General features: G+C 41.1%; 6 protein-coding genes across 10 annotated transcripts; 2 read left to right on the top strand and 4 right to left on the bottom strand.

Moving 5' to 3' along the window:
• Positions 1-7,962: 7,962 nt before the first annotated feature.
• npc1l1 (NPC1-like 1) lies at positions 7,963-40,153 on the bottom strand. The gene is made up of 21 exons (XM_034169548.1): positions 40,112-40,153; positions 37,683-37,841; positions 36,575-37,483; positions 36,161-36,454; positions 35,836-36,059; positions 33,003-33,103; positions 32,749-32,921; positions 32,466-32,594; positions 29,138-29,320; positions 28,951-29,065; positions 25,252-25,525; positions 25,077-25,167; positions 24,778-24,968; positions 17,839-17,966; positions 15,650-15,776; positions 13,866-13,921; positions 13,612-13,762; positions 13,251-13,482; positions 8,696-8,809; positions 8,419-8,581; positions 7,963-8,204 (listed from the first exon to the last, which is right to left on the bottom strand). The coding sequence occupies exons 1-21, from the start codon at positions 40,151-40,153 to the stop codon at positions 7,963-7,965; spliced, it is 4,098 nt and encodes a 1,365-aa protein (XP_034025439.1).
• A 12,384-nt stretch (positions 40,154-52,537) lies between these two features.
• On the bottom strand, positions 52,538-54,230 carry LOC117510236 (non-POU domain-containing octamer-binding protein-like). The gene is given in 2 exon segments (XM_034169869.1): positions 52,538-53,043; positions 53,045-54,230. Coding segments are annotated over 2 exon segments (1,347 nt in total). The 5' UTR covers positions 54,131-54,230; the 3' UTR covers positions 52,538-52,782.
• Positions 54,231-60,670: 6,440 nt separating this feature from the next.
• On the top strand, positions 60,671-78,856 carry LOC117510237 (DNA polymerase delta subunit 2-like). The gene is given in 16 exon segments (XM_034169870.1): positions 60,671-60,814; positions 60,907-61,057; positions 61,059-61,140; positions 65,096-65,217; positions 65,301-65,424; positions 65,532-65,590; positions 65,592-65,647; positions 66,078-66,276; positions 66,382-66,462; positions 68,881-68,931; positions 68,933-69,039; position 69,084; positions 69,134-69,260; positions 69,356-69,417; positions 69,419-69,458; positions 78,494-78,856. Coding segments are annotated over 15 exon segments (1,413 nt in total). The 5' UTR covers positions 60,671-60,814; positions 60,907-60,913; the 3' UTR covers positions 78,652-78,856.
• Positions 78,857-79,272: 416 nt separating this feature from the next.
• On the bottom strand, positions 79,273-183,133 carry si:ch1073-459j12.1 (inactive carboxypeptidase-like protein X2). Of its 3 annotated transcripts, XM_034169873.1 has the most exons (24): positions 182,862-183,133; positions 159,970-160,143; positions 159,832-159,888; positions 153,825-154,385; positions 144,546-144,620; positions 143,964-144,032; positions 143,654-143,737; positions 137,981-138,052; positions 137,790-137,899; positions 134,935-135,074; positions 129,861-129,945; positions 129,625-129,769; positions 129,461-129,549; positions 128,219-128,342; positions 127,782-127,978; positions 127,522-127,698; positions 122,206-122,369; positions 121,407-121,561; positions 121,053-121,325; positions 120,796-120,935; positions 113,939-114,038; positions 113,644-113,810; positions 110,044-110,286; positions 79,273-79,415 (listed from the first exon to the last, which is right to left on the bottom strand). In XM_034169873.1, the coding sequence occupies exons 1-24, from the start codon at positions 183,094-183,096 to the stop codon at positions 79,275-79,277; spliced, it is 3,777 nt and encodes a 1,258-aa protein (XP_034025764.1). In that variant the 5' UTR covers positions 183,097-183,133; the 3' UTR covers positions 79,273-79,274. The 3 variants fall into 3 exon arrangements, with proteins under 3 accessions (XP_034025764.1, XP_034025762.1, XP_034025763.1); XM_034169871.1 differs by having other exon boundaries at positions 121,053-121,561; XM_034169872.1 differs by lacking the exon at positions 79,273-79,415 and having other exon boundaries at positions 109,500-110,286; positions 121,053-121,561.
• Positions 91,297-109,500, top strand: LOC117510239 (DNA polymerase delta subunit 2-like). Its single transcript, XM_034169874.1, has 11 exons — positions 91,297-91,447; positions 91,540-91,772; positions 95,723-95,844; positions 95,930-96,053; positions 96,161-96,275; positions 96,707-96,905; positions 97,011-97,091; positions 99,510-99,667; positions 99,762-99,889; positions 99,985-100,086; positions 109,137-109,500. The coding sequence occupies exons 2-11, from the start codon at positions 91,547-91,549 to the stop codon at positions 109,292-109,294; spliced, it is 1,413 nt and encodes a 470-aa protein (XP_034025765.1). The 5' UTR covers positions 91,297-91,447; positions 91,540-91,546; the 3' UTR covers positions 109,295-109,500.
• A 31,971-nt stretch (positions 183,134-215,104) lies between the features above and the next one.
• Positions 215,105-282,253, bottom strand: elmod3 (ELMO/CED-12 domain containing 3). Of its 3 annotated transcripts, none has more exons than XM_034169878.1 (13): positions 282,142-282,253; positions 270,037-270,744; positions 255,474-255,545; positions 255,275-255,349; positions 255,117-255,186; positions 251,496-251,558; positions 251,321-251,409; positions 250,944-251,064; positions 250,714-250,836; positions 250,451-250,581; positions 242,833-242,909; positions 242,601-242,728; positions 215,105-215,844 (listed from the first exon to the last, which is right to left on the bottom strand). In XM_034169878.1, the coding sequence occupies exons 2-13, from the start codon at positions 270,064-270,066 to the stop codon at positions 215,594-215,596; spliced, it is 1,230 nt and encodes a 409-aa protein (XP_034025769.1). In that variant the 5' UTR covers positions 270,067-270,744; positions 282,142-282,253; the 3' UTR covers positions 215,105-215,593. The 3 variants fall into 3 exon arrangements, with proteins under 3 accessions (XP_034025769.1, XP_034025766.1, XP_034025768.1); XM_034169875.1 differs by having other exon boundaries at positions 250,944-251,067; XM_034169877.1 differs by lacking the exon at positions 282,142-282,253 and adding an exon at positions 271,359-271,463 and having other exon boundaries at positions 250,944-251,067.
• Between the last annotated feature and the right edge of the window lie 6,105 nt (positions 282,254-288,358).

A 288,358-nucleotide genomic window follows, 5' to 3' on the forward strand; every position in this document is an offset into this window, starting at 1 on the left:
ATTTCTGAAGTTTAAAACGAACGATTTAGAGAACAGTTATAAGTTGTACAAAAATAAGTTGACAGCAGTATTGTGAACAGCAAAGAAATTACATTATAGAAAAATTCTCTTTGAGAATAGATGCAATACAAAAAGAACACGGGAAGTGTTTAACAGTATAATCAAGCAAAGATCAAGAAAACATATTTACCCAGATCGTCTTGTCGATGCTAATGGTGAGTACAATGATATGAAAATTATAGTAAATAACTTTAATAAATTTTTTGTAAATGGTGGCTCTGAACTGGCAGCAAAAATACCAAACCAAGAATTGGAAGAAAGGTTTGACAGAAACATTCATACTATGTTTCTCTTTGCTGTTAGTGAGTGTGAAATAGTTAATATAGTTTTAAAAAATCCCAAAATTAATTTTCTAATAATATCAATAATATCAAAACACCTCTTACACATATTTGTAATTTGTCGCTTCAGAATGGTGATGTCCCAAGGAAAATGAAAATTGCTAAGGTCATACCATTGTTCAAAAACAGAAATAAGTATAATTTCACAAATTACAGACCTATTTCACTTCTACCCCAATTTTCAAAAATCCTGGAAAAAGTGTTTGATAGACATTTAAAAGAATTCATAAAAAAAAAACAATATAGTTAACAAAAGTCAATATGATTTTAAAACAAATAGATCCACTTCATTGGCTATAATTGATGCTATAGAAGGAATATTAAAAGCATTGGACAATAAAAAATATGCCATAGGAATATTCATAGATCTCAAAAAAGCTTTTGATGCGATCAATCATGAAATACTACTCAAAAAATTAGAACGTTATGGAATACGGGGGCTGGCTGGGAAATGGATTCAAAGTTATTTAAGTGACAGTGTTCCGTATGTTCAAATGGGTGTCTTCCTCTCGATGTCTTGACATTGCTTGTGGCACCCCCCAGGGGTCAGTGTTGGGCCCCAAATTATTTAATTTGTATATCGATGTTTTTAGTGTTTCTAAACTGGTAAAATGCTTATTGTTTGCAGATGACACCAACATATTCTACAGCAATGACAGTTTTGAACAACTCATAAATACAGTAAACAATGAACTAAGCAAAATTAAAAGATGGATGGAAAGTAACAAATTGTCTTTAAATGTAAATAAAACAAAAGCAACGGTGTTTTATAAATTAAACCCACATATAATGGTTGAGATAGATGGAGTCCAACTTGAAAATGTCTCAGAAATAACATTTTTAGGCTTAAGAATAGACCAGAAGTTAAGTTGGAAAGCACACATCAGACATATCAATCAATCAATCAATCAATCAATTTTTTTATATAGCGCCAAATCACAACAAACAGTTGCCCCAAGGCGCTTTATATTGTAAGGCAAGGCCATACAATAATTATGTAAAACCCCAACGGTCAAAACGACCCCCTGTGAGCAAGCACTTGGCTACAGTGGGAAGGAAAAACTCCCTTTTAACAGGAAGAAACCTCCAGCAGAACCAGGCTCAGGGAGGGGCAGTCTTCGGCTGGGACTGGTTGGGGCTGAGGGAGAGAACCAGGAAAAAGACATGCTGTGGAGGGGAGCAGAGATCGATCACTAATGATTAAATGCAGAGTGGTGCATACAGAGCAAAAAGAGAAAGAAACACTCAGTGCATCATGGGAACCCCCCAGCACATATATCATCCAAAGTCTCCAAAAGCCTTGCAATCATTAATAAAGAAACATATTTTTGATCACAATGTACTACATATTTTGTATTGTTCTCTCATTCTTCCATACCTGACCTACTGTGTAGAAGTATGGGGCAATAATTAGAAACAATCAATTCAATCACTATTCTTACTACAAAAAAGGGCCATACGAACTACTCACAAGCCTGGGTATCTTGAACATATAAATCCTCTTTTCTTAAATCAACACTATCAAAAGTTTATGATCTTGTAAAATTATACAGTGTACAATTCATGTTCAAAGCATTTCATAACTTATTACCAATCAGTATTCAAAATGTGTTTTCTCTTAGAGATCAGTCGTGCAGTTTAAGAGGATTTGGGAATTTCATAGTTCCAAAGGTGAGAACGACCAGGAGAAGGTTTCTATGTCTGTATGTGGTGTTAAGTTGTGGAACAGTCTGGGGCTTGAACTAAAACAATGTCATTGCATCTATCAGGTTAAATTTCTTTACAAACAAAATATCTGGTCACAATATACAGATAGTGAGGATTGACTGTATTATGTTGTTTGTGTCAAATTAGATGTTACTTACTCTTACAGTGTTCCTTTTATCGTTGTTATCAAATCATCACTGTTACACTGTTACTTACCCTCGTCGTATTTCCATTACCATTGTTGGTAAAAAACAAAACATTGTTATCTGTGGTAATGTCTGTATATAAGATACAAGTTATTATGTATGTGTGTATGTGTGTATGAATAAGATTCCGACTGGTTATGAGGTTTTCTGAGATGATTTGATAAAGAAGCGACTGTTGTTTTTGTGAGTGTATTATTTTGTAAATTGAGTTGGGGTTTAATAAGTTTTACTTCTCCCCACTCCATTTCGAGCATCAGTGTAGTATTGCTATTGTTGTATTGTCTGATTTAAGTTTAGATTTAAGTCAATTTTGGACTTAACTCCTGTTACAGTAACTAACTAACTAAGTAATGTATATTTTAATAAGCTTATTTAACTCTGTTGTTTAGACTTTTTCTCACTGATCTTATTCCTGTATTTTGTGTACCTTTTGTTTGTCTTTGGTTTTGGTAAGTTTCCGTGTGAGACAGCTGTTGTTTTACAACTTGTAATGAAAGGTGCAATTGATGGGATAGGTTTTTTTTTTTATTGCACATCTTATATTGCCATGATTAGTCATAGATAAGGGCAATAAACATATCATCTTGCAGATTTATCCTTATACTATGGTCACATTAGCGACAAACGACAGCGACATGCAGTTAGCTTTGTCCGGACCCACCTGGAATTCCCCGGGTGTGACCTCTACATCTCCATAAGGTGTGTTGTAAATCACATCAGGGGTGTTATCTGGTTTAAAAAAAACATGTTTTTAGTTTTAGAAGCATTTTTCACCATTTTGGATTATTTTGTTCATTTGAACAACCAGCTGATGTTACGCTGCCAATTCTCTCTGATTAGTAGTTGCTGTGTTAAGTTGCTCAGTACTTGCAGGTGTAATGCGTGCACGTGCACACGCAAGGATGGTTTAGGACATAATTCACCAAGTCAAACATTGTTCGGAAAGAAATGCAGCCACGTACAATAACACTGAGTTTCCTGCCTGACACAGAGACATGTGTCACGCCTCTGTTGATTAAACACATTCACGTGCGAATGTCCGCTGCCACAGAATAATTAAATCTGTTCACATCTCAATGCTCAAAGTCACAGGGTTCTGTGGATTGCCACAAAAAAAGAGTTTTCATGTGCTGTATGCAAAGCTTTGATTTCACCTGTTTTGGTTTCGTCTTTTGCAGTTGATCAGCCTGGTCTTTTATCCTCCGCAGTTACACTCCCCCAACGGAGTACAAGCTGAGCGAACAGTATTTAAGATGTGAGCCTGAAAAGTTATTTGGCTGTTTTTTTTTTACTTTTCTGTGAATGAAGCACACACCCTGCGTGTTTGAATGTACAACTCATCTCCTTTTATTGCTTCCGACTCCGTTTCTACACAGGTCTATTTTGGCCCCACCTAGCGAGAGACAAAGTGGCCATTGTCCTTTGCTGCTGCAAAATGTTCATTCTCATTGAAAATGAGTGGCAAGTCGTCGCTTTGCCTCTGTTGCTTGCAGCCAATGTGGCCATAGCTTTTAAAAGGTGTGTTGTGTGTAAAAACGCTATGATCTCTCAAAAAGCACCAAAGACAAAGTATCAGCGCCCACAACATAAGTATCGGGCAGCAAGGATTACTATCAGGTTTGGAAAAATCTGATCAGCATTGGTGGGTGCAAAAGCCTGACAGGGCTGCCCAGTACTTCACCTGAAACTGGTCTACCAACACCAGATGTTTATTACACCCACGAGTTGCACCTCATATCAGGGTATTGCGTACGATCTTGTCTGTGTGGGAGAACACCATAATAGTGTTTTGATCTGATTTCGACCAAACTTGATAAAATGATTACGTGTCAGCCAAAAACAGAGTAATTCTATTTTGTGAAGAATCAGTTAAAAGTCAAAGTTAAAGGCCAAGTCATACTTTTAGCTCAGTGCTTGTATATAGAGAATATTTACCACAGTAACTATGCACCAAAGGTTGTCATTAATCACTAATATGAAATCATTTATTTCCTTTCTGGTAGTATAGTTGCATCACAATGAGAAGGTCCTGGATTTGAATCTGACCTAATCCTGTGTGGAGTTTGCATGTTCTCCCTGTGACTGCAGGGGTTCAGTCTGGCTGCTCTGGCTTCCTCCCATCTCCAAAGACATGCAGCTTATGTGAACTGGTCTGGAAATCTGCTCAGATAGTCCCCTGCCCCTTGACTCTTAGCAGAACTCAGTAAATTTAGAAAATTAATGAATAAGTGAATATCATGTTTCTATTTTCACATTATCTTATCTTAGCTGATGATGACAGATCAAACTCAAGGTCATAACCATTTAACTCTAAACAGTTTGGGGCCACTGCTGTATGTATTAAATGTGGTAGTAAGTCACAGTAAATAAGTCGTGGGGTTTTCAAGATCTAGTTTTCTTTCATAGGTTCCCTGCTGCTGTTGTTTTTGTACTGAAAATATCTAACGGAAACAAATGAAGTGTGATATACTCCAAATAAAAGAGGGGTGTTTAATAAAACACAAAGCATGTGTGGGAACTGACAGAAAACTGTAGATGTAGTAGCGATAGATTAAACTTTAAATATATTGCGATTAAATATAAATGGCTTATATAACCTAGGCCCCTAACCAGCATTTTTAAAGATGTGGATGTTTTCATAAGAAAGGTGGACCTTCTTCGAGGGGCTATTTGCATGAAAATAAATTCTGTAATTTGATAGCTGTGAAAATAGGGGTCACCAATCATTGAATGTCACAAAATGTCACAAGTACAAGTCACATCAACACCAATAATATTTTCTATGTTTTGTATTTTCTTAAGTGCTACACAGGCCTGAGGTCCATTGGTGCTGGTGCTTATCCCGGGATTCTGTAACATGAAGTGAATGAGAACCTATGACTTGCCCTGGGTAGGATATGTGTCCATCATAGGTTACTTCTCCAGCCGAGGCCTGTACCCATTTACAGCACGACGCACAAGATGATGCACATAATGTATCTTGTCCAAGGACACAGACCAGGATTCAAGCTCAGGTCTACATATTGGCAGCCCAACTCTGTATCCCACTGACAGTAGGAGAAGAGAGAAATAAGCCAGACCCTGAGGTCCATTGGTGCCCGTGCTTATGTGATGGTTAATAATGCTTCAGCATGGTTTGTGTTATACCAATTAAATACCTCTTCACTTGTCTGAAAGAGCAACTACTACGTATACATGAAGTTACAGTAGTGTTCAGAATAATAGTAGTGCTATGTGACTAAAAAAGATTAATCCAGGTTTTGAGTATATTTCTTATTGTTACATGGGAAACAAGGTACCAGTAGATTCAGTAGATTCTCACAAATCCAACAAGACGAAGCATTCATGATATGCACACTCTTAAGGCTATGAAATTGGGCTATTAGTAAAAAAAAAAAAGTAGAAAAGGGGGTGTTCACAATAATAGTAGCATCTGCTGTTGACGCTACAAACTCAAAACTATTACGTTCAAACTGCTTTTTTTAGCAATCCTGTGAATCACTAAACTAGTATTTAGTTGTATAACCACAATTTTTCATGATTTCTTCACATCTGTGAGGCATTAATTTTGTTGGTTTGGAACCAAGATTTTGCTCATTTACTAGTGTGCTTGGGGTCATTGTCTTGTTGAAACACCCATTTCAAGGGCATCTCCTCTTCAGCATAAGGCAACATGACCTCTTCAAGTATTTTGACTGATCCATGATACCTGGTATGCGATATATAGGCCCAACACCATGTAGGAGAAACATGCCCATGTCATGATGCTTGCACCACCATGCTTCACTGTCTTCACTGTGAACTGTGGCTTGAATTCAGAGTTTGGGGGTCGTCTCACAAACTGTCTGCAGCCCTTGGACCCAAAAAAGAACAATTTTACTCTCATCAGTCCACAAAATATTCCTCCATTTCTCTTTAGGCCAGTTGATGTGTTCTTTGGCAAATTGTAACCTCTTCTGCACGTCTTTTATTTAACAGAGGGACTTGGCGGGGGATTCTTGCAAATAAATTAGCTTCACACAGGCGTCTTCTAACTGTCACAGCACTTACAGGTAACTCCAGACTGTCTTTGATCATCCTGGAGCTGATCAATGGATGAGCCTTGCCATTCTGGTTATTCTTCTATCCATTTTGATGGTTGTTTTCCATTTTCTTCCATGCATCTTGTCATTTTTTTTGTCCATTTTAAAGCATTGGAGATCATTGTAGATGAACAGCCTATAATTTTTTGCACCTGCATATAAGTTTTCCCCTCTCCAATCAACTTTTTAATCAAACTGCGCTGTTCTTCTGAACAATGTCTTGAACGTCCCATTTTCCTCAGGCTTTCAAAGAGAAAAGCATGTTCAACAGGTGCTGGCTTCATCCTTAAATAGGGCACAACTGATTCACACCTGTTTGTTCCACAAAATTGACGAACTCACTGACTGAATGCCACACTACTATTATTGTGAACACCCCCTTTTCTACTTTTTTTTTTACTAATAGCCCAATTTCATAGCCTTAAGAGTGTGCATATCATGAATGCTTGGTCTTGTTGGATTTGTGAGAATCTGCTGAATCTACTGGTACCTCGTTTCCCATGTAACAATAAGAAATATACTCAAAGCCTGGATTAATCTTTTTAGTCACATAGCACTACTATTATTCTGAACACTACTGTATCTGGTCTTAATGCCGTCAGCATATATACAGTCGGGTACAATAACAGATGTGACACATTCATAGAGCCACATAAAGAAGGATATTCTACAAATGGCTGTCATCCGTAAATGGTTCATGTGATATTTTTGTTAAACATCTTGAATTAAAGGTGAAGGTTCACCCTCGAAGCATATCTCGATTGTTTCATTTCAAGTCCATAGTGGTAGTGTACAGAGGCAAAATGACACAAGATGTGTCACTGTCCAAAATACTTATGGACCTGACTACCTGGTGTGATTAAAAAAAAAGAAGAAAATTTCAACAGATTGAACTATTTGGGAAATGAATAGGCAAGCGGTTTCTGTATTCTTAGCTGCGTCAGTAGCGTTTGAGGAAACAAAAATGTCTTCATGCCTTGAAAGTGAATCTTCACAGAAAAGGAAATGGTTGTTTATCACAGGATGGATGATCTGTTAGCAAATATTACATTCAGTCACATGCACACCTTTAATATTTAGCACTGACTGCACATCTTATAGCAATGACACTTTAAAAGAAACTATGATATGAAATGTTGGAGTGTGTGTGTTTCTGTAAATCACCATAACCGGTGCGAATGAAGCATTCAAATACAAAATAATGACAGTCAATAAAACAGTACAAACTAACTCAGGATGAGGAATGTGTGTCTGCCATGTGGACAATATTGTTTCTGTCTTATTTGCCTGTTTTTACAAATGAAAGTGAAATAAACAGATGTTCCGTCTGAGGAATGTACAGCATTTACTGTGCAGATTCCTTTTTCCTCTCTCTCCAAAAGTCTGCTTGTGCCTTGCTCAGAGGTTCTGCAAAACTACGTTCAGTCCCATCCGTCCATTTCTGACAGAGGTGCATATACTTAATCATTTGTCCATTTCTTTGTCCCTCTGTGCTCTCATTGAAACAGAGGTATCAACTTAAAAAAGCTTGAAAGCCGAATGACTTATCTTCACTTTCACTGCTGTTCAGAATCGGTGAGTTTTCTCTTCTGTGTCTGTAATCTGTGAAGGCCTGCCATCACCAGTAGGAGACTTTGTGTCTTCATAAATGTGCTCCTGACAGCTTATGTTATTATCATAATTGTGCTCCACACAGCTTATGTTATTATCATAAATGTGCTTTGAGCAGTGAGGTCCTGTTTGCTCCTGGTTGGCTCGTGCCTGAGCCTGCTGCTGCCGCCACAGCACAGCTTTGTTCACACCAGGACCTGAGAAAAGAAGAACACAGATGTTTGTTAGAGCTAAATACTGCACCTCCACCAATACAATTTTCTGGCTTCTGTTTAATAGTGGTTCCTAAACATTTTAGGTCACGCACCCCTGTGTACACCCTAAGTTAGTGCGCCCCTCGCCATCATGAAATGGCGTGAGACTGGGTTGATACAACCATAGATGGAAATTCCTGATTACAAACACACATACCAAAGTAGCTGAGGAGCACAGGCAGGAATATGAGTCCATGAGCCATCCCCAAAAGTGTAATGACCAGGTTCAAACGGAAGAAGAACATCTGGATGAGCTGCGCTTTGGCAAACGCCAGCACAAGGATGCCTGGCAGGTTGGTCATAGCGACACCAGCAAACACCTGTGATGCACATCACAAATACTCTGCACTCACACAGCTGGCACTGCAGGGTCCCACATAGTCCTACTGTTTGTGCTTTCACAATAGATTTGAAACTGTTGACAGGTTACATACCGCGCTGCCCATGTTGGATGTAGCTTCCATCGCCCTTTGTACATGTGTGGGTTTTGTGCTGAGTGCAAAGGATCGTGTCAGATGGGACACAAACTCCACAGAGATGCCCACCGCCTGCAAACATGTTAGGCTTTAGAACTGTTTTTATAGGACTTTGTGAAATGCTGTAGTACCTCATTCCCAGATATAGCTTAAGGTAGACTAGCATGCTGCCCACGAGGATCTGCGGGCTCTAGATTAGATAATGTTTATAAAATAGGTAGCTGACATTTTTAAAGGGTAGTAATAAATTATGAAAGGTTTCTGTAATGATTTGGAATGGCGTGTGAATCCAGAATGTAATTATCAACGTCTATTGTTCACTGTTATTAGCTAATATCCATAATATTAGTCCTATCAACTTTCCACCTTGGTGGCGTTCATCCTTAACCCAAAATACATAAGCATACCAAACAGCAAATGTCAGCTCTCCCCAATTTCTCCATGATCGAAGGTGCACACACGCACATACATGTACACAGAGGCCATTTCGGTTTTAATATATAGATGATTTACCGCCCCCTGCTGGAATATTGTGAGTCCAGAATGTAATTATCAACATCCATTGTTCACTCTTGTTAGCTAATATCCTTAATTTTTCCAAAAATATTAGTCCTATGAACTTTCTGCTTTGGCGGCATTCGTCCTTGGCCCAATATACATAAGCATACCAGTCTGGAATTCCAGTCTTCCATGCCCTAATATTTATCAGTGGTGCAAATTTGATGAGAATCCATGGAGTAGTTTTGATGTAATCCTTCAAAGCCTATATAAAGCAAAATCCTGAGCCAGAATCCAGATCCGGATCCGGATCCGAATCACCTCCAAAATTCAGTGGAGTCTTCCATGCCCTCATATCTATCTGTGGTGCAAAGTTGGTGAGAATCCCTGAAGCAGTTTTGACGTAATCCTTCAAAGCCTATTAAGTGAAATGCTGAGCCAGAATTTTACTATGTCCTTGGTGGACGTAACTAATGTCATGCAGCCATGCCAAACATTTGGACAGTGACACAATTATTAGAAATTTAACTCTGTACAATGAAGCTGAAATAAAATGATCAAGAGCTGCCAGTTTTGTCAAAATTCATAATTAATTCAAGTTGCTGAGTGAGTTTTTCCTTCCCACTGTTGCCATTGTGCTTGTTCAGGGGGGTGAGTGAGATTAGAGGTTACCCTTGTAAAGGGCCTGGGTCGACTTTATGATTCATTGACTCGTCGACTTGATGGTCGACTTATGTTGAGATTTGTTACTGTATAAATGAGTTGAATTGTAAATACAAATCATCACTTTACAGTTTCCATAGAGACGTCAGGGGATGGACACATGAATATTTCTAAGTTACCAAATATGTCTTAGATTTCATTTACATAATTATTTAATGAATTATGGTGTTATGAAAGGTGCAGGGTTCTAATGGAAAAAAATTGTCAGAAATTCAGGCATTACTATGGAAACAGCCAACACCAACTAAATTCACCCACTTGTTTTAAAATGTATATTTATCTTGTGTTGTTCAAGCCCTATCAAGGCTGCGCCTTGTCACCAATCCTGTTTGTGATATTCTTGGACAGGATATCGAGGCATAGTCGGGGAGAGGAGGATTTCCAGTTTGGTGGGCTCAGGGTCTCATCACTACTTTTTGCAGATGATGTGGTCCTATTGGCTTTGTTGGCCTGTGATCTCCAACACAGGCCATGGTTCTCAGCAGGAAACCGATGGATTGCCTACTCCAGGAAGGGAATGCGATCTTGCCCCAAGTGAAGGAGTTCAAGTATCTTGGGATCTTGTTCACGAGTGAGGGGACAATGGAGCATGAGACTGGTCGGAGAATTGGCACAGCAGGGGCGGTTAGTGCATTCGCTCTACCATACTGTTGTGAAAAAAGGGAACTGAGCCAAAAGGCGAAGCTCTCGATCTACTGGTCAATCTTTGTTCCTACTCTCACCTATGGTCATAAGGGTTGGGTCATGACCGAAAGAACTAGATCGTGGCTACAAGCAGCCAAAATGGGCTTCCTTAGGAGGCTGGCTGGTGTCTATCTTAGAGAGAGGGTGAGAAGCTCGGTCATCCGTGGGGAGCTCAGAGTAGAGCCGCTTGCTCCTTCGCGTTGAAAGGAGCCAGCTGAGGTTGTTCGGGCATCTGGTGAGGATGCCTCCTGGCTGTCTCTTTAGGGGGGTGTTCCAGGCATGTCCATCTGGGAGGAGACCACGGGAATGACCCAGGACAAGGTGGAGAGATTATATCTCCACACTGGCCTGGGAACACCTCGGGATCCCTCTGTCAGAGGTGGTCAATATAGTCCGGGAAAGGGAAGTCTGGGGTCCCCTGCTAGAGCTGTTGCCCCCACGACCCGATCCCGGATAAGCGGTTGAAGATGAGTGAATGATCTTGTGTTGTCTCACCCATATTGGCCTCTCTTCATTGGCTTCCTGTTAATTCTAGAATAGAATTTAAAATTCTTCTTCTTACTTATAAGGTTTTGAATAATCAGGTCCCATCTTATCTTAGGGACCTCGTAGTACCATATCACCCCAATAGAGCGCTTCGCTCTCAGACTGCAGGCTTACTTGTAGTTCCTAGGGTTTGTAAGAGTAGAATGGGAGGCAGAGCCTTCAGCTTTCAGGCTCCTCTCCTGTGGAACCAGCTCCCAATTCAGATCAGGGAGACAGACACCCTCTCTACTTTTAAGATTAGGCTTAAAACTTTCCTTTTTGCTAAAGCTTATAGTTAGGGCTGGATCAGGTGACCCTGAACCATCCCTTAGTTATGCTGCTATAGACGTAGACTGCTGGGGGGTTCCCATGATGCACTGTTTCTTTCTCTTTTTGCTCTGTATGCACCACTCTGCATTTAATCATTAGTGATCGATCTCTGCTCCCCTCCACAGCATGTCTTTTTCCTGGTTCTCTCCCTCAGCCCCAACCAGTCCCAGCAGAGGACTGCCCCTCCCTGAGCCTGGTTCTGCTGGAGGTTTCTTCCTGTTAAAAGGGAGTTTTCCTTCCCACTGTAGCCAAGTGCTTGCTCACAGGGGGTCATTTTGACCGTTGGGGTTTTACATAATTATTGTATGGCCTTGCCTTACAATATAAAGCGCCTTGGGGCAACTGTTTGTTGTGATTTGGCGCTATATAAAAAAAATTGATTGATTGATTGATTGATTGTGATGCATGTTGACTAATGATGGAATAATTGATGGGTGCAAATGAGCATGTTGGCTTGCTGTGGGACACAACGGTTTCAGTCACTACAGGTGGCTTTGTGCTGCTTTCATTCTACTGCACTGATCATTACAAAGCACTCTATCATAAATTTGAAAGATATTAACAAATCAAAGGAATTCCTTGACATATTAAACTTCAAACAGTCTTAGCCCACTGACAAAATGCAGCTAAAATCCTTTTACTACTCTAAAAAATCATGCTTTAGTGGCAGCACTAGATGATCCAATGCTGTGCTTAGACAGATCTGTAAAGTATATTTTTGGGCATTCTAACCTTTATTGGATAGTGAGAATCAGAAATTAGGGAAAAGATGGACCAAAGGGGTACAGGTGCAACAATAGCTTTCCCTGCAAGGAATCAAATGGAGAACTGTGAGTTGTATGCCAAAGCTGGCATGCCCTCTTTGTCTGTCAGGCATTATACGCATTGGATGACTCTGATTTACAAAACTCTTATTAGTCTGGTTCCAACTTATTTATCCAGTTTACTTCAGAGATCTGAAAGCTGTTATGCTCTGCGCTCGAATGACATGTTATGTTTTCGTGTACCTCATGTCCGCACTGAACCGGGAAAGAATGTCTTTAGTTTCTCAGTTCCCTCTGATTAGAAAGTTCTCCAATCTGAACTGAAACTGCCGAGACTGATTTCCTTGAACACCTATTTTATGAGATCACGAATGTGATTCTTTCGCGCAATGCCTATGTTTCTAAATCCAAAACTGCTTGAGACTTTACATCATGTGCAATGTTATTATGACCAACTTGATTGTATTTTATTTATCACCAACATTCTCATGTTGATGTTAATCTGTCCACTATGATGTGTGCTGCTGTATTTCTTGACCAGGTCATCCTTGGAATTCCACATCTAAAGATTATTATTATTATTATTATTATTATTATTATTATTATTATTATTATTATTATTATTATTATTATTATTATTATTATCCAGATATCACAGTTGATGCCAGATGACAGCCACAGACCCGGTGAAATAATGTTTCGTTCAGAAACATCAGTTGAGTAGGATTATTGTTAGTTTACAATGTTTGGACTGCCAGTGTGGAGCAAAGAATATAGAATTGTCGTTGTTTTCTAAATGTTTTTAGTAAATGTGAACATGAATGAGACAGTCCAAGGATATGTAGATTTGTGAATACGAGTGCCATAGTCAAAATGGAAGCGATGGTGGAGCTGGACTTCCCGGAATGCTGGTTGGCCACTTTGGATCACAAGACAAAAGCTTGAAAGTCAACAACATTAGATTAACAAAAAAAATGAGGAAGTCTTACCGTGACTAGATTGATAAGGGCCACTGCATTGTAATCTATGCCCCACAGCTTCATGACACCAACAGTATCCACGATGATCATGATTATGGTAACGAGGTTGAGGAAGCCAGAGCGCATGTCCAAACCCAGCAGCAGGCAGCACACCACGAAGGTTGGCAGCAAGCACAACGAGATGTTGAAAAGTCCCTCTGGCACAATTGTCAGGTACTGTTCATAAAATACATTCGTCACCCTGGAAGGAGGAGGTAGAAGGATTTTGTAAACTTTTAAAGGATTAACAGACAAACGAGAACTCACAGAAAGCAGCATAAGAGGAAACACTAAAAGGACTTGAAGCAGTGTATAGAAGTGCAGTCCATACGTGTAGGGAAAGACTTCAAAATCAGCTGAGGTTCCTGAGATGTTCCTCATGCCCATGGTGATATTGTGGGCCAGCTCTCTGGCTGTCAGCAGTGCAGCTGTGAATTCCTGAGATTTGGTTAAAGGCGTGTGATATGCCATGAAGCGAGAAGCTGAGAACAGAGGGATATACGTCAGGTGAACGTGCCGGAATCATTGAAATCAAAAGCTATAAGCAACTAACACCTGCAATGAGCCAGTCCAGAAACTGCTTACCTATAATTTCACTGTTGTTGTCCATCACCACAGCTTTGTCATAGGCACCGAGACCACTGTTACAAGAGACAATAAGCACAGAAAGTGTTCTGTTGAAGGGGTCCTTTTGTGTAAAATCAACTTTTATCTATTGATCAGTGGTGGGCACAGTTCCACTAATCCACTAACCGCTAATTAGTGAAGAAAACTTTTTTGTTAGCGGATTAGCTTTTCAGCTAACTTCAAAAACCATCAGTGTGCCGCTAAATTTAGTTCTGCTAATTTAGTCTGCTAATGTTCTTTTTAATAGTTAATAAGGGTGAAATACATTTGTAAACCCTAAAATCATACACGCTGGTTCCAGTCTGCTATGTATTTTGTAGCAGTCATGCAGCTGAGAGGACCTGAGCTCAACTCTACCACAGGGGAAGGGTCCTGGCTAACAGGCTGCCCACCACCCCAAAAAAGTCATTATCCTTCACAGGACAGTAGTCCAGCCATGAGGCAGACATCTTGAAAAGGAAAGCAGGTTTGACTTATGGTTTTGATTTATAAATCTGTCATTTGTACAAAGTAAAAATATAACACATTTCTTTTAATTTTAAAATAATGCACTAATTCTGAGGTTTTGAACATTAACACACACAGATGCCCAAAGGGATTATGGGTAAACAGAGCCTCCGCTCACACCGATTGGTTGATTCATTCATTCAGTGTAAAAACCAACACAAATTACTGTAATGTGTGTTGGTGTTTACAAATAAATGTGCTTTTGTAAAATATGTCACTTTTTCTTTTGGAAAAAAAAGGCATTTGCAAAACCAAAAAGTCTAGTGAAAAAAAGTTGTGATTCAGATCAACAACCGTGTGATATAACTGGGTGCCATGCATAGAACACTGCCATCTACTGGATGGCAGTGTTCTATGCATTTTGACCCAGAAACGCCCCCATCCTCAACAACACTGTGTCTACTGTAGACACCTTCTGCTTCCTTGGATCCACCATCTCCCAAAATCTGAAGTGGACCTCCCACATAGACTTCATCAGAAAAAAAAAGGCACAGTAGAGGATGTACCTCCTCAGACAGCTCAGGAAGTTCAACCTGCTCCAGGAACTGCTCATCATCTTTTATACATTCATCATCCAGTCTGTCCTGTGCATCTCCATCTCTGGTTTCCCTCTGCCTCCAAACACGAGCGGTACAAACTTCAATGAACTGTCAAGTCTGCAGAAAAAAGCAATCGGAGCCAGCCTGCCCTCCATCCAGGACTTAAACCGGTCCAGGATCAGGAAATGAGCTGGTAACATCTCTGCAGACCCCTCACACCCTGGACACACACTGTTTAAACTCCTCTCCTCTGGCCGATGTTACAGAGCTCTGTACGTCAAAACAACCAGACGCTGGAACAGTTTCTTTCCACAGGCCATTACACTGATGAACAACGTAACCTGCCAAAAAACTCACTAATTCATACACCTCATGTACAACTTCAGTCTGTCTCCTTTGCACATTTTTATTTGCACATTTTTTATTGTGAATTATTTAGTGTTTAGCGTATATTTTTACATGCTTGTACGGAGAGAGTACAGTTCAAACCTGAGTCAAATTCCTTGTATTCATTGAAGATACTTGGCTAATAAAGGCTATTCTGATTCTAATTCTGATGTGGTCATGCGTTTGAACTCGGGTGCACACCTAAACTTTAGAATATGCCTCCAAGATCTCTATTATCTTTCTGAAAAAGTGTATGATATGATTTTAATATCATGTTGATATGCAAAACCTACACATTATGATGCTTACCCTTTGGGACACTGCAGGTCAGGTCTATTACCCAGGAAATAGGGGAGGAATTTATTGAATTCTTCAACATCGGGCCTGAGGACACCATCTAATAGATGATCCATACACCTGGCACATGGAACTGAGTCTGTTGAGACATTGCAGCAGAATTTCAGTTGACATTTCATCATTTTACTCTAAGTGTTACTGCTGTTTTCCTCTCCAGGAACCATCACCATATTGTTTGTGTGTCAATATTAACCTGAGAGCTATGTTATCTGCAGCCTTCATGCTCCTGGTATGGTCTCTCATGGCACAGTGGTCTCAGTCGAGCGGCCAGACTAACAATGGTTCACAAAGACTCAATGGACAAACGAGACACAGGAAATCTGAATCAACCTGGAGGAAGTCTGGGGCCCGTATGGAGTCACGCATGGACGGAGGGCACGTAAGTCAGCACCTAACTTTGGCCTAGGGTGCTCTGACTTGCCTGACTTGCCAAGGAATCCTGCTGGGCTTAACCCAAAAAAGGCAACATGGACTTTCCATCTCCACCCTGTGAGCTCACCACCAGCAGGGGGAACTGCTGGGGTCGGGTTCGCTTTCCCATGGGTGGCAGTGAAAGTCGAGGGCCTCAACGGACCAGACCTGGTTGGCAGAAGCTAGTTCTGGGGGTGTGGAATGTGACCTCACTGTGGGGGAAGGAGCCAGAGCTTGTGCGGGAGGAGGGCCTCGCCTCCATGCACAGCCTCAACTCCAAAACTACTCTCCTTGATAGGGGTTGGACCTTATTCTTCTCTGAGTTGTCCAGGGTGTGAGGCGTTGGGTGGGTGTGGAGATACTCACAAGCCCCCGGCTGAGCACTGCTGCATTGGAATTTACCCCAGTTGATGAGAGGGTCACCTCCCTGCACCTTCGGTTGCGGGATGGAAATCTGTTGTTTGTACGTGTGCAGGGAACAGCAGTTCAAAGTATTCTGCCTTCTTGGAGTCCCTGGCTGGAGTCCTGCATAGGGCTCCAGTGATGGAATCCAGTGATCTGCTGTGGGATTTCAATGCACACTTGGGCTATGACAGAGACACCTGAAGAGGTGTGACTGGGAGGAACGGCCTTCCTGATCGAAATCCAAGTGCTTGTTTGTTATTGGACTTCTGTGCTAGTCATGGATTGTCCCTAATAAAACACCATGTTCGAACATAAGGATGCTCACAAGTGTACATGGTACCAGAGCACCCTAGGCCAAAGGTTGATGATGATCGATTTTGTGATCATGCAGTATCATCTGATCTGAAGCCCCATGTTCTGGACACTTGGGTAAAGAAAGGGGCAGAGCTCTCAACTGATCGCCATCTAGTGGTGAGTTGGATCCTGAGGGTGGAAGAGGACTTTGGACTGACCTGGTAAGTCCAGACAGATAGTGTGGGTGAACTGGGAACATCTGGAGGAGCCCACTGTCCAAGAAATCTTCAACTCACACCAGTGCCTGAGCTTTTCTGGCATCCCTGTGGGGGTTGGAGCATTGAATCAGAATGGGCAATGTTCAAAGCTTCCATTGCTGAAGCTACAGCAGGAAGCTGTGTACTGAAGGTCTTAGGTGCTTCAAGGGGTGGTAACCCTCGAACACAGTGATGAACACCGGTGGTCAGAGAAGCCGTCTGACTGAAGGAGTCTTCCCGGATATGTTATTTTGGAAGACTCTGAAGGCAGTTGCAAGGTACCAGAAGGGACCAGAGAGTATGTGCCAACTACAGGGGCATGGCACTACTCAGATTACCTGGTAAAGTCTACTCCAGGGTGCTGGAAAGAAGAGTTTGGCCAATAGTCAAACATCAGTTTAAGGAGGAACAATGCGGCTTCTGTCCTGGGTGTGGAACAACCATCCAGCTATTCACTCTCACAAATGTTCTGGAGGGGACCTGGGAGTATGCCCATCAGTCTACATGTGAGTTGTGGACTTGGGGAAGACATATGATCGGGTACCTCGGGAGATGCTGTGGGAGGTACTGCAGGAGTATGGAGTGAGGGGTCCCTCCTCAGGGCCATCCAGTTGCGGTACTCACAAAGCAAGATCTGTGTTCAGGTCCTCAGCAGTAAGTTGGACTCAATTCCGGTGGAGGTTGAAAGTGATTGGATAAGTGGTTGGATAAGTGCTTGAAGTTGAGTAATGAGTGAGTGAGAGTGTTGTGTTTTCACAGAGTTGTGACTCTAACCTTCATTTGCAGGGCAGAACTCTCCACTGTTTGGACCAAACGTATAGAGGCGACAACATCTGGATCCAGGGTTCAGCCAGTCGATGAAATCATCCACCCAGGAGTTGGAAGGAATTGCCAAGTAGGAGCTACATATCAAATCATCAGTGAGTGGAAAGAGCATGGAAAATACAAATAAACATTCAGCTTTTTGGCATTCACATTTGTCAAAAACATCAGCCATATGTAGAGAATTTTCCAGAAATATTTTGAGAAATTTGAAATGATTTCAAAATATACCAGGCAACGTTCATAAATAGCTCTTATAATTTTGTTTTCACTTGCATTTGGTATGGGAGAAATATTACTATAATTTCAGCTATCTGTCACTGTCATTACATTGAGTAGGTGTTTTATCTCAGGGAGGCCATCAAGTCAGGTCAGGTCTGGAAGCATCCACTGGTGGCACATGTCACTACATTCACCACACTAGGGAAGGGTCTTCGGTACTGGGTGGCAGCTACCCAGGCAGACAACCTGCTTCCGTCAGGTGAAACAAGGAATCTCCTTATCCTTTGTTATACTCCTCATCTGAGTCTCCCTAAGTAACTGTTCATTTGACATAAAGTTATTCCAGTGGTGCCTACGGATCCTGTGAAGAGATCTGGTACCAAAGTGACTCAGCACCAAAAGTGACTCAGTGTGCAGTATGACTATACACATGTGTATAATCATACTGCACACTGAGTCACCCATACTCCACTCCTTTATGCATCAATGAGTTCATCATGACATAGCCAGAATCATAGCTAACACTGCTGCCAACATGGCTGCCAACATGGCAACGCCCAGACATAGGCTTCATATCTGCTGTTCCGGCTCTCTATAGAAAAACTATGGGTGGTGTTATGCAGGCTTTGTCCAATATACAACCCCAATTCCAATGAAGTTGGGACGTTGTGTGAAATGTAAATAAAAACAGAATACAATGATTTGCAAATTCTCTTCAACCTGCATTCAACTGAAGATATTTAATGTTCAAACTGATAGACTTTTTTGTTTTTGTGCAAATATTTGCTCATTTTGAAATGGGTGCATGCAACACATTTCAAAAAAGCTGGGACAGGGGCAACAAAAGACTGGGAAAGTTGATGAATGCTCAAAGAACACCTGTTTGGCACATTCCACAGGTGAACAGTTTAATTGGAAACAGGTGAGTGTCATGATTGGGTCTAAAAGGAGCATCCCCAAAAGTCTCAGCCATTCACAAGCAAAGATGGAGGGAGGATCACCACTTTGTGAACAACTGCATGAAAAAATAGTCCAACAGTTTAAGGACAATGTTTCTCAATGTTCAATTGCAAGGAATTTAGGGATTCCATCATCTACAGTCCATAATAGAAGATTCAGAGAATCTGGAGAACTTTCTACACATAAGCGGCAAGGCCCAAGACCAACATTGAATGCCCGTGACCTTCAATTCCTTCAGGCGGCACTGCATTAAAAACCAACATCATTGTGTAAAGGATCTTACCGTGTGGGCTCAGGAACACGTCAGAAAACCATTGTCAGTTAACACAATTCGTTGCTGCATCTACAAATGCAAGTTAAAACTCTACCATGCAAAGTGAAAGCCATACATCAACAACATTCAGAAATGCCGCTGCCTTCTCTGGGCCCGAGCTCATTTGAAATGGACAGACTCAAAGTGGAAAAGTGTGCTGTGGTCTGATGAGTCCACATTTCAAATTGTTTTTGGAAATCATGGACGTCGTGTCCTCCAGACAAAAGAGGAAAAAGACCATCCAGATGGTTACCACCGTAAAGTTCAAAAGCCAGCATCTGTGATGGTATGGGGGTGTGTTAGTGCCCATGGCATGGGCAACTTACACATCTGTGATGGCACCATCAGTGGTGAAAGCTACATCCAGGTTTTGGAGGAACACATGCTGCAAACCAAGCAATGTCTTTTTCGTCCCTGCATATTTCAGCAAGACAATGACAAGCCACATTCTGCACGTGTTACAATAGAGTGGCTTTGTAGTAAAAGATTGCGGGTACTAGATTGGCCTGCCTGCAGTCCAGACCTATCACTCATTGAAAATGTGTGGCGCATTATGAAGCGCGAAATACGAAAACAGAGACCCCGGACTATTGAACAACTGAAAACGTACATCAAGCAAGAATGGGAAAGAATTCCACCTACAAAGCTTCAACAATTATTATTGTCCTCAGTTCCCAAACGCTTATTGAGTGTTATTAGAAGGAAAGGTGATGTAACACAGTGGTAAACATACCACTGTCCCAGCTTTTTTGAAACATGTTACAGGCATCCATTTCAAAATGAGCGAATATTTGCACAGAAACAATAAAGTTTATCAGTTTGAACATTAAATAGCTTGTCTTTGTGGTGTATTCAATTGAATATAGGTTGAAGAGGATTTGCAAATCATTGTATTCTGTTTAAAATTTACATTTTACACAATGTCCCAACTTCATTGGAATTGGGGTTGTACGAGGTCTGTGAGAAAAGTATCCGACCTTTTTATTTTTTTCAAAAACTATATGGATTTGAATCATGTGCGCTTGCATCAGACAAGCTTGTACCTTCGTGCGCATGCGTGAGTTTTTTCACACCTGTTGGTTGAGTCATTCGCCTGTGGGCAGACTTTGAGTGAGCACTGGTCCACCCCCCCTCGTAAGATTTTTATTGTTTAGGAATGGCGGAGCGAATGCCGCTTTGTTCCATGAAAATTTTTTCAGAAACTCAGTAACAGCCAGATGGAAACCATTTGGAAGATTCAGATGGCTTTCAGTGAAGATTCTATCGGTATCACACGGATTAAGGATCATTAAAACTGGATTAAAAACTGCCCACAGCGGCAGAGGGCGCACCGCGCCCCGAGCGGCCATCGACAGGCTGGAACGATCAAATTCGATCACTTACAAATTTAAGGCTCTGTTGATGCAGGGCATTGTGTGACTAGCAGAGAAGTTTCAGAAGAGGTAGGGATCAGCACTTTATCGGCACATTCCACTGTTAAAGGAGATTTTGTAATGAAAGACGTGCGGACGGATTTGCACGTCGGGATGCAGCCGCTCATGGCGCGGGACAAACAACACCTCCGTGTTGGAAGTCTCACAGGACAAGTTGGAACATGCCCAGCTGTTAAACAATTTCTCAGATACTCACTCGACTGAAAGCCGTCTGAATCTTACGAATGGTTTCCAGCCTCAAGCAGCCATTCAAGGAACTGCAATATTTTGGACTTCCAGGAAAATGAGAAAAGACACCATCGAAGTTTACTCCTTGGTTGTAACTAGCAGCCATCAATCCCTACCTCAGCCCCCAGTGGTACGACACACCTCCAACTGTCCAAGACATTTCGTGAAAGTGGCTAAGCCACAAATCACAGAAGTCCCCCCCATCCACCTAAATCCCATACCAGGACACAGGACTCATCTCCACCCACAGCAGTGTGGGCTGGTTTCAGTACTACTATGAGCACAGAGCTACAGCTACCAAAAACGTCTTTATGTTAACCTTGTCTGGAAGTGGTGTTGACTTCCCTGGGCTCTGATACATTTGGGTTGAACAATCATATAGTGGAAACATGCATTATGGTCAGAGGAATTAAGTAATCCAGATCTTTTTTGAAGAAGAAGAAGAAATGGATGCCATGTGCTGTGATGATTTTTAAATAATTAATTTGCATTTTATTGCATAAAATAAGTATTTGACCCCCTAGAAAAATAGAGCTTAACAATTGGTACAGAAACATTTGTCTGCCATTACAAAGGTCAGACGTTTCCTGTAGTTATTGATCAAGTTTTCACACACTGCAACAGGGATTTTGGTCCACTCCTTCATACAGATCTTCTCCAAATCTTTCAGGTTTGGAGTTTCAGCTCCCTTCAAAGATTTTCTATTGAGTTCAGGTCTGGAGACTGGCCAGGCCACTCCAGGACCTTGAAATGCTTCTCACAAAGCCCCTCCTTAGTTGCCCTGGTTGTGTGTTTGGGGTCATTGTCATGCTGGAAGACCTAGCCATGACCCATCTTCAATGCTCTTACTGAGGGAAGGAGGTTGTTTGCCGAAATCTCACAATACTTGACCCCATCCATCCTCCCTTCAATGCAGTGCAGTCGTCCTGTCCCCTTTGCAGAAGAGCACCCCCAGAGTATGATGTTTCCACCCCCATGCTTCACGGTTGGGATGGTTTTCTTGGGGTTGTTCTCATTCTCTAAACATGGTAAGTGGAGTTGATTCCAAAAAGCTCTATTTTGGTCTCATCTGACCACATGACCTTCTCCCATGCCTCCTCTGGATCATCCAGATGGTCACTGGTGAACTTCAAACAGGCCTGGACATGTGCTGGCTTGAGCAGGGGGACCTTGCTGCCCTGCAGGATTTTAAACCATGACAGCATCATGTGTTACTAATGTAATCTTTGTGACTGTGGTCCCAGCTCTCTTCAGGTCATTGACCAGGTCGTCCTGTGTAGTTCTGAGCTTTCTCAGAATCATCCTTACCCCACAAAGTGAGATCTTGCATGGAATCCCAGACCGAGGGAGATTGACAGTCATCTTGTGTTTCTTCCACTTTCTAATAAATAATCATAACAGTTGTTGTCTTCTACCAAGCTGCTTGCCTGTTGTCTATCCCAGCCTTGTGCAGGTCTACAGTTTTGTCCCTGGTGTCCTTAGACAGCTCTTTGGTCTTGGCTATGGTGAACAGGTTGGAGTGTGATTGATTGAGTGTGTGAACAGGTGTCTCTTATACAGGTAACAAGTTCAAACAGGTGCACTTAATACAGGTAAAGAGTGCAGAATAAGAGGGCTTCTTAAAGAAAAATTAACAGGACTGTGTGAGCCAGAGTTCTTGCTGGTTGGTAGGGGTTCAAATACTTATTTTATGCAATAAAATGCAAATTAATTATTTAAAAATCATACAATGTGATTTTCTGGATTTTTTTTTTAGATTCCGTCTGTCACAGTTGAAGTGTACCTACGATAAAAATTACAGACCTCTCCATTCTTTGTAGGTGGGAAAACCTGCAAAATTGATAGGGGGTCAAATACTTATTTTCCCCACTGTGTGTATGTATATATATTATATATATATACATACACACACACACATATATATATATATATATATTATATATATATATGTGTGTGTGTGTGTGTGTGTGTGTGTGTGTGTGTGTGTGTGTGTGTGTGTTTGCGTGTGTGTGTGAAAATAGCCTTCTCTGTATGCTATCACAATTAAGTAATAAATTTACCTTATTGTTCAGTGACATCTTTATGCTATAACCTTTAAATTGCAATTATTACAACTTTAAATTGATAAAACAATGATTATAATAACAATTTAAGTGTTCCTACTATGCAAAAGTCTCAAAAACCTCCCCAGAACTTAATACAAAAGGTCTCTACCCAGCTAACAAAATAAAGTTCCCAAAATGATATATCAATGTTTGTCAAATTTTATCGGAACATTAGCTGTAAAGTTCTCGGAATGTTTCAGAAGAAATGGGTTTTTATTTATTTATTTATTTATTTATTTTATTTTTTTTTTGTTCCCAGAACATTTGATAGTAACATTCGCACTAAGATTTTGAGAAACATTGTGGGAATGTTTTTAAGGAAAGTTTGTTTTTGGTTCACAGAACATCTGACAATAACATTAGCATAGCACAAACGTTTTGAGAACATTAGTCCTAACATTCTAGGAATGTTATAAGGAAAGTTTGTTTTTGGTTCCCAGAATGTTTGACAATAACGTTAGTATAGCACAAACATTTTGAGGACGCTAGGCCTAACATTCTGTGAACATTTTTAAGGAAAGTCTCTTTTTGATTCCCAGGACATTATGGTAACGTTACATCAAGTCACCTGAAGGTATGTTTTGTCCAAACATTCTCAGTACATTCTGGTAACGTTACCTGAAGTCATAGTCTTGTCATTGAAAGAAATTTGGAATAAGAAAGATGGTGAGACTAGAATTAATATATTTGTCAAATTTCCCTCAACTATAAAAATGACATGTCAATTTATAAAAAGAAGTAATAACATTAGGAAAATGTTCTAGAAACATTTCTGATAACCATAAACTAAATATAACCAATATATAACATTACCAAAATGTTATGTGTTAGCTGGGAACATACGCTGCCTTCAAGATGAGAGCTTTTCCAGGGACGTCCATGCATTTTTCAACACGACAATGGAAAAAACACATTCTTCACACATTACAAAGGCATGTCTGTAGAAGAAGAGGACACATACGGGACTGGCCTGCCCGCAGTCCTGAACTGTCCTCAAGACAGAATATGTGGAGATTTTTAAAATGCAACAATGTCCACATACTGTTGCACACCTTCAGACTTGCTTGCAGGAAGAACAGGACAAACTAACACCTGAAACGCTTCATTGTGTGTATCCTTAATGCCAAAACATCTTTTAAATGTTCTGAGTAATAATGCCAATACTAATACTTTAGTGCTAAATGCTTTTGGAATGTGTTGCAGGTCTTAAATGGTCTTAAATGCAGTAATGGATGTATATTAAGAAATAATGCTGACCACACAAAACATGAAATATCTTGGGTTCATGCTGTAACTTTGCAAGAAGTCAAAGTAGCTATAAGAGCTTTTTCCTTTATTGGCCCAACTTTGACTGATTCGGGGGGTGTATACACATGCTGTTGGGGTCACATGAGGCACATGAGGTGTCACTGCTTGCTGCATACGTATAAACTAGTTTGTCATTTACCAGTCAGAATGGCTCACATGTCAGAGATTATAAGTATAACAACAGGTTCAAGGCTGTGCCTGAGAAAAAATAAAAGATGACATGAAGGACAAAGGCAGCTCGGCTCCATTCAGTGAAGCAATGCTTGATGAAAGTCAGTAGGTGCATAACTGTATTTAAATGATGGAAAATGAATAGACTCACCGTTCAGGAAAGTCTGTGGCATACTGGATCTTCTGAGTGAGTGAGAACGAGTCACAGCCTGCACTGGAGCAGACTGCATTCATCCCTTCTACAGTTGAGAAGTTAAAGCCCCTTTTTGTAACAAAATAAACCGGAACTCCCACTTCGAAATATTTATACAGGTATTGAAAATACTGCAGCATGTAGGAGTCCTGCACAGAGAAATGCAAGGATTTGTTCATTCATTTCATGAAGTTCATTTTGATACATACACTGATGTTTTTTTTGTGAGCACCTTGCAGATATGACGCACTACAGACCTTTGGCATCGCGAGTTCTTGATCCAGACCCACTGTCACATTCAGCATAAGGAATATAGACCACAAAAGCATGAAGATAAACACCCAACATCTGTAAAAAAAAAATTGGGTATAAACATTCTGTCTGGTCGACTGCGCTCAAATTTAATTTGCTCTGCTAATGATTGAAGATAACTGCTTTACCACTATGATCCTGGTGACATTGTGCAGTAGGACTGGAGCGTAGTAGTTCCTCATGAAGGGTAGGACGAAGCCCTCATTTGGCTTGTTGGGCCGCTGGGTTGACACTGTTACACAGCAGAACAGCTCACAGCGGTTTCTGTCTTGGCGTCGTGCATCCAGGGACAACAGTGCCACAAAGGCTGTCATCTGCAGGATGAAGTCCATGAGAACAGCCAGAGCAGCATATAGGGCGAAGGTCTTCACTGCTGGCATGGTGGACAAAGCCCCTTTGGCATCACAACACAGACAGATTTATTGTTATTATTATTATTCAGTGCATGTAGTACTATATATTACAAAGAAAGGCTAATAGTCTTATGAGGATCTAAGTAAGTAGCATATCTCTGGATAGTATCATGAAGCAGATGAGAGTTTAAAACTCCCCCTGGATGGGATGCCAGTCTATCACAGGTTACTTTCCCAGCCAAATCTAGTACACATTTACAGCTTGATGGAGAGTGCAGATCAAGATTCTTCTTCAAGGACATAGGCAGGTAGCACGACTGGGAATAAAACCCAAGTCTGCATGTTGGATATAGACGTAGACTGCTGGGGGGTTCCCATGATGCATTGTTTCTTTCTCTTTTTGCTCTGTATGCACCACTCTGCATTTAATCATTAGTGATTGATCTCTGCTCCCCTCCACAGCATGTCTTTTTCCTGGTTCTCTCCCTCAGCCCCAACCAGTCCCAGCAGAAGACTGCCCCTCCCTGAGCCTGGTTCTGCTGGAGGTTTCTTCCTGTTTAAAAGGGAGTTTTTCCTTCCCACTGTAGCCAAGTGCTTGCTCACAGGGGGTCGTTTTGACCGTTGGGGTTTTACATAATTATTGTATGGCTTTGCCTTACAATATAAAGCGCCTTGGGGCAACTGTTTGTTGTGATTTGGCGCTATATAAAAAATTGATTGATTGATTGATTGATGTTGGTAGTCAAACTTCTGTTTCACTAGTTTATCTGTTCTGCAGTACTGATAGGGATGGAAGATAGTGCAATGCCAGATAAATTAAACTACAACCCCAGTTCTTTCGAAGTTGGGACGTTCAATCTCTATTCAATTGAATACACCACAAAGACAAGATATTTAATGTTCAAACTGCTAAACTTTATTGTTTTTGTGCAAGTATTTGCTCATTTTGAAATGGATGCCTGCAACATGTTTCAAAAAAGCTGGTACAGTGGTATGTTTACCACTGTGTTACATCACCTGTCCTTCTAACAACACTCAATAAGCGTATGAGATTCTTTCCCATTCTTGCTTGATGTACAACTTCAGTTGTTCAACAGTCCGAGGTCTCCGTTGTCGTATTTTGCGCTTCATAATGCACCCAGCCCAGTCTCACTTTTTTTTCGTGGTCCCGTCACAAAATGAGTCAAATTTTCGTGACAGATTTTTTAAACTCACCATTACTAACCCTACTCCTTCCCCCAACCTCAACTGTAACCACCCTGACCCCCCGCTTCACTTTTAATTTTGTGCAGCCATCACGGAATGAATGAGAATGAATTTGTGCTGCCGTGACGAAAATGAGGTGCTATTTGTCACAATATCAGAAACCAATAGATTAATGTATATTTTGTGCTCCTGAATCGCGACATGCTGTGAGACTGGGTTGAATGCGCCACACATTTTCAATGGGCGACAGGTCTGGACTGCACGCAGGCCAGTTTAGTACCCGCACTCTTTTACTATGAAGCCACGCTGTTGTAACACGTGCAGAATGTGGCTTGGCATTGTCTTGCTGAAATAAGCAGGGACGTCCCTGAAAAAGATGTTGCTTGGATGGCAGCATGTTTTGCTCCAAAACCTGGATGTACCTTTCAGCATTGATGGTGCCATCACAGATGTGTAAGTTGCCCATACCATGGGCACCAACACACCCCCATACCATCACAGATGCTGGGTTTTGAACTTTCCGCTGGTAACAATCTGGATGGTCTTTTTCCTCTTTTGTTTGGAGGACACAGCATCCATGATTTCCAAAAACAATCTTCTGATTATATTAGTGACTGTAGATAATGGAATCCCTAATTTCCTTACAATTGAACATTGAGAAACGTTGACAAACTGATGCTGCCAGTTTGATGTGTGGTGTACCCCAAGGTTCTGTTTTGTTTTTGCTCTGTTTTTCCCTTGGGAAAGATTATCCAGGAGTTCGTTGATGTTTCTTATCCTTTATTTGCTGATGACACCCAAATTTACTGCTCATTTAAAGCCTCTGAAATCCAGAAATTGGACTCTTTACTGAACTGCACTGGCTCAGCGCAAATTCCCTGCAGTTAAATTTGGATAAAACTGAGGTGCTGTTGGTTGCCCCCAATTATGTCATTCTGGGGATTAAACAGTATTTAGGTCTTTTGAGCTCATCTGCAAAATCTAGCCTGAGAAATCTAGGTGTTATCTTTGATAAAGAAATATCATTGAGCATCATTCCAAGCATCGAATCAAAAACTGTTTCTACCAGTTGAGGAAGATTTCCAAACTCAGATCAGTTGATTCAAAAGATGATGTTGAGTTGATTATTCATGCTTTTGTATCTTCTCGTTTGGACTACTGCAACAATTTGTTTTCCTGTCTAAACAAAAAGGAGCTGTCCCGTCTGCAGCAGGTCCAAAATTCTGGACTCACTGGACTCTGTTGATGTTTTGGGAGCAAACTTAAAACCCATCTGTTTCTCCAGGCATTCAAACCATAGTAGTGAGAGGGCTGTTTTATGATCACTGTGTGTGTCTTAGTGTTATTTTATTGTGATTTAAATTGTATTTTTCACAGAATTTTTATCTGTGTGTGCCTTTTGTGAAGCACTTTGTGACTTCCCTTGTCTGTGAAAGGTGCTATATAAATAAATATTACATTGTTCTTAAAGAACTATTTTTTCATGCAGTTGTTCACAAAGTGGTGATCCTCGCTCCATCTTTGCTTGTGAATGGCTGAGCCTTTTGGGGATGCTCCTTTTATACCCAATCATGACACTCACCTGTTTCCAATTAACCTGTTCAGCTGTGGAATGTTCCAAACAGGTGTTCTTTGAGTATTCATCAACTCTCCCAGTCTTTTGTTGCTCCGTCCCAGCTTTTTTGAAATGTGTTGCAGGCATCCATTTCAAAATGAGCAAATATTTGCACAAAAACAAAAAAGTCTATCAGTTTGAATACTTGCAAGCAATTGTAATACTTTAAGGTCAAACTGAAAGATAAGGTTGCTGCTACTTCATGGTTAAAATGACAATAGCTGGTTGACCACTCATCATACTCTCCTGATTTGACCCCAACTGACTTCCATTTGTTTCCAAACATTAAAAAACCTTTTTGGCTGGGAAGAAATATTGGTGTGATGATGCCAACATATCTGCCATTGAGGAATTCAAGATGATAGCTTTCATGTCGAGGGCATCAATTGGCTGCAACATGACTGGAAGAAGTGCATGGGCCTCAAAGGTGATTAAGTTTAATAATAATAAAAATATATGGTGTCTTCCCACAAGGACAGAATGATTACCTGAGATCTTTTCAGCTTTCTCTCATAAATGTTGGAACGATACCATGATGACAATAGGCTCTTTTAGAATTTTAATGTCAGTTATTGCATTGTTGTCACTTAGAGGGTTTTTCCTCTTCTTCTTCTTTTTAATACAAGATCATGAGGGCACACTTACCTAAAAAGAAGCAAACAGACTCAGAGAGACTGCAGAGGAGCATGCTGGGAGCAACATTTCCTAGGACACGTCCAATTTGCTCTTCTCTTTTCTCTCCAGATCTCGGTATGTCTCTCTGCAAGTATTGTCTCATTACTTCTATTGTACATTCTTTGTTCATGCTGTGAAATATACACATCAAACAAACCTGGTACTCAAGAACAAAAATGAAAATGTTGTCGGCTCCAACAGCTAACACCAAGAAGGGGACGACCTGGAGAATGACCAGTGATGATGGGATTCCAATCCAGGAGTAGAAGCCCATGGATGCCAGAACAGAACAGGCAACAACCAGGATACCACACAGGCCCACCAGGAACTTGGAGTCGACCTGCAGCACATGTACAAGGTTCCAGGTGCATATTCAACTCTTTGAACTTCCTTTATTTTCCATATCTGTGGCTGTACTATGCCTTCTGCATTACATAATTTCCAGGCCAATCAAAGCATGTGCCAGATAAGCACTCTATAGCTGACAGAGGCACATTGCTGCTGGATTTTTCTCTACACTGTGAAGTACTGCTTATTTATTTTTACTTTCTTGGTATTTTTAAGAAATCTCAAACTTCACAAGTAGCAAAGCAACACTGATTTTATCATAACATGTTTCAGTTCAATTTAATTTATTTATGTAGCGCTAACTGACAATGTAGGTCACCCCAAGGCGCTTCACGAGGGTAAGGTCTGTCCTTACCAACCCAACTGAACAAACATGTAGGCAACAGTGGTCAGGAAACACTCCAACAACAAAAAATTTTGAGCATGTCGTATTGGAAACAACACAGACCTCATAACACATCTTTATTATCTCCACCAACATGGTCATGTTTTCATTGCTGTTTTTTGTCTTTCTGTTTGGCTGTCGATACAACATTTCAAAATGACATGAACAGATTTTATTGAAATTTGATGGCGACATAGGCCGAGGGTCAAAGAAGAACTGATTGATATTAGGTATGACTACATATGAAGGGACAGATCTTGCCTTTAATCATTTGTCTTGATTCCTTTAATTGGATGGTGCCACGAGAGCCCCAACCCCCACAACCCCAAATCAGAAAAAGTTGGGACGACATTCGTATATTCCACTCAGAACTTTGGTGGCAAAAAAAAAGTCTCCTGACATCTCTGAGCTTGGAGGCATCTGGGTTGGACCATCACACAGTGGAAACAGGTCAGCTGAATCAACATTCCAGATTTTTTTATGGAACAAGTGCACGCTGTGTCTTCCAGACCAAAGACAGAAAGGACAATCCATACTGTTTTCAGCAACATGTCCAAAAGGCATGTTCTGTCAGGACATGGGATTGTGTCAGTGCCTTTGGCAAACATAATTTACACTTCTGTGATGGCAGCATTAATGCAGAAAAGTACAATGGGGTTTTAGAGCAACATACGCTGCCTTCAAGATGTCTTCATTTCCAGGGATGTCCAGGCATTTTTCAACAAGACAATGCAAAACCACATTCTGCACACATTACAAAGGCATAGCTATGGAAGAATAAGATATCGGTACTGGACTGGCCTGCCTGCAATCCTGACCTGTCCACAAGGGAGAACGTGTACCAAAACTTAAAATGAACAATGCAACAATGATGATGCAAGAATGGATGTATATTAACAGAAATATGAATTATCATTGGTTCATACTGCCTGCAGTGACATAGAAATCAATGTACACTCAACAAAAATATAAACGCAACACTTTTGGTTTTGCTCCCATTTTGTATGAGATGAACTCAAAGATCTAAAACTTTTTCCACATATACAATATCACCATTTCTCTCAAATACTGTGCACAAACCAGTCGAAATCTGTGATAGTGAGCACTTCTCCTTTGCTGAGATAATCCATCCCACCTCACAGGTGTGCCATATCAAGATGCTGATTAGACAGCATGATTAGTGCACAGGTGTGCCTTAGACTGCCCACAATAAAAGGCCACTCTGAAAGGTGCAGTTTTGTTTTATTGGGGGGGGGATACCAGTCAGTATCTGGTGTGACCATCATTTGCCTCATGCAGTGCAACACACCTCCTTCGCATAGAGTTGATCAGGTTGTCATTAGTGGCCTGTGGAATGTTGGTCCACTCCTCTTCAATGGCTGTGCGAAGTTGCTGGATATTGGCAGGAACTGGTACACGCTGTCGTATACGCCGGTCCAGAGCATCCCAAACATGCTCAATGGGTGACATGTCCAGTGAGTATGCCGGCCATGCAAGAACTGGGACATTTTCAGCTTCCAAGAATTGTGTACAGATCCTTGCAACATGGGGCCGTGCATTATCCTGCTGCAACATGACGTGATGTTCTTGGATGTATGGCACAACAATGGGCCTCAGGAACTCGTCACGGTATCTCTGTGCATTCAAAATGCCATCAATAAAATGCACCTGTGTTCTTTGTCCATAACAGACGCCTGCCCATACCATAACCCCACCGCCACCATGGGCCACTCGATCCACAACATTGACATCAGAAAACCGCTCACCCACACGACGCCACACATGCTGTCTGCCATCTGCCCTGAACAGTGTGAACCGGGATTCATCCGTGAAGAGAACACCTCTCCAACGTGCCAAATGCGAACGAATGTGAGCATTTGCCCACTCAAGTGGGTTACAACGACGAACTGGAGTCAGGTTGAGACCCCGATGAGGACGACGAGCATGCAGATGAGCTTCCCTGAGACGGTTTCTGACAGTTTGTGCAGAAATTCTTTGGTTATGCAAACCGATTGTTTCAGCAGCTGTCCGAGTGGCTGGTCTCAGACGATCTTGGAGGTGAACATGCTGGATGTGGAGGTCCTGGGCTGGTGTGGTTACACGTGGTCTGCGGTTGTGAGGCTGGTTGGATGTACTGCCAAATTCTCTGAAATGCCTTTGGAGACGGCTTATGGTAGAGAAATGAACATTCAATACACGAGCAACAGCTCTGGTTGACATTCCTGCTGTCAGCATGCCAATTGCACGCTCCCTCAAATCTTGCGACATCTGTGGCATTGTGCTGTGTGATAAAACTGCACCTTTCAGAGTGGCCTTTTATTGTGGGCAGTCTAAGGCACACCTGTGCACTAATCATGGTGTCTAATCAGCATCTTGATATGGCACACCTGTGAGGTGGGATGGATTATCTCAGCAAAGGAGAAGTGCTCACTATCACAGATTTAGACTGGTTTGTGAACAATATTTGAGGGAAATGGTGATATTGTGTATGTGGAAAAAGTTTTAGATCTTTGAGTTCATCTCATACAAAATGGGAGCAAAACCAAAAGTGTTGCGTTTATATTTTTGTTGAGTGTAATAAAACTGACAAAAAACTAGAGAAAAAAAACAAAACAAACAACAACAAAAAAACACCTGACTTCACAGTCGGGACTTGCCCCATATCTAGTTGTTCAAATATTTCACCAACTTTTAAGAAAATTGGTTTAGTAGTTTTTGAGTAATCTGAACACGTCCTATCATGTTGATTTACCAGAAGGCGTTTCCACGATGAGTACTCCCCCAGGGCCACGGCGATGTAAATAAAGATTACAGCATAACTGATCATGAAGATGGGGATGTCTTCTGCTGTTGTCCTGTTAATCTCATCCTCCAAAGACCTCTGTGGACAGACAGTGACAGTGAAGCCTGATCGAAGTATAGCTGTTGCAGTTTGAAGTCTGTCAAATCCAATATCGACTTGAATTTATTGATTCCTATTCCACAGATTTTTGTTTTGCTTTTTGTTTGTTTTGCTTTTGTGAGACTCTACGTACCTCTGCCATATATGCAAAGCTGAAGTTGCACTTGGGGTTTTTCTGGTACTCTTGGACAATCTTAAGAAACTCCATCTCCCACTGCATGGCCACTTTAAACTTGGGGTCATCACGAGGGAAGTTGTTGAGTGAAAAGGTCAGGATGAAAGCCTCAGCATTGATGAAGTCTTCATCTGGGACATACAAGATAAACAATAGTGAAGTGCCCAAGAGCTTGTGACAATTCCACGGTGCAGACGATGGACAACACTCACTCTGGTAACCTCCCACAGCCAGAAATGGGAAGACTGGAGCACCGTAGTCAGCCATGCAGCTCATACCTAAATCAGTGATGTCTTTGAATGACAAGGGAGAACTTGAGGAGTAATGGAAAAAGAGAAGAAAACATTCATTTAGTGAGTGTTCACCTTGATTTAATTTGTTCTAATTACAACATATTCCCGAGCAGCACGGTGGTTTAGTGGTTAGCACTGTTGCCTCACAAGAAGAAGGTCATGGGATCGATTCCCACCTGTGGCCTTTCTGTGTGGAGTTTGTATGTTCTTTCTATGCTTGTGTGGGTTCCCTCCAGGTGCTCCAGCTTCCTCTCACATCCAAAGACATGCAGGTTAGGTGAACTGGAAACTTAAAAAAAAAAAACAACAAAAAAAAAACGTTCATAGGTCTGTGAGTGTGACTGTGTTTGTTTGTCTATATGTGGCCTTCCGACAAACTGATGTCTTGTCCAGGGTGTACCCCACTTCATGTCCTGTGATTCCTGGGATAGGCTGCAGCCCCCCACCCCTCTGCGACCCTTAATTGGAGTAAGCAGGTATAAAAAACGAATGGATGGAAGCGCATTCGGTGTAAAACTTGTGCCAAATACCAATGCGGATCTGGCTGTATCCGCTGTGGCAACCCAGAACACAACGGGAGCAGCCGAATGGAAAACAACATTTGGAACTCAAGATCGGGTGGAAGAGTGAAGAGACACAAAACCCTAAAAGCGATGATTTGGGGTGCCATGGCATCAGCTGGTGTTGTCCCACTGTGTTTTATCAGGTCCAAAGTCTATGCAGCCATCTACCAGGATATTTTAGAGCACCTCATGCTTCCATCTGCTGACAAGCTTTATGGAGCTTCTGATTTCCTTTTCCAGCAGGACCCAGCCCACAGTACCAAATCTACTAGTAACTGGTTTGCTGCCCATGGTGTTACTGTACTTGATTGGCTCCATAGACAATACCCCATAGGTTCTCCATGGGGTACTATCAAGAGGACAGTGAGAAGACACCACACCCAACAATACAGATGAGTTGAAGGCCACAGTCAAAGCAACCTGGGCTTTCTTATCACCACAGCAGTGCCACAGGCTGATCACCTCCATGCCACGGCTCACTGATACAGTAAGTAATTCCTTTCAGCTTCTCCATTTTTTCACTCTCGGTTGCCACAGCAGATCCGAGGTGGATCTGCTTGTTGGTTTGGCGCAAGTTTTATGATCTTCCTCCACATTACACAGAGAATGGGCAGGTGTAGCCTTGTTGTTCTGTAAACAAGCACATTAACTTGGCCACCGCCATGCTCGCCACACTGATGCAATAATTCCTTCAAAAGGAGCATCAACCAAGTATTGAGTGTATAAATGAACATGACTTTCAGAAGTTTGAAATTTTTGTATTATAAATACTTTTTTGTATGGCTCGTATGAAATATTGTAATATTTTGAGATATACATTTTCTTTGTTTTAGAGCTCTAGGCTGTAATTATTCATATTAAAATAAAAAAAAAATGCTTGAAATATTTGTAATGAGTCTAGCATATATAAAAAAAGTTTCACTTTCTGAAATGACAAAAAAAGAAATTGCATTTGATTTTTTACTGTATTCTAATTTTTTGAGATGTGCGTATAACAAGGAAGTTAGAAGAACAGGTATTTTTTGATTGAAGATTATTTGGAAGAAGGGAGGATGTCTGAAGGGAAACCAACATTTCATATTTAGCTTACAGTGAATATTACTGAAGTTTAAATACCCAGGTTTGTGGGTGCTGTAGGTGGAAAATGGGATGCAAAAATAATCCATTCCATCCAAGTGGAAGAGTGAATCACAAGTGTTGCACGAGTGGAGTCAATGTCAGGTTCATAAGACCAGCAGTGATAATGGGTGGGTGAGTTATTGAAAGTCAAGAAGTTTTATATAGGCCCTGATGCCTGTTGTTATTACTTAACATGAAGTGGATAAGAATCCAGGTCTCCCCCTGGGCAGGATGCCAGCCCAACACAGGTGACTTCACCAATTAAGGCTTGTACCCATTTGCAGCTGGGTGGACTGAGACAATGCAGATGAAGTGTCTTTTCAAATTACACAGACAAGTAGCATGAGCAAGATTCAAACTCAGACCTCCATATTTGCAGGCCAGCTCCTTATCCACTGAGCTACCTGCACTACTTTGGCAGTGAAGGGAGTAGTCCAAGAGCCAAGTGGTTCTGGTCACCATTTTTGCTGTTTTTACCTTATAACTCCATAACATTCAGTCATAGATTGTCCAAACTATACCTTTTTGGAATCTTTTTGATCAGATAAATAATGTGGTATACTTTACAGTATGACTAGTATTTTTGAAAGTTTACCCTTGTGTAGTCCTACATTGACCCCTACATGGCTATTGCAACCACCGTGGGATGGCTATCATACTTTTTTTGTGGGCCATAGCGGACCAAGGTTGGACTTTACGTGTTGTTTTGTCCACTTAAGTGGTACCAAATAGGTCAAAATTGGCTTTGAGGTCATGGATGAGAGTGCAGGACAAGACAATGCTGAGATAAATGTGGAAAGTTACAAAGACTAACAGAATAAGAAATCAGACAACCAGAGACCCATGAAAACATAGAGAAATGTGTAAACTATTTAAAAAGTAGGTTAAAGTGGTTTGGACAGAAAAGACGATGAATATATCAAGAAAAGTGATGAAAATGGACATACGTAGAGGGAAAGAGGAAGAGGACGGATAAGGTAAAAGAAAAGCGACACTGGTGAGGAGGTGCAGGACCTGGCTGGATGGAGCAGGTTGACCAGAAATTTCATGGAAGTGACATGAACCCTTACTTTAAGCAGTAGAATAAGTGGTCTCTCCAGTCCACCTCTTTGGTCACTCCAAGTTCAGTCATGTTCACCTTAGCATTAATGTTGTCCAAACTGTTCTGGAAGTACTGTGGCAAGCTATTCACCGCACAGTCTATCAGGGAAACATTGGATGGATTTAATGGTGCAAAGCAGACATCTTTCAAGCTCGCACTGCGGTTCAGATCCTCTGACCAGAACTCTATGCTCTGTGAAGAAAAATGTCATGACATTTACTTAGATGAATTTTTACAGACGTTTAATGCAAAAAAAAAAAAAAAAACTACTGGAACACTTAATGGGGATTTACTTGTATTTGTTTCTGGAGCTCTAGCAATTCAATAATGAGATCCTTGGATACAAGACCACTAAAGTTCAGCTGTCCAAACAAAAGAGAGTCGTAAATGTGGCCTTTTCTGTCAGGTGCTGTCAATATTAGCTGATTAGTTCTGAAGAAAGGGCCAAAGTGCTTGTCGTGGAAGTCTTTCTCCTGGCGGGCCCGGCTGTTAGGAGCAGACCACAGCTCAACTGGATCAGTGGTGAGTTGAATAGACATGAGGCCTGCAGAAAAAACAGCTACCACTGCAGCAGACACCAAGAGAACCTTAAAAGATAGAAAACATGAACAGATATATCTTCCCCTCATTGGAAACAGGTTCCTCAGTAATACTAGCGAAAACCACATTTGTAGAATAACACGTGCATATTGTAGATGTGAACTAACCGTGAGGGGATACGAAGCCATGAAGGTTCCCCATGTCTGAAACAGAGAGCTTAGGAATTCCTGGGCAGCCAGGCTGTTCTTGTCAGCACAAGTAATCTCTGACGGATTAATGACCTGCTGAATCACATCATTCCTATTCTGGTCCTTGCCTTTTCCCTTCCTCTTTCTTTTCGCTGCATCCTTTCTTGTCTTGGACCTCACCAGACAACAAACAAACAGGTAGAACAGGAAGGCAAATATCAGCAGGCAGAATAAGATAACAGAAATCACCAAGAAGCCATCACTCCCCATCAGACTGAAGGGATTTGCAGGCTGAGGAAGTTTCAAACTTTCACATGACTCTTGGCAGTCCTGGCAGGAGCAGACCTGGCCTCCGGATGGCGTGGTCTCATTGCACTTTAAAGCCCGTGTGTTGTAGGGAATCATACCCTCCGGTACTCCCTCAGTGACTCCCTCTGGAATCAGCATAAAGTCAATGTCCAGTGGAGCCAAGCCATTGCTGGAGTCTCCCTGGAAGTCCAACCAGCGCTGAGGGGTACACAGTTTGGAGCCATACCGACCACACATGGTACCAATAGCAAAGCCTCCTGTGGCAGGGATCCTGACATTTTTACAAGACTGAAATGCGTCTTCTACAAAAGTGGCGGAGAAAAATGCTTGGTAGCCCACCACAACCTCATTTTCTTTTCCTTTATAAGTCACATTCACAGTGTTTAAGACTTTTACCAATAGGCTTTGGTTGGCACTGCAAGTGTTGATACAGTGCAGATATGCAAAGTTTTCAGCACAAGAAGGGCATCGGTTGAGTATAGCTTTTGACATTGACAAACTAAAGTCCAGGGATGTCAACTGATTACTGGAACAGCAGGCATAGGTGTTGTTTTCTCCACGATCCAGCATGGGGCACACCTGCAGGAAGAACAAAGGGCATTAATGCCTCACTGTTTGCCGCCAGATAATTTACGTTATCTAATATGGTGCTTCCACCCGTTTATTTAAAAGACATATGAATGTAGACTTTTTTCAAGATGTGTTCCTGTTTTTTTTTTTTTTTTTACATTTTAGCCCTGCCCTGTGAGTCCTTTGTATTTGTAAAAACACTACAGACCTTTATGAGTTTTTCATAGTGCTTTCCCGTGACGTGCCGGGCTTCACTGTAGTTGAAACAGGGAACTAAAGGAGGAAAGATACTCTCCACAAATGGGTTTCTGCCACACTCCTCATAGAAAACGCAGTAGCCTGGTTGGGGCTGGGCCTCCAACACGACCTGCATGACAGAAGAAGAAAAAGTCAGACCTATATAGGCCCTGAATGTGTTTCGTACCTGTGCTTATCCGTTTCGTAGCATGAAGCAGATGAGTCGATGACTACTCCTGGATGGAACGCCAGTCCATCCAGGTTATTTCCCAAGGCAAGGCCAGTACCCATGGCGGTACAGGTGGACTAAGACTATGTTGGTGAAGTGTGTTGTCCAAGGACATGCACACAGTTTGCATAACTGTGACACTACAGGTGTACATATTGATAACCCAGGTTAGATTACAAAAAAAAAAAAAAAAAAAAAAATTACATTAAAACAGATTAGTCAGCAGTATTTACATATATTAAATTTTTTTTAAAATAATCCAGAGCAACAATCAGATTGGTTTTTATCAATGATTTGTTTTATCGTCACTATAGTAGGGCAGCATGGTGGCCAAGCAGTTTGTGCACTTGTTTCCAAAGTGGAGGCTTCCCAGTTCAATACAGCCACTGCCCATTCTCCATGTAACATGGAGTTATGTACATCATGAAAGGTATCCGGCATAAAACTTGTGCCAAATCGACATATAGACCCACTGTGGAGCTCATGGAGAAATGGATTTGTGTGGGGAAAGCATCCAATATAAAAATGTGCTAAGTTCCAATGTGGACCTGCACTGAATCTGGTGATCCTGAACAGACCGAGGGCCATCGATTGACAAACACAACATACATACAACTTTTGTCATTAGCTGGTAGTCTGGCCAGAATTGCATGCAGTGGTCTGATCTCTTATGGGGACAGTGATTCAGCACAAATGTGGATCGGTACGCTTTCATTTTTAGGTTCATATTTTGGAAGAAAAAGGTAAGTTAACCCATTTCTTTTTATTCTTCTAAAAATTCTGGATGGACTAATGCTGTTGTTTTGCTTCAACTGGTTCATTTGTTGTTGCAGACAGAGCGGGCTGATCCCACCTCCTACAGAAAAAAAGGAGACAGAGGGACAGAAACAGTGCAACGGTTTGAATTGGAGGTTTTGGCCACTGAATTCTGGGACACAATAGGTATTGAAAATGTGAGTCCTAGTACCTCGAGATGGCTTTATCACCTCACACGAGCACCAAATTCAGGAGCTACTCACACATGCTGACAAAGGTGGCAAATGATGCCATGAAAGCAAAGCGCGTCTAAATTATGTTGTTTTATATTTGATAAAGGCAATAAAAGTAAATCCACCTGTAGGAGTGCAGATCTTTTGAAATGAAACTGGCATTGGAGTTAGTTATCCTTTTTGTAAGTTCAGAATTGGCTAGAAATTAATTAATTAATTAATTTATATATATATATATATATATATATATATATATATATATATATATATATATATATATATATATTTTTAAAAGAATAAAATAAACTAGCGTGTTGCTGGTGGGGATCCACGGGCTCTAGATTGGGTAGTGTTTGTAAAATAGGTGGCTGACATTTTTCAAGGGTGGTAATAAATTCTATAAAGTTTCTATAATGAGTTGGAATGGTGTGTGAGTCCAGAATGTTTTTTAGAACCTTAGACCTCAATAGTTTTGAAAAGAAGTACTCAGCCCTTTTATTTCCTATAATTATGCAATTTTTAATGTTAATTACTGTCTTTTAATTAATTAAAAGACATTAATTCATTATTCATAAACTGTTTAGGTTCTTATCATATGCACATTATTATTATTATTATTATTACTATTATTATCAGTATTATTGTGATTTTATTTTATTATTACTTCTATTTTGTCATTTGATTTTTAAATGGACCACAATGGGAATAAGAGTTTTCACTTTCTTGTGTCATCTTGTGTTTTTAATGTATTTACAGTTATATTGTGTACTTTCATCAAACTTGCTAAATACAATCACGCATGCATGCACACTTTTAATATATAGATGATGTAGCAAATTTCATGAAATTCCTCCTAAAAGTGTGAAAACAGTTCATTTCAGAACATTGCATACCCTTTTTAGGACAGATGGACGGATGGATGGACAGACAGACAGACAGACAGAAATCGCCACAACATAATCTCCCTTTGGGCCTTTAGCCAGTGGGGGTCAAAAATTTAAACAAAAACCTTCTCGATTAAATTTTTAACAAAGTTTAAAATTAAGGGAAAAAACAACCAAAACTCAGTTTCTCACTTGTGCTGGCAGATAATATCCCATTAAAGTACTTTAACATTTGTACGATGGATATAAAAGCTGTTAACACACGTAGGCACAAATTGCTGTACAAACTTAAACTTACCACACAAGCCAACAAAGTGATGAGTGCCGCTATTTGGATCATGATTACAGTGTCACAATCCTCTAGTTTAATTTTAATGCTGGTTTATCTGAAATACATGAGGAAAAATAAGATAATTAGAGGTTCCCTGCTCTGCTACAATCAATGCATCCGTCTGTCCATTCATCTGCGATGTTTTCAAGGAAGACAAACACCACTTTTGTGATGTCACACCTGTCCTGTCTGGTGTGATCCAGTGGCTGGCCAATCACCACCATGAATGAGCAATTCTAGTGTGTGATTATTAACGTGATGAATGCTTTTGATATGGTTGCTCTGGAGACACAAAGCAGAAAAACTACAGGAGAATCCTACATCATGCTCCCAGTTCCACATACAGTGAAGAGAATCTCCTCTCTGCTGCTGACCCACTGTGATAAACATCCAGATCATTTTTATTTTCCTCAATTCAGAGGGTACTCAGTGTCTAACATGGAAAGAACAGCAGGCCTGAATAAGAATAAGAATAAGAAAGAACTTTATTAATCCCGAAGGAAATTGTTTAATTTTGAATGTTACTTTTTAAAGCGTACTGCTGATAGAAGGACAGAATAGCAAACTGACATCCTGACAGATTTCTTTCTGACTAAATATTGTGGCAGCAAACAGCCAACACGTGTAACAGCTTCCTGAATAACATCCTGCAATCTAAGATTAGCTGTGCAGTTATCTTTTTTTTTTTTAACCACATTAAGGTCACTGACGAGATAAAACTGCCTTCCACAGCACCGTGTCAAGGTCATCGAAAACATTACAAAAGCATTTAAATACGCGATAAACAGATATGTGAAAAAGTCAAGAGATATTATCATGTACTTTGTTCATCTTTGTTACAGCAATGCAGATCTCTTGAGATTTTGACCAGCACAATGAAAGACAGACCACATAAACCGTTTCTTTCAAATCATATTTTCAAGCCAAACTTTCAAATCATAATATTATCATTTGTTTGGTTTTATTAATTCATTCATTTACTGGAATCTAAAATAAATAAACAGAAAATATATATATATTTTTTCCTTTGTCTTTAAGAAAAATGTTAACTCTGATTTATCTTTTGACCCTCTTGGCATGTGTTTTATAATCTGTGCATTATCTTGATCATAATCTGTGCATTATCATATCTAATCTTTATGACTGCATGAGTAAACGGCGATGTGGGACTTTGTGCATTCAGAATCGGCCTGACTTCAATTCTGCATTATGGGATTTTTATGCAGCAAATGTTGTTGAGTTGATTAAAATGTGTTTCATCATAAGTCTGTGTCGGAATCAGAGCTCACCTTAAAGACCCCGCAGACTCTCACTGGCAAATACATCATGCAAATATGAGTCTGTAAAAGCATAAAAACAAAATCACATTAAAACTTTGCAACCTTATGGAGGTCATAGAAAGCTGTCTTTGTTATTTCTCTAATATGTAGGTCAAAGGACAGTGTGGGCTCAAAGGGCACCCCAAGACTTTTTGCTTTATCACTGTGATGAATGACACACGAATCCATGGTTAATGTTAGTTGATCAAACTGATGTCCATCTCAGTCTTGTCAGAATTTAAGAGAAATTGCTGGATATCCAGTTTTTCCACTGTAGTCATGCAGTCCTCTAAAATTCTAGTGTGGGTGAGATTATCTGTGTTTGTTGGCATCTAAAGCTAAAAGTCATCAGCATGGCAATGAAAAATAATTCATAGCATTGCAATATCTTATCAACAGGTGCTATGTAGACAGAGAATAACAGAGGACCTAGTATGGATCCCTGGAATACCCCATATTTTACTGGAACAAGATTTGAAGTAATGTCATTATAGAAGACACAATGAGAGTGACTAGAAAAGGAAAATGTCAACCTTAAGAGAACACAACTAATAATACCAAAATAATTCTCAAGCCTATCCAATAATATGCAATGATCAACCATATCAAACATGGCACGAGGATCTAACAATAGCAGCACTGTGGTGGTATCCAAATCCATCGCCAGCAGATCATTCACCACTTTAATAAGTGCTGTCTCTGTGGAGTGGCACATTCTAAATGATGACTGGAGTTGTCAAAGAGGTCATTATCAGCAAGATAAAACACAAACTGCTGTGAAACCACTTATTCAAGAATTTTTGCGCAAATGGGCAGATTCAATATCAGCCTATAATTTTTCAGTGAACCCAAATCTAAATTAGGTTTCATAAGAATCACTGCAGCTTTCAGAGTTGTAGGAACAGAACCTCAGGTTAATAGCAGGTCCATAATTTTCAGCACAGTGGGTCCTAGTGTAGCCTACACGTCCTTAAACAGTGTAACAATATCAGCTCAAATACACAAGTCATGCTTTTAGCAAGGTTCACAAGTTGGGGCAGCATACACAGTGAAATACTGTCAAAAAATTTTAAGTCTTGGCATCCAAGCAGAGATGTACTTATATCAGTTATAAGATCTTGTAATGTGACTGAAGTATGCAAACAAGCAAACAAATGGGCACAGGTGAAAAAATAGCCTCTTTGGCAAAGGTATATAATAATAAATTTAAATATTATTCATATGTAAAATCCTAGTAACTAGAAATGGGTAAGATTTGCAATGGTTTGTTAGCGTCAGAGGTATGCACTCTCCAAGTGCCATGCTAGTTTTGATTCTGGCTAGTTTTGTTGGTGGTAGTTTTTAGCAATTTAATTATTTATTAATTTTATTTATTTATTCATTTGTTTGCTTGCTTGTTTATGTATACTGTATGTTTTTTATTAAGGCAGGCTACTCTATATTTTTGTACTCTTTGGTGATGTTGCAGTGACAATTATGTGTTTCTTTGCAAACCCACTAAAAAAGCTATAAAAATTAAGCATGAAGAAAGTGATGGGCACAGCTGCACTGCTGTCAAGCCTGGCACCATGTAGGTTTTTTCCTTGTGGGTCTTGCCCCTCCTCCTCATGTAGATCTGGATCTGATTCCCCCTTCACACCAACCTATGTCCTTGATAGTGACAGTTTGTAATCGTCAAACTGTTCACTGCCTGCATTGTCCCAATCCAACCAATTGTAAATGGGTACTGGCCTCTTGGCTGGGGAAGTAACCTGCAACAGACTGGTGTACCATCCAGGTGTACCATCCAGGGGGATCCAGGGATAAGCACCCACACTAATCTGCAAGATCATGTGCATTAATTGCTTTAAATTCTAACACATGGTGATTTCACACATAATGTTAGAACTTTGTTCAGTATATTTGGACCTAACTGTATTAACACACAACCAAAAGCACATGGTCGCTTTGGCCCCTGAAATTATTACCTTTCAACTTTGATCCTGACAGACATCTTGATGTTTAATAGTAGCAAATTTTGCATTTCTATTTGAATTATAACTCAGCCAGCAACAAACCCCCCAAAAAATCCAAAAATATGCCCCCTAAAAATGTTTTTATTTAAATTGTGACCTACTTTCTTACAGTTAAAACCAACAGTTTAATAGGTCATATTTGAGGAAAATATCTTTAAAAACAGTTTTTCTATTATGACCTTGTCTCTAACTTGTGCTGCAGTTTCAAACTATTGATATGTTAAAAATTACAGGTGTTGAAATGTTTCCCATCTGCTTATTTTTGTCTTACAACTAAATTGCTGTTTCACAGTTGCAAATAGTGTGTCTACACATTATATCAAAGTGACAAAATAAGAAACGGATATTGATTGGCATTCTTTTAGCGGCTCACATTTTTGCTGTGGGCATCCACAGCAGATCCTGCATGCATAAGTTTTACACACAACTCCACATGTACAAAAACACTGGAGCACAAGACATTATTTTTGGGAGACAAGAGCAAAGAGCATTTCTGTTGCAGCACCTCTGATGAAATGGAGTAAATTAGGTAAATTAATGCAAAAGAACTCACAGGAAACCCTCGTGACAAAGGTTGACTAAATTTTTAAAAACATTAATTTGCATTCAAACAACAAAATCATATTTTATTATTGTGTGAGTTTAAAACCTTAGTTATTATTATGATATTTTTTTTATTTGGTGTCACACAGTGGTTATCACAGAGGCTCTTCTTTTTACGAGTTGTTATCAGTCATTATTTATGGAGCTCCCTGATGGCAAGAACATGAATATTATCTTCACACTTTGGACTCCCACACAGGTGAAGGATAGTTTCCTCTTAAGGGACGATTATCTGCCAAAAGCTTAAGAGGATATAAAAGCTCAAAGTGATGTCACTGGGACCACTGTGTGGTTTATCATTCCACTGTAACTGACAAATTGTCCCACAGATGCTGTTTAGGTATTCAAGCAGGTCAGCAGAAGCAGATCCTTATTATAAGTGACTTGGTCTTTCCTGTGGACCCAGTCTGTGGTTGGCCCATTCAAATTTGTGAAGAAGCAAATTGACCTCAGCTTGTGACAAAGAGCCAAACACCTGGAAAGAAACCTGCCTACTTTGGATTTGTGATCGCCAAACTGTTCAAACTGATAGACTTTTTTGTTTTGTGCAAATATTTGCTCATTTTGAAATGGATGCCTGCAACACATTTCAAAAAAGTTGGGATAGGGCAACAAAAGACTGGGAAAGTTGATGAATGCTCAAAGAACACCTGTTTAGAACATTCCACAGGTGAACAGGTTAACTGGAAACAGGTGAATGTCATGATTGAGTATAAAAGGAGCATATATGCTACTCTGGAACCACCCCTAAACCCAAACAGTTCAACTGTCAACCCCACTGAGGTCCTTAGACTGGGTCTCATTAACATAAGATCACTGTCCTCAAAATCATTGTTGATCAATGATCTAATTATTGATCATCACTTAGATATGATTGGGCTATGTGAAACCTGGCTTAAACCTACAGCTGTCCTCCCCTTAAATGAGGCCTGCCCACCAGCATATACATTTAGTCACATCCCTCGTGATGCGAAGCAAGGCGGGGGTGTTGCTCTTATTTATAAATCTAGGTTTAGCTTATTAGCTGTTGGGGTTACAAATATAACTCATATGAGCATCTGATTCTCCGCACTGCTCAGGATATTACACATTGCCAAGGTCAGAAGAATAAAAATCAGTCGTATTACTTTGTCACTGTATATAGGCCTCCTGGGCCATATTCTGAATTCTTAGATGAATTTGGTGCGTTCATCTCTAACTTGTCAACTAGTGTAGATAACATTATAATCATTGGTGACTTTAACATTCATATAAATAAGCCTTATGATCCCCTCTGCAAATCATTTATGGAAATTGTGGATGCATTAGGATTTCGGCAATGCATTTGGGATTCGACGCACATTAGTGGAAATACCCTGGATCTGGTTCTCGCACGTGGTATTGCTGTCACGAATATTGACATCTTGCCTCTAACATCAGTGGTGTCTGATCACTCACTTATTAAGTTTACAGTTTCGCTGCCATGTTTAGTGGAACAACAACCTTATATATCATTACGGAGATGCATCAACTCCTCAACTAAGACTGAACTCGAAGCTAGACTGCCTGATGTCTTAGCTTCACATTTGCAAATACCCAGTCAGTAGACAGACTTGTGGATAGTTTAAACTCAGTGCTCAAAACTACACTCGACATGATTGCACCACCTGTGTTAAAACTGCACTCCCCCAAATCACAGTCACCTTGGTTCAATGATTATCTGCGTGACCTCAAGCATAAAGCAAGAGGTCTAGAACGGAAATGGCGTTGTTCAAAATTAGACGTATTTCACCTTGCGTGGTGTGATGCTATCTTAGACTATAAGCATGCATTATTGGCTACAAAGCGGACCTACTACTCTGATTTGATCAAAAAAACAAGCATATCTCAAAGTTCTTGTTTGACACGGTGGCAACACTTATGCATGGACAACCACCTGTAGTTCGCTGTCCTTTTACAGCACAAGATTTCCTGGATTACTTTGGGAAGAAAATAGAAGACATCAGGTTAAACATATCCCGGCATGCCTTAACCCAGCCACTACACCCTGCTATTGAGGTGGGCACCACTACTGAGGTATTACCTAGATTTACAGAATTTGATAGTATCTCACTAGGCATGTTGACAAAACTCGTAATGTCAACAAAAAGAACAACCTGTTTATTTGATCCTATACCAACAAAACTGTTTAAGGACCTGTGGCCCACTCTTGGGCAGACTGTGCTGGAAATTATGAACCTTTCTTTAACTTCTGGATCTGTTCCTAAATGTTTCAAATCTGCAGTGATTAAACCATTACTTAAGAAACCTAATCTTGACCCTAGTGTTTGAAAAACTATCGGCCGATATCAAATCTATCATTTTTCTCTAAAATTCTAGGAAAAGTTGTGTCACTGCAGCTCGTGGACTGTCTTACTGAGAATAATCTCATTGAGCCACTGCAGTCTGCTTTTAGAAAACATCATTCCACAGAGACGGCTCTCACTAAAGTGGTGAATGATCTTCTGCTTACAATGGATTCGGACACCACTATGGTTCTGTTGCTGTTAGATCTCAGTGCTGCATTTGATACAGTGGATCATCATATTCTACTTGATAGGCTGGAAAATCATTTTGGGATTACTGGGAGTGCCCTTGCATGACTGACATCATACTCGACCAGTCGTTCTCACTGTGTTTTGTACAGTAACACTACCTCTAACCTTAGTGACATGAAATTTGGGGTTCCACAGGGGTCTGTATTAGGCCCCCTGCTTTTCTCCCTTTATATAGCACCCCTTGGGCACATACTGCGGCCTTTTGGGATTACCTTTCACTGTTATGCAGATGATACTCAGTTATACATGCCGATAACTGCTGGTAATCTCATTCACATAAAATCCTTAGAAGATTGCCTTGCAGCAGTGAGAAGTTGGATGTCGAGAAACTTCCTACTTTTAAACTCTGATAAGACTGAAATGATGGTTCTTGGTCTAGTGAGACATTGACATCAATTTGACCAGTTAATGCTCAGCCTTGGCTTGTGTGTCATACATCACACTGACAAAGTGAGGAACATTGGGGTAATTTTTGATCCATCGTTGTCCTTTGGCCTCCACATTAGAAATATTACTAGGACTGCTTTCTTCCACCTGCGAAATATAGTGAAGATTCATCCCATCCTGTCTATGGCTGATGCTGAGACCCTGATCCATGCATTAATCTCTTCTAGATTGGACTATTGCAATGTTCTATTTTCTGGTTTACTGCAGTCTAGCATTAGGGGTCTCCAGCTGGTTCAAAATGCTGCAGCCAGACTTTTGACACGAAGCAGAAAGTACAACCACATTACACCCATTTTGGCATCCCTTCACTGGCTTCCTGTCCCAGTGAGATCAGATTTTAAGGTTCTGCTACTAACCTATAAAATTATTCATGGACTGGCACCCCCCTACCTATCTGACCTAATTAAACCTTATGTACAGGCCCGGGCTTTACGTTCTCAGGGTGCAGGACTACTTTGTGTCCCTAAGGTGAATAAGACGTCTGCGGGTCACAGAGCTTTCTCTTATCGTGCCCCTGTTTCTGTGGAATGATCTCTCTGCGTCAATAAAACAGTCAGATTCTGTGGAGATTTTCAAGTCCAGACTTAAGACGCACTTATTTTCCCTTTCATATAGCTAGCATACCGGTACAGTTTTGTTTTACGCTTTTTACTCTTTTAATTAATTTATTAGTAATTGGAGCGGGCTGTGGCCTCAACTTTACCTACATTCTGGGTCTTTTAGTGAAGTTTAGGGCTAGTGGCCGGCGATCACCTTAGTATTTCTTCTGTTTTTCTTGTTGTTTAATGGTGGCAAATTATACAGTAGTTTTTGTCTTTCTGATGCCCGATTCTGTTTTTTCTCTCTGTTTAAGCTGCAGCTCCATCCAGAGATGGGAGTTGTATTTGTGTTGACGACCCTCCTGTCGTTCTGTGAATTGTTTCTGTAATTTATGTTTGTAGCATGGCCCAAGCAGAGGGTCACCCCTTTGAGTCTGGTCTGCTTGAGGTTTCTTCCTCAGAGGGAGTTTTTCCTTACCACTGTTGCTGTTGGGGTTGGTAAGGTTAGACCTTACCTGTGTGAAGCACTTTGAGGCAACTCTGTTGTGATTTGGCACTATATAAATGAAAATAAATTGAATTGAAATTGAATCCCCAAAAGGCTCAGCCGTTCACAAGCAAAGATGGGGCGAGGATCAACACTTTGTGAACAACTGCATGAAAAAATAGTCCAACAGTTTAAGAACAATGTTTCTCAACGTTCAATTGCAAGGAATTTAGGGATTCCATCATCTACAGTCCATAATATAATCAGAAGATTCAGAGAATCTGGAGAACTTTCTACACATAAGCAGCAAGGCTGAAGACCAACACTGAATGCCCGTGACCTTCGATCCCTCAGGCAACACTGCATTAAAAACCGACATCAATGTGTAAAGGATCTTACCGTGTGGGCTCAGGAACACTTCAGAAAACCATTGTCAGTTAACACAATTCATTTCTACATCTACAAATGCAAGTTAAAACTCTACCATGCAAAGCGAAAGCCATACATCAATAACATCCAGAAACAGCGCCGCCTTCTCTGGGCTCGAGCTCATTTGAAATGGACAGATGCAAAGTGGAAAAGTGTGTTGTGGTCTGATGAGTCCACGTTTCAAATTATTTTTGAAAATCATGGACGTCGTGTCCTCCAGACAAAAGAGGAAAAAGACCATCCAGATTGTTACCAGTGCAAAGTTCACAAGCCAGCATCTGTGATGGTATGGGGGTGTGTTAGTGCCCGCCATGGGCACTAACACACCCCCATCACACCATCACACATCAATGTGATGGCACATTGATGGTGCCATCACACATCTGTGATGGCACCATCAATGCTGAAAGGTACATCCTGGTTTTGGAGCAACACATGCTGCCATCCAAGTTACATCTTTTTCAGGGACGTCCCTGCTTATTTCAGCAAGACAATGACAAGCCACATTCTGCACGTTACACAGCGTGGCTTCATAGTAAAAGAGTGCGGGTACTAGACTGGCCTGTCTGCAGTCCAGACCTGTCGCCCATTGAAAATGTGTGGTGCATTATGAAGCGCAAAATACGACAACGGAGACCCCGGATTGTTGAACAACTGAAGTCGTACATCAAGCAAGAACGGGAAAGAAAGATTCCACCTACAAAGCTTCAACAATTAGTGTCCTCAGTTCCCAAACGCTTATTGAGTGTTGTTAGAAGGAAAGGTGATGTAACACAGTGGTAAACACACCACTGTCCCAACTTTTTTGAAATGTGTTGCAGGCATCCATTTCAAAATGAGAAAATATTTGCATAAAAACAACAAAGTTTATCAGTTTGAACATTACTCGTAAATATCTTGTCTTTGTGGTGTATTCAACTGAATATAGGTTGAAGAGGATTTTCAAATCATTGTATTGTTTTTTATGTGCATTTTACACAACGTCCCAACTTCATTGGAATTGGGGTTGTATCTTGCATCCTGTTATCCTTTTAAGTAATGCAGAGCAACAACCTTAGATTGTTTTTTATCAATGATTTGTTTTATCATCAACCACTGTTGATCATGTAGTATTCCACATATCTCATCAGTGTCATCGGGACCTTATTGAAGTACTGCCTTGTCAGCCAACTTTCAGAAACAATAAAATGTTCAACTGTGCCAGCATTCAGTGATCTACTGTCTGCTCAGTGTTGAATTATAACATCAACCACTTCTGTGGCAAACCTAAATAAACTCAGATCCAAAAATGTATAATACATTGACAACTTATTTTTAGATTATGTTTATATGAACACAAATGATTCATAATTGCATTTTTTTTTTTTTGCAAGTTTTCAAACAAACACATATTTGCAACCAATATACCGGCAGGTTCAGCAGCCATTCCGCTTTGTGGAGTTAGTTGCGATCTTGATAGGTCTCAGAAGTGAAGCACAGGAGGCCCTGATGAATACTTGGCTGGGAACCAGTTGGGAAGACCAGGGGAGGTCTGTGTTTCTTCATGCATAACTGGAGATGTATCAGGAAGGGCATCCGGTATAAAACTTGTGCCAAATCCCAATGTGGATCTGTAATAAATCTGGCGACCCTGAAACCTCCCTCAGTCTTAACCACTTTAGCCCTCTGTGCCACCACTCGGTCACAGTCGTGCAGTACACGTCACGCTGATGTCACTGCTGAATATCCCGGTGAGATGGATCAGTGAATCGATGTCTTCTTCACTCTTGGCATACGGCTGGATATCAGACATGTAGAGGAGATGGCTGATGGGTCACCCCACTCCTAAACCTGTATCTATATCCAGTCTTTGCAATGATCTGACTGAAGGGGGGGCAGGACTATGCAGAACAGCAGCTGGGACAGTATAAGCCGTGTGCCCAGTATACCTTGATGGTCACTGGTGTTAAAGGTCTTAGAGGTCACCTGTGGTGGTGTTGTCCACATCTGCACCGAGTTCCTCAAGATGCCGATCAGTCTGGTTAACCGAGTATAGAGTCAATCACTCCAATATCTACGTGCCACAAATTTTCAGGATCTTGAAAAATGTACAATTGTAATGTTTACTTATCAGTTTTTTGAAGACAGTATGAATCAGTTGGTCTATGCTGCTGATGTTATTGTTCAGTTCAAATCTTCTCCAGCTGAACAAAATAGGATTTTTCTAAAAACTTTTAACAAGCAGGCCTCCACAACGCCTTTAAAAACAAACAAACCCATAAATTTTGGTTGAAGCTTTATACATATAATTATGATCACCCTCCAAACAAACACATGCTGTAGGTTGTATCAGTGAGACAATCTTCTTGTTACCATTTGAAAAGACAGAATCCTCTTTTTTCCTGTCATGTTGTGAACAGACTCGTGTGCATTTGCTTCCATCTGCTGGCCTTTTGTCTCAGTCTTACTGTGAATTGTAATAAAGTTCAAATATTCATTATCAATCCTGTCTGAAAGTGGTGTCTGGCTCCAATAAACACCTCAGCTTAGAGTTGTTTTTCATCTCAAAGCAGCTGAGAGTAATTTTTAATCTTCAGAGAAAGTTGAAGTCAGAACAAGAACCAGATGTTATGAATATACACCACCAGCCAATTGTTTGGACACACTTAGTGCATATTAGTTTTATTTTAAACAGGGACACATTGTCAATAATAACGATCTTAAATGGCAACTGAACTTCTCAGAAGTTTTCACTTAAAGATTTCTCATAAATCTACTGAGTGCAGATTTGACTAAAGGACAGGAAATGGATGTGTTCCATAACTCTGCTTACTTACTCCTTAATTTTAATATATAAAAATTGAAACATCTTGAGTTTGGAATTTATCTTTTTTGTTTTTTAAAGGGTGATTACAGGTTGCTATGAGGGTTCAGAAATCAAGTGCCACACTGCAGGTTTTCATTTCAACCAACCTGATTATCACTTCAACTACAACTGAATGAGAACACAGACAGGATCAGACAAACTCAAGAGCAGCTGCAATGTCACTGAAATAAAAATAAAAAATAAGATTAATTAAAAATATTTTCTTCTCATATATTCTACTTAATGTGTGTTATCCAGTGACTTATTAGCTGCCACACTAAGACAAAACTTGTAACAGCGCTTAAATTACTGCTGAAATAACTAATCCAAGGGCTGCAAGAATACTGTTAAGAATTTAGCTTTTCAAAAATATTGGAAAATTAATTTTCCTAACGTGATGGCTTTAATTACTCATTTTGTTAGAGCAGTAGTGATGTAATTATTGATTTTTAAAAATATGTTTACTCAATTATTTTCTCTATTTATTAGTTGTTTCAGGTCCATAAACTATCATACAATAGTGAAAAATAGGTATTCCAGAAGCCAAGATGATGCATTCAATTGTCATTTTGTCTGCAACCCAAAGATATTCAGTTCACTGCCAGACAATAAATGCAATAAATGCAAAATAAACTAGAAAGTATTCACATTTCAGGAACTGAAATCAGAATTTGGTTGAATTTTTCTTAACGACTCCAAAAATTTTTTTTTTCCACACTAGATATCAATTTGTGGAATCATTAACATGAATACATTCTTGTTTATTGTAGTTTTTAATAATTTATTAATCATTGTAGCTCTACTAGTCCAATTTCCCCAAAATATACTTGCACAATGATGTAAAATAGTAGAAAAATAGAAACTGTCACTTTCACAAAACTGCAAAGGATTTGATTTCGGGCTGTAATCCAAACAGAGCAACATATTTGCAATTTTAATTCAGGATTTTTCACCCCACCATTAAGAAACATTGATCTATTTTCTTGAAAGTGATTGTTGGACCACTTTATTAAGCTGGTCTAAGAAATTATGAATGACATTTATCAGATGCTTTATTGTAATAACAGAGGAGACGTGGTCGTCAAACATTCTGGCAATTTTAATGTTTGTGAAAGTGGAATAAGACAAAGTTATTCAGGAGTCATCATTCTATTCCAGAAAAAACAGTAGATCTAGACACAAAAGACATTTTCTATCCCTTTGAGAAGTAGAACGTGAGAGACGGCTCATTTTAACATTCAAATATGAAACTTCAAAAAGGTACAAAGTAAAAAACAAAAAGCGAAAAAAAAGGGGGGGAAAACCCTACATGAATCCTTTCTGAAAGTATAAACGTAACGCTGACTAAGTAATCTTTAAAATTTGGAGGGAAAATGATTCAGAATCGGCGTTGCTTGTTGCTCGGTACGTAGTCGGCGGGTCCGGGGAGGCCTCGGGGGAAGCTGCCTTGACCGCCTGCTGACATGTTGGTGTTCCCTGCTCCTGCCATCATGGGGGTGCTCTCAGACGTCATGCTGGCAGTACCAGCAGCCACAGAACTGCCCCCCAGAGTGTTCCTGTTCATGCCCATGGCATGGCCCACCATGTGGCATTCCGCATGTCTTGCCTCCCGGTTTTCGGAGAAGCTCCCCTCTGAATCCCTCCTGCTGCCTCTTCATCATCTCCTCACTGCGCATCCTCATCTCCTCCTCTCTCCTCCCGCCGCTCTCCTCTTCCTGCCGCAGCTCCGCTTGCTTTCTCTTCTGCACCTCCTGGCTGTGAAGCTCCTCCATCCTCCTCAGCTCCTCCTGGCGCCGCAGCAGGTCCTGCCTCATCAGCAACACCTGGTGCTCGTGCCTGGCCGCGTCCATCTCAGCCTCCAGCTTCTCCTGGGCCTCCTTCATGTTGCGGTCCACCATGTCATACTGCTGCTTCTCCATCTCCATCAGGCCTTCCAGCGCATGGCATTACTCGTACTCGAAGGTGCCCAGCTGGGCGAAGCGTGGGGGCTGCTCACGCTCCTTGTGGAACTGCTGGTTTTTGTTGATCAGCTTCTCGGACAGGCCCTCATCGTCGTCCAGCTGCTCCATGGGCTCCACCATGACCGGTCGAGGGAAGGCGGTGAGGAGGTAGGAGCTATCCCTGCACTTATCCAGAGCCTTCCTCGCTGCCGGCTTGGAGGTGAACTCCACAATGCCTTTCCCTGTGGGGCGCCCCCTGTCGTCCACTATAACAATGGCCCGTTCGATCTGGCCGAAAATGGCGAAGGCCTCCTCCAGCAGCTCGTTGGACACAAACTCCGGCAAGTTCTTCACCGTCAGCGCGGCGCCGTGCGTGGCGAACCGGACCCGGATGGGCCTACCTCGGAAGTGCGTGTCGTCCAGCTCGGCTCGGGCGATCTCGGCGATGATCCTGGTCTCCAGTCGGATGAAGCCGAAGCCTCGTTCCCTGTTGACGAAGATCTCGTTAGCTTTGCCGTACTTAGCGAACATCTTGGCCAGGTCGTCCTCGGTGACGCCGGCGGGGAGGTTCCCCACAAACAGTCGGTTCCGCTGGGTGAAGGTCTTCTCCCCGGGCTTCCTGAAGCTCTGCAGGTCTAAAGTCAGGCCCTCGTTCGGAGAGCTCTGCGCGCTCGGTTCCGGCTGCTGGCCATTGCTGCTGTTTCCTCCCCCGGGTCGCTTCTGCTCGCCCGGCCCGAACTGGCGGTTCGGGCCGTGGTTCTGCTGGTGGCCCCTGTTTCCTTGCATTTCTGCAGCGCGATTTAATGTAAAAACACAGACTAGATGGTGGCGCACAAAGCCCGAAAATGGCGAGTCTGCGTGGTGGCGCCGCCTGTCTATTGTGATGTCATATTAACGGGACGTGAGTGAGCCATGTTGCCAGATATGGTCATAAAACAAGCAACCGTCTTTGACAACAAGCTGCATGCCCACAAACTCGATACCAAAATCTGTCCGAGGGCTTAATTCATTTCAGTTTAATTACACAACGCCAAATCATGACATAAGTCACCTCAAAACACATTTTTAAAAATATGGTCAAACAATTTTCGTTTTCCTTAAGTGTAAGTTCTACTCTCTCTCTCTCTCTCTCTCTCTCTCTCTCTCTCTCTCTCTCTCTCTCTCTGCTTAGCTCTCAAGAGCGAATGCATAAGAACAACAAGGAGAATAAAACGCCACACAGAAAAGGTGGGAAGCGATCCCATAACCACAACCTTCTGCTGTGAGACATCACCGCTTAGCCACTTTGCCCAAAATCGCTTTTAAATACCGGACGCGGCAACATCAGTGTGTTCTGTCTGTGACACATTTACTTGCGACATGAAAAAAATAAAAAAAATAAATCAAGATAAGAAAACACCCATTCCGCGCAGTTCATTCAGTTTTAACGAATTTTTAAGTCTTTGTGAATGTTGTACGGTTTTTGGTGTTTTGTTTGTCGGGAGATTTAAAACAAAACTAAACATGGAAAGTGAAGATGCGTCATAGTTTAAGATAGACCACTTAGAGAAATCCCGTTTTTTTTTTTTTTTTTTTTTTCCTTCTTCTTCTTTGTGGTGCGGCAGTGCTCTGAACTGGTGGGCCTCTGCATTTGTTTGTGATAACTGCAGCTTATCAGTATACATCACTCACTCATCTTCAACAGCTGACTCCAATTAAGGGTTGCACAGGGCTGGAGCCTATCCCAGCAGTCAAAGGGCGTGAAGCGGGGACACCCTGGACAGGTAGCCAGTCTGTCGCAGGGCCACATATAGGACAAACAAACACATTCACACCCGCACCCACACCTATGGACAATTTAAAGCTTCCAATCCACCTAACCTGCATGTCTTTGGATGTGGGACGAAGCTGGAGCAACCGGAGGGAACCCACACAAACATGGGGAGAACATACAAATGCCACACAGAAAAGCTACATGCAGGAATCGAACCCATGGCTGCCTTGCTGTGAGGCAACAGTGCTAACCACTAATCCACTGTACTGCCTATACACGACATTAAGATGATTATTTGGGAGAGATTTTCTTTATCAGAAAGGTTTCCTGTTGAAGGTGAATTATTACCATTTAGTTTATTAAGAGCTTTGGAATTTATTTGTAATGTGCAAGTCATAATGAACTAGAAAAATACTTCAAGGCTTTGTGAATAATGCTGTGGTTGGCAAAACCCCTGGAACATAGGGAAGGAAGGCAAAACACTGACTAATAATAACGAATTATTATTATTAGGGCCCGAGTAGGCAACGTCCTACGAGGACCCTATTGTAATTGCGCTGTTTATTATTATTATTATTTATTATTATTATTATTATTATTATTCTCACTCTTGAAATCGAAATTTCGGCCCTTCCCATGCTCAAAAACTCACCAAACTTTCCAAAGTTGTCCGGCCGGAACCAAAATTCGATATTTTGGGGGCGTTGCACATGGTCGCAGAAAAATCGCGAAATAGCGCACCCTAGAAATTTTCAAAAACCCCTCCGCATTGGGCTTTTTTCGTTGTAGCCTCACGAAATTCGGTACACATATTTACCATGCCAGGACGCACGAAAAAGTCTCTTACTGTCATGGTGAAATATCGACAGGAAGTCGGCCATTTTGATTTAAAGTTTCGATTTTGAGCAAATTTTTGGCCTTTTCCACTACTTACATTGAACAAACTCGTCCTAGGGATTTTATCCGATCATCTTCAAATTTGGTCAAAATCATCACAACACAATGGTGATCAAAAGATATCAAAAGATTCTAATTAAGTCAAAAGGCGTGGCTGCTAGGGGTCGTCAAACTTTGGCGAGCTTTTCGGAGCACGCCATTTCACTTCGAACGGCTGTCACGCCCACATACTTCATCATAGATCCTTCAAACTTGCTGGACATGATGAGGGCTCCACCCTCAACGTCTACATATCTTAACTTCCCACCTGCGCCATAGCACCCCTGTGTGGTGGCGGGAAAGGTCCTATTTTTACTTTTAAAGGTCCTGATGTCACATACTTAACCCAATCAAATTCATTCCACTTCTAAACATGCAGAACAAATTGGTGAACGTAGGCGATGAACGCCGTGAAGTTACGAGTAACGGCGTCCGTGTGGCGGGGTGCCGAATATTGACCATTCGCCATGAAATTACGTTCTTCCTTTTGACGGCTTTAATTTTGTCACATCATCATGAAAATTGATACACAGGTCGAGCACGATAACCTCTTACATTCATAGGGGCATTGCGCATGGGCGGGGGCATAAATGCCTCAATAGCGCCCCCTTGAAACTTTCAAAAAACAACCTCCACATAGGGGTTTTTTGGAGTAGGGAGATGAAAATTGGTACACGTGTGACTTGCATGGACGTACAAAAAAGTCTCTTGCACCATGGGTCTACTCCAAACAGGAAGTCGGCCATTTTGAATTTTCTTCTCATTTTGGCGGGATTTCCACGTTGTATTTGAACGAACTCCTCCTAGGGATTTTGTCCAATGCACTTGAAATTTCTTCCATATCACCCAGAGACGATACTGACCAAAAGTTATCGAAAGCTTTTCTTTATGTCGAAGGGTGGTGCCGCTGTGGCGCCGGCCATTTTGACCCTTCGCCAGGAACATTATACTTAACACAGGTACTGATGTCACATACTTAACACCATCAACTTCCTTCCACTTCTAAAACATGCAGAACAAGTTGGTGAACATAGGCGATGATTGCCGTGAACTTACAATTAACGGCTTCTGTGTGGCCCGTTCGCCATGAAATTCCGTTCTTCCATTTGACGGCTTTAATTTTGTCATATCATCATGAAAATTGATACACAGGTCAAGCATGACAACCTCATACAATTCATAGGGGCCTCACCCATGGGCGGGGCAAAGTGCCTCAATAGCGCCCCCTTGAAAATTAAAAAAAAAACCTCCCCATAGGGGTTTTTTTGGAGTAGGGAGATGAAAATTGGTACACAAGTGTGACTTGCATAGACGTACAAAAAAGTCTCTTGCACCATGAGTCTATTCCAAACAGGAAGTCCGGCCATTTTGAATTTTCTTCCTCATTTTGAAATGATTTTCCACATGTTGTATTTGAAACGAACTTCTCCTAGGGATTTTGTCCAATGCACTTCAAATTTCTTTGACAGCATCCAAAGATGATACTGACCAAAAGTTATCGAAAGCTTTTCTCTATGTTGAAGGGTGTGGCCCGCTATGGTGCCAGCCATTTTGACCCTTTGCCATGGAACATCAAGTCATGATAACTCCTTCATGCTTTGCCTGATTGACTTGAAACTTCACATGTATGATGACGGTTGGCCCCTGAACACACCCAGCCCCTCTGTTTGTACACTGAGCGCCCCCTAGTGGATGAACAATCAACATGTCATAACTCCTTCATGCATTGTGTGATTTGTTTAAAAATTTTAACTGATGAGTGGTTGCCCCTGCATGCACATGCCCACATGTGGTCACAATGCCACCCACTGGCCTGGGTAGGCGTTGCGCGGAACGAGGGCCCGTATATGACTGCTTGCAGTCCTAGTTATTATTATTATTATTCTCACTTTTGAAATCGAAATTTCGGCCTCTTCACATGCTCAAAAACTCACCAAACTTTCCAAAGTCGTCCGGCCGGATCTGAAATTTGATATTTTAGGGGCATTGCACATGGTCGCATCAAAATTGCGAAATAGCGCCCCCTAGAAATTTTCAAAAAACCCCTCCGCATTGGGCTTTTTTCGTCGTAGCCTCACGAAATTCGGTACACATATTTACCATGGCCAGCTCACACAAAAAAGTCTCTTACTGTCATGGGTGAAATATCGACAGGAAGTCCGCCATTTTGATTTAAAGTTTCGATTTTGAGCAAATTTTTGCCATTTTTGGCCATTTCCACTACTTACATTCAACAGACCCGTCCTAGGGATTTCATCCGATCGTCTTCAAATTTGGTCAACATCATCACAACACAATGGTGATCAAAAGTTATCAAAAGATTCTAATTAAGTCAAAAGGCGTGGCTGCTAGGGGTCGTCAAACTGGCGAGCTTTTGGGAGCACGCCATTTCACTTCGAACGGCTGTCACGCCCACATACTTCATCGTAGATCCTTCAAACTTGTTGGACATGATGAGGGCTCCGCCCTGAACGTCTACATATCTTACGTTCCCACCTCCGCCATAGCGTCCCCTGGTGGTGGCGGGAAATGTCCTATTTTTACTTTAAGAGGTCCTGATGTCACATACGTAACCCAATCAACTTCATTCCACTTCTAAAACATGCAGAACAAATTGGTGAATGTAGGCGATGGACGCCGTGAAGTTACGAGTAAAGGCGTCTGTGTGGCAGCGTGCCGAATATTGCCCATTCGCCATGAAATTACGTTCTTCCTTTTGACGGCTTTAATTTTGTCACATCATCATGAAAATTGATACACAGGTCGAGCACGACAACCTCTTACAATTCATAGGGGCGTCTCCCATGGGTGGGGCAAAATGCCTCAATAGCGCCCCCTTGAAACTTTCAAAAACCCCTCCCCATAGGGGTTTTTTTGGAGTAGGGAGATGAAAATTGGTACCCATGTGTGACTTGCATAGACGTACAAAAAAGTTTCTTGCACCATGGGTCTACTCCAAACAGGAAGTCAGCCATTTTGAATTTTCTTGTAATTTTGGCGTGATTTCCACGTTGTATTTGAACGAACTCCTCCTAGGGATTTTTGTCCAATGCACTTCAAATTTCTTCAAGATCACCCAGACGATACTGACCTAAAAGTTATTGAAAGCTTTTCTTATGCCGAAAGGTGTGGCCGCTATGGCGCCGCCATTTTGACCCTTCGCCATGGAACATTATACTTAAAAGGGTACTGAAGTCACATAGTGAACCCCATGAACTTCCTTCCACTTCTAAACCATGCACAACAAGTTGTTGAACGTAGGCGATGATCGCCGTGAAGTTACGAGTAACGGCTTCTGTGTGGTGGCGTACTGAATATCGCCCCTTCTCCATGAAATTACATTCTTCCTTTTGACGGCTTTAATTTTGTCATATCATCATGAAAATTGATACACAGGTCAACCATGACAACCTCCTACAATTCATAGGGGCCTCGCCCATGGGCGGGACAAAGTGCCTCAATAGCGCCCCCTTGAAAATTTCAAAAACCCTACCCCATAGGTGTTTTTTTGGAGTAGGGAGATGAAAATGTGGTACCACGTGTGACTTGCATAGACGTACAAAAAAACTCTCCTGCACCATGGGTCTACTCCAAACCGGAATTCGGCCATTTTGAATTTCTTGTCATTTTTGCGAGATTTCCACATGTTGTATTTGAAACGAACTCCTCCTAGGGATTTTGTCCAATGCACTTCAAATTTCTTCCAGATCATCCAGAACGATACTGACCAAAAGTTATTGAAATCTTTTTGCTATGGTTGAATGGTGTGGCCGCTATGGGCGCCGCCATTTGGACCCTTCGCTATGGAACAACAAGTCATGATAACTCTTTCATGCTTTGTCTGATTGACTTGAAACTTCACGTGTGATCAACGGTTGGCCCCTCAACACCCCTGGCCCTCTTTTGTACACTTGAGCGCCCCCGGTGGATGAACCTGCAACATGTTATAACTCCTTGATGCATTGTGTGATTTGTTTAAAATTTTAACTGTGTGATGAATAGTTGCCCTTGAATGCACATGCCCACATGTGGCCAAAAGGGCACCCACTGGCCTGGGTAGGCCGGTCACGCGGAACGAGGGCCCGTATATGACTGCTTGCAGTCCTAGTTATTATTAGTTTTCACAGACATGGCTTGTTTCACTCATGAGATCTAAGGACACCAATTGATGTCAGACATTTTTTATATTTTTCTTTAAAATTTTAATGACTGTTTAATTGTAACTTTAAATTATAATGAGAAGATAAACTCAGAAAAAAGGCACATTTCTGAGCCACCAAATTTCAAACTCATGCTTAGCATGAACAAAACAAGTGCAGAAAAAAAGGGAGAAACACTACAGCACATGAAATAAACATGGCCTATCCTCGAATGAACCTCAAACATATTAAAAAAAAAAAAAACTAATTTAAGAACTTCCTCCCGTGAATCAGAGTTTAGCCTTCAAATACATACATCTGTGTGTGTGTGTGTGGTTGGTCGCCTCTTTCGTTTAGGATTAAGGCAGAAACCATGTACAACGAATATCACCATAGATGGCAGCAAGAATACCAGTTGCAGTCTATTAAAATGACGAAGAAGAATTATCCCCGAACACAGAAGTAAGGTTGTGTGAGTTCTCCTAATTTCTATCGGAACTCTTTGTAGAAACCGAGTGTTTGATTTCGCGGGAAGTCTTTCTTTTCCACTCGAGTCACCGTCACATTAAATAAGATTCTGAATGTTTATGTTGCCAGGTTCGGTCTGGTTAACATCTGAAACTTGTCTACTCTTCTGCCGAGGTGAGCTTGTTTTACACGTTGCAGTATCTTAAAACATTTCGTTTCGCTTCACTTTAAAGCTGAGTTTTTCTCCGTGTGTGTGTTTTGTTGAGGACGGTGATGTTCTCTGAGCTGAGCGCGCAGAGCCGCGGCTCCTCCCTGCTGAGCCGGCCGACCTACGAGCAGCAGGAGCCGGTGTTCGAGCGCCTGGTTCCGGCCTACTGTCCCCGCAACGAGCGCTTCAGTGTCGGCGATCGAAGCTTCAGGTCGTCAGTATGCGCACATTTATGCAGCCAGACTCATGCAGATGACGCCCGTGCTCACAGAGAGGGCCCAGCGCAAGTGGGGTGAGCTCTGCTCACTTCAGCTACACCTGGAACATCATTTAGTTGAGGACAGAAACACACAAGTGGCATCCGTTTTAGTTTGATTTACTTTGAGCTGCCAGTGTTAAAGGTGCCTTAACCCTCTGCCGAGGGCATTTTTTGGACAGTTCACTCGCCTGGCATAAATGTTTTATTATTGCTGTTAACAGCTCTCCCCAGCATCCCACCATCAAGATTTATGTCTCTTTTTTTCAGGAGAACCAGTGCTTTCAGAATATATATGTTTTTGTTGTGTTTTATAAGTGTAATAAAAGGTTTGGCAAGGAAAAAATAAAGTGAAAAATAATTTTACACACACATTTATTCAAAACACACAGCAAACTATAATAAACAGCTGTTTTGACACTTTATAAAGGTAATTTGAGGTCTTGTGTGAAAGACTGTACAACAAAAAGGTTCAAACAATAAACAAATGCACATTTGAACAATACGAGGTCTATTAGAAAACTAACCGGCAGTTTATAAAAAAAAAAAAAAAAACGATATGGATTTGATTCACGTGCGATTACACCAGACATGCTTGAACCCTCAGTGCACATGCGTGAGTTTTTTCACGCGTGTCGGTGATGTCATTCGCCTGTGGGCAGGCTTTGAGTGAGCACTGGTCCAGCCCTCTCGGCTGAAATCCTTTGTCTGAGACGCTGCTGGAGACGGCGCGTGTTGCTTTATCAAAAATTTTTTTCAGGTCCTGTGAGGGATATCCGAGTGGGACACTATTCGAGAAATTCAGCTGGTTTTCGGTGAAAAGTTTAAAACGGTTGATGAGATTGTGGAGTTTCTTTTGCTTTAAGGACAGCTCACAAAGCGGATCGGCACGGCGCGGGTCGGGGTGGCGTCCGTCTGGCTGTTTCGAGCTGAAACATCCTAATTTAAGGCTCTGTTCACCCAGGTAGTCGTCAGAGAACAGAGAAGTTTCAGAAGAAGTCGGCAATGAGGAGTTTATGCGGACATTCCACTGTTAAGGAGATTTTGTAATGAAAGAACGTGCGGGCAAATGCGCAGAGTCGGTTCCGTGACGACGACAGCAAATCCGTCTGCGCCGCGACAGGAAAAACACCTCCGTGTTGAAAACCATTTGTAAAATTCAGGCGGCTTTTGATGCTTTCAACAAGTGAGTATCTGAGAAATTGTTTAAAAGCTGGGCATGTTCCAACTTGTCCGTTAGGGTTTCCATGGAGGTGTTTTTCCTGTCGTGACCCCCCGCGGGTCGGTAGCCGGGCCCGACATGCGAATCTGCCCGCACGTTCTTTCATTACAAAATCGCCTTTAACAGTGGACAACAGTGGTCAACTCCTCATGCCGACCTCTTCTGAAACCTCTCTGTTCTGTGACGATGACCTGGGTGAACAGAGCCTGAAATGTGGAAGTTTTCAGCTTGAAACAGCGAGACAACGCCGCCTCGAAGCGCAGATCGCCGTCAGGCACCGTGGGCCATCCTTAAAGTGACACTAACAGACCAAAATCTCTCATCAGCCGTTAAAATTTTCATCGAAAACCAGCTGAATTTATCGAATGGTGTCCACTCAGGTTGTGCCTTACAGTTTTTGAAAAATTTTTTATCAAACAAAGCAGCAGTCTCTTAGCCATTCCTAAACAATGAAAAGCCCTAAGCTTCACTAAAAGACCCAGACTCTAGATAAAGTTAAGGCCATAGCCCGCTCTCTTTTGTAATAAAATGAATTTAAATGAGTAGAAAGCATAGTAACATACTATGCCAGTATGCTAGCAATACGAAAGGGAAAATAAGTGCTTAAGTCTGGACTTGAAAGTCTGTCGTCAGAATCTGTTTTATTGATGCAGGAAGATCATTCCACAAAACAGGTACACCATAAAAGAAAGCTCTGTGACCTGCAGACTTTTTATTCACCCTAGGGACACAAAGTAGTCCTGCACCCTGAGAACACAGAGCCCGGGCCGGTATGTAGGGCCCAAGTAGGTCAGCCAAGTAGGGAGGGGCTAGTCTGTGAATAATTTTATAGGATAGTAGCAGAACCTTAAAATCTGATCTCACAGGGGCAGGAAGCCAGTGAAGAGACACCAAAATGGGTGTAATGTGGTCAAACTTTCTGCTTCCTGTCAAAAGTCTGGCAGCAGCATTTTGAACCAGTTGGAGACCCATAATGCTGGACTGCCATAAACCAGAAAATAGAACATTGCAGTAGCCCAATCTAGAAGAGACAAATGCCTGAATCAGGGTCTCAGCATCAGCCAAAGACAGGATGGGAGAAATCTTCGCTATATTTTACAGGTGGAAGAAAGCAGTCCTCGTAATATCTGTAATGTGGAAGTCAAAGGACAACATAGGATCATAAATCTTCCCAAGGTTCCTCACTTTGTCTGTGATGTATGACACACGAGCCTAGGCTAAGCGTTAGCTGGTCAACTTGATGCCGATGTCTCACTGGACCAATAACCATCATTTCAAGAGAGCAATACCCACTACTCACTGGATAGCTGCTGAATTTTGTTTTCAAGAAGATGCACTCAAGCTACTTTCCACAGTGCTAAAATTGCCTCAGACCAAGAACATAGTTATACTAGAATCACCACGAGGACTCGGAGGACTGCTGTGCAGAGCTGCTGTTCATTTTTCTTGATTGAAGGAGTGGCACGAAGAAGGAACCTTTGTTTTGATCCTGAATATGGAGCTAGTGTGACATCTAGTGGCAGAAAATAATTTGGGGAACATTTACTTCACCCCTGTTGGTTCTGGTGGTTAGGACAGTGAGTTGTCTCTGACTTACTAAGAGCACCCCTTCATTATTGGCTCTGCAGTCATGCCTATAAGTATTTAGATAGTAACTCAATTTTTGTAGTTATGCCATTGTACACCACTACAGTGGACTTGAAATGAACATTCAAATATGTACTTGTAATGTACACTTCGGCTCTAATTCGAAGTAATAAAAATATGTCATGAACTGTTCAGGCATAGATGTGGCCACAGGTGTACGAACCCCATACCTCAAGTGGTATTGTCATTAGTTTATTTAGTGCATAAACAAGCTTAGGGACCATAGGAGCAGATTCAGACAGAGAATGGGGGTGTTGGTAAGTTGCAGAGGCTGAAAATGGGATTTTGGGCACCAAGTGTCAGTTTTCTTGTGGAGCTACTGAAATTCTTGTTGGGGCTTTGACCAAATCGAGTCACCCTCCAGCTGCCTGTGATTATATTACAACAAAAATTGTTGTAACTCCTACATGTTTGTCCAACTGGAATGTAGTTGCCTTCAGTTTAAAAGCTGGTTTTCATATTAAACTTGTTTTTGGGTTTCAGTTTAAACATTCTGTAATGGCAACAATAAAAACAGTATCAATGTTAAACTATTTATGGGCAGAAATATATTTCTATGAACTGCATAATGTTGAGTTTTTATGTAGTTGGTTGCAAAAATGAGTAATGTCTACTTTGGCATGCTTTTTTCCCATAGACTGTATTTTCCTTTTCTTCTTCTAAGGTGGGTGACAACCAGTGTGTAGGGTGTATTACTACTGCCACCTATCGTGTTGGATTGTGTACTCGAGTTTCCAACTCTGTTGTGGGAAAAGAAAAGAAGCGGTGGGGAAAAAAATAGAGGAAGAATATGAAAAAGAAATCTGCTTCCAGCTGTACCTTAATTCAGCAGAATAACCCCGTGGCTTTCAGATAGTCAACCAAACGTCCTACACCAAATTCAGATAAAGTTTTCACATTCAGCTCTATACCTCCAAGTTTCCTAATGTCCCTGAGTTCCTCTTGTTCTTGAGTCCTCAGTCTGACCATGTTCACAGAAGCCTGAAGGGTGTTTGTTTGTCAAGCCATCTTTTTCTTCTTTGTCGTCTTCATCAACAGATTAATCAAAAATGAAAATAAATTTCTCTTGATATCTGAGGCATTTCCAGTCATTATTTCACGCTCTTGCCATCTTTCCTGAAGGTTCAGATGTGCCCATCAGAAAGCTGTGTGATCTTCAGACAGGAGAGCATGGTTGCATTGTGGGAACTCTGTTCAAGCGGATGGAGCTGCAGCCGTCCATTCTGAAGGAGATCAGCGAGGAGGTCGGCTGGCCGTTAAGTCACCGGCTGCGCGCCTCTGTGCGCTGCTGTTGCTCATCATGCGTGATGTCTGTGTTTGTCTTCAGCACAACTTGCTGCCTCAGCCACCGCGAGCCAAATACATCAGCGAGACAGATGAGCTCATTTTGGAGGACGAGCTCCAGAGGATTAAACTGGAGGGCAAAATTGACACAGACAAATGTGTCACAGGTCGGATGTGTCCCTGTCGCTTCATCAAAAACACAAAAATGTTTCCTTGTTGACTTTGAACATGGCCTCATGTATGGCATAATGTTTGTTTGTTTGTTTTTATACAGGTAGTGTTATTGCGATATATGGAGCTGAGGCTAATGAAGGCAAGTTTACAGTTGAGGAACTTCTGCATGGCTGATCTTCCTCTGCAGACAGCGAGACCTCCTATCAGCTCTGACAGGTAAAACTAGACAGGATTGTTTATCTACCTGCCACATGGGGAAAGCTTTAAAAAAACAAATAAAAAAAAAAAATCCATAAAAGACCCATGACCTCATATCTGTGGTATACACAGACAAAGTTACAAGCACTGTTTCTGTCCAAATACTTATGGACCTGAACTGTTATAAATCTGCAGATAACTGAGGGTGAGTTTGAAAACTTTGGCTCTGAATCTGATTGTAGTTTTCTAATGGTAGGTTTAGTGTTATAACACGTATATACAGGTAAGTGGACTGAACAAATCAAGAAACAAAAACCCCTCTGTATGAGCTCATCAGTGGGATGTGTCAGGGGGTGAAAACTCAGAGCCACTAAAGAAATACATGGTTCCTGTGTACATGAAGGAATGGCAGTGTCATTTTAAAATCAAGCGGTCTGTCTTTGTCCAGCTTTGTGTTCCTGGCCTCAGGACTTGGGCTCGGCAGCACTCATGCGGACAGCATGCTGGGACTGCAGGTGTTGGTTGACATGGTGACTGGTCAGCTGGGCGACCAGGGGGAGCAGAGCAGTGCAGCAACAATTTCCAGAGTACTTCTGGCAGGAAACCTGCTGAGCCAAGATACTCAGGACAAGGACGCATCAACAAAGGCGAGAGAAACCCCAACACTGTTCCATAAGCTGCATTGGTTTACAGGATACTGAACCGGTTTAAAAATAAAACAGTTTGAAAATGTTTTCCTTTTGTCTCTACAGCCCAAGTATCTCACCAAGAAGACTCAGGCTGGCAGTGTGGAGGCCATTCGCTTGCTGGATGAGCTGCTGCTGCAGCTGGTGGTGAGTTTTGAAATCTCTGCCATCACAGTCCATGAGTGAATATAGTCTGATCAATTACCCGGCCCGACTAATGCCATTTCCATAATCTGAATCGGCCAATTAAAGTGCACACAAGACTGATTAAACCAAAATTCTAATCCAATTACATCTTTTCCAACGAATCTGATTGGTTAAGTGTGTGAGATTTCAGACTGTATAATATCGGTGTAACGGTGGGAAAATATTTGACCGTTTCACAGTTAGATGTCATTCCTGTCGAACATCATTCCTGTCCTCCGCACAACTCTGCATGCACGCACACGCATGTGCGATATAGTTGGGATGCAGAACTGTCGATTTATGCAACGAGACGCACAAATTTGACATAACCACTGTGCGTGCTGTTAGCGCTAAAAGCTAACAAAAACTGAGGAGATTTTGACAGTGGAGAACCCAGGTGGTGTACAGCCTTATAGGTTAGAGCCAGAACAGTCAGGAGGAGAAGATTCAGACAAGGAATTGGACCAAAACAACAGCTCTGACAACAAATATGGTGGGGAAGCCAGGGGCTTGGAAGATATGTGTTGGGCAGTAATTTTGTTGTGTAAGTTTTGTTGTGTAATCGTTAACATTATTTTCCTAACTGCAGTAAAACACGCATAAACCTGGTCATTGTATAAACCGGATATTCGCACTCATTGGACAAAAGCACAAGTCCCAATGCTTTTAAATGGTTTTCCATGTAACAAACAACCGTATATAATGGATTTTGTATAGCAGATCTTTGTTCACATCAGACAAAACGTCCCGCCCCATCATAATGCATTTCCATTAAAAACTCCTTGCATATACCAGGCAGAGCAGTCTGGACATGCCCAGTAAGGGGTACGAAATGAAGTTCAGCAATAACACTGAGTATTCAAGGAATGTGGGTACCATATTTCCATGATTAAATGACCGGAGGCTTTTATTTTTCAAACCATACTCAGACCCAGCACCTAAATGAGGTAGGATGTAATTCAAGGCTGGCGATTATTAACATAATGCTGCTTGTTCCCTGCACTGTAATATGGTATTACATTTCACACATATTCCTGGGTGTGACAAACCAAAGAGCTTAACTCAGGGCCCTCTCTGTGGCTGCAAACTCTCTCCTGAGCCTGACGCACACCTGCTAAATGACAGACAACTCAAAGGGCTGTGATTTCTCACTTTTCTTGTTCACTCCTTCCTCTCCCGTCATATTTTAAAAGTTTTACAGTGCGCCCACCGATTACATTTCAATCATGGATCAAATAATTTGGCAAAAAACGTCCGCAAATTTGACCAACTTTACAATGAGGAGTCAGAAAAAGACGCTCAAATGACCCGCAATTCATGGTGGGAAATTGTACGTACGATACCGTTGGTTTGGACCTTGATGATTGTGTAAAGAAGTGGAGCTTGTTGAGGTACAAATTAATCCAGAAAAAGCTACTGTTCCTGCAGTAAATTGCATAAAGACATGATGGAGAACTTTAAAAGGGTCATGTGTGTGTCAGTGTCATTGCATGGCCACGGAGTTACAGAATTGCAGAAGTATATATCAGGCTTTAGAATTCTAAGGTACCACCCCTAGCTGACGGGGTGGCTACCACTACCTGAATCCATTATATGTGAGTTTTACTGTACAAATTTTCAGTGGGGTTACACCTTGGACCCCAGACTTTTTTAAAGTTTCATGTTGAACTAGCTGTATGATGAAGTGAGCCTCTGACAGACTGCAGCTACAATATTCATCCTAAAAGATTTTACTGTATTGTGAGATGTGTACACGGTGAAAAAAAGAAGTCTATTGGATTCACATGCTTTAAAATACGTACATTGGTTGCACATGATCAGAATGTGTCCAAATACCTGTTGTACCTTGGAGTAAATGCTGGGGGTGGTGTCCTTCTTCAACTTCAAGAACTTGGTTAACCTCACGTCAGACACCATCTTATTTGTGTAGCTTTCCTCAGTGAAGTGGCAACTATATATGGTGAAGTTTTTTTGTGTGTGTGTGGGACCATCCCAGTCTTTTTGCATCCTCTTGACAACTCATGTCAGTGTCTTGTGGCTTCTTCTCTGCAGAAAATTCCTGAAGAGCAACTCCAGTTTTGGAAATATTGCCACACCGAAACACAATAGAGTAATTCACCATCTCCAAATATAGATTCCACATACCTTGGCCATTCAAATATCTGAATTGTTATTTCTATATAAGCCATGTAACAGCAGAACACAAGAGGAAAGTATGTAAACACGAGCCGGTCTACTGAGTTTTCTATATGGTGGACTGTTACGCCAGGCAGAGGTCGCTCCCTGCCGTGAAAAAGCTAATTTTTCAGCTGTGCAGAAAAAAAAAACAGTTGTACAGTTGTGAGCAGCAGCACGATTGTCGTACCTCCTGCTCTGTAGGCTTCTGTTCCAGTGGACGTCATGCCCGGCCAGTACGACCCCACTAATTACAACCCTGCCACAGCAGCCTCTGCACCGCTGCATGTTCCCCCTGTCCTCTGTGTTCCCACCCTTACAGCTGGCCTCCAACCCATACCAGGCTAACATCGATGGAGTGAGGTGATCGTGACCACCACACACACACTCTACCAGCTACACTCCAGAGTGAAGGTGCACATGTATGTTAAAGGTTTGTCTTCCATTTCCACAAAAGGTTCCTGGCACTTCGGGCCAGAACGTCTGTGACATTCAGAGGTACAGCAGCATGAACAGTCACCTGGACATCCTGGAGGAGACGCTGCACCTGAGACATCTGGCCCCGACAGCCCCCGATACTCTGGGTTAGTCAGACAAGCTGCAGCTGAGAACAAACCTGTTGTTGGTGTGATTTTTTTTTTTTTTTTATATATATATCGTGTCTTTGCATTTTTCTCAGGTTGTTACCCATTTTACCAAAAAGACCCTTTCATTTTGGAAGAGTGTCCCCATGTTTACTTGCAGCGGCAATGCCCCGTCCTTTGAGTCCAAGCTCATCTCAGGTCAGTGTGTAAAACGTGGGAACACATTGATTCCAGCTGTTTCATTGTTTTGTACCTCATCAGTAACAGATTTTGGAAAAGTTACCCAACCTGATGTGCTTAAGTTAACGTCCATGTGCGGGACCTCAAGACAGTCTGCCACAATCTGAAGCAAATTTAATAGCTAATAATTAAATTTTAGACTGATATCCCAAATACAGACCGAGTTGCTCTGGCAGCACAATAATGTGGTAGTCACTCAACTTTTATTAAAGACTGCAATAACTTGTCTAGGGGTGGATGATATAAACAATTTAATTGCTTCACGATATAAATTTGGCCGACGGTAGAGATTTAGACTCCACCAACCAGTTGCGATAATGCTTGTTGATGGGCTATCACCGTATCTTCCTCGTGACTCTAAACGACTGAAAGGCTGCAGTCAGTGCTTCAGATCACAGGCTCCAATCTCCACCTCGGCAGATTAACAACTTCTCCTGTAGCGTGCAAAATAGTTATTTTAAACCCTCTGGAGTCGCCTGACTGCTTCGGTCATGTAAAGTCACATGACCAAATTAAGCAATTGTCCCGTTAAAGTCACCAGACTCAGTCACCGTTTCATGAATTCTGATTAATAATTTCCGCAATGTTTTTTTTTTTTTTTTTTGAATTTTTTGGTCATATTTGGTTCGTGTATTTGCAGAAAGCCGCAGTAAACTGTCTCACATTTCCTCATTTAACTGCGCTGAACGCTCTGTCTTGCCCAGGAGAGCAGAGGAAAAAAAAAAAACACACGCCTTCGCTCTATCATTGGTGGAACCCTGTGACATAAGCCATTCAGGATCATCAACCCATGTGGTGGGGACTCTAAGGACTTTCTGGACAAAACGCCACCAAAAGCAGACAAACTAACACTGCCTTCTGCTGGACAGAAGCAGTGGTGGGCACAGTTCCGATAACCGATAATTATCGAAGATAATGTTTTCATTATTGGATTATCTTTTCACATAACTTTGAAGACCATTATCGGACTAATTATCTTCAGATAAATGTTTGTCCGATAATTTTTAGACCGTTAACGTGGTAAACAAAAGCTGAACAGCTATAAACTCTTAATAAATTTAAAATCGGTCGCACACCTACCTGTAAATGTTTTATAGCGGTTGTGTAGTTCTACCCTCTGCAAAAAGAGGAGAGGCAGCTCCTAGAAAAACCGCTCTGTCCTCTGCAGACGGGAAGAACTGGTCACCAAAAAAAAAAAAAAAAAAAAACCTAATTTCTTTTAACCCCATACTGATACGACGGCATATCACCAAGTCATCCAGAGGCATACAGTTTTAACTTATAGTTCAATTTAATCAACATTAAATTCCAACGCAATCTTAAACAGAGTAGCAGCAGACACAGATTATCTGGAATTTTGTTTTGGCAAGTCTCTACTGCCATCTACTGGCCAGTAGTGTTCATGGCAGTATTCATACTGAAGCTGGGCTGATATTTTCTGTACTCTGTTCCAGCTCAGACTGTACCACAGAACCACACGGTGTAAAAGTTCAGAGCGCACGATTTATATTCTCACACACATTGTACGTTCAAAAACCACACGTCGGACTCGTGTTTCCAGAATCAAAACATAAACAGAAGCTTTTTTTTTTTTTTTTTACTTAATTTACAAAAACTCTCGATGGGAGACATCAAAGTTGAAAAAAACAAAACAAAAACTTTACAAGACTGGTCTGCGGTGTTTGCACAGGCGCAGTGCGAGAGGTGGTCGTGAGATGTTAAACACAGCTTGTTACTCCATGTATACTAAACGATGCAGGACACGCGATTAACTGAAACCTGTGCGATCCAAAGATTCTCACACAAGTGAAAATCAACTGAAAAAGGGCCAAAACTCGCACTGGCACCAGTAGATCATGGCAGCGTTCTAGTTTGACACCGGTTATATCAGACGGTTATCTAATTACAACTTGGCTTTTTTTTGTTGTTGTTGTGTTTTGTTTTTGTTTTTTTGAAAATGCCTGTTTTTACAATTTAAAAAAAATGGAATATTTTACAAAAGCACATTTATCTGTAAACACCAACACACAACACGTCACATTAACGTGTTGGTTTATATAATCAACCAACCAATCAGTGTTTAGCGGAGGCACATTTTACCCAGAATCCTTTGCGATCTGTTTGTGTTTGTAACAAAACTTCAGAATTAGTGCATTATTCAACATTAAAAGATGTTATATTTTAACTTTGTACAAATGACAGAATTGACATTAATGGAGTTATTCTATCAGTATTCATTTTATTTATACACCAAACCATAACTCAGCACTGCTTTATTTTCCAAGACCTCGGCCCGACGGCAGCGTTGTTATTGAGTAAAGAGTTGAGTTTTATGGTTCCTCTCAGTTGCTTCTGTGCTGGAAGCCATGTAGTAAATAGGAAATTTCAGCAGGGGGCAAGATGTTCAAAGATAGAAGTGTGGGCTCTTTGTTTGGGTCTGTTGTCGCTTTTGATGCTTTCAGAAGCGATTGTGTTAAAACTCAAATCAGCTTGTTATAGTTGCAAGTGTAACCAGAGACAACTGGAATTATTGGTTTATCTGTAACTTCCGATACATTTTTGGGTGGTTTAATCATTTTATCTGTATCAAAGATAACAGTTATCTGAATTATCTGTTACCGAAGTTAATTTTTTGGTTATCTGTGCCCACCACTGGACAGAAGCAGGAATGGCAAAATGAGATCATTCCAGTGCACAAAAATACATGTCTTACAAGTCAGAGAATCAGGTGCGCAAAATGAATTCTATCTGTTTTTATGTCCTGCACAGCGCTTGCGCCGTGAGGTGGGGCATATAGCATCCGGGTTGTCTGTCCGGCCGCAATGTACCTCGGCACCTATTGCTCGCAAAAACTCTATTTTGGTGGGTACTGCCTTGGAGGAGTACTTTGCATGGGTTTGAAGGCCGGTGACCTTGACTACTTTTAAAGGTCACCAGTGGTCACAACTGTAAAATCTTCGCCGCAACATAGCTTCGCACCTATTGCTCGAAGAAACTTCATATTTGGTGGGTACATGCCTTGAGGAGTACTTCGCATTGGTTCGAAGCCAGTGACCTTGACCTACTTTTGAAGGCCACCAATGGTCACAATTGTCATATCCTTTGCAGCAACGTAGCTCAGCACCCATTGCTCGCAGAAAACTTCATATTTGGTGGGTACAATGCCTTGAAGGAGTACTTTGCATGGGTTCGAAGGCCAGTGACCTTGACCTACTTTTGCAAGCCACCAGTGGCACAACTGTCAAATCCTTCTCCGCAACATAGCTCGGCACCTATTGCCGCAGAAAACGTCATATTTGGTGGGTACATGCCTTGGGGAGTACTTCACATGGGTTCAAAGGCCAGTGACCTGACTACCGTTTGAAGGTCATCAATGGTCACAATTGTCATATCCTTTGCCGCAATGTAGCTCGCACCTTTGCTCACAGAAACTTCATATTTGGTGGGTATTTCCCTTGGAGGAGTACTTTGCATGGGTTCGAAGGCCGGTGACCTTGACTAACTTTTAAAAAATTACCACTAGTTGCATTTGTTCGAAGGCTTTATAACAATACAAGAGATCTTGTTTATTTCACCTCTGTTGTGATGTAGGGCAGCATGGTGGTATACTGGTTAGCACGTTGCCTTACAGCAAGAAGGTCATGGATTGCTTCCCACCAGGGTCTTTGTGTGTGGAGTTTGCGTGGGTTCCCTCTGGGTGCCCTGGCTTCCTCCCACTTCCAAAGATATGCAGGTTAGGTGAATTAGAGACTTTTAAATTGGCTGTAGGCATGAGTGTGGTTGAGTTTGTCTGTTTATATGACCCAGACTGGCGTCCTGTCCAGGGTGCACCCCACCTCTCAACTGTGAATGCTGGGATAGGCTCCAGCACCCTGTGACCCCTAATTAGAGTAAGCGGCTACAGAAAGTGAATGAATGAGGCAAAATAATTATGAACTTGTTGCAAAGTGTTTGAATAGGGCATGCGCCAGTGATATCACAGGATTTGACCACTTCCGATGACAGCCTGTGTTGCACAGCATAATGTAACATAACTTCACACAGAAAAAATGGTGTACTGTTTTGTTTTTGGCTGCAGTCACTGAAGCAGTCATGAAAAGTTCTGCTTTTTTTTTTCGTGTCCCAGTGGAGAAGAGAAGACGAGGCAAATGGGAGAGGTTGTGTCTGTGTTAGCCTACATACCTAGCCAGGGTAGCTGCATTCTCTCGCTCTGCACAACCGCCTGACAAGTTTGAGCTCCAAGTCATACTCGTAAACAAAACGCAACACGTTCACTTTCCACCGCATCATTAGTTTTTCTTGTATTTTCCACTTTGTTTGCTGTGTAATTTGTTAAAAAAAAAAAAACTCAGTGCCATGTTTTTGATGGGACATGGCTGCTCACACTTCCATCTGTTGCAGTAGATGGCAGTGTTCATGGCAGTGTGCCACACATTCGCCTAAAAGTGATGAAGGACTTAAAACAGAATTTTCAGTTTTCAAATTGCCTTTTTTTTTTTTTTTTTTTTTTTTTACAAATGGAAAAAATTACATATTTCAAATACAGATTTATTTGTAAAACCCACCACACGTTTCAGTAACTGTGGTGTTATACCGACCAGCCAACCACTGACGTCAGGAAACTAGTGTACACATAATGTAATTGCGGCATGTGTGTCTAAATGCTAAAACCTTCAAAATTAGTGCATTAATTAAAACATATAGCTGATATTTTCACTTTGTAAAACGACAGATGTGACATTAAGTTTCAAAACTTGTCTGGAATTAGTTTGTTTAAAATTATACCATAAGTCAAAACTGTCTGCCTGTGAAGACTCCAGTGAAATGACTGTCAGGTCTGTATGGTGGTGAAGAGAAACTATCTTTTTTTCCCCATCTGCTTCTCTCTGGATCACCGGGTCTCTTCTGCTGAGAGAAGGCCCTCTGAGACAGAAGCACCGACTCCTTGTTTTGTCAGTAGCTGACATGTACTGAAGTTATATCGAAAGGTATCGGTTTAGCTTTTATCTGTAACTTCACTAATTTTTTTTTTTTAGGATTTATCAGTTTAGCTGATAAAAGTTAAACTTTTTCAGTTAGTGGATTAACGGTTATCAAAGCTAACATTTTGGTTTAGCTGTGCCCACACTTGGTAAGAACTGGATGTCTTTTAGTACAAGGTTTCTCCAGAGAATCATTGGTATGGTGGAATGACTTTGTGTCAGAGTGTATAAGTTGTTTTTCGCAGTGTTCTGTCAGTGTCGGGATGACACAGCGCAAAGTCACACACGGAGTGTGTCACGCTGCTGAAAGCAGAGGAATAGAGCATGTGAGCTTCTCCCGGCCTCTAGAATTGGTTGTGAGTGAAAGATATCTCCAAACAAGATTCACTCTCTGGATGAGAACTTATACTTTCATGAAATGGTTGAATGAAGTCTCTGTGACATTCCGCTAGTGATCTATGAATTGGTTATCAATCAATCAACTTTTTTCTTATATAGCGCCAATCACAACAAACAGTTGCCCCAAGGCGCTTCTTGTTATTAGGTCTGTAGTTATACACACTCCCCCCTATGAACCAGAATCAAGGTATTTATGGGTGATTCTTTAACTACAGGCACTATTGGCCTTGTAAATGTAATTTCCACCAACCATTGCCTTACAATATAAAGTGCCTTGGGGCAACTGTTTATTGTGATTTGGTGCTATATACATGTGCTCTGATGTCACTGTTTATCTCCATAGAAACTACCCAAACAATCTTTCATACAAAACTGTTTAGGGACATTACAGTGTTGTGGTGGAAATTACGGCAATAGTGTGGGACAACTACAGTTTGTTGTAAAAAAAATCACAACAGTTGTATGACATTGAATACCCCAATTATGTTTTGATTATTTTACTGATATTTTATTCAGAGATATTTTAAACATTAGAAAAAAATGTTCTTTACCAGTCATTTTTACTCATTGAAGATCAAAAGTCTTTGTGTGGGACAAGCACAAAACGGCAATATTTGCATATAATGATGCTGAAAAAAGGTGAAAAAAGTCCTCATAGACTACTAGAACAAATTTCTTAACACATTTTCATTGTAAAGATAACTATAAAAGTGTGAAATTTCCCCTTTTTTCTGTTTTTCATACAATATGATCAAAGGACATAATAAGTGCCCATAGTCTAAGAATCACCCTTATATGAGCGAAGCAACGCTCAGCGGCGCAAAGCTCACTCATGGTACAGGGCATCCTAAACAGGAAGTGCTAGTTTTGAAATCCACAGTAAAACAGGAAATATTCAAATGTCAGACACTTCCTGGATCGACAGACGAGTTTTCATGGAATCTTGCGGGAACTCACTGGCAAGCTCAAACAGGAAGTGCCAATTTATCAGTCACAGTGAAACAGGAATGTTCAAATGTCAAACACTTCCTGGCATGGGTGGAGCTAGAGTGAGGCCGGGGTTTCACTGGACTCTCCTGAAATCTGATTGGATACAGATGATTGACATGTCACAGCACCACACGTCTGATTGAAAGAGCTGCATTTTCAAATCAGTGAGTCACATTGACTGCTAGGTTCCTCCTGTCAAGTAGTTTGTGCTGTGTACCACTAAAGGTTCTAATCCACCTTAGTAGAAGAAGAAAAATGTTTGCTCCAGATTTGAACTGAACACGTTTGAACTATGGACTTCTAATCACACCAAACTTATATTGGTGAGTAAACAACCGTATTTTATGCCAGAAATGAGGTCCAGGTTGTTAAAAGCAGCATTTCTCCTTTCATTCTTGTGGCTTATTGGTGATGCAAGCATCAAATTCAGCACAAAATTAATGGAGCAACTTTAAATTTTGACCCCTGTACAAACTGAAACTGACCTTTGTCACCATTCTCTACTCCATAACATTCAGTCACAGATAGTCCAAACTATACCTTTTTTGGAATCTTTATGATCAGGCGAATAATGTGGTATAGTTTTCTATATGATTGGAGCATCTTTAGACCCCTGTGTAATTCTTCAATTGATCCCTACCTGGCTGCCTCTTGAAAATTCAAGTGCCCAATCAGTTTTGGTTTTTTTTTAGTTAATGTCTATGGATTATTTGTGCCAAATTTGATGCTTGTATCACCATTTTCAGGATTCCACTCTAAATATCTCTTTATCTGCTGCACTATATATGAGATGTAAGATGTTGCTCCTCAGTGTTTCTCAGTTGCCCTCAAAAGTATTGGAACACTTGGTATTTCCACATTCTAATTGTTTATCCATTTCAGATACATTTTTTTTTCTAAAATTATCTTCCTTAACTCAAACTGAAAGCAAATCTCTACAATTTGATATAAATGAATAAAAAATGTAAAATCCAGCTTCCTGATGAAGTGGTGTAGAGGAGGATTTTCTTAAAAAGAAGACCTGAAAGTTCAGCTACAATTTGACAGAAAGTACATTTCAGATGAAAGCCTAGATTTGATGTTTTAGTGAAAGAAACTTGTATTTCTTCATAATTGATGTAAATAAAGTCCAAGACATATTCAGTGACTCGGAAATGTTCATGCTTTCATCCCCAGACTTGTCTGAAAAAAACTGGCAATAAAACTGATTATTTACAGGTTTTATCAAGTTTTAGAGATTTGCTTTCAGTTTGAGTTTGAGGAAGATAATTTTAGAATTTTTTTTTATTTTTTTTTTTATTTTATTTTTTTGTATTTCTTGTATCTGAAATGACAAACAGATTAAAATGTGTGAAATTCCAAGTATTCCAATACTTTTGGAGGGCACAGTATCCTAACCTTATGATGAGTACAAAATGAGTGTGGTATTATTACTGTTTTGTTTGAGTGCTTAATTTTCATTGTTGCTGCATTTTGTGTCAGATCATAGTCATATCGTATATCAGATTGATATGAAAACTCAGTAAGGTATATCTTCTATTATACATTCCAAATCTAAGGTGGAACTCTACTAGTGTTTACTAAGGTACACCTAAATATCTTAAAAAAAAAAAAAAGAGAGAGAGTAGAGCCACTGAGGTGCCTGGTCTTGAGAACCAGGGATGGTCGGTTGAAAAGCTTTTTTTATCCCATGAGAACTCTCCCTACCCACCTAAGAATATGGACAGCATGTATATAAGTGACATTTATATGACAATATTGAGATACGGTAATTTGGCCATATTGTATAGCCCTACTGTCAACTAGCTGAAAATGTTGAATATTAATTTACATCTACATAAAAAAAAATGCTTAAAGTGGTAGGGGGATAAGAGGGCTGTAATGAGGGGGGGTCAGCTGAAAAGCAAAAAAGAAAAAATGCTTAAAAACGCAGGGAGTCTGGCGGGGCTCTGCCCCCAAGAGGCTGAAAGGTTTTAGTCATGCTCATGCTCCCAAGAACCATTTTTACTGAAAAAAGTCTGAAGGACCTAAAGGACACGGTTAGATGGCGAGGAGCTTTTCTAAGTATGTGTGAGAGGCAAATAAAGAAAACTGCTTAAAAAAGCGGGGGGTCTGGGGGGGGGGGGGAAACCTTTCAGCCCCCCCAGAAGCTGAAAGGTTTTTGCCATGCTAATGCTCCCCTGAAGCATTTACTCAAAATAAAGTCTGAAGGACCTAAATGACATGGTAAGATGCTGACGAGCTTTGCTCGTTCATGTCCGCGACATATGCATATTATTCAGCCAGATATAAATTTTGATGTGGTTCATTGCTCCAATCAGTATGTAGCTCATTACCTGCAGTAAACTGCACAAAACATAATCAGCATTCTACCGACAGATAACAGAACTCCATTTCCAAAAAAAAAAAAAAAAATTAAACTCCTGCTTTCGCTGGATATCTTTGGGTTTCATCTTGCCACATTTTCTTGCTTGATATGGTTCTTTACTTTCCCTGGTCAATCAGACAGGCCTTATTGTCAAGCCCTTTTTTGACTTCACTTGGACATATCAAATAATGGCTGTCAGAATCGGATCCAATGCAGACCCAAGCTGATCTATAACTGTCTCTCTCTTTTCCAAGGTCCTGATGGGCAGGAAGTCCTTGTGGTTGCCGTTCCAGAGTTCAGTAGCACTCAGACGGCATGTCTCGTCAATTTACGCACACTTGAATGGGAGCCAGTCAGTTTTTCTGCCTTCTCTGTTGATGACAATGACAGTGAGATGAATGTGAGCCACTGAGGTTTGTAACCACATGGCAACCGGTTGACACTCCTTACTCTGTTGTCAGACTCCACTGTAAGCAATCACACCAGTATTCCTTGAACTTTTCTTATTTACAGTGCTGCCATCAGACCCGTAACATTAATTATATGTACTGGCATTGTTCATTAAATATTTCATGTGAATCTTCAAATAAAAATAACTTTTTTATGGGGGATACATTGTGTTAACAAGCCTTTATTTTAAAATAGTTCACTATCTCTGAGGAAATATAAGTTATGCCTCTGAATTACTTGTTGCACAACTTTGAACAAATGCAGTGTTTCCAATTTTTTTTTTTTTTTTTTGACCACACTAAGAATTCTGTTATGGATGAAAAACAATGTAAATAAAACTGACAATAAGCCATGATATTAAATATGTATCAGTAAAAAAAGTTCATGAAGTAACAGTATTCATATAAAACACTGGATAACAAGTACAACAAATGATACCATTAATGACCTAAATGTGTCAAACTGAACAGGCATTTAAATGTTAATTGATGGCTACAGTATGTTATACAAGGCCCATTTTCTGGGAGTTAACAAGACGAGCCGAGGGTGTATGTTGAAAGTTGAATGGAACACTCTCTGGGTGTTTTAATAATCATCAATGTTGTAGGTGTAATCCAGGATGGAGTCTGTGAATCCACCAGGAGTTGAAGTCTGTCCCTCTCCTATATACCACGAGTCGTACCAGGATGTTGTGCTCTCTATTGTTGTGGGAACTGTGGTTGTAGGGGGTAACGTCGTCGTTGACCTCATTAATCTCTGTTGCCGTAGTCGCCTGAGACGCGCTATCCTGAGCCTCCGTAGCCGCTCACGGCGGACTTGTGGATCCCCTGAGTACCCGTTGTTGCCAACATTTACGCGCCTTTTGCTGTCACCGGTATCAACAGAGGACTGATGGGTCCTGCTGTTGCCGTGGCTGAGCAGGCGAATAGGCTTGTTGCCATGTAGGGCCATGATCTGCAGAAGACAAAGACACATCAACTACAAACAGACAAGGGTGAGCATGCGCTGTCTTCAGTGACACATCTTAAGGTGGCAATTACTTTTGTTTTTTTTGTTTTTTTGGAAACATGATAACTGCTAATTAAACTTAAATAATGTATCATGACACTTACTTAAATGAGGAGTGGGTGGGGAGGGCAGACCTACACAACTGAAATGTCCTTGAGCGAACATAATTGCTGGGGTTTTTAGTTTTTTTTTGTGTAAATCAGGACCACACACTACACAATAAGAATGTGTTACACCAGGCTCATAGAAAAACACATCCTGTTACAGAACATGATAACTGGGACATATATGACCATGAGTTTTCATGAAGCGACCACATCACACTGTTGCAGCATGTACAAAAACCCTATGATGCAACCAGTGACATTTCTTGTATTACATCAGGATTTGTATTACATGGCTTTACATACACCTGTAATGCCTGTCCTTACAGGCAGAGGAACATACGTACAGGGGTGCATATATGTGCAAACAGACACACAAACTATACATATGTACACTTGACACAGACATAATAACACACTCTCCCATCACCACAATCTGTCGACTGGATTTCCATAATGAATCAATGTGAGATGGATGTTTCCACTTTTGAAACCCTGAAAAGGAAAAATTACTTCGCACCTTGAAAGGACAACATTTCCAATGTGTGCATATAGAGATGTGCACACCTACGGAGCCCCAGAGCAGTAGAAATTACACGCACCATTCTGGAACTCTGCATAGATCACATGGGACCAGCATGCTATGCAGCTCCTGTCCTCCTTTGCTGATTACAGTGAAGACCAACATCATAATGTGAATGCCGTTATCCTGCGGTTGTTCTGTAATAGGCTTCTGTTAAATTGAATAGTCGGTGATATGGCGGTACCACATTGCGTGATGTATGGCTGGCTTAAGTGCATCATCTAAAAAGTGCAGTATAGGTGAATGGAAGGCAGATAATGAGGGTGTGGTTTCATCCATAGACTGGTTTTCCAGGTACTTTAAGCCGCATGTATGCACTCACTAGCCACTTCGTTCGATACTTCAGCTGTAGATGAAAGGTAATGTCTTACCAGCCAGTCCCATGGCAGAGACTTGATGTATTTACACATGGGTAGATATGGTTAGGAGGAGTTCAAGTATCAGACCAGGCCACTGAATAACATCATACAGGTCTCACAAACATACAGTAGTGTTCAGAATAATAGTAGTGCTATGTGACTAAAAAGATTAATCCAGGTTTTGAGTATATTTCTTATTGTTACATGGGAAACAAGGTAGCAGTAGATTCTCACAAATCCAACAAGACCAAGCATTCATGATATGCACACTCTTAAGGCTATGAAATTGGACAATTAGTAAAAAAAAAAAAAAAAAAGTAGAAAAGGGGGTGTTCGCAATAGTAGTGTGGCATTCAGTCAGTGATTTCGTCAGTTTAGTGGAACAAATGTGAATCAGGTGTTCCCTATTTAAGGATGAATCCAGCACCTGTTGAACATGCTTTTCTCTTTGAAAGCCTGAGGAAAATGGGACGTTCAAGACATTGTTCAGAGAACAGCGTAGTTTGATTAAAAGTTGATTAGAGAGAGGAAAACATGCAGGTGCAAACATTATAGCTGTTCATCTACAATGATCTTCAATGCTTTAAAATGGACAAAAAAAACCTAGAGACACGTGGAAGAAAACAGAAAACAACCATCAAATGGATAGAAGAATAACCAGAATGGCAAAGACTCACCCACTGATCAGCTCCAGGATGATCAAAGACAGTCTGGAGTTACCTGTAAGTGCTGTGACAGTTAGATGCCTGTGTGAAGCTAATTTATTTGCAAGAATCCCCCGCCAAGTCCCTCTGTTAAATAAAAGATGTGCAGAAGAGGTTACAATTTGCCAAAGAACACATCAACTGGCCTAAAGAGAAATGGAGGAATATTTTGTGGACTGATGAGAGTAAAATTTTGTGAGACGACCCCCAAACTCTGAATTCAAGCCACAGTTCACAGTGAAGACAGTGAAACATGGTGGTGCAAGCATCATGACATGGGCATGTTTCTCCTACTATGGTGTTGGGCCTATATATTGCATACCAGGTATCATGGATCAGTTTGGATATGTCAGAATACTTGAAGAGGTCATGTTGCCTTATGCTGAAGAGGACATGCCCTTGAAATGGGTGTTTCAACAAGACAATGACCCCAAGCACACTAGTAAACGAGCAAAATCTTGGTTCCAAACCAGCAAAATTAATGCCTCGCAGATGTGAAGAAATCATGAAAAACTGTGGTTATACAACTAAATACTAGTTTAGTGATTCACAGGATTGCTAAAAAAGTAGTTTGAACATAGTAGTTTTGAGTTTGCAGCGTCAACAGATGCTACTATTATTGTGAACACCCACTTTTCTGCTTTTTTTTTTTTTACTAACAGCCCAATTTCATAGCCTTAAGAGTGTACATATCATGAATGCTTGGTCTTGTTGGATTTGTGAGACTCTACTGAATCTACTGGTACCTTGTTTCCCATGTAACAATAAGAAATATACTCAAAACCTGGATTAATCTTTTTAGTCACATAGCACTACTATTATTCTGAACAATACTGTACTCTGTCTCATGACTCCAGTAGCTCTTCCTCTTGATCTCAAAAGTTTCAGTTCCTGAAGCCATGAATGTTACTGCTGTGGTAAAGGAATGGCTTAACAAGAGCGATGTTTTCACCACATACAGATATACTTCTGATGGCTGAATCCAGGACGCTACTGAAACCCAGATACTAGCAACATGTCATCGTCTCACATGTTGCTAGTTTCCACAACCTCACCAACACACTGTACATGCAAGCATGGGAAGAGGGGTGCTCAAAGTCAGAAAAAGGCAGACTCTGACTCCACTCACCATAGCACTAACGGTGCCTGTGCATAAGCTGGCCTTGATGCCCAGCAACCTACTAGGAATCCCTGAAATTCTCAGAATGTCCCACAGAGCAGCCTGAGTGAAACCAGCCATACGCTGATATCTAGAATGATTAAACAACCCCCATCTCGTCCTGCTCAAGGGGGAGTCATAATGTGTCATTCGCTTCAGGCTATGGAATCCGGCACCAATCAACCTCAGGGCCTATGTAGGACATCTGAAGGCAAACGGGTACCTAAAAAAGTACCCATGAGTACAAACTGAGTAAAGACATTTACCATCTGCTGTATAGGGGTTTTTAAAAGTTGTTGCTTGAAGCTTATAGTTTCAAAGACACTAATGTTTGTTTTTGGGGAAGGCATGAGAATGAAGACGGCGTAGTGTAATTGCCTTACCTGTTTAATACGGTCCCAATTGGACTTGGCAAGGTTGAAGCTACAGGCGGTGGCCCCGGACTCATAACCCACCACACAGAGTTTGGTCAAAGGGGAGAAGCCCTCTGCTCGCACAGTCACACGGTACTCTCCCGGGTTGAGCAGTCTCCAGTAATCTCCTGTTGGAGCTGTAAAGGAAAAGACATCTTGTTCTCAGAGGGCACGACAGTTTCAGAGCATCTCCTCACATAAAAAAAAACTCAAGAATGAGTCACTTGTTTGAGGAAAGTTTTGATATGTGAGCAGTGTGCTGACCTGTAGTTACGTCATGGTTTACCCCCTCCACAGACACGGTAGCATTTGCGATGGGGTTTCCCTGCTGGTCCTTCACGATGCCCCTGATGCCACGATTTACCTACACAAATGGGGGTTCATCTATTATTTCTAAAAAAATAATCAATGTGTCTGCTACACGCATTTCTTTTTTTGAAGTGCACAACTACTTTTGGAAATGCAAGTGTTTGCTGATCTGAATCTGCTGTAAACGTTTTTCCCAGTCACACAGCAGCCTTTGGGAAAACCTTAATTAAAAGAGGATGCCTGGGTTGGCCTGTTCATTGAACCAATGATCAGAATACGTGAGCGGTGTGTGATACTCAAATTGCTTTGCTTTGCAAAAGAGCAACTTCTGTACTTAAAAAGCTCCACAGTTCAGCCTTGTCCACAACTTCTCGGATAGTCACACGACTGAAAAGCCACCGAAAGCTGTCTGAATCTTCCAAATGGTGGACGAGCTGGGCATGTTACATGTCCTGTGAGGCTTCATCACGGAGGCGCTGTTGCTGCGCCATCAGCTTCGTGCCGATGAATTTCACCACCACTCTTTTCATGGCAAAATCTTCTTTCACAGTGGAATGTGCCGAAAAAGTGCTCATGTCCACCTCTTCCACAATTTCTCAGATAATCACACGACGGTCCCCATCTCCACAGCGTTCACTTTGGAAATGATCCGGTTGTTTCAACATGTTGATGCCGATCAGAGCGCGGCGCGCTCTCCACCGTTGTGTGGTCGTCTTTAAACTGGTTGTACCGCTCCTTAATCTGTGTGATGCCCATAGGATCCTCACTGAAAGCCATCTGAATAATCCGAATGGTTTCCACCTGGCTATTGCCCAGTTTGTGGCAAAATTTGATGCAGTCGTGCTGCTCCAGTCGTTCCGCCATTTCCTTGCAAAGAAAAAACGAGAGACTACACCCATCCTCACACAAAGGCTGCTTACAAGCAAATGACGCAACCGACAGGCGTGAAAAAAAATCACGCATGCACACGAAGGTTCAAGGTTGGCTCATGCAAGCACACGTGATTCAAATCCATCAGGTTTTTGAAAAAAATTAAAAGGTTGGATACTTTTCTAACAGACCTCGTATATATTAAGGTATGTTTATTGTAGCTTATGGCAAAGTTAAGAATTGTGTCATTATAAGCAATAGTTAGTGTAATTTATAGCTTAGTGTGACCAGATGACATATCTTTGTAGCCACGGCGGAGTTTGAACACCAGATGGCTTGTACATGAGGCTGACATCTTTTCACTCTGGACTTTTGGTTATCAGTGGCTGGGAAGATTTTTTAAAAAAATGACTTAGCTCTGTAAAAACAAAATAATAGGACAAACAATTCACTGAAGAGCTCACAACTACTTTAATCAAGAGAGATTAATATTAATATTTCATGTATAAATTGTTGTAGGACTTGTTTTGAAAGATAAAGGATGGGTTATTGTGGGCTGTGATTGGTGAGTTTTCAGGTTGATAGCACCTTCCTGCATGAAATAATCAACATGGTCTGTCAGCAAGTGTTTAATAGCTAATATAAATTGACTTTGTAGGGGCTTATTTGTAACTATTTTGGATAAAATTGTGTGTTCTCTGATAAATAATGTACATACATACAACAGTATGAAACCAAGATTAGTTAGCAGCACCATCCCGAGGAGGAGTTCTCTGTAGAAAGGCAACAGTGTCATAATATTTGAATTAATGGCTTTTTGATTATGGATAGAGGTGGGCAGATCGATCCTAATATCGATACCAACACTGGTATTGATATTGAAAGATCCTTGTTTAAAAAGATCGATACTCAAGCTTTTTTTCTCTCCCACATGCACTGACTGCTGCACATGCAGATTCATCAAGTGTACTCTCTGTAAGCGCAACACTGTGCTGTGTCACACAGCACAGAGCAGCACACCCTCCCCCCTCTGGTGTTTTGTTGTTGCGCCATCATGTGGCTCAGCGGCGCCAGCCAACAGCCATGCACGTAGGCTCAGCCTGGCCCGCCCACTCAGCGAACTCCTCGAGTCAGCCCTCTATCTCAGGAAATTTTGTTTTAAGTTGTGTTGAGTGATATTTTTTAAACAAAAATGTTGATGGTGATAATAAAGTATTTTGTTGTCACGTATAATGTTTGGCAACATTCTATACTAGGTCTTTTGGATCCATTGGATCTGTGAAGCTTAAATATGAAAAAGTATCGGTATCGATATCGGTGATACTGGGCCTGTATTTACTTGGTATCGGATCAATACCAAAATTCCCGGGTATCGCCCACCCTTGCAGATTGCATTTCTGCAACAAATACGGACAGTTTAAAATACAAATTAACGTAGTCTGCAGAAAAAGGAGAGCGCTTACAGACTTTAACGAGGTGTTGGAGTTAACTAACTGAAAGGAAACATGGCCTCAACAAACGAGCTGGCATTTGAAAGAATGAAGAGGGATTATAAACCCCCAGTACGGAAATCAACACTGTGGCAAGGGATGAAGTTGTTTACTGTCAGCTGTCTCCAAGATTTGGAGTATTAACAACATGAGAAGGTTAGGGAAAAACATATGGTTCGAATAAGACAGACATCAAAGTGTCAGAAACACAAAGCAATAAGCCTTGAAAATAGAAAACCCAAAGATTTATCCAACCTTTTCGAACACAATTATGTCCCACTAACATCAGAAATTAAAGCAGATTTACAGCATTAGTCATTATTACCCATGAACATGCACAATTGGATAGACATAATAAAAAATGAACCTTCTACCCAGGCTTCTTGATCTTTTTCAGGCACTTCCTGTGCATGTACCCTCCAAGCAATTTAACAAGTGGAATGGGATAATCTCAAATCTTATTTGGAGAGAGAAAAAAACAGAATAAAATTTCAGGTGTTACAACTACAAAAGGACAAGGGCAGGCTGTCTCTGCCACACTTGGAGAATTGCAGCGCAGATGCGAATTGTGATTGGCTGGTGTGACTCAACCAAGGAGACTAAATGGAAAGAGATCAGTCCTACGGTGAGCCACCCCTCCAGTCACTGCTTGGAGATCAATCTCTTATTAAATGATGCATAGAGACAGACCTGTTCCCTATGTGGATAAAAGTATCAACTAGAAGCACTCAGAGAGCAGAAACCTCCGCCAAGGCCATAGCATCACTGACGTCACATGAAATATCCTTTGGCAAAGCGACTTATTCCACGTCGTTTCACGCCTCTACTGTCATGTTTCAGTGGTTAAACCCTTAGATCTTCAGCAAATGTATTTATAAAGAGAAACTGCATGAACTATACAAGTTTTTTTTTATTTTCTAATAAGTTTATTCAATGAGGAGAAACAAATGCTAAATTATTGTTGTGTTGTAACTTAATTTTTTGTTCAGCCATTGTGACCCGTCTTCATGAAGTTAGAGGCATTGCCCTATCCTGCAATGATAAAGAATCCTTAAAAAAAATTACTGGATCCAGATCGTGTGCCGGATCATTACCAAAATTTATTAACTTCTAAGTGAAGAGGAAATAGGCCTGGTTAAGATCCTTCTCGATTCATGCAAAGGAAACACAACAAAGAAACAGATATCCAGATTATACTCATATCAGATTATACACATGATTACAAATGAGGAGAAATTTTAATACAACACACATTAAAATTAGATGGGGAAAAAGAAGCTAAAATTACAATAATGGATGATAACTGGTTAAATATATGCAATGCTGTGCTCATTCCCTCAAGCTCAGGTTTGTGGAGGGAATTTGCATGGAAAAACATGGTCTGATTTTTTTGTTACCCCCAGTATTAAAAGTAGATAATGTAATTAACCTGAAAAGGCCCAGTGTTGGAGGAACTGTGGGAGTATGTCAGCAGGACATTATCACATTTTCTGGGAATGTACTAAGATCACACCCTACTGGTCTGAGGTGATAATAGCAATCTACCACAATGGGCTTGAATTTACCCTGTGATTTTACTTTGTTTTATCTATGCAATCTACCCCAAGGGTTGAGGAAATCGGACAGATATCTTCTTTAATTCTAGTAGTAGGTGCAAAGAAAGCCATAACTCGCAAATGGTTGACTGTGGATCCACCATCATCGCTGGACTGGACAGAGGTTGTCAAGGAGATTCACACAATGGAAAGACTGACCTTTTCAATAAGACCTGCAGTTCACAAATCTGAGAAATATTGGAAGAAATGGGACATTTACCTGAATTGGAGGACATCGTGAACTTTGAACTAACTGTGATCAGTGTAGCTTTTTTTTTTCTTTTATCTGATGGTTTTGCAGTGGCTGTACATACTGTAGTTACTTATTTTTACTTCCCTTGAACTTAATATGCCATCACCCATCCTAATTGCTCTGAATGTTTGTTAAAAGTGGTCTGTATGTTCTGCACTTTCCTCTTATGTTCTTTTTTCTCTGCTCTTTTTTTAAAAAATCAAGAAAATCATTTAATAAAAAAAAAGAAAATAGAAAATGTACAAAACAGATGGGCAGCTACAGGACTTAATGTTTGTGAGAGAACTGTTAGAAATCAGCTGAACAACCTCATACAATTCATAGGGGCCTCACCCATGGGCGGGGCAAAGTGCCTCAATAGCGCCCCCTTGAAAATTAAAAAAAAAACCTCCCCATAGGGGTTTTTTTGGAGTAGGGAGATGAAAATTGGTACACAAGTGTGACTTGCATAGACGTACAAAAAAGTCTCTTGCACCATGAGTCTATTCCAAACAGGAAGTCGGCCATTTTGAATTTTCTTCTCATTTTGAAATGATTTCCACATGTTGTATTTGAACGAACTTCTCCTAGGGATTTTGTCCAATGCACTTCAAATTTCTTTGACAGCATCCAAAGATGATACTGACCAAAAGTTATCGAAAGCTTTTCTCTATGTTGAAGGGTGTGGCCGCTATGGTGCCGCCATTTTGACCCTTTGCCATGGAACATCAAGTCATGATAACTCCTTCATGCTTTGCCTGATTGACTTGAAACTTCACATGTATGATGACGGTTGGCCCCTGAACACACCCAGCCCCTCTGTTTGTACACTGAGCGCCCCCTAGTGGATGAACAATCAACATGTCATAACTCCTTCATGCATTGTGTGATTTGTTTAAAATTTTAACTGATGAGTGGTTGCCCCTGCATGCACATGCCCACATGTGGTCACAATGCCACCCACTGGCCTGGGTAGGCGGTTGCGCGGAACGAGGGCCCGTATATGACTGCTTGCAGTCCTAGTTTATTATTATTATTATTCTCACTTTTGAAATCGAAATTTCGGCCTCTTCACATGCTCAAAAACTCACCAAACTTTCCAAAGTCGTCCGGCCGGATCTGAAATTTGATATTTTAGGGGCATTGCACATGGTCGCATCAAAATTGCGAAATAGCGCCCCCTAGAAATTTTCAAAAACCCCTCCGCATTGGGCTTTTTTCGTCGTAGCCTCACGAAATTCGGTACACATATTTACCATGCCAGCTCACACAAAAAAGTCTCTTACTGTCATGGTGAAATATCGACAGGAAGTCCGCCATTTTGATTTAAAGTTTCGATTTTGAGCAAATTTTTGCCATTTTTGGCCATTTCCACTACTTACATTTCAACGAACCCGTCCTAGGGATTTCATCCGATCGTCTTCAAATTTGGTCAACATCATCACAACACAATGGTGATCAAAAGTTATCAAAAGATTCTAATTAAGTCAAAAGGCGTGGCTGCTAGGGGTCGTCAAACTGGCGAGCTTTTGGGAGCACGCCATTTCACTTCGAACGGCTGTCACGCCCACATACTTCATCGTAGATCCTTCAAACTTGTTGGACATGATGAGGGCTCCGCCCTGAACGTCTACATATCTTACGTTCCCACCTCCGCCATAGCGTCCCCTGGTGGTGGCGGGAAATGTCCTATTTTTACTTTAAGAGGTCCTGATGTCACATACGTAACCCAATCAACTTCATTCCACTTCTAAAACATGCAGAACAAATTGGTGAATGTAGGCGATGGACGCCGTGAAGTTACGAGTAAAGGCGTCTGTGTGGCAGCGTGCCGAATATTGCCCATTCGCCATGAAATTACGTTCTTCCTTTTGACGGCTTTAATTTTGTCACATCATCATGAAAATTGATACACAGGTCGAGCACGACAACCTCTTACAATTCATAGGGGCGTCTCCCATGGGTGGGGCAAAATGCCTCAATAGCGCCCCCTTGAAACTTTCAAAAACCCCTCCCCATAGGGGTTTTTTTGGAGTAGGGAGATGAAAATTGGTACCCATGTGTGACTTGCATAGACGTACAAAAAAGTTTCTTGCACCATGGGTCTACTCCAAACAGGAAGTCAGCCATTTTGAATTTTCTTGTAATTTTGGCGTGATTTCCACGTTGTATTTGAACGAACTCCTCCTAGGGATTTTGTCCAATGCACTTCAAATTTCTTCAAGATCACCCAGAGACGATACTGACCAAAAGTTATTGAAAGCTTTTCTTTATGCCGAAAGGTGTGGCCGCTATGGCGCCGCCATTTTGACCCTTCGCCATGGAACATTATACTTAAAAGGGTACTGAAGTCACATAGTTAACCCCATGAACTTCCTTCCACTTCTAAACCATGCACAACAAGTTGTTGAACGTAGGCGATGATCGCCGTGAAGTTACGAGTAACGGCTTCTGTGTGGTGGCGTACTGAATATCGCCCCTTCTCCATGAAATTACATTCTTCCTTTTGACGGCTTTAATTTTGTCATATCATCATGAAAATTGATACACAGGTCAACCATGACAACCTCCTACAATTCATAGGGGCCTCGCCCATGGGCGGGACAAAGTGCCTCAATAGCGCCCCCTTGAAAATTTCAAAAACCCCTCCCCATAGGTGTTTTTTTGGAGTAGGGAGATGAAAATTGGTACACGTGTGACTTGCATAGACGTACAAAAAACTCTCCTGCACCATGGGTCTACTCCAAACAGGAAGTCGGCCATTTTGAATTTTCTTGTCATTTTTGCGAGATTTCCACATGTTGTATTTGAACGAACTCCTCCTAGGGATTTTGTCCAATGCACTTCAAATTTCTTCCAGATCATCCAGAGACGATACTGACCAAAAGTTATTGAAATCTTTTTGCTATGTTGAATGGTGTGGCCGCTATGGCGCCGCCATTTTGACCCTTCGCTATGGAACAACAAGTCATGATAACTCTTTCATGCTTTGTCTGATTGACTTGAAACTTCACGTGTGATCACGGTTGGCCCCTCAACACACCTGGCCCCTCTTTTTGTACACTGAGCGCCCCCGAGTGGATGAACCTGCAACATGTTATAACTCCTTGATGCATTGTGTGATTTGTTTAAAATTTTAACTGTGTGATGAATAGTTGCCCTTGAATGCACATGCCCACATGTGGCCAAAAGGGCACCCACTGGCCTGGGTAGGCGGTCACGCGGAACGAGGGCCCGTATATGACTGCTTGCAGTCCTAGTTATTATTAGTTTTCACAGACATGGCTTGTTTCACTCATGAGATCTAAGGACACCAATTGATGTCAGACATTTTTTATATTTTTCTTTAAAATTTTAATGACTGTTTAAATTGTAACTTTAAATTATAATGAGAAGATAACTCAGAAAAAGGCACATTTCTGAGCCACCAAATTTCAAACTCATGCTTAGCATGAACAAAAACAAGTGCAGAAAAAAGGGAGAAACACTACAGCACATGAAATAAACAGGGCCTATCTCGAATGAACTCAAACATATTAAAAAAAAAAAAACTAATTTAAGAACTTTCCTCCCGTGAATCAGAGTTTAGCCTTCAAATACATACATCTGTGTGTGTGTGTGTGGTTGGTCGCCTCTTTCGTTTAGGATTAAGGCAGAAACCATGTACAACGAATATCACCAGAAGATGGCAGCAAGAATACCAGTTGCAGTCTATTAAAATGACGAAGAAGAATTATCCCCGAACACAGAAGTAAGGTTGTGTGAGTTCTCCTAATTTTCTATCGGAACTCTTTGTAGAAACCGAGTGTTTGATTTCGCGGGAAGTCTTTCTTTTCCACTCGAGTCACCGTCACATTAAATAAGATTCTGAATGTTTATGTTGCCAGGTTCGGTCTGGTTAACATCTGAAACTTGTCTACTCTTCTGCCGAGGTGAGCTTGTTTTACACGTTGCAGTATCTTAAAACATTTCGTTTCGCTTTACTTTAAAGCTGAGTTTTTCTCCGTGTGTGTGTTTTGTTGAGGACGGTGATGTTCTCTGAGCTGAGCGCGCAGAGCCGCGGCTCCTCCCTGCTGAGCCGGCCGACCTACGAGCAGCAGGAGCCGGTGTTCGAGCGCCTGGTTCCGGCCTACTGTCCCCGCAACGAGCGCTTCAGTGTCGGCGATCGAAGCTTCAGTCGTCAGTATGCGCACATTTATGCAGCCAGACTCATGCAGATGACGCCCGTGCTCACAGAGAGGGCCCAGCGCAAGTGGGGTGAGCTCTGCTCACTTCAGCTACACCTGGAACATCATTTAGTTGAGGACAGAAACACACAAGTGGCATCCGTTTTAGTTTGATTTACTTTGAGCTGCCAGTGTTAAAGGTGCCTTAACCCTCTGCCGAGGGCATTTTTTGGACAGTTCACTCGCCTGGCATAAATGTTTTATTATTGCTGTTAACAGCTCTCCCTGCATCCCACCATCAAGATTTATGTCTCTTTTTTTTCAGGAGAACCAGTGCTTTCAGAATATATATGTTTTTGTTGTGTTTTATAAGTGTAATAAAGGTTTGCAAGGAAAAAATAAAGTGAAAAATAATTTTACACACACATTTATTCAAAACACACAGCAAACTATAATAAACAGCTGTTTTGACACTTTATAAAGGTAATTTGAGGTCTTGTGTGAAAGACTGTACAACAAAAAGGTTCAAACAATAAACAAATGCACATTTTGAACAATACGAGGTCTATTAGAAAACTAACCGGCAGTTTTATAAAAAAAAAAAAAAACGATATGGATTTGATTCACGTGCGATTACACCAGACATGCTTGAACCCTCGTGCACATGCGTGAGTTTTTTCACGCGTGTCGGTGATGTCATTCGCCTGTGGGCAGGCTTTGAGTGAGCACTGGTCCAGCCCTCTCGGCTGAAATCCTTTGTCTGAGACGCTGCTGGAGACGGCGCGTGTTGCTTTATCAAAAAATTTTTTCAGGTCCTGTGAGGGATATCCGAGTGGACACTATTCGAGAAATTCAGCTGGTTTTCGGTGAAAAGTTTAACGGTTGATGAGATTGTGGAGTTTCTTTTGCTTTAAGGACAGCTCACAAAGCGGATCGGCACGGCGCGGTCGGGGTGGCGTCCGTCTGGCTGTTTCGAGCTGAAAACATCCTAATTTAAGGCTCTGTTCACCCAGGTAGTCGTCAGAGAACAGAGAAGTTTCAGAAGAAGTCGGCATGAGGAGTTTATGCGGACATTCCACTGTTAAAGGAGATTTTGTAATGAAAGAACGTGCGGGCAAATTCGCAGAGTCGGTTCCGTGACGACGACGCAAATCCGTCTGCGCCGCGACAGGAAAAACACCTCCGTGTTGAAAACCATTTGTAAAATTCAGGCGGCTTTTGATGGCTTTCAACAAGTGAGTATCTGAGAAATTGTTTAAAAGCTGGGCATGTTCCAACTTGTCCGTTAGGGTTTCCAATGGAGGTGTTTTTCCTGTCGTGACCCCCCGCGGTCGGGTCCGGCCCGACATGCGAATCTGCCCGCACGTTCTTTCATTACAAAATCTCCTTTAACAGTGGACAACAGTGGTCAACTCCTCATGCCGACCTCTTCTGAAACCTCTCTGTTCTGTGACGATGACCTGGGTGAACAGAGCCTGAAATGTGGAAGTTTTCAGCTTGAAACAGCGAGACAACGCCGCCTCGAAGCGCAGATCGCCGTCAGGCACCGTGGGCCATCCTTAAAGTGACACTAACAGACCAAAATCTCTCATCAGCCGTTAAAATTTTCATCGAAAACCAGCTGAATTTATCGAATGGTGTCCACTCAGTTGTGCCTTACAGTTTTTGAAAAATTTTTTATCAAACAAAGCAGCAGTCTCTTAGCCATTCCTAAACAATGAAAAGCCCTAAGCTTCACTAAAAGACCCAGACTCTAGATAAAGTTAAGGCCATAGCCCGCTCTCTTTTGTAATAAAATGAATTTAAATGAGTAGAAAGCATAGTAACATACTATGCCAGTATGCTAGCAATACGAAAGGGAAAATAAGTGCTTAAGTCTGGACTTGAAAGTCTGTCGTCAGAATCTGTTTTATTGATGCAGGAAGATCATTCCACAAAACAGGTACACCATAAAAGAAAGCTCTGTGACCTGCAGACTTTTTATTCACCCTAGGGACACAAAGTAGTCCTGCACCCTGAGAACACAGAGCCCGGGCCGGTATGTAGGGCCCAAGTAGGTCAGCCAAGTAGGGAGGGGCTAGTCTGTGAATAATTTTATAGGATAGTAGCAGAACCTTAAAATCTGATCTCACAGGGGCAGGAAGCCAGTGAAGAGACACCAAAATGGGTGTAATGTGGTCAAACTTTCTGCTTCCTGTCAAAAGTCTGGCAGCAGCATTTTGAACCAGTTGGAGACCCATAATGCTGGACTGCCATAAACCAGAAAATAGAACATTGCAGTAGCCCAATCTAGAAGAGACAAATGCCTGAATCAGGGTCTCAGCATCAGCCAAAGACAGGATGGGAAAATCTTCGCTATATTTTACAGGTGGAAGAAAGCAGTCCTCGTAATATCTGTAATGTGGAAGTCAAAGGACAACATAGGATCATAAATCTTCCCAAGGTTCCTCACTTTGTCTGTGATGTATGACACACGAGCCTAGGCTAAGCGTTAGCTGGTCAACTTGATGCCGATGTCTCACTGGACCAATAACCATCATTTCAAGAGAGCAATACCCACTACTCACTGGATAGCTGCTGAATTTTGTTTTCAAGAAGATGCACTCAAGCTACTTTCCACAAGTGCTAAAATTGCCTCAGACCAAGAACATAGTTATACTAGAATCACCACGAGGACTCGGAGGACTGCTGTGCAGAGCTGCTGTTCATTTTTCTTGATTGAAGGAGTGGCACGAAGAAGGAACCTTTGTTTTGATCCTGAATATGGAGCTAGTGTGACATCTAGTGGCAGAAAATAATTTGGGGAACATTTACTTCACCCCTGTTGGTTCTGGTGGTTAGGACAGTGAGTTGTCTCTGACTTACTAAGAGCACCCCTTCATTATTGGCTCTGCAGTCATGCCTATAAGTATTTAGATAGTAACTCAATTTTTGTAGTTATGCCATTGTACACCACTACAGTGGACTTGAAATGAAACATTCAAATATGTACTTGTAATGTACACTTTCGGCTCTAATTCGAAGTAATAAAAATATGTCATGAACTGTTCAGGCATAGATGTGGCCACAGGTGTACGAACCCCATACCTCAAGTGGTATTGTCATTAGTTTATTTAGTGCATAAACAAAGCTTAGGGACCATAGGAGCAGATCAGACAGAGAATGGGGGTGTTGGTAAGTTGCAGAGGCTGAAAATGGGATTTTGGGCACCAAGTGTCAGTTTTCTTGTGGAGCTACTGAAATTCTTGTTGGGGCTTTGACCAAATCGAGTCCAACCCTCCAGCTGCCTGTGATTATATTACAACAAAAATTGTTGTAACTCCTACAGTGTTTGTCCAACTGGAATGTAGTTGCCTTCAGTTTAAAGCTGGTTTTCATATTAAACTTGTTTTTGGGTTTCAGTTTAAACATTCTGTAATGGCAACAATAAAAACAGTATCAATGTTAAACTATTTATGGGCAGAAATATATTTCTATGAACTGCATAATGTTGAGTTTTTATGTAGTTGGTTGCAAAAATGAGTAATGTCTACTTTGGCATGCTTTTTCCCATAGACTGTATTTTCCTTTTCTTCTTCTAAGGTGGGTGACAACCAGTGTGTAGGTGTATTACTACTGCCACCTATCGTGTTGGATTGTGTACTCGAGTTTCCAACTCTGTTGTGGGAAAAGAAAAGAAGCGGTGGGGAAAAAAATAGAGGAAGAATATGAAAAAGAAATCTGCTTCCAGCTGTACCTTAAATTCAGCAGAATAACCCCGTGGCTTTCAGATAGTCAACCAAACGTCCTACACCAAATTCAGATAAAGTTTTCACATTCAGCTCTATACCTCCAAGTTTCCTAATGTCCCTGAGTTCCTCTTGTTCTTGAGTCCTCAGTCTGACCATGTTCACAGAAGCCTGAAGGGTGTTTGTTTGTCAAGCCATCTTTTTCTTCTTTGTCGTCTTCATCAACAGATTAATCAAAAATGAAAATAAATTTCTCTTGATATCTGAGGCATTTCCAGTCATTATTTTCACGCTCTTGCCATCTTTCCTGAAGGTTCAGATGTGCCCATCAGAAAGCTGTGTGATCTTCAGACAGGAGAGCAGTGTTGCATTGTGGGAACTCTGTTCAAGCGGATGGAGCTGCAGCCGTCCATTCTGAAGGAGATCAGCGAGGAGGTCGGCTGGCACGTTAAAGTCACCGGCTGCGCGCCTCTGTGCGCTGCTGTTGCTCATCATGCGTGATGTCTGTGTTTGTCTTCAGCACAACTTGCTGCCTCAGCCACCGCGAGCCAAATACATCAGCGAGACAGATGAGCTCATTTTGGAGGACGAGCTCCAGAGGATTAAACTGGAGGGCAAAATTGACACAGACAAATGTGTCACAGGTCGGATGTGTCCCTGTCGCTTCATCAAAAACACAAAAATGTTTCCTTGTTGACTTTGAACATGGCCTCATGTATGGCATAATGTTTGTTTGTTTGTTTTTATACAGGTAGTGTTATTGCGATATATGGAGCTGAGGCTAATGAAGGCAAGTTTACAGTTGAGGACTTCTGCATGGCTGATCTTCCTCTGCAGACAGCGAGACCTCCTATCAGCTCTGACAGGTAAAACTAGACAGGATTGTTTATCTACCTGCCACATGGGGAAAGCTTTAAAAAACAAATAAAAAAAAAAAATCCATAAAAGACCCATGACCTCATATCTGTGGTATACACAGACAAAGTTACAAGCACTGTTTCTGTCCAAATACTTATGGACCTGAACTGTTATAAATCTGCAGATAACTGAGGGTGAGTTTGAAAACTTTGGCTCTGAATCTGATTGTAGTTTTCTAATGGTAGGTTTAGTGTTATAACACGTATATAACATGTAAGTGGACTGAACAAATCAAGAAACAAAAAACCCCTCTGTATGAGCTCATCAGTGGGATGTGTCAGGGGGTGAAAACTCAGAGCCACTAAAGAAATACATGGTTCCTGTGTACATGAAGGAATGGCAGTGTCATTTTAAAATCAAGCGGTCTGTCTTTGTCCAGCTTTGTGTTCCTGGCCTCAGGACTTGGGCTCGGCAGCACTCATGCGGACAGCATGCTGGGACTGCAGTTGTTGGTTGACATGGTGACTGGTCAGCTGGGCGACCAGGGGGAGCAGAGCAGTGCAGCAACAATTTCCAGAGTACTTCTGGCAGGAAACCTGCTGAGCCAAGATACTCAGGACAAGGACGCATCAACAAAGGCGAGAGAAACCCCAACACTGTTCCATAAGCTGCATTGGTTTACAGGATACTGAACCGGTTTAAAAATAAAACAGTTTGAAATGTTTTCCTTTTTGTCTCTACAGCCCAAGTATCTCACCAAGAAGACTCAGGCTGGCAGTGTGGAGGCCATTCGCTTGCTGGATGAGCTGCTGCTGCAGCTGGTGGTGAGTTTGAATCTCTGCCATCACAGTCCATGAGTGAATAATAGTCTGATCAATTAACCGGCCCGACTAATGCCATTTTCCATAATCTGAATCGGCCAATTAAAGTGCACACAAGACTGATTAAACCAAAATTCTAATCCAATTACATCTTTTCCACGAATCTGATTGGTTAAGTGTGTGAGATTTCAGACTGTATAATATCGGTGTAACGGTGGGAAAATATTTGACCGTTTCACATTTAGATGTCATTCCTGTCGAACATCATTCCTGTCCTCCGCACAACTCTGCATGCACGCACACGCATGTGCGATATAGTTGGGATGCAGAACTGTCGATTTATGCAACGAGACGCACAATTTGACATAACACTGTGCGTGCTGTTAGCGCTAAAGCTAACAAAAACTGAGGAGATTTTGACAGTGGAGAACCCAGGTGGTGTACAGCCTTATAGGTTAGAGCCAGAACAGTCAGGAGGAGAAGATTCAGACAAGGAATTGGACCAAAACAACAGCTCTGACAACAAATATGGTGGGGAAGCCAGGGGCTTGGAAGATATGTGTTGGGCAGTAATTTTGTTGTGTAAGTTTTGTTGTGTAATCGTTAACATTATTTTCCTAACTGCAGTAAAACACGCATAAACTGTCATTGTATAAACCGGATATTCGCACTCATTGGACAAAAGCACAAGTCCCAATGCTTTTAAATGGTTTTCCATGTAACAAACACCGTATATAATGGATTTTGTATAGCAGATCTTTGTTCACATCAGACAAAACGTCCCGCCCCATCATAATGCATTTCCATTAAAAACTCCTTGCATATACCAGGCAGAGCAGTCTGGACATGCCCAGTAAGGGGTACGAAATGAAGTTCAGCAATAACACTGGAGTATTCAAGGAATGTGGGTACCATATTTCCATGATTAAATGACCGGGCTTTTATTTTTTCAAACCATACTCAGACCCAGCACCTAAATGAGGTAGGATGTAATTCAAGGCTGGCGATTATTAACATAATGCTGCTTGTTCCCTGCACTGTAATATGGTATTACATTTCACACATATTCCTGGGTGTGACAAACCAAAGAGCTTTAACTCAGGGCCCTCTCTGTGGCTGCAAACTCTCTCCTGAGCCTGACGCACACCTGCTAAATGACAGACAACTCAAAGGGCTGTGATTTCTCACTTTTCTTGTTTCACTCCTTCCTCTCCCGTCATATTTTAAAAGTTTTTACAGTGCGCCCACCGATTACATTTCAATCATGGATCAAATAAATTTGGCAAAAACGTCCGCAAATTTGACCAACTTTACAATGAGGAGTCAGAAAAAGACGCTCAAATGACCCGCAATTCATGGTGGGAAATTGTACGTACGATACCGTTGGTTTGGACCTTGATGATTGTGTAAAGAAGTGGAGCTTGTTGATGTACAAATTAATCCAGAAAAAGCTACTGTTCCTGCAGTAAATTGCATAAAGACATGATGGAGAACTTTAAAAGGGTCATGTGTGTGTCAGTGTCATTGCATGGCCACGGAGTTACAGAATTGCAGAAGTATATATCAGGCTTTAGAATTCTAAGGTACCACCCCCTAGCTGACGGGGTGGCTACCAGCTACCTGAATCCATTATATGTGAGTTTTACTGTACAAATTTTCAGTGGGTTACACCTTGGACCCCAGACTTTTTTAAAGTTTCATGTTGAACTAGCTGTATGATGAAGTGAAGCCTCTGACAGACTGCAGCTACAATATTCATCCTAAAAGATTTTACTGTATTGTGAGATGTGTACACGGTGAAAAAAAGAAGTCTATTGGATTCACATGCTTTAAATACGTACATTGGTTGCACATGATCAGAATGTGTCCAAATACCTGTTGTACCTTTGGAGTAAATGCTGGGGGTGGTGTCCTTCTTCAACTTCAAGAACTTGGTTAACCTCACGTCAGACACCATCTTATTTGTGTAGCTTTCCTCAGTGAAGTGGCAACTATATATGGTGAAGTTTTTTTGTGTGTGTGTGGGACCATCCCAGTCTTTTTGCATCCTCTTGACAACTCATGTCAGTGTCTTGTGGCTTCTTCTCTGCAGAAAATTCCTGAAGAGCAACTCCAGTTTTGGAAATATTGCCACACCGAAACACAATAGAGTAATTCACCATCTCCAAATATAGATTCCACATACCTTGGCCATTCAAAATATCTGAATTGTTATTTCTATATAAGCCATGTAAACAGCAGAACACAAGAGGAAAGTATGTAAACACGAGCCGGTCTACTGAGTTTTCTATATGGTGGACTGTTACGCCAGGCAGAGGTCGCTCCCTGCCGTGAAAAAGCTAATTTTTCAGCTGTGCAGAAAAAAAAAACAGTTGTACAGTTGTGAGCAGCAGCACGATTGTCGTACCTCCTGCTCTGTAGGCTTCTGTTCCAGTGGACGTCATGCCCGGCCAGTACGACCCCACTAATTACACCCTGCCACAGCAGCCTCTGCACCGCTGCATGTTCCCCCTGTCCTCTGTGTTCCCCACCTTACAGCTGGCCTCCAACCCATACCAGGCTAACATCGATGGAGTGAGGTGATCGTGACCACACACACACACTCTACCAGCTACACTCCAGAGTGAAGGTGCACATGTATGTTAAAGGTTTTGTCTTCCATTTCCACAAAAGGTTCCTGGGCACTTCGGGCCAGAACGTCTGTGACATTCAGAGGTACAGCAGCATGAACAGTCACCTGGACATCCTGGAGGAGACGCTGCACCTGAGACATCTGGCCCCGACAGCCCCCGATACTCTGGGTTAGTCAGACAAGCTGCAGCTGAGAACAAACCTGTTGTTGGTGTGATTTTTTTTTTTTTTTTATATATATATCGTGTCTTTGCATTTTTCTCAGGTTGTTACCCATTTTACCAAAAAGACCCTTTCATTTTGGAAGAGTGTCCCCATGTTTACTTCAGCGGCAATGCCCCGTCCTTTGAGTCCAAGCTCATCTCAGGTCAGTGTGTAAAACTGTGGGAAAACATTGATTCCAGCTGTTTCATTGTTTTGTACCTCATCAGTAACAGAATTTTGGAAAAGTTACCCAACCTGATGTGCTTAAGTTAACGTCCATGTGCAGGGACCTCAAGACAGTCTGCCACAATCTGAAGCAAATTTAATAGCTAATAATTAAATTTTAGACTGATATCCCAAATACAGACCGAGTTGCTCTGGCAGCACAATAATGTGGTAGTCACTCAACTTTTATTAAAGACTGCAATAACTTGTCTAGGGGTGGATGATATAAACAATTTAATTGCTTCACGATATAAATTTGGCCGACGGTAGAGATTTAGACTCCACCAACCAGTTGCGATAATGCTTGTTGATGGCATCACCGTATCTTCCTCAGTGACTCTAAACGACTGGAAAAGGCTGCAGTCAGTGCTTCAGACACAGGCTCCATCTCCACCTCGGCAGATTAAAACTTCTCCTTGTAAGCGTGCAAAATAGTTATTTTAACCCTCTGGAGTCGCCTGACTGACTTCGGTCATGTAAAAGTCACATGACCAAATTAAGCAATTGTCCCGTTAAAGTCACCAGACTCAGTCACCGTTTCATGAATTCTGATTAATAATTTCCGCAATGTTTTTTTTTTTTTTTTGTGAATTTTATGGTCATATTTGGTTCGTGTATTTGCAGAAAGCCGCAGTAAACTGTCTCACATTTCCTCATTTAACTGCGCTGAACGCTCTGTCTTGCCCAGGAGAGCAGAGGAAAAAAAAAAAACACACGCCTTCGCTCTATCATTGGTGGAACCCTGTGACATAAGCCATTCAGGATCATCAACCCATGTGGTGGGGACTCTAAGGACTTTCTGGACAAAACGCCACCAAAAGCAGACAAACTAACACTGCCTTCTGCTGGACAGAAGCAGTGGTGGGCACAGTTCCGATAACCGATAATTATCGAGATAATGTTTTCATTATTGGATTATCTTTTCACATAACTTTGAAGACCATTATCGGACTAATTATCTTCAGATAAATGTTTGTCCGTAATTTTTAGGACCGTTAACGTGGTAAACAAAGCTGAACAGCTATAACTCTTATAAAATTTAAAATCGGTCGCACACCCTACCTGTTAAATGTTTTATAGCGGTTGTGTAGTTCTACCCTCTGCAAAAAGAGGAGAGCAGCTCCTAGAAAAAACCGCTCTGTCCTCTGCAGACGGGAGAACTGGTCACCAAAAAAAAAAAAAAAAAAAACCTAATTTCTTTTAACCCATACTGATACGACGGCAATATCACCCAAGTCATCCAGAGGCATACAGTTTTAACTTATAGTTCAAATTTTAATCAACATTAAATTCCACGCATCTTAAACAGAGTAGCAGCAGACACAGATTATCTGGAATTTTGTTTTGGCAAGTCTCTACTGCCATCTACTGGCCAGTAGTGTTCATGGCAGTATTTCATACTGAAGCTGGGCTGATATTTTCTGTACTCTGTTCCAGCTCAGACCTGTACCACAGAACCACACGGTGTAAAAGTTCAGGCGCACGATTTATATTCTCACACACATTGTACGTCAAAAACCACACGTCGGACTCGTGTTTCCAGAATCAAAACATAAACAGAAGCTTTTTTTTTTTTTTTTTTACTAATTTTACAAAAAACTCCGATGGAGACATCAAAGTTGAAAAAAACAAACAAAACTTTACAAGACTGGTCCTGCGGTGTTTTGCACAGGCGCAGTGCGAGAGGTGGTCGTGAGATGTTAAACACAGCTTGTTACTCCATGTATACTAAACGATGCAGGACACGCGATTAACCTGAAACGCTGTGCGATCCAAAAGATTCTCACACAAGTGAAAAATCAACTGAAAAAGGGCCAAAACTCGCACTGGCACCAGTAGATCATGGCAGCGTTCTAGTTTGACACCGGTTATATCAGACGGTTATCTAATTACAACTTGGCTTTTTTTTGTTGTTGTTGTGTTTTGTTTTTGTTTTTTTGAAAATGCCTGTTTTTACAATTTAAAAAAAATGGAATATTTTACAAAAGCACATTTATCTGTAAACACCAACACACAACACGTCACATTAACGTGTTGGTTTATATAATCAACCAACCAATCAGTGTTTAGCGGAGGCACATTTTACCCAGAATCCTTTGCGATCTGTTTGGTTTGTAACAAAACTTCAGAATTAGTGCATTATTCAACATTAAAAGATGTTATATTTTAACTTTGTACAATGACAGAATTGACATTAAATGGAGTTTCTATTCAGTATTCATTTTATTTATACACCAAAACCATAACTCAGCACTGCTTTATTTTCCAAGACCTCGGCCCGACGGCAGCGTTGTTATTGAGTAAAGAGTTGAGTTTTATGGTTCCTCTCAGTTGCTTCTGTGCTGGAAGCCATGTAGTAAATAGGAAATTTCAGCAGGGGGCAAGATGTTCAAAGATAGAAGTGTGGGCTCTTTGTTTGGGTCTGTTGTCGCTTTTGATGCTTTCAGAAGCGATTGTGTTAAAACTCAAATTCAGCTTGTTAGTAGTTGCAAGTGTACCAGAGACAATACTGGAATTTATTGGTTATCTGTAACTTCCGATACATTTTTGGGTGGTTTATCATTTTATCTGTATCAAAGATAACAGTTATCTGATTATCTGTTACCGAAGTTAATTTTTTGGTTATCTGTGCCCACCACTGGACAGAAGCAGGAATGGCAAAATGAGATCATTCCAGTGCACAAAAATACATGTCTTACAAGTCAGAGAATCAGGTGCGCAAAATGAATTCTATCTGTTTTTATGTCCTGCACAGCGCTTGCGCCGTGAGGTGGGGCATATAGCATCCGGGTTGTCTGTCCGGCCGCAATGTACCTCGGCACCTATTGCTCGCAAAAACTTCATATTTGGTGGGTACATGCCTTGGAGGAGTACTTTGCATGGGTTTGAAGGCCGGTGACCTTGACCTACTTTAAAAGGTCACCAGTGGTCACAACTGTAAAATCCTTCGCCGCAACATAGCTTCGCACCTATTGCTCGCAGAAACTTCATATTTGGTGGGTACATGCCTTGGAGGAGTACTTCGCATTGGTTCGAAGGCCAGTGACCTTGACCTACTTTTGAAGGCCACCAATGGTCACAATTGTCATATCCTTTGCAGCAACGTAGCTCAGCACCCATTGCTCGCAGAAACTTCATATTTGGTGGGTACATGCCTTGAAGGAGTACTTTGCATGGGTTCGAAGGCCAGTGACCTTGACCTACTTTTGCAAGCCACCAGTGGTCACAACTGTCAAATCCTTCTCCGCAACATAGCTCGGCACCTATTGCTCGCAGAAACGTCATATTTGGTGGGTACATGCCTTGGAGGAGTACTTCACATGGGTTCAAAGGCCAGTGACCTTGACCTACGTTTGAAGGTCATCAATGGTCACAATTGTCATATCCTTTGCCGCAATGTAGCTCGGCACCTTTTGCTCACAGAAACTTCATATTTGGTGGGTATTTCCCTTGGAGGAGTACTTTGCATGGGTTCGAAGGCCGGTGACCTTGACCTACTTTTAAAAAATTACCAATAGTTGCATTTGTTCGAAGGCTTTATAACAATACAAGAGAATCTTGTTTTATTTCACCTCTGTTGTGATGTAGGGCAGCATGGTGGTATACTGGTTAGCACTGTTGCCTTACAGCAAGAAGGTCATGGGATTGCTTCCCACCAGGGGTCTTTGTGTGTGGAGTTTGCGTGGGTTCCCTCTGGGTGCCCTGGCTTCCTCCCACTTCCAAAGATATGCAGGTTAGGTGAATTAGAGACTTTAAATTGGCTGTAGGCATGAGTGTGGTTGAGTTTGTCTGTTTATATGACCCAGACTGGCGTCCTGTCCAGGGTGCACCCCACCTCTCAACTGTGAATGCTGGGATAGGCTCCAGCACCCTGTGACCCCTAATTAGAGTAAGCGGCTACAGAAAGTGAATGAATGAGGCAAAATAATTATGAACTTGTTGCAAAGTGTTTGAATAGGGCAGCGCAGTGATATCACAGGATTTGACCACTTCCGATGACAGCCTGTGTTGCACAGCATAAATGTAACATAACTTCACACAGAAAAATGGTGTACTGTTTTGTTTTTGGCTGCAGTCACTGAAGCAGTCATGAAAAGTTCTGCTTTTTTTTTTCGGTTCCCAGTGGAGAAGAGAAGACGAGGCAAATGGGAGAGGTTGTGTCTGTGTTAGCCTACATACCTAGCCAGGGTAGCTGCATTCTCTCGCCTGCACAACCGCCTCGACAAGTTTGAGCTCCAAGTCATACTCGTAAACAAACGCAACACGTTCACTTTCCACCGCATCATTAGTTTTTCTTTGTATTTTCACTTTGTTTGCTGTGTAATTTGTTAAAAAAAAAACCTCAGTGCCATGTTTTTGATGGGGACATGGCTGCTCACACTTCCATCTGTTGGCAGTAGATGGCAGTGTTCATGGCAGTGTGCCACACATTCGCTAAAAGTGATGAAGGACTTAAACAGAATTTTCAGTTTTCAAATTGCCTTTTTTTTTTTTTTTTTTTTTTTACAAATGGAAAAAATTACATATTTACAAATACAGATTTATTTGTAAAACCCACCACACGTTTCAGTAACTGTGTGTTATACCGACCAGCCAACCACTGACGTCAGGAAACTAGTGTACCCATAATGTAATGCGGCATGTGTGTCTAAATGCTAAAACCTTCAAAATTAGTGCATTACTTTAAAACATATAGCTGATATTTTCACTTTGTAAAACGACAGATGTGACATTAATTTCAATAACTTGTCTGGAATTAGTTTGTTTAAAATTATTACCATAAGTCAAAACTGTCTGCCTGTGTAAGACTCCAGTGAAATGACTGGCAGGTCTGTATGGTGTGAAGAGAAACTATCTTTTTTCCCATCTGCTTTCTCTCTGATCACCGGGTCTCTTCTGCTGAGAGAAGGCCCATCTGAGACAGAAGCACCGACTCCTTGTTTTGTCAGTAGCTGACATGTACTGAAGTTAATATCGAAAGTTATCGGTTTAGCTTTTATCTGTAACTTCCACTAATTTTTTTTTTTTTAGGGATTTATCAGTTTAGCTTGATAAAAGTTAACTTTTCAGTTAGTGGATTAACGGTTATCAAAGCTAACATTTTGGTTAGCTGTGCCCACCACTTGGTAAGAACTGGATGTCTTTAGTACAAGGTTTCTCCAGAGAATCATTGGTAATGGTGGAATGACTTTGTGTCAGAGTGTATAAGTTGTTTTTCCAGTGTTCTGTCAGTGTCGGGATGACACAGCTGCAAAGTCACACACGGAGTGTGTCACGCTGCTGAAAGCAGAGGAATAGAGCATGTGAGCTTCTCCGGCCTCTAGAATTGGTTGTGAGTGAAAGATAATCTCCAAACAAGATTCACTCTCTGGATGAGAACTTATACTTTCATGAAATGGTTGAATGAAGTCTCTGTGACATTCCGCTAGTGATCTATGAATTGGTTATCAATCAATCAACTTTTTTCTTATATAGCGCCAAATCACAACAAACAGTTGCCCCAAGGCGCTTCTTGTTATTAGGTCTGTAGTTATACACACTCCCCCTATGAACCAGAATCAAGGTATTTATGGGTGATTCTTTAACTACAGGCACTATTGGCCTTGTAAATGTAATTTCCACCACACCATTGCCTTACAATATAAAGTGCCTTGGGGCAACTGTTTATTGTGATTTGGTGCTATATACATGTGCTCTGATGTCACTGTTTATCTCCATAGAAACTACCCAAACAATCTTTCATACAAACTGTTTAGGGACATTACAGTGTTGTGGTGGAAATTACGGCAATAGTGTGGGACAACTACATTTTGTTTAAAAAAAATCACAACAGTTGTATGACATTGAATACCCCAATTATGTTTTGATTATTTTACTGATATTTTATTCAGAGATATTTTAAAACATTAGAAAAAAATGTTTCTTTACCATTCATTTTTATCATTGAAGATCAAAAGTCTTTGTGTGGGACAAGCACAAAACGGCAATATTTGCATATAATGATGCTGAAAAAAGGTGAAAAAGTCCTCATAGACTACTAGAACAAATTTCTTAACACATTTTCATTGTAAAGATAACTATAAAAGTGTGAAATTTCCCCTTTTTTCTGTTTTTCATACAATATGATCAAAGGACATAATAAGTGCCCATAGTCTAAGAATCACCCTTATATGAGCGAAGCAACGCTCAGCGGCGCAAAGCTCACTCATGGTACAGGGCATCCTAAACAGGAAGTGCTAGTTTTGAAATCCACAGTAAAACAGGAAATATTCAAATGTCAGACACTTCCTGGATCGACAGACGAGTTTTCATGGAATCTTGCGGGAACTCACTGGCAAGCTCAAACAGGAAGTGCCAATTTATCAGTCACAGTGAAACAGGAAATGTTCAAATGTCAAACACTTCCTGGCATGGGTGGAGCTAGAGTGGAGGCCGGGGTTTCACTGGACTCTCCTGAAATCTGATTGGATACAGATGATTGACATGTCACAGCACCACACGTCTGATTGAAAGAGCTGCATTTTCAAATCAGTGAGTCACATTGACTGCTAGGTTCCTCCTGTCAAGTAGTTTGTGCTGTGTACCACTAAAGGTTCTAATCCACCTTAGTAGAAGAAGAAAAATGTTTGCTCCAGATTTGAACTGAACACGTTTGAACTATGGACTTCTAATCACACCAAACTTATATTGGTGAGTAAACAACCGTATTTTATGCCAGAAATGAGGTCCAGGTTGTTAAAAGCAGCATTTCTCCTTTCATTCTTGTGGCTTATTGGTGATGCAAGCATCAAATTCAGCACAAAATTAATGGAGCAACTTTAAATTTTGACCCCTGTACAAACTGAAACTGACCTTTGTCACCATTCTCTACTCCATAACATTCAGTCACAGATAGTCCAAACTATACCTTTTTTGGAATCTTTATGATCAGGCGAATAATGTGGTATAGTTTTCTATATGATTGGAGCATCTTTAGACCCCTGTGTAATTCTTCAATTGATCCCTACCTGGCTGCCTCTTGAAAATTCAAGTGCCCAATCAGTTTTGGTTTTTTTGAGTTAATGTCTATGGATTATTTGTGCCAAATTTGATGCTTGTATCACCATTTTCAGGATTCCACTCTAAATATTCTCTTATCTGCTGCACTATATATGAGATGTAAGATGTTGCTCCTCAGTGTTTCTCAGTTGCCCTCAAAAGTATTGGAACACTTGGTATTTCACACATTCTAATTTGTTTATTCCATTTCAGATACATTTTTTTTCTAAAATTATCTTCCTTAACTCAAACTGAAAGCAAATCTCTACAATTTGATATAAATGAATAAAAAATGTAAAATCCAGCTTCCTGATGAAGTGGTGTAGAGGAGGATTTTCTTAAAAAGAAGACCTGAAAGTTCAGCTACAATTTGACAGAAAGTACATTTCAGATGAAAGCCTAGATTTGATGTTTTAGTGAAAGAAACTTGTATTTCTTCATAATTGATGTAAATAAAGTCCAAGACATATTCAGTGACTTGGAAATGTTCATGCTTTCATCCCCAGACTTGTCTGAAAAAAACTGGCAATAAAACTGATTATTTACAGGTTTTATCAAGTTTTAGAGATTTGCTTTCAGTTTGAGTTTGAGGAAGATAATTTTAGAATTTTTTTTTATTTTTTTTTTATTTTATTTTTTTGTATTTCTTGTATCTGAAATGACAAACAGATTAAAATGTGTGAAATTCCAAGTATTCCAATACTTTTGGAGGGCACAGTATCCTAACCTTATGATGAGTACAAAATGAGTGTGGTATTATTACTGTTTTGTTTGAGTGCTTAATTTTCATTGTTGCTGCATTTTGTGTCAGATCATAGTCATATCGTATATCAGATTGATATGAAAACTCAGTAAGGTATATCTTCTATTATACATTCCAAATCTAAGGTGGAACTCTACTAGTGTTTACTAAGGTACACCTAAATATCTTAAAAAAAAAAAAAGAGAGAGAGTAGAGCCACTGAGGTGCCTGGTCTTGAGAACCAGGGATGGTCGGTTGAAAAGCTTTTTTATCCCATGAGAACTCTCCCTACCCACCTAAGAATATGGACAGCATGTATATAAGTGACATTTATATGACAATATTGAGATACGGTAATTTGGCCATATTGTATAGCCCTACTGTCAACTAGCTGAAAATGTTGAATATTAATTTACATCTACATAAAAAAAAAATGCTTAAAGTGGTAGGGGGATAAGAGGGCTGTAATGAGGGGGGGTCAGCTGAAAAGCAAAAAAGAAAAAATGCTTAAAAACGCAGGGAGTCTGGCGGGGCTCTGCCCCCAAGAGGCTGAAAGGTTTTAGTCATGCTCATGCTCCCAAGAACCATTTTACTGAAAAAAGTCTGAAGGACCTAAAGGACACGGTTAGATGGCGAGGAGCTTTTCTAAGTATGTGTGAGAGGCAAATAAAGAAAACTGCTTAAAAAAGCGGGGGGTCTGGGGGGGGGGGGGAAACCTTTCAGCCCCCCCAGAAGCTGAAAGGTTTTTGCCATGCTAATGCTCCCCTGAAGCATTTACTCAAAATAAAGTCTGAAGGACCTAAATGACATGGTAAGATGCTGACGAGCTTTGCTCGTTCATGTCCGCGACATATGCATATTATTCAGCCAGATATAAATTTTGATGTGGTTCATTGCTCCAATCAGTATGTAGCTCATTACCTGCAGTAAACTGCACAAAACATAATCAGCATTCTACCGACAGATAACAGAACTCCATTTCCAAAAAAAAAAAAAAAATTAAACTCCTGCTTTCGCTGGATATCTTTGGGTTTCATCTTGCCACATTTTCTTGCTTGATATGGTTCTTTACTTTCCCTGGTCAATCAGACAGGCCTTATTGTCAAGCCCTTTTTTGACTTTCACTTTGGACATATCAAATAATGGCTGTCAGAATCGGATCCAATGCAGACCCAAGCTGATCTATAACTGTCTCTCTCTTTTCCAAGGTCCTGATGGGCAGGAAGTCCTTGTGGTTGCCGTTCCAGAGTTCAGTAGCACTCAGACGGCATGTCTCGTCAATTTACGCACACTTGAATGTGAGCCAGTCAGTTTTTCTGCCTTCTCTGTTGATGACAATGACAGTGAGATGAATGTGAGCCACTGAGGGTTTGTAACCACATGGCAACCGGTTGACACTCCTTACTCTGTTGTCAGACTCCACTGTAAGCAATCACACCAGTATTCCTTGAACTTTTCTTATTTACAGTGCTGCCATCAGACCCGTAACATTAATTATATGTACTGGCATTGTTCATTAAATATTTCATGTGAATCTTCAAATAAAAATAACTTTTTTATGGGGGATACATTGTGTTAACAAGCCTTTATTTTAAAAATAGTTCACTATCTCTGAGGAAATATAAGTTATGCCTCTGAATTACTTGTTGCAAACTTTGAACAAATGCAGTGTTCCAATTTTTTTTTTTTTTTTTTGACCACACTAAGAATTCTGTTATGGATGAAAACAATGTAAATAAACTGACAATAAGCCATGATATTAAATATGTATCAGTAAAAAAAGTTCATGAAGTAACAAGTATTCATATAAAACACTGGATAACAAGTACAACAAATGATACCATTAATGACATAAATGTGTCAAACTGAACAGGCATTTAAATGTTAATTGATGGCTACAGTATGTTTATACAAGGCCATTTTCTGGGAGTTAACAAGACGAGCCGAGGGTGTATGTTGAAAGTTGAATGGAACACTCTCTGGGTGTTTTTAATAATCATCAATGTTGTAGGTGTAATCCAGGATGGAGTCTGTGAATCCACCAGGAGTTGAAGTCTGTCCCTCTCCTATATACCACGAGTCGTACCAGGATGTTGTGCTCTCTATTGTTGTGGGAACTGTGGTTGTAGGGGGTAACGTCGTCGTTGACCTCATTAATCTCTGTTGCCGTAGTCGCCTGAGACGCGCTATCCTGAGCCTCCGTAGCCGCTCACGGCGGACTTGTGGATCCCCTGAGTACCCGTTGTTGCCAACATTTACGCGCCTTTTGCTGTCACCGGTATCAACAGAGGACTGATGGGTCCTGCTGTTGCCGTGGCTGAGCAGGCGAATAGGCTTGTTGCCATGTAGGGCCATGATCTGCAGAAGACAAAGACACATCAACTACAAACAGACAAGGGTGAGCATGCGCTGTCTTCAGTGACACATCTTAAGGTGGCAATTACTTTTGTTTTTTTTTGTTTTTTTGGAAACATGATAACTGCTAATTAAACTTAAATAATGTATCATGACACTTACTTAAATGAGGAGTGGGTGGGGAGGGCAGACCTACACAACTGAAATGTCATTGAGCGAACATAATTGCTGGGGTTTTAGTTTTTTTTTGTGTAAATCAGACCACACACTACACAATAAGAATGTGTTACACCAGGCTCATAGAAAAACACATCCTGTTACAGAACATGATAACTGGGACATATATGACCATGAGTTTTCATGAAGCGACCACATCACACTGTTGCAGCATGTACAAAAACCCTATGATGCAACCAGTGACATTTCTTGTATTACATCAGGATTTGTATTACATGGCTTTACATACACCTGTAATGCCTGTCCTTACAGGCAGAGGAACATACGTACAGGGGTGCATATATGTGCAAACAGACACACAAACTATACATATGTACACTTGACACAGACATAATAACACACTCTCCCATCACCACAATCTGTCGACTGGATTTCCATAATGAATCAATGTGAGATGGATGTTTCCACTTTTGAAACCCTGAAAAGGAAAAATTACTTCGCACCTTGAAAGGACAACATTTCCAATGTGTGCATATAGAGATGTGCACACCTACGGAGCCCCAGAGCAGTAGAAATTACACGCACCATTCTGGAACTCTGCATAGATCACATGGGACCAGCATGCTATGCAGCTCCTGTCCTCCTTTGCTGATTACAGTGAAGACCAACATCATAATGTGAATGCCGTTATCCTGCGGTTGTTCTGTAATAGGCTTCTGTTAAATTGAATAGTCGGTGATATGGCGGTACCACATTGCGTGATGTATGGCTGGCTTAAGTGCATCATCTAAAAAGTGCAGTATAGGTGAATGGAAGGCAGATAATGAGGGTGTGGTTTCATCCATAGACTGGTTTTCCAGGTACTTTAAGCCGCATGTATGCACTCACTAGCCACTTCGTTCGATACTTCAGCTGTAGATGAAAGGTAATGTCTTACCAGCCAGTCCCATGGCAGAGACTTGATGTATTTACACATGGGTAGATATGGTTAGGAGGAGTTCAAGTATCAGACCAGGCCACTGAATAACATCATACAGGTCTCACAAACATACAGTAGTGTTCAGAATAATAGTAGTGCTATGTGACTAAAAAGATTAATCCAGGTTTTGAGTATATTTCTTATTGTTACATGGGAAACAAGGTAGCAGTAGATTCTCACAAATCCAACAAGACCAAGCATTCATGATATGCACACTCTTAAGGCTATGAAATTGGACAATTAGTAAAAAAAAAAAAAAAAAAAGTAGAAAAGGGGGTGTTCGCAATAGTAGTGTGGCATTCAGTCAGTGATTTCGTCAGTTTAGTGGAACAAACAGGTGTGAATCAGGTGTTCCCTATTTAAGGATGAATCCAGCACCTGTTGAACATGCTTTTCTCTTTGAAAGCCTGAGGAAAATGGGACGTTCAAGACATTGTTCAGAAGAACAGCGTAGTTTGATTAAAAGTTGATTAGAGAGAGGAAAACATATGCAGGTGCAAAACATTATAGGCTGTTCATCTACAATGATCTTCAATGCTTTAAAATGGACAAAAAAAACCTAGAGACACGTGGAAGAAAACAGAAAACAACCATCAAAATGGATAGAAGAATAACCAGAATGGCAAAGACTCACCCACTGATCAGCTCCAGGATGATCAAAGACAGTCTGGAGTTACCTGTAAGTGCTGTGACAGTTAGATGCCTGTGTGAAGCTAATTTATTTGCAAGAATCCCCCGCCAAGTCCCTCTGTTAAATAAAAGATGTGCAGAAGAGGTTACAATTTGCCAAAGAACACATCAACTGGCCTAAAGAGAAATGGAGGAATATTTTGTGGACTGATGAGAGTAAAATTTTGTGAGACGACCCCCAAACTCTGAATTCAAGCCACAGTTCACAGTGAAGACAGTGAAACATGGTGGTGCAAGCATCATGACATGGGCATGTTTCTCCTACTATGGTGTTGGGCCTATATATTGCATACCAGGTATCATGGATCAGTTTGGATATGTCAGAATACTTGAAGAGGTCATGTTGCCTTATGCTGAAGAGGACATGCCCTTGAAATGGGTGTTTCAACAAGACAATGACCCCAAGCACACTAGTAAACGAGCAAAATCTTGGTTCCAAACCAGCAAAATTAATGCCTCGCAGATGTGAAGAAATCATGAAAAACTGTGGTTATACAACTAAATACTAGTTTAGTGATTCACAGGATTGCTAAAAAAGTAGTTTGAACATAGTAGTTTTGAGTTTGCAGCGTCAACAGATGCTACTATTATTGTGAACACCCACTTTTCTGCTTTTTTTTTTTTTTACTAACAGCCCAATTTCATAGCCTTAAGAGTGTACATATCATGAATGCTTGGTCTTGTTGGATTTGTGAGACTCTACTGAATCTACTGGTACCTTGTTTCCCATGTAACAATAAGAAATATACTCAAAACCTGGATTAATCTTTTTAGTCACATAGCACTACTATTATTCTGAACAATACTGTACTCTGTCTCATGACTCCAGTAGCTCTTCCTCTTGATCTCAAAAGTTTCAGTTCCTGAAGCCATGAATGTTACTGCTGTGGTAAAGGAATGGCTTAACAAGAGCGATGTTTTCACCACATACAGATATACTTCTGATGGCTGAATCCAGGACGCTACTGAAACCCAGATACTAGCAACATGTCATCGTCTCACATGTTGCTAGTTTCCACAACCTCACCAACACACTGTACATGCAAGCATGGGAAGAGGGGTGCTCAAAGTCAGAAAAAGGCAGACTCTGACTCCACTCACCATAGCACTAACGGTGCCTGTGCATAAGCTGGCCTTGATGCCCAGCAACCTACTAGGAATCCCTGAAATTCTCAGAATGTCCCACAGAGCAGCCTGAGTGAAACCAGCCATACGCTGATATCTAGAATGATTAAACAACCCCCATCTCGTCCTGCTCAAGGGGGAGTCATAATGTGTCATTCGCTTCAGGCTATGGAATCCGGCACCAATCAACCTCAGGGCCTATGTAGGACATCTGAAGGCAAACGGGTACCTAAAAAAGTACCCATGAGTACAAACTGAGTAAAGACATTTACCATCTGCTGTATAGGGGTTTTTAAAAGTTGTTGCTTGAAGCTTATAGTTTCAAAGACACTAATGTTTGTTTTTGGGGAAGGCATGAGAATGAAGACGGCGTAGTGTAATTGCCTTACCTGTTTAATACGGTCCCAATTGGACTTGGCAAGGTTGAAGCTACAGGCGGTGGCCCCGGACTCATAACCCACCACACAGAGTTTGGTCAAAGGGGAGAAGCCCTCTGCTCGCACAGTCACACGGTACTCTCCCGGGTTGAGCAGTCTCCAGTAATCTCCTGTTGGAGCTGTAAAGGAAAAGACATCTTGTTCTCAGAGGGCACGACAGTTTCAGAGCATCTCCTCACATAAAAAGAAAACTCAAGAATGAGTCACTTGTTTGAGGAAAGTTTTGATATGTGAGCAGTGTGCTGACCTGTAGTTACGTCATGGTTTACCCCCTCCACAGACACGGTAGCATTTGCGATGGGGTTTCCCTGCTGGTCCTTCACGATGCCCCTGATGCCACGATTTACCTACACAAATGGGGGTTCATCTATTATTTCTAAAAAAAATAATCAATGTGTCTGCTACACGCATTTCTTTTTTTGAAGTGCACAACTACTTTTGGAAATGCAAGTGTTTTGCTGATCTGAATCTGCTGTAAACGTTTTTCCCAGTCACACAGCAGCCTTTGGGAAAACCTTAATTAAAAGAGGATGCCTGGGTTGGCCTGTTCATTGAACCAATGATCAGAATACGTGAGCGGTGTGTGATACTCAAATTGCTTTGCAAAAGAGCAACTTCTGTACTTAAAAAGCTCCACAGTTCAGCCTTGTCCACAACTTCTCGGATAGTCACACGACTGAAAAGCCACCGAAAGCTGTCTGAATCTTCCAAATGGTGGACGAGCTGGGCATGTTACATGTCCTGTGAGGCTTCATCACGGAGGCGCTGTTGCTGCGCCATCAGCTTCGTGCCGATGAATTTCACCACCACTCTTTTCATGGCAAAATCTTCTTTCACAGTGGAATGTGCCGAAAAAGTGCTCATGTCCACCTCTTCCACAATTTCTCAGATAATCACACGACGGTCCCACATCTCCACAGCGTTCACTTTGGAAATGATCCGGTTGTTTCAACATGTTGATGCCGATCAGAGCGCGGCGCGCTCTCCACCGTTGTGTGGTCGTCTTTAAACTGGTTGTACCGCTCCTTAATCTGTGTGATGCCCATAGGATCCTCACTGAAAGCCATCTGAATAATCCGAATGGTTTCCACCTGGCTATTGCCCAGTTTGTGGCAAAATTTGATGCAGTCGTGCTGCTCCAGTCGTTCCGCCATTTCCTTGCAAAGAAAAAAACGAGAGACTACACCCATCCTCACACAAAGGCTGCTTACAAGCAAATGACGCAACCGACAGGCGTGAAAAAAAATCACGCATGCACACGAAGGTTCAAGGTTGGCTCATGCAAGCACACGTGATTCAAATCCATCAGGTTTTTGAAAAAAATTAAAAGGTTGGATACTTTTCTAACAGACCTCGTATATATTAAGGTATGTTTATTGTAGCTTATGGCAAAGTTAAGAATTGTGTCATTATAAGCAATAGTTAGTGTAATTTATAGCTTAGTGTGACCAGATGACATATCTTTGTAGCCACGGCGGAGTTTGAACACCAGATGGCTTGTACATGAGGCTGACATCTTTTCACTCTGGACTTTTGGTTATCAGTGGCTGGGAAGATTTATTTAAAAAAATGACTTAGCTCTGTAAAAACAAAATAATAGGACAAACAATTCACTGAAGAGCTCACAACTACTTTAATCAAGAGAGATTAATATTAATATTTCATGTATAAATTGTTGTAGGACTTGTTTTGAAAGATAAAGGATGGGTTATTGTGGGCTGTGATTGGTGAGTTTTCAGGTTGATAGCACCTTCCTGCATGAAATAATCAACATGGTCTGTCAGCAAGTGTTTAATAGCTAATATAAATTGACTTTGTAGGGGCTTATTTGTAACTATTTTGGATAAAATTGTGTGTTCTCTGATAAATAATGTACATACATACAACAGTATGAAACCAAGATTAGTTAGCAGCACCATCCCGAGGAGGAGTTCTCTGTAGAAAGGCAACAGTGTCATAATATTTGAATTAATGGCTTTTTGATTATGGATAGAGGTGGGCAGATCGATCCTAATATCGATACCAACACTGGTATTGATATTGAAAGATCCTTGTTTAAAAAGATCGATACTCAAGCTTTTTTTCTCTCCCACATGCACTGACTGCTGCACATGCAGATTCATCAAAGTGTACTCTCTGTAAGCGCAACACTGTGCTGTGTCACACAGCACAGAGCAGCACACCCTCCCCCCTCTGGTGTTTTGTTGTTGCGCCATCATGTGGCTCAGCGGCGCCAGCCAACAGCCATGCACGTAGGCTCAGCCTGGCCCGCCCACTCAGCGAACTCCTCGAGTCAGCCCTCTATCTCAGGAAATTTTGTTTTAAGTTGTGTTGAGTGATATTTTTTAAACAAAAATGTTGATGGTGATAATAAAGTATTTTGTTGTCACGTATAATGTTTGGCAACATTCTATACTAGGTCTTTTGGATCCATTGGATCTGTGAAGCTTAAATATGAAAAAGTATCGGTATCGATATCGGTGATACTGGGCCTGTATTTACTTGGTATCGGATCAATACCAAAATTCCCGGTATCGCCCACCCTTGCAGATTGCATTTCTGCAACAAATACGGACAGTTTAAAAATACAAATTAACGTAGTCTGCAGAAAAAGGAGAGCGCTTACAGACTTTAACGAGGTGTTGGAGTTAACTAACTGAAAGGAAACATGGCCTCAACAAACGAGCTGGCATTTGAAAGAATGAAGAGGGATTATAAACCCCCAGTACGGAAATCAACACTGTGGCAAGGGATGAAGTTGTTTACTGTCAGCTGTCTCCAAGATTTGGAGTATTAACAACATGAGAAGGTTAGGGAAAAACATATGGTTCGAATAAGACAGACATCAAAGTGTCAGAAACACAAAAGCAATAAGCCTTGAAAATAGAAAACCCAAAGATTTATCCAACCTTTTCGAACACAATTATGTCCCACTAACATCAGAAATTAAAGCAGATTTACAGCATTAGTCATTATTAACCATGAACATGCACAATTGGATAGACATAATAAAAATGAACCTTCTACCCAGGCTTCTTGATCTTTTTCAGGCACTTCCTGTGCATGTACCCTCCAAGCAATTTAACAAGTGGAATGGGATAATCTCAAATCTTATTTGGAGAGAGAAAAAAACAAGAATAAAATTTCAGGTGTTACAACTACAAAAGGACAAGGGCAGGCTGTCTCTGCCACACTTGGAGAATTGCAGCGCAGATGCGAATTGTGATTGGCTGGTGTGACTCAACCAAGGAGACTAAATGGAAAGAGATCAGTCCTACGGTGAGCCACCCCTCCAGTCACTGCTTGGAGATCAATCTCTTATTAAATGATGCATAGAGACAGACCTGTTCCCTATGTGGATAAAAGTATCAACTAGAAGCACTCAGAGAGCAGAAACCTCCGCCAAGGCCATAGCATCACTGACGTCACATGAAATATCCTTTGGCAAAGCGACTTATTCCACGTCGTTTCACGCCTCTACTGTCATGTTTCAGTGGTTAAACCCTTAGATCTTCAGCAAATGTATTTATAAAGAGAAACTGCATGAACTATACAAGTTTTTTTTTATTTTCTAATAAGTTTATTCAATGAGGAGAAACAAATGCTAAATTATTGTTGTGTTGTAACTTAATTTTTGTTCAGCCATTGTGACCCGTCTTCATGAAGTTAGAGGCATTGCCCTATCCTGCAATGATAAAGAATCCTTAAAAAAAATTACTGGATCCAGATCGTGTGCCGGATCATTACCAAAATTTATTAACTTCTAAGTGAAGAGGAAATAGGCCTGGTTAAGATCCTTCTCGATTCATGCAAAGGAAACACAACAAAGAAACAGATATCCAGATTATACTCATATCAGATTATACACATGATTACAAATGAGGAGAAATTTTAATACAACACACATTAAAATTAGATGGGGAAAAAGAAGCTAAAATTACAATAATGGATGATAACTGGTTAAATATATGCAATGCTGTGCTCATTCCCTCAAGCTCAGGTTTGTGGAGGGAATTTGCATGGAAAAACATGGTCTGATTTTTTTGTTACCCCCAGTATTAAAAGTAGACAATGTAATTAACCTGAAAAGGCCCAGTGTTGGAGGAACTGTGGGAGTATGTCAGCAGGACATTATCACATTTTCTGGGAATGTACTAAGATCACACCCTACTGGTCTGAGGTGATAATAGCAATCTACCACAATGGGCTTGAATTTACCCTGTGATTTTACTTTGTTTTATCTATGCAATCTACCCCAAGGGTTGAGGAAATCGGACAGATATCTTCTTTTAATTCTAGTAGTAGGTGCAAAGAAAGCCATAACTCGCAAATGGTTGACTGTGGATCCACCATCATCGCTGGACTGGACAGAGGTTGTCAAGGAGATTCACACAATGGAAAGACTGACCTTTTCAATAAGACCTGCAGTTCACAAATCTGAGAAATATTGGAAGAAATGGGACATTTACCTGAATTGGAGGACATCGTGAACTTTGAACTAACTGTGATCAGTGTAGCTTTTTTTTTTCTTTTATCTGATGGTTTTGCAGTGGCTGTACATACTGTAGTTACTTATTTTTACTTCCCTTGAACTTAATATGCCATCACCCATCCTAATTGCTCTGAATGTTTGTTAAAAGTGGTCTGTATGTTCTGCACTTTCCTCTTATGTTCTTTTTTCTCTGCTCTTTTTTAAAAAATCAAGAAAATCATTTAATAAAAAAAAAAGAAAATAGAAAATGTACAAAACAGATGGGCAGCTACAGGACTTAATGTTTGTGAGAGAACTGTTAGAAATCAGCTGACTGAAATGGGATTTACATAATAAAGGCCACCCTAAATCCAGCTCTGACTACTAAATAGAAGAAAAAGAGAAGGGATAAAGAGAAGCAATCACAGTGTGGGTGAGCAGATGGAAGTGATGTTCTGTGATGAATCATGAACCAGTGTTGGCCAAAGAAATGATGCTGGAAATTTTGTCTGTTATCATTGCTCTAATGGAAAATCTAAAGATGACCGCCTGAAGTAAACCAGCACATTTCCCCACCCATTTATGATATATGGGCTTAGATCAATGGCCCATGGAAAGGTACATTATGGCTCATTACTCATTCCATAGATAGAAAATATGAGTGGCCTTGAGGTCATCTGAAAAGTGAAGAATCTGAAAGCTTTTCTTCATAAACTGTATTGTTATTTAATGACATGGCCAGAAAACAGTCAATATCTCAATCTGATTGAAGACTTGCAGTGGAAATTAAGAAATTGGTCCATGACAAGGCCATCATAAAAGCCAGCACAGGAACAACAAAGTACTAAGTGTGATTCTTCCCCTCTTAATGTTTAGTGATTCCATAATTTTTATATTCTGCTTCACTGATCCAAATAATAATAATAATGAATTAGTTTGAGGTATGTTTCATAAAGCTAGAATGTTCATATGTTAAAAAATATTGTGTATTATCTGTAATAAATGTTTCAGGGTAAAAAAACATAATCCGATATACGAGGGCTGTCAATAAAGTAACGGTCCTTTTTATTTTTTCAAAAACTATATGGATTTCATTCATATGTTTTTACGTCAGACATGCTTGAACCCTCGTGCGCATGCGTGAGTTTTTCCACGCCTGTCGGTGACGTCATTCGCCTGTGAGCACTCCTTGTGGGAGGAGTCGTCCAGCCCCTCGTCGGAATTCCTTTGTCTGAGAAGTTGCTGAGAGACTGGCGCGTTGTTTGATCAAAATTTTTTCTAAACCTGTGAGACACATCGAAGTGGACACGGTTCGAAAAATTACGCTGGTTTTCAGTGAAAATTTTAACGGCTGATGAGAGATTTTGAGGTGATTCTGTCGCTTTAAGGACTTCCCACGGTGCGAGACGTCGCTCAGCGCTCTCAGCCGCCGTCGTCAGCCTGTTCAAGCTGAAAACCTCCACATTTCAGGTTCTATTGATCCAGGACGTCGTGAGAGAACAGAGAAGTTTCAGAAGAAGTCGGTTTCAGCATTTTATCCGGATATTCCACTGTTAAAGGAGATTTTTTAATGAAAGACGTGCGGACGGATCCGCGCGTCGGGACGCAGCCGACGCGGTGCGGCGGCACAGGAAAAACACCTCCGTGTTGATAACCATTTGTAAAATCCAGGCGGCTTTTGATGGCTTTCAGTGGAGTGAGTATATGAGAAATTGTTTAACAGGCAGGACATGTTCCAACTTGTCCTTAAGGCTTTCAACAGAGGTGTTTTTCCTGTGGCGGAGCGTCGCGGCGGCTGCGTCCCGACGGGACGCAGCCGACGCGGTGCGGCGGCACAGGAAAAACACCTCCGTGTTGATAACCATTTGTAAAATCCAGGCGGCTTTTGATGGCTTTCAGTGGAGTGAGTATATGAGAAATTGTTTAACAGGCAGGACATGTTCCAACTTGTCCTTAAGGCTTTCAACAGAGGTGTTTTTCCTGTGGCGGAGCGTCGCGGCGGCTGCGTCCCGACGCGCGGACCCGTCCGCACGTCTTTCATTAAAAAAATCTCCTTTAACAGTGGAATATCCGGATAAAATGCTGAAACCAACTTCTTCTGAAACTTCTCTGTTCTCTCACGACGTCCTGGATCAATAGAACCTGAAATGTGGAGGTTTTCAGCTTGAACAGGCTGACGACGGCGGCTGAGAGCGCTGAGCGACGTCTCGCACCGTGGGAAGTCCTTAAAGCGACAGAATCACCTCAAAATCTCTCATCAGCCGTTAAAATTTTCACTGAAAACCAGCTTAAATTTTCGAACCGTGTCCACTTCGATGTGTCTCACAGGTTTAGAAAAAATTTTGATCAAACAAAGCGCCAGTCTCTCAGAAACTTCTCAGACAAAGGAATTCCGACGAGGGGCTGGACGACTCCTCCCACAAGGAGTGCTCACAGGCGAATGACGTCACCGACAGGCGTGGAAAAACTCACGCATGCGCACGAGGGTTCAAGCATGTCTGACGTAAAAACATATGAATGAAATCCATATAGTTCTTGAAAAAAATAAAAAGGACCGTTACTTTATTGACAGCCCTCGTATGTGGTGATTCCATAAATTTTGCCACCGTTTGTTGAAAAGTGCTGTGACTGACCTGCTCCATGAAGATGAGCATAGCTTCTCTGTTCTTTTCCCACTCATGCGCCAACTCACTCTCATGAGGGAACTTATCACAGCCCAGGAATATGGACAACTCAAGGCAGTTGGTGCGCAGGTAGCTGAAATCATTCATACCTGGAGAAAAAGACATGAATGAACTTAAACACCAACTTCAGAGCCTGCACTGCACACTCAGTCCACTAGGGTGTGCCATAAATCCACAGAGTAGTGGATTTAGTGCCTGTGACTTACTGCCTGTGACTGGGTTCCATTTGGCACGGTTAACAATCCCATGCCCCCCTGCAGCACTGTCTCCGTGACAGGATCCACGATAGTTATGCGTCATGGACAAGTGGGTTGAGGCATAAGAGACGGCCAACCACCTGAAGAGCGACTCATCAGCAGTCACCCGTGGCTCATCATCCGGCTCAGCATACTGGTAGCCAGCGCCTCTTCCTCCATCATCCTCCTCAACTGCCTCTCTATGGCCGTAGCCATGGTCCTGGTCATAGCCATAGCCATGGTCACTGTCGTGGCCATAGCCGTGGTCACTGCCATGGCCATAGCCGTGGTCACTGCCATGGGCATGATCATAGTCATACCCCTGACCGTGGTCATAGCCATAACCCTGGTTGTGGTCGTAGCCACGCCTCTGCCAGTTATCTTCTGCTTCCGCGTATCCTCTGCTTTGCCAGTCTTCCTCTGGTTCCTCCTGGTAGCCTCTTGCCCATTCAACCACGTCAAAACCCTCTTCCTCGTACCTGTTTGAAATACGAAGAGGTCACAGTCACTGTGGGTGAAGAATTGTGCAAGCAATAATTTTGTTATACAGCAGGGTTAACAAATAATATTAACAATAAAAAGAATCCAACAAAGTAGGCGGTAAAACATGACTACAGAGGTCCTCAACATGTACATGCCTGTACATCGATATGCAATCATTTTGAACCCTTGGGATATTGCACATTTAGATTTTTATGACACCAAATTTTATAAAAAAGAATTAACATTTCTCTATATTAAAATTTCTAAAATTATCCTTTTCAAACTTGTAGTGAATACAAATGTGTAAAATGTGGTATGGATTAAATAAATAAAAAAAAAAATCCCGCAAGACCAAAAATGGAATGTGCAGGTATGACCGCCTTTTAACAGAATTCAAATAAATCATCACTTTTACATTTTTCTTTAAACACGTTGGTATGCCAAGGATTTCTAAGTTCTTGCATACTATATACCTTGGAGGTGATTTATATCGAGCTATAAGAAATGCCAACAGTATGGTCCACAATTCCAGCTACATTTCTGAAGTTGTTTTTGGTCTTTGCAAACACGTACGTGCACACAGAAGGTAAGGACTGAACATGTGCAAATCACAGAATGAGAAAGGGATGTAAAGCCATACTGTCTCTTCTTGCGGCTGTGGGGCTTCTGAATCTCAGGTGCCTTGTTGAGACGAAGACTATCATAGGGGTAGGCCACAAGAGCCTCGCCACCTTGGAAGTTTGCACCCAACACAAATGGATGGTTCTGCATCCAAGACATTATGGCCCTGGTTTCCACAGCAACCTGAAAAAAGGATAAGGACCTCTTGATTTTTGTTTCTGTGGCTGACTAGCTTCTTTTAGTCAACACTGTCAATTATTCAGATAACACAGTTTCTGTTTGTTTGTACAGATACAAACTGAGTGAGCAGGTGAACAGATACTATATCGCACCGTTTATATTAATGGGCAGAGGTGAAAGAAAGCAGAAAGAGCTACAATTCCTGAGGTACATTACGCTGAATCCAGACATAGTCACTCAACACCGAATGGAAAGTAATTTCAAAATACTTGCTGTGGATATGTTTTACAGAATAAAATTTGAATTTACCCAGTATAATGGACTACAGCATTAGCACAACCTATTACATTTTAGAGGAGGATTCAAACTTTTTAGCAGAGCTACATATTAATACTAATGTGTCTAAATTAGTACGGCACATCCTATTACACGTAAGGGATAGCTAGTGTACAAAGTTAAAACATTTACATGCTGATACTGGCATACTAAAATGCATGCTTATGAACATTTACACCTTTAGTTTTGTTAAAGTAGACCTGCATTGAAATAAATGCAGTCAGATCTTTGGACCAAAAAATGACTTATATTTACACATAAGATCCTTCTGAATGTAGTAAAGTAAATCTGCACGCCCAGATCTGTCATTCAACGGAGAAATCTTTGTTTAAAAATGACAAATTTACAGCTAAAATTTAGCCCTCTGCAAAACTGTCAGCACATCCGGGACGTTGCCGAGATGCAAGAGAGAAGACCCTATCCCAGCATGCATTGCGTGCGCCAACTGTAATTTGTGGATTTACGTCAGTTTGCATCTCTTACAAAAGCACCTTTTTATTGTCTTATATGGAAGGATTGACTTTTTTTAAAACTTCATATTGTATTGCGGTACGTTTGGTGAGTATACATTTCTTTTATTTTTGCCTGAAAATTATTTTTGGGGACTGTTTCATACGCCCATTTGATTGAGTGGTGTCGCATTGAAAATCTACTGTCTTTAGCCTCCGGTGTTACCGTTGCGGGGTACGGATGCGGGACCCGCAAAGCATCCAATTCATTAAAAAGATACAAACCTCTCAGTGGCCATGGAGCTCTACGGCTGCGATTACCAAGACCATGCGGTGCTGCGGATTTTTCCGCAAGAAGTCTGACCTTGCGGGCGGCCGGCCGCTCCACATCAAAGCAGCGAGCGTAGTCTCTGGACTTGTTGCCAAGATGGCTGCAGCTCTGCACAGCAGACATGGGGGCGGTGTGAGTGGCCCGCTGCGGCATTTACTGAGCCCGCAGACTCGTAAGCACATCGGAGGCAGTGAGAGCAAGGCGTCAGGGAAGAACGTCGCCCGCTGTCGATGTCGCCGCTGATCTGAGCATGCAGAGCTGTATCTCGCATTCATTGCAGCTTACTTTTGGATGTTGAAACCAGGATGTGTATAACAGCAACATTACTAACAGATAAAATCAATTTCAACGCGGGATCGGACTGAAGGCGCTAGCGCTCCGTCTTCTCCCTCATGTCAGTGCAATGTCCCGGATGTACAAACAGTTTTCGCGGAGGGCCAAATTTTAGCTGCTAATTTGTCATTTTTAAATGAAGATTTCTCAGCTGAATTACAAATTTGGGCTTGCAGATTTACTTTACTGCATTCATAAGGGTCTTATATATACATATCAGCTTTTTCTTTCTGAGATCTGACCACATTTATTTCAATGCAGGTCTACTTTAAGCATGCTCATCTGCCAACACGTCCATGTTAGCACACTCACGAGTAAACTTGTAAATTAGCATGGAGCTATCTGCACATCAAATGTAAAATAAGTAACACTGGCAAAGGCACAAACAAATGTAACAAGAGGACACAGTCATGCACCGAGCATCTCCCACTGGTAATTTATACCGGGAGCAGGTTGCTTCTTCAACCTGAGATTCTTCAATTATCAACTTCTTCAACTGGCTAATTCATTAATTGGTGTTGACTTTGAAGAATGTTACAGTTAAGTGTTTGGGACATTTTACTGAGACTTTGTGTGACAGGGCCAGCAGGAGTCTGTACAGTTGAAGTCAGTAAACCTCGCTCCCGAATGGCAAAAGACCCTCTAGCGACAGATGTTAGCGCCCCTGGCCCATGCCTCCCATTCAGGAGATTGAGAGTTCACACCCGGAATGTTCATCATCTATATAAATTAAATATAGTTGTTTTTTGTGGCTAATTAGTTGGTGTAGCAAAATGAAAAAGAGCAGCGGATACTGACAAAATAAATAAATCCATGCCAGAGGGTAATAATTTACAAGAAACAATGTGATAAAGTGGGGTGTCTATAGAGGGTCTTGGTGAAACTACATGCTAATTCTGTTCAATTTATTATGGGCAAAAGAAAATGTGAATAAAACCCACACAAAGAGAGTACAATTCTATGTCAGGTTCTGGCCTTATTGTTGGAGGGAGATAAAAACAGGACATGCTAGTTAGCTGACTTTTTAGCATTCCAGCACACCTAAGTACTGCTACATCTTGCAGCACCTTTATTTCATGGGGAATACAAACAATGAATAAACAAATCTACTTTTTTTTCTTCCTTTTTCTTTATCAAATCAAATAAAATCAATTTTATTTATATAGCGCCAAATCACAACAAACAGTTGCCCCAAGGCGCTTTATATTGTAAGGCAAAGCCATACAATAATTACGGAAAAACACCAACGGTCAAAACGACCCCCTGTGAGCAAGCACTTGGCGACAGTGGGAAGGAAAAACTCCCTTTTAACAGGAAGAAACCTCCAGCAGAACCAGGCTCAGGGAGGGGCAGTCTTCTGCTGGGACTGGTTGGGGCTGAGGGAGAGAACCAGGAAAAAGACATGCTGTGCAGGGGAGCAGAGATCAATCACTAAAGATTAAATGCAGAGTGGTGCATACAGAGCAAAAAGAGAAAGAAACACTCAGTGCGTCATGGGAACCCCCCAGCAGTCTAAGTCTAAAGCAACATAACTAAGGGATGGTTCAGGGTCACCTGATCCAGCCCTAACTATAAGCTTTAGCAAAAAGGAAAGTTTTAAGCCTAATCTTAAAAGTAGAGAGGGTGTCTGTCTCCCTGATCCGAATTGGGAGCTGGTTCCACAGGAGAGGAGCCTGAAAGCTGAAGGCTCTGCCTCCCATTGTACTCTTACAAACCCTAGGAACTACAAGTAAGCCTGCAGTCTGAGAGTGAAGCACTCTATTGGGGTGATATGGTACTATGAGGTCCCTAAGATAAGATGGGACCTGATTATTCAAAACCTTATAAGAAGAAGAATTTTAAATTCTATTCTAGAATTAACAGGAAGCCAATGAAGAGAGGCCAATATGGGTGAGATATGCTCTCTCCTTCTAGTCCCTGTCAGTACTCTAGCTGCAGCATTTTGAATTAACTGAAGGCTTTTCAGGGAACTTTTAGGACAGCCTGATAATAATGAATTACAATAGTCCAGCCTAGAGGAAATAAATGCATGAATTAGTTTTTCAGCATCACTCTGAGACAAGACCTTTCTAATTTTAGAGATATTGCGCAAATGTAAAAAAGCAGTCCTACATATTTGTTTAATATGCGCATTGAATGACATATCCTGATCAAAAATGACTCCAAGATTTCTCACAGTATTACTAGAGGTCAGGGTAATGCCATCCAGAGTAAGGATCTGGTTAGACACCATGTTTCTAAGATTTGTGGGGCCAAGTACAATAACTTCAGTTTTATCTGAGTTTAAAAGCAGGAAATTAGAGGTCATCCATGTCTTTATGTCTGTAAGACAATCCTGCAGTTTAGCTAATTGGTGTGTGTCCTCTGGCTTCATGGATAGATAAAGCTGGGTATCATCTGCGTTACAATGAAAATTTAAGCAATGCTGTCTAATAATACTGCCTAAGGGAAGCATGTATAAAGTGAATAAAATTGGTCCTAGCACAGAACCTTGTGGAACTCCATAATTAACCTTAGTCTGTGAAGAAGATTCCCCATTTACATGAACAAATTGTAATCTATTAGAAAAATATGATTCAAACCACCGTAGTGCAGTGCCTTTAATACCTATGGCATGCTCTAATCGCTGTAATAAAATTTTATGGTCAACAGTATCAAAAGCAGCACTGAGGTCTAACAGAACAAGTACAGAGATGAGTCCACTGTCTGAGGCCATAAGATGATCATTTGTAACCTTCACTAATGCTGTTTCTGTACTATGATGAATTCTAAACCCTGACTGAAACTCTTCAAATAGACCATTCCTCTGCAGATGATCAGTTAGCTGTTTTACAACTACCCTTTCAAGAATTTTTGAGAGAAAAGGAAGGTTGGAGATTGGCCTATAATTAGCTAAGATAGCTGGGTCAAGTGATGGCTTTTTAAGTAATGGTTTAATTACTGCCACCTTAAAAGCCTGTGGTACATAGCCAACTAATAAAGATAGATTGATCATATTTAAGATCAAAGCATTAATTAATGGTAGGGCTTCCTTGAGCAGCCTGGTAGGAATGGGGTCTAATAGACATGTTGATGGTTTGGAGGAAGTAACTAATGAAAATAACTCAGACAGAACAATTGGAGAGAAAGAGTCTAACTAAATACCGGCATCACTGAAAGCAGCCAAAGAGAACGATATGTCTTTGGGATGGTTATGAGTAATTTTTTTCTCTAATAGTTAAAATTTTATTAGCAAAGAAAGTCATGAAGTCATTACTAGTTAAAGTTAAAGGAATACTCGGCTCAATAGAGCTCTGCCTCTTTGTCAGCCTGGCTACAGTGCTGAAAAGAAACCTGGGGTTGTTCTTATTTTCTTCAATTAGTGATGAGCAGTAAGATGTCCTAGCTTATGTGACCTATAAGCTTAGATGCCCACATTACTGTCTTACAACAGGTATATGTTAGCACGTTAGCATACCAACTAATTAGCCAACATAGCCCTTTCACTGAATAAAAGTGAAAGTCTTGTTATTAATGAAAAACAAACTCATCAGCCCTCTGGTGTCCCTGTAGTACACAATCTTCCTGTAAGCACTCAGAATTGGTCCACCCTTACCAAAAAATAGTACTGATAAGTATATAAAAAGTAAACTGGAAGTATACTTGAAACATACTTGCATGTACTACTATTTGGTAAGGGCATACAGAGAGAAATGGCACTTCTTACCAAACCATTGGACTCAAAGTTTTCTGGTATGGGTATGTGGTGATTTGGGGTCACTTTGGGCACCATTCCCTTGTCTTCAGCATCCCAGAGGATACTGTTTAGGTCTGGGAAGTTCTGGAAGATGTCATAGCCTTCCTCAGTAAAGTGTCCAGTGGTCCAGCTGCTCAGCTCTGACCCCTGCAGGGAAAAGATGGAATAAAGGTCACATGGAGCCAAACCACCACACAAGTAGTTTGTTAGTCACCATCAAGAACACTGACTGTTTCAAAAGCAATCTCATGCCCATCTGGATTGAGCGATGGCACCAGGTGGATGCGTATTCCATCCACCAAACGCTGGGCTCTGGGGTTTCTGTCTTTGTACTCTTTGCACAGGTACTGCATCAGAAGCAGGATCATCTCCCGGCCCACTGCCTCATTTCCATGAAGGCCTGCTGTGAAGCGAAATTCTGGCTCACCTGTGGAGACAGTCACACAGAACGTAGTAGTTAATGCATCAGACATGCTCCCTTGACTTCACCTGATGCATAACAGTCAAATCAACTATGCAGCTTTACCTTTGGGTGGTTGTGAGTTTAAAATCAACAAATATTGCAGAATTATTGACAGCCCATGCATTTTCAATACAGGCAAAATAATTCTGTTACTTTTAGGATTAAATGAACACAGGGCGTGTGTTTGGATTAAATAAACCCTACCTACTTCGTGTTCTGTTGGGTTACCAGAAATGACCATAGCCATAATTTCTCGTCCCTTTGAGCTGCGGCCCAAGCTGTAGATGTTGGTGATGTTGGGACACTCATCATTTACAGACTTCATTAGCTGAATAAAAGAAATGATATGGTGTTCATTATATACAGTATTACATAGTAACAACTACGGTGTCAGCTGGAACTGGCAAATCATGGTAACAGTATGAAACTAATATGTTCCTTTGGTGTTTGCTATGAAAAAAATAATGTAGATGTTATTTAGTTTTATGCATTAAAACTGTTCAAGTCTTCATAGATTAAGTTTTTCCCATAGATCTATTTTTAGTTAATGAGTGAGAGTGAATTTACAGCTGTTCTGGTATGTTACATTTTGGATAAGAGTTGTCACCGGTGGGTGCCGTAGCTGTCCACATTGACAGCTTTGGGGCATCATATATAAATGTTACAAAACCATGCATTGTATGTATGATTTTTTTTTGCTCCAATCTTTACTCAGGAAACATTCACACTAGCTTGTGATTCATGTCCACATTGCAGATGGAACTTTTAAAAACATCACAGATAAAAGTTCAAAAGTTTAACCAATTAGACACCCTGACCCTAATCTGTATCTAAGAAAAGCTCAGCCGCCCAGCCCATGCAAATACTGGTACACACATGAACACAATTTTCATATTACCCAGCAGTCATCACTGGGTATGACAAAAATCCCAAAGAAAATTGGAAAATATTCGTTCAACCATTCTGAATAGTTTTTAAGGTTTTTGTAGAATAAGAATATAATTTTCTTGTATTTTGCTACTGACTATATTAAAAACCATTTTAGAGATGGTCTTAAATCTATGTAGTATATGGCATCATTAATGTGTAATACGAGCCCTACCGTTGACCCGCCCAATCCAGTGTATGTGATTACCGGGGGCTTCAAACGTATGGAGGTCGGCCTTCTTAGGGGAATAATACATAGCCATTATTAAATTCATGCCCGTTAAGAAGACAGCACATGACCCATATTGTTAAATGAGCCTTTTCACATTTTTTAAGCATTATGAAATAGCATGACTTTAGTTTTAGTAGAGGACCCTCATGCGATTTCTGATTACATTTATAATTAATATTCCAATGGGCATATTTAACATTTCTGGGAAATAATTTCTAGTTTTAATATTTAGGGAAATCGAAAGATTTTGTCTGGAAAGTAGTTAGCTTAGCCAGCTTTATACTCACTGCAACCATTTCTGAGTAGCTGTGATGTTTGAACTGCAAGTAATCAACAGGAATCACTTCATTTTGTCTGTACTGAACATCGACTGGGTCTGTGAGGAGAAACACATAAATGTTAAATATTCAAAGTGTGTTTTCAGCGGCAGGCACGTTTGTGTGTGGCTCACCAGGTATGGGGCAGCCTAGGATCTCTAGCCTCATACACAGGGAACCATTCCAGCTCTGAGGGATGATCCGGATGTAACGAGCCACAACAGGCTCTGCCAGCTGGTTCATCACTGGAGTGTCCTTATCATTGTTCCCAAAGAACAACTACACACACAAGTCGACCAGAAAGATAAGAGAGACATCATACAGAATGTGAAGGCAAGTGACAGTTTGAGATTAAGGGACGTGAACTCACCCAGTCAGCATATCCGTCATGGATGGTGGTCCATTCTCTGGTGTCATTGCTGAAAGCCAAGAAGTATGATGTCACGAAGTCGCTCCTGAAACAAGGAAAGATGTTGGCAAAATGTTCAAAATAGAAAGTGGCGAAACAGGCAGGTCAGAATGGTTTTAATCTCAATAAAAAGCTATGCAAAAGTGAATGGGTTTTTTAAAATGCATATTCCACATGTACAGTGATATTTTGAACTATGTTTCCCAATGAATACATTTGGAAAATACATTATTATTCAAAACCAGCAAATAACAGGTTAATTTTCAAGATAGCTAACTATGTAACAAGGCTGATTACAGGATTATTGAGCCTTCCCCATGCGGCCACTATTCAGGTAACTAATTAATTTGGGGAGGTGATGGTCTAGTGGTTAAGCGTTGGGTTTAAGACCAGAGGATCCTTGGTTAAAATCCCAGCCTGACCGGAAATCACAGGCTGCTGCCTTGCATGGCAGCAGCCTGACATCAGGGTGAATGTGAGGCAGTGATGTGTAAAGCACTTTGAGCGACTGATGCAGATGGAAAAGCGCTATATAAATGCAGTCCATTTACCATTTAATTACTTTTGTTAATAACTATTGGCAACACAATACCATACTGAAAAACACAGATTTTTTTCTTTTTTTAGAAATAACTGTAGAGGTAGGAGGGAAATAAAACATCTAGCAAATGGTGAGGCCTTAACAAGCAAGGGATGAAGGCTGTGGGTTTTCCAACCAGAGGAGTATTTCACAAAGCCCAAATAGTAGATTAAATTTGGATTTTATGGGTATCACAGCTGTTTTTTTTTTCCTTGCACAGAAACATCACAGCAGATCCAAGGTGGATCTGCATGTTTGTTTGGGACAAGATTTGTACCAGATAGCCACTGTGATGCAACTAACCATTACGTGAAAAATGGGCTAAAATGGTCTTGAGTCAGAAACCTTCTGCTCTAGAAACAAGCACACTAAGCAAGGGTTCTATAATGATTTGGAATTGGCATGGGAGTCCAGAATGTAATTATTAATGTCCAATGATCACTGTTGTTATGTAATATCCGTAATTTCTCCAAATACAGTAGTCCTATCAACGTTCATCCTTGAGCCAAAATACAGAAGCATACCGGCAAATGTCATCTCAAATGTCATCTCTCCCAGTTTCTCCGGGTTCGAAGGTATACACATGCACAAATCCATACACATACACAGAGGCCACTTTGCTTTTAATATATAGATGATTTTCTGCCCTCTGCTGGAATGGCGTGTGAGTCCAGAATGTAATTATCAACATCCATTGTTCACTGTTGTTAGCTAATATCTGTAGTTTCTCCAAAAATATTAATCCTATCAACATTCCATTTTGGCGGCGTTCATCCTTGACCCAAAATACATAAATATCAAACGGCAAATGTCAGCTCTCCCCAGTTTCTCAGTGACTGAACCCATACACACGCACGCACACATACACATACACAGAGGCTACTTGGGTTTTAATATATACAGTGGGGTAAAAAAGTATTTAGTCAGTACCTGATTGTGCAAGTTCTTCTACTTAGAAAGATGAGAGAGGTCTGTAATTTTCATCATAGGTACATGTCAACTGTGAGAGACAAAATGAGAAAAAAAAATCCAGAAAATCCCATTGTAGTATTTTTAAAGAATTTATTTGTAAATTATGGTGGAAAATAAGTATTTGGTCACCCACAAACAAGCAAGATTTCTGGCTCTCACAGACCTGTAACTTCTTCTTTAAGAAGCTTTTCTGTCCTCCACCTGTTACCTGTATTAATGGCATCTGTTGGAATGCAACTCAACCATGGACAAGACCAAAGAGCTGTCAAAGGACACCAGGAAGAAAATTGTAGATGTGCAACAGGCTGGGAAGAGTGAGTCTACAATAGTCAAGCAGATTTGTGTGAATAAATCAACTGTGGGAGCAATTGTAAGAAAATGGAAGACATACAAGACCATTGATAATCTCCCTCGATCTGGGGCTCCACACAAGATGTCATCCCGTGGGGTCAAAATGATCATGAGAACAGTGAACAAAAATCACAGAACTACACGGAGGAACCCGATGAATGACCTGCAGAGAGCTGGGACCAAAGTAACAAAAGCTACACACTATGCAGAGGCCCGGTGTGTCACCCTGCTTAAGCCTGTACGTGTCCAGGCCCATCTGAAGTTTGCCAGAGAGCATATGGATTATCCAGAAGAGGATTTGGAGAATATCATGTGGTCAGATGAAACCAAAACAGAACATTTTGGTAAAAACTAAACTAGTCATGTTTGGAGGAAGAAGTATGCTGAGTTGCATCCCAAGAACACCATATCTACTGTGAAGCATAGGGGTGGAAACATCATGCTTTGGGGCTGTTTTCTGCAAAGGGGGCAGGACGACTGATCCGTGTCAAGGGAAGAATGAATGGAGCCATGTATCGTGAGATTTTAAGCCAAAACCTCCTTCCATCAGTGAGAGCATTGAAGATGCAACGTGGCTGGGTCTTCCAGCATGACAATGATCCCAAACACACCGCTCAGGCAACGCAGGAGTGGCTCCGTAAAAAGAATTTCAAGGTCCTGGAGTGGCCAAGCCAGGCTCCAGACCTCAACCCCATAAACAATTTGTGGAGGGAGTTGAATGTCCATGTTGCCCAGCGACAGCCCCAAAACATCACTGCTCTAGAGGAGATCTGCATGGAGGAATGGGCCAAAATACCAGCTACAGTGTGTGAAAACCTGGTGAAGACTTACAGGAAACGTTTGACCTCTGTTACTGCCAACAAAGATTATTGAGTTGAACTTTTGTTATTGACCAAATACTTATTTTCCACCATAATTTAGAAATAAATTCTTTAAAAATCCTACAATGTGATTTCCTGGATTTTTTTTTCTCATTTTGTCTCTCACAGTTGAAGTGTACTTATGTTGAAAATTACAGACCTTTCTCATCTTTCTAAGTAGAACATGCACAATCAGGGACTGACTAAATACTTTTTTACCCCACTGTAGATAATTACTACTGACAGCCATTCTTGCTGTCATATTGTGTTCATGAAGGCCACTTGTAAGACATTTGATGAATTAACTACTTCACTTGTTGAGATTATTAGAAATAGTTTATTATATAGGTTTTTTAAAAAATACATTCTTTTACAATAAATTGGCAAATGTACAAGAAAAATGCAGAAAATACATGTGCTTTTGTCATCAAGGAACCTCATCAGACCAGATGCCTTTGGTATGGAATGCCACACACAAAGTACTACAAGACTACAGTGCTCTTTGAAGGTTTGTGAACCCTTTGAGCTTTCATGTGTTTGAAATTCTTAAGGACATCAAAAAACAAAACAAAAATTCAGGCTTTTTACATTAAAATTTCTAAAATGATGCCCCTCAAACTCACAGTGAAAAGTAATATTTACATCATAAATTAGAAGCAATACAAATATAAAAGCCAAAATGATGGTGTGAATAAATAAGTGCACCCTTTTGTATAACACTTCACTTTTACATTCAGTCTTCTTCAGGCAAGTCAGGGGATGGATACATGGACACTGATTATGTCTTGGACTTTATTCACATCAGTTATGAAGAAATACAAACAGTATGGTACTCTATGATACCCGTACAAGAAGGACATCCAAGCAGCCCTGAAGAACTTACAGGCTTCTGTGGCTGGTGACTGGAGAAATTGTGTGTGTGTGTGTGTGTGTGTGTGCGTGTGTGTGTTTTAATGTCCTAAAAAATTTCAAACGTAAAAGCTCATGGTTACACAAACTTTCAAGCGGAACAGTACATATTAGTGCTGCCATATTAAATATCACATTACCTGTTACCTGAAAAAAAGAAGAAAACTGTCATCACTTCACTTGCTTTGCATGACTGAATCAACCTCATCACACCACAGACGCTGCAGCTTATCCCTAGCCACCGCGTTGCAGGAGCTACAGAAATGGGTTCTGTCTGCATTTGTGCGTGCAGCCTTCTAAAGTACCAAGCAGCTACAGTTCCATCAGGACAGTTTGCATTTTGTAATATAACATTAATATGCACTTATGGTCCATACTACTCCACCTAACTTATGTTCCTTTGTGTGTGTGTGTGTGTGTGTGTGTGTGTGTGTGTGTGTGTGTGTGTGTGTGTGTGTGTGTGTGTGTGTGTGTGTGTGTGTGTGTGTGTGTGTGTGTTTAGCCAGGTTTTTTGTTTTTGTTTTTACACTGAATAGAAAAAAAGGAAATATGTATTTAAATCTGTACATCAGTTGTATATGATCAGAATGTGTACAAATGACAGAATTTTCTTTCGCTTCTCAATTAGAAACATAAATTATGTTACTTGGATACATTCTGCATGGACTGTTATTAGGTGTTGTGCTGTGTTCTGTATTGTAAACCTTTGTGGTAGAATGGCCTAAGCAGAGGGTCACCCCTTTGAGTCTGGTCTACTTGAGGTTTCTTCCTCAATATCATCAGAGGGAGTTTTTCTTTGCCACTGTCGCCGGTGTTCTTGCTCTAGGGGTTGATAAGGTTCGACCTTACTTGTGTGAAGCAGCTTTGTTGTGATTTGGCAATATATAAACTAAATAAATTAAATCGAAATTGAAATTCTGATCATGTGCAACCAATGTACACATTTAAGTCATGTAAAACCAACTGACCTGTTTTTTTGTTTGTTGTGTATGTGCGTGCTTTGCCTAGTGGTAGTAAGCTTGCATTAGCTGTTGCTCACTGAGCGTAAAGTACGCTGTGTACATTTTTCCCATTTCAGTGTCCATAAATATGTGATCAACCTCATGATGTTTTAAAGAAAACTTTCTGTCTGGAGGACCTGAACCTGGCTCGATCACTATGAAACCCATTAAGCCAGAGTGTACTGACTTGGCTCGGTCAAGTCTAGGTTCTCCTCTCATCCTGGATTTCTTAATTCTGCATTTGTGAAATATCCCTCAGAAAGAAGGAAATAGACGACACGACACAGTACAAGTGTGAAAGCTAAGTTGTATTTTTTTTAAACTCATCATTGGTTGTGTGTGTGTGTTGGTGTGCGTCTCACTCATTAAGTGCATCTCGTCCCTGCGTTATGACTCCAGTAAACTCCGTCTCCCTGCGTGCATCGATCTCAAACCAGTGGTCCCTGTCCTCTGAATTGGCACACCATGCTCCACCTCTCGTGCTGTCCTCACTTTCAAAGCCCTGGAGATCATGGAGACCATGTCATACTCTCCTGTGAGAAACACTGAGCATGTGTCCATATACATTTGTGCAAGCATCAAAAATCAGCTGGCCCTTATCCTCTAATGCAGGGATATTCAGCTCCAGTCCTTGAGGGCTGGTGCCCTGCAACTTTTAGATGTGTCCCTGGTCCAACACACCTGAATCAAATGGCTGAATTACAGTAGTGTTCAGAATAATAGTAGTGCTATGTGACTAAAAAGATTAATCCAGGTTTTGAGTATATTTCTTATTGTTACATGGGAAACAAGGTACCAGTAGATTCAGTAGATTCTCACAAATCCAACAAGACCAAGCATTCATGATATGGACACTCTTAAGGCTATGAAATTGGGCTATTAGTAAAAAAAAGTAGAAAAGGGGGTGTTCACAATAATAGCAGTGTGGCATTCAGTCAGTGAGTTTGTCAATTTGTGGAACAAACAGGTGTGAATCAGGTGTCCCCTATTTAAGAATGAAGCCAGCACCTGTTGAACATGCTTTTCTCTTTGAAAGCCTGAGGAAAATGGGACGCCTAAGACATTGTTCAGAAGAACAGCGTAGTTTGATTAAAAAGTTGATTGGAGAGAGGAAAACTTATACGCAGGTGCAAAACATTATAGGCTGTTCATCTACAATGACCTCCAATGCTTTAAAATGGACAAAAAAAAACAGAGACGCATGGAAGAAAATGGAACACAACCATCAAAATGGATATAGGAATAACCAGAATGGCAAAGGCTCACCCATTGATCAGCTCCAGGATGATCAAAACAGTCTGGAGTTACCTGTAAGTGCTGTGACAGTTAGAAGACGCCTGTGTGAAGCTAATTTATTTGCAAGAATCCCCCGCAAAGTCCCTCTGTTAAATAAAAGACATGTGCAGAAGAGGTTACAATTTGCCAAAGAACACATCAAGTGCCCTAAAGAGAAATGGAGGAATATTTTGTGGACTGATGAGAGTAAAATTGTTCTTTTTGGGTCCAAGGGCCGCAGACAGTTTGTGAGATGACCCCCAAACTCTGAATTCAAGCCACAGTTCACAGTGAAGACAGTGAAGCATGGTGGTGCAAGCATCATGATATGGGCATGTTTCTCCTACTATGGTGTTGGGCCTATATATTGCATACCAAGTATCATGGATCAGTTTGGATATGTCAGAACACTTGAAGAGGTCATGTTGCCTTATGCTGAAGAGGACATGCCCTTGAAATGGGTGTTTCAACAAGACAATGACCCCAAGCACACTAGTAACCAAGCAAAATCATGGTTCCAAACCACAATAAAATTAATGCCTCGCAGATGTGTAGAAATCATGAAAAACTGTGGTTATACAACTAAATACTAGTTTAGTGATTCACAGGATTGCTAAAAAAGCAGTTTGAACATAATAGTTTTGAGTTTGTAGCGTCAGCAGCAGATGCTATTGTGAACACCCCCTTTTCTACTTTTTTTACTAATAGCCCAATTTCATAGCCTCAAGAGTGTGCATATCATGAATGCTTGGTCTTGTTGGATTTGTGAGACTCTACTGAATCTACTGGTACCTTGTTTCCCATATAACAATAAGAAATATACTCAAAACCTGGATTCATCTTTTTAGTCACATAGCACTACTATTATTCTGAACAGTACTGTACCTCCTCAGTATGCAGTCAAGGTCTGCAGAATGCCAAAGTATCTAAAGTATCTGGACAACGGCCCTTGAGGACTGGAGTTGAATATCCCTTCTCTAATGCATTTACAGATGTTGGGTCCACAAGTTAATGTGGACTCTACTGACCAAAGTAGATGTTTAGGTAAAATATAATTTATAACCTGATTTCATTGTTCAGCTGCTGAAATAATTAATAGAAAATAAAAGTCAAGTCACCGACTGCCCCAGGTCCTGAATGGCAACCACCCAGGTAGACAATTGATCCACCCCCACCTCTTGAAAGTAGCCATCTACTGTATCTGCTACAGTCAGGTGAAACGTGGCTGTCCCCTTTGTCTTCTCCAGCCACTGAGGTCCTCATCACTGAGTCTCCACCAGTTTGGAGCATGTTCAGAGAAATGCACATGTCCAAAATGTCATAGCTGACGTTCCATCACAATACAAGTGATACTTCTCATCAGAGGCTCCTTAAGGATAAAAACAAAAAGTATAAAACAAAATAATTCCAGCGGTACCCAAAGATGTTCCTCAGAGAACTAGTACCTAAGACATCCAGGTGTTGTCTTAGGTCACTGGTTAGGCCATTTCCTGGACGAAGCTGTGGTCATTGCAGAATCAATGGATACCCTGATTGCAGCACATAAGAGGCTGAGTGAGGAGTCAAAGTGTCTGGCTTTGTGATTGACCTGGATCAAGATTAAGATCCAGGCTTTCAGTGGCTTCCTGGACTCAGCCATTAGCAGTGACATTCATGTCTCTGAGCACTCAGCCTTTGAGATCGAGAGACGCCTTGGAAGAGCTTATAAGCTCATGCGGTCACCAAACAGAGGCATTTGGTGACGCCGAAAGAAAATAAAAGCCTGGTTGAAAATAAGCTGCCAGGAAGTTAATGGATGCAACAGACTTACAGAATCCAAAAACAGTCATTATTTTTTCAAGATGTGGCTGGTAGCTGGTGTTTATGGCACCATCTGGCATCATGTAAGTGATGGCTGCCGTGGTGGTGTATATGGTTTAGTCATCAACTGACTGTTGGATACCTGCATGTTGAGGCGTGCCCTCTGAGGTGCAAAACTGTACTGAGACATAGATGAGGCTAAAAGTTGATCAGAGTCGATCTTGTGGGACTCCATCCCCAGAGGAGGACATTCTGTCACCGAGACACACCAGACAAAATTAGATAATATGTAAGTTGCCCTGGCAAGGCAAATTTGAGCAGAGGTTGACTTACTCTTTGGCTCTTTATAGACACGGGTTCTGCTCCTGGCTCGCTCTTCTGCCTCCTTCAGTTTCTCAGCTCTCTCTGACAGACAGCAGAAAAATACACTGAATGCAGAATAAATTGCTCTGCATTTGGTGATGACTCCAAAAACTACAGACCATTACTGACCATTTTACACGCCAAAAAAGAAGAAAAAAGGAGGACCCTGAGGGCCGGATCGTGGTGGTAAAAATCCAGATGCAGCTTTCCATAAATCCAAGCAGTAGAGGAACAATCTTAATTTTCCGTGATGCTTATATGCAGAGTAGTTTGGAAGTGCTTTTGGGTTGCCTGAAGGATACTGGACAAATCTGGCCTGGGAGTCCCACTTCAAAGTGGAAACATTTTTGGTAGGGATCAAAATGGAATAGTCTGGCGGCCAAAATTCAAAAATGCTCCAATGGTAAACTTGAAATTTAACCTAACAATGTTAGCCTTGAAATCTGGCAACTGCAGTGGAGTTGACGTTGGTGTTAGCCACGCCTCCCTTGGATGCTTGAAGCTAGTTCAAAATTTTAACAGGCACTCATAAATAAGGGTATATTTCACCCATCCTGGCCACTCTCCACTATCTCCCAGTTTCTTTTAGGATTCATTTTAAGATTTTATTTATTTGTTTTTAAACGCCTTATTGGGTCAACACCAACCTACATAGCCAACCTTTTGGCATCACATGTTCCTTCAAGTTTGGATCTATGGATCAGCTGGTCTTAGTTGTTTCGAAAAGACGCCTAAAAACCATAAGCGACCAAACGTCCTGAGCTGTAGCTCCCAGACTGTGAGCACCATCTCCATGTTAGGTTGGCCCTCAAGTTGCCCATTTTTAAAACTCTTTTAAAAAGCATTTTTTACTCTTTGACTTTTAACTTGGAATGAGAGTGGTGTGTTCTTATGCAATGTGTCATTTGTTGTGTGTAGTTATTGTTGTTTTGTTTATTTCTTGTGCAAATATTTGTTAAACTCTGCAGTTTTTTTTAAATGGTCTATAGATTAAGATGGATTGGCTTGAATAATGGCTGCCAAAATGGATGTTGTGAAATCTTAAGGGTCGGGCTGCCACTTTAGTTTTTGAAAGTAGCTCAGTTGAATTGGTAATGTCAAAAAAAAAAAAATGATTAGGTATAAAAAATGGTTTGAATCGGATCATCTTAACAGTACTGGTGAATTTGCCCCTTGTATACATAATGATTCCATGACTGTAGTCATAGTGACTTAATAGATGACTTCTGGGTCCCATGATCCTTTGCGTACCTGGAGAACCCCTCCGCATGTGCCGGGGATGATGGGAACATGAAAAACTCTATGAAATGTCAGAGATACACCAAACTATATCAATCCATCCATTTTCTATACGTGTTTACTCCAGTTAAGGGTCATGGGAGGCTGAAGCCTATCCAAGCAGTTACAGGGCATGATGCAGGATACACCCTGGACAGGACGCCAGCCTATCTCAGGGCCACATATAGACAGACAAACACATTTACACCCGCGCGCGCACCTACAGTCAATTTAAAGCTTCCACTTCACCTAACATGCATGTTTTTGGATGTGGGAGGAAGTCGGAGCAACCAGCAGGAACCCACACAAACACAGGGAGAGCATGCAGACGCCACACAGAAAGGCTGCCAACCTATATATTTTTAGATTGGTAATGTTAGATTTTTTTTTTAATCAAGATTGGAACATTTTGTAGGCATGACCCCTAACACAAATGACCACTGTTTGACCTGTTTGAAGCAGGAAACCAAGTCAAATTTTGTTCAGTATTCTTCAGGCAAACTAACAGGGAGACACAGGGGTGGCACCTCTGTGGCTCTGCCCTTGCTGGCAAAGTAAAGAAGACAGACGTGTCTAAATACAGTGCTCTGCAAAGTATTTGCAGCGCTTCACTTTTTCCACATTTTGTTATGTTACAGCCTTATTCCAAAATGGATGAAAAATTTTTTCCCTCAAAATTCTACACACAATACCCCATAATGACATTGTGAAAAAAAGGGAGGGATTGGAGATTCTTGCAAATTTATTAAAAGACAACAATAAAAAACTAAACTAAAATAATAATAATAATAATCGCACATACATGAGTATTCACAGCCTTTGCCATGAAGCTCAAAATTGAACTTGTGCATCCTGTGTCCACTGACCATCCTTGAGATGTTTCTACAGCTTAATTGGAGCCCACCTGGGATAAATTCAGTTGATTGGAGATGATTTGGAAATACACACCTGTCTATATATGAGGTCCCACAGTTGACAGTGCATGTCAGAGCACAAACCAAGCATGAAGTCAAAGTAATTGTCTGTAGAACCTCCGAGACAGGATTGTCTCGAGGGACAAATCTGGGGAAGGGTACAGAAACATTTCTGCTGCTTTGAAGGTCTCAAGGAGCACAATGGTCTCCATGATCCATAAATGGAAGAAGTTCGGATCCACCAGGATTCTGCTGAAAGCTGGCAGCCCGTCTAAACTGAGCGATCGGGGGAGAAGGGACTTAGTCAGGGAGGTGAGCAAGAACCCGATGGTCACTGTCACAGCTCCAGCATTCCTCTGTGGAGAGAGGAGAATCTTCCAGAAGGATGACCATCTCTGCAGAAATCCACCAATCAGGCCTGTATGGTAGAGTAGCCAGACGGAAGCCACTCCTTAGTAAAAGGCACATGGCAGCTGACCTGGAGTTTACCAAAAGGCACCTGAAGGACTCTCAGACCATGAGAAACAAAATTCTCTGGTCTGATGAGACAAAGACTGAACTCTTTGGAATGCCAGGCATCATGTTTGGAGGAAACCAGGCACCATCCCGACACTGAAGCATGGTGGTGACAGCATCATGCTGTGGGGATGTTTTTCAGCAGCAGGAACTGGGAGACTAGTCAGATTGAGGGAAAGATGAATGCAGCAATGTACAGAGACATCCTGGATGAAAACCTGCTCCAGAGCGCTCTTGACCTCAGAGTGGGGCAACGGTTCATCTTTCAACAGGACAATGACCCTAAGTACACAGCCAAGATATCAAAGGAGTAGCTTCAGGACAACTCTGTGAATGTCCTTGAGTGGCCCAGCCAGAGCCCAGACCAGAATCCGACTGAGCATCTCTGGAGAGATCTGAAAATGTTTGTGCACCAACGCTCCCCATCCAACCTGATGGAGCTTGAGAGGTACTGCAAAGAGGAATGGACAAACTGCCTAAAGATGGATGCACCAAGCTTGTAGCATCATATTCAAGAAGACTTGAGGCTGTAATTGCTGCCAAAAGAGCACCAACAAAGCATTGAGCAAAAGGTGTGAATACTCAGGTACATGTGATTTCTTAGTAATTTTTATTTTTTTATGAATTTGCAAAAAAAAAAAAAAAAAAAAAAAAACTTTTTTCATGTTGTCATTATGGGGTGTTACAATCAGAATTTTGAGGGAAAAAAAAATGAATTTCCATTTTGGAATAAGGCTGTAACATAACAAAATGTGGAAAAAGTGAAGTGCTGTGAATACTATCTGGATGCACTGCAAGTTGACGTGGCTCATTGACATTGTTTAGTGTAGATAACATGTCTGCCAGACACTGATAGGAATATAAAACATGCTGTGTGCTTGCCTACCACACACACACACACACACACACACACACACACACACACACACACACACACACACACACACACACACACACACACACACACACACACACACACACACACACACACACACACACACACAGAGTGCATAAGTGCTGCTGACACACATCTGGTTTTATGTGCTGTGGGCAGATTGCTTGAATCCTCACAACCTTTTAAGTTAAAGCTTGCAACAAGCTGAAAATGTTGTCCGTCTGAAAACCTCACAGCAGTAGTTCCCAAAGTGTGGGCCTTGAAGGTTCTAACAGGTGGGTCGTAAGAGGTCATTAAAAATAAATGAATAAAATCATCTTTGATTTTCAATTTTGCAGTTAAGTTTAAAATTACACAAAATATTTTGTGTAATTTTAAAATGTGATCAGAAGTAAAACAAACAAAAAACCCCACAGGATTTAAATGATGCGTTATTCTTCATTTATATGGCTGATTTTAAGATATTACAGATACAGAAATAGTGTTATATGGCTGGGGGGGCCTGGCTGCCGGTTTGTTTCTGTTTTTTGGTTTTCCTCCCAGGTGGCTGGCGTTTGCGACTGAGTGGCTGTGTTGCTGAGGCTGTCAGGACCTCACCCTGATCACCTGCGACTCGTCAGGACTCACAGCTGTAGTGCATCTGGATGGATTGGAACATGTTGGCATTTAAGACTGGAGTGCACAGTGTGTATTTGCCAGAGACTCGACCTTGTGACCAGACGGGTGAGATCGTCGTCTCGGGAGCCATCTCATCAGCAGCGGATGCTGAGAACGTCCAGGTTTGATGCACGGTCTGTGAAAGAGGAGGGGGTGAGGTCTCACGCTCGTCAGCACACTTCCTGAGGTACGTTAGATTTTGTGACTAACAGTTATACAGTCAGTAAATGTGGTGTCCCTCACACCTTATTATATTGAGCTGTACGTTAGTCATGTATCGGCTTCCACTGCAGTGGAGTTTTGTGAACTGGATGTTCCATGCCTGCAGGTTGGGAAGCTGATCAGTAATCAAGCCAGGAAGTGTTTGCTGTTTGTACACCTTTAAGTGTTCTGTGTGTAGAGTGTGGACTCACATAATGGTTCCTTCTTTCACAGACTCGGTTGTTGCGGCCACCTGGGGGGTGTCGGCGGGGTCCTTGGGTCCGAAACAGCTTCTGGCTCCGGACCGTTAGCGCTGCTGGGAGCGCACCACGCCAGGCCGCACCTTTTGTTATTATCACTGTTATGTATTAAATTCAGTTAGCCTTTGTACCGTGCTCTGCTTATTTCATACTGGGTCCTTCAAACGCTGGTCGGTTCTCCGAGCTGCGTCCGACACATAACAAATAGTTAGTTTGTGTGTGTGTGTGTGTGTATCAAAACTGTGAAGTTTTTTAAATTTTGGCCACACAAGATTTTCAGATTTTTAAAGTGGGCAGCAGTGTTGTTTAGTCTGGGAATGTTTGTCTGACAGCTTTCACACGTGCATGCTTCTTTGCTCAAAGGTCAACTGACTTCATGCAGCAGACACGAGTCAGAAAAAAAAAATAAACTCAGAATATGACACAAATGAATACTTGTGATTTTTTTTTTTTTGCTCCAAGTCCAACATTTCTGATGTCATATTTTCAAGTGATACTCCTCATCTTCATCTCTCCCTCCTCGCCGTTTCTTAATCTCAGACTCATGATGTCAAACATTCTCCTTCGGCCTCGCTCCTTGCGGGACATTTCACACCTTTGTGCTGACCTTCTCTGCTGTGTTCTGACAAACTCATGTGAATTCACCCATTTGGTTGTGTAAGCTGTCAGACATGTTGTGCAACACTTAACGCTTGTGTCCGATCAGCAAGAAAAGTACAAAAACACTGAGATGAACCTTCGTATAGAGATTATTACAAACAGACTTGAAGGCGCGCTGACTTTTTTGTGAAGAAAAACCACATCTGTGTTCAGTCACAGCTGTAATGTGATCCAGTTACCTTTTGTGTGTTTGCTTGGCTTGCTGCAGGATCACATGCATTTCGTGTGAGTGTGCACGGTGTTGTTTATAGAAGATATTTACCTCTCTCTTCCCTCTCTCTCTCCTTCTTTGCTCGCTCCCTTTCTTTCTCCATCCATTTCATGTCTGTCTCATCTTCTTTCCTCCCTGTGGAAAATAAAAGGATTAGAAAAATCCCTGAATAGGCGACATACTTTTAAACTCGTCTGCACAGCGCTGATTGTAAATAGCCCTTTTTTGTAAAGAATCATTTCTGGAATGTTATCAACTTTCTCTGCTTTGCTGGCGAGACGCCTCACTAAACTAATGTAACACAAAACATTTGTGCATTAATATGTTTGAGTTGCCGCCGTGTGTGTGGACATGCACTCACTCAGGCCGTATTCATCATAATCATCGTACCAAGTCCCCTCGTAGGGAGGAGTGGTCTCCGTGGGCTCTTCTGTGCAAAAGAATCAAACATTAAAGTCAGCGGCGCCACATTATACAAGCCGGTTTATAAGCTTGTACAGTTACAAGTGTCAGATTTTAGAGTATTTACACGACAGGCCACATCTTCTTTCTATTTGTGTGAATGTAAATCCCACTGCAACGTCTGCCATTTAATTAAGCTGCAACTTGTTAAATGTTTAATTACATTTACGAGAATCATAGAGTTGCTATCTGATGACAAGCTTTTTGGGTTACAAACCAAAGTGTGGAAACTTTTGATGACTGTGTGGATCCAAGCAAACCCACCCACTCCTGGAAAAGTAGGGCAGGTTACAGCTCACAGACACTATGATGTTATTCCCATGTGTGGAACTTACTCAGGATTTCTCAACTCTCCCCTCTCTAAAGGCGCACACACACGGAAAGGACATTTCCTTGGCGTCACATTTGTCGACAAGCCACAAGTGTCCTAATTAGGAGGGTGAGCGGCTGCAGGTTTGGCATACTGACTGACAGTTGTTACCTGGTAGAGTTTCAACTTTTATTTCAGGGATGACTTCCTTGCCATCAGGAAATGGAAGGTTCTCTGGCACCTCAACTGCAAGAGTGGAAAATGAAATGAAAAGGTAGAAAAGCACTCAGAGCACATCTGTTAAAGGTTCTATAAATAACATCCATCCATTTTCTATACCCGCTTACTCCAATTAAGGGTCACAGGTGGCTGGAGCCTATCATAGGGTGTGAAGTAGGGTACACCCTGGATAGGACGCCAGTCTGTCGCAGGGGCACACGTAGACAAACAAACACATTTACGCACACCTATGGATAGTTAAATGATTCCAATTCACCTAACCTACATGTCTTTGGATGAGGGAGGAAGCCGGAGCACTCAGAGAGAGCCCAAGCAAACAACAAGAACATGCAAACTCCACATAGAAAGGCCACAGGCGGGAAGTGATCCCATAACCTTCTTGCTTTGAGGCAACAGTGCTAACCACTAAGCCATGTGCTCCCTATAAAGAACATTTTGGACTGATTTTTAGGGGGGACCGTTCGGTCGGTGACACCGGCTCCTTCACACATTTCTAAACAGACAGTCGTAATATCCCACACAGCACAGTACATTCAAGATGCCAGACAGTAGTGACTTTCCATTAAATTCTCTCCAAACAAACTACATTCAGACACTAGAGGTTTCTGATCAAGAACGTAGTTACACTGGAGTCAATAAAGGTCTGGCTTTGTCCAGATGGAGAACTGTTAATAAAGGTCTTCAAATGGTATTCCTTGTCTTCAATGTGTGTGTGTGTGTGGGGGGGGGGGGGGGGGGGGGGGGGGTGTAAAGGCTGTTTTGGCCTTAGTTGCTGGTGCTAGTGCAACATCTAGCAGTTATATTTACATCTATATCTCTACAGATATAGATATACAGCACCTTTAAAATCCAAACTTTAATGGCATGTAGTCCAAGCTACCCTCAACTCTTCTATCAGCTTTCAGTTAAATAAATTGATTAGTTTTTGCGTACACTTTCAAACAACTCAACAGATCAACACACTGCTGAGGGCCTTCTTTCATGTAATAGGCATAAGATTAAACGGGGGATAGAATCAGCAGAAATGCTGGAGAAGCAGAGGTATGGTCTGTTGGAAACATGGAGTAATGACATGTCATTACAGTCCAGATAAGCAGTGACTGTGGCAGAGGCGCACACCACACTATTTCCACTATTTGATCCAGTGGAAAATGTACTGTACATCCATTAGGTGGCTCAAGAATGGAAAAAAGTTGAAACAACTAGACAATGACTGTAAAGTGGCCTGGTCAACCCTGGTTCTGGAGGCCAATTACCCTGCATGTTTTTGACTGTCTGTGCTCCACCTACAGCGAATTAACTCTGTCAGCACACTCACATGCTATTTGTGTTCGTCAAGGGGGCACCATCACACGCTATTTGTGTTGCTGGGGGGGGGGCACACTCGCAGGCCCCCACCTTTTCTAAGTGCCCCATGAGTGGTGTTGGATGTTTGTGGGTGGTACCTGGACTCCAGCCGACTCCGGCCGAGAGTGGGTCAAAGAGCACTCACACGCCATTCGCCATCATTTGGCCGCTGGTGTGAAGGCTGGATCAATCATGGCATTCGGCCAGGGTTCAACATGGCCAATGATTTTGTGCAGCCCCTCGGCCACGACACAATATGTCCGACCTACATTTGACATGCCATGTGAATGTTGTGAGCACGATCACATGGCAGTGCAACCTCATCTTGCCTGCCGTTTGAATGGGTTGTAGACGCAAGCGAAACACGAATGTAGAGTGCATGTGCTGTGCCAAATGGATGTGGCGACTGTTGTACGAGGCATTTCGGTGCCACTCCGATTTTTCATGAGTGCCATTCAAATCCTCCTTCATGCTCCATTTGGCCTCATTCGTGTTATGTGTGAAGGGGCCATAAGGGATGCACCAAAGTTTAAGTGCACTAGCGATATCTACATAGACATGCATATGTCCTGTCACTCTAATCCATGTGACCTGCAGCTCACTATACTTTCAAAGGTGTAGTTTGTGGATGGATGTACATCTGATGTTGGCATGTTTGTCCTTTTCAACAGTATTACAGTTCAAATCAGTAGGTGCATCTAAAAAAAAACTGGAGTAAGTGTACCCATTAAACCCATCAAAATCTAAGTTTCACTATTTTTCCTATATATTGAAATAATTTGCAAGTTACATCATTTGTTAAAGGGCAAGATTTACATCTATCTATCTATCTATCTATCTATCTATCTATCTATCTATCTATCTATCTATCTATCTATCTATCTATCTATCTATCTATCTATCTATCTATCTATCTATCTATCTATCTATTAATATAAATTAATCAGCTCCACAGAACAATTTATGATCCACCTATCTATACTCAACAAAAATATAAATGCAACACTTTTGGATTTGCTCCCATTTTGTATGAGATGAACTCAAAGATCTAAAACTTTTTCCACATACACAATATCACCATTTCCCTCAAATATTGTTCACAAACCAGTCGAAATCTGTGATAGTGAGCACTTCTCCTTTGCTGAGATAATCCATCCCACCTCACAGGTGTGCTATACCAAGATGCTGATTAGACACCATGAGTAGTGCACAGGTGTGCCTTAGACCGCCCACAATAAAAGGCTACTCTGAAAGGTGCAGTTTTGTTTTATTGGGGGGGATACCAGTCAGTATCTGGTGTGACCACCATTTGCCTCATGCAGTGCAACACATCTCCTTCGCATCATCTGTGAAGAGAACACCTCTCCAATGTGCCAAACGCCAGCGAATGTGAGCATTTGCCCACTCAAGTCGGTTACGACGACAAAGTGGAGTCAGGTCGAGACCCCGATGAGCACGACGAGCATGCAGATGAGCTTCCCTGAGACGGTTTCTGACAGTTTGTGCAGAAATTCTTTGGTTATGCAAACCGATTGTTTCAGCAGCTGTCCGAGTGGCTGGTCTCAGACGATCTTGGAGGTGAACATGCTGGATGTGGAGGTCCTGGGCTGGTGTGGTTACACGTGGTTTGCGGTTGTGAGGCTGGTTGGATGAACTGCCAAATTCTCTGAAACGACTTTGGAGATGGCTTATGGTAGAGACATGAACATTCAATACACAAGCAACAGTTCTGGTTGACATTCCTGCTGTCAGCATGCCAATTGCACGCTCCCTCAAATCTTGCGACATCTGTGGCATTGTGCTGTGTGATAAAACTGCACCTTTCCGAGTGGCCTTTTATTGTGGGCAGTCTAAGGCACACCTGTGCACTAATCATGGTGTCTAATCAGCATCTTGGTATAGCACACCTGTGAGGTGGGATGGATTATCTCAGCAAAGGAGAAGTGCTCACTATCACAGATTTAGACTGGTTTGTGAACAATATTTGAGAGAAATGATGATATTGTGTATGTGGAAAAAGATTTAGATCTTTGAGTTCATCTCATACAAAATGGGAGCAAAACCAAAAGTGTTGCGTTTATATTTTTGTTGAGTGTAAATATCAGTGTTAAATGAATAACAAAATGCCTAATATTTATAGCTGACAACCTTAGTTCTTGTGGCAGAGTAACATTAACAGGGCTAGGCGTGTTAGCATGAGATCAGTTTTGTTTGCTAGCTCATAGAACTCATCTTTCCATTTGAAGGGAAATCGTATAATTTGGCAAAATACTATTTATGTATGAATCAAAATTAGTAGAGTTACCTCTTATTTGACATAATGTATTTAACCAAAGATGTGGCTGAAAATTCCTGAAAATGAATGAAATCTGACAGGTCCCAAAACACCAAAGTTTTTGGTTGTCTTCTATTCTGGGGTCCTGAGACTGTACTTTGGGGCGGGGCTAACTCAACAATGGTAAATGTGATTTGCATGCAATAAAAATGTCATAGAAGTAACAAACCATTTTATTGGATGTAATGGAAGTAATGGATGGAAAAATATATATTTTCCTTTTATTGCAAACTGACATCAAAGCTGAAAGTGGGCTCAATGGGTACACTTACCCTGAATCTTGTGAAAAAAGTTCAATATTTTTTGTCAGGTATTTCAGAAAGAGAAAATTTTACATATTCTATTTTCAATACATAAAAACAGAAATGTTTGTCATTTTTTATTTGATTTTTGATAATTAAGGCCTCCTGATACCAAAAACAAAACAACAACAAAAAAAACCAAACAGAAAATGCATATCTCATAATATTTCAATATTCTATTTCAAGTCAGTATTTATGCAGTATGAACACCACGATTCTCTCAAATCTGGTTCAGTACAGACAACCGCAATCACAGGGAAGACTGCTGACTTGACAGTTGTCCAGAAGACACTCACACACACTGTCCATAGGGAGCTAAGCCACAAAAGGTCATTGCTGAAAGCTCTGGCTGCTCACAGAGTTCTGGACCAAAGCATAGTCATGGAAAGTTGAATGGAGGGGGAAACTGTGGTTAGAAAAGATGCACATGCAACAGAGATGACCGCAGCCTTGAGAACATTGTTAAGCAAAGCCGATTCCAGAACTTGGGGGAGCTTCAGAAGGCACAGACTGAGGCTGGAGTCAAAGCATCAAGAGGCAACACGCACCGATGTATCCAGGAAATGGGCACAAAATCCAATCTGTTTGAAGTTCAGTGTAAACTTTTAACAGACAGTGATGATTTGGCGCCATGTCATCTGCAGGTGCTGGTCCACTGTGTTGTATCATGTACAATGTCAACCCAGCCATCTACCAGGAGGTTTTAGAGCACTTCATGCTGTCATCTGCTAACAAGCCTTATGCCCCCATCACACTATAGGCTGAATGAGCCTAAATGGCGTCTGAAAGAAAATTCGATTTCCATTTGAACAAAGTCAAGGCGCAATCAAAAACCTCCGACAGCATTCTGTGTGCACTACAAACAGTCGGGCACAGTTGTGCCGCCATCCCAAATGTAGAGCACATGCTTTCTACTTTCGAAGTGCACTCGAGGAGGAAATATATCGAACACCAATTGAGGTGGACTCTAAATGCATTCTGACTGTGTTCTAAATAATCTCATGGTGTCAAAACAGCATTCAGACCATTCTGATTGCACTTGAGAGACATTCCCCATGGTCAGGCACATAAGTAATTGTAGAATCTAAATATAAGGATCGCCAGTTAAACTATTTCATGTATTATTATATGGTATGGGATTTTGCCAACTTCTGATTGGTCCATTCGCCACTTTCTGAGCTGTACCACATGCCAAGTTGACCACTGGTGGAGCCAAGTTGACCGCTGGTGGAGCCGAGTACACCTCGCGTGCAGCGTAGCACTAGCTAATCGAGCGACGCCTTCTATCGATAACGACCAATCAGATAACGCGATACAATGCCGACTTTGGCTGTCAGTTTGTTGGCAAGATGGCAGAAGACAGGTTTGCGTCTGTTAGAGACGCTGACTTAAAACAAATTTTACACGAAAAAGATGCGAAGAACACCCGCAGAAATACAGAGTCAGCAGCCAACTTGTTTCGCAAGTACGTCACTGAAAAGGGACACGCGCCCAACTTTGAAACTTATGACAGACGGATGCTTGACGGAGTACTCGGTCGATTTTACGCAGAAACTAGACAGGCGAATGGCGAACTGTATCAATCAATCAATTTCATTTATATAGCGCCAAATCACAACAAACAGTTACCCCAAGGCGCTTTATATTGTAAGGCAAGGCCATACAATCAATCAATCAATCAATCAATTTTTTTATATAGCGCCAAATCACAACAAACAGTTACCCCAAGGCGCTTTATATTGTAAGGCAAGGCCATACAATAATTACGTAAAAACCCCAACGGTCAAAACGACCCCCTGTGAGCAAGCACTTGGCGACAGTGGGAAGGAAAAACTCCCTTTTAACAGGAAGAAACCTCCAGCAGAACCAGGCTCAGGGAGGGGCAGTCTTCTGCTGGGACTGGTTGGGGCTGAGGGAGAGAACCAGGAAAAAGACATGCTGTGGAGGGGAGCAGAGATCAATCACTAATGATTAAATGCAGAGTGGTGCATACAGAGCAAAAAGAGAAAGAAACACTCAGTGCGTCATGGGAACCCCCCAGCAGTCAGTCTATAGCAGCATAACTAAGGGATGGTTCAGGGTCACCTGATCCAGCCCTAACTATAAGCTTTAGCAAAAAGGAAAGTTTTAAGCCTAATCTTAAAAGTAGAGAGGGTGTCTGTCTCCCTGATCTGAATTGGGAGCTGGTTCCACAGGAGAGGAGCCTGAAAGCTGAAGGCTCTGCCTCCCATTCTACTCTTACAAACCCTAGGAACTACAAGTAAGCCTGCAGTCTGAGAGCGAAGCGCTCTATTGGGGTGATATGGTACTATGAGGTCCCTAACATAAGATGGGACCTGATTATTCAAAACCTTATAAGTAAGAAGAAGAATTTTAAATTCTATTCTAGAATTAACAGGAAGCCAATGAAGAGAGGCCAATGTGGGTGAGATATGCTCTCTCCTTCTAGTCCCCGTTAGTACTCTAGCTGCAGCATTTTGAATTAACTGAAGGCTTTTCAGGGAACTTTTAGGACAACCTGATAATAATGAATTACAATAGTCCAGCCTAGAGGAAATAAATGCATGAATTAGTTTTTCAGCATCACTCTGAGACAAGACCTTTCTAATTTTAGAGATATTGCGTAAATGCAAAAAAGCAGTCCTACATATTTGTTTAATATGCGCATTGAATGACATATCCTGATCAAAAATGACTCCAAGATTTCTCACAGTATTACTAGAGGTCAGGGTAATGCCATCCAGAGTAAGGATCTGGTTAGACACCATGTTTCTAAGATTTGTGGGGCCAAGTACAATAACTTCAGTTTTATCTGAGTTTAAAAGCAGGAAATTAGAGGTCATCCATGTCTTTATGTCTGTAAGACAATCCTGCAGTTTAGCTAATTGGTGTGTGTCCTCTGGCTTCATGGATAGATAAAGCTGGGTATCATCTGCGTTACAATGAAAATTTAAGCAATGCTGTCTAATAATACTGCCTAAGGGAAGCATGTATAAAGTGAATAAAATTGGTCCTAGCACAGAACCTTGTGGAACTCCATAATTAACCTTAGTCTGTGAAGAAGATTCCCCATTTACATGAACAAATTGTAATCTATTAGATAAATATGATTCAAACCACCGCAGCGCAGTGCCTTTAATACCTATGGCATGCTCTAATCTCTGTAATAAAATTGTATGGTCAACAGTATCAAAAGCAAAAGTGATCACTTCATAGAGCTAATAAGCTGAAGAGAGGGAGGGCATGAGAGGGGAAAGGAGTGGGGTGTGTGACAGTAGGTGGGAGAGAGAGAGAGCACGTGCAACTGGTGGAGGGTGTACACTGCTTTAATGTCAGGACCTGCCTTAACTCTCCTCTGGATTATGTACTTTGTGCAATATATGGACTGATGTATGCAAGCCAAGGCCCCCAGATCATGGGTTTACTGCAATGCACCGCAGACTGGTAGCTATTACTGGAAATAATGGCTGTAGGTGTGTTGGTCGGTGATCTGATGACTGTACTAATCTGATCACACGTGATCACATGCACTGCAATAATGCAATTGTCAGGGGACCCTGGTTTACATGTAATCAGTTCATAGGTTGGCTGTCATTTGAAATCCAGCAGTGAGACATGGCAAGTCTTCAAAAGATAGCAGACCATAGCGCTCGCTTTGCCATGCCCCTCCCCTTGCTTGCCTTCCACCCACACTTCGGGTGGCAATCAGTCTGCACACGTACGACTTTTGAAGTGCATTCTGGATATTCCTGGTGCATTCTGCCGGGATTGTGGAGATTCGTGCTGTGTTCCAGCTGTATTCCATCTGCATTCTGGGTATTCATACTGTGTTCCGAGCGCATTCCACCTGCATTCGGAAGCTGCTGCATACTGAATGTGTGTGAATCATTAGAGGCAGCTTTGGCCCACATTCTGGGTATTCAAATGGCATTCCTACACAGCTGTCAGAATATCTGTCCCTCCTGACTGCATCTCAAAGTTTGTTTTTTTTCTCCCATCCTGGCTGATTTGGGTTGATTCCTGCTCATTCATGCTAAGTGTGACAGGGCCCTTATGGATATGCTGATTTCCTTTTGATTGGCCCCATAGACAATCCTTCATAGATTCTCTATGGGGTATTATCAAGAGGAAGATTAGAGACACCAGATCCAACAATCCAGACGACCTGAAAGCTGCTATCAAAACAACCTGGACTTCCAGAACACCTCAGCAGTGCCACTGGCTGATCCCCTCCACACCACACCACATTGATGCAGGAATTCATTCAAAAGAACCCACAACCAAATACTGAGTGCATAAATAAACATATGTTTCAGAAGTTAGACCTTTCTTTATTATAAATTCTTTTTTAAAACTGATCTGCTGAAATATTCTAATATTTTCAGATACGCATTTTCTATTTTTTTTTTTGGAAATGTAGGCTGTAATAAAAAAAACTGCCAAAAAACATTTTTGTTTCTATGTATTGAAACTGGAATATGTAAAATTTTCACTCTCTGAAATCCCTGACAAAAACTTTTGAATGTTTTCACAATATCCTATTTTTCTTTTTAGATGCACCCATATATGTTCATTATAGTTCATTTAGTTGCTGTTGTTATAATAAAACTGTAGTATTAACACCAATAGTAACAACTTCACATATAATACACAAGACAAGTTCCATTTCATCAAATAAAGAACCTTATTGTGACAAAATTGTCTTGTGTCAACAGGAAAGGGGAAGAAGCGTACAAATAACCCAGTGAGTCATAGTGATTCCATTTCGGAATAGACTGAGTGACAATAGCCTACTTTGTTGGAACTTCCTTTCATTGGTCCAAATGTCCAAAACATCCACAAAAATAATTTCACACTGTAAATGATACAGTTTGTTTAACTTTAAGACCACCTTTACAGAGTAGATGAAAACTAAGGTCTGTGGCAGCTTTCTCATCATTTGGATCAAACTAAAAATTCCATCCCAAGCAGGTTTTGTGTGAAAACACTCTGAAACTCCATTTTTTTGTTTGTTTGTTTCTTTTCTTTTTGCATGGAAATATGACAGATGGCAGTGATATATAGGCATAACTATTACAATCAAAATAACTTTTGATACCTGGTCAAACACAAGGTCCATACAGATTCAACTCAGATAATTCCCCCTTTTAAAAAGTCACACTTTAATTTCACCTTATTGCAAGTATAAGAAAGCAGGGAGAGAGAGAGAGAGAGAATGAAACTTACATGTGGCATCCCAGTATTCACTATCATCTGTATCTGGCTTCCCATCAACCACAGGGGCAAGAGGTGTTGGGTCCTCTTCTTTCCAGTAGGCGTCATAGTTATCAGTTCCAGGAGTGAAAGGGTCTTTTTCACTTGGTTTCCAGTACTTGTCATAATCATCAGTGATTGGAGTGACTTCATCTGCCTCGTCTGGTTTCCAGTAGTCGTATATGTCAGTCACAGGAACGACTGGATCCGTCTCATCTGGTTTCCAGTAGTCATCATAGGAATCAGTCACAGGAACAACTGGATCAGACTCATCTGGTTTCCAGTAGTTATCGTAGGCATCAGTCACAGGGGCGATTGGATCCGATCCATCTGGTTTCCAGTAGTCATCGTAGGCATCAGTCACAGGAGCAACTGGATCTGTCTCCTCTGGTTTCCAGTAGTCATCATAAACATTGGTTACAGCTTCTCCTTCTGGTTTCCAGTAGTCGTATGCAGGGTCTGTGATTGTCTCAGGCTGGGGCTTGGCTGTTGTAGGTTCAACATCCCAGTAATCGTCTGGTTTCCAGTAATCATCTAACAGAGGGAAAAAGGACTTACATCTATTTGCATTGCTGTAGTCATGGAAGAGTAAAGGAACTATGACCCCCACAGTGTGTGGACTGAAAATTTTTCATGGCTCTCAAAGCTTATTTTGTCAGATCAAAGTAGTGAAAAATGAAAAACTGCAACAAAGATTTCCAATATTATGATAAAGGTACTAGAGTTACACCATCATGATCAACAGATGGCTTTTTCCCACTACTAAAGAAAAAGCAGTATGATCATGAACATACAAGGGAGAGTGTCAAAATTACTTGGTCATTGTCAGGAATATGGGGGATCTGGAAGAAGAAGCTTCTAGGTCAGATTAACTCTGGGAACATGTACATTACTACATCCACCATACTACAGAACAGGCCCAGAATGTTGATGGTGAACACCCAGGGAGACAACCAGTCCATCCTCACCTCTCAAGAGTAACCTGTCTGTCCCTTGGTTTTTCCAGTTTCTTGGGTCCTCAGCACTGAGACATCTGGATTCTGGATTATGACCATACCAATGAACAACATGGCCAAAACGTCAGAGTTGATGTATCCTCACAATGCAGGTGATATGCCTCATCCAAGTCTCCCTAAGTAGCCTTTCATTTGACACAATGTCATACCAGTGCTACCAAAGGATCCTTTGGAGAGAACTAGTACCAAAGACATCCACTCATCATCTTATGACACTGGTTAGCATCCAGGTCTCACAACCATACAATAACATGAGAAGCATCAGGACCTTAACGACTTGGACATTCGTTATCCTGCAAAGGCATCAGCATCACCAAACACCTCTGTCCAAGGGACCTCATGACTCCAAAAGCTCTTCCCAGGCATACTGTGGTGTCAAAGACAGAGGAGCCACAAACAAAAATTTCACTGCCAATGTAAGTGACTTTCTCCGTACGTTTAACACCTTTTCCTGTCTGGATGGCTCAGTCCTGCATCTATCTTGCCATGGTCTATAGTTGACATGGGGAACCTTCTTGGAACTAAATAGCCATCATGGACATTATGTGAGGTTCAGGCGGTGATAATAGAAAGATTTCCTCGATATCTCTCTTCTGAAAGGTGATTCTGGATTGAGGCTTTTTATGACAGTAAAGGAACTTTTCAGAATAGCCGTTGTTATTTTAATAACTGGAGAAATGCCCAGAAAAACAACAGGACATTGACCAGGTGTGAGGTGACATCTGAATGACTGAGCCTAAACGTCAATAGATGTGAAGCCTATAGAGGAACTTTAGATCTGAGAAACTCAGTTACTGAGTGACAGTAAGAGACTGAGAACTTTTTCCTTACTACTATCTACTTACTACACCCCTTGCTCATGGGGTGTGTTAGGTCCCCATCTAATATAGAAAATGAAGTGTAAAAAAAAAGTGATTCTGAAGAGATTAAATAGTCAGATTCTGTAGTGACATTTAAATCCAAAATAAAGATGCATCTATTCTCCCTCTCTTATGGTTAACATACCAGTGTAGTATGGAACTATGCTTCCTGTCATTTTAATTCATATTATTAGCAACCAACCAGTTCTCTGCCTCACTACATCTAAATTCTGGGTCTGTTCATGAAGCACAGGGCTAGAAGCTGGTGACCACCTTAGCAATTCTCTCTGCTTCCCTGTTGATAGTGGAGCAGATAACAATGCATAAAATTATTCAATCATTCAAGGAATCTGGAGGACGTTCAGTGCATAAAGGGTAAAGGCTTTATGACATTCAATTCTTTAGACAGCACTGCATGAAGAATGGTTATTCATCAATAAATGATATAACCACAAAATGGATGAAATTCATTTTCCCCCTCAACATTCTAAACACAATACCCCATAATGACAATGTGAAAAAGTTAATTTTTTAGATTTTTGCAAATTTATAAGAAAAAAAAAATGAAGAAATCACATGTAAATAAGTATTCACGGCCTTTGCCATGAAGCTCATAATTGAGCTCAGGTGCATCTTGTTTCCACTGATCATCCTTCAGATGTTTTTACAGCTTAATTGGAGTCCACCTGGGGTAAATTCACTTGATTGGACATGATTTGAAAAGGCACACACCTGTCTATATGTAAGGTCCCACAGCTGACATGTCAGAGCGTAAACCAAGCATGAAGTCAAAGGAATTGTCTGCAGACCTCCGAGACAGGATTGCCTTGAGGCACAAATCTCAGGAAGGGTACAGACACATTTCTGCTGCTTTGAAGGTCCCAATGAGCACAGTGGCCTCCATCATCCGTAAATAGAAGAAGTTTGAGGAATCCTGCAAATGATGACACAAGCACCAAATTCGGCCCAAGTACTAATTTGACTTTACTTTTCTGAAAAATCAGATTCGCCGCTTGAATTTTCAGTAGGCAGGCAGGTAGGGATCAATTGAACAATTACACAGGGATCAAAAATAAAATATACTCCAATCACATTGAAAACTATACCAAATTATTTGTCTGTTTACAAAGATTCCAAAAAGGTATAGTTTGTACTACCTGACACTGAATGTTTTGGAGTTATGGGGTAAAAACAGAAAGAATGGTGACAAAGGTCAATTTCATTTTGTACAGGGGATAAAAGTTAAAGTTGCTCTAATTTTGGTAAAAAAAATTATGCAAATTATTGGTTGAGTTAATAAGGTTTTAAAAAGGAATAGTTGCACCATGTGTCATGCTTAGTTATCACCTTACGGGGTTACATATGTAACATATCATAGAATCTGTTGTGTGGGCCGCTGAAGAGGAGGTACTGCTGGCCCACCACCACCAGAGGGCGCCCTGCTTGGAGTGCGGGCTCCAAGCACGAGAGGGCGCCAGACCCAGAAGAAGTGACAGCTGTCACTCATCCTCTGCACCAGCTGTCACTCGTTCATCATCACCACCATAAAAGCCGGACTGCAACTCCACCTCCCCGCCGAGAAATCGACTACCATTACCAAGGTAATTTCTCTGTGAACTTAAGACTGTGTATCTGTCTAAACTCTTCTTTGCAGCCGTTTTCCTGTCGGTGAGACTCGTCTGTGGAGGTGGCGTTTGAGGTGTTCAGCGACGGCTTCGCAACACCTCCCACCCAGATAAGTGCTCAAACAGGAGCTGCACAAGTGTGTGCTTGGAGGTGAAGGCGCTTCCTCCCTCGTTAACTGTGGATTTACTGAGTGTGCGGACTTACACTCACTCATCATATTTCTGCTTTCTGCCAGCAGTACCAGGGTCGACAGCCGAAGACAGAGGCCACCTGGGGACTCGGGACTTGGCGGCTCCGGTGTTCTTCAGACCGTTGGTGGTGGAAGCCGTGTGGGACGCAGCTTCTCTCTCGTCTTCTATCTTCTATCTTCTATCTTTGAGCCTGCCCACACGTCACCTGGTGTTAAATTGACTGTGCAGATTACAGTACGTTTCGTTGTGTATTATCGCAACATTAAATTGTTACCTTTTTTGGCTTATTCATTGTCCGTTCATTTGCGCCCCCTGTTGTGGGTCCGTGCTACGACACCTTCCCAACAGAATCCAAAGGACGTCAACATTGTTTGAATTTTACTTTGGAGACCAAGCATTCAACATCGTCAAAACTATTCCATTTATTAATCTTATTAGCTCAATCTACAATTTGTACCACTTTTCCACAAAATTGAAGCAACTTTAATGTTTGACCCCTGTACAAACTGAAATTGACCTTTGTCACCATTCTAGTTGTTTTTACCACATAACTCCATAACATTCAGTCATAGATAGTCTTAACTATACCTTTTCAGAATATTTATGATGAGACAAATTATGTTGTATAGTCTTCAATATGTTTTGGACATCTTTTAATTTTGACCCCTTTGTAATTCTTCAAATGACCCCTACGTTGCCGCCTCTTGGAAATTCAAGTGGCCAATTGGTTTTCTCAAAAGAGCAATATCTAAGAAATATTTGTGCCACATTTGGTGCTTGTATCACCATTTGAAGGATTGTTTCAGTTATCTGCTGCACTATGATTTACTGCTGGTGATTTAGTGCCTCAGCTGCAGTTATTTCCGGCTGACTGATTCTGCTCTTTTTCTCTCTCTCTGAGGCACTGACGACACCCTTGATGGATGATAGCCCTGCAACCCAGGGCTCCGGACTGACCTCAAGATGCCCTGCCTGTTGCACCAATGACTGGAAGTCGTGCTTCTTCAGGACCTAACCCGAACTGGACATGGACACCGGTGGATTAAAGACCCAAGATGGACTGCTTTTTTTAGTTCAACTAAGGATTGTTTTTATTGCTCTTCTGTTTTTATTGTTTTTGTTTATGCATTTCTTCTGTTTGTTATGAAATTCTTGTATAATCTGTAATAACCTTGTAATTGTTAGAATGACGGAAGCAGTAGGTCACCCCTCTGGGTCTGGTCTGTTTCTTCTTCATTATCACCAATGGGAGTTTTTCCTTACCACTGTTGTCTGTGTGCTTGCTCAAGGGGCTGGTAAGGTTAGACCTTAATCGTGTGAAGCACCTTGAGGCAGTACTGTTATGATTTTTGCGCTATACAAATAAAATAAATTTAATTGAATTGTAATTGAAATTGAAATTCTTACATTTATTTTGAGTTCTCTTTCATTGCAGATGGTATGACCACAAAATATTTTATGTTTGCATGTCAACTTCATTTATTACTGGACCTCCATTTCTGCATTTCAGGTCTGCAACAAATACAAAAAAGTGCTGATAACTACATAGTCAGGGAATTACTTTGTAAAAACCTTTGTTAAGATGTATAAAATGGAGTTATATTCACAAATAACATCTAAAACGTTACTGTGCAAAAAAGAAGCCTTATGTTAACCTTGTTTAGAATGAGCATTGACTTGCTCAGAGGCATATACCGTGGAAATGTGTATTGTGGTCAGATGAATCAGCTTTCTAGAGCTTTTTTGGAAGAAATGGACACCATGAACTCCAGATCCATGACGAAAAGGACCAACCAGATATTTATCAGCAATAAGTTTTAAAACCAGGATCTGTCATGATATGGGATTGTGTCAGTGCTCTTGGCAAAGGTAATTTAAATTTCTGTGATGGCGGCATGAATGCAGAAAAGTACATTGAGATTTTTAATCAAGATATATTGCCTTCAAGATGATTTCCAGGGACATCTATGTATTTTTCAAGAAGACAATGTAAAACCACATTCCGAACACATTACAAGGCATTGCTGTGGAAGAAGAGTGTACGGATACTGAACTGGCCTGCCTGCAGTCCTGACCTGTCCCCACCAGAGAATGTGTGAAGAATTTTGAAATGAAAAATGCAATAACATTGAGCTCATACTGTTCCACACCTTAAGAAAATCACGATCTGGGTTAAGACTGCAATTCTATAATTATTCAAAGATGACATAATACTAAAGAATCAAACATTGTCATGTTTTATTAAGGGCTAGTGGGTGGGGTCACCTGGTGCATGTGATTCACTCACCACCATCAGGATAGTTGTAGTATGGTTCAGTCTGTGTAGGCGGTTCTGTCGGGATCGCTGGAAATGGCAGACAGACAAAATTTCATCAGAATTTAATCATTTCCATGGCACAAACATGGTTCATTGCGCCATCCTTACTTGTAGTGGTAGGTGGTAGAGTTGTGGTTGTCTGCCGAGCCTTGTTTTTCTTTCCCTTCTTCTCAGCTTTGGGTTTTTTGGTGGCTTTTGGGTCTTTTGGTTCTTTCTTCTTCTTTTTATCCTTCTTTTTCTTTTTGCCATCCTCAGTGTCTCTCTTTAGTCTGCCAAAAATACCTGGAAAGATTGAGCGAAACCCAAGATTTCAAACTTCAAAAACTTATAGAAAATACATTTGGTGGAAATGAAACTTATTGTAGCCCAGGTATAAATAGAAACAGATTAACTAAGCTTTCAGTTTAAACAGAAGTTATTATTTTACTTTCGATTCAGTTATTCAACATGTTAAATTCTGTAGTTTTCTATTGCACTTGAAGGCACCATCAGTTGTTCACCCCCATGTGGGAGGTACCTAACCCTTTGAACAGCCAATTAGCAGCAGGTAAGTTACATTTGGGTTATGGCCTAAGAGGTGATGTTTGGGCGGGTTTTCTTTTCTGTGGGCCCTGTCACACCTTGAAAATTTAGCCAATGTATGTGGATGTTTGAAAAATGCGCCAAATACATTGAATACGTTATGCAGCTGTCACACCTTGGCGATTTAACCAGCGTATGCTGATAGCCCTGTTTCCACCAAGCGGTCTGTGTTGGTACTGCATGGTATGATATGGGTTGGAATGGTTAATTCTGGCTTGGTTTGCGTTTCCACTGCCGGCAGAACCCTTTGCTTGGCAGGTGGAACACATAAATATTGTCAAGCACGCCATCAAGCACACGTACGGTGTTGCTCCACATGGAGGGCAAACAGTAATTTAACATTTTTAAATTTAATTTAATTACTTTTTTTTCTTGGTGGATCATGGGATTTATTTTCATTGCGTGCAGAATGCTGAACAGTCAACTGATGCCTGTGGTAAACGCTGATGTGAATGAATGAGGTGCTGTGACACTCCCAACTTCTAAAAGTTAATTTTCTTGTTGTGGCACAAAGCGCTGGCGTTCTCTGGTTCAGGCTGAGAAATGGACAAAACCAAGGGACTTTTTTAAAAACATTACATTTCTTCAGCCACGACAAGGAACTAAAGTATTTTCAGATGTCGTTTTCCAAAATCAGGAGGCTTTATGTGGATAAGTTTTCATCAGGCTGTGATGATGAATCCGACTAAAACGGCGTAACAGGTAAGATTAAGACTTTATATTTACTCTGTGTGTGAAAGGTTTTAACATTTGAAACTGTCTGAACTGCACGCAGGAGGACTGCAGCTTTCAGTTTTTCAGCCAATCAATGGACAGCATCAATGGTCATATTTCGACTTATGAGTAACTTACAAGAAATGTGTGTCAACAATCGCATACCTTGCCGACAAATTATGGTCCGCGTATGTGGGATGTATCAGCCATATACTGGCATACATTGAAAATATTGTTGTTGTTGTCCATTCAGCTGCTCCTGTTTTGTTTGGGGTCGCCACATCGGATACAGCCAGATAAATATTGTGCATGCCCAAAAATCTTTCAACGTACTCACCATATTACGATGTATGTAAGCATGCTTCAACATGCTCTTAACTTACGTAAAACTTACCCATAACTGATTACACGTACGCCAGCGTATGTCAACATTTTTAATACGCCCGGCATACGCTGGCTATATCGTCAAGGTGCGACAGGGGTTTTTCCTGTTGACCCTGGTGGTAATGCGAGGCAGCTGGTCATTAACAGATGCAGAGAAAAAAACAGAAAATTGTGAAACAATATTTAAATGTTGGCTGAAGTCAGCTCACGTCAGTATAGTTGTGTGCACAGTCAGGAAACCAAACATCAAGTGGAAAGGAAACTAAATCTGTCAGTAAAACAAGATATTCCCTGTCTAAAAAAAGGTCATTAGCAATGACTACCTGTGCTAACATTAGCCACGGTGTCTCACAGGCGAACTTCTTCCTTTTCATCGTTTAAAAGCGGTTAAAAGCCTTTGACGGCACTTGGATTTTGAACATTGCTCCATTGTGAAAATCATGATTTCGTCTGTTCTGGAGTCATTTGGCTACTAGTGCAGGCTAAAAAGGGGGTTAGCTGTGTGAAGACCTGCTGCGGTGGACTATGAGCTAGTATGTACAGTCGTGTAGTGTGTTGCATGTGGTTGCAGGCAGCACAAAGTGCATTTTGAAAGTGATTTATTTTATAGTGCAAAGTACTGTGAAGGATTATTCTTTCCTCAATAGTGTGAGTTATTAACTATGAGGAGGTTAATGTTTGGTGCAGCTCTTCGTTGCGTCAGTAGGCCCATGGGGCAGGAGGACATGTATATTTCAATACCTCTGATTAAAACTAACCTTACTGTGAGATCTAATAGCATTGCATTTTATACTGTTTTATTTTTGATGAGCGACAATGATCAAATGAAGGAATATTGTTGTACAACAGAACAAGAGTTTGAATTGAAGTATAAGGTTGATTAAATGTTCTTTATATTTTATGGCACTGATACCTTTAATAATTCTTTATTGAAGAGTAAATGATAGACATGCGGCTCTGTCTTTGGGCCAGGTTTTTTTTATTACTGGATTGAATGGGATGAATCTAAAGGCCCAAGATTCCGGATTATTCAAGATGGCAAGTTTGACTGGGACGGTCCACCTGTCAAACTCACATAGGACAGAAACCTCCCACTCCAGTAAACGTCTCAATAATCTTAAGAGAAACGTTGCAGAAAAACAAACACTAGTTTCTAACCTCAGGAAGATAGACAACGAGCTGAATGACATTCACGTTTTGTGAGACCTGTGTTCACGTTTTGGGAGATATTTTTTCAGCATTCACGCTTTGCAATTAATGGTTTGCGGATAATTCCCGATTTGTAGCTGATTCACATTTTGGGGTTAACAAAGCTCATTTGGTGTACATTTAGCATTCAAAAGTGCCTCAGTCACTTTCATTTTTCTGTTATGGGTTTACCTACACCACCAAAATTGGATGGAGGCTCAGTTATCAGTTAGAAACCAAGTGCCAAAAAGCAATGACAAATTGTGCATAGCAAAGATAACCACTGTTCTGTGAAAATTATCTGAAAAAGAATTCAGAAACAGAAAAAGTTGAAAAAACTCTGACAACACCACAAAAAAGTTTGATTCAAGTGCATGAACAAAATACATACTCCTGACATTTGATCACATCTAATTTAGCTCATGAAAAGCCACTTCTGACAGGAATTTGACCTTGAAGATTTTATTTTTCAAAGGTAAAATTTTGTGGAATTGGAAACTAGTGTTGGCAGAGATTTGTGCTCTGTGAGCGTGGTGCTCTAGTTGTTGCACAAATCTTTGGCTCTTAAGAATCCGGTCTCTTCTGATACTAGCCCGGGTTACCATTTCTCTTTCATTATACCGTAATCAACATTTATATTGCTAAATTGGTTACATTATCCGGTAGAACTCCATCAATCTTTCAATTATTCATCAGTGAATCACCCCATCTAGCAAATCACAACTGTTTGGACACTGGACAAGATGTCACATACCGCTTGTCCAGGTTCACCCATTCCTGTGCCCTCATTATTCCACTATCAATCAACACACATTTTCAGTTTTTCAATCGCAAGTCTGTACCAAGTGCACATCCAATTTCAGAGCACATAAGTAATTGTAGAATCTAAATATAAGGATCACCAGTTAAACTATTTCATGTATTATTATATGATATGGAATTTTGCCAACTTCTGATTGGTCCATTCGCCACTTTCTGAGCTGTACCACATGCCAAGTTGACCACTGGTGGAGTCAAGTTGACCGCTGGTGGAGCCGAGTACACCTCGTGTGCAGCGTAGCACTAGCTAATCGAGCGACATCTTCTATCGATAACGACCAATCAGATAACGCGATACAATGCCGACTTTGGCTGTCAGTTTGTTGGCAAGATGGCAGAAGACAGGTTTGACGTCTGTTAGAGACGCTGACTTAAAACGAATTTTACACGAAAAAGATGCGAAGAACACCCGCAGAAATACAGAGTCAGCAGCCAACTTGTTTCGCAAGTACGTCACTGAAAAGGGACACGCGCCCAACTTTGAAACTTATGACAGACGGATGCTTGACGGAGTACTCGGTCGATTTTACGCAGAAACTACACAGGCGAATGGCGAACTGTATCAATCAATCAATTTTATTTATATAGCGCCAAATCACAACAAACAGCAGAACCAGGCTCAGGGAGGGGCAGTCTTCTGCTGGGACTGGTTGGGGCTGAGGGAGAGAAGCAGGAAAAAGACATGCTGTGGAGGGGAGCAGAGATCAATCACTAATGATTAAATGCAGAGTGGTGCATACAGAGCAAAAGAGAAAGAAACATTCAGTGCATCATGGGAACCCCCCAGCAGTCTAAGTCTATAGCAGCATAACTAAGGGATGGTTCAGGGTCACCTGATCCAGCCCTAACTATAAGCTTTAGCAAAAAGGAAAGTTTTAAGCCTAATCTTAAAAGTAGAGAGGGTGTCTGTCTCCCTGATCTGAATTGGGAGCTGGTTCCACAGGAGAGGAGCCTGAAAGCTGAAGGCTCTGCCTCCCATTCTACTCTTACAAACCCTAGGAACTACAAGTAAGCCTGCAGTCTGAGAGCGAAGCGCTCTATTGGGGTGATATGGTACTATGAGGTCCCTAAGAGAAGATGGGACCTGATTATTCAAAACCTTATAAGTAAGAAGAAGAATATTAAATTCTATTCTAGAATTAACAGGAAGCCAATGAAGAGAGGCCAAGATGGGTGAGATATGCTCTCTCCTTCTAGTCCCCGTTAGTACTCTAGCTGCAGCATTTTGAATTAACTGAAGACTTTTCAGGGAACCTTTATGACAACCTGATAATAATGAATTACAATAGTCCAGCCTAGAGGAAATAAATGCATGAATTAGTTTTTCAGCATCACTCTGAGACAAGACCTTTCTAATTTTAGAGATATTGTGTAAATGCAAAAAAGCAGTCCTACATATTTGTTTAATATGCGCATTGAATGACATATCCTGATCAAAAATGACTCCAAGATTTCTCACAGTATTACTAGAGGTCAGGGTAATGCCATCCAGAGTAAAGATCTGGTTAGACACCATGTTTCTAAGATTTGTGGGGCCAAGTACAATAACTTCAGTTTTATCTGAGTTTAAAAGCAGGAAATTAGAGGTCATCCATGTCTTTATGTCTGTAAGACAATCCTGCAGTTTAGCTAATTGGTGTGTGTCCTCTGGCTTCATGGATAGATAAAGCTGGGTATCATCTGCGTAACAATGAAAATTTAAGCAATGCCGTCTAATAATACTGCCTAAGGGAAGCACGTATAAAGTGAATAAAATTGGTCCTAGCACAGAACCTTGTGGAATTCCATAATTAACCTTAGTCTGTGAAGAAGATTCCCCATTTACATGAACAAATTGTAATCTATTAGATAAATATGATTCAAACCACCGCAGCGCAGTGCCTTTAATACCTATGGCATGCTCTAATCTCTGTAATAAATTTTTATGGTCAACAGTATCAAAAGCAGCACTGAGGTCTAACAGAACAAGCACAGAGATGAGTCCACTGTCTGAGGCCATAAGAAGATCATTTGTAACCTTCACTAATGCTGTTTCTGTACTATGATGAATTCTAAAACCTGACTGAAACTCTTCAAATAGACCATTCCTCTGCAGATGATCAGTTAGCTGTTTTACAACTACCCTTTCAAGAATTATTGAGAGAAAAGGAAGGTTGGAGATTGGCCTATAATTAGCTAAGATAGCTGGGTCAAGTGATGGCTTTTTAAGTAATGGTTTAATTACTGCCACCTTAAAAGCCTGTGGTACATAGCCAACTAATAAAGATAGATTGATCATATTTAAGATTGAAGCATTAAATAATGGTAGGGCTTCCTTGAGCAGCCTGGTAGGAATGGGGTCTAATAGACATGTTGATGGTTTGGATGACGTAACTAATGAAAATAACTCAGACAGAACAATCTGAGAGAAAGAGTCTAACCAAATACCGGCATCACTGAAAGCAGCCAAAGATAACAATACGTCTTTGGGATGGTTATGAGTAATTTTTTCTCTAATAGTTAAAATTTTATTAGCAAAGGAAGTCATGAAGTCATTACTAGTTAAAGTTAAAGGAATACTCGGCTCAATAGAGCTCTGACTCTTTGTCAGCCTGGCTACAGTGCTGAAAAGAAACCTGGGGTTGTTCTTATTTTCTTCAATTAGTGATGAGTAGTAAGATGTCCTAGCTTTACGGAGGGCTTTTTTATAGAGCAACAGACTCTTTTTCCAGGCTAAGTGAAGATCTTCTAAATTAGTGAGAGGCCATTTCCTCTCCAACTTACGGGTTATCTGCTTTAAGCTGCAGGTTTGTGAGTTATACCACGGAGTCAGGCACTTCTGATTTAAAGCTCTCTTTTTCAGAGGAGCTACAGCATCCAAAGTTGTCTTCAATGAGGATGTAAAACTACTGACGAGATACTCTATCTCACTTACAGAGTTTAGGTAGCTACTCTGCACTGTGTTGGTATATGGCATTAGAGAACATAAAGAAGGAATCATATCCTTAAACCTAGTTACAGCGCTTTCTGAAAGACTTCTAGTGTAATGAAACGTATTCCCCACTGCTGGGTAGTCCATCAGAGTAAATGTAAATGTTATTAAGAAATGATCAGACAGAAGAGAGTTTTCAGGGAATACTGTTAAGTCTTCAATTTCCATACCATAAGTCAGAACAAGATCTAAGATATGATTAAAGTGGTGGGTGGACTCATTTACATTTTGAGCAAAGCCAATTAAGTCTAATAATAGATTAAATGCAGTGTTGAGGCTGTCATTCTCAGCATCTGTGTGGATGTTAAAATCGCCCACTATAATTATCTTATCTGAGCTAAGCACTAAGTCAGACAAAAGGTCTGAAAATTCACAGAGAAACTCACAGTAACGACCAGGTGGACGATAGATAATAACAAATAAAACTGGTTTTTGGGACTTCCAATTTGGATGGACAAGACTAAGAGTCAAGCTTTCAAATGAATTAAAGCTCTGTCTGGGTTTTTGATTAATTAATAAGCTGGAATGGAAGATTGCTGCTAATCCTCCGCCTCGGCCCGTGCTACGAGCATTCTGGCAGTTAGTGTGACTCGGGGGTGTTGACTCATTTAAACTACCATATTCATCCTGCTGTAACCAGGTTTCTGTAAGGCAGAATAAATCAATATGTTGATCAATTATTATATAATTTACTAACAGGGACTTAGAAGAGAGAGACCTAATGTTTAATAGACCACATTTAACTGTTTTAGTCTGTGGTGCAGTTGAAGGTGCTATATTATTTTTTATTTTTGAATTTTTATGCTTAAATAGATTTTTGCTGGTTATTGGTGGTCTGGGAGCAGGCACCGTCTCTACGGGGATGGGGTAATGAGGGGATGGCAGGGAGAGAGAAGCTGCAGAGAGGTGTGTAAGACTACAACTCTGCTTCCTGGTCCCAACCCTGGATAGTCACGGTTTGGAGGATTTAAGAAAATTGGCCAGATTTCTAGAAATGAGAGCTGCTCCATCCAAAGTGGGATGGATGCCGTCTCTCCTAACAAGACCAGGTTTTCCCCATAAGCTTTGCCAATTATCTATGAAGCCCACCTCATTTTTTGGACACCACTCAGACAGCCAGCAATTCAAGGAGAACATGCGGCTAAACATGTCACTCCCGGTCCGATTGGGGAGGGGCCCAGAGAAAACTACAGAGTCCGACATTGTTTTTGCAAAGTTACACACCGATTCAATGTTAATTTTAGTGACCTCCGATTGGCGTAACCGGGTGTAATTACTGCCGACGTGAATTACAATCTTACCAAATTTACGCTTAGCCTTAGCCAGCAGTTTCAAATTTCCTTCAATGTCGCCTGCTCTGGCCCCCGGAAGACAACTGACTATGGTTGCTGGTGTCGCTAACTTCACATTTCTCAAAACAGAGTCGCCAATAACCAGAGTTTGATCCTCTGCGGGTGTGTCGTTGAGTGGGGAAAAACGGTTAGAAATGTGAACGGGTTGGCGGTGTACACGGGGCTTCTGTTTAGAACTACGCTTCCTCCTCACAGTCACCCAGTCGGCCTGCTTTCCCGGCTGCTCGGGATCTGCCAGAGGGAAACTAACGGCGGCTAAGCTACCTTGGTCCGCACCGACTACAGGGGCCTGGCTAGCTGTAGAATTTTCCACGGTGCGGAGCCGAGTCTCCAATTCGCCCAGCCTGGCCTCCAAAGCTACGAATAAGCTACACTTATTACAAGTACCATTACTGCTAAAGGAGGCCGAGGAATAACTAAACATTTCACACCCAGAGCAGAAAAGTGCAGGAGAGACAGGAGAAGCCGCCATGCTAAATTGGCTAAGAGCTAGTAGCTGCGCTAAGCTAGCGGATTCCTAAAAACACACAAAGTGAATAATGTGTAAATAATTTAGAGGTGATTCAGCAGAGGGAGTGCTTTAGTTAAGGCACGTGAAGATTACACTGTGAAGCAAATCGTTATCTAGGTAACTAGATCAATCTAACTGCGCAGATTAAACAGCTAACAGATACAGCAAAACACCGCTGTGCTCCGGAACAGGAAGTGATACAATACCGCAGTGAGAGCCAACCACCAGTAGAGGCAAGCCAGTCTTGTTTTTATAAGAAAACAAGACTGATGGCTCTTCGTCACGGACTTAACAGGCATCTCCAGTCGAACGATGTCAATTGGTGCAGTATGACAGTAATAATAAAGAGTTTAAACTTGAGATTGCGTTTTCAGTTTTAGTATGCTTGACAAACTCCCAATTTTCTTGTTTACTATATAATAAAGCAGTTATAGACTTTTGATTTCGGTGTGCCAAGGCCTCGGTGAACCCCATCCTAACCAGGTCCGCATAATCATGGGTACACCTCATCAAAAGTCTATAATTGTATAGTGTGAAGCAGAGAAGAATTTTCATAAATAAAATAAAATAAAATAAAATGATCTAGGTTTGGGTTTCCAATTTCGTGTGTGTATGAGGTCTGTTAGAAAAGTATCCAACCTTATTTTTCTTTGCAAAAACCTGATGGATTTGAATCAAGTATGCTTGCATGAGCCAACCTTGAACCTTCGTGCGCATGCGTGAAATTTTTCACGCCTGTCAATTGCGTCATTTGCTGGCAAGCAGCATTTGTGTGAGGTCGTGTAGTGCTCTTGGTGGTTTTTCATTGCAAGGAAAATGACGGAACGACTGGAACAGCGCTACTGCATGCAGCGCTACTGCGTCAAATTTTGACAGAAACTGGGCGACAGCCAGGTGGAAACCATTCAGAAGATTCAGATGGCTTTCGGTGGCTTTTCAGTTGTGTGACTATCCGAGAAATTGTGGAAGAGGTGGGCTTCGGCATGAATTTCACCGCCACTCTTTTTATGGCCAAATCTTCTGTCACAGTGGAATGTGCCGAAAAAGTGCTGATGTCCACCTCTTCCGCAATTTCTCTGATAGTCACACGATGGTCCTGCATCACCACTGCGTTCACTTTGGAAATTACCTGGTCATTTCAGCATGTTGATGGCCAACCGCAGCGTGGCTCGCTCTCCACCATCGTGCGGTCGTCTTTAAACCGGTTGTACCGCTCCTTAATCTGTGTGACGGCCATAGCATTGTCACCGAAAGCCGTCTGAATATTCCGAATGGTTTCCACCTGGCTGTCGCCCAGTTTCTGGCAAAATTTGACGCAGTAGCGCTGCTCCAGTCGTTCCGTCATTTTCCTTGCAATGAAAAACCACCAAGTGCACTACACATGACCTCACACAAATGCTGCTTGCCAGCAAATGACGCAATCGACAGGCGTGAAAAAGTTCACGCATGCGCATGAAGGTTCAAGGTTGGCTCATGCAAGCACGCTTGATTCAAATCCATCAGGTTTTTGCAAAAAAAAAAAAAAAAAAAAAAAAAGGTTGGATACTTTTCTAACAGACCTCGTGTATATATATATATATATATATATATATATATTTCAGGTTTGGAGTTTCAGCTCCTTCCAAAGAATTTCTATTGAGTTTGGGTCTGGAGACTGGCCAGGCCACTCCAGGACCTTGAAATGCTTCTTACGGATCATCCAGATGGTCACTGGTGAACTTCAAACAGGCCTGGACATGTGCTGGCTTGAGCAGGGGGACCTTGCTGCCCTGCAGGATTTTAAACCATGACAGCATCATGTGTTACTAATGTAATCTTTGTGACTGTGGTCCCAGCTCTCTTCAGGTCATTGACCAGGTCCTCCTGTGTAGTTCTGAGCTTTCTCAGAATCATCCTTACCCCACAAAGTGAGATCTTGCATGGAATCTCAGACTGAGGGAAATTGACAGTCATCTTGTGTTTCTTCCACTTTCTAATAAATAATCATAACAGTTGTTGTCTTCTACCAAGCTGCTTGCCTGTTGCCCTGTAGTCCATCCCAGCCTTGTGCAGGTCTAGTTTTGTCCCTGGTGTCCTTAGACAGCTCTTTGGTCTTAGCTATGGTGGACAGGTTGGAGTGTGATTGATTGAGTGTGTGAACAGGTGTCTTTTATACTGTTTCAGGCCCAAACATTTGTTTGAGAAATAAAAATAGAATGTTTTCCTATAAATAATTATGATGGCTTATAGAACTAACAAATTAATTTTAACGATCAACGAACGAGGTCGGACACATAAGAAATTATTAATAGTGACTCACCAGTATTTCACAGATCGTGCCTCTGCGTCCTGACGCCGCGCCTTTTTCCACTCACACCTGGCTGCAGGTGTGTGTTTCCGAGTGACAAACACAGTTATGAATAGTTGTTGGTGCTCTTTTCTCTTCTGGGCAACAAGATTCTTATCAACAGATACGCAGAACACAGAACACTGTAAAAAAAAAGGCATGCAAAATTGGACTAAATACTCCGCGAGACTCCGAGGCCACGACAGGTGAACTGCGTTATAGCGAGGGACCACTGTATTCTCTTTTCACATGTCAATAATTCTTGACATGGATATTTGCTCGCTCAATTAATAAGACACGCCTAATCTGTCAGATTTCTTTATTTTTAAAGTTATTTCTGTATTTATATTATTGTGACAACCGAATGGAGACGACAAAACCTGGTTGCAGCACGGGCGAATTAAGGGAATGACGAAACTACAGTTGTTATTATCAATTTCATTGTCTAAAACAATCACACCACATGAAGTTAAGCTCAGCGCTGCTCTGGCTTTCTTTGCAGTCAGTGCTGTGACCACGGATCATGCTCCATAACAATCCCGCAAAGGCGGGATTTGTATTGATTATTATGTAGTATAATCAGGAAAGTGTTATTTATGTAACATATGCATTGGTTTGTATAATGGCACTGTTTATCATGTTGATCATCTTCATTTTTATGTGGATTCCAGCGCTGGTTCATTTTGGTGTATAATTTACGCCACCTCTCGACCTGGTGTATATTTTCAGCGCAGTGTACACCAACAACCACATTGATAAATGCCAAGTGGCACAGCCGTTTTGGCGTACACCCCGTATACGCTCAGATATCGCCGTACGCAACGTTGATACATGAGGCCCATTGTGATTTCCAGATTTTTTTTTTTTAGAATATGTGGACATGCACCTAAGATGAAAATTTCAGAACCCTCCATGATTTCTAAGTGGGAGAACTTGCAAAACTGCAGGGTGTTCAAATACTTATTTTCCTCACTGTCTATATATATATATATATATATATATATATATATATATATATATATATATATATATATATATATATATATATATATATATATATATATATATATATATATATATATATACTCAACAAAAATATAAACGCAACACTTTTGGTTTTGCTCCCATTTTGTATGAGATGAACTCAAAGATCTAAAACGTTTTCCACATACACAATATCACCATTTCCCTCAAATATTGTTCACAAACCAGTCTAAATCTGTGATAGTGAGCACTTCTCCTTTGCTGAGATAATCCATCCCACCTCACAGGTGTGCCATATCAAGATGCTGATTAGACACCATGATTAGTGCACAGGTGTGCCTTAGACTGCCCACAATAAAAGGCCACTCTGAAAGGTGCAGTTTTGTTTTATTGGGGGGGATACCAGTCAGTATCTGGTGTGACCACCATTTGCCTCATGCAGTGCAACACATCTCCTTCGCATAGAGTTGATCAGGTTGTCAATTGTGGCCTGTGGAATGTTGGTCCACTCCTCTTCAATGGCTGTGCGAAGTTGCTGGATATTGGCAGGAACTGGTACACGCTGTCGTATACGCCGGTCCAGAGCATCCCAAACATGCTCAATGGGTGACATGTCCGGTGAGTATGCCGGCCATGCAAGAACTGGGACATTTTCAGCTTCCAAGAATTGTGTACAGATCCTTGCAACATGGGGCCGTGCATTATCCTGCTGCAACATGAGGTGATGTTCTTGGATGTATGGCACAACAATGGGCCTCAGGATCTCGTCACGGTATCTCTGTGCATTCAAAATGCCATCAATAAAATGCACCTGTGTTCTTCGTCCATAACAGACGCCTGCCCATACCATAACCCCACCGCCACCATGGGCCACTAGATCCACAACACTGACATCAGAAAACCGCTCACCCACACGACGCCACACACGCTATCTGCCATCTGCCCTGGACAGTGTGAACCGGGATTCATCCGTGAAGAGAACACCTCTCCAACGTGCCAAACGCCAGCGAATGTGAGCATTTGCCCACTCAAGTCGGTTACGACGACGAACTGGAGTCAGGTCGAGACCCTGATGAGGACGACGAGCATGCAGATGAGCTTCCCTGAGACGGTTTCTGACAGTTTGTATAGAAATTCTTTGGTTATGCAAACTGATTGTTTCAGCAGCTGTCTGAGTGGCTGGTCTCAGACGATCTTGGAGGTGAACATGCTGGATGTGGAGGTCCTGGGCTGGTGTGGTTACAAGTGGTCTGCGGTTGTGAGGCTGGTTGGATGTACTGCCAAATTCTCTGAAACGCCTTTGGAGACGGCTTATGGTAGAGAAATGAACATTCAATACATGAGCAACAGTTCTGGTTGACATTCCTGCTGTCAGCATGCCAATTGCACGCTCCCTCAAATCTTGCGACATCTGTGGCATTGTGCTGTGTGATAAAACTGCACCTTTCAGAGTGGCCTTTTATTGTGGGCAGTCTAAGGCACAGCTGTGCACTAATCATGGTGTCTAATCAGCATCTTGATATGGCACACCTGTGAGGTGGGATGGATTATCTCAGCAAAGGAGAAGTGCTCACTATCACAGATTTAGACTGGTTTGTGAACAATATTTGAGGGAAATGGTGATATTGTGTATGTGGAAAAAGTTTTAGATCTTTGAGTTAATCTCATACAAAATGGGAGCAAAACCAAAAGTGTTGCGTTTATATTTTTGTTGAGTGAGAGAGAGAGAGAGAGAGAGAGAGAGAGAGAGAGAGAGAGAGAGAGAGAGAGAGAGAGAGAGAGAGAGAGAGATAGATAGATAGACATATGGGTGATTCTTAGACTACGGGCACTTATTATGTCCTTTGATCATATTGTATGAAAAACAGAAAAAAGGGGAAATTTCACATTTTTATAGTTATCTTTACAATGAAAGTGTGTTAAGAAATTTGTTCTAGTAGTCTATGATGACTTTTTCACATTTTTTCAGCATCATTATATGCAAATATTGCCGTTTTGTGCTTGTCCCACACCCAGACTTGAATGAATGGTAAAGAAACGTTTTTTCTAATGTTTTAAAATATCTCTGAATAAAATATCAGTAAAATAATCAAAACATAATTGGGGTATTCAATGTCATACAACTGTTGTGATTTTTTTAAACAAAATGTAGTTGTCCCACACTATTGCCGTAATTTCCACCACAACACTGTAATGTCCCTTTAAACAGTTTGTATGAAAGATTGTTTGAGTAGTTTCTATGGAGATAAACAGTGACATCAGAGCACATCTATATAGCGCCAAATCACAACAAACAGTTGCCCCAAGGCGCTTTATATTGTAAGGCAATGGTGTGGTGGAAATTACATTTACAAGGCCAATAGTGCCCGTAGTTAAAGAATCACCCATATATGTGTGTGTGTGTGTGTGTGTGTGTGTGTGTGTGTGTGTGTGTGTGTGTGTGTGTGTGTGTGTGTGTGTGTGTGTGTGTGCGCGCGCACATACAATTTCACATTGTCAGAAGCCTGTAACTCCTTTGTAGTTGTCTGGTGTCTATGTGGCTTCTCTCACTTGTCATCATCTCGCATGGTCGCTCAGTTTTTGAGAACTATATCTCGACAGATTTACCATGCAGCACCATACTGTTTGTATTTCTTAATGGTTAATGCAAATGACATCCAAGACAGATTCAATGACTTGGAAGTGTTCATTTGTCCATTCCCTGACTTTTCCAAAGAAAACCAGCTACGAACGTGATAACTGTGTTGTACTAAACGGTACCCATACTTATGCAGTCCATTATACTGGCTTTGATATTCTTCTTTAGACTGCTTCCTTTAGGGGCTGCTACAGCCAATCATCAGTGTCCATCTCCCAATGTGTTTTGCATCTTCTTCTCTCACACCAACAGCCTGCATATTTTCCCTGATCACATCCATAACCTCTGCTTTAGCCGCCTCCATTTGCTCCTGCTTGGCATGTCCATGCTCAGCATCCTTCTTCCAGTATGCCCCACATCTCTCTTCTGCGCATGCCCAAACTGTCTCAATCTTCCCTTTCTCACTATGGTTCCAAACCATCCGCTCTGGGCTGTCTCTCTGATATGCTCGTAGTTAACCCTGTCCATCCCCATCACTGCCAGGGAAAATGGCTAAATAATCAGTTCTGGCACCTCCAGCTTTCAACATCTCTCAACCACAACCTTCCTTTCTTTGCTTGTAGATACCTTTCAACCACAATTCCTCCCTACCACTCTTCACCACCCACTCCAACCTGCCTGTATTCTCTTCGTCACCTCTTCCACACTTTCCATTACTTTGAATAGTTGACCCCAAATATGAGGGGTGATTGAAAAGTTTTGAGCCTGACCCAGAAAAAGTAAGGGATGGTTCTCCATCTTTCACATTCTGAGAAAGCAACATTTCTCAACATTGCACCCAGTGAATCAAAAATTCACACATCCATCCATTTTCTGTACCCGCTTACTCCAATTAAGGGTTATGGAGCCTATCCCAGCAGTCATGGGGAGTGAGACAGGGGACACCCTGGACAGGACACCAGTCTATTGCAGGGCCACATACAGACAAACAAACACATTCACACCCACACACACACCTAAGCCCAATTTAAAGTTTTCAATTCACCTAATCTGCATGTCTCTGGATGTAGGAGGAAGCTGAAGCACCCGTAGAGAACCCAATCAAACACGGAAAGAAAATGCAAACTCCACACAAAAAGGCCCGGGAATTGAACCTACAACCTACTTGATGTGAGGCAACAGTGCTAACCACTAACCCAACCATGCTGCCAGAACTTCACACATTCTCAAGAAATGTTAGTTCCTCAGAATGTAAAAGATGGAGATCCAAGCCCTACTTTTTGTGGGTCAGGCTCAAAACTTCTCAATTGTCCCTCGTATTTAAACTCATCTACCATAATCATTTCTACTCCTCTCAGCCTAAACATTTGATCATATTCTCCTGATTCACAGACATGTACTCCATCTTGCTATTATAAAATTTCATTCCCTGTCTCTTCAGAGCATACCTCTACCGCTCCAGGTTTGACTGAACCTTCTCCTTACTTTCAGTACAAATCAAAATGTCATCTGGACATATCATAGTCCACGGTGACTCCTGTCTGACCTTAACTCTAAAACTATCCATCACTTCTGCAAACAAAGAGCTCAGAGCTGATCTATGATGCAATCCCTCCTCCATTCTGAACCCATTTGTCATTCCTACCACAGATTTAGCGCAGTCACACAGCCCACTACCATATCTTGCACCACCCTCATGTACTTCAATACCACTCATACAATACCACAACTCTTCTCTCAGCACCCTTTCATAAGCGTTCTCTAAATCCACAAACACACAATGCAACTCTTACTGGCCTTTCATATCCTTCTTCTGTCAACACTCTCAAAGTAAACATCACATTTTTTTAGTACTCTGTCTCTCTGTATGAAATCAATCATGGCTTTGATATTTTGATTTAATTTATAACCCCAAAATCAGAAAAAGTTACAAGGGTATGGAAAAAAGCAAATAAAAAACCCCACAGGGATTCTTAGTTTAACGTTGACATCTGTTTCATTGCAGAAAGTATAAACCCAAGATATTTCATGTTTTCTTTTGTGTATCTATTGTTGGATTTCAGGCCTGCAACACATTACAAAAAAGTTAAGAAGGGGTCAATTTAGGGCTGCTACTGAGGTTAATTAAATAAAAATAATAATTTTAAAGAGTAATGTTATTTCAAACGGGGGATGTCAACAGCTGATTGCAACCATGATTTGGTACAAAAGCAGCATCAAAGAAAGTCTGAGGCTTTGAGGAGAAAAAATAGGCAGAGGATCTCCAGTTTGTCAACAAATGCATGAAAAAATGATTAAAATGTTTTAAAACAACATTCCTCAAAAAAGATAGGAAAAGATTTACAGTTACTGTAGAGAGTTTCTCCCTCTACAGTGCATAATAATATTCAATGATTCAAAGAATCTAGAGGAATTTCAGTGCATATAGGGCAAAGACTTCACGATATTCAATTCGTTAGACAGCACTGCATGAAGAATGGTTATTCATCAATAGCTGATATAACCACATGGGCAAGGGATTACTTTGGGAAACCTTCATCAAACACTACAATGCAGAGTTACATTTCCAAATGCTACTTAAAAAACTTCACTATGCAAAAATGAAGCCCTATGTTAATCTTGTGTCTGTGGTGGCAGCACTAATGCAACAAAGTACATTCAGATTTTAGAGTAACATACAGTGCATCCGGAAAGTATTCACAGCACTTGAATTTTTCCACATTTTGTTATGTTACAGCCTTATTCCAAAATGGGCAAAATTCTTTTTTTTCCCCTCAAAATTTTAAACACAATACCCCGTAATGACAATGTGAAAAAAGTTTATTTTTGAGATTTTTGCAGATTTATTAAAAATAAAAAAATGAAGAAATCACATGTAAATAAGTGTTCATGGCCTTTGCCACGAAGCTCAAAACTGAGCTCGGATGCATCCTGTTTCCACTGATCATCTTTCAGATGTTTCTGCAGCTTAATTTGAGTCCACCTGGGGTAAATTCAGTTGATTGGACATGATTTGGAAAGACACACACCTGCTACATATAAGGTCCCACAGTTGACAGTGCATGTCAGAGCACAAACCAAGCATGAAGTCAAAGGAATTGTCTGTAGACCTCCGAGACAGGATTGCCTTGAGGTACAAATCTGGGGAAGGGTCCAGAAACATTTCTGCTGCTTTGAAGGTCCCAATGAGCACAGTGGCATCCATCATCCATAAATGGAAGAAGTTTGGATCCACCAGTAGTCTTTCTAGAGCTGGCCGCTCTTCTAAACTGAGCGATCAGTGGAGGAGGGCCTTAGTCAGGGAGGTGACCAAGAACCTGATGGCCACTCTGTCAGAGCTCCAGCATTCCTCTGTGGAGAGAGGAGATCCTTCCAGAAGGACAACCATCTTTGCAGCAAACCACCAATCAGGTCTGTATGGTAGAGTGGCCAGATGGAAGCCACTCCTTAGTAAAAGGCACATGACAGGCTGCCTAGAGTCTGCTAAAAGGCACCTGAAGGACTCTCAGACCATGAGAAACAAAGTTCTCTGGTCTGATGAGACAAAGACTGAACTCTTTCGTGTGAATGCCAGGTGTCATGTTTGGAGGAAATCAGGCACCATCCCCACAGTGAAGCATGGTGGTGGTAGCATCATGCTGTGGGGATGTTTTTCAGCAGCAGGAACTGGGAGACTAGCCAGGATTGAGGGAAAGCTGAATGCAGCAATGTACAGAGACATCCTGGATGAAAACCTGCTCCAGAGCGCTCTTGACTTCAGACTGGGGCAACGGTTCATCTGTCAGCAGGACAATGACCCTAAGCACACAGCCGAGATATGAAAGGAGTGGCTTCAGGACAACTCTGTGAATGTCCTTAAGTGACCCAGCCAGAGCCCAAACCTGAATTCGATTGAACATCTCTGGTGAGATATGAAAATGTCTGTGCACCGACACTTCCCATCCAACCTGTTGGAGCTTGAGAGGTGCTGCAAAGAGGAATGGACAAAACTGCCCAAAGATAGGCACACCAAGATTGTGGCATCATATTCGAGAAGACCTGAGGCTGTAATTGCTGCCAAGGGTGCATCAACAACATATGTTACGGGGTGTCTTGAGTAAAAGTTTGAGGAAAAAAAAGAAAAAAAATGAATTTACTCCATTTTGGAATAAGGCTGTAACATAAAATGTGAAATGCATGAAGCGCTTGTGAATAGTCTCCGGATGCACTGTATTATTATCAATGGAACAGGTCTCAGCATCACTACAAATTCTGGGTCTATTAGTGAAGCACAGGGTTAGCTGCTGACATCAAGAAGACATATTTTCCAGGGTCATCCCTGCATTTTTCAACAAGACAGTGCAAAATCACATTCTGCACACATTACAAAGGAATGGCTGTGGAAAAAGAGCTTATGAGTACTCGATTAGCCTGACTGCAGTCCTTACCTGTCCCCAGTAGAGAATGTGTGGAGATTTTTTAAATAAAAAATGCAGTGACAGCAACCTCATACTGTTGTACACCTTAAGACGTGTTTGCAGGAAGAACACCTGAAATGCTCATCACTTTTATCCTCAATGTCAAAAGATCTTTTCAGCACTGTAAGAAAGAATGGTAACATTATACAAGAAGGGCATATGGCTAGAGCCTATCCCAGCAGTCAATGGGTGAGTGGTGGGGTACACCCTGGACAGGTAGCCAGTCTATCACAGCTAATTTATATCATCTATATATGTGTGTGTGCGTGCATGTGTGTGTGTATGGCTTTGATCACGGAGAAACTGGGGAGAGCTGACATTTACCATTTGGTATGTTTATGTATTTTGGGTCAAGGATGGACGCTGCGAAAATGGAAAATTGATAGGACTAATATTTTTGGAGAAATTAGGGGTATTAGGTAACAACAGTGAACAATGGACATTGACACATTCTGGACTCACACACCATTCCAGCAGGGGGGCGGTAAATCACCTATATATTAAAAGCCAAGTGGCCTCTGTGTATGTCTGTGCATGTGTGTAACTTCCATCATGGAAAAACTGGGGAGCGCTGACATTTGCCATTTGGTATGTTTATGTATTTTGGGTAAAGGACGAATGCCATGAAAACAGTAAGTTGATAGGACTAGTATTGTAGGAGAAATTAGGGATGTTAGGTGACAACTGTGAACAGTGAACATTGTAAGTAATTTTACTTGTAATGTAGAGAAGCCTGAATTCTTGTTTATAAATTATATGTGGCAAAAAAATAAAAGATAAAATTGGGCAGTGTGGTGGCCAAGTGGTTAGTGTCCTTGGTTCTAGAGCAGAAGGTTCCTGACTCAAGACCATTCCTGCCCATTTTCCATGTAATGGGGAGTTGCATCAGGATGGACATCCGGTACAAATCTTATCCCAAATCAACATGCAGATCCAAGGTGGATCTGCTGTGGTGTTCATGTGTGGGGGGAAAAAAGGGGAGAAGCTCAGAGTTGTTTTTTCCACTCAGGGTCACCACAGCAGATTAAAGGTCCATCTTCACTTTGACTTGGGACATAATTTTTTTTGTGTGTGTGTGTACTGGATGTCCTTTCTGACAACAACTCCTCATTACATGAAGAACGGGCAGGGTTGGCCTTGAACTCGGAGCCTTCCACAGTGAAAACTGAAAAGTGCACTTAACTGCTTGGCTACCAGTCCTGCCATCCGAAAGAACTCACTTCTTTCTAGTGTTGTTAATAACAAAATCAAGGGTTCCAAAAAAATTTTCATGATGCTACTTACATTTGTCAATTTGTGCTTAATGTTGTAATTGCAGGCCACCACAATTTATGGTTGTTCTCTATAAACCTGGAAATTAAAATACATTCATTTCTGTCATAAGATTCCATAAAATGGGTCATAACCAGACAGCCAGATGCCTCAGTAGTTGCTTGAGGTCAACCAGTGTTTCCTTCTGAGGTTGTCTGCTATCCTGAGGCATATTCATGGAAAACACTTCTCTTTTCCATTAGTTATCCACCACTAGCCACAAGTCCATTTGGATTATATGTAAATATTTAATAAATAGATCATAGTCATCTTACAAGCATTTTATCATGAGTGCTTTTGGTTGATTCTTCACTCAGATGTTACAACAGCGCACAGGGGCTGTGTCATAAAAAATTAGAGAACCACACTCATAGAGCAAAAACCTCCGCCAACGCTCGTTTCAATTACAGTTCCACAAAACTTTACCTTGGAAAAAAATTTCAAGGTCAAAGTCCTGTTAGAAGTGGCTTTTCATAAGCTAAATTAGATGTGATCAAACGTCAGCAGTTTGTATTTAGTTCATGCACTTTTTTGTGGTGTTGTCAGATTTTGTTTTGTTTTTTGTTTAAATTTTTCTGGTTTCTGAATTCTTTTTCAGATAATTTTCACAATTTTTAGGGGAGGTGATGGTCCTGTGTTAAGTGTTGGACTTGAGACAAGAGGATCCCCTGTTCAAATCCCAGCCTGACCGGAAAATCACTAAGGGCCCTTGGGCAAGGTCCTTAATCCCCTAGTTGCTCCCGGTGTATAGTGAGTGCTTTGTATGGCAGCACAGCCCAGTCTCACGTTGTTTTTTTTTTTTTGTGCTCCCGTGACGAAATGAGTTAAATTTTAGTGACAGGGTTTTTTTTTTAACTCACTATTACTAACCCTACTCCTACCCCCAAACCTAACCTTAACCATAACATAAACTTACTCTTCCCCCCCACCCTAACCATAACCACCCGACCCCTCCCCGCCCGCTTCACTTTTAATTTCGTGCAGACATCACAGAATGAATTACAATGAATTTGTGCTGCCGTGATGAAAATGAGGCGCTTTTCATCACAATATCACAAACCAAGAGAATAATGTATATTTCGTGCTGCTGAATCATGACTTGCCATGAGACCAGGTTGGGCAGCACCCTCACATCAGGGTGAATGTGAGGCATTATTATAAAGCCCTTTGAGTGTCTGATGCAGATGGAAAAGCGCTATATAAATGCAGTCCATTTACCATTTAATTTACCATTTCATAGAATATGTTATCTTTGCTATGCACAATTTGTCGTTCCTTTTGGCTCTTGGTTTCCAACTAATAACTAGAAAATAGACAAATAGGCATAAAATTAGAACTTCCATCCAATTTTGGTGGTGTAGGTAAATCCATACTAGAAACAAATGACTGAGGCACTTTGATTGAGATATAATGTAAAATGTACACCAAATGGGATTTTCAGTATTAAATTCAAATGTCCAAAAAAATCCACAATCTGGATCAGATCCAGGTCCAACTTTGTCAGATGATGAGTGCCAGTCTGCACATCACTTTCAAATATGAGAGTGATTGGGGCACGTTTAAGATATAATGTAAAATATACATTAAATGGAGTTTTCAATGTTAAATTTAAATGTCCACAAAATCTGTAATCTGGAGCAGATCCCGAACAAACTTTGTCAGTCCGTAATCGATAGCATCATGCTCTCAAATATGAAAGAAATTTGATCTTTTTTTGACAGCGTCATGAATTTTTGAAAATTCGTTCAATATTAAAGATAGGGATTTGTCCATTTTTCCAACATTTTTCCTGACTTTGACCTATAACTTTGAAAATTGAATCAGTTCACGCCTATCTGGATATGAATCTTCAGTAAAAAAAAATTAATATCGGTATATGAATCATTGTGGGCTCCAGGCTGTTCACCAATAGACAAAAGGGGCAAAAATATAACCACAGCCAAAATCTGGTCAGATTTTGGCTGTGAGCTCGACTTGGCTGTGAGCTCGACTTGGCTGTGAGCTCGACTCCGAGCTTGGGAGGAGTTCGGAGTCAAGCCACTGCTCCTCCATGTCGAAAAGAGCCAGCTGAGGTGGCTCTGGCTTCTTTTCCGGACGCCCCCTGGACGCCTCGCTGGAGAGGTGTTCCAGGCACGTCCCATTGGGAGGAGGCCCCGGGGAAGACCCAGGACATGCTGGAGGGACTATGTCTCTCAGCTGGCTTGGGAACGCCTCGGAGTTCCCCCGGAGGAGCTGGGGGAGGTGTGTGTGGATCGGGAGGTCTGAGCGGCTTTGCTTGAGCTGCTGACCCCATGACCCGACTCCGGCTAAAGCGGAAGAAAATGGATGGATGGATGGATGGAAAATCTGACCACAAGATGCTGCCTAGTCTGTTGGGTGACATGAATACATCTGTGGTGCATTTTGTGGAGCAGCAGTGGACAAGTGAGCATCTGGACTTTGTCACCCATGTGTGTTTGTGTCTGTGTGTCGTCATCCACATCACAATATAACTCAGACCAGAGCTGAAAAACTTCACATCTGCACTGTGTTGTCTTCAGTCACTGCTTGTAATCACAGTACCTTTGCCAAGGTAACGTGATTGCCTGTGTTTCTTTGACTGATGTCAACCAAGCGACAGAAATTGTATTGGAGTGATCTGTCTGATTAAGATGAAGTACCCATTGCATGTTGGTTCTGACTGGGATCCAGATGTGGATTCTTGGCTTGGATACGGGTACAGTGACATATACATCAGACAAAATGATATTAACACTGTACTATAAGTGAAGTTAAAGTCTTGCTGACTTCCAGGATTGTTTGGATTTGGTGATTTCCACTCACCTGGCAGTGCAGCTTCTCCTGCTTCTCGTTTGGCCTTTTTGCTGCTTCCCACTGCCAGTCCTTCTTCTTTTTCTGGGTCATCCAGGGACTCATCTGGCAACAGACCTCCTGCCTGCGTCTCCCCTTCAGACTGCTGCAAAGAAAGAATCCCCCCGGCACTTTCCACTCGTGTGGGGATCAGCAGGCAGCACAGGGCCAGCACAGCCACAGACACAACTACAGCTGGGCTTCTCATACCTGCTGCTTTCTCTTCTGTGCAAAAACTCAGTCCAGCTGTATCCTACAAAAGGATGATACTTTTTTTTCTGTTAATCGTCCTCCGTATGTGTCCTTGGAATCCGGTCCACTTTTACTCCACAGGAGAAACTTCTGCAGCTTCATACGTTGCTGTGGATAGTGTCAAACATGATCACAGCCTTCGTATGAGAAGAGGCACGACAGAGATGGAGTGGGATGGGGGCAGGGACAGACAGGGAGGGAAGGGAGGTGGATTAGACAAGAAGAGAGGGAGAGAGACAGAGCAAACCAGCAATCCAGTCACACGAAAAGGCTGGCTTCCTAATTACCCTGTATCCACGGTCAGCTGGAAAAACACCAAAAAGGGTCCTCCTCACCTGGCTGACGAGTCAGAACAGGTGCACGGATCAGACGAGAGATGTGCCGGGATGTTGGGGGAGGATGGGCGAGTCCTCACAGTCAATGGGCTGTACCTTGTGGTTAAAAATGATACCGTCAACGTCTTTTCGTCCTGTACCTGGTGTAGAATTCTTCACCCTGCAGACTCACCGCAGAGACAGCAGCAGTGAGCAGTGACTCCTCGGACACCGAATTCCACAGAAGAGGGAGGAGAGAGGGGGAGTACAAGGAGGAGGGTGAAAGGGGCAAAGGGGGAGTATAGGGTTTTTCATGTGTGTGTTTTAACAAAACCGAACACTGCTAATCATCAGAGAGTGGAATTCAAAGGAAATGAAAACAGGCAGGCGTAGAAGAGAAGTGCTTTCTCAGTCCACTTTGGACCTTTGCTTTCCATCTCGTCTCGCCGGCGCACCGTCATTCTTTCCTGAAGCCTTTTTCATAGCTTTCTGCTTTCTGCTGAAAGACATATGGTGGTCTCGAGGGCTGTGGAAGAGCCAACACAGGACAGGAGGATTGTTTGAGCAGATGGCATAACGTTCTATGATTTGATGCATCCTTTACTTCCCCAAATCCTCCTCCATGCTCCTCCTTTCTGTCTGCAGCACCTGTCAGGAACGTCAAACCCTCGAAGTGCGTTTAACTGCAGCTGGATACAATGCTAAGACACAGTACCTGCTTCAATTCAGAGCTCTGACATATTTGTAGTAACTTATACAGTAGTGTTCAGAATAATAGTAGTGCTATGTGACTAAAAACATTAATCCAGGTTTTGAGTACACTTCTTATTGTTACATGGGAAACAAGGTACCAGTAGATTCAGTAGATTCTCACAAATCCAACAAGACCAAGCATTCATGATATGCACACTCTTAAGGCTATGAAATTGGGCTATTAGTAAAAAAAGTAGAAGTTGAGTCGAGAAGAAGTCGAGAAGTCGAGTTTAAGCTCAACTGTAAGCTTCTTATGTTGGCATACATATAATAATGGTGTACAATTGCTCAGTGATCATGAATCTTATCAAGGTGGCTCCTAAGGTGGAACTTTATGTAAATTTATGACCTTAACTGTCTGTGTGTAAAATTAAAATGCCTTTGTGGCACTGTTTTATTCAGCCTTATACCAAAATGTAATAAGATCCTTGAAAATCCACCCATTTTTCTGTGTTCTTGCAGTTGATTTTTTTTCAGCTCTGCTGTAAAATGTGTTGGTTTTTGTTCCACATAGGAGCCAGTCTTCTCACCAAGTTGGAAAAGAATCAGTCAGGTTAGTTCCAAGGAATCTGATAACACTCCCAAACCCATCAAATGGACATGGGAGAAAACACAACCATTTGGTGAAGGTGAATATAAAACATTTGTTTCTGAGAAATGTTGCACCATGCAGTTGTAACTGAAGGGGGAGGAGGCCTTTGACTGCAAAGAATGCTGCAGACAGATAACTCAGAATACAGTAAGGCCAAGCAGTGGCCTTTCCAACTGGCAAAGAGACAGACTGTCAGTGGGGGGAGTACAGAAAACAAAAACTATTTCACAAAACAGAGAAATGGTCAAGCATTTAGGAATAAAACTTCGAAGGTGAATGTGGGAGCTGGTCTTAAAGCACTGAGAAAGTGTCTGATTCATGTGTGAGAAACAAAGTAAACCTTGCACAAGTGCACTCAGAAAAACAAACAAACCTTCAGTAATCTGGCTCTTCTGAGATCCCCAGTTCTCTAACAAAGGAGGTATAAAATGATGGATTTTGGACCGGAAGTTTGGACAAACACTTCCCCTCACTGGATGTGGGAAAGGAATGAAGCTAACCCCCTGTGTGAAATCCGATTTCCAACCGATGTTGTTGAATTTGGCACACAGAAATAAACATACTGTAGCAGGCGGAAAAACCAGAAACTTCTAACATTTGACGGCATGCGTTGTCATGATGTGCAGCTGCAGCTCTTGCAGCCAGCAGCAGTGGAATTTTCTGTCATCTTATTGAAAATCTCTGGCCTGCCACTTTGCTGTGACGGAGGAGCCTGCTTGCTTCCATGGCCCCTAGTGCTATACCAGTGCTCCCCCACTGGTATAGCACTAGGGGCCATGGAAGCAACCAAGCTCCTCCTGGCAGGTTCAACCATACTGGGCAGATTGACTGATAGAAGCTAGATGAAATGCAGTCCCCGGCCTTCCAGTCTGAGGGTTGGGCATGACACCAATCACCTTACCCTGTAAAAAGAAACAATTACAGAAACATAACGAGAAGATGAAGAAATGTCAGCGGGACATCTAGTTCAGGTGCTTGCATAAGGCCTACACTACATGACTATGTGAGATCCCCAATGCAACGATGAAGCTCTGAGGTCAAAACGGAAAGGAAACTGTGCTGTTGACTGTTGTCACAACAAGAGCTCCAATTAAGATTGGCTCATGGAACATACACACTATGAAAGAGCAAGGCAAGACAGCCAAGACTGCCAAACAAATGAGAACCTACAACACTGACACTCTAAGAATTACTGAGACCCACCGGATTCGGTCTGGGAAAATAGCCCTCTGGCCAAGAAGAAGATAATGCAACACAAATAAAAGGAGTTGGAAGAATGATGTTGAAAACAAAACAAACAAACAAATCAACAAAGGCGCTCATGGGATGTGAACTCCTGAGCCCAAGAATAATGAAAGCCATTTTCAAGATATTCCACAAGAGGACAACACTCACAACAGTCTTTGGCTATGCCTCGACCAAGAATGCTGAGAAGACCAAAAGGAAGACTTTTCCAACCAACAAGGCAGCATGGTGAAGCAGGTGACTGACAGAGAGCTACTCTTTGTCTTTGCTACTCTTTGTCAATGCCAAAGCTGAATATGACAACACCGGTTATCAGTGTTCAATGGGCAAGTATGTAGTCAGAAGTATGAATGAAAACAGATTCCTCTTTGCAAACCTCTGTGCAGAAAATCAAATCAAATCAATTTTATTTATATAGCGCCAAATCATAACAAACAGTTGCCCCAAGGCGCTTTATATTGTAAGGCAAGGCCATACAATAATTACGTAAAAACCCCAACGGTCAAAACGACCCCCTGTGAGCAAGCACTTGGCGACAGTGGGAAGGAAAAACTCCCTTTTAACAGGAAGAAACCTCCAGCAGAACCAGGCTCAGGGAGGGGCAGTCCTCTGCTGGGACTGGTTGGGGCTGAGGGAGAGAACCAGGAAAAAGACATGCTGTGGAGGGGAGCAGAGATCAATCACTAATGATTAAATGCAGAGTGGTGCATACAGAGCAAAAAGAGAAAGAAACACTCAGTGCATCATAGGAACCCCCCAGCAGTCTAAGTCTATAGCAGCATAACTAAGGGATGGTTCAGGGTCACCTGATCCAGCCCTAACTATAAGCTTTAGCAAAAAGGAAAGTTTTAAGCCTAATCTTAAAAGTAGAGAGGGTGTCTGTCTCCCTGATCTGAATTGGGAGCTGGTTCCACAGGAGAGGAGCCTGAAAGCTGAAGGCTCTGCCTCCCATTCTACTCTTACAAACCCTAGGAACTACAAGTAAGCCTGCAGTCTGAGAGTGAAGCGCTCTATTGGGGTGATATGGTACTATGAGGTCCCTAAGATAAGATGGGACCTGATTATTCAAAACCTTATAAGTAAGAAGAAGAATTTTAAATTCTATTCTAGAATTAACAGGAAGCCAATGAAGAGAGGCCAATATGGGTGAGATATGCTCTCTCCTTCTAGTCCCTGTTAGCACTCTAGCTGCAGCATTTTGAATTAACTGAAGGCTTTTCAGGGAACTTTTAGGACAACCTGATAATAATGAATTACAATAGTCCAGCCTAGAGGAAATAAATGCATGAATTAGTTTTTCAGCATCACTCTGAGACAAGACCTTTCTAATTTTAGAGATATTGTGTAAATGCAAAAAAGCAGTCCTACATATTTGTTTAATATGCGCATTGAATGACATATCCTGATCAAAAATGACTCCAAGATTTCTCACAGTATTACTAGACATCAGGGTAATGCCATCCAGAGTAAGGATCTGGTTAGACACCATGTTTCTAAGATTTGTGGGGCCAAGTACAATAACTTCAGTTTTATCTGAGTTTAAAAGCAGGAAATTAGAGGTCATCCATGTCTTTATGTCTGTAAGACAATCCTGCAGTTTAGCTAATTGGTGTGTGTCCTCTGGCTTCATGGATAGATAAAGCTGGGTATCATCTGCGTAACAATGAAAATTTAAGCAATGCCGTCTAATAATACTGCCTAAGGGAAGCATGTATAAAGTGAATAAAATTGGTCCTAGCACAGAACCTTGTGGAACTCCATAATTAACCTTAGTCTGTGAAGAAGATTCCCCATTTACATGAACAAATTGTAATCTATTAGATAAATATGATTCAAACCACCGCAGCGCAGTGCCTTTAATACCTATGGCATGCTCTAATCTCTGTAATTAAACTTTTATGGTCAACAGTATCAAAAGCAGCACTGAGGTCTAACAGAACAAGCACAGAGATGAGTCCACTGTCTGAGGCCATAAGAAGATCATTTGTAACCGTCACTAATGCTGTTTCTGTACTATGATGAATTCTAAAACCTGACTGAAACTCTTCAAATAGACCATTCCTCTGCAGATGATCAGTTAGCTGTTTTACAACTACCCTTTCAAGAATTTTTGAGAGAAAAGGAAGGTTGGAGATTGGCCTATAATTAGCTAAGATAGCTGGGTCAAGTGATGGTTTTTTAAGTAATGGTTTAATTACTGCCACCTTAAAAGCCTGTGGTACATAGCCAACTAATAAAGATAGATTGATCATATTTAAGATCGAAGCATTAAATAATGGTAGGGCTTCCTTGAGCAGCCTGGTAGGAATGGGGTCTAATAGACATGTTGATGGTTTGGAGGAAGTAACTAATGAAAATAACTCAGACAGAACAATCGGAGAGAAAGAGTCTAACCAAATACTGGCATCACTGAAAGCAGCCAAAGATAACAATACGTCTTTGGGATGGTTATGAGTAATTTTTTCTCTAATAGTTAAAATTTTATTAGCAAAGAAAGTCATGAAGTCATTACTAGTTAAAGTTAAAGGAATACTCGGCTCAATAGAGCTCTGACTCTTTGTCAGCCTGGCTACAGTGCTGAAAAGAAACCTGGGGATGTTCTTATTTTCTTCAATTAGTGATGAGTAGTAAGATGTCCTAGCTTTACGGGGGGGCTTTTTTATAGAGCAACAGACTCTTTTTCCAGGCTAAGTGAAGATCTTCTAAATTAGTGAGATGCCATTTCCTCTCCAACTTACGGGTTATCTGCTTTAAGCTGCGAGTTTGTGAGTTATACCACAGAGTCAGGCACTTCTGATTTAAAGCTTTCTTTTTCAGAGGAGCTACAGCATCCAAAGTTGTCTTCAATGAGGATGTAAAACTATTGACGAGATACTCTATCTCACTTACAGAGTTTAGGTAACTACTCTGCACTGTGTTGGTATATGGCATTAGAGAACATAAAGAAGGAATCATATCCTTAAACCTAGTTACAGTGATTTCTGAAAGACTTCTAGTGTAATGAAACTTATTCCCCACTGCTGGGTAGTCCATCAGAGTAAATGTAAATGTTATTAAGAAATGATCAGACAGAAGGGAGTTTTCAGGGAATACTGTTAAGTCTTCAATTTCCATACCATAAGTCAGAACAAGATCTAAGATATGATTAAAGTGGTGGGTGGACTCATTTACATTTTGAGCAAAGCCAATTGACTTGGCTCTCTACTTTTAAGATTAGGCTTAAAACTTTCCTTTTCGCTAAGGCTTATAGTTAGGGCTGGATCGGGTGACCCTGGACCATCCCTTGGTTATGTTGCTTTAGACGTAGACTGTGTTTCATAATTATTGTATGGCCTTGCCTTGCAATGTGGAGCGCCTTGGGGCAACTGTTTGTTGTGATTTGGCGCTATACAAGAAAAAAGTTGATTGATTGATTGAATTGAGTCTAATAATAGATTAAATGCAGTGTTGAGGTTGTCATTCTCAGCATCTGTGTGGATGTTAAAATTGCCCACTATAATTATCTTATCTGAGCTAAGCACTAAGTCAGACAAAAGGTCTGAAAACTCACAGAGAAACTCACAGTAACGACCAGGTGGACGATAGATAATTGGGACTTCCAATTTGGATGGACAAGACTAAGAGTCAAGCTTTCAAATGAATTAAAGCTCTGTCTGGGTTTTTGATTAATTAATAAGCTGGAATGGAAGATTGCTGCTAATCCTCTGCCTCGGCCCGTGCTACGAGCGTTCTGGCAGTTAGTGTGACTCGGGGGTGTTGACTCATTTAAACTAACATATTCATCCTGCTGTAACCAGGTTTCTGTAAGGCAGAATAAATCAATATGTTGATCCATTATTATATAATTTACTAACAGGGACTTAGAAGAGAGAGACCTAATGTTTAATAGACCGCATTTAACTGTTTTAGTCTGTGGTGCAGTTGAAGGTGCTATATTATTTTTTCTTTTTGAATTTTTATGCTTAAATAGATTTTTGCTGGTTATTGGTGGTCTGGGAGCAGGCACCGTCTCTACGGGGATGGGGTAATGAGGGGATGGCAGTTGGAGAGAAGCTGCAGAGAGGTGTGTAAGACTACAACTCTGCTTCCTGGTCCCAACCCTGGATAGTCACGGTTTGGAGGATTTAAGAAAATTGGCCAGATTTCTAGAAATGAGAGCTGCTCCATCCAAAGTGGGATGGATCTCCTAACAAGACCAGGTTTTCCCCAGAAGCTTTGCCACTTATCTATGAAGCCCACCTCATTTTTTGGACACCACTCAGACAGCCAGCAATTCAAGGAGAACATGCAGCTAAACATGTCACTCCCGGTCCGATTGGGGAGGGGCCCAGAGAAAACTACAGAGTCCGACACTGTTTTTGCAAAGTTACACACCGATTCAATGTTAATTTTAGTGACCTCCGATTGGCGTAACCGGGTGTCATTACTGCCGACGTGAATTACAATCTTACCAAATTTACGCTTAGCCTTAGCCAGCAGTTTCAAATTTCCTTCAATGTCGCCTGCTCTGGCCCCCGGAAGACAATTGACTGTGGTTGCTGGTGTCGCTAACTTCACATTTCTCAAAACAGAGTCGCCAATAACCAGAGTTTGATCCTCGGCGGTTGATCCAATTCGCCCAGCCTGGCCTCCAAAGCTACGAATAAGCTACACTTATTACAAGTACCATTACTGCTAAAGGAGGCCGAGGAATAACTAAACATTTCACACCCAGAGCAGAAAAGTGCAGGAGAGACAGGAGAAGCCGCCATGCTAAATTGGCTAAGAGCTAGTAGCTGCGCTAAGCTAGCAGATTCCTAAAAACACACAAAGTGAATAATGTGTAAATAATTTAGAGGTGATTCAGCAGAGGGAGTGCTTTAGTTAAGGCACGTGAAGATTACACTGTGAAACAAATCGTTATCTAGTTATCTAGATCAATCTAACTGCGCAGATTAAACAGCTAACAGATACAGCAAAACACCGCTGTGCTCCGGTACAGGAAGTGATACAATACCGCAGTGAGAGCCAACCACCAGTAGAGGCCAAGAAAACAACCTAGTAATTGGTAGAACAGTCTTCCCTCACAAAGTGATACACAAGACTATGTGGATATCACCAAACATGATAACCAACAACCAGCTAGACTACCTGTGTGTGACCTGCAAGTTCAGGAGATGACTGCAGGAAGTAAAGGTACACCATGGAGCAGATGGAGCTTCAGATTACAACTTGGTCATGGGGAAGATGTAGCCTAAGTTGAAGAAACATGGAGACCACCAGCCGTAAATTAAGTCCACTGTGAGGAGACTCAAGAACCGAGAACACCAGAAAAACTTTATCAAATGTCTTAACACAGATGAGAGCATTGGCGACATCAAGTAATGCTACCACCAAGGAGAGATGGAAGAATTCCAAGATAGCCTGGACAAATGCCTGTGAAGAAAGTTTAGGATGGCTGAGAAAGTATCGCAAGCCATGGATAAATGACACAACTCTTGAATGCATAAAAGAAAGGACTCTCATGGATTGTATCAACAATGCTAAAACCATGAATGCCAACTTTAGGGCCAGTGGAGAACACTGTGAAAAGCACAGAGAAGTGAAAGAGAGTGATACAGGACAAAAGGAGATACACTGCAGAAATGGCAGCAAAGCCTGAGGAAGCAGCAGAGAAATGAGACTAGGAAACGCCACTACATGAATCTCGGTGGGCAAGTGGAGGAGGGAGGAACCATCCCATCAAGATAGACCCTCCAACCAAGACTGAAACCAGGAAAGCTGTGATGAGCAGCAGACTAAACCCCAGCTGATGCTCTCAAAGCTGATGCTGCACAAACAAAGAACATGCTACACATGCTCCTGAGGGAGATATGGACTGAAGAAAAAGTGCCACAAGACTGTTAAAAAGGCCAGATCATAGAATTGCCTAAGAAAGGAACTCTCTGTGAATGCAGAAATTACAGGGACATAATGCTACGGACCACGGTAGGGAAGATTTTTACCAGCATTCTACTGTCACACATGAAAGATGCCATCAACCACCAAAGACATCATCAAGCAGGTTTTCAAAATAAATAAATAAACAAACCCAGTGCTCTTATACAGACCAAATAGCAACATTGAAGATCATTATGGGCAGTCGTTTGAGTGGAACAACTCATTATACATGAATTTCATCAACTTTGAAAAAGCGTTTAACAGCATTGACTGAAAATCACTATGGCTACTCATGATGAACAATGGAATTCCTGACAAATTCACTCAGATAAGCAGAAATATGGATGGTGGAATGAACTGCCAAATACTGTATGGAGGAGAGACAACAGAGAAGTTCACCATCAAAACAGGAGCAAAGCAAGGATGTCTACTGCCCTGTTTTTCTTTCAGCAAGCCACAGAGTAGGTGATGAAACATTCAATGCAAGACAAGAGGAACAGAATACTACTGGAGATGATCTTGACTACTCTGGTGATCTTGTTTTACTATCTCACAACTACTCACAAATGTAGGAAAAAACATCTCCAAGATGCCAAGAAGTTTGGACTGCACAATAATGTTGGAAAATCAAAACTGATAAGTGTGAATGGCATTGCCACAGATGCACCCATCAAGATTGGAGACACAGAAATTGAAGACATTGCATCCATCACATACCTCAGCAGCATCATCAACAAGAACGGAGGGACAACTGTGGCCATCAAGGCCAGAACAGTGAAAGCAAGAGTTGCCTTCCTTTTATATGGGGCAGAATCATGGAAAGCAACAAAGAAATCTAACCAAACTATCCAATCCTTCATTGGCTGCTGCCTCAGATACTTTGCATATGGTGCCTTGAAGGCATCACAAAAGTTGAGCTTTAGCAGACAATGAACTAAATGCCACTCAACCTACAAATCAAAAGGAGAAAATGGACTAGGCACTCTCTGAAGAAGGACACCAACATCACAAAATGGAGGTTACCTTGAATCCACAAGGCAAACGAGAGAGAGAGTGTCTGCGCCACTCTTGCCCATCCCCAGAAAAAATTAAAGGAACACTTGAAAACAAATCTGATCTCAATGGGAAAAAAAATCATGCTGGATATCTTTACTGATATGGACTGGGTAATGTGTTAGGAACAAAAGGATGCCACATTGGTTGATAGAAATGAAAACTGTCATCCTACAGAGTGCTGAATTCAAAGACACCCTGAACATCAAGGCAGAAAAATATGTGGCAGGCGTGTACATTTTGCAGAAATTTTATTGCAGCAACTCAAAATGGTACTCAGAAGTTTGTATGTCCACCACATGCTTGTATACATACCTAATGAGCTGATGGATGGTGTGCTGGGAGATCTCCTCCCAGATCTGGACCAGTGCATCCCAGACAGTCCAAGGTGCAACTTGGTGGCAAATCAATGTCCCAAAGGTGTCCTATTAGATGTAGGTCAGGCGAGTGTGTGTGTGTGGGGGGGGGGGGGCAGTCAATGGTATCAATTCTTTCATCCTCCAGGAACTACCTGCATAGTCTCACCACATTAGGCTGGTCATTGTCGTGCACCAGGAGGAACCCTGGAGCCCCTACCCAGCGTAGAGTCTCACAGTGGGTCCAGTGATTTCATCCAGATACCTAATAGCAGTCGGGTACCGTTGTCTCGCTTGTAGAGGTCTGTGCTTCCTTCCAAGGATATGCCATCCCAGACCATCACTGACCCACCACCAAACTGGTCATGCTGATTAATGTTGCAGGCAACATAACATTCGCCACGGAGTCTCCAGACCCTTTCAAGTCTATTACATGTGCTCAGGTTGAACCTGCTCTCATCTGTGAAAAGCACAGGGCACCAGTGGCAGATCTGCCAAATCTGGGGTTCTATGCCGAATACCAGTTGAACTCCACAGCATCGGCCAGTGAGCACAGGGCCACACTACAGGACGTCGGGCCCTCAGGCCACCCTCATGAAGTTTCTGATTGTTTGGTCAGAGATGTTCACACCAGTGGCCTGCTGGAGGTCATTTTGTTGGGATCTGGCAGTGCTCATCCTGTTCCTCCTTTCACAAAGGAGCAGATACCGGTCCTGCTGATGGGTTAATGGACACGCATGTGTTTTTTTGCATGTTTTTTAATGTCACAGTCAGCAACAAACATCAAAGTACTCATGATTATAAGTCTCCCTGTGCACATGCCCTCATAATTAGTGGTTTCTAATGTTTTTTAGTCCTCTCCCGAAGCGAGGTAACAGGTACATTTCCGGAAAACGTCTCACTCGGCAATTCCCTGTGTGACATAGTTAAAAGCAAAACAGAAACATCCCAGACAGAGAAACAAACACGGTTCTGTCTGATAATGAAGCTTCGGAGCTTTTGTTTGAAAGCACTGGCTCGGATTTACAGAGGAGACGACACACTTCACCCCAAGACACTTAATTTTTTCAGAGTCTGTTGGATTTTGGAACTTAAAGTGTCGTGACGCTGCTGTGATCATGGACGTGCCTGGACACGCAGATGTATGTCTTGCATTGGAAAAACTCAGATGATGATATTTTCAGGAGATAATGGACTCTCTCATGTGCCACAATCTTGACAGAACTTGAGTTGAAGGCAGAGCTGCGATTGGACATTATGCGTGGGTGCGCTTGATCAGAACCTGAGAGCAAGTGGACCTGGACATTATTCTCTAGCCGAATGGAACTTGAAAAAAATCTCTGGCTGTGTATCCATGTGAGGACAAGTAGACCGTTCTATGGCTGGCGATCACAATTGCGTGCGTGAAGGCTTCTTTTTGTTGTGGACTAATTTTGAAATCTATACACTGGGGTGAGTGGAATGTTAATTTTTTTTCATCTTTTGCTTTGTGTTCTTTTCAATGAAAGTTTTTTATTATTTTTTTTACTTTGAGAGAGTCTGAGTCTGTGTGTGTATGTGTGTGTGCCGCGCAGCAGCTGTTTTAACCCCCAATTTACACGGACTTCTGGCTGAATTTGAACAATATATAATCAGTATTAAGCTTGTAGACTCTCTCAAATGTCATAAAACTGTCAATCTCTATAAGGAGCTTTTTAAAAGATAATTAATGTTGCATAATCCCTTAAAAAACAGCTGACATGTGGGTTTAAATGGCTGTTACGCTGTTTTAACCCGCATGTCAGCTGTTTATTGCTGCTTAATGGACGTGGAATGTCTCCATGACACTTGTACAGGCGACATGATGACACAGATATATATATGTTTATTAGATTTTTCACAATAATATACAACACTTATCAGTGTTTTTAACAGGCTGCATTTATGACTAATTGCCACAGGTGCACAAAACCTTCTCAGGGCCGCTGCTTTTACCATGACTCCATCAAAATGAACAGTTATCAATTAAAAACAAGTCATCATAACACAACATCACACTTGTGTAAACTTTGGAATTAATTTGTGCCTCAGTTCTTAACATTAGCAGATACATTCCATTGAAGTGCACGCTGGGACGCTTCTAGTAACAATGTCACCTGTTGGAAACACCCGAGTACTCATGAGTACTTTGTTTTCGAAGTCTCCTTAGCTGTTTGCTGCGAATGCAGTATACTTTGAAACCGGTCATGGAAGTGCACAAAGTAATCCCGGTGGATCATTGGATGGTCACTAACAGCCTAAATCTAAACAGTTATGATTTCAGTGCAGCATGTCCTTTAAGGACCTTCTACTCCCCTGTTCAACTCTCCTAGAGTAAGTGCCTGTCTCCTACAATCTCCTCCGTGCTCTTGAGACTGTGCTGGGAGACACAGCAAATGTACTGGCAATGACATGTTCCATCCTGGAGGAGTCAGACTACCAGTGCAACCACTGTAGGGTCCAAATACCACATCATGCTACCAGTACTGACACTGACCCAAGCCAAATGCAAACGTGAAAAATCAATGAGAAAAGATAAAGAGGGAAAATGACAGAGGTCTCTACCTATAAAACCATTCCTGTTTTGCAGGTTGTTTCATTGTTTCTCCGCTAGTTCACCTGTTGTTAACTTCATTAATGCCAAAGCAGCTGAAACGGGTGAACAAACCCCCTCTGCTACTTAACTAACCAGATCAGTATCCCAGAAGTCGAAGTGACTTGATGCTATACTCTGATTAAAAAGTATTGCTTTAATTTTTTTGAGCACTATACACACACACACACACACACACACACACACACACACACACACACACACACACACACACACATACATACACACACACATATATATATATATATATATATATATATATATATATATATATATATATATATATATATAAAAAATTACACACACACACACACACACACACACACACACAAGCAAACAGCTCACATCTAAAATGCAGCAATGGTAAATAAATAAATAAATAAATAATAAAAAACTAAAGTCACAGGAAGGCTGCATTAAATACATTTTAAACATGTTGGGCCTCATGAAACCACTTCATGGACCAGATCTAGCCCCTGAACCACTACTTCAAGATCCCCAGGAATAATTTCCACGTCGATGTAGTTCTGGAGAATTTACAGGCTTGGTGTTGTGATAGATATGACATTTTAATTTGTGACTATATATTTTATGTCAGTCAGCCTGCTGTCTGCACACAACTTTGAAACAGAGTGTCAGCATCTACTGAGCAGGAAACAATGACATCAGAGTGAGAGAGAGCGTGTGGGGGAGCGAGGGCGAGGGTGAGAGGAAAAGGCTGTATTCCAGAAGGCTCACTAGGTCCAAATGGAAACAGATTTATAAAGCTCCATCCAGATGTCTTCTGTTGATTTTCACTGGGCACGCGCACAACTCAGTACTCTAGCAGCACGTCTGAAACATAAATGGAGTCAGTGTATTAGAAAATTAGCCTGTATGAGCTCGCACATGGAAAAAGTTTGTAATTTGACCTTTACTCTTTACAACATTATATTCAAAATCATCAGCAGTTAAAGTTATTCGCAAATATATATATGAAACATTTATACAATCATGATTTCAACTTGGACTAAAAGTGTGATTCTGATATTGTTCCGGCCCCAGCATGCTGTGATTCAGCAGGTCCACCACAGCCCAGTCATCTGGCACGCCGAGACCAGAGCTCCAAGTCTGATTGGACACAGATGTGGAAGCAGGCCGCATCAAGATTCCTTTGGAGGCAGACCAACATTATTGATCCACGGCGAAAGCTCTGTTTGTTCTCTGATCGCTGGCACATATTTCAACAATGAACCACATCCATGGGACACATGAGAAGCACGCTTACGAGAATTGTACAGGAACAACAGAAGAATGACTTCCAAGTTCTTCTCCGGTGAGACCTGACAGGCAGACTGAAATGCTGATGGAGTTCACACTGCAGCCTGATCAGGTCCAGCACTCAAAAAACCCAAACAGCAGCATTTGTAGTATGATGTCGGCACTAAGGAAAATAAAGTTTAGCTTAGAAGAGAGTCAGGTTTGAAGATTTTGTGCACAAGTGCGTAATTTACAGTAAAAGAACTTCATGCTGTGAATTCTGTAACACCAGACTATCAAAAGTTTGCTCGGTCAAGAGCAGTCAAATGATGCCCTCTGGTGGCTGCACAGCTACATTACAGCCATTACAAACAGCACCAGCAAGAGCAGCTGGATCTGATCTGGGGACTCTGAATGATTCTCTACTTGTGTCAGATAAGATTGATCACAATAATCAGTTTCCTATTTTTTGGCTCAGTACTCCTCAGAAATAAATTATTCTAGATGTGGACGTGGTAACAGATGTTGTTTCCTGAACACTTTTTGGTGCATTTTATTGATTTTTGAGTTGCTGATCACCAAATTTACCTGAACATTTTCCAATCACATATCATTTTGCAGCTATAAATTACTTTTGTAATATCATCATATTAGGCCCACTTCATTATTGCTGCAGCATAAGTGTTGTGCAAATGTGTCTGCTACATCAGGTTTGATGCTGGCACAAATTACATTTCCTGTTTGGATGCATGTTGACATGTTATAGAACAGTGAGTATACATTAAAAGGAGTGAGGTGATTCATTTGAACTCATCTATCTGCATGTATACTCGCCCATAAAACATAACGCAACATAATTCAGTAAATTTGATGTTTCTCAAAATTCCTACAGGATACATTCATTCATTTTCTATACCCATTTATTCCATTTAAAGGTCACAGGAGGCTGGAGCCAAACCCAGCGGTCACTGGGCGAGGCGAGTAGACCCCGGACAGGATGCAAATATAGTTACAACTGAAATTATGATACTTAAGTACAGTAAATGTCACATACTTTAAGACTTTTACTGAAGTAAAAAAAAAATTTTAAAGGAGTCTTTAACTTTTACCAAAGTAATTTTATGGTAAGATACTTGTACCTTCACTCGAGTATCACTTTGAGGTATTTTATACAAGACTGTTATTAAATGAGTTATGTTAGATAATATCTAATTCTTTATTTTCTGTTAGCTATTAAGTTATTTGTCTGTGTTATTTGTTTGGAAGTTCTGAGAAATATAAGTTAAGTTTCACTTCCATCATATGTCCAAGTTTCAGACACATGGAGAGCTCCCCCTGTTGGTGAGAGCCAGTAACATTAGAAACGTGAGACTAAACCACCCATATTGTATAAAAGTGTTGTACAAGCTACTTTGTGTGCCTTCACAAGATGGACACTGTCTGTGAGGGACACAGGCCTGGTTTTCATTGTGACCTTTAATAAATTCAAAATGAGAAATACAATGGTTTGGTTTTTGGTAGGGGCAGAATCTTACATAAAAGAGCCAGGGGAAATTAGTTATCTGAAACCAACAACACAAGAGACACAATGTCAATATTTGAGACAGTGACACCAACAGCTAATAAAGTCTTGGCATCACTGAATAATAAGCCATGAATAATGAGCCACGCATGGGTGTGTCAGTTATTCAAAGAATGACCCATGTTTTCATCTGTCATGTATCCGCTACTTAGGTGCCTCTCTGTAACCTGCATGTGCCACGTAGCAGCCTCTAGTGACCTGTCATTAGTGCCTCGAACAGTCTCCATCAGCCACACTAAGCCACTTAGTGCCGTGATAGCGCCACGATAATTAGATGCTGGAGCACATTTAGGCATTGGTTTGGTCCAAACCTCCAGCCCTCCCACACTTGGTCCCTTTAAAGTGTGGGCTTTCAATTCACAGCAGCATTTAAAGATGTCACATTTTTTAAACGCAGTCCAAAAATATATGCTCCAGTACTGTCCTGCGGGTGTGTGCTGCGTGCCAGGCTGCTGTCCACCTGTAATGCACCAGACCAGCTTGAACCGAGCCAAGGGTTCCTGGACAGCCACCTCTGTGCTCCTCGCTGGTTCCATGACTCACTGGCTTTATTTCTTCTGCGGCTTTAAACACATACATCGTGATCCCACTTTTAACTTTGTGTTCATCCATTTATTTCTGCAAAATTGCTCTTTTGCGCACGTGATGCTGTTCTACATTCCTGTACAGCCGCCTCTGTGCTCCTTCTCACTGCTTCCTTTCCATCCATGGCTTGCTGACTGTATTTTTTCCCTGGCTTTAAACACAGTCATTTTCACACAGTGATCCCACTTTTAACTTTGTGTTCAAACGTTTATTTCTGCAAAATTGCTCTTTTGCGCATGCACTGCTGTTCTGCATACACAATGAGGTGGCCGTTTTAATTATATACACCTGCCGCAACTCATGTGGATCACTTTAAAAAAAAAAAAAATTCTTGATTTCTTCCGCAGCTTACAAGTCACCGTGATACAACTTTTAACTTTGTGTTATGTCTTCAAAATCTGTCTTTTGCGCGCTCTCTTTCTGTGTTGCTGCAGTTCTGTGCTGCTTTTAGCAGCTTCACTGTAGTTATTTCTTCCATGGCTTTAAACACACAGCCACTTTCACACAGTCATCTAAATTTTAACTTTGTGTTCGTCCATTATTTACTGAAAAATCACTCTTTTGTGAGCTGGCATTCTGCCTAAATGCTCCTTTGGAGCGTGATGAGTCACTGCCTCAGTGCACGCACACAGCGGAGCTCATGCGATCCATTAACAAGATATTAAATCAACCACAGACATACTTTTACAGCTAGGAACTGTTTTATCAAGCTATAAAAACATTAAAAATAGTTACCTTAAGCTGTTCAAAATACATTCCACATGGAGCAGGAAAGAGAGGGGAAAAAAAAGCATCCAGATGAAATGGTCCTCTGTGATTCCAGAAGCCATTAGAGGTGTTTTTAGCATCCAAGGTTTGGCAGAAAATGATTAATCCACTACAAAATAATAATTTTATATCCAGTGCCCAGCACACAGAGCAGGTGGAATTGTGTGCGCAAGAGGACAGCCGCTCCAAACAGCCTCTCAGGTCCTGTGTAGCTGCCAGGCGCAAGGATAATGGCCTTTTAGCAGCCTCATAAGCACCACGCACATGCCTCTAAATTGTCGTAGTAACTTGTACACAAACTGCCCCACACTGCTGTTGCTAAATTTTGAACATCTATAAATTAGCACCATGCTCAGAGAGGAGCCTCGTTAACTGAAGATAATGCCTATAAGAGCCACTCTGACCCACTAGTCTCCCATGATAGCTGACAAAACCCTCTCATAGCAAAGAAACATGCTGCGTGGCTCATTATTCATCCTTCATTATTCGGTGGGACCTGGGACTGTTTCATCTGGACGCTTTTTTCCCTTCTTTCCTGCTTCATGTGGAATGTATTTTGAATAGCTTAAGGTAACTATTTTAAATGTTTTTTTCATAGCTTGATAAAACAGTTCCTAGCTGTAAAAGTATGTCTATGGTTGATTTAATATCTTGTTAATGGATCACATGAGCTCCGCTGTGTGTGTGCACTGCGCACTGAGGCAGTGACTCATCATGCTCCAAAGGAGCATTTAGGCAGAAGCCAGGTCACAAAAGAGTGATTTTTCAGTAAATAATGGACGAACACAAAATTAAAATTTGGATGACTGTGTGAAAGTGGCTGTGTGTTTAAAGTCGCGGAAGAAATAACTCCAGTGAAGCCACTACAAGCAGCTCAGAGTTGCGCAGCAACACAGAAGGAGAGTGCGCAAAAGGCCGATTTTGAAAACATAACACAAAGTTAAAAGTCATATCACGGTAACTTGTAAGCTGCGGATGAAATAAAGATTTTTTTTTTGGCTTAGCGTGGCTGATGCGAGCCATTTGAGGCTCTAATGACAGGATGGTCATGGTTCACTAGAGGCTGCTATGTGGTACATGCGGGGTACAGAGAGGAACATAGAGGCATCTTAGTAGTGGATACATGATAGATGAAAACGTGGGTCATTCTTTGAATAATTGCTGACACACCCATGTGTGGCTCATTATTCATGGCTTATAATACTAGCTTATATACGGTGGGACCTAGGCTTAAGACCAAATCCATGGAGGTTCCACTAATGTGAGTTGAACCCTGAATGCATTGCTGGAATCCTAATACATCTATAATGCCCATGAATGATTTGCAGAGGGGGTCAGAAGGCTTATTTACATGAGTGTTGAAGTCACTGACAACCAGAATGTTATCTGCACAGGTTGCCAAATTAGAGATAAACTCACCAAATTAATCTAAGAATTCATAAAATGGGCCAGAGGGACCTATATATGGTGACAAAGTAACATGTTTGAGTTTTATTCATCTGACCTTGGATATACATGCCATCCAGAGCAGTCAAATGTTCAAACAAGTTATATTTTAGACCCCCACAAGCCAGTAAGCAAAACCCAGATTTATGAATCATCATGATTTATGAATCATGAGGGCAGTGGTGAATACAGTTCTGCTAATCCGCTAATTAGTTAAGATACGTTTTTTGTTAGTGGATTAGCTTTTCAGCTAACTTTGAAAACCATCAGTGGACCAGTATTTTGTTGCACCACCTCTGGCTTTTATAACAGCTTGCAGTCTCTGAGGCATGGACTTGAGTGACAAAACAGTACTCTTCATCAATCTGGCTCCAACTTTCTCTGATTGCTGTTGCCAGATCAGCTTTGCAGGTTGGAGCCTTGTCATGGACCATTTTCTTCAACTTCCACCAAAGATTTTCAATTGGATTAAGATCCGGACTATTTGCAGGCCATGACATTGACCCTATGTGTCTTTTTGCAAGGAATGTTTTCACAGTTTTTGCTCTATGGCAAGATGCATTATCATCTTGAAAAATGATTTCATCATCCCCAAACATCCTTTCAATTGATGGGATAAGAAAAGTGTCCAAAATATCAACGTAAACTTGTACATTTATTGATGATGTAATGACAGCCATCTCCCCAGTGCCTTTACCTGACATGCAGCCCCATATCATCAATGACTGTGGAAATTTACATGTTCTCTTCAGGCAGTCATCTTTATGAATCTCATTGGAACGGCACCAAACAAAAGTTCCAGCATTATTGCATCATCACCTTGCCCAATGCAGATTCGAGATTCATCACTGAATATGACTTTCACCCAGTCATCCACAGTACACGATGGCTTTTCCTTAGCCCATTGTAACCTTGTTTTTTTCTGTTTAGGTGTTAATGACGGCTTTCATTTAGCCTTTCTGTATGTAAATCCCATTTCCTTTAGGCGGTTTCTTACAGTTCGGTCACAGACGTTGACTCCAGTTTCCTCCCATTTGTTTGGTTGTGCATTTTCGATTTTTGAGTCATTTTTTTTAAGTTTTCTGTCTTGACGCTTTGATGTCTTCCTTGGTCTACCAGTATGTTTGCCTTTAACAACCTTCCCATGTTGTGTGTATTTGGTCCAGAGTTTAGACAGAGCTGACTGCGAACAACCAACATCTTTTGCAACATTGCGTAATGATTTACCCTCTAAGAGTTTGATAATCGTCTCCTTTGTTTCAAATGACATCTCTCGTGTTGGAGCCATGATTCATGTCAGTCCACTTGGTGCAACAGCTCTCCAAGGTGTGATCACTCCTTTTTAGATGCAGACTAACGAACAGATCTGATTTGATGCAGGTGTTAGTTTTGTGGATGAAAATTTACAGGGTGATTCCATAATTTATTCCTCAGAATTTAGTGAGTCCATATTTTTTCCCTCTGCTTGGTCTGAAAGAGTAACCGTTACTGACTGCCACAATTTTTTTTCTTGATTTCTTATAGTGTTTCTTAAAGCCAGAAAGTTGCCATTTGAAATGACTTTAGTTTTGTGTCATGTCTGTGATCTGCTTTTTTTCTACAAAATTAAACAACTGAATGAACATCCTCTGAGGCCAGTGATTCCATAATTTTTGCCAGGAGTTGTAGGACCTCACTAGGGTTGGCATTTTCAGGAATGGTTCCACAGCAATATATGCAAGATGTGTTAGAATAGGTTTGGGTTTGTGAAATCAGTGCCACACAAGCTGAAGACAGCAGACATGGAAAACAAATAATAATAGAAGACATTAAACAATCTGAATAAGAAATGCTTTTCTGCTGTCATGTTAAACAACTAATTGCAAAGTATAAAACTGATAAATGATTGCACATGCCGTCATCTGAAGACTAGAAAGGGACTGGAAAGAAAAAACCCACTGGGTTTACAAATTTGTCAAAAAGACACTTTCAAATAACAAAACAAAACATTGTTTTACAAAGTAAACTGTAAGATGATTAGCAACATTACTATAATGAAATAACCTTAATACTCTACTAAACTTACAGATCATACACTCGTGTACCTGTTGCCACAGGACATGCAAATCACCACTATAAACAGAAAAATAAACAACGTAGATTTTAAAAGGCATTTATTTAGCTTTCTCCATACAATACATTTAATGTACAACAGCACATACTGAATTGTGAAATAACTCCGTATAAAATAGGGCTTCTACAATCAAGGGATAGTCATAAAATGCTCTGAGGGACATGACGATGGCAGCAACAGGAAAACACCTTTGTATAAAGCGCAGGATATTAAGTGAATGTATTTGACGGGCCACTGCAGGAAGCAAAACTTCAAACCTCTCAGAGCACTCAACATCCTGCAAGAACTCGTTTTTCTGCTGACAAGTGAGAATATGACAGAATAAATCAGATATTATCTGGGTAATAATGACTATGTAGCATGCACAGTAATTAGATTGCTAATCAAGCCTGTAGTTTGACAAATAGTGGCCGGCTAGTTAGTAACTGTAAAGAGTGGATTGCTCAGGTAATTCAATCAATTTCAACATAAGAATCTACTGGCTAATTTGAGTTTAAACTATGAATCAAACTGCAAAATCTTACCAAATAATTTTTAGTCAAAAAATGTAACAACACTTAATATAAGACAAAATCATTGAAGTACAATTTCAGTAAGACAAAAGGACTTAATAAAACAGTAGTAAATCACATTAAAATAATAGTAAAAGACATTTGAAAAATCTTAAGTGTCCCTGAAACATCTTGATTTGCCCAGCTGAAGCCAGTTTTTTTGACGCACAATGACCTGAAAACACTTCCTAATACGAGTAAAATAAAGCTCAAAATGAGGTTTTCTTAGTCCATTTCAAGACCTTATTTTAAAGAAATCTTGAGAGAATTTTCGCATGCTCCACTGCCAGATTTTTAACTATAGTTACAAGTTAGAAACATTGTTTTAATGTTATAACAAAAAAGCGCGCACACACACACACACACCTCATTACTATAATCACTGCCCAAATGCACTTAAGGTCTTGAAAATAGCTGAGAAAACTCATTTTAAGTTTTGTTTTACTTTTTTTTTTTTTTTAAAGAAGTGTTGCATCTTTTACAAACACATCACCTTAAGATCTAATGGCGAGACAAAAGCTTGTTCCATATAGTGACTCAAAATGTAAGACTTTCACTTAGAATTTTTAAGGTGTATTTTTGAAAATGAAGTCCTTATAGCTTATTGAAATTATACTTAAGTAATTTTTTGATATCAAGTGCAATTACATATTTGACAAAATTTAGACAAATATAGTTTTGTTTTGTTTTTTGCAGCAAATGTGTGTATACAGGTCCATCTAAAAAAAAAAAAAACTACAATATTGTGAAAAAGTTTATTATTTTTTGTCAGGTATTCAGAGGGTGAAAATTTATACATATTCTAGTTTCAATACATAGAAACTACAATGTTTCAGTCATTTTTTAATTTTGATAATTACAGTGTCCTGCTCCAAAACATAGAAAATTTGCATCTCATAATATTAGAATATTTTATTTCAAGTCACTAATTTATGCAAAATCTGGTTCAGTACACAACCACAACCACGGGGAAGACTGCTACTAAAAGTTACTAAAATGGAGGTGATGGTCTAGTGGTTAAGGTGTTGGGCTTGAGTCCAGAAGATCATGGGGTCAAATCCCCGCCTGACTGGAAAATCACTAAGGCCCTAAAGCCCTTGGGCAAGGCCTTTAATCCCCTATTGCTCCCAGTGTGTAGTGAGCGCCTTGTATGGCAGCACCGACATCGGGGTGAATGTGAGGCATAATTGTAAAGCGCTTTGAGCGTCTGATGCAGATGGAAAAGCACTATATAAATGCAGTCCATTTACCATTTACTGCTGACTTGAGAGCTGTCCAGAAGATGCTCACAGACACCGTCCACAGGGAGTCGAAGCAAGAAAAGACCATTGCTGAAAGCTCTGGCTGTTCACAGAGTTCTGGATCAAAGCATGGTCATGAAAAATTGACTGGACTGTCAAGGAAAGCCCATTCCATAACTTGGGGGAGTTTTAGGAGTAGACTGAGGGTGGAGTCAGAGCATCAAGAGGCAACACATGCCGATGTGTTCAGGGCATGGGCTACGTGTTGTATTTCTGGTGCCAAGCCACTCCTGAACATCTTACCTGCACTACAGAGAAAAAGAATTGCATCTTTTCAGATGAAAGTATATTTAACAATTCATTTGAAAATCAAGGTTCCAGAGTCTAGAGAATGAGTGTAGAGGTACAGAATCCAAGCTGCTTGAATTCCAGTATGAAGTTTCAATAGTCAGTAATGATTTGGCACCATGTCATCTAGTGGTGTTGAGCCACTGTGTCTTATCACGTCCAACATCAACCCAGCCATCTACCAGGAAGTTTTAAGCCTTGGTCCCAGTGAATAAGCCATGAATAATGAGCCACGCATGGCTGTGTCAGTGATTGTTTTAAGCTATCACGGATCCGCTAACATGCCTCTATGTACCTGACATGTGCCAGGCATCACCCTCTAGTGAGCTACGACCAACCTGTCTGATGTCCAGCCTCGAATGGCTCGTTACTGCATATAATCCATGTAGCACCATGTAACGCAACACTGGTGCACGTTTAGGCATGGGTTTGGTCCAAACCTCCAGCCCTCCCACACCTGGTCCCTTTAAAGTGTGGGTTTTCAATTCACAGCATCCATTCAAGATGTTGCCACATTTTTTAAACACAGTCCAAAAATAGATGCTCCAGTAATGTCTGGCCAGTGTGCACATCTGTGCACAAGGATGCTGTTCACCGGTGTTCCAGTAATTAAATGCACCAGACCAGCTAGAACCGAACCACGGGTTCCTGGACTGTCGCCTCTGCACTTCTTGTCGTTGGATTTATTTCTTCCACAGCTTATACAACCCCTGGCAAAAATTACGGAATCGCCGGCCTCGGAGGATGTTCATTCAGTTGTTTAATTTTGTAGAAAAAAAGCAGATCACAGACATGACACAAAACTAAAGTCATTTCAAATGGCAACTTTCTGGCTTTAAGAAACACTATAAGAAATCAGGAGAAAAAAAAATTGTGGCAGTCAGTAACGGTTACTTTTTTAGACCAAGCAGAGGGAAAAAAAATATGGAATCACTCAATTCTGAGGAAAAAATTATGGAATCATGAAAAACAAAAGAACGCTCCAACACATCACTAGTATTTTGTTGCACCACCTCTGGCTTTTATAACAGCTTGCAGTCTCTGAGGCATGGACTTAATGAGTGACAAACAGTACTCTTCATCAATCTTGCTCCAACTTTCTCTGATTGCTGTTGCCAGATCAGCTTTGCAGGTTGGAGCCTTGTCATGGACCATTTTCTTCAACTTCCACCAAAGATTTTCAATTGGATTAAGATCCGGACTATTTGCAGGCCATGACATTGACCCTATGTGTCTTTTTGCAAGGAATGTTTTCACAGTTTTTGCTCTATGGCAAGATGCATTATCATCTTGAAAAATGATTTCATCATCCCCAAACATCCTTTCAATTGATGGGATAAGAAAAGTGTCCAAAATATCAATGTAAACTTGTGCATTTATTGATGATGTAATGACAGCCATCTCCCCAGTGCCTTTACCTGACATGCAGCCCCATATTATCAATGACTGTGGAAATTTACATGTTCTCTTCAGGCAGTCATCTTTATAAATCTCATTGGAACGGCACCAAACAAAAGTTCCAGCATCATCACCTTGCCCAATGCAGATTCGAGATTCATCACTGAATTTGACTTTCATCCAGTCATCCACAGTCCACGATTGCTTTTCCTTAGCCCATTGTAACCTTGTTTTTTTTCTGTTTAGGTGTTAATGATGGCTTTCGTTTATATGTAAATCCCATTTCCTTTAGGCGGTTTCTTACAGTTCGGTCACAGACATTGACTCCAGTTTCCTCCCATTCGTTCCTCATTTGTTTTGTTGTGCATTTTCAATTTTTGAGACATATTGCTTTAAGTTTTCTGTCTTGACACTTTGATGTCTTCCTTGGTCTACCAGTATGTTTGCCTTTAACAACCTTCCCATGTTTGTATTTGGTCCAGAGTTTAGACACAGCTGACTGTGAACAACCAACATCTTTTGCAACATTGCGTAATGATTTACCCTCTTTTAAGAGTTTGATAATCCTCTCCTTTATTTCAATTGACATCTCTCATGTTGGAGCCATGATTCATGTCAGTCCACTTGGTGCAACAGCTCTCCAAGGTGTGATCACTCCTTTTTAGATGTAGACTAAGGAGCAATCTAATTTGATGCAGGTGTTAGTTTTGGGGATGAAAATTTACAGGGTGATTCCATAATTTATTCCTCAGAATTGAGTGATTCCATATTTTTTCCATCTGTTTGGTCTAAAAAAGTAACCGTTACTGACTGCTACAATTATTTTTCCTGATTTCTTATAGTGTTTCTTAAAGCCAGAAAGTTGCCATTTGAAATGACTTTAGTTTTGTGTCATGTCTGTGATCTGCTTTTTTTCTACAAAATTAAACAACTGAATGAACATAATCTGAGGCCGGTGATTCCATAATTATTGCCAGGGGTTGTAGTCATTTTGACACCATGATCCAACTTTTAACTTTGTGTTCATCCATTAATGTCTGCAAAATTGCTCTTTGCACTCTGGCGTTTTTTGTTCCTGGACAGTCGCCCATATGCTTCTTCTCGCTGGCTTTAAACACACAGTCATTTTGACACCGTGATCCAACTTTTAACTTTGTGTTCATCCGTTATTGTCTGCAAAATCACTCTTCTGCAAGCTGGCGTTTTGCGTAAATGCTTGTCTTGAGTGCGAGTCATTGCGTTCATGCGCACACACATCGGAGCTCACCTGATCCCTTAACAAGATGTTAAATCTATCATAAACATACTTTTACAGATGCTTAGAAAGAAGGAATGAACATGCAACTGTTTTACCAAGATATTACAATAAAAACATTAAAATAATTACCTTTTAAACTGTTCCAAATACGTTCTCCACGTCAGTGCATGAGACGGAGAGAGAGAAAAAAAAGGTCCAGATGAAAGAAACCTCTGTGATTCCAGAAGCAAGAGGTGTTTTCAAGTGCCAAGCTCTGACAGAAAATGATTAATCCGCTACAAAACAGTTATTTTATGTAGAGCATCTGGCGCACAAAGCAGGTGGAATTGTAGTGCACAAGAGGGCTGAGCCTGTCCAAAATAGCCTGTCCGGTCCACGTAGCTGCCAGGCGCTCAGATAATGGGCTTTTAACAGCCTCATCCTCACCACAAACATGCCTCTAAAATCCTTGTTTGTCCTTGTGGTACCTCGTACACAAATTGCCCCATGCTGCTGTTGCTAAGTTTTGAACTTAGCACCACACTCAGAGATGAGCCTCATTAGCCGAATATTCTGCCTCTAAGAGCCACTATTCTCCCATTATTGTTGAATACCTCCTCTAGTATAAAGAAAACATGCTGCGTGACTCATTATTCACTCACTGTTCATTATTTGGTGGGACCAGGGCTTTAGATGTTTCTGTATGATAAATCTTTTTTTTCTTAAAAACTGATCTGCTGAAATATTCTAATATTTTGAGACATGCATTTTTTATTCTTTGGAGCCGCAGGCTGCAATTATCAAAATTTTAACAAATTAATGCAGCATTTTAGTTTGTGTGTTGTATGTAAAATTTTCACTGTCTGAAATACCTGACAAAAAAAAAACTTTTCAGGATATTCTCATTTTTGGAGATGCACCTGTGTGTGTCTGATTAGTGTCTAACTGAAGTGTTTTAAAGTGGTACACACAACATTGACCACCTTTTGTATTAGTCTGCCATTATGTAGTGCTTCAGGTGAACATACACAAGTGGGATGGGGAGCTAGTCTGAAGAAGGTCGTGTCAAACATTAGAAGAGAGAGGGGAGGAGGGGGGAAAAAAGATTTGTCTCAGGTCTTGAGGTAAGCAACATCTATCAGTATAATGCCCCACTGACAATCGTACAGATACAATCAATAATTCTCTATGTACAAACTTCCTGATTTACACACACTGTACTGCTCCTCTGTTAAAACAAGTCTAAAAGTGAGATTGTATACGTGCACTTTAGTATGGGGCGGGATGTGACTTCATGAAGCAGGTTATGTCCACTGAAGATGGCCTTTTCCCTCTAAAACACCCCACACAATATTACCTACAACAGTGCAAATTTGCCCCATCACTCAAAATCTTAAACTCTCTTAACGGTTAAAAAAAGTGGAAGATGGTGTGTGTGTATATATATATATTAATTGGGGTGTCACAGTACACAGAAGTCATGGTTGGGTTCACACCACAGTAGACATCAAGGTTCGGTATTTATTTTTTGAAACTTTTTAAAACTATCTTTAATCTGGGCAGCAGAAAGCTGCCATCAGGCACTTTAGTACTGTGAGACAAAGTGCAAAAGGAAACTTTTTTCATTAAAAGTTTATGAACTGGATCTTGTCATTCACATTGGGATGAATTTACTGTGCAGCGCGTTGTGTTTTGTTTGTATGACATGCAGTGTGTCACGCCAGATCACCTTCACCATTTTGCCTGTTTTAAGTTTGTGTTTTGTGCAAATGACGCCATCTCACCGACTTTAACCTCACTGTGCAGAGATTTGATCAATGTACAGTGCCACTATTCAGCGCCATCTCATCTGTTAAATTTTACACTAGTTCATATAAAATGTCTATCTTGGTCATAAATTGGTGGCATCTGTCTTAATTTAAATGATTGTACTAATCTCATCCAGTACACTTTCACTTTTAGGTTTGTATTTCGGAAGAAAAAAGTAAATTAACCAATTCCATTTATCGTTCCAAAGTTTCTGGGAGGAATAATCCTGTTGCTTGCTTTAACTGCCCGGTTCGCTGTTCTCTCTGTTCGACACGGCAGGCTGAGGTGGCTGCCCACACCTCCTGCACTGAGGATGAAACTAGAGGGATACAGTGTGTGGACATGAGCAGTGCAGCTCACCGAAATGTTAGTGCCTTATGGAAACAAATACAGCAGTGTTCAGAATAATAGTAGTGCTATGTGACTAAAAAGATTAATCCAGGTTTTGAGTATATTTCTTATTGTTACATGGGAAACAAGGTACCAGTAGATTCTCACAAATCCAACAAGACCAAGCATGCATGATATGCACACTCTTAAGGCTATGAAATTGGGCTATTAGTAAAAAAAAAGTAGAAATGGGGGTGTTCACAATAATAGTAGTGTGCCATTCAGTCAGTGAGTTCATCAGTTTTGTGGAACAAACAGGTGTGAATCAGGTGTCCCCTATTTAAGGATGAAGCCAGCACCTGTTGAACATGCTTTTCTCTTTGAAAGCCTGAAGAAAATGGGACGTTCAAGACATTGTTCAGAACAGTGTAGTTTGATTAAAAAGTTGATTGGAGAGGGGAAAACTTATACGCAGGTGCAAAAAATTATAGGCTGTTCATCTACAATGATCTCCAATGGTTTAAAATGGACAAAAAACCAAGAATCCCCCGCAAAGTCCCTCTGTTAAATAAAAAACGTGCAGAAGAGGTTACAATTTGCCAAAAAGCACATCAACTGGCTTAAAGAGAAATGGAGGAATATTTTGTGGACTGATGAGAGTAAAATTGTTCCTTTTTGGTCCAAGGGCTGCAGGCAGTTTGTGAGACGACCCCCAAACTCTGAATTCAAGCCACAGTTCACAGTGAAGACAGTGAAGCATGATGGTGCAAGCATCATGATATGGACATGTTTCTCCTACTATGGTGTTGGGCCTATATATATCGCATACCAGGTATCATGGATCAGTTTGGATGTGTCAAAATACTTGAAGAGGTCATGTTGCCTTATGCTGAAGAGGACATGCCCTTGAAATGGGTGTTTCAACAAGACAATGACCCCGAGCACACTAGTAAATGAGCAAAATCTTGGTTCCAAACCAACAAAATTAATGCTTTGCAGATGTGAAGAAATCATGAAAAACCGTGGTTATACAACTAAATGCTAGTTTAGTGATTCAGAGGATTGCTAAAAAAGCAGTTTGAACATAACAGTTTTGAGTTTGTAGCCTCAACAGCAGATGCTACCATTATTGTGAACACCCCCTTTTCTACTTTTTTTTACTAATAGCCCAATTTCATAGCCTTAAGAGTGTGCATATCATGAATGCTTGGTCTTGTTGGATTTGTGAGAATCTACTGAATCTACTGGTACCTTGTTTCCCATGTAACAATAAGAAATATACTCAAAACCTGGATTAATCTTTTTAGTCACATAGCACTACTATTATTCTGAACACTACTATATGCACGTGTGTATAGTCATACTGTGTAGAGTCGTACCGTTTATTCTGTGTACAGTTCTGTGCACTGTGTGGTTCAATGCAAATACATGTACTGCGACACTATATATATATATATATATATATATATATATATATATATATATATATATATATATATATATATATATATTATACACACAGTGAGGAAAATAAGTATTTGAACACCCTGCGGTTTTGCAAGTTCTCCCACTTAGAAATCATGGAGGGGTCTGAAATTTTCATCTTAGATGCATGTCCACTGTGAGAGACATAATCTTAAAAAAAAAAAAAAAAATATCCGGAAATCACAATGTATGTGATCACAATGTATTTTAATAATTTATTTGTATGTTACTGCTGCAAATAAGTATTTGAACACCTGCGAAAGGTGCTCAAATACTTATGGTGTTTACTTAAGGTGTTTCAGCTCCCTCCAAAGATTTTCTATTGAGTTCAGGTCTGGAGACTGGCCAGGCCACTCCAGGACCTTGAAATGCTTCTTACGGAGCCCCTCCTTAGTTGGCCTGGCTTTGTGTTTTGGGTCATTGTCATGCTGGAAGACCCAGCCATGACCCATCTTCAATGCTCTTACTGACGGAAGGAGGTTGTTTGCCAAAATCTCGCAATATGAGGTCTGTTAGAAAAGTATCCGACCTTTTTATTTTTTTTTCAAAAACCTGATGGATTTGAATCACGTGTGCTTGCATGAGCAAACCTTGAACCTTCGTGCACATACGTGAGTTTTTTCACACCTGTCGATTGCGTCATTTGCTTGTAAGCAGCCGTTGTGTGAGGATGGGTGGAGTCTCGTCGTTTTTTCTTTGCAAGGAAATGGCGGAACGACTGGAGCAGCGCAACTGCATCAAATTTTGCCAGAAACTGGGCGACAGCCAGGTGGAAACCATTCGGATTATTCAGACGGCTTTCGGTGGCTTTTCAGTCGTGTGACTATCTGAGAAATTGTGGACGAGCTGGGCATGTTACAACATGTCCTGTGAGGCTTCAACACAAAGGCGCTTTTGCTGCGCCATCAGCTTCGTGCCGATGAATTTCGCTGCAACTCTTTTCATGGCCAAATCTTCTGTCACAGGGGAATGTGCCGAAAAAGTGCTGATGTCCACCTCTTCCGCAATTTTCGGATAGTCACACGACGGTCCCACATCACCACAGCGTTCACTTTGGAAATGATCCGGTCATTGCAGCATGTTGATGGCCGCCCAGAACGCGGCTCGCTCTCCACTGTTGTGCGGACATCTTTAAACCGGTTGTACTGCTCCTTAATCTGTGTGATGCCCAGAGGATTGTCACCGAAAGCCGTCTGAATAATCCAAATGAGTGGCAGCTGTGTGCACGCAAATGCCTTGATGTCAGAATTCAGACAACGGGCAGACTGGCTGAATGGGTGACTGCGTGATGCCATCATGTCAATATGGACCCACATCTCTGAGTAATGTTTCCAACATCTTGTTGAATCTATGTCAAAAAGAATTAGGGCAGTTCTGAACGCAAAAGGGGGTCCTACCCGGTATACTAACAAGGTGTACCAAATAAACTGGTCGGGTCAGGCTCAAAATTTGTCAAATCGTCCCTCATATATATGAATTAAAGCTTATTTGTAACTTTAGGGATCATTGCATGACATGAAGTGGCACTGTGACTCAAATTTAAAGAAAAAAAAATGCAGTTAGGACCAACCAGCATTCTACCTCACATTGCTCCATCTGGATGTAGGCACAGCGTTCTTACAAGAAAATGTTCACCTCATGTCAAACCTCATGTCGCGTCTTCAGATCATGCATTTGACAGCTGCATCACCTAAACATAGGTCGGCTGATGGAGGCGAAATGTAAATGCGAAATGAGTGTGCTATATTCGTAACAGCTTGACACTACAGACTGTAACTGAGACGTGACATCAACAAGCTTTACGGAGAGGAGGCTATAAGATGCTACAGTACTAGTGCTACCTGAACATGCTACAGCTTGACTACAAGGACAGGAGACTGTTTCACATGAGCACAGAGCAGGAACCGGCCTTACTGAGAATCTCCGCTGTTTCACACTATGGAGATGCTGAAACCACAAGTGCTCACCAATTTCAACATATGTTTAAAAAAAGAAATGCATAATGTGAGGATAAATATTGTGTTTTCCTCAGGAATTTAAGACTGACAAAAGTATTGTCAGTGTAGCTTTACGGCTGAAGCTCTGAGCAAAGCTCGGTGACTGTGTGCACAGGAAAGCACCTCCAGCTGTAGTCGTCGTCTGTCATACAACACACACACACACATACAAACACATTCACTTGCACAAGCATACAAACCCTGAAGTTAGGAACGATTTCTATCGTCACAGCACTAGCATTTTGATTATCATTAAGTTGAGATTACACACCGTACCATTCATCTCTGAGGAGAGGCACCCTTCGTTAGTCCCCCCCCCCCCACCACATATATAAACAAAGGAATTCTTAATTAGTCAAAGGAAGAAAAAAACAATTGCATGATTAAAACAGAATGTCAAGAAAACTAACCACACCTATTTTAGTTGGAACCACCTGTGTTATGAAACATTTTGACTTCAACCGCAATGGTTGAGAAGCTTCACAATCAAGATGATCAGGTGAAATTCAACAGGTTAACTAGTCCTTCTTATGGTCAGTCATTTATAACCAAGCTCTGAAGCACTTTCAACATCATCAAACTGTAACAGCTGTCCCTCGGTGAAAAGAGTTATTTTAAATGAGGCAGAATATATATTCCCCATTTGAGATGGGATTCTGGACCTACTCCATGACATCTCTACAAACAGCCCTCAGACAACACGGGAGCCGCAGAACCAACAAACTGGCTGTACTTTCACACTAGTCGTTAACTGTACATCTTCCACATGACAAACACACTTCATTCACTCTGAAATCGCAAGTTTGCATGACCTTCATAGTTACACTGGAAGCCTACTGTGTGAGGCAGCGATTCTCCTCACTGCTCTGCATATTCTGTCATCACCCTGGGTTTTCAGCAGCCACTGCTCACTCATTCAGTGCTCACGCAGAGATTGAAAAAAGAAAGAAAGAAAAAAAAAATCTGCTCCACTCTGCTATTAACATGCACGCAATAACTGAGAAGCATTTTGGACTTCTTTGTATGTCGCATACAACCAGAAAAATTTGGCAGATTAATTTGGCTATAAAAACAACAGAAAAGTGCAAATGTTTGCCTTTTTATTGTTTGACAGCTTGTGTTTCTGCCCTGCATCGCGCCTTTGTATACAAGTCCTCGTTATTTTAATAATATTAAAAAAACAACAAAAATTCTATGAACGAAAACTGATCTGACCAGCATAAGTGGTAGGAGAGCACAAGAGTGTGAAGAGGATTAGACAGCAGGTCCTAGATCAGGGTCTGATTGCATTCTTTTTCAAGCTCCTGCAGAGGAACCCACTGCACACATATTAACAGATATACTCACAAAATGATTACACACACACACACACACACACACACACACACACACACACACACACACACACACACACACACACACACACACACACACACACACACACACACACACACACTAGCTTAGATGAGTCTGGCCTCTCCCTCCATGTCTGGCGGTAGACTGCACACTCCGGTGAAGTGCATCTCTTTTGACTTGCTGCTCTGTCCTGCTCCGGCTCGGGTCCCACGCTCCCCCAGGCTGGGAGAGTGCTGTTGCACTTGAGGGTCTGCCAGTGTCCCACGGGGGATTCCACCTGCCCGTCTCTCCTTCAGGAAGACTTCTAGTCGACGCAGCATCTGCTTGGGGTTCTTTTTGGCAAACAGCTCCACTTCTGAGAGGGTAGAAACAGACACATGGCAGAGTGATAATCTGTACAACAACTGTGTTGCTCCAATATGTCCAACACATGCATGATCAAAGCAAACCAACTATATTAATAAATACAATGAAATAAGAGTTAAAAACAAGGGAAACTCATTTATAGGCAACACCTTCACCCCACTAAAGAAATGTCAACAAATCAAATTTATTAATTTGTATAGCGCCAACTGACGATAAAACTGCCTCAAGGCGCTTCACACAACACGGAAGAAGACAGAACAAAATGAATTAAAAGATTACAAATATAATAAAAGCAAAACCATAAAAAGTACAAGAATAAAAACACAACACAATATACTAGTGGTAAAACAAGGAGAACAAATGAGTCTTTAGTCTGGATTTAAAAGTCTCCACAGTATCTGACTGCCTTATGTGCACCGGGAGATCATTCAGTGCAGGCGCATGATAAGAAAAAGCTCTGTAGCCAGCAGACTTTTATTCATCCTGGGAACACAGAGAAGCTCTGCACCCTGCGAATGCAGGACCCGAGCTGGTACACAGAACTTAACCAGGTCACCCAGGTAGGGAGGTGCCAGTCCATGAACAATTTTATAGGCCAGTAACAGAACCTTAAAATCTGATCTCCCAGAGACAGGAAGCCAGTGAAGGGATACCAAAATGGGCGTAATATGGTCAAACTTTCTGCTTCGTGTCAAGAGTCTGGCAGCAGCATGTTGAACCAGTTGAAGACCCCTAATGGTGGACTGCCGTAAACCAGAAAATAAAGCATTGCAATAGTCCAATCTAGACAAAACAAATGCATGGATCAGTGTCTCAGCATCAGCCATAGACAGGATGGGATGAATCTTTGCTATATTTCGGCAATGGAAGAAAGCAGTTCTCGTAATGTCTCTAATGTGGAGGTCAAAAGACAAGGTAGGATCAAAAATTAGCCCAAGGTTCCTCACTTTGTCCGTATAATGTATAACACATGAACCTAAGCTAAATGCTAGCTGGCCAAATTGGTGCAGATGCCTCACTGGACCAAGAACCATCATTTCAGTCTTAGAGTTTAAAAGCAGGAAGTTACTAGACATCCAACTTCTCACTGATACAAGACAATCTTCTACAGATTTTATGTGAATGAGATTATCAGCAGTTATCAGCATGTACAATTGAGTATCATCAGCATATCAATGAAAGGCAATCCCAAAACGCTGCAACATATTCTCAAGGGGTGCCACATAAAGGAAAAAAAGCAGAGGGCCCAAGACGGACCCCTGCGGAACCCCAAACTTCATGTCACTAAGATTAGAGGTAGTGCTGATGTATAAAACACAATGAGAACGACCGGACAAGTAAGACATCAACCACACAAGGGCACTCCCAGTAATCCCAAAATGATTATCCAGCCTATCAAGTAAAATATGATGAGCCACGGTGTCAAACACAGCACTAAGATCTAACGGCACCAATACCATAGTGGTGTCTGAGTCCATTGCTCTCAGAAGGTCATTCACTACTTTTGTGAGCGCCGTCTCTGTGGAGTGATAATTTCTAAAAGCAGACTGCAGTGGCTCAAAAAGATTATTCTCCTCAAGGTGGTCCACGAGCTGCTGCAAAACCACTTTCTAGAATTTTAGAGCAAAATGATAGATTTGATATCGGTCTGTAATTTTTCAATACACTAGGCTCAAGATTAGGTTTCTTAAGTAATGGTTTAATCACTGCAGATTTGAAACATTTAGGAACAGATTCAGAAGTTAGTGAGAGATTAACAATTTCCAGCACAGTCAGCCCAAGAGTGGGCCACAGGTCCTGAAACAGTTTTGTTGGTACAGGATCAAATAAGCAGGTTGTGATTTTTGTAGATGTCACAAGTTTCGTCAGCGCACCTAGTGAAATACTATCAAATTCTGTAAATCTAGGTAACACCTCAGCATCCACCTCCATAGCAGGGTGCAATGGCTGGGCCAAGGCATGCTGGGATATGCTCAACCTAATGTCTTCTATTTTCTTCTCGAAATAATACAATAAGTCAGGGCTTGACATAAACCAATTTGCCCCACTGGCCCACAGGGCCAGTAGAATTTAGAAATTAGTGGTCCACAGTGTAGGAGCACTGGCCCATGGTTTTGAGTGCGAGAGTTCATGATATTCCACCTTGAAATCCTGCAAATAAAACTGCCTATATAATATAAATCAATCCAGAAAAAACATAAAATAGTCTCTGGACCATGAAGTTAAAAAAAAATAGAATTTATCAGAGGGCATTCTCAAGTGTAAAAAAATAAAGTGACTCCCATAAAATTTAGAGAGCATTTTTTAAGCAACCCTCACAGTTGGCTAACTCACAGTCAGAAATGTAAAATACAGATGTAGGTCCATATCAAAACTAAAAAGTATGCCTTCTCTGGATTGGAGTTATAGATCTAAAAATTGGGAAGAAAAAAAAATGCTTGGCTCCTTTGCTAATGTCACCGTTTTTCACAGAGGCAAGCTGGTTAGACTTTTAAACTAGATTCAAAACAGCCAGGGTCTACCAGGACCAAGCATATACTTTACTAGTCAGCATACGACGGATTGGCCCTGCAGATTTGGCAGAAAACCTCATTCTTCTCTTGGTCATGACCAAGCCATGGCCATTTCTGTGGCCAGGTCGGGACAAAACCTCTCTACCTCTTGTTTCTTTCATATCCTACTGGTGGTTGGCTCTCACTGCGGTATTGTATCACTTCCTGTTCCGGAGCACAGCGGTGTTTTGCTGTATCTGTTAACTGTTTAATCTGCGCAGTTAGATTGATCTAGTTATCTAGATTACGATTTGTTTCCCAGTGTAATCTTTACGTGCCTTAACTAAAGCACTCCTTCTGCTGAATCACCTCTAAATTATTTACACATTATTCACTTTGTGTGTTTTTAGGAATCCGCTAGCTTAGAGTAGCTACTAGCTCTTAGCCGATTTAGCATGGCGGCTTCTCCTGTCTCTCCCGCACTTTTCTGCTCTGGGTGTGAAATGTTTAGTTATTCCTCGGCCTCCTTTAGCAGTAACGGTACTTGTAATAAGTGTAGCTTATTCGTAGCTTTGGAGGCCAGGCTGGGCGAATTGGAGACTCGGCTCCGCACCGTGGAAAATTCTACAGCTAGCCAGGCCCCTGTAGTCGGTGCGGACCAAGGTAGCTTAGCCGCCGTTAGTTACCCCCTGGCAGATCCCGAGCAGCCGGGAAAGCAGGCCGACTGGGTGACTGTGAGGAGGAAGCGTAGCCCTAAACAGAAGCCCTGTGTACACCACCAACCCGTTCACATCTCTAACCGTTTTTCCCCACTCGACGACACACCCGCCGAGGATCAAACTCTGGTTATTGGCGACTCTGCTTTGCGAAATGTGAAGTTAGCGACACCAGCAACCATAGCCCATTGTCTTCCGGGGGCCAGAGCAGGCGACATTGAAGGAAATTTGAAACTGCTGGCTAAGGCTAAGCGTAAATTTGGTAAGATTGTAATTCACGTCGGCAGTAATGACACCCGGTTACGCCAATCGGAGGTCACTAAAATTAACATTAAATCGGTGTGTAACTTTGCAAAAACAGTGTCGGACACTGTAGTTTTCTCTGGGCCCCTCCCCAATCAGACCGGGAGTGACATGTTTAGCCGCATGTTCTCCTTGAATTGCTGGCTGTCTGAGTGGTGTCCAAAAAATGAGGGGGCTTCATAGATAATTGGCAAAGCTTCTGGGGAAAACCTGGTCTTGTTAGGAGAGACGGCATCCATCCCACTTTGGATGGAGCAGCTCTCATTTCTAGAAATCTGGCCAATTTTCTTAAATCCTCCAAACCGTGACTATCCAGGGTTGGGACCAGGAAGCAGAGTTGTAGTGTTACACACCTCTCTGCAGCTTCTCTCCCCCTGCCATCCCCTCATTACCCCATCCCCGTAGAGACGGTGCCTGCTCCCAGACTACCAATAACCAGCAAAAATCTATTTAAGCATAAAAATTCAAAAAGAAAAAATAATATAGCACCTTCAACTGCACCACAGACTAAAACAGTTAAATGTGGTCTATTAAACATTAGGTCTCTCTCTTCTAAGTCCCTGTTGGTAAATGATATAATAATTGATCAACATATTGATTTATTCTGCCTTACAGAAACCTGGTTACAGCAGGATGAATATGTTAGTTTAAATGAGTCAACACCCCCGAGTCACACTAACTGTCAGAATGCTCATAGCACGGGCTGGGGCGGAGGATTAGCAGCAATCTTCCATTCCAGCTTATTAATTAATCAAAAACCCAGACAGAGCTTTAATTCATTTGAAAGCTTGACTCTTAGTCTTGTCCATCCAAATTGGAAGTCCCAAAAACCAGTTTTATTTGTTATTATCTATCGTCCACCTGGTCATTACTGTGAGTTTCTCTGTGAATTTTCAGACCTTTTGTCTGACTTAGTGCTTAGCTCAGATAAGATAATTATAGTGGGCGATTTTAACATCCACACAGATGCTGAGAATGACAGCCTCAACACTGCATTTAATCTATTATTAGACTCTATTGGCTTTGCTCAAAAAGTAAATGAGTCCACCCACCACTTTAATCATATCTTAGACCTTGTTCTGACTTATGGTATGGAAATAGAAGACTTAACAGTATTCCCTGAAAACTCCCTTCTGTCTGATCATTTCTTAATAACATTTACATTTACTCTGATGGACTACCCAGCAGTGGGGAATAAGTTTCATTACACTAGAAGTCTTTCAGAAAGCGCTGTAACTAGGTTTAAGGATATGATTCCTTCTTTATGTTCTCTAATGCCATATACCAACACAGTGCAGAGTAGCTACCTAAACTCTGTAAGTGAGATAGAGTATCTCGTCAATAGTTTTACATCCTCATTGAAGACAACTTTGGATGCTGTAGCTCCTCTGAAAAAGAGAGCTTTAAATCAGAAGTGCCTGACTCCGTGGTATAACTCACAAACTCGTAGCTTAAAGCAGATAACCCGTAAGTTGGAGAGGAAATGGCGTCTCACTAATTTAGAAGATCTTCACTTAGCCTGGAAAAAGAGTCTGTTGCTCTATAAAAAAGCCCTCCGTAAAGCTAGGACATCTTTCTACTCATCACTAATTGAAGAAAATAAGAACAACCCCAGGTTTCTTTTCAGCACTGTAGCCAGGCTGACAAAGAGTCAGAGCTCTGTTGAGCTGAGTATTCCATTAACTTTAACTAGTAATGACTTCATGACTTTCTTTGCTAACAAAATTTTAACTATTAGAGAAAAAATTACTCATAACCATCCCAAAGACGTATTGTTATCTTTGGCTGCTTTCAGTGATGCCAGTATTTGGTTAGACTCTTTCTCTCCGATTGTTCTGTCTGAGTTATTTTCATTAGTTACTTCATCCAAACCATCAACATGTTTATTAGACCCCATTCCTACCAGGCTGCTCAAGGAAGCCCTACCATTATTTAATGCTTCGATCTTAAATATGATCAATCTATCTTTGTTAGTTGGCTATGTACCATAGGCTTTTAAGGTGGCAGTAATTAAACCATTACTTAAAAAGCCATCACTTGACCCAGCTATCTTAGCTAATTATAGGCCAATCTCCAACCTTCCTTTTCTCTCAAAAATTCTTGAAAGGGTAGTTGTAAAACAGCTAACTGATCATCTGCAGAGGAATGGTCTATTTGAAGAGTTTCAGTCAGGTTTTAGAATTCATCATAGTACAGAAACAGCATTAGTGAAGGTTACAAATGATCTTCTTATGGCCTCGGACAGTGGACTCATCTCTGTGCTTGTTCTGTTAGACCTCAGTGCTGCTTTTGATACTGTTGACCATAAAATTTTATTACAGAGATTAGAGCATGCCATAGGTATTAAAGGCACTGCGTTGCGGTGGTTTGAATCATATTTGTCTAATAGATTACAATTTGTTCATGTAAATGGGGAATCTTCTTCACAGACTAAAGTTAATTATGGAGTTCCACAAGGTTCTGTGCTAGGACCAATTTTATTCACTTTATACATGCTTCCCTTAGGCAGTATTATTAGACGGTATTGCTTAAATTTTCATTGTTACGCAGATGATACCCAGCTTTATCTATCCATGAAGCCAGAGGACACACACCAATTAGCTAAACTGCAGGATTGTCTTACAGACATAAAGACATGGATGACCTCTAATTTCCTGCTTTTAAACTCAGATAAAACTGAAGTTATTGTACTTGGCCCCACAAATCTTAGAAACATGGTGTCTAACCAGATCCTTACTCTGGATGGCATTACCCTGAGCTCTAGTAATATTGTGAGAAATCTTGGAGTCATTTTTGATCAGGATATGTAATTCAAAGCGAATATTAAACAAATATGTAGGACTGCTTTTTTGCATTTACGCAATATCTCTAAAATCAGAAAGGTCTTGTCTCAGAGTGATGCTGAAAAGCTAATTCATGCATTTATTTCCTCTAGGCTGGACTACTGTAATTCATTATTATCAGGTTGTCCTAAAAGTTCCCTAAAAAGCCTTCAGTTAATTCAAAATGCTGCAGCTAGAGTACTGACGGGGACTAGAAGGAGAGAGCATATCTCACCCATATTGGCCTCTCTTCATTGGCTTCCTGTTAATTCTAGAATAGAATTTAAAATTCTTCTTCTTACTTATAAGGTTTTGAATAATCAGGTCCCATCTTATCTTAGGGACCTCGTAGTACCATATCACCCCAATAGAGCGCTTCGCTCTCAGACTGCAGGCTTACTTGTAGTTCCTAGGGTTTGTAAGAGTAGAATGGGAGGCAGAGCCTTCAGCTTTCAGGCTCCTCTCCTGTGGAACCAGCTCCCAATTCAGATCAGGGAGACAGACACCCTCTCTACTTTTAAGATTAGGCTTAAAACTTTCCTTTTTGCTAAAGCTTATAGTTAGGGCTGGATCAGGTGACCCTGAACCATCCCTTAGTTATGCTGCTATAGACTTAGACTGCTGGGGGGTTCCCATGATGCATTGTTTCTTTCTCTTTTTGCTCTGTATGCACCACTCTGCATTTAATCATTAGTGATCGATCTCTGCTCCCCTCCACAGCATGTCTTTTTCCTGGTTCTCTCCCTCAGCCCCAACCAGTCCCAGCAGAAGACTGCCCCTCCCTGAGCCTGGTTCTGCTGGAGGTTTCTTCCTGTTAAAAGGGAGTTTTTCCTTCCCACTGTAGCCAAGTGCTTGCTCACAGGGGGTCGTTTTGACCGTTGGGGTTTTACATAATTATTGTATGGCCTTACCTTACAATATAAAGCGCCTTGGGGAAACTGTTTGTTGTGATTTGGCGCTATATAAAAAAATTGATTGATTGATATAGCCTGTCTCTCTCCCTTAACTCATCACTAAGCTTCCTCTTCTGGACAATTCCTTTAGCAAAACTCTTTCCTGGTTGCTGTCCAGGTTTGGATGAATGTAGTTTTATCATATTTCAATTCGAATTTCAAAGCGTTCTGTTAGATTTGTGTCTTGTTCATCTTCGTTTCTTGCAGCTTCCCGCGCATTTAAAGATGCTAATGAACATTGCTGAAGAGCGGTGACGGAAACGGCCAAACACATGCTCCACGCATCGACAACATACATTTCAATATGTGTGAGATTCTGAGGGAGCATGGAGCATGGTCAGGGATTGGTATTGATAAGATTTTAATCCATGTTGATACCATTATCGATTCAATACGCATCAATCAGAAGCATTAATCACATTAAGCAAGTGAACTTTAATAAACTTTTTTTAAAGTATTTATTTTACATCGTGAGTTAATGTAGTTGTTTTATGTTCAAGCAAAAAATGTGACAGGAGGAAAAAAACACAACAGGATGAATTCCATCATCACACTAAAATGTACTCCAGTCAGAATAAAAATACAAGCTGGTAATTGATGTTATTTTTCATATTAGGCTGCAGCTATATGTTTTACTTATTTCAAACTAAGTTACCTCTTATGTCATTATTTTCAAAAAAAAAGTCACCCTGCTTTGTTCTGTTCAATTTATATCAAAGTTTGCCTGCACATGCCCAGGAATGTTTGTTTGGTGTTTACATCAATTCTACAAAGTTCTAAAAAACAATAAAATGTTAACACTTGTCTTTATAGCAGTTCTGTAATTTCAGAAATGCAACACAAAACAAAAACAAATTAGAAAAACTTGGGACTATATGTAAAATGAAGAGAAAATTAAAATCTTGCAATATTCCCAGTTTCTCCACTTACACCCATAAAAGCCAAAATTCTTCCAGAGTTGTGTCTTGGTGGCTTCCCTCACTCATCTCCTTCCAGCATGGTCATGTAGTTTTTGAGAACTGCCTACCTGACACAGATTTACCATAAAGTACCACACTGATTGTATTTCTGAATTATTGATATAAATGAAGTCTAAGAAATATTCAGTGACTTGGAAGTGTTCATGTTTTCATGATATGACATTTCTCAAGAAAGCTGGCTGTAAAAATGATTCTTACATTTCGAATAAACTGCCCCATCCCAACCATTTTCTTTCTTGGAAAATGTTGCAGGCCTTAAATGTAGGAATGGATAAATATTAAAGAAAATAAAGATGACCACACAAAACATGAAATATGTTGGTTTTATACTGTCTGCAGTAAATAGTCAAATAAAATGTCAGGATCATTATGGGTCCAACACCACATAGTTCATATCATCCAACTTTTCTGAATTGGAGTTATAAAAAACACAACAAAAAGAAGAATTACAGTGGGGCAAAAAAGTAATTAGTCAGTCCCCGATTGTGCAAGTTCTCCTACTTAGAAAGATGACAGAGGTCTGTAATTTTCATCATAGGTACACTTGAACTGTGAGAGACAAAATGAGAAAAAAAAAAAATCCAGGAAATCACACTGTAGGATTTTTAAAGAATTTATTTGTAAATTATGGTGGAAAATAAGTATTTGGTCAATAACAAAAGTTCAGCTCAATACTCTGTAACAATCTTTGTTGGTAATGACAGAAGTCAAACGTTTCCTGTAAGTCTTCACCATGTTTGCACACATTGTAGCTGGTAGTTTGGCCCATTTTTCCATTCAGATCTCCTCTAGAGCAGTGATGTTTTGGGGCTGTCGCTGGGCAACATGGACTTTCAACTCCATCAACAAATTTTCTATGGGGTTGTTGTCTGGAGACTGGCTTGGCCACTCCAGGACCTTGAAATGCTTTTTACAGAGTCACTCCTTAATTGCCTAAGTGGTGTGTTTGGGATCACTGTCATGCTGAAAGACCCAGCCACATTGCATTGTCAATACTATCACTGAAGGAAGGAGTTTTTGCCTTAAAATCTCACGATACATGGCCCCGTTCATGCTCCCTTAACACGAATCAGTTGTCCTGTCCCCTTTGCAGAAAAACAGCCCCAAAGCATGATGTTTCCACCCCCATGCTTCACAGTAGATATGGTGTTCTTGGAATGCAACTCAGCATTCTTCTTCCTCCAAACACGACGAGTTGAGTTTTTACCAAAATGTTCTATTTTGGTTTCATGATATTCTCCAAATCCTCTTCTGGATCATCCATATGCTCTCTGGCAAACTTCAGACAGGCCTGGACATGTACTGGCTTAAGCAGGGGGACACGCCTGGTACTGCAGGATTTGAGTCCCTCTGTGCATAGTGTGTAGCCTATGCCAATTCAACAAGCAGATCCACCTTGGATTTGCTGTGGCGACCCTGAGTGCAAACAAGGGAGCAGCCGAAGGGACTTGCTGTGCATAGTGTGTAGCCTCTTACTTTAGTCCCAGTTCTCTGCAGGTCATTCATCAGGTCCCTCCGTGTAGTTCTGGGATTTTTGTTCACCGTTCTCATGATCATTTTGACCCCACGGGATGACATCTTGTGTGGAGCCACAGGTCGAGGGAGATTATCAATGGTCTTGTATGTCTTCCATTTTCTTACAATTGCTCCCACAGTTGATTTATTCACACCAACCTGCTTGACTATTGTAGAGTCACTCTTCCCAGCCTGGTGCACATCTACAATTTTCTTCCTGGTGTCCTTCGACGGCTCTTTGGGCTTGGCCATGGTTGAGTTTGGAGTCTGACTGTTTGAGGCTGTGGATAGGTGTCTTTTATACAGATAACGAGTTCAAACAGGTGCCATTAATACAGGTAACAGGTAGAGGACAGAAGAGCTTCTTAAAGAAGAAGTTACAGGTCTGTGAGAGCCAGAAATTTTGCTCGTTTGTGTTTGACCAAATACTTATTTTCCACCATAATTTACAAATAAATTCTTTAAAAATCCTACAATGTGATTTTCTGGATTTTTTTTTTTTCTCATTTTGTCTCTCACAATTGACGTGTACATATGTTGAAAATTAGAGACTTCTCTCATCTTTCTAAGTAGGAGACCTTGCACAATCAGAGACTGACTAAATACTTTTTGGCCCAACTGTAAAAACACACAGTTGAACTGTATATAGAAAAACATTATAAGCTGTTATCTTTATTCATTCATTTTAAAAGCTCAAATGTGTTTTATGGCACTATAAGAATTGTATTTGTGGAAGATGGTACAAAAAAAGGCTCTTTTGATAATGAAGGTTGCAGACCACTGACCCATTCATAAAATTTTCATCATACTAGTCTGAGAAGCAATAGGTATAATTGTTGCCAAAAAAAAAAAAAAAAACATATTATAGAGCTAGACAAGTGGATTAAGTAACAAGAGTAAAGGCTATGTTTGGGCTGCATAAGACAAGCACAAGGCCAGTATTACAGAAAAGCAAAGTATAAAGTGCACAGTACGTTCACATAAAAGCAGTGGATCATGTAAAAAATGGATATAACTTTACATACATTCAACATAAAATGAAAATGTTCTATCATGCAATAGATTTACAAATACAATATTTATTGAATACATGCGCATGATGTGATGATTAATGCTACATTGAGGCTCACCAGCTCACCGTCGGAGGCAAATACCTGGGGCCACTACCTTGGACTAGGAGGATCAGTAACGAAATTAGTGCTACTGGTCCTTCAGTAGGCTCAAAAAAATGTTTCTCTAACACTGGAATGTAAGATGTAACATGTTGAGCCAGCAACTTGCAACTATTTTCTCACTTTCCATGAGCATACAAGCATACTATTTATTTCTAATGGTATGAACTTTACATCATAAAAGTTTTTTTGCCAACAATATCTTTTATTGATTTTTCATTTAGGAAAAAAAAAAAACATTTGCATACATTTAACATATGCGGAACATGGTTTGCATCTATACATTCACATTTGGGGGTCTACATATTGTTTCTTTAGATTAGAACATATTTAACATGAAAGAGTTTCATTTTTGAGGGCTACAGAGTAAAAATTAAAAAGAGTTAATAATAACAAGAAAGGTCTATTCTACTTCTTCTCTTATGTTTGTTAAATCCTTTGTTGCGTATATTTAATGAATGGGTCCCAAATTTTGTAGAATTGGTTTTGTTTATGTTTGATTGTATAAGAAATCTTTTCTAAAGGGAGTGTTGTAGACAATTCAGAAATCCATCTCCCTATACTTGGACGCTTAATATCTTTCCAACAAATTGCTATCAGTCTTTTTGCTAATAATGTACACAAATTTATAAACATTTTCTGACTTTTCTTGAATTTTATTGCCTCTGGATAAGTGCCAAAAATAAAAAAAAAATTGGAGTAAATTAGTTCTGGACACTTCACATATTTTGAATGTGATTTGTCACTTCCTGCCAAAACATTTGTATTTCTGTACATTGCCAAACACAATGGAAGAATGTACCTTTTTCCACACTGCACATGGTGCATGTGTCAGGAATAGCACAATTATATTGGTTTAGCTTTTCTGGGGTTATATATGTTCTCATCAGCCAGTTGTACTGTAACAATTACAGGCGTGTATTAGACGTTTCTGTTTGTGCTTTTTTACATGTTTCCTGCCACATCTCTAATGATATGTCAGTACCAAAGTCCTCCCTCCAAGCCTCCAGTTTTTTTTGTTTTTTTTTTTACAGATGTTTCAGTGCAATCATCAATCAGGTGTTTAGAGAATTTTGATATTAGTCCCTTTGCCCAACAATCCATGTCCATCATTTTTTCCATGATAGACAATGTAGGAATAAATAATGTTTGATTTTGTTGTGTTCTAATAAAATTTCGTAACTGTAAATATTTGAAAAAATGGTTATGGGAAATGTTAAATTTATTAACCAATTCTTGAAACTGCATCAATACTTTTTGTTCGTTATAAAGATCACCAATCTTTTCCAGCCCTTTTTTGGCCCAAGATTTAAATCCCCCGTCTGCTTTTCCAGGAGAAAAAGCATCATTGCCCCATATTGGGCTGAAGACTGAGAGAGAGGACCGGTCAGCAAAAAATGTCTTAACCCGATACAATACTGCAATCATATTTTTGACCACAGGATTTTTTTGTTTTCTTTTGCAGGAGCGATGATTTTGCAGAGCACATATACAGGGGAAGTGGCAAATTCAGTTCCATTTCTTCCATTTCTTTCCAAACTGGAGGATCATTCTCTGTAAAGTAAAATAACAATGTTCGTAGAAGTGCAGCCCAGTAGTAAAAAGTTGGGTTAGGGCATTTAAGCCCTCCCCTGTCAAATGGCAAGTATAATAAAGACAAGCGTGTCCTGGGACGTCTGTTATTCCATAGAAAACAAATAAACAGTGTTTTTAATTGAGTGAACAGGTTACTTGGAGGAGGGAGTGGAAGGTTTTGAAAAACATACAGGAGTTTAGGCATTATATTCATCTTAAGTACATTTATTTTCCCTATTAGAGACATGGGTATTGTTTTCCACCTATCTAGTGATTCTGTAATTTCTCTTAATAGTGGTTCATAATTACTGGTTATTACATTTTTAAGTTGAGGTACAACAAGAATACCTAGATAAGTAAAACGATCAACGATTTTGAATTGGGATACAATTGAAGGTTTTGCATGGTCAGCCTCATTTAAAAACATTATAGACGATTCTGATTTATTCAATTTGTATCCAGAGATTATTCCAAATGTATTTATCAGCTGTAACAGTTGAGGAATAGATTTTTCTATATTTTTAAGGAATATGATCACATCGTCGGCACAAAGAGCTAATCGGTGTTCTTGTTGTCCAATAGTAATCCCTGAGATATTTAGGTTTGTTCTTATAGCTATTGCCAGTGGTTCTATCGCAATAAGAAACAACAATGGCGATAAGGGATCTTCCTGTCTGCAGCCTCTCTGTATGGAAATTTCCTTTGAGATGTTACGATTAGTCATTATTTCGGCATAAGGTTGTGTGTAGAGTAATTGAATCCATTTATTGAAATTATCACCAAAACCAAAACGTGTAAGCATTTGAAACAGATAAGACCATTCAACCCTTTCAAACGCCTTTTCTGCGTCTAGTGACAGTATTGCTGTGTCAAGTGCTCCTTTTTCAAAATGAAGTATATTTAAGAGTCTTCTAACATTATGGAATCCTTGTCTATTTTATACGAAACCATTTTGGTCGCTATGTATAATACTTGGAAGTAAGTCTAATCTCTTTGCAAATATTTTACTTAAAATTTTTAGGTCTACATTTAAAAGACTAATTGGCCTTAGTTTTTCGCATTTATTATTTGGTTTACCTGGCTTTGGCAACAATGTTATGAGAGCTCCTCTGAGGGTGGCAGGCAGGGACCCATTATGAAATGATTCTCGATACATAATACATACATACAATACATAATAGTGGGTGTATCAATTTAATTTTGAATACTTTATAAATTTCCACTGGTATCCCATCAGGGCCCAGGGTCTTCCCTCCTTTAATATTATCGATGGCCACAGATATTTCATTAAGGGTTACGTCTTTGTCCAATTCATTCTTGGGTTCTTCTGTAATTTTTGGGATTTGTAAATCATCAAGAAAGTTATTAAATTCTAATGAATTTGTAACCAAATCAGAATTTGAACTATAAAGGTTTTCATAATATGTTTTGAATGCTTCATTTATTTCAACTGGATCAACTATGCTTTCATTATTACTGTTAAGTAATGTTATAATGAGTCTTTCATTCTGTACTTTTTGATACACCAAGCTAATACCTTGCCAGGTTTTTTCCCCCTGGTCATAAAAGGTCTGTTTCAGTCGTAGTAAACTCGATGTTGCTTTTGAGGCTGATAGTTCATTGTATTGTGCTCTCATTAGAATCATTTCCTGGTGAGTTTTTTGACAACCTGACTGAAAATATTGTTCTTCCAAGTATTTAATTTTTGCTTCTAATGATTTAACTTTCTTGTAGGTTTCCTTGGCCTTGGAGCTAGTTATATTAATTATTTGCCCCCTGATAAAGGCTTTGAATGCTTCCCATCTGGTACTTTGACATTTTTGTTGTATTGGTTTCAAAATAGAAATGAAAGAAAGTCAACACACCCTGGATCCGTCAGACATTTTGTTTTAAATCTCCATTTAGGAGTGTCAGTAATAAGTTTTGATTCTTCATAAATCAAAGAAACCAGAGCATGAGCTGATAAAAGAATAGGGTCATAAAAGACATTTTTTAATGTACATTTCAGTAATGCAGACACTAGAAAAAAGTCTATACGAGAATAAGACTGATGTGTGCTGGAGTAGCATGAAAATGTTTTGGTATTAGGGTTGCATTCCCTCCATATGTCTATTAAATTAATTTCTTTCATAAATTGTTTAATCACCACTCGACTTTTTGCCTGTGATTGATCTACTCCTGAACTCTTATCAAAAATGGGCCCCAAGGTGCAATTAAAGTCACCAGCCATTATACATAGCCCAGGCAAGGATGAGACCATTAAAAATGAATTTTGAAAAAATGTTGGCTCATCAGAATTAGGAGCATACAAATTTACCAGGATTATTTTTTTATTGACAATGGTTCCTTGAATGATTATGTATCTCCCAGCTTTGTCCTTAATAATTTTGTCTATTTGTAAAGGAATAGTATTATGGACTAAAATCATTACGCCCCTTGCCTGAGATGTAAAAGGAGCTGAGTAAATATTTCCCTTCCACCTCCTCCTCACCTTCAGCTCGTCTTCTGATTTTAAATGTGTTTCTTGGAGAAATATTATGGTTAATTGAAATATTTTTATCCTATTCATAACTTGTTTGACCTTTTTCTGCAGCCCTCTACAATTCCAAGATGTAATTTTAATTTTTAATTCCAGTTATTCATTAACTGATAGTTGAAAGATAAAATCCCCTTTCTAGTATTGTCAAGGCAAACCAGGTGAACATGTACAAAGAACCAAAAAAATAAAATTATAAAGTATATACCCCCCCTCTCCGTAAGTTCAGGCATTTCCCCTTTAATTGTTCCACTTCCAGAAGGCAAAAATCTGTTCCTCGCTACGTGAGGAGCAGTATAACTATACTGAGGTGCTAAAATGTAAATAAAAATTGTAGCTGCTCTGCCACTAGTATCTTTCTTTCAAGCAACAAAAATTCACAGGTCTATAACCTGCATCAGGTGAATATTTACTGAATACTTAATAACTAAAGCCTGGTTTATTTTAATTATTCCAAGGAAAAAAAAACAAAACAAAAAAAAACACACAAGCCTTGTGTTTATCAGAAAGAACACCTTCATTAGCCAGTACCTTTTACATTTTACTTCCACCCATCAGTTCTCCTGATTGTTTGACTTAATCCTCCGTACGAAGACTTCAGCCTCTTCTGCGCTGGTATTGTAGGTCACGATGAGGCAGGCAGGGTGAATAATACCGTACCAGAGCCCCAGTTGACGGAGTTGTCTCCGTGCTTCGTCAAATCTCTTTATCATCTTGTGCGTCTCAGGTGGCACGTCCTGGTAGAATCATACTGGCTGATCCTTGTAGAGGATTTGTCTCTTCGCTCTGGCCGCGCGCATCACAGTTTCTTTGTCCCTATAATTCAGGAATTTCATTATAAGGGCTCGGGGTGTGGAGTCAGCAGCTGCGCGCTCTCTTCTTGGTCCCAGTCTGTGTGCCCGCTCCACTGTAAGTTTCACCCAGAGTGGTGCAAGGTCGAGTACCTCTGGAAGCCAGCTTTCCAGGAAACCACAGGCATCGCTTCCCTCTGCTTGCTCTGGCAAGTTCACTAATCTCAAGTTTGAGCGCCTGGATCTTGCCTGTAAGTCCAACACACTCTCCTCCAAGGATTTATTCTTCTCTTCCAGACATGTTACTTTGTTCTGAAGTACATTTACTGTGTCTTCTGTAGAGGATATTCTTGATTCCGCCTGTGTGATGCGCGTAGTGCAATCGGCTACATCTTTCTTCATATTCTCTGTTGCAGTCAGAAGGTCTTCAAGTTTGCAACGAAATCAGTTTTCATTATCAATAAATCTGATTTCATGTCCTTAATAGCTGCCATTATTCCTCCTAAAGTAGCTTTTGACTCCTCAAGAACTTGCCGCTTTTCTGTTGTAGCGGTGCTAGCTGATTGAGCTACGCTAGCGGTACCCTCGCCAGCCTCTGTTTCCATTGCTTTTTCGTTACCCTTGGGTTTGGCCGTCACGGTGGCAAAAGTTGACAAATCTGATTGTGTTCGACCCCAAGTACTCTTCTTGAGGGACATTGGGATCTCCCTCTACGATTCTGCTGCTTAAAAAATGAGTTACACGTTTGCAAAGTTGCTTAATGTGAGGATTTGGTTAAAGAAAGTGGCAGAGCAGATTACACACGTCTTCTCAGCTAGCCGCCATAACCGGAAGTCCCTATATCATAAAAGTTTAATAATTTTGTTGTATTCACCCTAACAGAAATAACACCTTGTTTCCACAAACCACTGTATACATCCTTCACAACCATTTACCTATTTATTTATCGATGGAAGCCTCTGTGAGGTCTGGCGTATGTGTGAAGTACCGCCTTATGTTCCCTCAATCCAGAATATATTTATTTAACCAGGTTAGTCCCATTGAGATCAAGATCTCTTTTGTAAGGGAGACCTGGACAATTCTAAAGTTTCCAATTCACCTAATCTGCATGTCTTTAAATCTGGGAGGAAACTGGAGCACCCGGAGAAAACCCACGCAAACACGGGGAGAACATGCAAGCTCCACACAAAAAGGCCACAGGAGGGAATTGAACCCACGACCTTCTTGCTGTGAGGCAACAGTGCCAAACACTAAGCCACCACAAGTACACTGAGAAGAATGAGGTGGACACTAGAGGGTGACACGGGAGTAGATTTTCACTCCTGTCCCGTCCCACTCCCACAGAAAAATTCCTGTCCCATCCCAATCCTGGGCCAGAGTAAAAACTAGAGACATTCATCATGAAATGCCCCGCACGCAGTATTATTTTCCATGCAAAGTGCAGTAATATGTACTTGTATGGGGTGGGTATTTGGTTGAAGCCTTATGTGTTTGATGCAAACTGGGATATACAATGGAAAAAATTGGAGATTGGCATAATATTTATTTAGAGGATGTGACAAACAGTGACCATAAAAAGTTGGTCACGGTCGCCAGCCTTCAAAACAAATGCAACCAGTGGTGACCTTGAAATGAAAGTCAAGGTCACTGGCCTTGGAACCCATGCGAAGTACTCCTCCAAGGCATGTACCCACCAAGTATGAAGTTTCTACAAGCAATAGGTGACGAGCTACGTTGCAGCGAAGGATTTGACAGTTGTGACCACTTTTTGGTGACCTTCAAAAGTAGGTCAAGGTCACCAGCCTTCGAACCCATGCGAACTACTCCTCCAACGCACCAAATATGAAGTTTTTGCGAGCAATAGGTGCCGAGCTACGTTGTGGCAAATGAATTGCGGCCGGACACACGGAAGAACTGACGGAAGGACGGACGGATAGACAACCTGGATGGTATATGCCCCGCCTTGCGGCGCAAGCAGGGCATATAGCAGTTGGACAATGGTCCAACTGCTATATGAATTTTCCCACTCCTGGTAAAAATGACTCCCACTCCCATCCCGCTCCCATTAAGAATGACTCCCACTCCTGTACCACTCCCATTTTTTCCTTCTTTTAGTTTTTAGTGTTCTGCAATTTTATTTCAGATGTGGCAAAAGAAACAGTTCATCTGTGGTAATACAGGGCGGTATTTATTGCCTTAATCCAAAAAAAAAAAAAAAAAAAAAAAAAAAAAAAAAAAAAAAATTCACTGAAAGACACAAATCATAAATAATACATGGCCTATGGTCTTACAGTTTTTCAAAATGTGGTGGTGGACACGTAATGATCCTGACATTTACTTTGTCTTCTATTTCTGTACCTGCAGACTGTATGAAACCAACGTATTTCATGTTTTGTGTGGTCAGCTTTATTTATTTATTTTTGTTAATATATATCCATTCCTACATTTAAGGCCTGCATTGTCCAAGAAAAAAGGTTGGGATGGGGCAGTTTATTGTAAATGGAAGAATTAGTTAATTTTTACAGCCAGTTTTCTTGAGAAATGTCAGAGTATGAATACATGAACATTTCCAAGTTACTGAATATTTCTTAGACTTCATTTATATCAATCATTGAGAAATACAATCAGTGTGGTACTTTATGGCAAATCTGTGTCAGGTAGGCAGTTCTCAAAAACTAAATGTCCATGCTGGAAGAAGACAACTGAGGGAAGCCACCAAGACACAACTCTGGAAGAATTTTTGGCTTCTGTGGGTGTGAGTGGAGAAACTGGGAATAGTGCAACATTTTTATTTTTATCTTCATTTTACATACAGTCCCTACTTTTTTTTTTTTTTAATTTGTGGTTGTTTCTGTTCCATTTCTGAAATTAAAGAACTGCTATAAAAAAGTGTTAGTTGTTTTTTTCAAACTTTGTAGAACAAACGCAAACATCAAACTCATGACAAAGGAAAAAAATACACAAACGTGCAGGAAAACTTGAACAATGCAGACTGATTTGACTCTCGTGATTTTTGAAAATAAGTGTTAACTTACTCTGAAATAAATGAAACGCAGAACTGCAGCCTAATAATCAGCAGCTTGTATTTTTATTCTGACGAGAGTTCATTTCCTCTTTTTTACTCCTCCTCAGTCACGTTTTGTGCTTGAACATAAAACTACATTAAGCCATCTAAAATAAATATCTTAAATAACAGCCTGTTAAAGTTCAGAGTTCTCAGCTGCTTTATGTGATTTCTGCTTCTTAACATCACTCCAGAGTTTCTCAACATCAGGTTTTTCTTTTTTAAAAGGCAGTGAATATTTTGCTGGATATGACAAACACGCACCTAGCTCTATTTGACCGGATCTCCTCGCTGATTGGCTAGTTCAAATGACGTCATCGCAGTTTATTTCAACATGGCGGCACCCTCAACAAAGTTGAACTGGATGATATATTTCACCGTACGCAGCTCCGGCAAAATGGCGGGTAGCGCTGTTTTGACAGCCGTCTAAATGTATTCACAACGGACTGAATTGCCGCAATCGGGCAGGAACTTAAAGGCAATCAGAGTTTAAGATCTCCTTATTTCACATTCATGATAGTAGCTCGATATTGGTGATTTTCATTATTGAAAATTGGCATTATTAACCATTCACTATTTTCAGGGGTGGACTGATCAAAGGTGTTGCAGACGTGACACAGAGAAAAAATAGGATAAACACACGTGCCGACGTGGACTTCTGTATTTTCAAATTTATTATGTCTTGAATTTGTAGGTTTTGGAAATCACAAATCTAACAGATTATTTCTGCTTTCCATGGCATTTTGAATGTTTTATCATGTTAGCTACACAAAATGAGGCCACTTCAGGCCAAATAAAAAAAATAAGTTGTCATCCCCACCCTACACAGAAAATTAACAAAACTGCAAAAATTATTTCCACTGTGCCCGAAATTATTTCCATCGCGTGGAGAAAAGCGCCGGTGGAAATTATTTCGGGCACAGCGGTGGAAATAATTTTCGCCACACAGTGGAAATAATTTCAGGCACGGCTATGCCATGTTTTTAAGCTGCTTTTAGAGATGGCACCCAAAACGGCATAGAATCCCTTCGCCAGTAGGTGATTTTCTGTTCCGATTCAAACCACTTTATGGCACCCAAAACAGCCGGTGGAAATAAAACAGACAAAATTAGCCCATCACTGCTGTTGTGGTCTCCATAAAGAACATGATTGTTTTGCATTGAACACTAGAGGTCATATCGCCTATATTACAGACATTATACAAACAGTAAGTGAAAACCAGCAGTAAATACGGATATAGATAGAGCCTTCTGTCTGTACTCTGTATACATTTTGTACATATTAACGTCCGTTTTTTGAAAGCTTGCGGATACAGAGGAAATTGACCAATACCCCTGGTAACTGTAGGGGAAATATACCCCAAGATCCAACAAGCCAGAACCTTAAAGCAAAAGCACACAGACAGTCGACAACGGTGCAGTTTTTTATGCATCAGAGGGATATTTCACAAAGGGAGAAAAAAAATAGGAAAACAGAAACGGGTGGTATTATTTAGCAAAATTAAATGTTACAGTGTGGTAACCCCTCAGAAATATGGGGACACTGAATCTATTAAGTCTTGACAAACTGATCCAACCTAACCCCCATGTACATACCCTCTCAACGCGAGTACTGTTGAAAAATGACAAAAAGGCCGCATATAATGTTTAAAATATGACTTTCGGCTATCAAGCTAGCAGGCTGCATTGTCCACCACTACGACAGGAACAGCGACTCCAGTAAGAAGAGAGGAGGGGGATTGTGCACCTATACCAACAACAGCCTGTGCAGAAATGCAGAGACTGTAGACAGCCATTGTTCCCCGTACTTGGAATATTTGACTGAGATACAGACCCATCTATTTACCTCGTGAGTTTACTGTCGTTATGGTAACAGCCGTATATACGAGGGTAGGCTGAAAAGTTCTAAGGCTCACTATGATGCAGTTACGTATACCAACCGATGCTAAGGCTAACATAGCTCTGGGGGAGCTACACGGAGCAGTTAGCAGAGCTCTCATCCTGAAGAAGTGCACATCATAGCAGGGGACTTAAATCATGCTGAACTGAAGTCAGTACTCCCTAAATTCCATCATGTTAAATGTGCAACAAGGGGCGTAAACACGCTGGACAAAGTCTATAGCAATATAAAGAAAGGCTATAGAGCAAGACCACTATCACATCTGGATCTGTCAGGTCATGGGAATGCTGTTGATCCCGGCATACAACCCCCTCAGGAGGAGAGTTCCCCCAACCACAAGGCCTATAAAAACATGGCCAGAGGGTGCACTACATCAGCTGCAGGACTGTTTTGAGAGCACAGATTGGAGTGTGTTTGAACATCAGGACTTGGAGGAGTACACCACATCTGTGCTCTCCTACATGAAGTTCTGTGTCGACAACATCACTGTTGACAAACATCTACGGGTCTAGTCCAACCAGAAACCCTGGATGACTAAAGAGGTCAGGCCACTGCTGATGCAACGCAATGTCGCTTTCAGGGCCGGGGATGGAGTACAGTACAGTGCAGCTAGAGCCAACCTGAAGAGAGGCATCAGAGAGGCCAAGACAGCATACAAGAGGAAGGTTGAGGACCAATTCAGCAACAACAACAACACACGCCAGGTGTGGCAGGAACTTCAGCACCCCACCCACTTCAAGTCCAGCAGCACGACAATGGCTGAGGGCGATGCTGCGCTGGTGGAGGAGCTGAACCACTTCTTTGCACGCGTCGAGGTGGAAAGACCCAAGACAGCTGCAGCTAGACCGCTGAACAACAACAGCATCAGCCTCTCGGTGCAGGAATATGAGGTGCACACTGAGAGCAGTGAACCCCAGGAAGGCCGCTGGATCAGATGGAGTGACCGGGAGGGTCATCAGAGAGTGTGCAGACCAACTAGCCATGGTCTTCACCAACATCCTCAACGAGTCACTGACTCAGTTCTTCATCCCACCATGCCTGAAGTCGGCCACAATCGTCCCACTGCCGAAGAAGCCCACTAGCAGCATTCTCAATGGCTACAGACCAGTTGCGCTGACACCTGTGGCCATGAAGTGCTTGGAGAAACTGGTCCGACACCACATCATGTCCTGCCTCCCACCCACATTCGACCTTTTTCAGTTTGCATATAGAGTTAACAGATCGACAAAGGACGCCATCTGCACAGCGCTCCACACCACCATTTCCAGAGAGTTTCTTTAACAGAGCTATGGCCTTGCTAAATGCAAACGTTTGACACGATTATGTATCATTTTAAACTCGGGCCAGGTGCAAAAAACAAATCAGACATTTACATACGGTTTGATAAGTGTATGCTTGTTTTAGGTATTTATTTATTTTCTTTTTCTATTTATGTGAGGCATTGAGGGGAGGGCTGTGCCCCAATTTCGTAATGCTGGTGTACACTGTACGACTATGCAAATGGCAATAAAGACTCTTGAGCTTGATGTTTCCGCAGATATTTTCAGCACAGGAGACAATTTAATATGATGGCTGTGTGCGCCATATGTCACTCAGGGGTCAAAAATACATTTTTTTAACCTACTTGCACTGGTGCTAGTAACAAAAAAATTACTTGCACCAAAAAAAGTTACTTGCACAACCAAAAGTCACTTTAGTCACTTTCACACCGGGCCCACTTCGAGTTGCTTCTGAAATGGGATGATATTGTCTTTCGTATCTCTTCAAGAGACATTGAAACAAGAATTGTGCTGAATACCTTACTGTTAGTGAAATATTTTATACATACATGTAAATGTAAGAAAGTAAAGCTCATTTTCACAGTTTTTAAAAGACAAATGCAAGATAACTACGTTAAATTCCTGAAACAGATGACATGTAAAAATGCACTCTCTCTGATGGAAGCCATAGAAGATCTACAACTTTTTGCTGACCTCTAATTTTTGTATATGGATGCATATCTTTTTGTGTGTGTGTGAGAAGGATGTATCCCCCCCTTTTTTCTCTCTCTCTCTTTTTTCTTCTTTTGTTAAGTTACCAGTGCCTTGTAAACCGCACTAGAATGTTTCAAATTGTTAAATGCCATGATGTTTTGTACATTTAATTCATTTAAAAAAACAAACAAACAAAAAAGAGTTGCTTCTTCATGTGGCGTCATGACGACTCAGGAATTTCTGCGCCAGGTGCGCACAGCAGGGGGCAGAGAGGAGGTGAGAACGCAGCTTGCAGGTTCTCTGCACAGAGAAATCAGAGTGCACAGTTTGGCTGCAGCCAGACTATGCACTCTGATTTCTCTTCTAGTTTCTATTTGTTCTTGTGCAGGGCTGCAGGGCTGCGCTCTGAGTTCTGTTATAGTTTATTTTTCCTCCTGTGACCACGAAATGCGCGCGCGTGCGCACGAACGAACCATATGTGAGTAAATGTGGAGATGTCTGGTTATACGTCATGTGGACATGTCCTGTCTCTGGCAATCAGTCTGTGAGCAGGACTTATGTTCTTTTTTTAACACAGTGATGAGAGAGTTTGAGTGGAGAGTGAGGAACTAACAGCCTGCAGCCAGACAGTTTTTTTTTTTTACGTGTGCGTGCAAACTAATTGTCACAGCAACTCGCTCTGTGTGTGAGAGTCATAAAATGCAGGAAAGATGAAGACAATACATTGGAAATAGCTTTTTTCCTTATTTATTCCTTTATTGGTTCATTCTACTGTTGCTTATAGTTGATAAAACTTGGATAAAGCTACTTGTACCAGTGCTAGTGCAGTATAAAATTACGTGCACCGCTCGAATAAAACGTGCACAAACTAGCACATGCACGTACTATTTCATGCCCTGTCACTACAGATTCATTTTCAGCAAACGTGATAGAATTAAATTTTTTTTAGAAGTGGACCTACGATAAAAATTAAAGACCTCTCCATGCTTTGTAGGTGGGAAAACTTGCAAAATCCACAGTGGATCAAACTTATTTGCCTCACTATATGTACAGGGGGGTTAGAGTAGATAATTTGGTCAATGATTTGCATTTTCTTGTTCATAATAAGTCTCCATATTTTTAACGGGTACAGTAAAACTGGCATATAATGGATTCAGGTGGACCAGTGAAAATTGTCTGTTATAAAAGAAATCTGTTATGTATAAAATGGACAAAGTCTGTTATATTGTACATATAAAACGGACAAAGTCCTTTACATGTATATAATGTATTAGTTATAGTCAGGAGGCGCAGAACGATCTATGGGGAATCCTGAATCTGGATCTGCTTCATTTAATGACCGGGCCAAACTTTTGTATTGGGGGTGGGGGGCACCCGCTTTAAATAAAGTGGCCCACATCCGCCAAACAACTGCAATAACCGTGTAACATTCCTGTATGAGTCGGCCGCCATCCGAACACGTCCGTGATCATCCGCAGAGGCACGCATGTCCGCAGCCAGGATTTTTGAGCCGCTCAAAAATCCTGCTGCGGATGAGATCCGCATCACTGCCTGAACACATACTGAAGATATACGCAGGAAATACACAACCAACGCGCCGCATATCCCCTGTCATCCGCTGATATCCGCAACCGACGGGTTGGCGCGGCTTGGCGGCGGACCGGGACACTGTGCAAAACAGATATGACGCATGCCCACATCATGGTCGCAAATGGTATGTCACGCATGCAGACAGAGTGGGCACAGATGAAGCGAGTGCATCACAGCCGCTGTGCCCCTCATGGGGCGCCTCCGCAGTCGCCTTCGCTTCTGTTCCCTGTTATATCTGCTTTTCTTCCTCATGTATTCGCTGATCCACCCCGGGACATTTGTCATTTCCGCCCACCTTTGTTGCAGACGCTCAGCTTTTGTCTCCTCATTTCATGCGCAAATCCTCCTAAATGCCAGTGGGACAGGGCCCTAAAGCTCTTTGGTTCGCCACACCAAGGGATATGTGTGAAACCTTAAGGCCCAGTCACACAGCACTTAACGAAGGGTGACGAAGCCCAGATGAAACAAGAAATCTGGACTTTCGTTGACTGTCGTTGGCATTGTTTAACCTTCGCGCAGCCTCGTTCCTGCTGCTGGCGCTATGTCAGGATTTTTAAACTGTTGAAAAATTTGAACGAAGGGCAACGAAAACCTCAATTCCTCTGTGTCTCATTTTGCTGTCATTCTTGATTTTTTTTAATCATTTGTGTAGTTTTTGTAACGTTATTGTTTAATTTGACTTCGTTGGAGCAGCTGAATGTTTTCACATAGTGCAGAAGCCAGTTTCTGAGCGCTGAGGCTGCTGCTGCTTCATGTACCGTCGGAAATTACAGGGCAAACTCAGCCTGCTTGCTTGGATTTTTTTATCTGTGTGTGTGTGGGGGGGGCAGCTTCAACGGGCCCAGGCACCTTACATAGGCCAGAATTAATCTTTTGTGTGGATATAATTAATTATTTTGCCACAAGCAACTGTTGAATTTGAAACAACAAAAAAGTTGTGTAAATTCCGATAGTACTTGAATGCAGCATCAGCGGCAGCAGGAGCTGCTGCGTGCGCTTATTATTTTGTATTAAATATAACAATATGAGTGTAGGAATGATAATCCAGTCCTTCTGTACATGTGGCAACGGGTAGATGAATCAAAATGATTATATAAAGAGCTGTTCTTGAAGGCAGAATTCACGTTGTGGATCAGTGATCAGCTGGTTGAAATAACCGCACGAGTCAATGCGCGTTCACACGCAATGATTAATTTACTGCTCTGATATATTCAATCATCTTTACACTTATATTTATATTTATTCTCCCTTTTGACAGTTTTCTGTTATAAATCAATATATATGGCTTAGAACATAATACTGTGATACAGCAGTGACCACAGCACACTTTTTTTTTTTTTTTTTTTTTTAAATTGGAGGAAGATGGAGCGCGCAGCGTGTCGACAGACGGTGTGGATTCTGACGATGATGGAGATGATCCCTCTTTTGTTCTGGACGAGGAGCAGGTGGTCCGCCGACGTGCGCACAGATCTCCACAGATTCTGTTTGCAGTTTCTCCAGGACCCAGCGACGAGTCCTGGAACGCAGAGATGCAGACACACACTGCTCCAGCTGTGGCTCCAGGCGCGTCTCATTAAAGCGTCGAGATCGTGAGCTTCGGTTTTGTTAAGTTCCAATTTCGTCCCTTTTGTGCTCTTGCTTCGCCGACTGTTCGGTGATAAAAGCTCTTTCGTCCACCTTTTCTCAGTGAATTGTGATGTTTTTTACTTTTTCCCTTCGTTCAGGAATCGTCGTGTGCCGTGTGCCTGGGCCATAACACCATATTACAGTGCAGGCAACAAGCAGCATTTTGTTAATAATCACCGGCCTTGAATTACGCCCTGCCTGATTTAGGCACCAGAACTGAGCAAAAATAAACGGCCAGTGTTCTGTTGCGATGTGCTCCCTGTAGCTTAAATTGACAGTTACGTGTATCAAGTTGAGCTCCTCTGTCAAGATGAGCTCCCGTCATCAAACGACAATATTCCGTTTTAAAGACAGCGTGTACATACAAGTCTTTACTTTTTAAAATTGAAAAGACACTTATTACTGCATTTTTATGTAAAGACAAAGCTTACATGGGTTTTCTTTGGTGGGAGAGCTCAACTGGGCAGGTGAGGCGCTCCACCAAAGTTGCGTGGTGGAGCTCATCTCAACAGGACACCCCACCCACTGAGATGAGCTCAATTGAGGGATGCTGACATGAAGACGACTTAGTAAATAGAGACCCACAACAACCCTTTCCGACTAAGGATTAAAACAGGCTCATTTGTTTTGAGATACTCAATTAACAGGCATACAGGCAAACATGATGATGGAAATAAATAAAGGAGGTTCATTTTACAGATTTGCAATATATAGTAACTAACAAGCCACTGGCTTTACCTTTGATTACAAATCCAGAGTCAGCAATGGTTTTCTGTTGGGTCTTCCACAGTTGGTAAAGGTGCAGATACGCGGCAACATAGAACTCATTCAACACACCAACCACTTGCTGACGACGATTGCACTCCCTGATAAACCAAAACACAGAAGGGAAAGAAAAACTGTGAGACATCAACCGAAGGAAACGTTACAGAGAATACAGTGGAATGACAACTGAGGATAAGTGACTCACTTAGACAAGGCTTCCTCTCTCAGTACTTGCAGAGCAATACGGGTCATGTTGATTGACATCACACAGAACGGAAAGTTCTGCAACAAACAGAGGAAACACGGTTCCACTGGGACCTTACAAATGCTACCAGAGCAACTATTGTAACATGCTCAAGCTGACTTTTACTGATCCCTGAGGAGAAATTGTCTTTGTTCTAGTTCCCTATGCTCACAAAACAAAGGTCAGGGTCAACTATAAACCATCCTGCCAGGAGAGTAATTTCAGTGTCTCAAGTCATAGTTACTCATCAGCAAGAAGTCTATATAGTTTTCACAATGAATGAATGAATGAATAATGAATAAGCTTTATTGTCATTATATAAAGAACACAATGAAATGTCGTTCGGCGACACCCCTGTGCAGCAGCTCCCTCACAGATAAATTATAATATACAATAGACTATCACATATAAAATATATAGTCTGTTAAAAACTCAGTATAAATAAGATAATGAATATTAAATACATATTTTAAAGAATAAAACAGTGGAGGGGACATCAGGTGCAATAATAAAAACAGTGCAGTGTGATCCCCAGTGCGATACAAGTAGTCAATATTCTTCTAAAAGTCTTTTCACAGCCATTGGGAAAAAGCTGTCCTTCAGTCTGTTTGTGCAGGCTCGGGTAACCCGGAGCCTGCCAGACGGGAGGATGGAGAAGAGGGAGTGTCCCGGATGGAAGGGATCATTCGTGATCTTTGTGGCCCATCCAAGAAGGCGTTTTGAGTAAATCTCAGCCAGGGATGGGAGCGGGAAACCGATGATCCGCTGAGCTGTTTTAATCACTCGCTGAAGCTGTTTCTTCTCAGATGCGGTGCAGCTGGCGTACCACACCGTACATCCATATGTGAGTACGCTCTCGATGGTGCAGCTGTAGAAATTCTTCAACAGAGGTGGAGGCAGCTTGTTCTTTTTCAATGTTCTTAGGAAAAATAGGCGTTGCCGGGCCTTTTAAACCATATGATTGGTATTGGCTGTCCAGCCAACTTCCTCAGAGATGTGTAGTCCTAGGAACTTGAATTCTTGGACACGTTCCACCCGTTCCCCTTTGATCATCAGAGCATGGTGAGGTGTAGCCCGCGCCTTCCGAAAGCCAATTATTATTTCTTTCGTTTTCTTGGTATTCAGGTCGAGATGGTTTTCACTGCACCATGTCACCAGTGAATCCACTTACTCTCTGTAGGGCGTTTCATTGTTGTCACTAATCAGTCCCACGACTGTCGTGTCATCAGCAAATTTGATGACAGAGTTGGTGGCGCTGTGAATAGCAACGCAGTCATGGGTGTACAGTGTGTACAAGACGGGGCTTAGTACACATCCTTGTGGCACGCCAGTGTTGATGACAGTGGAAGCAGATGTGGAGTTGCCTATTCTGACATGCTGCCGTCTGTTTGTCAGAAAGTCCTTAATCCATAGGCATAGCGGGGTTCCAAGCTTCAATAACTGCAGTTTGTTGACAAGCCTACTAGGGCTGATGGAATTGAACGCTGAGCTGAAATCAACAAACAGCATTCGGACATAAGTGTTTGGATTTTCCAAGTGGCTGAGAGCAGAATGAAGCACAATGGAAACTGCGTCATCTGTGCACCTATTGGACTTGTATGCAAACTGGTGCTTGTCGAGGCCGGGTGGAATCTTGTCCTTGATGTAGTTGAGCACCAGCTTTTCCATACACTTCATTATCACTGGTGTCAGAGCTACCAGCCGGTAGTCATTCAGTCCCGAAATGGCAGCAGAGCATTTGGGCACAGGAATGATGCTGGCAGTTTTCAGGCAGGCGGGGACTGTGGTCTGCTGCAGTGATTGATTAAAAATCTTTGTAAACACGTCAGCCAGTTGGTAAGCACACAACTTCAGCAGCCTCCCTGGCACATTGTCAGGCCCAGGTGCCTTGCTGATATCGATCTTCCTCAGTACCTGCAGTACCTGGTGCTGCTGGGTAACAAGGGGCTGACTGTGAGGTGATGTTGGTGGCAGCAACGTGTCTTCAGACTGTCCTCTTCCTTCCTCAAAGCGGGAGAAGAAGGCATTGAGCTGGTCCAGGAAAGCCACATCTGCGTCAGGGGGAGTAACGTGGCATTTTTTATAATCTGTGATGTTTTGGATACCCTTCCACATGGAGCGTGGTTTGCCCTCTATGCGCTTCCTGTAGTTTGCCTTGGCAGCCTTAATACCTCGGGTCAGGTCTGCTATGGCCTGTCTGTATGAGTCTCTGTTCCCTGACCTCAGTGCCATGTCCCGAGCCTGGAGAAGTAATCTGGTCTTTTTACTAAACCAGGGTTTTTGGTTGGGGAAGACCTTCACCACCTTTATAGTTGTTGCATTGTCCATAGAAAAAGAAATGTATGACAGTACTGAGTCAGTGAAATGCTCAATGTCTGTGTGCTCAAAAATGTCCCACTCTGTGTCCTCAAAGCAGTCCTGAAGAGATAGTTTGGTCTCTTCAGTCCAACACTGAATTGTCTTATTCAGCAGTTTAGACTTACAGATGAGTGGTTTGTAGGCTGGTGTTAGTATCAAAGAAAGGTGATCAGAGTGGCCCAGGTAGTGGGAGGGACGGGCTTTGTATGTCTCTGGAGAGCTAGTGTAAACCTGGTCTGCAGACCACATGTTATTTTGCTATTGACCTCTACTGGTGGTTGGCTCTCACTGCGGTATTGTATCACTTCCTGTTCCGGAGCACAGCGGTGTTTTTCTGTATCTGTTAGCTGTTTAATCTGCGCAGTTAGATTGATCTAGTTATCTAGATTATGATTTGTTTCCCAGTGTAATCTTTACGTGCCTTAACTAAAGCACTCCTTCTGCTGAATCACCTCTAAATTATTTACACATTATTCACTTTGCATGTTTTTAGGAATCCGCGAGCTTAGAGTAGCTACTAGCTCTTAGCCGATTTAGCATGGCGGCTTCTCCTGTCTCTCCCGCACTTTTCTGCTCTGGGTGTGAAATGTTTAGTTATTCCTCGGCCTCCTTTAGCAGTAACGGTACTTGTAATAAGTGTAGCTTATTCGTAGCTTTGGAGGCCAGGCTGGGCGAATTGGAGACTCGGCTCCGCACCGTGGAAAATTCTACAGCTAGCCAGGCCCCTGTAGTCGGTGCGGACCAAGGTAGCTTAGCCGCCGTTAGTTACCCCCTGGCAGATCCCGAGCAGCCGGGAAAGCAGGCCGACTGGGTGACTGTGAGGAGGAAGCGTAGCCCTAAACAGAAGCCCTGTGTACACCACCAACCCGTTCACATCTCTAACCGTTTTTCCCCACTCGACGACACACCCGCCGAGGATCAAACTCTGGTTATTGGCGACTCTGCTTTGCGAAATGTGAAGTTAGCGACACCAGCAACCATAGCCCATTGTCTTCCGGGGGCCAGAGCAGGCGACATTGAAGGAAATTTGAAACTGCTGGCTAAGGCTAAGCGGAAATTTGGTAAGATTGTAATTCACGTCGGCAGTAATGACACCCGGTTACGCCAATCGGAGGTCACTAAAATTAACATTAAATCGGTGTGTAACTTTGCAAAAACAATGTCGGACTCTGTAGTTTTCTCTGGGCCCCTCCCCAATCAGACCGGGAGTGACATGTTTAGCCGCATGTTCTCCTTGAATTGCTGGCTGTCTGAGTGGTGTCCAAAAAATGAGGTGGGCTTCATAGATAATTGGCAAAGCTTCTGGGGAAAACCTGGTCTTGTTAGGAGAGACGGCATCCATCCCACTTTGGATGGAGCAGCTCTCGTTTCTAGAAATCTGGCCAATTTTCTTAAATCCTCCAAACCGTGACTATCCAGGGTTGGGACCAGGAAGCAGAGTTGTAGTCTTACACACCTTTCTGCAGCTTCTCTCCCCCTGCCATCCCCTCATTACCCCATCCCCGTAGAGACGGTGCCTGCTCCCAGACTACCAATAACCAGCAAAAATCTATTTAAGCATAAAAATTCAAAAAGAAAAAATAATATAGCACCTTCAACTGCACCACAGACTAAAACAGTTAAATGTGGTCTATTAAACATTAGGTCTCTCTCTTCTAAGTCCCTGTTGGTAAATGATATAATAATTGATCAACATATTGATTTATTCTGCCTTACAGAAACCTGGTTACAGCAGGATGAATATGTTAGTTTAAATGAGTCAACACCCCCGAGTCACACTAACTGTCAGAATGCTCGTAGCACGGGCCGGGGCGGAGGATTAGCAGCAATCTTCCATTCCAGCTTATTAATTAATCAAAAACCCAGACAGAGCTTTAATTCATTTGAAAGCTTGACTCTTAGTCTTGTCCATCCAAATTGGAAGTCCCAAAAACCAGTTTTATTTGTTATTATCTATCGTCCACCTGGTCGTTACTGTGAGTTTCTCTGTGAATTTTCAGACCTTTTGTCTGACTTAGTGCTTAGCTCAGATAAGATAATTATAGTGGGCGATTTTAACATCCACACAGATGCTGAGAATGACAGCCTCAACACTGCATTTAATCTATTATTAGACTCTATTGGCTTTGCTCAAAAAGTAAATGAGTCCACCCACCACTTTAATCATATCTTAGATCTTGTTCTGACTTATGGTATGGAAATAGAAGACTTAACAGTATTCCCTGAAAACTCCCTTCTGTCTGATCATTTCTTAATAACATTTACATTTACTCTGATGGACTACCCAGCAGTGGGGAATAAGTTTCATTACACTAGAAGTCTTTCAGAAAGCGCTGTAACTAGGTTTAAGGATATGATTCCTTCTTTATGTTCTCTAATGCCATATACCAACACAGTGCAGAGTAGCTACCTAAACTCTGTAAGTGAGATAGAGTATCTCGTCAATAGTTTTACATCCTCATTGAAGACAACTTTGGATGCTGTAGCTCCTCTAAAAAGAGAGCTTTAAATCAGAAGTGCCTGACTCCGTGGTATAACTCACAAACTCGTAGCTTAAAGCAGATAACCCGTAAGTTGGAGAGGAAATGGCGTCTCACTAATTTAGAAGATCTTCACTTAGCCTGGAAAAAGAGTCTGTTGCTCTATAAAAAAAAGCCCTCCGTAAAGCTAGGACATCTTTCTACTCATCACTAATTGAAGAAAATAAGAACAACCCCAGGTTTCTTTTCAGCACTGTAGCCAGGCTGACAAAGAGTCAGAGCTCTATTGAGCTGAGTATTCCATTAACTTTAACTAGTAATGACTTCATGACTTTCTTTGCTAACAAAATTTTAACTATTAGAGAAAAAATTACTCATAACCATCCCAAAGACGTATCGTTATCTTTGGCTGCTTTCAGTGATGCCGGTATTTGGTTAGACTCTTTCTCTCCGATTGTTCTGTCTGAGTTATTTTCATTAGTTACTTCCTCCAAACCATCAACATGTTATTAGACCCCATTCCTACCAGGCTGCTCAAGGAAGCCCTACCATTATTTAATGCTTCGATCTTAAATATGATCAATCTATCTTTGTTAGTTGGCTATGTACCACAGGCTTTTAAGGTGGCAGTAATTAAACCATTACTTAAAAAGCCATCACTTGACCCAGCTATCTTAGCTAATTATAGGCCAATCTCCAACCTTCCTTTTCTCTCAAAAATTCTTGAAAGGGTAGTTGTAAAACAGCTAACTGATCATCTGCAGAGGAATGGTCTATTTGAAGAGTTTCAGTCAGGTTTTAGAATTCATCATAGTACAGAAACAGCATTAGTGAAGGTTACAAATGATCTTCTTATGGCCTCGGACAGTGGACTCATCTCTGTGCTTGTTCTGTTAGACCTCAGTGCTGCTTTTGATACAGTTGACCATAAAATTTTATTACAGAGATTAGAGCATGCCATAGGTATTAAAGGCACTGCGCTGCGGTGGTTTGAATCATATTTGTCTAATAGATTACAATTTGTTCATGTAAATGGGGAATCTTCTTCACAGACTAAAGTTAATTATGGAGTTCCACAAGGTTCTGTGCTAGGACCAATTTTATTCACTTTATACATGCTTCCCTTAGGCAGTATTATTAGACGGTATTGCTTAAATTTTCATTGTTATGCAGGTGATACCCAGCTTTATCTATCCATGAAGCCAGAGGACACACACCAATTAGCTAAACTGCAGGATTGTCTTACAGACAAAGACATGGATGACCTCTAATTTCCTGCTTTTAAACTCAGATAAAACTGAAGTTATTGTACTTGGCCCCACAAATCTTAGAAACATGGTGTCTAACCAGATCCTTACTCTGGATGGCATTACCCTGACCTCTAGTAATACTGTGAGAAATCTTGGAGTCATTTTTGATCAGGATATGTCATTCAAAGCGCATATTAAACAAATATGTAGGACTGCTTTTTTGCATTTACGCAATATCTCTAAAATCAGAAAGGTCTTGTCTCAGAGTGATGCTGAAAAACTAATTCATGCATTTATTTCCTCTAGGCTGGACTATTGTAATTCATTATTATCAGGTTGTCCTAAAAGTTCCCTAAAAGCCTTCAGTTAATTCAAAATGCTGCAGCTAGAGTACTGACAGGGACTAGAAGGAGAGAGCATATCTCACCCATATTGGCCTCTCTTCATTGGCTTCCTGTTAATTCTAGAATAGAATTTAAAATTCTTCTTCTTACTTATAAGGTTTTGAATAATCAGGTCCCATCTTATCTTAGGGACCTCGTAGTACCATATCACCCCAATAGAGCGCTTCGCTCTCAGACTGCAGGCTTACTTGTAGTTCCTAGGGTTTGTAAGAGTAGAATGGGAGGCAGAGCCTTCAGCTTTCAGGCTCCTCTCCTGTGGAACCAGCTCCCAATTCAGATCAGGGAGACAGACACCCTCTCTACTTTTAAGATTAGGCTTAAAACTTTCCTTTTTGCTAAAGCTTATAGTTAGGGCTGGATCAGGTGACCCTGAACAATCCCTTAGTTATGCTGCTATAGACGTAGACTGCTGGGGGGTTCCCATGATGCACTGTTTCTTTCTCTTTTTGCTCTGTATGCACCACTCTGCATTTAATCATTAGTGATCGATCTCTGCTCCCCTCCACAGCATGTCTTTTTCCTGGTTCTCTCCCTCAGCCCCAACCAGTCCCAGCAGAAGACTGCCCCTCCCTGAGCCTGGTTCTGCTGGAGGTTTCTTCCTGTTAAAAGGGAGTTTTTCCTTCCCACTGTAGCCAAGTGCTTGCTCACAGGGGGTCGTTTTGACCGTTGGGGTTTTACATAATTATTGTATGGCCTTGCCTTGCAATATAAAGCGCCTTGGGGCAACTGTTTGTTGTGATTTGGCGCTATATTAAAAAATTGATTGAATTGAATTGTTTTGCTTTTCCTCGTCCTGATATCCACATTTTTGTAGAACCAGGGGAGCACAGTCTTTAAATTTGTGTGGTTGAAATCCCCAGCCACAATAAAAAAAAAAAGCTATCTGGGTGTTTGTTCTGCTGTCTGGTTATGCTGTCATACAGCTTGGACATCGCAATTTTAGCATTTGCACGCGGGTGTACATACACAGCGGCTACAAACACTCTGAATCTGACTTTATAAATACACCTCAAAAATTTGATCTTTATCAAGGTATTTCATAGACTTGCCTCTGTTCAGAACATGTCATTATAGGACCCACTGATACCTGTACAGGATGATGTGATAACTTATAGATGACTCTGGCTAACGGCAGAGTTTCTGGATCCATGACAAAGTACAAAGCATGCATCAGTCCCAAGAATCCAGTGCCACGTAGATCAGTGGCTGGGTCTGTACCTACAAAACAAAATACACTAAATGCTCAACAATCACTGCATACAGCAAATACTTCAATAAGGTCACACATGAGAATTTAAATGTATCCATGCAAACAATGTATTTGCATCAATTATATTCATTTATTTTTACCCTGAAAGCCGATGTTTTCCCAGTGCACACCATAACGAGGACAGTCCAGTCTGCTACCAATCAGTCTCTTATAAATGGTCTGAAGGACACGCATGTGGACTGTTTGGTTGTTGTCTACAGGACCTATAAATACAGACAGACATGATGTGTGCGAAAAGAAAGTCAAATGATTTATTGAAAGCCCAGATTTAAACTTGCAGGATAATTGCAGAAAAGACAGCAACACTCACACTGTGCAATGGCAAAGACCAAATCCCGCTCCTCCAGAAGTTCCTTGTGCAATCGTGGTGGGCCAAAGAGGAAGTGTGTGATAGCGGCAAGACCTGATCTACGAATAGTTGGCTGGATATTCTTCTACAGAAAGCAGAAGTGGGGCATCAATAAGTTAATTAAGCTTGGAGTTTTTCCTCAGTTGTGGTAACGGGGAGCAGGGGGCAGAGTGATTGTTTATAGAAATAATAACACACACTATAGGGAAGTCAACATTTTTTTGTCCAATCCTGTATTTAACTATTTGCTCCAACAGGGCAGACCACATGTTATTTTGTGGGACATTATTTGAATACCAGCTTTTATTTGAGAATTTATAGTATGCAGCATTCCTTACTAGTAAGTCCCCGAGGTCTGTGGTCTGGAAGTACTGCAGAGCTTCATTGAAGGGGATGAGCGGTGTTGGGTTTGAGTCCTCAGTGAGAGCTGAGGGACAGTCCACAAATATTATTTTTTAACAAGCTCTTCATCATAATCATCATGCACACATATTAACGTGAAATACATCTTACCTGGTTGGTTGTTCTCCAGAGCATCCCACTCTTGTCTGGCCTTTTCCAACTCAGAATTTTCCTCTGCAGCAAGAACCAAAATCAAATCTCACTCAACAGTATTGTACATTACGACGCAAATCCAGGGGTAGAGAAATCCACTGGTCCGAGGTCATGGACCAGTAACTTTCGACATATGTCTAGCTGATATTTTCCCCTGCTAGACCAATGTCGATATAAAAATCTTGTTGGTCTAGTGATTAAAAGTGTTGACAAGACCAACGTTTTTTGCAGTCTTGCATCTTAGATAACTGAGCCGCTGTTCGTAGATTACAATGGCCCACGCTGTGCCACTCAGTCACACCACTGACTTCAGGAATGAAGCTCAGTCAACAAAGGAGAATCGTGTAAAGATACGCTGTGTCCACACGCTACTTTCATCTTAAATACACGTCTTTTAATTGAACCAGAGCAGCGCACAGAAAGAGCAGCAGAGCAGAGCAGGTCCCCAGCGAGAGTTCCCATAGCGACACTGCATGTCCTTATATGGCAGAGCCGTCTTTAAGAAACAAAACAAACAGTCAGTATTAATAGTGTGTTTAATGTGTGTGTTGTGATGTTTTAATAATAAATTATTTGATTGGTCAAACAAAATAAAAAGTTAACTTAGATCAACTGTTGCATTTTGCTACAAAATCTAAATGGGATGTGAAACTATAACATGATTTTCTTCAACAATCATAAAATTTTGATCATAAATCGACTGCATTTATATAGCGCATTTCCATCTACATCAGATGCTCAAAGCGCTTTACAATGATGCCTTACATTCACACAGACACACACACACACACACACACACACACCGATGTCAGGGTGCTGCCATGCAAGGCGCTCACTACACACCGGGAGCAACTCAGGGATTAAGGACTATGACCAAGGGCACTTAGTTTTCCAGTCAGGCTGAGGATTGAGCCGAGGATCCTCTGGTCTCAAGCGCAACACTTACCACTAGACCATCACCTCCCCTAATACATTATAAAGCTAAAAGCTAAAGGCTATGTTTGGGCTGCATAAGACAAGCACAAAGCCAGAATTACAGAAAAGCTAACTATAAGGTGCACAGTACATTTACATAAAAGCATCTAATCATGTAAGCAAATGTTTATTACTTTACATACATTCAATACAAAATGAAAACATTCTATCATCAGTTGGTTTGTTTTGTATAGTTGTATAATTATTTTTATGTGCAGCACTTTGGAAGCTGTTCTGTTTCAAATGTGCTATATAAATAAAGTGGATTGGATCATGCTGTAGATTTACAATAACATACTGAATATATGCACATGATGTGATGATTAATGCTACACTGAGGCTCACCGTCAGAGGCTCAGAGCTTCCAAATACCTCGGACCAGGAGGACCAGTAACAAAACTGGTGCTGCTGGTCCTGACCAGCAGGCTCAAAAAAATATTTCTCTAACCGTGGAATCTCACGGGTCAAAGTAAACAAATGTCAACCAAGTTAGTAGAAGACTATCCCGTAGACCCCATGACCAAACTCTGAGAACAAAGGTTCGAAAATAGTTTTGGGTTCCCTGATGGATTTTGAACATTTCTGACTTGGGCTGCCTTCTTCCATCTTCCGTGCTTTTTCTGGAGGGAGCAACAAAGGTCAAACAAGGGTCAAAATTTAAAACTGTCCCAGTTGTGTCAATGTGCAAATCAAGTTACTCATTTACTATTAACAATTCCTAAAATATATAGTTTATGATGCATCCGACCTCAAATGAAGGTTCTATGGTCAAAAATATCAAAAGGTCAACAAATGTTTGTTAATAACAAAACTGGCAAAAACCTTTAACCATGATTAATTTTAATGATATTGGTGTCTAATCATGTTTTTCAGCATGAGAAATTCATCTAAGCACTTTTAAAAAATAAAAAATGGAAGTCTTGGGCTTGAAATTTCAAAATGACTCCCCTAATCAACCAGGGGTCCAAGTAAAAGTGAAATTTAAGTCAATACCGGTATTAAAAATTGGCAGAAATTACCATTTGTGAATGAATTAAAATTCTGCATATGGAAACCTGTAACAATTTCAAATTTTGTGCAGATGATTAGCAGTGATTAACAGTCTTAGTAAACACTGAAGTGACATTGGTCAATGAGGATGACCAGGAATGTAAAGAAATAAGGCTTCAATAAGCTGTTTACTAGTCTGATTGCTATTTCAAGTTCATAAATAATATATTAAATCAAACTGAAATTTTGCTGGTAAGTAGGCCTACCTCATAACAGCCTTTCATGTTTTTCATCACTATCTTAAAAGTAAAGAGTTCAATGCCTTGCGTTGTGGATCATGACCTTAATTTCATGCTCAATATAATAATGATAACAGGTGGCTTTCCTTATGCCATACTCCCTCTTGGAATTAGCAAGGTATTTACTATGCTTAAATGGCATACAGTAACCATAAGTGTATGATGACACATTAATAATGATTTATATGGAATTCGACCTTGACATTCCTTCAGTTGCATAGAAACTATCAAAAACTGAACATGACAGATGTGATATCCTATTGTGTGATGCTTTTCTACAAAAAATTTACTGATCTTATTAGCTGGTAAGTAAAATGTTAGGTTTAGCTTTGACTGTGATATATTTACAATGAATAAGAAAATCAGTAAAGTAGGTTATTGATTTAAATAATTTAATATACATATTATTGAATTTATATAAATAAAACAGAACTTTCAATGTATGTGCTGTTGTCAATACATGTATATTCACTCATAGCAATTATTTGTGAAGAGCACTGTACAGAGGCATTATAAGTTCATCATTCAATGTTTTTTTTTCCCATTTGTTCATTGTTATAGAAAAACCATGTATAGGTTATTCATCATGCTGAACTACAAGACCACCCACCACTCCACCATCACCTCTGCAGCATGAATGGAAATTACAAGAGGGTAAATATTCGCCAGTGCGCTATTCCAAAGCAGCACTCCCTGAACGCCAGCTTAGTGTTGGAACAGTTGACATTGCAAAAGCTGACACAGATTCAGAAACTAGTGCTTGTGACAGTGATTCTGACTTTGTATCTGATGGCTATAACACCGAGTAGTACGATGTGATAAACAAAGGTGCATTTGACACTTAATTCTTTAGCCATTTTGAAATTACAAGGTCAAGCTTATTTGTTTTTCAAAAGTACTTAAATGAATTTTTCATGCAGGAAGACATATGATGAGACACCAATATCATCAAAACTGGCCAAGCTTAACCATTTTTGCCACAGGAAGAGGGCAGCCCAAGTAAAAAATGTTCTAAATCCATCAGAGAACCCAAAACCAATTTGAAACCTTTGTTCCCAGAGTCTGGTCATGGGTTCTACAGGCTGGTCTTCTACTAGGTGGTTATACTGTAAAAGCCAAAACATTGTCTGTTATTACTCATTAAGCTTTGACTACCACAGCCACATCTTCTGTAGAAGTAATAATACTGGCCTGCCAAGCCAACAACCAACACTCCTGCGGGAGACTCTGCAACTGCTAGCTGGTATCCAAGATATGCTGACAAATTCCTGGGGGGGAGGTAAGATAAATGAGAGATTGTGTGGGTGTGTGTTACCTGCAGACATAAGTTGCTCCTTTCCGGCTGTTAGGGTATACAGAAGACCATTCTGCTTCAGAGCTGAAGTCTAGAAAATCATCAACCACTGGATTATATTAAACATAAGGGGGACTATTCCCATTAAAGTCAGACACATAAAATTAAAAGGTATTCACCGGCAGGGATCTGAATGTTGCACTACCATTCGTGTGTTCTTTGACACTAGGACAAATAATCAGTCCATTCATGACCTGAGAAGAAATGAAAAAGACCATGAATGCAGTTAACTGATAAATGACTGACTGGGAGAAACAAGTGGAATGAATGAGAGCAAGAAAACTGTTGCATCAGGATGTTAGTTTTAATTGTACTTACACACTTACTGTTGGGATGGCCATTATTGATCTCTTCAAATGGTTTACATTCATGAGACAAACCATTCAGGCCCTAAAAGAGATCAAGAAATACATAGGAAAGGCTTCATACATATACCAAAAAAAAAAAAAAAAAAGTCCAGTCTTTAAGACTGTGTATTAATCCCAAAATCAGAAGACTTGAGACTGTATGAAAAATGCAAAACACTAACAGTGATTCTTGAATGTACTTTGACTTCTATTTCATTGAAGACTGTTTGAACCAAAGATATTTCATGTTTTGTATGGTCAACTTTATATATATATACATATATACACACACACATATATATATACATATATACACACACATATATATATATATACACACACACATACACGAGGTCTGTGAGAAAACTATCCGACCTTTTTATTTTTTCAAAAACTATATGGATTTAAATCATGTGCACTTGCATCAGACAAGCTTGAACCTTCGTGCGCATGCGTGAGTTTTTTCACACCTGTCGGTTGCGTCATTCGCCTGTGGGCAGGCTTTGAGTGAGCACTGGTCCACCCCCCTCATCGGATTTTTATTGTCAGGGAAATGGCTGAGAGGCTGCCGCTTTGCTCCATGAAATTTTTTTCAGAAACTGTTAGAGACAGCCAGTTGGAAACCATTCGAAAGATTCAGATGGCTTTCGGTAAAGATTCTATCGCTATCACACGTATTAAGGACCATTAAAACTGGATTGAACACGGCCCACAGCGGCGGAGGGCGCAACGTGCCCCGAGCGGCCATCGACAGACTGGAACGAGCAGATCACTTCCAAATTTAAGGCTCTGTTGATGCAGGACGTCGTGTGACTAGCAGAGAAGTTTCAGAAGAGGTCGGGATCAGCACTTTATCGGCACATTCCACTGTTAAAGGAGATTTTGTAATGAAAGACGTGCAGACAGATTCGCGTGTCACGACACAGCCGCTCAAGGCACGGGACAAACAACACCTCCGTGTTGGAAACCATTTGTACGATTCAGACGGCTTTCGGTGGCTTTTCAGTCGAGTGAGTATCTGAGAAATTGTTTAACAGCTGGGCATGTTCCAACTTGTCCTGTGAGATGGAGGTGTTTGTCCCGCGCCATGAGCGGGACAAACACCTCCCAACCCACGGCGCGGTCGTTTTTAATCCAGTTTTAATGGTCTTTAATCCATGTGATACCGATAGAATCTTCACCAAAATCCATCTGAATCTTTCGAATGGTTTCCAACTGGCTAACAGTTTCTGAAAAAAAAATTTCATGGAACAAAGCGGCAGCCTCTCAGCCATTTCCCTGACAATAAAAATCCGATGAGGGGGGTGGACCAGTGCTCACTCAAAGCCTGCCCACAGGCGAATGACGCAACCGAGAGGCGTGAAAAAACTCACGCATGCGCACGAAGGTTCAAGCTTGTCTGATGCAAGTGCACGATTCAAATCCATATAGTTTTTGAAAAGAAATAAAAAGGTCGGATACTTTTCTCACAGACCTCGTATATTTATTGAGATATATATATATATATATATATATATATATATATATATATATATATATATATATATATATATATATATATATACACACACGAGGTCTATTAGAAAAGTATCCGACATTATTTTTTCAAAAACCATATGGATTTGAATCACGTGTGATTACATCAGACATGCTTGAACCCTCGTGGGCATGCGAGAGTTTTTTCACGCCTGTCGGTTACGTCATTCGCCTGTGGGCAGTCTTTGAGTGAGGAGTCGTCCACCCGCTCGTCGATTTTTTTCATTGTTTAGGAATGGCTCAGAGACTGTTGCTTTGTTTGCTAAAAATTTTTTCAAAACTGTAAGGCACAACTGAGTGGACACCATTCAATAAATTCAGCTGGTTTTCGGTAAAAATTTTAACGGCTGATGAGAGATTTTGGTCTGGTAGTGTCGCTTTAAGGACGGCCCACGGCGCCTGACGGCGATCTGCGCTTCGAGGCGGCAGCGTCTCGCCGTTTCAAGTTGAAAACTTCCACATTTCAGGCTCTGTTGACGCAGTAAGTCGTCAGAGAACAGAGAACTTTCAGAAGAAGTCGGCATGAGGAGTTTATTCGGACATTCCATTGTTAACGGTCATTTTGTAATGAAAGAACGTGAGGGCAGAGTCGCATGTCGGGCTGGACCCAACCGCGGGGGGTCGCGGCAGGAAAAACACCTCCGTTGGAAATCTTAACGGGCAAGTTGGAACATGCCCAAGCTGTTAAACAATTTCTCAGTTACTCACTTGTTGAAAGCCATTAAAAGCCGCCTAAATTCTACAAATGGTTTTCAACACGGAGGTGTTTTTCCTGTCGCGGCGCACACAGATTTGCCGAGTCGTCACGGAAACGACTCGGCGAATTTGCGCGCACGTCTTTCATTAAAAAAATGTCCTTAAACAGTGGAATGTCCGCATAAATTCCTCATGCCGGCCTCTTCTGAATCTTCTCTGTTCTCTCACGATGTCCTGGGTGAATTAAGCCTTAAATTAGGATGTTTTCAGCTCGAAACAGGCCGACGACAGCGCCTGGAAGCGCTGCAGGACGTCCCGCTCCGTGGGAAGTCCTTACACCGACAGAAACACCCCATAATCTCTCATCAGCCGTTAAACTTTTCACAGAAAACCAGCTTAATTTCTCGAATAGTGTCCACTCAGATATTCCTCACAGGTCCAGAAAAAATTTTGATAAAGCAACGCGCGCCGTCTCGAGCAGCGTGTGAAACAAAGGAATTCAGCCGAGAGGGCGGGACCACATCTCACTCAAGGCCTGCCCACAGGGAAATGACGTCACCGACACGCGTGAAAAAACTCACGCATGCGCACGAGGGTTCAAGCATGATTGGTGTAATCGCATGTCATTCAAATCCATATAGTTAAAAAAATAAATAAAAGGGTCGGTTTATTATCTAAGAGACCTCGTATATATATATATATATATATATATATATATATATATATATGGCTCACAATATGCTAAACCGTTATATTACACCTGAGGTACTTCATGAATGTGTTTATTAAATATGGATTGTTGAATAGAAATGTTTGTTATTGTTAACACTAATGTATATATAGTATGCATAGTTTGAGTGCATTTCGTTGCTCAGAAAATAAAGAAAAATTGAAAAGAAGTTTGGAAAATCCACTTTTTTTCATCACCTATTATAACACGATTGGACCTCACTTTTTCAACCAGGTCATGTTTTTTTCAAACCAACCTCAAGGCAATTGCATTGTGCGTTAGTCAATAGAAAACCCATGAAATGAAAAATTACAAATAAATAAAAGACCCTTGAGTCAATTTTAACTACAAAAAAATTAAATTAAAAATGACCCTTGCGGATGTTACGCCATCTGTCAAAACAAAGTGGGAGATATAGATGGTTAAAAGTCGCATAAACTATAGCTAACATTTACACTTAGATGGGCATTCTATTTTGAAATATGTATTCTCCGATATACATCGTCAATTTGTATAAAAGATATGCGTATTAAGAAATTATAACAAGTTGAAAACAACCTGAGAATTGTGTTTCAAAAATAAAATCCGCAAGGGTCCATACTCTTATAAATTTCACTTTTCCATAATGGAAAAGTTAAATTTTTAAAGTTAATAGTTAATGAGTTATCTTGAGCTTTGTGGTTTATGAAATAAATATATGTGTACTACAATTTCAAACTAGTTTGCAATAAAAACATGCAACTTGAAAAAGTGAACTTTGTGTTACACTTTCATTACAGTTTAGCATATTGTGAGCCATATATATATATATATATATATATATATATATACACATATATACATATACATATATACATATATATATATATATATATATATACACACACACACATATACACATACATACATACACACACACACAAAGAACGAAAAAAAAAAAATCTCCATTCCTGCCTTTCAGGCCTGCAACGCATTCCAAAGGAAGTTGGGACTGAAGCAATTTAGGGATTGTAATGAGGTTTAAAATAAATGAATAAATATTGAAGTCTGCAGGTGATTGCAACCAAGACTTGGTACAAAAGCCGTATCCACAAAAGGTTGGGTCTGAAGAACAAAGACGGGCAGAAGATCAAGTTTGTCAACAAACACATAAGAAAATAAGCACAGAGTGGAAACGTGTTTTGTCATCAGATGAATCACTATTCCAGATTTTTTTTTGAAGAAGAAATGGACAGTGTGTGCTTTGGGCATAAGATCGAAAGAACAATCCAAACCGTTTCCAGCAACAACTCCAAAACCCAGGGTCTCTCATGGTCAGTGTCCTTGGCAAAGGTAATTTACACTTTTGCGGTGGCAGCATTAATAAACATACATTGAGAATTTACAGCAACATACCTATGCTGCCTTCAAGATACCATCTTTTCCAGGCATGTCCATGCATTTTTCAACAAGACAATGCAAAACCACATTCTGCACACATAAAAAAGGCATGGGCTGTGGAAGAAGAGGTTACGGTTACTGGACAAGACTGCCTGCAGTCTTGACTTGTCCCCAGTAGAATTTTGAAACGAAAAATGTAACAATAATGAGCCTGTACTGTTGCACACCTTAAAACATGTTTGCAGGAAAAATGGGACAAAGTGACACCCGAAATGCTTCAGCTTTTGGCATCTTCAATGTCAAAACATGTTTTCAGTGTTGTGAGAAGGAAGTAGTAAATACTTTAGTGTCATTTTTTTTTTTAAATTATTGCAGACCTTAAATGCAGGAATGATGCCATATTACGAAAAAAAATTAATCTGACCACACGTGAAATATCACAGGTTTTTACAAGGGGGACATATATATATATATATATATATATATATATATATATATATACATACACACACACACACACATATATCTGACAAATCCCCCACCCCCCTTAAAAAAGAAAAAAAAAAATTAATCCTGACATTTTCCTGATTTAGGGTTGTAAAAGTAACCATTTCAATATTAAAGAATTAAATGGGAGGTAGGGGAGATAATACAATCAGGATATGAGAAAGAACAGGATAACAACAGTACACATTTGTTACCTGTGAAGTCACATTTCTTTCAGAGAACCTTTCACTGTTAATAAGTAAACCAGGTGTGGTACATTTGCTTTACTTTTTGGTCATTCATTTATACAGCCCAAAGGTGTTACACACAAGCAAGGTTTAAACATTATCTTCTTTGTACAGTCATTTTATTATTGAGTGATTTCGACAAATGTGTGTTGTCATGTACTGGGATGTAGACAGAAAAAAAAATTCACATAGTTTGTCTTGATTAAATTCCAAAAAACACTCCGTATTTTTCATGGAATAGTTTACATTTCAGATAACCTATAAAAATAAAGAAAAAAGAAAGATAGAAAAAAAAAAATTAGTTCATTCATCTTCCATACCCACTTATTGCAATTAAGGGTTGCGTGGGGTGGGTGGGATGCAGCCTATCCCAGCAGACATTAGATAACAGGCGGAGTACACCTTGGACAGTCTTCCAATCACACAGCCACATGTAGACAGACAGACATTCACACCTGCAGTCAATTTAAAGTTTACAATTAACCTAACCTGCATGTCCTTGGGGCTGAGACTCCTCAGCCTCCCTGGTAAGGTCTATTCCAGAGTACTGGAGAGGAGAATTCGACCGATGGTCGAGAGACCTCGGATTCAGGAGAAGCAGCGTGGTCCTGGTCGCAGCACACTGGACCAGCTCCACATGCTCCATCGGGTGCTCGAAGGTTCATGGGAGTTCGCCCAACCAGTCCACATGTGTTTTGTGGATCTGGAGAAGGCGTTCGACCGTGTTCCTCGGGGCACCCTGTGGGGAGAGCTCTGGGAGTACGGGGTCCAGGGTCCTTTGTTAAGGGCTATCCGGTCCATGTACGACCGCAGCAGGAGCTTGGTTCGCATTGCCGGTAGTAAGTCAAACCTGTTTCCAGTGCACGTTGGCCTCTGCCAGGGCTGCCCTTTGTCACCGGTTCTGTTCATTATTTTTATGGACAGAATTTCTAGGCGCAGCCAGGGTGTAGAGGGGGTCTGGTTTGGGAACCACAGAATCTCGTCTCTGCTGTTTGCGGACGATGTGGTTCTGTTGGCTTCATCAAATCAGGACCTTTCAGCGTGTACTGAGGCGGTTTGCAGCCGAGTGCGAGGCGTCCGGAATGAAAATCAGCACCTCCTAATCCGAGGCCATGGTTCTCGACCGGAAAAAGGTGCTTTGCCCTCTTCAGGTTGGTGGAGTGTCCTTGCCTCAAGTGGAGGAGTTTAAGTATCTCGGGGTCTTGTTCACGAGTGAGGGATGGATGGAGCGTGAGATCGATAGAGATCGCAGCGTCTGCAGTGATGCGGTCACTGTATCGGACCGTCGTGGTGAAGAGAGAGCCGAGTAGGAGGGCAAACCTCTCGATTTACCGATCGATCTACGTTCCAATCCTCACCTATGGTCATGAGATTTGGCTCATGACCGAAAGAACGAGATTGCGGGTACAAGCGGCCGAGATGAGTTTCCTCCGCAGGGTGGCTGGGCGCTCCCTTAGAGACAGGGTGAGGAGCTCGGTCACTCGGGAGGAGCTCGGAGTCGAGCCGCTGCTCCTCCACGTCGAAAGGAGTCAGTTGAGGTGGCTCGGGGATCTTTTCAGGATGTCCCCTGGACACCTCGCTGGAGGTGTGTTCCGGGCACGTCCCATTGGGAGGAGGCCCCGGGGAAGACCCAGGACACGCTGGAGGGACTACATCTCTCGGCTGGCTTTGGAACGCCTTGGGGTTCCCCCGGAGGAGCTGGGGGAGGTGTGTGTGGATCGGGAGGTCTGGGTGACTTTGCTTGAGCTGCTGCCCCCGCGAACCGACTCCGGATAAAGCGGAAGAAAATGGATGGATGGATGGATGCATGTCGTTGGAAGTGCAAGGAAGCCAAAACACCCAGACGGAACCCACAGACACAGGAAGAACATGCAAACTCCACAAAGAATGGACTGGGAACAACTCATGTACAAAGGCTGTGTACGCACAAAAACGTGGCGTACATCAGTCTCCATGCTCACATTCAGATGTATCAAAAGTGAAACGACCGTGGAAATGTGCGGTGCCTCACATCACGCAAAAATCATGGCTTTCTTAAGCACATTTCTATACCTAATGTTCCACTGCCAACATTTAGCGGTAATGCTGGGAAACTGTTAGTGTGAAAACAAGTCAGAGTGATGTGAACATCAGAGACACACTTATGAACAATTAACACACCCACGTGTTTGCAATTACATAGGTGGGCACAAAAGCATACGCAGTGATGAGGAAAATGGCACTAAGTGGCTGCTTTATGGCCCAGTCACACAGCACTTAACGAAGGGCAACGAAGCCCCGACGAAACAAGAAATCTGGACTTCATTGGCATTGTTTAATCTTCGCGCAGCTTCATTCCTGCAGCTGGTGCTTTGTCAGGATTTTTAAACTGTTGAAAAATTTGAACGAAGGGCAACGAAAACCTCAATTCGTCGGCGTTTCGTTTTGCTGTCATTCTTGACATTTTTTAATTGTTTGTTTAGTTTTTGTAACATTGTTTAATTTTAATTCGTTCGACCGGCTGAATGTTTTCACACAGTGCAGAAGCCAGTTTCTGAGCGCTGAGGCTGCTGCTGCGTTCATGTATCGTCGGAAATTACAGGGCAAACTCAGCCTGTTTGCTTGGATTTTTTTGTCTGGGTGGGGGGTCAGCTTCTATGGGCTCAGACACCTTATATAGGCCAGAATTAATCTTTTGTGTGGATACAATTAATTATTTTGCCACAAGCAACTGCTGAATTTGAAACAACAAAAACGTTGTACAATTTCTGGCGGTACTTGAATGCGCCATCAGCAGCAGCAGCTCCTTTGTGTGCTTAATATTTTTTATGAAATATAACAATATGAGTGTAGGAATGACAATCCAGCCCTTATGTACATGTGGCAACAGGTAATGATTCAAAAAATTGCATAAAGAGCTGTTCTGGAAGGCAGAATTCACGTTGTGGATCAACTGCAGCTGGTGGAAATAACCACACGAGTCAATGCGCATTCACATGCGCTGATCAATTTACTACTCTGATATAGTCAATCATCTTTACACTTATATTTATTCGCCCTTTTGACAGTTTTCTGTTATAAATCAATATATGGCTTAGTAAAATAATACAGTGATACAGCAGTGACCACTGCACACCGTCCACAGTTTTTTTTGGGGGGGGGGTTTTCTTTTGTTAACTGGAGCAAGACGGAGCGCGCAGCTTGTCGACAGACAATGAGGATTCTGATGATGAATGGGATGATCCCTCTTTTGTTCTGGACAAGGCACCAGAGCAGGTGGACCCACCAACGTGCACAAAGATCTCCACAGCTTCTGTTTGCAGTTTCTCCAGGACTCAGGCGCTATGAGCTCCGTCTCAGCGTCACGTCCAGGAACTCAGAGATGCAGCCACACACTGGTCCAGCTGTGGCTCCAGGCGCGTTCCGTTTAAGGCATTGTTAGCTTCGGTTTTGTTAAGTTCCTCTTTCATCCCTTTTGCGCTCTTGCTTCGCGGGCTATTCAGTGATGAAGCTCTTTCATCCACCTTTCCCCATAGAACTGTGACTTTTTTTTACTTTTTCCCTTCATTCAGGAATCGTCGTGTGCCGTGTGACTGGGCCATTAGCAGTGTTAGAGGACCTTACAAATGGTGCAATCCGACGGGAGCGTGTATTCAGGTAACGCGAGGATTTACTTGCAAATAACAATAACTGGCTCATAAGGCGATTACCAAGGCCACTGTATCTGGAGTTGCACACAAAACTACGGCTGGTCCAGAGTGTAATGCGGCGAAGAGGCAGGCGATTGTCTGTGCCCACGCATGTGCTGACCACGCTGGGCTTCGTGACAACAGGAGCATTCCAGCGGGTGCTCGCTGATCGGTCAGGGGTGTGCCTCTCAAAATTCCGCCGAGCCATGCCAGCTGTGTGGAATGCAATCATCCGAATATCAACCAGGTACAACATATTCAAACATTTAAGCCCAATTTGCAGCGATAGCCAGTTTCCCTAATATAATCAGAGCTATTGACTGCACACATATTCCTAAAAAGGCGCCATCACATGATGAATTTGTTTTTGTTAAGAAACATTTTGATTCCATCAATGTTCAAATCATATGTAATGCACAAATGCACTGGATTGGGAAGAGGCTAGAGGCTGGCATGGTGCATGATTGATGTCTGCGTATAGTTTATTCGTGTAATTGATCCAAACAAAAACCAGCGCAACACATTTGGGCATGTGCGCATTCAAATGTTTTTTGTTGTTATTATTAAAGTCTTTCCTTAGTCTTGATGGTGAAACTAGAACTGCAGATTCTTAACAGGCCCCCGATTGTCTCCCTGTGTTCAGTATTTGTCAATAAACGTGTGTGTAAAGTTGTGAATGTCTCACACACCCCTCAGTATTTTTTTTTTAGCTTCAGTGTGTGTGTGTGCAGCTCTGAGCTCACAGCATTTATAGCCCCACCCACGCACACTCCCACTCCCACTAACTTTTTTCCACTTTCATGTTCAACACATTTGACACGGTACCAAATAAACTATCCAGTCATCCTTAGCACACACTCGGTATAATTTGTTTTCTGTATTCATGTTGTCTGATCTGATGGATGGGGATTTCCAGCTCCTAGAGCCTATTTACATGCATTTGCAAATTTAAATAGGGGCATAAAAAGGGAGGAGCTTGGTACATCTGCATTTGCATTCAATTTCCTGTTCAGTGAAATGTACAAACGGAACATGCTTGGATCCATGCGTACGCACACTGGGCCTCATGTATCAACGTTGCGCACTTGTGGTGTAAATTTACGGTGTAAATTTGAAGTACACCAAAGTTGCCGTGACATGTATCAAGCAGTGCGCACCTGCCCATTTCCAGCGTATGCCTGACGTGACCTTGATAAATGCGGCGGGTGAAAACAATCGTAATTATAATAAACACACCCATAAATATTCAGACTCCGCTTCAGACACACCCTCATTTTACGACATGGAAGCCAGGAAGACGGCAAAGAAAAAGAACTCCACCAATCACGAAGCATGCCAATAGAGCGTCAAAAGCGGCCGTCGTATCAATTGTTTTGTAGTATAATCCAAAAAGTGTTACACTGGTCCCTCGTTTATCGTGGAAGTTACGTTCTAAAAAATAGCCCGTAATACGCGAAACCACAACGTAGCCAGCGTTACTTTTTTTTACAATTATTATAGACGTTTTAAAGCTGTAAAAACCCTGTAAAACCACTTTATACACTTTTCTCAATCAGGCATTAACATTTTCTCACTTTTCTCTCGTGTGTAAACACTCTCAAAGTTCAAACCTAAGTAGAAAAATAAGACCAACCTGTTTTCAGGTCCAAACATTTGTTTGAGAAATAAAAATAGAACGTTTTCCTATAAATAATTATGATGGCTTTTAGAACTAACGAATGTAATTTTAACGATCAACGTACGAGGCTGGACACATAAGAAATTATTAATAGTGACTGACCAGTATTTCACAGATCGCGCCTCTGTGTCCTGACGCCGCGCCTTTTTCCACTCACACCTGGCTGCAGGTGTCTGTTTCCGAGTGACAAACAGTTATGAGTAGTTGTTGGCGCTCTTTTTTCTTCTGGGCGAGAAGATTCTTATAAACAGACACGCAGAACACAGAACATTGCGGCTCGGGCGAAGGGAATGAGAACATTACAGTTGTAATTATCAATTTCATTGTCTAAAACGGTCACACCACATAAAGTTAAGCTCGGCGCTGCTCTGGATCCAGGCTCAAAGTCTGGAGAAAAAGGCGGTCAGCGCTGTGGCCACGGATCGTGCTCGATAGACCAGCAATCCCGCAAAAGCGGGATCTGCATTGATTATTATGTAGCATACTCAGGAAAGTGTTATTTATGTAACATATGCATCGATTTGTATAATGGCACTGTTTATCATGTTGATCAGTTTTATTTTTATGTGGATTCCAGCGCTGGTTCATTTTGGTGTATAATTTACACCACCTCTTGACCTGGTGTATATTTTCAGCGCAGCGTACGCCAACGACCACAAATGCCAAGTAGCGCAGCCGTTTTGGTGTACACTCCATATATGCTCAAATATCGCCGTACGCACGTTGATACATGAGGCCCATTGTGATACAACTGGATATTTGTGCTTATGCCAGTTTCTGGGTTTTAGGGTACACCATGTTTCAGTTGAAAATCCACACAAGTCTTTGTACGTGAGGCCCCAGGTGAGAAGAGAACTTGGGACCTGAGCAAACACTGCTAACCACCAAGCCACTGTATCACCCAAATTTGGGGGTTAGTGACATGAAATTTTATGACATGAAATTGTACATTTTTCACTGCAAATTCATAAAAACCTAAAGTCAGTTGGTGGCTTGTCACCAGATAGTGACAAAAAAAGGGAGAAAGGGAGAAGTGAAAAATGTACAGTACATTGGTTCCCGAGGACTGATGTCCCGACAAAATGTACTACCAGTCAAGACGAGCTCCAACACGCAACTGCGCCTGCATCTCTCTCTACCCCAGACTTTATAACGCCTCACCCGTCAAGTTGAGCTGCCACGTAACTGCACATGTGCATCTCCCCGTCAAGATGAGCTCCCCGTCATCTAACAACAATAGTCTGCTTTAAAAACCATGGGTACATCCACATCTATCCATCCATCCATCCATTTTCTTCTGCTTTATCCGGAGTTGGGTCGCGGGGGCAGCAGCTCAAGCAAAGCCACCCAGACCTCCCGATCCACACACACCTCCCCCAGCTCCTCCGGGGGAACCCCAAGGTGTTCCCAAGCCAGCCGAGAGATGTAGTTCCTCCAGCGTGTCCTGGGTCTTCCCCGGGGCCTCCTCCCAATGGGACGTGCCTGGAACACCTCTCCGGCGAGGCTTTCAGGGGGCATCCGGAAAAGATGCTGAGCCACCTCAACTGACTCCTTTCGACATGGAGGAGCAGCAGCTCGACTTCGAGCTCCTCCCGAGTGACCGAGCTCCTCACCCTGTCTCTAAGGGAGCGCCCAGCCACCCTGCAGAGAAAACTCATCTCGGCCGCTTGTACTCGCGATCTCGTTCTTTCGGTCATGAGCCAAATCTCATGACCATAGGTGAGGATCGGAACGTAGATCGATCGGTAAATCGAGAACTTTGCCCCCCTACTCAGCTCTCTCTTCACCACGACGGTCCGATACAGCGACCGCATCACTGCAGATGCTGCACCGATCCATCTATCGATCTCACGCTCCATCCGTCCCTCACTCGTGAACAACACCCCGAGATACTTAAACTCCTCCACTTGAGGCAAGGACACTCCACCGACCTGAAGAGGGCAAAGCACCTTTTTCCGGTCGAGAACCATGGCCTCGGATTTGGAGGTGCTGATTTTCATCCCGGACGCTTCACACTCGGCTGCAAACTGCCTCAGTGCACACTGAAGGTCCTGATTTGACGAAGCCAACAGAACCACATCGTCCGCAAACAGCAGAGACGAGATTCTGTGGTTCCCAAACCAGACCCCCTCTACACCCTGGCTGCGCCTAGAAATTCTGTCCATAAAAATAACGAACAGAACCAGTGACAAAAGGCAGCCCTGGCGGAGGCCAACGTGCACTGGAAACAGGTTTGAATTACTACCGGAAATGCGAACCAAGCTCCTGCTGCGGTCGTACATGGACCGGATAGCCCTTAGCAAAGGACCCCGGAACCCGGACTCCCGGAGCACCCCCCACAGAGTGCCCGAGGGACACGGTCGAACGCCTTCTCCAGATCCACAAAACACATGTGGACTGGTTGGGCAAACCCATGAATGCTCAAGCACCCGATGGAGCGTGTAGAGCTGGTCCAGTGTGCCGTGACCAGGACGAAAACCACACTGATCCTCCTGAATCTGAGGTTCAACCATCGGTCGAATTCTCCTCTCCAGTACTCTGGAATAGACCTTACCAGGGAGGCTGAGGAGTGTGATCCCCTTATAGTTGGAACACACCCTCCGGTCCCCCTTCTTAAACAGAGGGATCACCACCACAGTCTGCCAATCCAGAGGCACTGTCCCCGATCGCCACGTGATGTTGCAGAGGCATGTCAGCCAAGACAGTCCCACAACATCCGGAGACTTAAGGTATTCAGGATGGACTTCATCCACCCCAGGAGCCTTGCCACCAAGGAGCTTTCTAACCACCTCGGTGACTTCGGCCTGGGTAATGGATGAGTTCACCTCTGAGTCCCCAGTCTCTGCTTCCTCATCGGAAGACGTGACGATGGGATTGAGGAGATCCTCGAAGTATTCCTTCCACTGCCCGACAACATCCCCAGTCAGGGTCAACAGCTCCCCACCTGCACCGTAAACAGTGCTGGTGGAGAGCTGCTTCCGCCTCCTGAGGCGTCGGAAGGTTTGCCAGAATCTCTTCGAGGCCGACCGATAGTCCTCCTCCATGGCCTCCCCAAACTCCTCCCAAACCCGAGTTTTTGCCTCTGCGACCGCATGGGCTGCAGCACGCTTGGCCTGCCGGTACCTGTCAGCTGCCTCCGGGGTCCCACTTACCAACAAAGATAAGTAGGACTCCTTCTTCAGCTTGACGGCATCCCTTACTTCCGGCATCCACCACCGGGTTCGGGGATTGCCGCCGCGACAGGCACCAGAGACCTTATGACCAGTAAAAAATCAAGGCTGAGACGTTGCCCGGTATGGCGGAGCCGGGGCCCCACCCTGGAGCCAGGCCTGGGGTTGGGGGTCGGGCCTTAGCCCATGGGGCCCGGCTGGGCTCAGCCCGAAAGAGCGACGTGGGCCCGCCCTCCTGTGGGTTCACCACCTGCAGAGAGGTCCATGGGGGTCGGGTGCCGAGAGGATTGGGTGGTGGTCGAGGGCGGGTGGCCCGGAGGCCCGGTCCGTGCTCACAGCCCCTGGCTGTTGGGACGTGGAATGTCACATCCACATCTTTACTTTTTAAATTGAAAAGACAGTGACTACTGTATTTTTATATAAAGGCAACTTATGTGGGTTTTCTTCGGTGGGGGAGCTCAACTCGACGGGTGAGGTGCACATGTGCAGTTGCGTGGTGGGGCTCATCTCAACACCTCACCCGTCAAGATGAGCTCCCCCAACAGAAAAAAAAAAAATCCACCTAAGTTTTGTTTTTATGTAAAAATACAGTAATAAGTGTCTTCAATTTAAAAAGTAAAGATTTGGATGTACACGCTGTGTTTAAAGCAGAATACTGTCGTAAGATGACAGGGAGGTCATCTCTAAGGGGGCGCTCATCTCGACACACATAACTGTCGATTTACACTACAGGGAGCTCATCTCGACAGAACACCGGGACTGGGAACCACTACACAAAACCAAGCTTTTGGCACAAATTCACAATACTACAGATATTTTCTTTAAAATAAAAAAAAAAAAACAGCAGGTGGAAGCTTCTTTAAGTTTCCCTACCTGACTGTGACAAACTGTGAAACCAAACAATCCAATAGAAACACCACCAAAGCCAGAGGGAAAGTTTACCTCAGAGTGGACATCAGTGTCTTCTGCCATCGCATGAGTGTGATAGATAGTAAGTTTGATCCTGTTCCTCGAAAGGCTTCTGAGATCATGGACTGCGATGGGCTGAGGAGCTGATGCACACCATGGTTTCCTTGGCGCACATATTTATGCTTTTTCTTCATAAAAACAGAAATGCTAAAGCCCACAGTCACAGAGTGGCTTCATAAAACAGAAATCCATGTGAAGCACATATTCTCTCTACATGCAATCCCACTGGCTGTGTGGTTGTAATGACAGCCTGTTTTAGTAGTTATGAAAAGGCTGCCCTTTGAGTGTGTGTACAGACAGGAATGTGCAGGTATTGGTCTATGACAGCTAACCAACACAAATGGCTTCTCATCAATGCACAACTTCCTGGAAACCGTTTCCCCTCCTCCACAGATGTGCTTCGCCAGTGGTTTTTCTCCTCAGCTCCATTAAAGGTGCAAAGAAGCCAAATAGTGACATTGCTTTTTAGGGATGGATTCACCCAGTCCAGGACACGTCATTGCTTGGGCACTGGAAACACATCCAATGAAAGCCTTGAGGATCCAGCACAGTTTCAGCTTAAAATACAAGCACAAAAATTTGTAATGTCTTCAGCCTCATGGGAAACGGCAACAAAAATCCAATGAAAAACGTGCTCATATCCACAAAGGTCATCGAAAGGGATCTTCGACAGCCGGAAGCCTGCAGAGGGGATATCATATAGACAATTAAGGCCTAGTTCAATAATGAAGCCTAAGTGCTGATTTGCCTTGCATTTGACATGAACAAGCCATTATTTTATTTAGCACCATCCAGATTTATCTGTGAGTTGCCTATAGTCTCTTTGACAGGTACTGAAAATTTCATGGAAAAATTCTGCACGATTCCAGAGATATGCATGAAATTTACTCCCAAAATAGCATTTTTTTCATCAATTTTGTGTGACACTGATATTTAGCATTATCATTTAAAGTTGAATGTTAAAGAAATAACCTTGTATTTTGTCAGGTTTGTTTGTGCTTCATACTAACACACAGTAATACATTTTTGTAAAGGTAGAAATGTCATTTCCTAGAAAAAAAACATGTTTCTAAAGCAAGGTAAAACTGTCACAAGCGTAACGCTGAGAATAAGTCCTTGATTTATTTGTGTCAAAACATTACCTACTGTACATCTCCTACTCTGCTTCAATAGAATAATTACATAACTTGTTCAATAATACCAGGAACTAATGGACAGAATTTCTTTGTTTCAGGCTTCTGCAGACTAAAGGGCCTTTCACAATGAACACTTCAGGCCAATCTGTCAACGCTTACCAAACTGTCGGATGCGTTTCCAATGCGTCGTGACGTCAGAAGCTTCGCTTCGGAATCAGCAAGGGGGCAGAGATTGCTACGTCACACTCTGGCTGTTTCCACAATCTGAAAAAAGTTCAGCGATCACCATCTTGAATTTGCGTCACCTGAACCACAAAAAAGCTTTAAAAAACAGCAGTAGAACGATTCTCCCATCACCCTGCTGGGAGAAGCTTTTTTCAGCTACTTTCGGGAGTGACGCCGACCAAGGGAGGACAGGCGATTTGGTGGGATATCGATAGAACCGCGACAGTGGGACGACCCACACGGAGAAGCCGGCCTTCAGGCATCATTCCTGGGCAGACCGAGGCAGGCAGCCGGGGTGATGGAGCAAACCCACTCAGTCCGAAATCTCCCACTTTTGGATATATGCGAAGTCCCAGTTTGCTCAACGGAGTTTAGTTCTGCAGCTTCATCGAGGTGAGAATAATCATCGTTTTTTTTTTCCCTTTTTTTTTTCCTTTTTTATATATATATATATATATAAACTGTTTAGTGTTCTTTATTTAAAGAAATATTTTATTTGTCCCAATCAGGAACATTTGCTGTGCAGTAGGGCTGCAACAAACGATTATTGGATCATCGATGAATCTGATGGGGTTTCGACACGATTAATCGATTAATCGGATATTAGCGGGGAATTTTTTAAAAATGTGCCAGGGAAACAATTTTTCTCTCCTTCCATCACTTATTTAACAACAGAACATTATTTGAAAACTTAAAATACTTGAAAATCAACAAATCGTCAAATGTCCCTTGGCTGTTGAAATATAATATAATAAAGAATAAAACAGTTCATAATCAAGAACAAAAATAATTTTCAAATGGCATTGCTTTATCAAAGTGCTGAGTTGCCATAAACAACATTGAAACATATGTTATAAATATATGGTGAAAAAAGAGGTATTTTGTTGCTGCAAATGAGCAATTAGCATAACGAATTAACCATAAAACCTAAATCAAAAACTGTAGCCTGACTCAATTATAAATGCAACATTCTCTGTATAACTTGCAAACTATGTTGGTAATTTCACAATGACACATGTGACTCATGTCTCTTTCTCTAAAATTGGTATTGTAGCATTATTAGTTATTATTACTATTATTGTTGTTGCTATTATTAATATAGAAATAAAAATAAATTAAAAAATATTATAATTTGTAATACATTTGACTCTTTTACGACAACAAACGCTGAGCAATTAATATTTACAGAAAAACAAATGCACAAACATGCTGAAATGCAGCAACTTAATGCTAACTTTAACACTGAAAACGCCATAGACATGCTAATGCGTTAGCCTCGGCGTTAGCATAAAATACATCTATCAACTGTTTCAGAAGACCATAAGTGGTCAGTTTAACATAAAAAAGGTAAATATTCCTCACAGACATACGCTCTTTAGGGTTTTAGTGGGGAAAAAATTAAGATAAAGCGAAATAAAACAAATGAAACCAATGAAGCAGCAGCTCGAAGCACTACTTCATGGGTTCAAGATTCAAAGCAAAGCTTGGTTGGAATTATATGGAAGAAACAAAACATTTGCAGTAAAACAAAGTATTTAGCAACTAATCGATGACTAAATTAGTTGACAACTATTTTAATAATCGATTTTAATCAATTAACACGATTAGTTGTTTCAGCTCTACTGTGCAGACTATCACACTTCCATTGATGAGCTGAACACCACAAATTCCAGTCGAAAGAAAACATCTCTGCTCTTCAAAATAGGACAGAAGTGTCTTCAGCAACACCACCAGAGTTCAAAGCTGCAGAAGAGACCTTCATCTAGTCCCGAGGAATACAGCATAACATCACCTGCTTCTAAATAAAAAGGCTCTTTCAACAGCAACTATTTTATTATTTTTTAAAAAGCTGTTTATTTTATATTTTAACAATAAATGAACGGATCATTAGAAATGTCCACGAATCAAAGTCAAAAGACATTTGCACAGGTAGAGCTCTCCACTTATTGCACATCAAATTCATATTTTAGAAATGACTCTGGTCCTGATAACATTAAAGGCAATTACATATTTTGGCGAAATCACAAGTTTATGTTACAGAAATCCTACTTACAATCACACTGCAGTTATTGTTAAATTATTTCCTGTTGCATTTATAATAACCTTTGTATTTACAGTGTCCTGTTTTTCTGGTTGAAATGAGATATAAATAACCTACCAGACTTAAAAAAAAAAAGTAACCAAATTTCCATGTTATTTTGTCTAAAAATAAATGTCCGAGGTTCCTTATGTTAAACAAGGAATTATCTAATCTGAAATAACAGGTGGTTTTAATTTACAGACGAAAGGTTTCTAAAGAACCATTTATTGATTTATGTAGCTATTTTAATTCCAAGTGTTCTAAACTTTTTTAAACAGTAATCAGAAATTCTGAGGTAACAAACAACAACAACAAAAAACATTTCCAAGAAATTTTCTTCAGAAAACTGCTCTATAAATGAGCAGTCCTGTGACACATTTGTTTTGTACAGATCAGTGGTTTCTGCACCGATCTATTTTGTACAGATCAGTGGTTTCTGCACCGATCCATTTTGTACAGATCAGTGGTTTCTGCCACTAGTCTTCCGTGTTTTGGCCCAACGCGTCGTTCCTATTGGACAGCGCGATGGTACGTCACAGCTCAGAGTGTCGAAAGTTGGATTGGGTTGAACTTTGACCGCGTCAGCCTGCCAACAAGCGGCAATGTGCGCCCCCGTCAGAAGCGTCGGTTTAGCTTGGCTTCTGACACATCTAAAAAGCAATGCGTCTCATTGACAATAATGCTTTTTAGACCAATTTTTGACGCATCTGACGCTTCCGACGTATTCAGTGTGAAAGGCCCATACCCCTTAACGCCCGAATTTATATAGCTGTATATAAAAAAATGTTTTGTGTGTGTTTTTGCCTTTACGTAGATGGTAAATAATGTTGAGATTATTAATTTCACTTTTGCACAAAAACTAGATAGTAATATTGGGTATTCTGGTAATGACTTTATGTTATAATGTATAATAATAATGATGGATGTTGCAAATTTGCAACAACAGGCATACAGGTCAATTTGGTAAGTTGCATATTTGAGTCAGAGATTGTAGCATATATGCGACGATGGGCGTTAAGGGGTTAAGAAGATCCTCCAGCTGTTGTCGCAAGCGTTACGCTCTAGCACATTATAGTATATATGCACTGATAATTTCTAGCAATGACTGAACCGAGACCAATAGAAATATTGAAACTCTGATATATAACCATACCTAAAATGATAACAATTTCACAAAAAAAAAAACACTTTTTAATTTTGATGGTTATGTTACACTTTGGCTTCATTATTTTGAGCTAAGCCTTTATGCCTGGAAACTATCAAAACTCAGAGCAACTCAAAATCCTTCTGTTACATTACGATACAGTATTGCCTACATGATAAACATATGAACAGTTTGGTGTGGAGCAAAATATGTTTTCCACATGGTTTTTTCTAGATTTTTGACAAACTATTGCAATATAGTGTAGTGATGTGACTCTTGTACATATTAATTCACTATTTCACTAGAATTCATTTAAAAAATTTACTCATATCTGCCCTGGCCAGATATTTTAGAAAAATGTTTAACCAACAGTTAGATCCTCTGTAAACTACAGAGGATCTTCAAACAGCACAAAATCCCAGTTTACTTTAAACCTGTTAACACCCTTGAGACAGAAATTAGTTCACCCTAAGGACAGGATCCCTAGTTACCAACAGAGCAATGTGTGTATTCTATCAGATGTCGGAAACTGTGACGAACACTACATAGGTGAGACTAAGCAGGCCATTAGACAAAAGGCTATACCAGCACCGCAGAGAGGGCGCCAGTGGACCTCAGTCTGCAGTTCATCTCCACCTTAAAGACACTAACCACACGTTTGAGGACAAGGAAATTAAAATCTTAGCCAGAGAGAAGAAATGGTTTGAGAGAGGGGTGAAGGAGGCATTGTATGTGAAACGGTTGAAACCCAGCCTTAACCGGGGAGGGGGTCTGAGGACCGCTTGTCCCCTGTTTACAATGGGGTACTCAGGTCAAAGCAGTTTCAGTCTTTGTTTGTAGTAATGAGTCACTCACGTCATCAGGAGACGCGTCAGGAGAGCTGTCAGGCCCATCATTAGGAGGGACAGTTGCCCTGTCATTAGGAGGGTGCTAACTAGAGAACAATAGGTGCTAATTAAAGCAATTGTTAGTCACTAGCCAATAGCAGTCTGCATCTCGGTAGGAGGGGTCTGGTTAGGTTTAAAACTCCAGCTTTTGTGGCTTCGGTTTGTGCTTCTCTACAAGGGTCAAGACAGAAGTCGGACTACGGCAAGAATTTTAGCTGAGGAAGCTTCTGCAATTTGAAGCAAAACATCCTTGCGTCAAGCAACCCAGTCCAGTCGAAGATTCAAGCTTCTCTACTATGGAAACCACCTGGACAACAGAGCCTTCACAGAAAGATGACTCTGTACATTACTGCATTCATCTTTCCCTCAATCCTGACTAGTCTTTGCACATGAGGCCCCACGATTTGACAAGAGTTTTTAATCAACAGGCTGTACAGTTAATTTATCAGTGCAGCTTTTGTGGAAACGCTGCACTCCACAGCTGTTTTTCAAAGGTTGTGTTATTCGCCAAGTATCCACAGGGTCATTATCTGTCATTTCCACAAATTTCAGAAAATTTCCCCACCTGACCATCTCAGATTTAATTTAAACAATTTTCACATTAAGGTTATGTGCTTAATAGGATATGTGCCAAGTTTTATCTTAAAAGTCTTTCCAAACCTCCACCATAACTACCAGAACCACAACTGACTGAGCGAGTGTGCTACCCTTGCTCCAAAGAACTTGGCAGTGGATGACATCAATGCTAAGCTTCTGGCCCAGCTTCCAGGACAGGCCTCCAGCTACATGTCAATTGACACAATGCCCGATCCAGAAGAGATGGTTAACTACCCATGTGAATTCCTTAACAGCCTGGCACCAGCAGGCCTCCCACCACACAGCTTGGTGCTCAAAGTTGGTGCCCCAGTCACGCTCCTGTGGAATCTCGACCGACCCAAGCTCTGTAATGGAACGCGACTCACAATTAAGAAGTTGATGTCAAGAGTCCTGGTGGCCACAGTAATGACAGGCAAGGCCAAGGGAGAAGATGTCTTTATACCAAGGATTCCACTTATCCCATCAGATATGCCATTTGAGTTTAGACATCTGCAGTTCCCAGTCAAATCCAGCTTTGCAATGTCCATCAACAAGGCTCAGGGACAGTCCCTTAAGGTGGTTGGACTGAATCTGGCAGAGCCTGTGTTCTCCCACAGCCAGTTGTATGTCGGCTGCTCCAGGGTTGGTAACCCATAATAGCTGTGCATCCACTCGCCAGGTGGCATGACAAGGAACATTGTCTATCAAGAGGCTCTTCAAAACTAATGGTCAGAAAATAGTAAGTGAATTTCAAGAAGAAATATTTCTCCATTCTAATATTTACATTTGCTGTTTAAAGCCATTTTATGTTTGTAAAATTGCAATGTAAAAACAGTGAAATACACCACTACCTCAATTATGATTCATTGATATTTACATTTACTGTTACCTATCTTTTGTGTGTAATTTGTTATAATATGTTATAAATTTGATTGCAAAACAAAGTCTGCATGAAGGACTTCAAATGTGTTTGTCTTTTAACCAAGTATTTCCACTTACTTTGGGGAGTCCACCTCTTATAGTTCTGCTGGACAAACGTTAGCCCATTAAATATTACATCTGTAAGACATCAGCATTACAAAAACAAATGTTGGGCAGTTGTTTTGATTAAATGATTGGCATTCGGCCTATGTCTAAAACAGGTTAACCTGGGCAGCGCCGGGTACCCCAGCTAGTGTATGTGTGTGTATATATATATATATAAATAAATGTATTGTAATGGTTTTAGGAGCTGCACTGTGCTGAACACAACAGCAGCTCGCTCAGCAGCGCAGCTTGAACAGATCAGATCTGTGTAACTTTCAACACTAATATTTGGGAATGTGTGTGTGTCAGAGTAAGTTTAATACTTTCCTGACACAGTTTAATATAAATTAATTGTACTAGCTCGATATCCAGGTCAGAATAGCATTTCAACACGTATTTTGCGAGCGTTTTTCTGAGTGTGTTCAGTCGCAAATCCACATTGAAAATGCGAGAACTTCGTCAATATTTTGCCTGGTTAGGCGATGTCATGTCGCTGTCCATGAAGGGACATTTACGTTTAGTTGGTAGCACGGACGTTCAGATTCTAGTTCTCATGTATTAACCTCTTTGGCTAGGACACGTCTCTGGGCACGATCTACCATGGAGCTGCTTCACTGCTGAGGAGCCCAGCTGCTACAGAAGGCTAAGGGGACACACACACAGGGGACACAGCAGATAAATGGTTAATTTCGAGGTGCAGGGATGGACTGCTTATCTGCCTGGGTGGTTACCTTTCAGGAACCAAATCAGTTCCATATTGTGATGGACCCAGCTTAGTGCAGCACTAGCGCATGCTCCCAGACCTGACCTCAGTTAATTACAAAACACCATTTGAAAAATCAATGTCAGTATTATTGAAGATATTAGAAAAGAGGCCACAGGAGCTGACTGATCACAAATTTGCATATTTAGAGGCTGTTAATACCACTGAGTCGCACAGGTCAACTGTGTATTTCACATCCCTCAACAACGGCAACAAAATAACTGACTTTTTTGTCCATGTTGACAATGTGGCATACCTCCAAGGGCTGGTTTAAAAAGAGAAAAAAGAAAAAAAAAACAGAAATCAACTTTTTTTCCAGAGAAGTCATGATGGTTGTTTTTTTTTTTTTAATTTAAATTAACTTTTACCGATTTAAATGGACCTTTTTTTAATTTATTTTAGGCTTTATAAACGTGACTGTACAAATAATATCATTCGTTATAAACTTTGCTGACATGTTAAAACATATAGGTACATACAACATGTACAAGTACCATTAATTAATGGTACTGATTTCATATATCGGTGATGTTTTAAGTACTGATTTCTAAAAAAAAAAATCATTTTTGATGATTTTTTTTTTCGCAGCAATTTAAATAATACCAACCCTGCATACCTCAAATACGCAGAACTACAGTTCCCAGTCATATGTTCCAAATATCTGAAAATACTAATCTTGAAATTTTTTTTTTTTTTTTTTTTTTTTTTTTTTTTTTTTTTTTTAAACATAGGCTAAAACTATTTGCTATCACATGGAACTTTTTCTTTCAATTCAGTTTTCAGATTTTGGTGGGAATTACTTTTATTACTTTTACTTTTTACCCCACTTAGCTCTTTAACCCTTGCATCAAACTGCAAGCTGCACTCAGTTTAACGATGCTTTATGTTAATGTTTCATCATAACCGAGTTCTCTGAAAGTGACTGTACTGAGCTCCTCATAAAATAACAAAATTAGAGAAACCTGTGATACATTACTGAAGCATGGACTTGAATGGATCATATATCAAATTTTGAAATACAGCAAAACTCACCTAAACATCATTGTATAAACCCGATATTCATATTGACTGGACAAAAGCAAAATTTCCAATGCTTTTGTATGGTTTTCCATGTAATAAACACTGTATATGACAGATTTTGTAGAATGGATTTTCGCTCACATCACACAAAATGTCCTGCCCCATCATAATGTATTCCCATTAAAAACCCCTAACATATACCAGACAGAGCAGTCTGAATGTGCCCAGTACAGCTCCTTTCACACCGGTGCAAACATTGAGCTGCGTATTGTGTCATACTGTCTACGCTGAGTTGAGCAGCTCTACGCCCACTTTAAGCAGCTCTACGTCAAGTTTTTTCTCCCTACGCAACAGTACGCTGAGGACTACATGTATACAAGGTTGGGTAGGATTACTTTGAAAGAATACATGTGGATTACATGTATGTATGCAAATACTTTTGAATTACATTTCAAAGTAATCCTACCCAACCCTGCGTGTATAGGATGGAAAAAATTAAACGCAGAAACTACGCAGTTTTAAGCAAGTCTGTGCAACACGACGCTCCTGTACACATCCAAAAACTGAGTGCGTGCATCCAGAGCAAATCAGCTGGAAAACATGATCACGCAGCCGCAGCACCTCTGTGTGCTCAGAACAGCTGATCTAACTGATGGACGTGTGTGTGCTCAGAACAGGTAATCGAACCTCAACTCACAAATCCAGAAACAGAATAGAAACAGCAAGTCAGTTGCTTGCTCTCTCTCTGTCGCTCTCTCAGGCCAGACTCTTTAAATTAGAAGTGCCGTCTCTGCATGTCGGTGTGCTCATCAGACACACTGATTGATCAGGTGTGATCAAACTTGAATAAGTGCTGTGACTCTTTAAAATAAAAGCGCTGTCGCTGCATGTCGGTGCGATCATCAGACGCCCTGATCGATCAGGTCTGATCAAACCTGAATAAGCACAGTGACTCTTTAGTTTAGTTTTTCAAACTGTGCTTAAACAAGGGACCTAAATGGGGCTGGGCATAGTTCAAGGCCGGTGATTACTAACAAAATGCTTCTTGTTGCCTGCACTGTCATAAATAAAAACAAAAAAAATTGATTGATTTTGTATTTAATACTAACATGTTCTGTAATTGTGTATTTAACTAACCACTGTTTACTGTTTAAGTACTCTGGCAAAATAATTTCCTTCAGGAAAAATAAAGTTGATCTTTTTCTTTATGGTGTTAAGTTAAGTTTCACACATATCCCTGGGTGTGATGAACCAAACCGTTTTAGAGCAGAGCCTTCTGTGGGGCTGAGAACCTAAACTACAGACACCGCAAAAAGCTCTGATTTGTCACTTTTACGATTTCTTCCTTCCTCTCCTGTCATATTTTAAAGGTTTTGCAGGGCACATGCTGATTACATTTCAATCATGGATCAAATACGTTTGGCAGATAAGTCCACAAATATGACAAACTTTACAACACAGAGTTGGAAAAGAAGCTCAAATGACCCACAATTTATGGAGGAAAATTGTTCGTACTGTAGGTTTGGAGGATGATGATTGTATAAAGAAGTGGCACTCGTTGAGAGACAAATTAATCCAGAAAAGGCCGCTGTTCTTGCTGCAAATTGCATAAAGACGCGACGGAGAACTTTAAAAAGAGTTACTCACACATCAATCAATCAACTTTTTTCTTATATAGCGCCAAATCACAACAAACAGTTGCCCCAAGGCGCTCCACATTGTAAGGCAAGGCCATACAATAATTATGAAAAACCCCAACGGTCAAAACGACCCCCTATGAGCAAGCACTTGGCCACAGTGGGAAGGAAAAACTCCCTTTTAATAGGAAGAAACCTCCAGCAGAACCAGGCTCAGGGAGGGGCAGTCTTCTGCTGAGACTGGTTGGGGCTGAGGGAAAGAACCAGGAAAAAGACATGCCGAGAAGGGGGGCAGAGATCGATCACTAATGATTAAATGCAGAGTGATGCATACGGAGCAAAAAGAGAAATCATTGCACAGCCACAGAGTTACAGAGTTGCAAAAACATAAATCCGGCTTTAGGATTTTAAGGTACCACACCGCAGATGACTTGGAAAAAAGAGCAACTCGACCAAATGTAATCTATTTAATGCATATAATGGCTGGCATTTAATTTTTAGACAAAGCTTTGGCCTCGTCATTAAATAAGGCAGGTCCCGATTCAAAGTCAGGCTTTTAATCAAGGATATACATAATTGGTGCTGGGGATTCCCCATAGATCGTTCGGTGTCTCCTGAATGTAACTAATCCGTTACACACATATAATGTATTTTGTCCGTTTTATACATATAACGTATTTTGTCAGTTTTATACATATAACGTATTTCGATTATAACAGACAAAATTTGCTGGTCCACCTGAATCCATTATATGCAAGTTTTACTGTATACACCCTAAAACTTCACATAACATATTTTAATACAATAAGTTTTTAAAAACACTTTCTCCAAGAAAGACAACTTCCCACCTTGGTTCAACTGACATAGAATCAGATCACTAAATTTTTGGTTTTGGACTCAAACAAACAAGATGAACATGTTGGCTTGGATTATTGGAACTTTATGATCATGTTTAAGTTATTTCTTTACATTTTATAGACCAAATAAGAACTCTGAAATCTACAAAATCATTTAGAATACAATTAAATTAATTTACTATTTAAAGAAAAGACATTTAAAAAAAGTTGCTAATGCCCATAAGTAAATGATTTAACAGCGACAGCGATCAGTTAAACTGACAAAAGTGAGTGGAAAATTTATACATCTGCTGCGAAATGTATATATTCAGAGCTGAAAGGAAAAGACTTGACTTGTTAGGGTTTGACAGCTGGCTAACGTCAGCGAGCGTTACTGTTAGCAACCAGTCAGTTAGCAATCAGCTAACAACTTCGCAGATGTCCTTTCTATCTAAAACCATAATACAACGTCTGCATATTTTACAAGCAAACCGGCCACACCCTGCGTGAAGCTGTTAAACATTTCAAGTCAGAAATATTAATTGTAAAAATAAAAAAAGTAGCTTGCACGTAGCAGAATTAGAAAAACCAGCTGTTCGGCTAACTAAGGGACTAGCAGTAGCTCCAGAGTGGGGACGGTCCCAGTCGTGACAAAACGCAATTCAGCGTCAAATTAAAATTCTATAAAAGCCGTACATACCGCAACTTGGATCAAATTAATAATACGACGGGAAACATTTTAAAGTACCTCAGTTTCAGCATCTTTCTCCCTCCAATCTCAGCTTCCCTTCCCCCGTACATTGGACAGTGCAGCACTGCATCCTGGGAATTGTGGTTTCCTGCAGAACTGTCACTTCATTACGTCATCTCTCTCGCGCGCGCGCGCGCGCGCGCTCTCTCTCTCTCTCTCTCTCTCTCTCTCTCTCTCTCTCTCTCTCTCTCTCTCTCTCGCTCTCTCTCTCTCTCTCTCTCTCTCTGCCCCATTTCAATTTCTTTTAATTGCTGCCATGATTGGACATATATAACGTCTGGTTTGTGTAAGAAAAAAATATTGACATTTAAAGCAAGCAACCATGGCCTTGGCGATCACCAGCATGCTGCAATTAGCAATCAAGTTTCATAAATCACATGCAAACAAAAAGTCTACTTTACACATGCCTGCCCGAACAAACCCAGACATCTCAAAATGTACGAACATTTCTATTTATACTAATATATAACACAATAACTGCAAATCATTATGTTAAGATGCCATATATCCATCTATATTCGCTTACTCCAATTCTTTCTTTCTTTCTTTAATATTTATTTCATTCATTTAAAAGAAAAACAGAAAAGCAGAAACAAAGCACCACAACACCAAAATGAAAAGGAGCAGAAAGAAGAACAAGTCTTATGATTTCTGCCCCTTTTAACAATACAATCTTTCAATATCCAGCATCATAGTCAACATTATTTAATAGATTGCATTTCTTTAACTTGTCACATACCACTGACCCATTTCATAATTTTGACCATTAATTAATAGATTACATCTCTGACAGGTTACATTTTAAACTTAAGACACTCCAAACATTATTAACAGATTACCTTTTTTTTTTTTTTTTACTTTCTTGCAGCCCACTGACTTATTTCATAGTTTCATACTTACTTAATACATCTAATTTAATACGTTTTTTAAATAATTTAAGTGACCTTAATTCTTTAATTTCTTTATTAAGATTGTTCCATAATTTTACACCATTTACTGCAATACTCCTTTCCTTTACTTTGATTCTAAATCTTGGTTTTTTAAAGACTTCTATTCCTTTCAATTTATAACTACTTACTCTTTTTTCAAACATATATTTTGAATGTTTGTTGGTAAAGTATTTTTATTAACTTGGTACATTGTTTGTAATATTTTCAAATTGACTAAATCATGAAATTTAAGTACCCTATACTTAATAAACAATGGATTAGATGGATCTCTAAAACCACTGTTACTAATCACTTTTAAAGCTCTTTTCTGCAAAATAAATAAAGGTTGTATATAGGTTGTATATGCTGATCCCCAGATTTCTACACAATAAGTTAAATATGGGACAATCAATGAACTGTACAATGTTAATAAACCATAACTATTTAATGAATATTTTACTTTATGCAAAACAGCAATGGCTTTCGCTATTTTTCCTTTTATGTAATTTATGTGTGACTTCCATGTAAGATCTTCATCAATCATGACTCCTAAAAATTTCGTTTCTTTACCCTTTGTATATCCATTCCATCTATTTGTAATGCCACATTATTTTTTTTTTCGCTCTATCATTAAACAATATAAAATTTGTCTTATTATATTTAGTGACAATCTGTTATATCAAACCAATGTTTAACTTTTCCAACTCTATATTTATCACTTGTGCTACTTCCTGTATATCTGATCCAGAGTAAAACAGCGTTGTATCATCAGCAAATAAAATGCTGCCAAGCACATTGGATACATTCACAAAATCATTGATATACAAAATAAACAGTTTGGGTCCAAGTACCGATCCTTGTGGTACTCCATAAATAATATTACACAATTCTGATTTGGTATTATTTATCTGAACAAACTGTTTTCTATTTTCTAAGTAGCTCTTTACCCACTGATGTGCAACACCTCTTATTCCATATTGTTGTAACTTGTGAAGCAATCTTGAGTGGTCGATAACATCAAAAGCCTTTTTCAGGTTGATAAAAATACTTACAAAATAATCCTTATTATCTATTGTTGTTGATATTTTCTCTATTAGTTCCATAATTGCCATAGCTGTCGAATGTTTTGTTCTAAATCCATACTGAGCATTATTTAAAATATGATGTTTCTCAATAGATTTATCCAGTCTTGTCACAAAAACCTTTTCCAGAATTTTAGAAAACTGTGGAAGTAATGATACTGGCCTGTAATTAGAAAAATTATGTTTGTCTCCATTTTTATATAATGAGACTACCTTAGCAATTTTCATTTCATCTGGAAAAATCCCAGTTGACAAAGACAGATTACAAATATAAGTAAATGGTTCAATAACAGTTTCTATTATACTTTTTACAGTCATCATGTCTAAATCTTCATGGTCAGTTGATCTTTTGCTTACACAGTTTTTTACAATATTTCTTATTTCATCTTTTTCCACATTGTCCAGGAAAATACTATTGACCGTATTTACCAGTGTATGTAATTTATGTTCTATTATTGGTTTATTTCCCACCAGACTTGATCCTACATTTGAAAAATAATCATTAAACCCATTTGCAACTTCTTTTATGTCATGTATCTCTTTATTTTCCTTAACAAAGTAATTTGGAATAGTTGCTTTCACTCCATCACTATCAATCACACTTTTTATAATTCCCCATGTTACCCTCATATTATCTTTACTCTTATTTAATTGTTCACTGTAATAATCTTTTTTTCCTAATTATTGTTAATAGTTTATTTTTATATTTTTTGTATTTATGTTCTGATTCCTTTGTTTTTAAAAAGCACCTGTATAAATAGTTTTTCTTTGCACAAGCATTTTTTATTCCCTTTGTCAGCCATGTTTTTTTTACTCTTTTCTTACTAATTTCTATTAATTTACAATTTTTATTGTATGATTTTATCAATATTTTCATAAATGAGTTATATGCTACATTAACATCACTGACATAAACTTCTTCCCAATTTTGATTTTTAAGGTCATATTTTAATGCCTCTAAGGCTTTTACTGACTTATCTCTTTTAAAAGTTATAACAGTTTTTTTTTGTTGTACCTATTTTTATATTTAAATATTGAAAAAAATTGGTAAATGATCGCTAATATCTGTCATGAAGATCCCATTCTTGATAATTTCATCTGTTCTGTTTGTAAATATATTGTCGATTACCGTTGCACTTTGCGATGTAATTCTGGTTGGTTTTGTTATCAAGGGGAATAACCCCAAACTATACACTGAGTTCACAAAATCACTTAATCTTTGGCAACTGGAGCTTTCTATGTTAATGTTAAAGTCCCCACACATAAAAAGCGTTTTGTTTTTAATTTGATGGAATAATTCTATTATTTTATCTGTAAATTTCACAACACAAGAATCTGGTGCTCTGTATACACAACTGATTAGAATATTCTTAGATGTTTCATGTACAAGTTCCACTGTTACAATTTCTATGACATCATTCATAATTGTCGTTTCTTCAACAATTGTACACATCAAATCTGTTTTTATATACAGAGCAATACCACCAATTAATGGTCATGGGGAGCCTGGAGCCTATCCCAGCAGTCACAGAGCGTGAGGCAGTGTACACTCTGGACAGTCAGTCTATCACAGGACCACATATAGACAGACAAACACATTCACACATGCAGACAATTTTAAGTTACAATTCACCTAACCTGCATGTCATTTTGTTGTGGGAGAAAACTGAAGCACCTGGAGGGAACCCACACAAACACATGGACAAAAAAAAAAAAAAAGCCTCAAATGAAAAGCCACCCTTCTTACAGAGGCAACAGTGTTAACCACTAATAGGAGGTTCACTCATTCTCACCTCCATCTACCAGACACCAGAAGATTCCAAAGCTGAATACGTAATAGTTTTCAATGAGTTACTGGTGGAAGTTCTCTGAACCTCACTGTCTCACAGAAGGTTTTTATTTGTCTGGGCTTTTCCCTGTGATAGGGCACTGCAGTCTCGTTTGACCCCTACGTGCTATCGCAAGATTTGACCACTTACGGGGACCTCCACTAGAGTAAACTCCTATTTTGGATCATGATGGCATCTTTTATAACGCGTGCAATGGCCATGAAATAACACAAAGACTGACAGGACTATCAAGTTGGTGGTGAAGACTTGTTGATCATAATGTGGTTCTGTTGGCCACTGGAGGCCACTGTTGCTTGTTAAAGAACATCATTTTGTTGTATTTCAAATGATTTACTACTGCATTTCATTATTTCTACAACTTATAAACTGATACCTATAAACTAAAAAGTTGATGGACTGAGTCCAAAATGTTGCTGAGCAAGACATGACAACCAATCCTAAAATGATTCTGGGCTCAAATGGTTAAGTCAGAGACAGGCTTCAGGAAGAGCATCTGGTTGTAATAATAATAATAATGATAAACCTTAAAAACAAAAAGGGCCAAGATCATAAATGCACATCAAAAGAAGTGGGGGGTTGTGTCAAAGAAGAGGAACTGAACTCAATGAAATAATGGGTTCCAGGTTCTCACCAGTTCTAACTGTACTGCTAATCTTGTGGGAAGAACCTTTGTGAGAGTCAAAAACAAATGCAGGAAAATGTGAAGTGCAATAAAATGCGAATAAAATTTATATGTACATAGACACACACACACACACACACGCACACACACACACACACACACACACACACACATATATATATACGGACACTAAACAAAAATATAAATGCAAAATTTTTGTTTTTGCTCCCATTTTTCATGAGCTGAACTCAAAGTTCTAAAATATTTTCTACACAAAAGCTCTATTTCTCTCACATATTGTTCACAAATCAGTCTAAATCTGTGTGAGCACTTCTCCATTGAGATAATCCATCTCACCTCACAGGTGTGGCATATCAAGATGCTGATTAGACAGCATGATTATTACACAATTTACCAGCAAATTTGATTCAAATATTATCTACAGTGCGCTCAAACATTCTGCAACACTTAATCTTTACCTAGAAATGCACAAACAAATTCTCAAAAAGCGTTTCTGTTCCCCTTTAAATTCACTTATTTTGACATCATCGTCGCTCTCAGCTGACAGCGCCATTATTGACACCTACGCAGCAACGCAATCAGAGCGCGGAGTAATACATCAAATGTGAAACGGTCGAATACTTTACCACCGTCTACTAGACATTTTATGGCCTGAAATCGCACACGATTAACCAATCAGATATGCGGAACAAATGTAATCGGATTAGAGTTAGTCTTGTTCACCTTCTCGATTCTTGTTTGTGTTTTCCCCGTTTGAATATTTATTCTTTATTCTAATTTTTGTGATTGTCTTTTTGTGCAGTCCGCAGCAACCACCAACTTCATTAGCCACCTCGATTCCTACATCTGCAGCCCGTCCTCCAGTGCCTTCACCTCCTGGTCTCCACCACACACACCAGTGTAAACTGTTCTTTATCATTCCTGCCTCATTGCACTTGAGTCTGTTTCAGTTCCTGCTCCTCTTGCAATGTGTATACAGTTGTGATCAAAAGTTTACATAACCTGGCAGAAGTTTTGATTTATATCAATATGAATAACACAAAAACTTTTTTTCCACTCATGGTTAGTGGGTGTGTGAAGCCATTCATTCATTGTCAAACAACTGTGTTTATTCTTTTTAAATCGTAATGACAACAGAAAATACTGGTGACTCTAAATTGACCGTAGGTTTGAATGTTTTGTTTGATATGTGCCACTGCGACAGACTGGTGTACTGTCCAGGGTGTACCCCGCTTCACAACCTATGACTGCTGGGATAGGCTCCAGCCCCCCTCTAACCCTCAATTGGAGTAAGTGGGTATAGAAAATGTTTGGATTGTGTATGAAAAAATAATGAATATTTAATCAAATCAAATAACCAAAATATTGAACAACTACTGCACAAAGGCCTTCCTTCCTATTGTGGGGGAAAACAGATATAGAATGTACGCATGGCAGCAATTTTGACACCTGATGAGCTTACAGCAAAATCGTAATTTTTACAGCAACGCTTGTTTATACCACGTCACACTAGAGGCCAAATGAGCCCGAATGCCATCCAAATGAAAATTTGAGGTATACTCTGGCAATGTCGATCCTGCCGGTATTGTTGTGTGGGCCTCTGAAGAGGAGGTACTGCTGGCCCACCACCAGAGGGCGCCCTGCCTGAAGTGTGGGCTTCAGGCACGAGAGGGCGCATCCGCCACAGGGGAGCAACTGGGAGTGACAGCT

The sequence above is a fragment of the Thalassophryne amazonica genome, chromosome 5 (genome assembly GCF_902500255.1).
Source record: "Thalassophryne amazonica chromosome 5, fThaAma1.1, whole genome shotgun sequence".
NCBI lineage: Eukaryota > Metazoa > Chordata > Actinopteri > Batrachoidiformes > Batrachoididae > Thalassophryne > Thalassophryne amazonica.

Bases quoted from the DNA above. Each gene is read 5' to 3' on its own strand.
- npc1l1 (XM_034169548.1), bottom strand. From the start codon at position 40,153: ATGATCCAAATAGCGGCACTCATCACTTTGTTGGCTTGTGTG. The intron at 36,060-36,160 runs GTAAATCCCCAT...TTTTCTTCACAG, and splicing joins AGCTCCAGAAACAAATACAA to AGCATAGAGTTCTGGTCAGA. The intron at 8,582-8,695 runs GTATGTAACCTG...TGTGCATCACAG, and splicing joins CATCCAACATGGGCAGCGCG to GTGTTTGCTGGTGTCGCTAT.
- LOC117510239 (XM_034169874.1), top strand. From the start codon at position 91,547: ATGTTCTCTGAGCTGAGCGCGCAGAGCCGCGGCTCCTCCCTGCTGAGC. The intron at 91,773-95,722 runs GTGAGCTCTGCT...TCTTTCCTGAAG, and splicing joins GAGGGCCCAGCGCAAGTGGG to GTTCAGATGTGCCCATCAGA. The intron at 99,668-99,761 runs GTGATCGTGACC...TTTCCACAAAAG, and splicing joins GCTAACATCGATGGAGTGAG to GTTCCTGGGCACTTCGGGCC.
- si:ch1073-459j12.1 (XM_034169871.1), bottom strand. From the start codon at position 183,096: ATGAGAAGCCCAGCTGTAGTTGTGTCTGTGGCTGTGCTGGCCCTGTGC. The intron at 135,075-137,789 runs GTATCCAACAGT...CATGATCTCCAG, and splicing joins GGGCACGCCTCAACATGCAG to GGCTTTGAAAGTGAGGACAG. The intron at 120,936-121,052 runs GTAAGTCACAGG...CTTTTTCTCCAG, and splicing joins ATGGAACCCAGTCACAGGCA to GTATGAATGATTTCAGCTAC.
- elmod3 (XM_034169875.1), bottom strand. From the start codon at position 270,066: ATGGCAGAAGACACTGATGTCCACTCTGAG. The intron at 250,837-250,943 runs GTGAGTGTTGCT...CTGTATTTATAG, and splicing joins GGTCTTTGCCATTGCACAGT to GTCCTGTAGACAACAACCAA. The intron at 250,582-250,713 runs GTAAAAATAAAT...TTTGTTTTGTAG, and splicing joins GGAAAACATCGGCTTTCAGG to GTACAGACCCAGCCACTGAT.